General features: G+C 45.2%; 3 protein-coding genes across 3 annotated transcripts; 1 reads left to right on the top strand and 2 right to left on the bottom strand.

Annotated features, from left to right (window-relative positions):
• Positions 1-10,280: 10,280 nt before the first annotated feature.
• On the bottom strand, positions 10,281-22,520 carry LOC120993909 (protein S100-B-like). Its single transcript, XM_040422375.1, has 3 exons — positions 22,462-22,520; positions 20,012-20,147; positions 10,281-10,803 (listed from the first exon to the last, which is right to left on the bottom strand). Exons 1-3 carry the CDS (start codon positions 22,518-22,520, stop codon positions 10,660-10,662), a joined length of 339 nt encoding a protein of 112 aa, XP_040278309.1. The 3' UTR covers positions 10,281-10,659.
• Positions 22,521-28,507: 5,987 nt separating this feature from the next.
• MCRS1 (microspherule protein 1) lies at positions 28,508-54,707 on the top strand. The gene is made up of 13 exons (XM_040425546.1): positions 28,508-28,750; positions 32,015-32,153; positions 33,238-33,399; positions 33,488-33,597; positions 36,033-36,141; positions 36,596-36,734; positions 36,834-36,909; positions 44,657-44,685; positions 46,098-46,190; positions 48,787-48,869; positions 52,588-52,675; positions 53,417-53,544; positions 54,323-54,707. The coding sequence occupies exons 1-13, from the start codon at positions 28,635-28,637 to the stop codon at positions 54,407-54,409; spliced, it is 1,359 nt and encodes a 452-aa protein (XP_040281480.1). The 5' UTR covers positions 28,508-28,634; the 3' UTR covers positions 54,410-54,707.
• Positions 54,708-89,877: 35,170 nt separating this feature from the next.
• On the bottom strand, positions 89,878-247,906 carry KCNH3 (potassium voltage-gated channel subfamily H member 3). The gene is made up of 17 exons (XM_040422133.1): positions 247,772-247,906; positions 247,151-247,263; positions 184,267-184,500; positions 178,299-178,433; positions 178,072-178,205; positions 177,193-177,442; positions 173,135-173,292; positions 171,167-171,374; positions 147,628-147,897; positions 112,699-112,898; positions 104,389-104,638; positions 102,562-102,779; positions 98,564-98,811; positions 95,033-95,118; positions 93,282-93,284; positions 91,145-91,185; positions 89,878-91,023 (listed from the first exon to the last, which is right to left on the bottom strand). The coding sequence occupies exons 2-17, from the start codon at positions 247,227-247,229 to the stop codon at positions 90,559-90,561; spliced, it is 2,979 nt and encodes a 992-aa protein (XP_040278067.1). The 5' UTR covers positions 247,230-247,263; positions 247,772-247,906; the 3' UTR covers positions 89,878-90,558.
• Positions 247,907-288,358: the final 40,452 nt, after the last annotated feature.

Raw genomic sequence — 288,358 nt, 5'->3', positions numbered from 1 at the left:
GATAACACAGGATCCACCATTCACAGTAGGTAATGGTCACAACGTTATCTATTCTTTACTTGTCCAATGACTTCTGCACTGGTCACAGAGCATGCCTAGAAAAGTCTCCCATAGAAGTCAGTGAGTCATCTTAAATCTGTTGTGTCTATGGCTCATGGTGGCTGCTGTAAGGCAAGGCTACACTGGTCGTGCGACACCTGTCTCGGCCAGGATCGCTGAGCAGTGGTGATCCCATAGAAATGAAAGGGATCGCCGCGGCCGTCGCAACAAAACCAACACAGCTGGATTTCTTGCGACTGCTGCGGCGATCCCATAAATTTCTATGGGATCACCGCTGTTCAGCGATCCTGGCCGCGACAGGTGTCCCACGACCAATGTAGCCCTTGCTTAAAACAGCTCAGGCAAGATGACAGCCCCCATAATCAAGTTCAGGAAATAGAATAAAACCATCTATAATTATAAAATAAAAACTGATTAGAAAAAAGGATGTGTGTCACTACTTGATTTTAACGGTCAGAAATAAAATTACAGGTGACACAGACCGCATGAAAACTGAGGAAAACGCAATGGTTTTTTTTAAGTGGTTTTCAAAGTGTTTGCGGGTGAATCGTATTAAATAAATGCGTTTTACCTGTAAAAACGCTACCACATCAAAATGACATCAGATTTTTTCTGTTGCAGTATTGATGCAGCTTTAGGCTAGGTCTACACGACGACATTTGTCGCGTGACAATTTTTATAATGATGGTGTCGCACTGCGACATGCTGCGACTGTGACAATCGCAATAAATCCATTTGAAATGGATTTTTCTGCGACTGTTGTGTTGCAGTGCGACACCATAGACCAGGGCTGGCCAACCTGTGGCTCTCCAGCTGTTGTAAAACTACAACTCCCACCATGCTTTGCTGTAGGCTGATACCTGTAGGCAGTCTGGGCATGCTGGGAGTTGTAGTTTTGCAACAGCTGGAGAGCCTCAGGTTGGCCATCCCTGCCATAGACTATCATTATAAAATTTGTCTCGCGACATTGGTGCGACAAAATGTCGTGCGACACATGTTGCAGTGTAGTTGTGCCATATGTGACGCGCGACACATGTCGTCGTGTAGACCTAGCCTAAACTGCACTTCAGCCTCTATGTGCAAAAATACCCTTAGGGCCGTCCACAAAGAGTTTTCTGCAGGCTGAACTTGGCACAGATACCACGCCTAAGGCTGGGTTCACACTTGAGCGTTTTACAGCGTGTTCAAACGCGCTGTAAAACGCTCAACACATGAAAACCAATGCTTCCCTATGGCCCTGGTTCTCACTTGAGCGTTTTACAGCGCGTTTGAACGCGCTGAAAAACGCCCTACGCTCAAACAAGTACTTGAGCTTCTTTGGGGCGTTTTGACGCGCGTTTGTGGCCATAGAACACTGCAGTCAATCACACAAATGCGCGTCAAACGCGCGTTTACTATTGCATAAAAATGCGCGACAAAAACGCGCGTTAAACGCGCATATATAATGCGCTCAAGTGTGAACCCAGCCTAAAAGCTGCCGGGTGGAATCACGGAAACTGCCTTCCACTGTTTTCAGGCTAGCTGCTATTTATATGGCCACGTTTTGGACATGTCCATTCTTGGAGTGGTCATGGTCATAAAACAATGGGAGGCGGTTCCGGCACGCCTAGCAGGCAGCTTTTTGGTGCAGGGTTCACACCAAATTCAGCTTGCTAAAAATGTAGTAATGAGACGAGACCTGTCACACGACCTGCACCTATGTGCAAAGCACGGCTGGGAGGATCGGAGCGGCGGTGCTGGAGCAGAGGTTTAAATCACTGAGTATAACTTATTTTATTTTAAAAAGCTGCCGGGTGGAATCACAGAAACCGCCTCCAATTGTTTTCAGCCTAGTTGGTATTCATATGGCCACGGTTTGGACATGTCCATTCTTGGAGGGGTCCTGGTCATAAATCACAGCCTTCCATTGAAAACAATGGGAGGCAGATCTGGCACGCCCGCCAGGCAGCTTTTCGGCTTGGTTCCTTGCCTTTGAACATTGGGAGAGGACTCCCCTGCATAACGGAAACGGGACGGATCCGTTATGCAGTCCATAGACTTCTATTATGACGGAATGAATAACGGAATGCCACTAAAGGCATTCCATCATAGAATTGCGTAATGGTCCGTGGTAACGGAATCCATAAAACGGTTCTGCTTTTACCACCTAACGAAGCGTGAACGAATTTCAAAATATGAAATTTGCTCATCTCGAAGTGCAATCTATGTACACAAGGCTATTACATGTACATATCTGTGAGTGATCAGGTCTCTTTCTGTAAAACATAAAGCAGCACTTGGTAATGTCTTCTGTATCCTGGTGAAGCGCCAGTAGAAAATGTTTGATAAGAGATGCATTTTATTTCACCAAACACTTAACAGTATCCATTTAGGTGACTTGACATCCAGTTATATAGTACATGACCATAATGAAGCCGAAGCAAGGGAAAGGACAACGAGCCAAAACATTTATTAAGTCATTTCTGTAATTTTTTTTTCCAAACTCAAGGAATAAAACCGAAATCACTTTACATTTGATCAAAACTGTCGTGTTCAAAATATTAACATCCTTTATTCCTAACAGCGAGACCACCCTCCACCCATCATGCAAGGTAAGGGTGGGTTTGCACTAGCGTTATGGCATTCCGTTATAGGTTCCGTTTATAACGGAATATAATGGAATGCCCAGACGGAATGCAAAACGGAAGCCTTTAAGAGGCATTGCATTTTGCTCCATCCTAATAGAAGTCTAAGGCAAGCATAACGGATCCGTCTGCCGGACAGTCCTCTTCCCAGCCTTGGCATGAGCGGGGAGAAGTCGCAGATTGCGGCACAACTAACCATTGAGCCGAAATCTGCACATTTCAGCTTAATAAATGACCCCCATAGTCCCATGCACATGCACAACAGTCCTGTGTTCCCATGAAGCTTTGAGAGCTGACAGCGGGGGAATGGGGGACAGATGGAAAATAAAAAATAGTGATTTCGACTCCTTAGGCTACTTTCACACTAGCGGCACGGACCTCCTGCAGGCTGTTCCGTCGGGTGAATCCGTCCTGCCGCTCTGTCCCCATTGACTATAATAGGGGTGGGGCGGAGGCACGGCAGCGCACGGCGAAAGGCTGCCGGAATAAATGTCGGACATGTCGTAGTTTTATTCTGGCAGCCTCTCGCCGTACGCTGCCGTGCCTCCGCTGGAACTCCGCCCCCATTATAGTCAATAGGGACGGAGCGGCAGTCCGGGGGCACACATTCACTAGCGGCAGGACGGATCAGACAGGCTGTTCACCCGACGGAACAGCCTGCCGGAGGTCCGTGCCGCTAGTGTGAAAGTAGCTTTATCTGCAGCACTACTCATGAAGTACTGCAGATAATAGTCTAAGATCCTGCTAAGGCCTCTTGCGCACAAAAAAAAAAATTTCCCCGTTTCTGTTCCGTTTTTTGCGTTCCATATATGGACCGTATACGAAATCATTTCATTGGATCCCCAAAAAAAACGGAAGGTACTCAGTATGCCTTCCATTTCCGTTTTTCCTTTCCGTTCAAAGATAGAACATGTCCTATTATTGTCCGCAATACAGACAAGGATAGGACTGTTCTATCAGGGGTCAGCTGTTCTGCAAAAAACGGAATGCACGCGAACGTCATCCGTATTCTTTGCGGATCCATTTTTTTTTACTTTTTTCGTGTTTTGGTGCCTGACAACCTGGAATTAACATGGATTGCTTGAGGATTTGCATCATTTAAATTACAGAACCTGCCCACAACTTTGAAGATTTTTTTTTATTATTATTGTGAAGCAAACAACAAATAGGACAAAATAACATAAAAAGTCAATGTGCATAACTATTCACCCCCCTAAAGTCAATACTTTGTAGAGCCACCTTTTGCGGCAATCAAAGCTCCAAGTCACTTTGGATAAGTCTCTATGGGCTTGCCACATCTTACCACTGGGATTTTTGCCCATTCCTCCTTGCAGAACTGCTCCAGCTCCTTCAAGTTGGATGGTTTGCGCTTGTGAACAGCAATCTTTAAGTCTGACCACAGATTTTCTATTGGGTTGAGATCTGGGCTTTCCCCCCCCAGTATAATAAACGTTGGTGGCACAGTGCCCCCCCCCCCAGTATAATAAACGTTGGTGGCACAGTGCGCCACCCCCCCCCCAGTATAATAAACGTTGGTGGCACAGTGCGCCCCCCCCCCCCCCTTGCACAGTGCGCCCCCCCCCCCCCCCAGTATAATAAACGTTGGTGGCACAGTGCGCCCCCCCTCCCCAGTATAATAAACGTTGGTGGCACAGTGGGAAGTGCCAATGAGGGTTAAAAATAATAAAAGAAAATTAACTCACCTCCTCCAGTTGATCAGGTAGCTGCCGGTCTCCTGTTCTTACTTCTTTCTAGTTTCTTCAGGACCTGTGGTGACGTCACTGAGCTCATCACATGGCCCATTACCATGGTGATGGATCATGTGATGAGCACAGTGATGTCACCACAGGTCCTGCGTCCTGAAGAAACTAGAAAGAAGTAAGAACAGGAGACGATCAATTGGAGGAGGTGAGTTAATTATTTTTTTATTTTTTAACCCTCATTGGCACTGCCCACTGCGCCACCAATGTTTATTATATTGGGGGGGGGCGCACTGCGCCACCAATGTTTATTATATTGGGGTGATGGGGGGGGCGCACTGCGCCACCAATGTTTATTATACTGGGGTGTTGGGGGGGCGCACTGCGCCACCAATGTTTATTATATTGGGGTGATGGGGGGGCGCACTGCGCCACCAATGTTTATTATACTGGGGTGATGGGGGGGCGCACTGCGCCACCAATGTTTATTATATTGAGGGGGCGCACTGCGCCACCAATGTTTATTATATTGGGGTGATGGGGGGGCGCACTGCGCCACCAATGTTTATTATATATGAGGGGGGGCGCACTGCGCCACCAATGTTTATTATATTGGGGGGATGGGGGGGGGCGCACTGCGCCACCAATGTTTATTATATTGAGGGGGGCGCACTGCACCACCAATGTTTATTATATTGGGTGATGGGGGGGCGCACTGCGCCACCAATGTTTATTATATTGGGGTGATGGGGGGGCGCACTGCGCCACCAATGTTTATTATATTGAGGGGGGCGCACTGCACCACCAATGTTTATTATATTGGGGTGATGGGGGGGCGCACTGCGCCACCAATGTTTATTATATTGACCTTGTACTAAGCATTCTGTATTCAGAATGCTATTATTTTCCCTTATAACCATGTTATAAGGGAAAATAATACAGTGAATAGACTTTCATCCTAGGAACCATGCGTGAAAATCGCACTTGCTTGCGATTTTCACACAGCCCCATTAACTTCTATGGGGCCTGCGTTGCGCGAAAAACGCACAACAGAGCATGCTGCGATTTTCACGCAACGCACAAGTGATGTGTGAAAATCACCGCTCATGTGCACAGCCCCATAGAAGTGAATGGGTCCGGATTTAGTGCGGGTGCATTCCGGTATTTTGAATGCCGGATCCAGCACTAATACATTCCTATGGGGAAAAATGCCGGAGCCGGCATTCAGGCAAATCTTCATTTTTTTTCGCCGGAGATAAAACCGTAGCATGCTACGGTTTTATCTTTTGCCTGATCAGTCAAAATGACTGAACTGAAGACATCCTGATGCATCCTGAACGGATTACTCTCCATTCAGAATGCATGGGGATAAAACTGATCAGTTATTTTCCGGTATAGAGCCCCTGTGACGGAACTCAGTGCCGGAAATGAAAAACGCTAATGTGAAAGTACTTTAAAATATTAAGTTTAAATCCCCCCTTTCCCAATTTTACATATAAAATATATAAACAATAAATAAATAAACATATTACATAGCCTTTTTAGTCACCTTGTCACCCCAAAAAATAGCATAGGACTGTTCTATTATGGGCCGAATGTTTCATAAAATGCGAAATGCACACAGCTTTTTTGTGTTTTTTTTTTTTTTGCACGGTATTGAGTATCACAATACTTTTTTATGGTGACGAAAGCGAATCAAAATTTTGGTTTCAAAACAACCCTACGCCGATCTGATCGGCGTAGCGTTGTCACGATACCAAAATTTGATTCAGTTTCGATTTGGCAACTAAAAATTTGATTTGGCTCCTAAATTTTTCAGTTCAGGAGCCAATGGCTACTTGGAATTTTTTTTTAGTCTGGAGCACTGTTCTGTGTGCCCGGCGCCCGCTCCCCTCCCTCCTCTCGGGGGCGGCAGCCTGCGGCTGTCCTGCCTACATGTGTGCCGTGCGGCGCTCAGGCCAAAGGAGGCGTCACTGACTGTCAGTGGGGCCGCGGCGGAGGGAGGCGAGGAGGCGGAGCTGCTCTGTCTGCTATGACCTGTAAAAGCTGCCCCTCCAGGCTGGCAGCAGAAGAACACAGTCACAGAGTAACACTGAGGCACGACTTGTTGGAACTTGGCCGACCCTGCTGGACTCTAGTCTGGACTCTGGAGAAGACACCTTAAGGCAGAGCCAGCTGAGATTGGAGCCAGGACCAGACCGACCCCACTCCAGCCAGACCCCAGTGATATATCAGGTACCGACTTCAACATTGTCCCTCATCATGTCACCCCCCCGATGGTGCAGACTCCAACATTGTCCCCCATTAGGGAGCATAATGGATGGGGGCTGACGGCTGTCATGGGGGGCATGATGGCTGACATGGGAGTAATGATGGATGGGTGCTGACGGCTGACATGGGCATGATGGATGGGGTGCTGACGGCTGACATGGGCATGATGGATGGGGTGCTGACATGGGGGGCTGACGGCTGACATAAGGTCATGATGGCTGACATGGGGGGCATGATGGATGGGGGCTGACGGCTGACATGGACATGATGGATGGAGTGCTGACATGGGGGGCTGATGGCTGACGGCTGACATGGGGTGCTGACGGCTGACATAGGGGCATGACGGCTGACATGGGGGGCATGATGGATGGGGGCTGACAGCTGACATGGGCATGATGGATGGGGTGCTGACGGCTGACATGGGGGGCATGATGGCTGACATGGGGGGCTGATGGCTGACATGGGGGGTAATGATGGATGGGGGCTGACATGGGCATGATGGGGTGCTGATGGCTGACATGGGCATGATAGATGGGGTGCTGACGGCTGACATGGGCATGATGGATGGGGTGCTGACATTGGGTGCTGACGGCTGACATAAGGTCATGATGGCTGACATGGGGGGCATGATGGATGGGGGCTGACGGCTGACATGGACATGATGGATGGAGTGCTGACATGGGGGGCTGATGGCTGACGGCTGACATGGGGTGCTGACGGCTGACATAGGGTCATGACGGCTGACATGGGGGCATGATGGATGGGGGCTGACAGCTGACATGGGCATGATGGATGGGGTGCTGACGGCTGACATGGGGGGCATGATGGATGGGGGCTGATGGCTGACATGGGGGTAATGATGGATGGGGGCTGACATGGGCATGATGGGGTGCTGACGGCTGACATGGGCATGATGGATGGGGTGCTGACGGCTGACATGGGCATGATGGATGGGGTGCTGACGGCTGACATGGGCATGATGGATGGGGCTGACGGCTGACATGGGCATGATAGATGGGGTGCTGACATGGGGGGCTGACGGCTGACATAGGGGCATGACGGCTGACATGGGGGCATGATGGATGGGGGCTGACATGGGCATGATGGATGGGGTGCTGACTGCTGATATAGGGGGCTGATCTGAGGTATGATTAACATTGGGGGTCTGATTGGTGGTCTGACCTGAGGTATAATGGAAAATATTGTTTCTGATTATACTCCTCTAAAACCTATGTGCATCTTATAGGGCGAAAAGTACAGTCCTCAAACCAGATCGAAGATATCAGGACCACACAGAGGAGAAGCCAGCTGCTGCAGACAGAACCAGGACCAGGTGAGCTGCGGGCGGGGCGGTGGGAGAAGGGGGTCACCGAGATGTAGCTTCGCTTGTGTTGCCAAAAAATCCTTGCACAGGCTCTGGTCACGTCCACGTGACAGGGCCGGTGCAAAGAGTCCCACTAGGCCATTCCAACACATTTACATGTTTCCCCATAAACCGCTCAAGTGTTTCTTTAGCAGTGTGTTTGGGGTCATTGTCCTGCTGGAAGGTGAACCTCCGTCCTAGCCTCAGATCACGCACAGAGTGGTACAGGTTTTGCTGAAGAATATCCCTGGATTTCGCACCATCCATCTTTCCCTCAACTTTGAACAGTTTCCCAGTCCAATCCCCACAGCATGATGCTGCCACCACCATGTTTCACTGTAGGGATGGTGTTCTTTGCGTCAGACATAGCGCTTTCATTGATGGCTGAAAAGTTCATCAGACCAGAAAACCTTCCTCCATACATTTTGGGAGTCTCCCACATGCCTTTTCGCAAACTTACAACGTGCCTTTTTGTGTTTAGCTGAAAGTAATGGCTTTCTTCTGGCCACTCTGCCACAAAGCCGAACTCTATGGAGCGTACGGCTTATTGTCGTCCTATGTACAGATACTCCAGTCTCTGCTCTGGAACTCTGCAGCTCCTCCAGGGTTACCTTAGGTCTCTGTGCTGCCTCTCTGGTTAATGCCCTCCTTGTCCGGTCCATGAGGTTTGGTGGGCGGCCCTCTCTTGGCAGGTTTGCTGTTGTGCCATGTTCTTTCCACTTGGTTATAATAGATTTGATGGTGCTCCTGGGAATTATCAAAGATTTGTATATTTTTTTTATAACCTAACCCTGACTTGTACTTCTCAACAACATTGTCCCTTACTTGTTTGGAGAGTTCCTTGGTCTTCATGGCAGTGTTTGGTTAGCGATGCCTCTTGCTTAAGTGTTGCAGCCTTTGGGGCCTTTCAAAAAAGGTGTGTATATGTAATAACAGATCATGTGACACTTAGATTGCAGACAGGTGGACATCATTTCACTAATTATGTGACTTCTGAAGGTAATTGGTTGCACCAGAGCTTTTTATGGGTTTCCTAACAAAAGGGGTGAATACATACGCACATGTCAATTTTCTGTTTTCTATTTCTAATCAATAGTTTTATTTATATATTTTTCTTATTTAACTTCACCAACTTAGACTATTGTGTTCTGATCCATCACATAAAATTCAGATTAAAAAACACATTGAACTTAAGGCTGTAATGTAACAAAATACGAAAAAAGTCAAGGGGGGTGAATACTTTTGCAAGGCACTGTAACTGAAGGGCATACACACATGGCAGTGTACTTTAGGCCTCCTGCACATGAATGTGTGCTTCCTGTTGCCGTATTGCGGACCGCATTTGCGGATCCGCAATACACGGGCGCCGTTCCATGGGCATTCCGCATCACTGATGCGGACCCATTCACTTGAATGGTGCAGAACGGAAGCACGGAACCCTACGGAAGCACTACAGAGTGCTTCAGTGGAGTTTCGTCCAGTACTTCCGTTCCGCAAAAAGATAGAACATGTCCTATCCTTTTGCGGAACGACCGGATCGCGAACCCATTAAAGTGTTCGTGCATTGCGGGCCGGCAGGAGGCCTTAAGTGGATTTTCGTGCATTTGTTGCTGTGTTACTTGCAGATTTTGTCGAAGATTTTGGCGTGAATTTTCCTCGGATCTCAGGATTGCAAGGGGTGAAATCTGCATTGAAAATCCAATCCTTTGCTCCTTAAATGTCCCTCTTTTTGATCTGAGGTACAGATTTGCATTATAACATTTAGGGCTGTTTCACACGAGCGGATGCCGTGCGTGACAACCGCTGCGTGAATGACAGCCAAGACCCGATGCGGACAGCAGAAGCACGGAGCATTAACATGACTGATAATGCTCCGTGCCTCTCTGTGATCTCTTTACTACGAAATCACAGTGAGATAAAGTTGTCACTGTGATTTCGTAGTAAAGAGATCACAGAGAGGCACGGAGCATTATCAGTCATGTTAATGCTCCGTGCTTCTGGAGTCCGCATCGGGTCTTGGCTGTCATTCACGGAGCGGATGTCACGCACGGCATCCGCTCATGTGAAACAGCCCTTACAGTATTAATTCAAATAGTGTTTGCCTGGTTCCTATCTGTATATTAGAGCCTGCCTTGTATATTATTTCATTATCTGATGCAATTTGGATTTTAGAAATTTCTGTATTCAGAAAAATGTTTGAACTATTGTGTAAAAATACTATTGAAGTGAATAAATATGCAGGAAAAATGGATCTTTCACACAATGAACCCAAACGTGTCCCTCGTTGACTGTCCAAAAAGTTGGGAGATATGCACTATGCAAAATACTTTTTCTGCTTAACTGACACGTAATGTGCAGTTTTTATATGGCCCTTATCCACACAGAATGTAAAGCTCATTTTAGGGAGACATACAGCGAGTCCTCTAGAAAGATGCATGTACAAAAAAACTGAAAGAACAACGGCAGTAATGCACATACAAATAGCATGATTGCAATGTAACCGAGACACGGCGCGTCATATTTTTGCATAAATAATACATACAGCTCTCTAGTATTCACTGTACTGCATGTAAAATACAATGAAAATCCACATCCATCCAAAAATAGTGTTACATGCTATGACTATGGCGTCTTGACTCCTTCACTGTGCTTCATGGAAGGAGGTGTGACATGCTGATGTAACCATGGCAATTAGCGCAGCAAATTCACTAAAATCTATCTCCCGGTCGTGGTTTGCGTCCAAGTCTCTGAAAATAACATCAAGTGTGTCTGTGTCTTGGACTTGCTGTGAAATAAAAGAGACAAGAAAGTTAGTTACCGGAAGCTTAAAGGGGTTTTCCAGGAGTTGTATACGGATGATCTATCTTCTGAATAGGTCATCAGTATGTGATCGGCGGGGGTCCAACACCTGTTAGAGAAGGCACTGGCGCTAGCATTAGCTCCGCGGCCTTCTCTCAGCAAACCGAGCACAGCGCTGTACAATGTATGGCACCTGTGCCTGGTATCGCAGCTCAGCCCCATTCACTTCAATGCCTAGGCCACGTGACTGGTATAGGGAAAGCAGTGACAAGGAAGCGGCGCTTGCAGGAGGCTTCTCAAACAGCTGATCGACGGGAGTCTCGGGTGTCGGTCCCCCACCCATCAGATACTGATGACCTATCCACAGGCTAGATCAGGGTTCAGCAAACTTGGGCACTCCAGCTGCTATGAAACTACAATTCCCAGCATGCACTATTCATTTCTATGGGAGTTCTGAGAATAGCAGAGCAAGTATGCATGCTGGGAGTTGTAGTTTCACAACACCTGGAGTGTCAGTGGTTGCCTACCGCTGGGCTAGATCACAAGTATAAGGCCACATGTACACAACCGTTGTTCGGGTCCGCATCCGTCTCGGGTGCGGACCTATTCACTTCAATGGGGCCGCAAAAGATGCGGACAGCACTCCGTGTGCTGTCCGCATCCGTTGCTCTGTTCCGTGGCCCCGCAAAAATAATATAAAATGTCCGTTTTGCGGACAAGAATAGGCATTTCTACAATGGGCCGCCTGTTCCATTCCGCAAATAGCGGAAGGCACACGGGCGGCTTCCGTATTTTGCAGATCCGCGTTTTTTTTGCGTTCAGTATACTGGCCGTTTTTTCAGTTAAGTATGCGTTACTTATACTAAACCATTCATTTCAAGGGTCAGCAAAAAAAAACTGAAGTGTCTCCGTATGCATTCCGTTTCCGTATTTCCGTTCCATTCAAAGATAGAACATGTCCTATTACTGCCCGCAAATCACATTCCGTGACTCCATTCAAGTCAATGGGTCCGCAAAAAAAACTGAACACATACGGAATGTACTCCGTATGTCTTAAATATCCGTTCCATTTTTGCTGAACCATCTATTGGAAATTTTATGCCCAGCCCAATTTTTTCTATGTAATTACTGTATACTGTTTGTGCCATACGGAAAAAACGGAACGGAACCGGAAACACTACTGAAACAAAAAAATGGAAAAACGGATCCGTTATAAACGGCCCGCAAAACACTGAAAAAGCTATATGGTCGTGTGCATGAGCCCTAAAACTCCCGGAGAGAGAACTTACAGGCTTTTATGAATAAAGTGCAAATGTGATGCTAGAATGCAATGTACCCATTGTGATAATTGTCATGAAGCTGAGAGAACTGTTATACAGTCCTGATCAAAAGTTTAAGACCACTTGAAAAATGGCAAAAAAATCATATTTAGCATGGCTGGATCTTAACAAGGTTCCAAGTAGAGCTTCAACATGCAACAAGAAGAAATGGGAGTGAGACAAAACATTTTTTGAGGATTGATCAAAAGTTTAGGACCACACCTCCAAAAAAAACCTAAACCCCCCCAAAATAGAAATCCAACTTCCAAACATGAACTCAGTAATGAGTAGCTCCGCCATTATTGTTTATCACTTCAAATATTTGTTTCGGCATGCTTGAGGCAAGCGTTTCCATGAGGTGAGTGGGAACATTTCTCCATTGTTCCACTGAAGGAAAAAGCACCCCAGACCATTATGGCGCCCCCTGCACTGTGGCGCATAGAAAACATCTCTGGTGGGATCTGCTTGTCATGCCAGTAACGTTGGAAACCATCAGGACCATCAAGGTTACATTTTTTCTCATCAGAGAATAAAACTTTCATCCACCTTTGAATGTCCCATGTTTGTGCTCTCTTGCAAAGTCCAAACGAGCAGTTCTGTGGCGTTCAAGGAGACGAGGTCTTTAAAGACGTTTTTTGTTTTTGAAGCCCTTCAGTCTCAGGTGCCGTCTGATGGTTATGGGGCTGCAGTCAGCACCAGTAAGGGCCTTAATTTGGGTCGAGGATCGTCCAGTGTCTTGACGGACAGCCAATTGGATCCTCCGGCTCAGTGCTGATGAAATTTGTTTGGGTCTTCCACTTGACTTTTTTGTTCCATAAGGCTTATTGCACACGACCGTATGGCTTTTTCAGTGTTTTGCGGTCCGTTTTTCACAGATCCGTTGTTCCGTTTTTTGTTTCCGTTGTGTTTCCGTTTCTGTTCCGTTTTTGTTCCGTTTTTCCGTTCCGTTTTTCCGTATGGCATATACAGTATACAGTAATTACATAGATAAAATTGGGCTGGGCATAACATTTTCAATAGATGGTTCAGCAAAAAACGGAACGGAAACGGAAGACATACGGATGCATTTCCGTATGTGTTCCGTTTTTTTGCGGACCCATTGACTTGAATGGAGCCACGGACTGTGATTTGCGGGCAATAATAGGACATGTTCTATGTTAAAACGGAACGGAAAAACGGAAATACGGAAACGGAATGCATACGGAGTACATTCCGTTTTTTTTGCGGAACCATTGAAATGAATGGTTCCGTATACGGACCGTATACGGAACGCAAAAAACGGCCAGTAAACGGGGAAAAAAAACGTCCGTGTGCAGGAGGCCTAACCCTCAGGATCATTTAGGAAATTCCAAATGACTGTCTTACTGCGTCCCACCTCAGCAGCGATGGCGCGCTGTGAGAGACCCTGCTTATGTAGTTCAACAACCCGACCACGTTCAAAAAGGGAGAGTTTTTTTGCCTTTGCCATCACAACGTGTGACTACCTGACAGAAAATGACAATGAATCCACATCTTTGCACAGATTTGGCCTTTTAAAGGCATGTGGTCCTAAAATTTGTATCAGCTGAAAAACAGCCTGTTTCAGTTTAATCGTTATTTTCAATTAATTGAATGCTCAAAAAATGTTTTGTCTCGCTCTCATTTCTTCTTGTTGCATGTTGAAGCTCTACTTGGAACCTTGTTAAGATCCAACAATGTAAAATATGATTTTTTGCCATTTTTCAAGTGGTCTTAAACTTTTGATCAGGATTGTATGAAAGGGCATTGATGCACTAGAAGAATGTAAAGAAATGCATTTAATAGCTTACTCTGCTGCAGTAGGTGTACTTGACCATTGACATTTCAGGCGTCCTGCTCTATGCTCTACTGGTTCTGCCTTATTACGGACATTTACCAAACTGGTATAAAGTAGAACTTGCTTAGTTGCCCATAGCAACCAATCAGATTCCTTCTTTCATTTTTCACAGCTCCTGTGGAAAATAAAAGGTGGAATCTGATTGGTTGCTATAGACAACTAAGACAGTTCTACTTTACACCAGTTTGATAAATCTCCCCCATTATGTGGGTCCAGGTCATCATCCACATCACTATCCACACTGTAACTGACTTGAATGGTGTCAAGTATTATGTAGACATTGATAAGGTTTAAGCATTAAGACACAGTAGGTATTGCTACTGGACCTGTATTTTTCTGTTTTTACTAATAATAGAATAAGTTACAGGTCCAGTGGTAATACCTACTCTGAAGATACTTGGAAGTGAAGCGGCGCATGTGCAGTCGCTGCTCCTGAAGCCGAATATGAGCTTCAGCGCCTGCGTTGTTACTCAGAGCAGCGTCTCAGGGCCCAGACTGTAAGGCCCGGGCTACATGTCCAGCCCTGTCAATCATCCATCACTTGTTCACCTGTAGGGACAGCCCCCCACAGATGAAGAATGAATGCTAATGAGATGAATCCATTTGAATCAATTCTCTTATCCCTAATTTTTACGTAAATATCCTATATTATATCCATGATATACTTTTGTCAAGCAGGATGCTTAGTTTTTCAAAATGTTAGCTCCTTTTGTGCATCAGCTGTGCTCTAGACTGTACCTGATTATCTGAGGGAAATGTCTGTGGGGTCATTAGCTAGGATCCAATGGTACTCCTGGCTGGATAGGCTATCGTATCAAGGCACATTTGGACCAAATTTGTGATTTAGATAAATTGTTCCTACCCAGGAAGATTGGAGAACCACACAATAACCACCTGCGCGAAAATATTAATGTGGATTGGAGGTCGCCTGGTGCTTTTAGCATTCAGGTTGGTCAATGGACCAGGGCCTATTTCCCTATTTCCCTTTGACTGGCCTGCCAGTATTCCTGCAAGCAAATCAGGTAAGTCGTTTTCATCAATACCAAAATCCCAGCATTTGGTGTAATCACTCTCGTTAAATTTACCCACTGTGGTGAAGCATGAGATGTCTTTCAACCAACTAAAAATGTCATATTTCATGATCAGCTGTCAGATTTTATTTGCACTGAATCAATTTGATCCAAATTGAAAATGCCCTAAAAAGTCATGTATGACACTCTGGGGTCTCCTAGGACTGTATCCAAAAACGTTCAAGCTATTTTAATGACAAGACAGCATTAGTAATATTAAAGAGACATATATATATCTGGGTAAACGGATGGTAGCCAATTTCTTATGCTTTTTAACCCCTTCCAGACCGTCCCACGTAAATTTACAAAGGCGGTCGGCCATTGAAACATGGCACCCGCTCACAAGCGGGCGCCATAGTCGCCAGGTGCCTGCTGTTTTATGTATTGGAGTGTATGATAAAGGCAATCTAATGATTGCTTGTTATAGGGGAACTATTAAAAAGTGTAAAAAAAAAAAAAAAAAAAAAAAAATACGTTTTTAAAAATACAAAAAAAACCCATTAAAATTGAAATACCCAAAATAAAAATACATAAATAATTAAAAAATTTGATATCATAAAAATGGCCATACTATTAAAATATTAAAATATTTATCCCATATGGCAAACAGCGAAACAGAAAAAATGACAAAATTGTCGATTTGCCATTTTTTGGTCAGTTCACCTCCCACAAATTGTTTTTATAAAAAGTGATCAAAAAGTCACACAGCCAAGAAGATCAATGAAAAGTACAGATCGCCCCAACAGAGCTCCATACACATAAAAATAAAAGTTATGAGGGTCAGAATATGGCAATGCAAAGAACAAATTATTTTAATATTTAAGTTAAAAAATAATTTTTCAGTATCAAAATGCAAGAAAAACTATACATATGTGGTATTGTTGTAATTGTATAAAAATAACAGGTCAGTTTTACCGCATAGTAAACGGTGTAAAAAAAACCCACATAGAACTGTGGCCGAATGCAGTTTTTTTTTATAATTCCAGCCCATTTGGATTTTTTCCCCGCTTCCCACAACACTGTATGCAACCGTAAATGGTACCATTAGAAAGTGCATCTTGTCCCCCAAAAATGCCCTCATACGGCTATGTGAATGAAAAAAAAAAAAAGTTATGACCTGCCACAGAGTTCAGTCTAGGGACATGAACTGATGATGCACCTAGTTTATGATGAGATGTGCATTGCAGGGGACAAATATCCCCCCAGGTGTTACTGAAAGAAGCAAAGGCTTCTTAACAAGAAGCCCAAAAATTATCTCTTTTTGGGAGCCGGTACCTGCTGGTGTTTATATATACACAGTAGTTTAGGAAAACATAGTGGCTTGCTTTTAACAAGCTGTCCAAAAATGATGCATTTTTGGGGGCAGATGCCTGCTGGTGTTTCTACACACACAGCAGTATCGGAAGAAGCAGAGACTTTCTATTAACAAGCTGGCCAAAAATAATACCTTTATGGTGTTATTAAAAAAAATATATACAGTATCTACATGTGCAGTGTGCTTGATCAGCCTGGAAGGTGAAGAAACAATGGCTTTGTGTGGCGCTATTGGCAATTAGATATATCCAAAGCAATGACGTCACTCACATCTGTATCAGCAGGCAGTGGCACACTATCAGCACCAAGCCTAATTATTATTGTAGAGGATTTGTGATTGTGAATAATGTGATGAAGATTGGGGTGATTCACATTAATAAGAAATTGAATGGTATAAATGGCTGCCAGCCTGCCTGACTAACACACTAACACTGACTGGCTGAGCCTGTCTAACTCTTATCTCTCTCTCACATCTATTATAATATATTGTAGGAAGGAACAAGGGGCCGTCATTGATGGTCGGTATGTGTTACCAAGGTTCCTGGCCTCGGTGAGGTAAGAGACATTTTTTCCCCTGAAGTGTCAGTATTGCAGATTGCAGTCTGACACTTCAGCTGTTTAGTATGGCTGTAAAGCTGATCTGGGACGGCTTTTACTGGGAGTAGCCAAAGTGCTGGGTGGGTGGCTTCTCCCCACGTTCCAGGCCGGGTCTTGGCAGGTTTAAAAGCAGTCAGCACTGTCAGGTGGTGTGGATTACCTCCCTTTGACAGTGGAGCTGTGAAGATCTCTGCGTTGAGGTCCGAAGACTGTGTGTCAGGCGAGCAGGCCGCCTTACAGCTTGCAAGTGGACTTTCTGAGTCATCAATAACTGACACCTATAGTCCCTCATGAGTGACTGAGGCTGCCTGTAAGGCATCACGGGCAAGCCCGCCGCCTAGGGTCAAGTGATCCTTTTTCATCTTCTCCGTCTGATCTGTGAAATGGTGGCCAAAAGTTTCAGATTCGCTGAAAACCGAAGCTTTGTGAAATTCCTAACAAATAGATTTTAGTAGAATGGATTAGCTCATCTCTAGTCAATACTCTGCTGGACATTGTGAATTGGGCAGGTTGGAAACAGCTTGGTGAGAAGAATCTGCTGTCATTATGAGGGTATGCCTAATCCTTTGTAGGATTATTTACTGGTCCTGCCTCTCCCTGAGAAGGTATTGTGTACTGGGAGGACTTTGTTCTAAAAAACTATCAGACATATAGGCAGAGTTAGAGACCCTATTCTGTCTCTACTACAGTACATCTTGAGGAAGCCTTCACTGACCATTCTGTATTTAAAGGTATATTTCCATCACATACAATGGGGGCATATCGCTAGGATATACCCCCATTGTCTGACAAGGAGAACGGAGCACCACCAAGCTCTGCTCTCCGCTTCTCTCATACAGGTGACTGTGAGCGCACCGCGCACGCGCGGCCCGTGCTCCCATTCATTTCTATGGGGAAGACGGAAATAGCCAAGCCAGCGCTCGGCTGTTTTCGGCGGCCCCATTGAAATGAATGGAGGGCGGCTGCGCATGCGCAGTGCGCCCTCCATTAATCTCCCCGCTCTGTTCTCGTTGTAGGTATGAGACAATGGGGGAATATCCTAGCGATATGCCCCCATTGTATGTGAAGGTGTAGAAGTCTGACAAAGGTGAATTTTGTCTTGTTAGGTCTTAGCCTTTATTTTCTTATAAATCTGATCTAGATAGAAACTGCAGCGTTTCCAGCCTACAGTCCATTTTTGTCACACATGCTTGAAAAGGGCAGTGTTAGGTCGAAACTTTGCATCACTAGATATGTGATCCAATTAAATCACTTCATTTCTGGCAATTGACCCTTCGTGTTGCCTCCTTCTTCGGTGTGATTCTCTAAAAAGAAGTGAGCTGTGATAATTTTTGACCGATAGATAAAAGAATTTTCCCTTCGAAGAAAGAATTTTTGCGAATGAAAAACTTTAAAAATAGATTTAAAAAGCTTAAAAAATAGAGTTCAGAGAAGAAAATACTTTGCCTATTCACTCAACGCGATTCATCTGTAATTACCTGAAAATTCTAGCCTCTCTACGCGGTTCATGTCATTGATTGCCATCACTATAAATTTTATTAATTGACGTCTCAAGGCATTTCACGTCCAGTATCCCCTCCAGGGTTGGAGCTAGGTTCTAGCCCATAAATGCTTGCCATCCTAGCCGCCATGTGCTGCTCTTATTGTGGCCGCCAAAGCTTATGACCGTCAGATCAATCATTTCATGTCCCGTGAGTTGCCCGCAGGGGATACTGCAGGTGAAATGCAGCAAGACACCAATTAGTAACATGCATAAAGATGGCAATTAATTACATGAACAGAGTAGAGGATGAAGTAGTTAGTTTATTACAGCATTTCTCCTTTGTTGTGAGATCTTATATAGTACTGCTAACGTTTTAATGTGGCATAGGTTGCCTGCATAATGGATCAGTTCACACAGTAGCCAGTGTAATGTTTCCAGAGTGGTGGATAACTTTAGCTCTTTTTTATCTTGTAGATTGTAAGCCCTCACGGGCAGGGCCCTCTCTCCTTCTGTTCCAGTCTGTAAGGCTACTTTCACACTATTGTTTTTTGCAGATCTGTCATGGATCTGCAAAAAAGCTTCCGTTACAATAATACAACCGCATGCATACGTCATGAACGGATCCGGTTGTATTGTCTTCCATAGCCAAGACGGATCTGTCTTGAACACGATTGAAAGTCAATGGGGGACGGATCCGTTTTCTACTGTGCCAGATTGTGTCAGAGAAAACGGATCAGTCCCCATTGACTTACATTGTGTGCCAAGACGGATCCGTTTGGCTCCGCTTCGTCAGGCGGACAGCAAAACGCTTCAAGCAGCGTTTTGGTGTCCGCTTCCAGAGCGGAATGGAGACGGAGCGGAGGCAAACTGATGCATTCTGAGCGGATCCTTTTCTATTCAGAATACATTAGGGCAAAATTGATCCATTTTGGACCGCTTTTGAGAGCCCTGAATGGATCTCACAAACGGAAAGCCAAAACGCCAGTGTGAAAGTAGCCTAACACGTCTTGTTTATGCTTAGTGCAATTGTCTGTGTTATGTATGTATAAATGGTGCCTTAATAATAAATAATAATAATAATAATAATAATATATAATGTTTGAATCAGTGCCTTGAAGTGAGAACTACCTGTCTATTATCTACTTATGCTCTATGCCTTTAAACCTGGTTGGATGCACTCTGTTGCTGACCTCCAAAATACTGTATAATATAAATTTTGGTCTTATCTTAAATTGCATTGAACAGGCCAACAGGAATTCTCATAGAAGCACTTGATAACCCCAAGAGGGTAGGCAGTATGCCTTTCTCTCTCTAAAAGGTTTTCCACTGCTTTTATAATGTGTTCTAGGGATCAGAGGAGGTTGATATTAGTAAATGTCATTTATGGAAACCCCCCTTTAAAGTGAACGTTTCACCTATAATTTTTTCTGCCCGTGAAAGAGAGGTTGTCTAGTTTCCCATATTGATGACCTGTCCTCCGATAGGCGACTTCCAACACCTCTGCCGATCAGCTGTTTGAAGTGACTGTTGGACAAGTCTACAAAGTGATTGCTTACCTTCACAAATGTTGACATCTGGTTGTTGATCAGTTCTTTCAGATTTTTCCTCCTCAGCTTGCAGTGTTCATTAGAATAAGAATGGAAGATCCGTATGATATTTACCATGGAGCTTTCCAGCTCTGTCAGCGCTTGTCTACAAGGTAGAGTGATAATTATATAAAATGATGCTTGAAAAACAGCACGCATGTACACAGACCCATTGTGGCTTTGGGTTTACCAGTGCTAGCACAATACTCAACTTGTTGGGGCTTATAGGGGCTATCCAGTTTTCTTATATTGATGACCTATCCTCAGGATAGGTCATTATTATCAGATTGGTGGAGGTCTGGCTCGCCGCACTCCCGCCAATCAGCAGTTTACAGCTGTTGTAATTACACTGCTCCACTGCTGCAGTGTTGACAGCAGATATACAGTAAAGAGAAGGAGTGCCGCAGTCTCTTCAAACAGCTGATCGGCATAAGTGCCGGGAGTCGGACCCCCACCATTCTGGCATTGATCAATATGAGAAAACCAGACAACCCCTTTTAACGATGATCCAGACAATATGCAGCCACTCCCTCCTTTGCAACCATCTCTCAGACTCGCCAGTGTTTGCGACTATCCCACAATCTCCAAATAGCTGCTCTGATGGCTACCAGCTATATGACTCGACTCACACTCAAGCGTATATCATCCTCACACAGCAGTTCCAGAGACCCCGCTCCTCCGCAGGCTTAAAGACTATGTACACGCTTTGTGAGAATTTTTTTTTATTATTGCATTGTACTCATTTTGAGCTAAAAATTATTTTTTCAATTGGTTTTTATTAAAAAAATATTGAGCCGTTTGCTTGCACAGCTTTGAGTATATCTAGTAGCTGGTTCTGAATTTGCTCTCTGCTCCGTCAGGCAGGGAGCTGATGGGCTCCTTATCTCTTACCTTATAAACACTCATTATAGCTCAATTCTTATCTTACTGATAAGAATGTGGCTTAAATAAGTGCTTATGACCTTTTTGTCATTTACAGATAAGGGTTATTAGATGACCGACACAAAGTGAAAGTACCAGTCACACAGATAGAAAAACAGAACGGCTCAATATTTTTAATAAAGATCAATTGAAAAAATGATTATGCAATCATAAACAATTGCCCTCAAAGGTGTACATAGCCTTTAAAGTCACTCCTTTGGCCTATTTCTTAGACCCCACCAGTGTGTTCATTAGTGGCTATCTAGTCCTCCACCTGTCACTAAGGTGCCAGTTACGCACACAGTCACCATAGTCGCCAAACACATGTTTATAGTAATGCAATGTCCACTGTCAAGTCTACACAGGGCCCTAAATAATGGCCCCTGCTGGCTGACATGATCCTCCTCATGCGGTATGGCACCAAGGGACACCACTCTCGGAGTCATCAACCAACATAGAAATGGGGTGATCTTAAATCAGTGGCTCACCAACACCAACATGCCAGAGGCGCCTTTTTGGTTACATGGCAGTAACAATGCAATACGTTAACCACTTAAACATATGTCACGATGCAGACAACAAACTTACTTTTGCAAGGGGTCTAGTATGTTACTTGCAGGTTAACCACCTCATATGCACGCTACAAGTGAAAGAAAAGCTATTTTAATCTGCAAGAAGCTAATTTAAATCTGTGAATAACTAGGACTGGGCACAATTGTATATGTGATTTCAGACCAAGCTTAGCAATACTGAGGTTATTTACCATAGTAGCTGGAGTGAGAATAAAATATATAAAAATCATACTATCCTAAAATCCTATGTACTTACATTACTATTTACCTATCTCACTTTTGTGCTTCCCTTTCTGTTAGTAGATGTCATTTTAGATTTATGCATTTGTGCCAATTTATGTTCTGCATCAATCATCTGTCCTCAAGACCAAATAAATGTAAACGGCTGAGGTTCTCCAGACCCCGAGGCTGCTGCCACACGTTCAGGCTTTTGCATTATAACAGGAGAGAAAGCATTAAGGGCAGATACAACTTCTCCACTTTTTTCAATCCACTTCTGGCTTCAAAAACTGTGTAAAAAAAACCTGAACGTTTGGCAGCACCCTAACTCCAGGACCTCCTTACTATAAACCGATGGATGCTCAGAGCTGAACTGCCTATTCTAGATGATCCACAGCTACACCAGATCTCCTTCCACTAGTGACCGCCTAGCTGTCCTCCCCATAGGACAGTCATGCTGATTATCAGTATTTACGTGCATAACCTGTATATGTTGAAATAAATCGAAAAAATACACCGGCTTTAGCTTATTGTCTTTGACATCTGTCAAGATCCGAAGATCCATAATTCGGTGATCAGCGTTAGAGAAGGCATGGATTATGAAACAAGCAGCTACAACATCTAACACTGGCTGCTGTTTCTTAAAGGGGGCAACAAACATAATTTATGTATTTGAAAGATTCAATTATTAATCATTGTAATAATTACCCATCTGGTAAACTTGGAAAACTTGAAGGGCAGGTGCTTTTTGGCTTCAGTGAATCCATACTTGGAGCTCGTCTGTGGACCCTTCGCCGTGCTCACCACACCTTGCACTGAGCAGAACGCTCACCCCGAACTGTTCATTATACGCTCTTTGCCTGATCAATAACCACTTAACTGTAATTCCTTCCTGTCAATAAACAGGCGCAGGACCTCAGAGTGCATAATGGAAGGCTAATTTGTATTTTTCTATATGGGAGATGCTTAGCATTAAGACTTTGTACACACTGAGCCGGGTGCTTGGTACTTTCCCACAGCTGTATCATATAAATCATAGCAATTATAGTATATGCCATAAGTGTGTCAGATGGGAATACAAACATTGGCAGAAGATGGAACTGGCCGATAAATCATTACAAGGTCTTTTTTCTTTAAATACAAGGTTTTCTCTAATTCACTTTTCAGTTCTGCTCATATTTGTTCTTATGCGCTAAGAAAGTGCATCAGCGAATTGTTCATAAGATTCAAGGTTCCATAATAAGTGGTTTAAATTACCAGTTTGAGCCAGGAAGTTTCATGGCACAAGCTAGGCAATCACCAGGTTGACTACACACCATGGCTCCTCCTGTGCATGCTCTTTATCTAGAGCTCCATGATGGAGGAACACTATAAAGCCAGAAATAGGTGCATATTGTATAGTTCCGCTCCCGGGCTGCAGGGGGCGCGTGAGTGTGGGTGGCTGGATGGGTGCAGTAGTTGTCCTCACGGTTCTGAAGCTCCCACCGCTTCTTCCCTTCAGGACACATTCTGGTTCTTGGGATCCTCCTACCTGATGGAGGTCGATGTGCCCATTATGTTGCTGGTTTTACAGTGTGAGACAGTTATGGCTGACAGAAAATGGCAATGCAAAGAAAATTTTTATTTTTTATTTTTTCAAAGGGTTTTATTTTTATCAATGTAATAAAATAAAAACTATACAAATTTGGTATCGTCGTAATCGTATTGACCAGTGATCAAAACCCAAAAGACCTTGTAGGGATTGTGTTGTTTATTTTATTTTTTTTATATTACCCCACAAAGACTTTTTTTCTCCATTTTCCAGTACAAGACATGGTGAATTAAATGTTGCCATTAAAAAATGCAAAAAATAAGCCCTCATATGGTAATGTGAAAATTAAAAAAGTTATAGCTATTGGAATCTGGGGAGGTAAAATAAAAAATGAGAATAGGCCCAGTCCTTAAGGAGTTAAAGGGGTATGCTAACTTTTTTCCTATCGCCTCTCCTCTGAGAAGGTCATCAATATCAGATTGTGGGGATCCAACAGCCAGCACCCCCACTGATCAGCTGTTTCGCAGCCACAGGAAACTAAACAGTAGACCGAGCTGGAAGCAAAAGGCTCCGTCCATTGAGTAGCGGCCGTTCCAGCATACTGCAGCTCAGCTCCCATTCCAGTGACCCTCCTCAACTGGTGATTGACCCTCCGCAACCAGTGATTGGATGAGCCACTTTCTGCCATGTCAGGACAGGAGCAGGAAATGGAGAACAGCGAGATCCTGTGCACCAGTAGAACGGTAGCAGAGGGGGATAGCCCATGGCCAAACTTTTTATTCTGATGGAATACCCCTTTAACATACCAGAATCAATGCTTCGCAGGATGTTAATAAAAGAAGGTTGTTCCCTCTCTGACGTTACTGTGAACCTGACAGTTACAGCCTATTCTTTACTGCAGGAATCAGCAACCTTTGGCACTCCAGCTGCTGTGAAACTACAACTCCCAGCATGCAAACATGCTCGGTTGTTCTTCTAAGGCCTAGTTCATACGAACGTTTTTTTTGCAAGTGTACGGGCTGTTTTTTTGTGTTCCGTATACGGAACCATTCATTTCAATGGTTCCGCAAAAAAAACGGAAAGTACTCAGTATGCATTCCGTTTCCGTATTTCCGTTCCGTTGAAAGATAGAACATGTCCTATTATTGCCCGCAAATCATGTTCCGTGGCTCTATTCAAGTCAATGGGTCTGCAAAAAAAAACGGAACACATACGGAAATGCATCCGTATGTCTTCCGTATCCGTTCCGTTTTTGCTGAACCATCTACTGAAAATTTTATGCCTAGCCCAATTTTTTCTATGTAATTACTGTATACTGTATATGCCATACGGAAAAACGGAACAGAAACGGAAACACAACAGAAACAAAAAACGGATCCGTGAAGAACAGACCGCAAAACACTGAAAAAGCCATATGTTTGTGTGAACTAGGCCTAACTCCTACAAAAGTGAATGAAGCATTCTGAGAGTAGTAGTTCCTGAACAGCTGGAGTTCCGGAGGTTGATGATCCCCGCTATACTGTATATGTGCTAACAGGTGGCTGTACATATTATTATGCCTATCCACAGATGGAACATCTTAAACTGTTTTTATGGATAAAAAAAAAATGAATCTCATGGTTCAGCCTGGCATTACTGAAGACATATCCTCAGGATCAGCCGGTGCTGGAAACTAAACAGTTAACATGGCCAGAAGAAGAAGCCTCCCCCATTCTGTAGTGCTTATGTTGGCGGACTGCATCCACTGGACGGACCTATTTATAAAGTAAGTGCACCAGAGATTTATCAAGACTGGTGTAAAGTAGAACTGGCTTAGTTGCCCATAGCGACCAATCAGATTCCACCATTCATTTTCCAAAGGAGCTGTGAAAAATGAAAGGTGGAATCTGATTGGTTGCTATGGGCAACTAAGCCAGTTTTCCTTTACACCAGTTTTGATAAATTTCCCCCATTGTGCCAAATTTGTGGTGCAAGGTAAACCAACCACTAGTTGATTTAAAGTTAGACAACAGTTTGTAGCTGTGCACCATTTATCTTATAGTAAAGGCTGTATTACTCTGGCTCATAAGTGTTCGCATGAGCGCTTGATAGCGATCATCTGGCAGTGTAATACTGCCGCCAATTGTCCGATGAACGTTCATCGGGCAATTCTGATTTTTAAGCATGCTTAAAAGTCAGCGCTTGCTGGCGGCAGATTGAGCTGTCTAGTAGTGATCTGCCGCCAGCAAACCACTAGTAGGGGGACAAGCAATTGCATAGCAATCGCTCCTCCCCATGCTGCAGAGGAAATAGTAGTGTTCTCCTCTGCTAGCCAGCAAGCAATTGCTGGGAGGCAACGCTTCCCTTCCGACAATCGCTTGCTGATCTGCCTGTCTAGGCTTAAAGGGGTTGTCTCTCTTCAGCAAATGGCATCTATCATGTAGATAAAGTTAATACCAGGCACTTACTAATGTATTGTGGTTATCCATATTGTCTCCTTTGCTGGCTGGATTTATTTTTCCATCACATTATACACTGCTCGTTTCAATGGTTATGACCACCCTGCAAACCATCAGCAGTGGCCGTGCTTGCACATATAGGAAACAGCGCCATCCTTATGTGCAGTCCCATGGTCCCGGCCACCAGAGAGGGCGGCGCTTTTTAACTACAGTGTGCAAGCATGGCCACTGTTGCTGGATTGCATGGTGGTCGTAACCATGGAAACAAGCAGTGTATAATGAACCAGCCAGCAAAGGAGGCAATATGGACAATCACAATAGATTAGTAAGAGCCTTATAGTAACTTTCTCTACATGATAAATGCCACTTGCTAAAGTAACACAACCCCTTTATGAGCCACTAGGATAAATTTCAGGCATCTTTAGACTGGTCATGCTTACAATGTCTTCCTTTTTAACAGGATTAGTAAATCTGCCCCAAGAGCTGAAATCACTCCTGGTCATTAGAATAATGCATGGTCTTAGAGCTTTGCATTAATAATGATCCCATCCTGTTTTATCATGACTTATCTAATGCACTGTTCTGACTAATGTCTTTGTTGAATCATTTATTGTTTGTTGGAGATAGGAAATAACTGGTTTAATACTTTTACTGGACATTCATATATTTGTGATTAAAGGGGATGTCCAAGTGTTTAATACTCAGGATATATCATCAGTATCTGATTGGTGGGGGTCTGGCTTTTAGCACCCCTAAAAATCTGCTGTTTTAAGAAGCCATGACACTCCGGTGAGCCCGGCGTCCTTTCCCTAGGCCAGTCACGTCACGTTCTTCAGTCACATTGCCTAGGCACTGAGCTGCAATACCAAGCACAGCCACTATACAATGGACGGCACTGTGCTCGGTAAGCTGCAAGGAGGCAGCGGTGCTCACTGGCCTCTTCAAATAGCTGAACAGTAGGGTTGGCAGGTGTCAGATCCCCACCGATCAGATACTGATGAGCTATCTTGAGGATAGGTCATCAGTAGTTAAGGGTTTTTCTGACTTTTTATCATCAGTATCTGATCAGTTGGTTCCAACAACATGGGACTGGATCCGTCTGTGGAATCCGCACGTATGTTGCCCGTGCATTGAGGACCGCAAAGAGCGGTCCACAATGCACTGAACGGCCGAGTGCATGAGGCCTAAAAAAGTTATAAAGGATGGCTGTCTGACTGCCTTTTGGGAGCCACAGTACTAGTTAGATACTTCTCAATCATGGAAGCCCAGAAGACACAGAAAACGACAGTGTATAAGTAGCTCAATCTGAGCATCGCCCCCAGGTCATACCTTGCAAACCAGTGCCAACAGTGTAGTTACTGCTTCATCAGTGTCCCTATAATACATTATAGAAACTGTGTCATGCATGCAAGCCTATTAGGTTCTGCCAGAGGCAGGGTCTAATAGGCTGCCAGTACTGTCCATATAGAACTGCCCCTCCCCCCCCATAGAGCTGAATGGAGCGGCAGTGTGCATGCATGACCGCCATCATTCAAAGAGGGGAGAAGGGGCCCCACAGAGATGACACACATCCTCTATGCTGTGGGTAACTCCTGTTTAATGCTCGCCACCACAATAGTATGGCGCTGTGATGACACCACCAGTAGCAAGTGCCAACTGAGCTAACGCCAATCCCAGCAGTTTAACTCTTTAGATGCTGTGGTCAATGCTGACCACAACATCTAAGGGGTTAGATAGAGGGGGCTCCCTCTCTCATCTCATGCAATGTGATCATGGGGTGGCAATGGCAGGGATGACTAAGCATTATCACAGTAACCGACATACACTGCAGTACAGAATTATTCCTGTGTATTATACCAGTAATCAGAGGATGAACTGGGGAAAAATAAAAAGTCTGAAAAAGTGTTCAGAAAAGCAAACAAAAAATGAGCTTTTTTGCTTATGAAAGCCTTTATTTACGTAAAAATAAATATAAAATAATTGGTATCGCTGCCTCTGTGACGACTGTCCAATAAAATGATCACATTTTATCCTATAGGGTGAACATTGTAAAAAATCCCAAAAAACAATGGTGGAATAGCTGCGTTACTTCATACCATCACCCCCCAAAAAATGTATCAATAGATAAGATGTGACCCAAAATGGTGCCACTTAACTGATATAACCTGTCCCACAAAACAATCCCTTGAAAGGCTATGAACTCAGAAAAAATAAAAGTTAATCAAAGACGTTTTAAATGTGGAGATAAAAAAAAAGTCACATCCACAAATCCAAAATAGTCTAAGGGGTTAAACCTAACACTTGCAGGGCCATTTGAGGTTCTTTGATTAATGTTTTATGGACGTCTGTTACACCTTAGGTCAGAGATCAGAACCTCTAACACTCCAGCTGTGATGAAACTACAACTCCCAGCATGCACACTTGTTTGGCTATTCTTGAAACCCCATAGAAGTGAATGGAGTATACTGGGAATTGTAGTTTCACAACAGAGGGCGTGCCTGAGGTTGCTGACCCCTGCTTTAGGTCTTTTGCGCAAGCGCATTATAAGATATGAGCGCCATCTTGCTGAAGCCCTACAATTCCAGCTTCTGTAGAAGAAAGGGCTCCACGAATGTAGTAAAACTGCCGTTATACACGAGAGATGCAATACGGCAACACTGTAATGGCTGGCCAGACCGCACATCTAGCTCTGAAGCCCTCCAGACCCCTGACATTAGCGCATTACAAGCCGCGTACCAGCGGACAATGAATAATCCCCGCCCTCAGCTGTATTTCCGGCCCGCCGGAAGTGATGTCATGGTCAAATGAGCAGCTTCTAGCGCAGGCCGGGAAGCGGTGCAGGTCACTGCAGGATAATGGTGGATTAATCGGTAGACCGGTCACCGGATGTTCTGAGGAGAACAGCGGAGGGGATGGAGTCCCTGCTGGCGTGCGCCAGCCGCTCTGAGGACGAGGACTCCTCCGCCGGACATAAGAGGAGCCTCTCCCAGGGGTCTGGCCTGATACCCAAGAGGAGGAGCTCGTCCAGGTGACGTAGAGCGCGGCTGGTGTTTCCTCATCGCTTCTGCTACAGCTACATAGTGTGAATGTGCCCTAGCGGCTGCTGTGCGTCTAGAAGCCTCTGAGTAAACTAGAGACATGGCTGCATGGGCTCAGGGAACTATTACCTTTTATCATATAGCCGGCGTCCCCCCCCCCTCTCTGTGCCAGTGACAGGCGGCGCCCCCCCCCTCTCTGTGCCAGTGACAGGCGGCGCCCCCCCCCTCTCTGTGCCAGTGACAGGCGGCGTCCCCCCCTGTCTGTGCCAGTGACTGGCGGCGTCCCCCCCTGTCTGTGCCAGTGACAGGCGGCGTCCCCCCCTCTCTGTGCCAGTGACAGGCGGCGTCCCCCCCTCTCTGTGCCAGTGACAGGCGGCGTCCCCCCCTCTCTGTGCCAGTGACAGGCGGCGTCCCCCCCTCTCTGTGCCAGTGACAGGCGGCGTCCCCCCCTCTCTGTGCCAGTGACAGGCGGCGTCCCCCCCTCTCTGTGCCAGTGACAGGCGGCGCCCCCCCCTCTCTGTGCCAGTGACAGGCGGCGTCCCCCCCTCTCTGTGCCAGTGACAGGCGGCGTCCCCCCCTCTCTGTGCCAGTGACAGGCGGCGTCCCCCCCTCTCTGTGCCAGTGACAGGCGGCGTCCCCCCCTCTCTGTGCCAGTGACAGGCGGCGTCCCCCCCTCTCTGTGCCAGTGACAGGCGGCGTCCCCCCCTCTCTGTGCCAGTGACAGGCGGCGTCCCCCCCTCTCTGTGCCAGTGACAGGCGGCGTCCCCCCCTCTCTGTGCCAGTGACAGGCGGCGTCCCCCCCTCTCTGTGCCAGTGACAGGCGGCGTCCCCCCCTCTCTGTGCCAGTGACAGGCGGCGTCCCCCCCTCTCTGTGCCAGTGACAGGCGGCGTCCCCCCCTCTCTGTGCCAGTGACAGGCGGCGTCCCCCCCTCTCTGTGCCAGTGACAGGCGGCGTCCCCCCCTCTCTGTGCCAGTGACAGGCGGCGTCCCCCCCTCTCTGTGCCAGTGACAGGCGGCGTCCCCCCCTCTCTGTGCCAGTGACAGGCGGCGTCCCCCCCTCTCTGTGCCAGTGACAGGCGGCGTCCCCCCCTCTCTGTGCCAGTGACAGGCGGCGTCCCCCCCTCTCTGTGCCAGTGACAGGCGGCGTCCCCCCCTCTCTGTGCCAGTGACAGGCGGCGTCCCCCCCTCTCTGTGCCAGTGACAGGCGGCGTCCCCCCCTCTCTGTGCCAGTGACAGGCGGCGTCCCCCCCTCTCTGTGCCAGTGACAGGCGGCGTCCCCCCCTCTCTGTGCCAGTGACAGGCGGCGTCCCCCCCTCTCTGTGCCAGTGACAGGCGGCGTCCCCCCCTCTCTGTGCCAGTGACAGGCGGCGTCCCCCCCTCTCTGTGCCAGTGACAGGCGGCGTCCCCCCCTCTCTGTGCCAGTGACAGGCGGCGTCCCCCCCTCTCTGTGCCAGTGACAGGCGGCGTCCCCCCCTCTCTGTGCCAGTGACAGGCGGCGTCCCCCCCTCTCTGTGCCAGTGACAGGCGGCGTCCCCCCCTCTCTGTGCCAGTGACAGGCGGCGTCCCCCCCTCTCTGTGCCAGTGACAGGCGGCGTCCCCCCCTCTCTGTGCCAGTGACAGGCGGCGTCCCCCCCTCTCTGTGCCAGTGACAGGCGGCGTCCCCCCCTCTCTGTGCCAGTGACAGGCGGCGTCCCCCCCTCTCTGTGCCAGTGACAGGCGGCGTCCCCCCCTCTCTGTGCCAGTGACAGGCGGCGTCCCCCCCTCTCTGTGCCAGTGACAGGCGGCGTCCCCCCCTCTCTGTGCCAGTGACAGGCGGCGTCCCCCCCTCTCTGTGCCAGTGACAGGCGGCGTCCCCCCCTCTCTGTGCCAGTGACAGGCGGCGTCCCCCCCTCTCTGTGCCAGTGACAGGCGGCGTCCCCCCCTCTCTGTGCCAGTGACAGGCGGCGTCCCCCCCTCTCTGTGCCAGTGACAGGCGGCGTCCCCCCCTCTCTGTGCCAGTGACAGGCGGCGTCCCCCCCTCTCTGTGCCAGTGACAGGCGGCGTCCCCCCCTCTCTGTGCCAGTGACAGGCGGCGTCCCCCCCTCTCTGTGCCAGTGACAGGCGGCGTCCCCCCCTCTCTGTGCCAGTGACAGGCGGCGTCCCCCCCCCTCTGTGCCAGTGACAGGCGGCGTCCCCCCCCCTCTGTGCCAGTGACAGGCGGCGTCCCCCCCTCTCTGTGCCAGTGACAGGCGGCGTCCCCCCCCTCTCTGTGCCAGTGACAGGCGGCGTCCCCCCCTCTCTGTGCCAGTGACAGGCGGCGTCCCCCCCTATCTGTGCCAGTGACAGGCGGCGTCCCCCCCTCTCTGTGCCAGTGACAGGCGGCGTCCCCCCCCCTCTGTGCCAGTGACAGGCGGCGTCCCCCCCTCTCTGTGCCAGTGACAGGCGGCGTCCCCCCCTCTCTGTGCCAGTGACAGGCGGCGTCCCCCCCTCTCTGTGCCAGTGACTGGCGGCGTCCCCCCCTCTCTGTGCCAGTGACTGGCGGCGTCCCCCCCTCTCTGTGCCAGTGACTGGCGGCGTCCCCCCCTCTCTGTGCCAGTGACAGGCGGCGTCCCCCCCCTCTCTGTGCCAGTGACAGGCGGCGTCCCCCCCCTCTCTGTGCCAGTGACAGGCGGCGTCCCCCCCCTCTCTGTGCCAGTGACAGGCGGCGTCCCTCCCTCTCTGTGCCAGGCGGCGTCCCCCCCCCCCCTCTCTGTGCCAGTGACGGGCGGCGTCCCCCCCCCCCTCTGTGCCAATGGGAGTCACCATCTCTGCTGTTGACAGCCGGTGCCCCCTTTCCCCCCCCAAATCTGTGACAGCCAGTGTTCCCCCGTCTGTCCAGTGACAGCCGGCGTTCCCCCTCCCTATGTGCCGATGACAGCCGGCGTCCCCCTTCCCCCTGTGCCAATGAGGGTCACCATCTCTGCCATTGACAGCCAGTGCCCCCTTTCCCCCCCAAATCTGTGCCACTGACAGCCAGTGTTCCTCTGTCGGTGTTCCCTTGCTGCTTGTGCTGGTGACGGTCAGAGTATGTCACTCCTGTTTCCTTGTGGATTGTAAGCTCTGGTGAGTAGGGCCCTCACTCGAATTGTTGATTGGTTGGTTCTGTAGTCATTTGTCTGATCCTCCCTCTGATTGAACTGCTGCAGAATATGCTGGCGCTGTATGAATACAGACTATGTGGTGACAGGAACATATTCAGTATAATGGTTACAGTGTTTTGTATCTTGAATTGATAGATTTATCAAAAGGAAGAAATTTGATGACGAATTGGTTGAGAGCAGTCTTGCCAAATCGGCCAGTCGTCCACGAGGCCCCAGCGGAGGAGAGTCGGGGAGATTATCTGGCAGCGAACCTTCGTCCAGCGAGAAGAAGAAGGTCAGCAAATGACTCGTGCTCCATCACCCTTTGGCCGGGTTCATATCACCGTTTAGCTTTCCGTTCTCCTGATCCAACAGAAAAACGGATCCGTTACCTTGAGCAGCAGTTTTGACAGGAGACAAAGTACCTGATCTCTGACAGAAGTGATGCAAACTAATGGTCAAAATAACGGATCCGTTTAAAAAAAAATTATTATTATTTTTCTATTCTTCTGACGGATCAGAAGAATGGAAAGCTAAACGATGATGTGAACCCAGCTTTAAGGCTTAGGATTAGTAAATCTGCCCCACTGTATCAGGGTTAAAGTGGTTATTTGGTTATTAAATCTTTTTTAAAGGGTCTGAATGTCATAAAGTAGTGACCTGTCACTCGTCGCTCTTTTCTGAGGCTTCCCTGGTTCTGGTACAGAATAGATAACATGGCGCTCAAATAGGATCCCTCTCCTTACAGACCATTCTGAAGAGACTATGGCAGTCCATACAGATACATGTGTAACGGTGCTAAAGAGAGAACTGCGTCTGCAGCGCTCGGCATCTGTATGGATGCCAGTAAGTTTGAATAAGTGGCAGAGCTCCCTGCTCTTCACCCATAGGAAAAACCGTTCAGCCATTCACTAGCTGCGGCGGCTCTCCTTCTGCCTGTGATTGGCTAAGAGATCTTTTACCGTGAGTTGAGGGACCAGGAAGTAGAAACCAGCAGGAACCTAGAACGCATCAGAACAAGAGTCGGGCATCGTTTGCCGTTTTGACCGTATTTAAGAAAAACTACCTTTTTAAAGCTAAGAAGAAATATTTCAGTAAATGCACATGATAGTTTATGTGGAAATAAACTGTGAAGAAATGAATTCTTCTTTAGTTGAGTTGTCTAGGTCAGAGATCAGCAACCTTCGGCACTCCAGCTGCCGTGAAACTACAACTCCCAGGACTTGGCTGTTCTTGTAACTGCCATAGAAGTGAAAGGAGGATTCTGGGAGTTGTAGTTTCAGAACAGCTGGAGTGCCGGAGGTTGCCGATCCCTGGTTTACGTGTACAGTAGCCTTATTCGTATGTGATGGAACACGGCAATGTGTGTTTTATTGTAGCAAGTCTGCAAAACGGTGCCTGCGCCAGCGCCACCATCCCCTGCCCCGAGCCCCAGCATCACCAAAAGGATAAAAAAGAGTAAGCAGCCACTTCAGGTTACCAAGGACTTGGGGAGATGGAAACCGGCCGATGACTTGCTTCTTATCAACACAGTGCTACAGGTATGACTCCCTTTTGTTTTTTCCTGTCCTTCCCAAATTGAGTATGGTGTCTGGAGAGCCTGCATTATGTTGTTGCTTTAATCTTCAGACAAATGATCTGCAGGCTGTACATCTTGGTGTGAAGTTCAGCTGTCGTTTCACCCTCAATGAAATACAGGAGCGGTGGTATGCGCTTCTCTATGACCCTGTCATCTCCAAGTAAGCAACATTTTATTTGATGTTTCTATGTATCTAATTTATGTGTCTGTCTTAGGCCTCTTTCACACTTGCGTTGTTGGGATCCGGCATGCACTTCCGTTGCCGGAGGTGCCTGCCGGATCCGGAAAAACGCAAGTGTACTGAAAGCATTTGAAGACGGAACCATCTTCCAAATGCTTTCAGTGTTACTATGGCACCCAGGACGCTATTAAAGTCCTGGTTGCCATAGTAGGAGCGGGGAGCGGGGGAGAGGTATACTTACAGTCCGTGCGGCTCCCGGGGCGCTCCAGAATGACGTCAGAGCGCCCCATGCGCATGGATGACGTGATCACATGGATCACGTGATCCATGCGCTTGGGGCGCCCTGACGTCACTCTGGAGCGCCCGGGGAGCCGCACAAACGGTAAGTACACTGCTCCCCCGCTCCCCACTACACTTACCATGGCTGTCAGGACTTTAGCGTCCCGGCAGCCATGGTAACCACTCTGAAAAAGCTAAATGTCGGCTCCGGCAATGCGCCGAAACGACGTTTAGCTTAAGGCCGGATCCGGATCAATGCCTTCCAATGGGCATTAATTCCGGATCCGGCCTTGCGGCAAGTGTTCCGGATTTTTGGCCGGAGCAAAAAGCGCAGCATGCTGCGGTATTTTCTCCGGCCAACAAACGTTCCGTACCGGAACTGAAGACATCCTGATGCATCCTGAACGGATTACTCTCCATTCAGAATGCATTAGGATAATCCTGATCAGGATTCTTCCGGCATAGAGCCCCGACGACGGAACTCTATGCCGGAAGACAAGAACGCAGGTGTGAAAGAGCCCTTAAAGGGAACCTGTCACCTGGATTTTTGGTATAGAGCTGAGGACATGGGTTGCTAAATGACCACTAGCACATCCACAATATCCAGTCCCCATAGCTCTGTGGGCTTTTATTGTGTAAAAAAAACGATTTGATACATATGCAAATTAACATAAGAGTCATATCTTGTGTGACCAGAGAAGAGTCATATTTTCAAGCTCTGACTCATCTCAGGTTAATTTGCATATGTATCAAATCAGGTTTTTTACACAATAAAAGCACACAGAGCTATGGGGACTGGGCATTGCGGATGTGCTAGTGGCCATCTAGCAACCCATGTCCTCAGCTCTATACCCAAAATCCCGGTGACAGTTCCCTTTAATTTATCTATTGAAAAAGAATCAAACCTTAAAGGGAACCTGTCACCGGGATTTAGTGTATAGAGCTGAGGACATGGGTTGCTAGATGGCCGCTAGCACATTCGCAATACCCAGTCCCCATAGCTCTGTGTGCTTTTATTGTGTAAAAAAAACCAATTTCATACATATGCAAATTAACCTGAGATGAGTCCTGTACGTGACACATCTCAGGGACAGGACTCGCAGGATTTGCATATGTATCAAATAGTTTTTTTTACACAATAAAAGCACACAGAGCTATGGGGACTGGGAATTGCGGATGTGCTAGCGGCCCTCTAGCAACCCATGTCCTCAGCTCTATACCCAAAATCCCGGTGACAGGTTCCCTTTAATGTCTGAACCCCGTCTGCCACAGCAGTGACTGCTGGATTCAGTGACTAGCCTCAGCATTATATGGCATGCGGCCAGGGATTGGTTGCCGTTACATGTGGCATATGCTCATGTCACCACTGCCGTCAGATAAAAAAGGTTAGCAGCACTAGAACAGAGGGAGTTTGGGAAAAAAGTGTACCCTTTCAAAATGAATTTGATAGGATCCATAGTGTTATATTTTTTTTATAAAGACAATCTTCTTAACAGTGACTGTATTAGTGAGTTATAACCTCCCTTCTTATCCTCAGCTGTGTCATGTGACCATCACTCTGACTCTCCAAATAACACAGCATCTTATGTGTGGACAGGAAGCCAGTGCCATAGATATGAATAGAGAAGTAACTGACTTGGGGTCCATTCAGACGCCCGTAGTGTTTTGCGGTCCACATATTGCCGGCACTTAATAGAGCATGTCCTATTCTTGTCCGCAGCTGCGGACAAGAATAGGACATGCTCTATTTTTTTTGCAGAGCTGCGGACCGGAAGTTTTTGGCCACGGACCGGAAATGCGGATGCGGACAGCACACTGTGTGCTGTCCGCATCTTTTCCGGCCCCATTGAAAATGAATGGGTCCGCACCCGTTCCGCATAATTGCGGAATGGATCCGGACCCATTCTACGGACGTCTGAATGGAGTCTTACTGTCTTGTCTGTTGGAGATCAGAAGAGAGGCTATAACTCACAAATACAGTCACTGATGAGAAGATTACCCTGGCTGCAGTTTACATCATGATCAGAGAATAAACATTTTTGTGGGAGTGCTACTTTAAGGTTTTTATATTTAATTTGGCATTAGAGGAATGTAGGATGGGCAAAATGACTCAAGCAATGTATGATTTTCGGTAGGCTAGCATGTCAGGCAATCCGACAGCTACATCCAGAGGCCATCGCTGCGATCCAAAGCAAGGTGCTGTTCAGTAAAGCGGAGGAACAGTTACTCAGTACAATCAGCTCGGTAAGTAAGAGCCAACCTGACAAAACATATTTCTGTTCTTTCATTTTCAAGTGATCAAGCAGATGCATGATAATGCCATGGCATACAGTGACTTGCAGAAGTATTCTCCACTTTTGGAGGTTGTACCATCTGATGCATACACCATGTCTACAGCTGAAGCTGCCAAATATTTTTACTTTGACACAATCTTCTTCAAAAAGTCATAAAAGTAGGGCTCGCTTTGCACTCACTTGCACAAACAGTTTGCGACTTTTTGCATTTCTACATCTTCCCTCCAGTTTTGAAAAGCAGTTGGAAAGGTGGACGTAGTTCTCTCTGAACGAGTTTTACTGCAGATTTAGGAATTGGACATTTTATTTCAAGTCACCAAAAAGGTGCCAGAACAACTCCAGTAGAGGGGTGATGCTGAGTAGCATAGTAAATAATTGCCGGTGCTATTGGGATTTCTTTACAGAGCTCTCAGCCTACACTGGAGATTTTTCAAGATCTACTCGGCAAACATCCAGAGGTTTTCTATATGTCCCGCACAGCCAAGTCTCTTCAGGTGCATTGGCAGCTTATGAAGCAGTACTATCTTCTGGAGGACCAAACAGGTATCTAGCTCATGGCATTCACCTTTGGTATTGCGCATATACAGTTGATTGCTGACTCATGAATAATCCTTTTTTTTTTTTTTTTTTTTTATAATTTAGTTCAGCCATTACCCAAAGGGGATCAAGTCCTAAACTTCTCTGATGCGGAGGACATGCTTGATGACACCAAACTTAGGTAAGGAATTGGTTTTAAAGACTAAGGCCTCTTTCATACGGTTGCGTTCCGATGTTCAGTTTTTATCGCGCGGGTGCAATGTGTTTTGCACGCGCGTGATAAAAAACTGACTGTGGTACCCAGACCCGAACTTCTTCACAGAAGTTCGGGTTTGGGTTAATTGTAGTGTAGATTGTATTATTTCCCCTTATAACATGGTTATAAGGGAAAATAATAGCATTCTAAATACGGAATGCATAGTACAATAGGGCTGGAGGGGTTAAAAAATAAAATAATAATTTAACTCTCCTTAATCCACTTGTTCGCACAGCCGGCATCTCTTCTGTCTTCATCTGTGAGCAATAGGACCTTTGACGTCACTGCGTTCATCACATGATCCATCACCAAGGTGATGGATCATGTGATGAGCGTAGTGACGTCATCAAAGGTCCTATTGCTCACAGATAAAGACAGAAGAGATCCCCATCCCGATCGTCACCTAGCAACCGTGCGTGAAAATCGCACCGCATCCGCACTTGCTTGCGGATGCTTGCAATTTTCACGCAACCCCATTCATTTCTATGGGGCCTGCGTTACGTGAAAAACGCACAAAGAGGAGCATGCTGCGATTTTTACACAATGCGCAAGTGATGTGTGAAAATCACCGCTCGTGTGCACAGCCCCATAGAAATGAATGGGTCAGGATTCAGTGCGGGTGCAATGCGTTCAACTCACGCATTGCATCCGCGCGGAATACTCGCCCGTGTGAAAGGGGCCTAATAGTTTGTGTAGGGTTTGATTTTCAGTGTATTTGGATGAAGGAAGTGGAAAAAGTAACTCTCAAACAATCTGTGGAGGATACTGAATTAAATATATTGCTGTCTCATCTTACAATATTGAGTGGTCCCCGGACGACCGTTGTAAGTCTAACATACTGTAACCTGAGACCATAGCTCAATGTTATGAAACCGGTAATTGGTTCTGAAGCTTCCAAACTTTCAACGCAAAGAACATTAAAGGGATCCAGGATTTTAATACTGATGGCCTAACCTAAGGATAGGTCATCAGTATATGGTTGGTAGGGGTCTGTGATCATCTGTTTCTTAGGACCTCCGGTACCGAAAGTAGGCACTGGGACTACAAGGCTCTGTTCACTGTGCAGTGGATGGAGCCGGTTACTGCAGTGCTTCTTCCATTCAATTCAGCCAGCTCCACACCCACATGTTCATATTGGAACTACCCCCACTACTGAGAACTATGGAGTGTTTTGCGGTCCGCAATTTGCAGATCCACAAAAAAAAACAACTGATGATCCGTTGTAACAATGCCTAAAACGGACAAGAATAGGACATGTTCTATTTTTTTTGCGGTGCTACGGAACGGACACACTGATGCGGACAGCACACAGTGTGCTGTCCGCATTTTTTGCAGATCCATTGAAATTAATGGATCCACATCCTATCCGCAAAAAAAACATAACAGACACGGAAACAAACAACGTTCGTGTGCATGTAGCCTTAGTCTGTAACATCGAAACCTCCAGGAGCCGGGAGAGTATTTCTGAGCCACAAGAATTTGGTGATCAGTTTTTCTAAATAAGCAATTTCCGTATAGGTTGGTAGTATTTTGACCTAAGGCAATGCACCTTGATTGCATCTGTTTTCTTTTGCTGCGTTCATAGTAATATAGTTTTATAATGATGGTGAGTACAATAAAGGAATTCAAGAGGGGCCTGGATGTATTTCGGGAGCGTAATAATATTACAGGCTATAGCTACTAGAGAGGGGTCATTGATTCAGGGAGTTATTCAGAATTTTTTATTCCCCTAAAGCAGGGCTCGACAAATCCCAGGCGCCAGGTCGCCATGGCGACCAGGAATTTAGTCCTGGCGCTTGGGTATTTGTCAGCCCGTTTTCAAAGGTGCTCGGGCGATGGGTGCGGAGCTGCCGTTCTGTCCGGAGGCAGCACCGTTTGAAACAGCTCCGTCACAGCCCATAATAGCAGAGACGCCGGCAGCAGGGAGGGGAGGGGCTCGGGAGGAGTGTAATCTGATCCTAGAGTGGAAGCTGCTTCTGCCAGCCCCTCCCCTCCCCACCCACCAACCAATCAGAGCTGAGGCAAGGCAAGCACCAGCAGCTCTGAGTCTGAGTCACTGACACAAGTACAGGGAATCGAATGAGTCACAGGTTAAGAATCTAAAGATCCGACTTCGTTAGAGACTCATTTGATTCTTTGAGTTAAAAGAACAGTTTACACTGAGGCTGTGGCTGATGCTTTTGCAGCAGTGATAAGACAATGACAGGACACAGTTTAGATTACAGTGTGAATTAACCCTTTAGGATCAAATTGGCTTCTCAAGGAGATCTATATGTTAAAGGCATCCCTTCTTCTGTCTCATTCAGTAGCTATAGAACTAAGGCTACTTTCACACTTGCGGCAGGATGGATCTGGCAGGCGGTTCACCCTGTCGGATCCGTCCTTCCGCTGTTTCGCCGGACCGCAGCTCTGTCCCCATTGACTATAATGGGGGCAGAGCTCTGGCGCAGCACGGCAGTGCATGGTAAAAGTACTGCATGTCCAACTTTTTAGTCCGGCGGCCTCTCACCGCGAACTGCCATGCTGCGCTGGAGCTCCACCCCCGTCCCCATTATAGTCAATAGGGTCCGGTGACGGAGCGGCGGTATATGTAACATGGTATACAGCATTATTGGGGGGGCTCTATGGAGAAGTGGGGGGGAAGCACTATGGGGGCACCTACTGGGGGCTTTATGACGCGGCTCCACCTGGCTCCTAACTTTTTTAGCTGGCTCCTAGATTCCAAGGAAATCTGTCAAGCCCTGCCCTAAAGTGAGGAAAATTAGCTTCTACCTCACAGGGTTTTTTTTTTTTTGCCTTCCTCTGGATCAACTTGCAGGATGACAGGCCGAACTGGATGGACAAATGTCTTTTTTCGGCCTTATGTACTAAGTTACTATGTAGATAGAGTTCAGCCTATTATCCTGCAAAGCTGACTTAGGCTACTTTCACACTGGCGTTTCTAGGTCCGCTTGGGAGATCCGTTTCAGGGCTCTCACAAGCGGCCCAAAACGGATCAGTTCAGCTCCAATGTATTCTGAATGGATAAGGATCCGTTCAGAATGCATCAGTTTGCCTCCGTTCAGCCTCCATTCCGCTCTGGAGGCGGACACCAAAACGCTGCCTGCAGCGTTTTGATGTCCACCTGACGATGCGGAGCCAAACGGATACAATGTAAGTCAATGGGGACGGATCCATTTTCACTGACACAGTATGGTGCAATTGAAAATGGATCTGCCTCCCATTGACTTTCAGTGTAAGTCAGAACAGATCAGTTTGCATTATCATGGTAATGCAAACGGATCCGTTCTGAACGGATGCAATCGTTTGCATTATAGGTGCGGATCCGTCTGTGCAGATACCAGACGGATCCGCACCTAACGCAGGTGTGAAAGTAGCCTTAGGCCGCATGCACACGACCGTTGTGTGCATCCGTGTCCGTTGTTCCGTGATTTTCTGCGGACCCATTGACTTTCAATGGGTCCGTTGAAAGCTCGGAAAATGCACCGTTGTTCATCCGCGTCCTGTCCTATTTTTTTTTTTGACTGACAACGGTTCACGGACCCATTCAAGTCAATGGGTCCGTGAAAAAACACGGATGCACACAAGATTGTCATCCGCGTCCGTGATCCGTGTCCATAGGCTACTTTCACACAGACGGATCCGCAGATCCGTCTGCATAAAAGCTTTTTCAGATCTGAGTTTTCACTTTGTGAAAACTCAGATCCGACAGTATATTCTAACACAGAGGCGTTCCCATAGTGATGGGGACGCTTCAAGTTAGAATATACTACGAACTGTGTGCATGACTGCTGCCTGGAAGCACCTGATCTCTTACAGGGGGCTGTGATCCGCACAATTAACCTCTCAGGTGCGGCCCCCCCCTCCCTCCCCTGTATTACATTCATTGGTGGACAGTGCGGCCCCCCCCTCCCTCCCCTGTATTACATTCATTGGTGGCCAGTGCGGCCTCTCTCCCTCCCCTGTATTACATTCATTGGTGGACAGTGCGGCCCCCCTCCCTCCCCTGTATTACATTCATTGGTGGACAGTGCGGCCCCCCTCCCTCCCCTGTATTACATTCATTGGTGGCCAGTGCGGCCTCTCTCCCTCCCCTGTATTACATTCATTGGTGGCCAGTGCGGCCTCCCTCCCTCCCCTGTATTACATTCATTGGTTGCCAGTGCGGCCCCCCCCTCTCCCCTGCCTCCTAATTAAAATCCCCCCCCCCCCCCCCCCATCATTGGTGACAGCGGAGAGTCCTGATCGGAGTCCCAGTTTAATTGCTGGGGCTCCGATCAGTAATCATGGTTACTTAGTAATTTTAGAAGCATTATACTTACCTTCGCTGTCTGTGACCGGCCGGGCGCTCCTCCTACTGGTAAGTGACAGGTCTGTGCTATAAGCAATGCGCCGCACAGACCTTTCTCTTATCAGTAGGAGGAGCGCCTGGCCCGTCACAGACAGCGCACCTGGGGGGTTAATTGTGCGGATCACAGCCCCAGGCAGCAGGGGGCAGTCATGTACACAGTTCTTAGTATATTCTAACTTGAAGCGTCCCCATCACTATGGGAATGCCTCTGTGTTAACCGCTTTACGTCCGCCCTTAGGATATAAACGTCCTATGGGTGGATGTCTATTTCTGAACGGACGTTCCAGAACGTCTTTTCAGAAAGTGCAGCTGCACGCTAATCGTGCAGCTGCTGATCGGGTTGCCCGCTGTCAGTGACAGCAGGGCAACCCTAAGACAAGGCAGGGACAGTGCCCAGGTGTCCCTGCCTTCTAGATCGCTGCAGACACAGCGCTCACCGAGCGCTGTGTCTGCAGAGAAGGAAGCGCTGTGCGCTTCCTGTTCCGGCCCGGCGGTCATGTGACCGCCGGGACCGGAGAGTGCAGGAGCTGTGTGAGGTCTCTCAGAGACCTCGATCAGCCCTGCTGTAAGGCTGTACAGCGCTGGATTGCTGCTGTACAGCCTCTCTAGGGGTGCATTTGTCCTGTAACTGGGGCTACTATGTCAGCCCCAGTTACAGGAGAAATCAACAGTGAAAAAAAAAAAAAGAAAAAGTGAAGCAAATGTCCCCCAGAGGTCTTGTACGACCTTATGGGGGACGAAAAGTGTAAAATAAAAAAATAAAAATAAAGGGTTGAAAAAAATAAATAAAAAAAGTTTCACATGTAAAAAAAAAAAAGTTCCCAAGTAAGGAATAATAGAAAAAATAAAATAGACATATTTGGTATTGCCGCGTCCGTAAAAAACAGCTCTATAAAAATATCACATGACCTAACTCCTCGGGTGAACACCGTAAAAAAAAAAAAAAAAAAAAACTGTGTCAAAACAAGCAATTTTTGTCACCTTGCATCACAAAAGGTGCAACACCAAGTGATCAAAAACGCGTATGTCCCACAAAATAGTACAAATAAAACCGTCACCTCATCCCGCAAAAAATGAGCCCCTACATAAGAAAATCTCTCAAAAAATAAAAAAAAATATAGCTCTTAGAACATGGAGACACTAAAACATAATTTTTTGGGTTTCAAAAATGCTATTATTGTGTTAAAGTGAAACAAATAAAAAAAAGTATACATATTAGGTATTGCCGCGTCCGTAAAAACCAGCTCTATAAAAATATCACATGACCTAACCCCTCGGGTGAACACCATAAAAAAAAAAAAACTGTGTCAAAACAAGCATTTTTTGTCACCTTGCATCACAAAAGGTGCAACACTAAAAAATGAGCCCCTACATAAGAAAATCTCTCAAAAAATAAAAAAAATATAGCTCTCAGAACATGGACACATTAAAACATAATTTTTTTGTTTCAAAAATGCTATTATTGTGTAAAACTTTAATAAATGAGAAAAAGTATACATATTAGGTATCGCCACGTCCGTAACAATCTGCTCTATAAAAATGTCACTTGACCGAACCCCTCAGGTGAACGCTGTAAAAATAAATAAATAGAAACTGTGCTAAAACAACCAATTTTTTGGTCACCTTGCCCCATAAAGTGTTATAATGAATGATCAAAAAATCATATGTACCCAAAAATAGTACTAATAAAACTGGCACCTTATCCCCTAGTTTCCAAAATGGGGTCACTTCTTGGGAGTTTCTACTGTAAGGGTGCATCAGGGGGCTTCAAATGGGACATGGCATCTAAAAACCATGTGGAGTTCCTTTTCTTCTGCGCCCTGCCGTGTGCCCATACAGCAGTTTATGACCACATGTGGGGTGTTTCTGTAAACCGCAGAATCTGGGTAATAAATATTGAGTTTTGTTTGGCTGTTAACCATCGATGTGTTAAAGAAAAAAATTGATTAAAATGGAAAATCTGCCAAAAAAGTGAAATTTCAAAATTTGATCTCCATTTTCCTTTAATTCTTGTGGAACGCCTAAAGGGTTAACAAAGTTTGTAGAATCGGTTTTGAATACCTTGAGGGGTGTAGTTTCTAATGGGGTCATTTATGGGGGTATCCACTATGTAGGCCCCACAAAGTGACTTCAGACCTGAACTGGTCCTTAAAAAGTGGGTTTTGGCAATTTTCTTAAAAATTTGAAGAATTGCTTCTAAACTTCTAAGCCTTCTAATGTCCTAAAAAAATAAAATGACCTTTCCAAAATGATGCCAACATAAAGTAGACATATGGGGAATGTTAAATAATAAATATTTTATGAGGTATCACTTTCTGTTTTAAAAGCAGAGAAATTGAAATTTAGAAAATTGCGAATTTTTCTAATTTTTGGGTAAATTTGTTTTTTTTTCATAAATAAAGGTAAAATATTTTGACTCAAATTTATGACTATCATGAAGTACAATGTGTCACGAGAAAACAATCTCTGAATGACTTGGATAAATAAAGGCGTTCCAAAGTTATTACCACATAAAGTGAGATGTCAGTTTTGCAGTTTTGCCTGGTCAGGAAGGGGGCAAATGGCCCAGATGGCAGGTGGTTAATATACTGTCGGATCTGAGTTTTCACGGTATAACTCAAATCCGATGGTATATTTTAACATAGAGGCATTCCCATGGTGACAGTTAAAATATACTATAGGATTGGAGAAAACTCCGATCCGATGGTATAATAGGGACTCCTGACTTTACATTGAAAGTCAATGGGGGACGGATCAGTTTGCAATTGCACCATATTGTGTCAACGTCAAACGGATCCGTCCCCATTGACTTGCAATGCCCGTTTGGCTCCGCACGGCCAGGCGGACACCAAAACAACTTTTTCCTTCATGTCCGTGGATCCTCCAAAAATCCAGGAAGACTCACGGAAGAAAAAACGGACACGGATCACGGAACTACGGAACCTGTTTTTGCGGACCGCAAAAAAAAATGGTCGTGTGCATGAGGCCTTAGTGGAAGCCAAAGAAACACTATAGTAGAGGCTAACTTTCCTGATGTTGGGAGGGGGGGGATAAAATCCCGGAGTAGACATAGGGGACACCTCCTAGTCCTGGGTACTTTACATTCCATGGAGATTGTATGTTCTCCCCTTGTTTGCATGGGTTTCCTCCGGGTACTCCAGTTTCCTACCACAGTCCAAAGACATACTGAAAGTGACCTTAGATTGTGAGCCCCATTGGGGACGGAGTGATGCTAATGTCTGTAAAGCTCTGCAGAATATAGTAGTGCTATATAAGTGCATAAAATAAATAAATAAATTAGAATTCTGATTATTTTTGTAGGGACTCCCGTGATGAAGTTCTGGAGCATGGTAAGTTAACGTGTGCAAACATGTATAATTTTGGTATTTTACATGTAAGGTTGTTGTGTATTTAAGTAGCTTTGATGCTTATCCTGAAAAATCATCCCATCTAATATACAAAGCTGAGTGTATATGTGTGTGTGTGTGTGTGTGTGTGTGTATGTCCGCTAAATAAATCTGCACCGTCGCATTTACAATCACGAAATTTGGCACACAGGTACATCAGGTGTCCGGGAAGCGACCAGCTCTCTAGGACGTACCATTCCTGAGATATTCCCAAAAAATGCATTAGCCAATAGAAGCTTGGTCACATGACCCTTATTAGCCAATTGAAGCTCGCAGGCCGTTAGCCTCCACATACACACAGTTTTACTCCAGGTTTCCATAACAACCCAGCCATTTATCTTCACTGCTGTAGTTGAGCTTTAAAGGAAATCTGTCACCAGGATAATCGCTATTGAAGTAAAGCCATGGCCTAATAGCACTTAGTACCTTATTTCAAGATGTGCCTTTGTTCCAGCAATAGATGGTTTTTATTCTCTGAAAATCCAGTTTATTTGGTATGCAAATGAGCCAGTAAGGTGCCCAGAGGGGCGTCACTCTTGCAGGAAGGAGTCCAGACACGCCCCCTGCCACAATGTGTCCACCCTCAAAAGACGAACTTAAAACCCCGCCCCACTAAGCCCCCCCCCCATCTGGTTAGGCCACGCCCCCTCCCTCTCCTCAGCCGACAGATTGAAAAAAATTAACTTATAGGTCCCGCTAACCCATGCCCTTATCTGGTTAGGCCACGCCCCCAACTCAGCCGACAGGAATTGAGAAAATGAGGTTAAAAATCAACTTCTGTCAGCTGCAGGAGTGGGAGGGAGGGTGACTTTCTTCCTGCAGCTCACGCTCAGACAGCACAGTGCTGCTGTCTGAGAGTGAGCTGTTCAAAAGGACATCCTTGTGTCTGTCCAGGCCCTACGCCGGACGGAGGACAGGGAGTCTGAAAGCCGGACTGTCCGGCCTAAAACTGAACCTCTGCCCACTCTAGGGGCAGGCTGCTGTGGAGGTCACAGTTAAGGGGATGGTCTGCTATGGAGGTCAGCGTTAAGGGGCAGATTGCTGTAAAGGCGAATGTTAAGGGGGCGGGCCCCTGTGGAGGTCACTGTCAAGGGGGTGGTATGCTGTGAAACTTGCTGTTAAAGGGGAAGGCTGTTGTAAAGGTCAAAGTTAAGGGGGTGGGCTGCTGTGGAGGCCCACGGTGGGGGGGGGGGGTGGTTTATCAGTGGAGGTCACTGTTAGGGAGCGGGGTGCTATAGATGTCACTGTTATAGTGTTGATATCTTTTAACGACACACACAAACATTAAATGAAATAGATTAAACATACCCGGGTCCTTCAGCTAGTGCTGTATATTTATCACAGTCCTTTTACAGAGCTTACTGTTGCTGACCGTCGACAAAAACGTGAGATCCGTCAACTAGAGCAGGAGCTGCATCGTTGGCAAGTGCTGGTGGACAGTATAACAGGTTAGTATTTTATGTAGTTCTCATCACCCCTGTCACCTGTGTTTTTTTTTTTTTTTTTTTTTTTTTTTTAAATATAATTTAGTGAAGTAATAATCTGTTTGCAGTTATGAATTGCAGCAGGCAGTGCAGTTAATTTTCTGCAGTGTTTTTCATGAGATTCTGTGACATTTATCCATAAGACCTCAGCATTAGGTATATGGAGTAGTCTGGTTAGTCACTGTATCAGTCAAACAGAAGCATTACTCTTGCGTTTACATTGACAATGCTGAGGCTTAGTCTGTGTTCACACAGCATCATTTTGAGACTGAAAAAAACAGAGCTGATATCAAAAGAAATAATCAACTGAAATTCAGGTGTATTTGATGTATTCCTTTTTTGAGCTGCGTAAACTCCTGCAAACCGATACCAAATAAGCATATTTTGGTAAAATTTCCTCCTCTGGACTCATGCACACGGCCGTATTTTCTGTCTGCATCCAATCTGCATTTCTTGTGGATTGGATGCAGACTCATTTCTTTCAGTGTGTGCTGTCTGCATCCACACGTCTATTACGCAGCCCCGCAAAAAAACAAAACAAAAGAACATGTCCAATTGTCATTTTTGCGGACAGGGATAGGACTATCTACAGAAGTAAAAAAATGAATTGTGGCATGAACTTGGCCACAATCTGTGTTTTGTGGATCCGAGATTTGCGGACCACAAAATGGATGAGGTCGTGTGCTTGAGCCCTTAAAAGGGTGGGCCACTTTCTGGTGATTGTTGACCAATGTGTTTGTGAGATGATTATATGACACTAATATAGCCTTTGTTGAAATTCTGCACCATTTTCTGTATTTAATAAGGCATGCTTACTTGTTTACAAAGTCTTTTGCGCTGTCCACACAGAGGTCCTGTCCATAAGATGGCTGCTGATGGAGGGTCATGTGACCAGGCAGATCACCTCCATGTGAGGTCTCTTCCATTCAGATGCACTGCAACGACACCAAACTCCCAATAGAACAAGTACAGATGGCAGGTGCATTGTATTTGAATGGAGGAAGCATCACATGGAGGTGATTTACCTGGTCACATGACTCTCCTTATGGACAGGACCTCTGTGTGGATAGTAGGGCTGCAGCTATCGAATATTTTAGTAATCAAGTATTATGTTGATTTAATCCAACGATTAATCGAGTACTCTAATAAGAAAAAAACAATGAAAAGAACGTTTTCCTTCATAAAAACTCATCAGGCTCTAAGTTACCTTCACTTGCAGAGGTGCCTAGGGGGGACGAGGGGGCCTCACTACACACTTGAATGTACTACATATTGGTGAGCTTTCTGATCAGGCTGCTCAGCCATGATGACATGTCATAGGCAGGATCACATCATTAGCAGTGTAGTGAGACCCCGTCCCCTCACCCCCCTAGGCAGCTGCTCACATTCTAGGACAGGTTGCTGGCGGCCATGTTTAAATGCCTTTAAACACTTCAGACAGTTATTTGAAAGCAGCAGTGTAAAACTAGGCACTTGTGTGAATTACTCTGAAAGCTTTTTTGAAATGTATTACAGCATTTAAAAGTGTTTTATGCATCAAAATGTGCTGCATATCTTACCCTGTGAACATGGCCCTTAGAGTGTTGGCAAACCTAGGTATGAAACCTCTACAGCACTGAGCATTGCCCATAAACAAGATCCTTGCAACCTTCACAAACATCTCTGGACAGTACATGAATACTGTCTTGGTGCCAAAGCACAGATTGGGGTACTTTCACACTTGCGGCAGAGGAATCCAGCAGGCCGAATCTGTCAAAACGTATGCCAACTGATGGTCTGGTCCTGATCCGTCTTACAAATGCATTGAAATGCCAGATCCGTCTTTCCGGTGTCATCCGGAAAAATGGATCCGTCATTTATTTTTTTCGGTCTGCACATGGCATTGCGGTATTTTGAATGCACTAATACATTCCTATGGAAAAAAAATGCTGGATCCAGCATTCCGGCAAGTGTTTCGTATTTTTGGCTGGAGATAAAACCGTGACATGCTGCGGTATTATCTCTGTCCTGAACAGTCAAAAAGACTGAACTGAAGGCATCCTGAACGGATTGCTCTCCATTCAGAATGCATAGGGATAAAACTGATCAGTTCTTTTCCAGTATTGAGCCCCTAGGACGGAACTCTATGCCGGAAGAGAAAAACGCCAGTGTGAAAGTACCCTTAGGACTATCTATTAATTGCAAGATTAGTAAATGTTCACAAGAGTGACATAGGTACAGGACCAGGAGATGGGAAAATAGAAGTACCCTGTAACATGCCGGAATACTATGGTATTCGTCAGAGCTTGTTGGGCTGACCATGGTTACCCAGCCTAGATTACCACTGATACACTGTTGGTTTATACCTACTGGGTACTATTATTTTGAGCTGATTTGCCTTGTCTTGTGATGGGCTTCACCCTCAGATAATTATCAGTATGATACAAAGTATTTCCAGACTAGATCTCCTTCTTGTGGTAGAAATGTCCTCCTCATGAGAAAGCAGTGCTAACAATAGATTGAATAGACCCATCTGTGCTCTTCGTTTCTCCATGACTGATGTGTGCTTTCTCCTGGTTAGGAATGAGCTCTCCAGATTTTGATACACAGACGTTGGCGGTTTTACGTGGGCGCATGGTACGATATCTGATGAGGTCCCGAGAGGTAATATAATAAATTACTGCAGAAATATGGCTTTTGATTTGATTCAACTTTTATTGTCATTACACATGTATAAATACAGAGTAACGAGATACAGTTTGCATCTAATCAGAAGTGCAAAGAGGTTATATACAGGTAAGGGTAGTGTAGAAGGTAGGAATAGTTATGTACAGATTATGTACAAATAAGTTAAGTGTATACAGGTGTTTATATTGCTATACAGAGAGCAAATATACTGATGTACTGATGTATACGTATATGCAGATGTGCTAACAGAGACTTATGCTATGACAGTCTCCCAAACTATAGCCGTAACCAATGGGAACATACAGTGAATATTGAGAATGAATGACAGTCATGGGACGGATGGAGGGGAGGAGGAGTTTAGAGGGTTAAATGATTGTGGATGGAAAGGTTAATCGGGGCTTGAGTTCAGTAGGGTGACAGCTGTGGGAAAGAAGCTGTTCCTAAACCTGCTGGTTTTAGTCTGAAGGGTCCTGTAGCGCCTTCTAGAGGGAAGGAGCTGAAAGAGTTTATTGGCAGGATGAGTCTAGTCCCTAAGAATGATGCGTGCCCGACGTAGACATCTCTTCTTGTGAACATCCTCAATAGCAGGAAGTAGAGTCTCTATGATGCGTTGGACGGTTTTCCCAACCCGCTGCAGTGCCTTACAGTCAGCCACAGAGCAATTCCCATACCAGACTTACACAATTGGTCAGGATGCTTTCTATCGCACAGCGGTAGAAGTTACCCAGTATGTCAGCAGACAGGTGTTTTTTTTTCAGTGTCCTCAAGAAAAAGAGGCGCTGATGTGCCTTCTTCACCAGGCTGGAGATGTTGGTTGACCAGGACAGATTCTTAGACCTGTGGGTCCCCAGGAACTTGAAACTGGAGACCCGTTTAACAGCGGTGCCATTTATGGATGGTGTCATGGGTGTCTCTCTTCTCCTTCCTAAAGTCCACAATGAGCTCTTTTGTTTTGCTGGTATTCAGGAGCAGGTTATTGTCGGCGCACCACATAGCTAGGTGCTTTACCTCCTCCCTATAGTCAGACTCATCGTTGTAACTGATGAGACTGTTCACCGTGGTGTCATCGGCAAACTTGATGATGGAATTGGATCCATACCGAGGCCTGCAGTCATAGGTGAAAAGGGAGTAGAGGAACGGGCTCACACACAGCTCTGTGGAGTGCCAGTGTTGAGTGTGATGGTGGAGGAACAGTGATTTCCTGATCTAACATGCTGGGGTCTGTTGGTCAGAAAGTCCATTATTCAGTTACAGATAGTTACTGATTCCAAGATCCACAAGTTTAGTGAGCAACTTGGAAGGAATGACTGTATTGCAGGGCTCGACAAATCCCAGGAGCCAGGTCGCCATGGCGATCAGGAATTTGGTCCTGGCGCTTGGGTATTTGTCAGCCTGTTTTCAAAGGTGCCTGGGCGACTGGTGCGGAGCGCCAGAGGGGATCCGTTCTGTCCGGAGTTAGCACAGGATTGGAGATGAGCGGAGAGCTGTGTGACGGTGCCTTAGGTTCCCTATACGCAGCTGCTCTTTGGACACGCTCCCCGCCCATGGCTGAGCATATGCCGCGGAAGTCCACTGTGACAGACATGGCGGCGCTTGGTTCACGCTGGTGGCGGCCCCGGGTTGTGATGAGGAGAAGCTCTGTCTTGCCCCCAGCGGGCTCGGGCCGCCCATCTGCTCTATAGGCGGAATGCAGAGTCCGGCCTGGCGGCACGTTAAGCGGCTGCTGTGTCTGATGGGCCGGAGGCCTGACCTGCTGTGCGGGGCCATAGCGCTGACCTGCGCCCTCCTCGTGGCTCTCAGGTTCACCTGCAGGTAACTACAAGCCCCCAGTGCAAATTACTACTACTCTCATCCAAGTGAGGCAAGAGCCTGAGGTGTCAGCATATGTACACTGTATGTCATAGTCCAATATACTGTACATATATCATGGTCCTGTATACTGCGTATGTAACATAGTAAACAGCACATGTACACTGTATGTCATAGTCCTATATACTGTACATATATCATGGTCCTGTATACTGCGTATGTAACATAGTAAACAGCACATGTACACTGTATGTCATAGTCCTATATACTGTACATATATCATGGTCCTGTATACTGCGTATGTAACATAGTAAACAGCACATGTACACTATATAGATCATGGTATACAGCACGTACACTGAATGTCATAGTCCTATATACTGTACATATATCATAGTCCTGTATACTGCGTATGTAACATAGTAAACAGCACATGTACACTGCATATGTAACATAGTATACAGCTCATGTACACTATATAGATCATGGTATACAGCACGTACACTGAATGTCATAGTCCTATATACTGTACATATATCATAGTCCTGTATACTGCATATGTAACATAGTATACAGCTCATGTACACTGCATATGTAACATAGTATACAGCTCATGTACACTGCATATGTAACATAGTATACAGCATTATTGGGGGGGCTCTATGGAGAAGTGGGGGGGGGAGCACTATGGGGGCATCTACTGGGGGCTTTATGGCACTGCTCCGCCTGGCTCCTAACTTTTTTAGCTGGCTCCTAGATTCCAAGGAAATTTGTCAAGCCCTGCTGTATTGAATGCTGAGCTGAAGTCAACAAACAGCATTCTTGCATAAGTATTCTTGTTGCCCAGGTGTGAGAGCACACAGTGAAGCACTGTAGATACACCATCCTCTGTACTCCTATTACTTCGATAGGTTCTATAGCACCCGCACTGAATCCTGACCCATTCATTTCAATGGGTCTGTGTACATGAGCTTTTTTTTTTTTCACGCATCAGTTCTGCGTTGTGTGAAAAACCCAGCATGTTCTATATTCTGCGTTTTTCACGCAGCCCTGGCCCCATAGAAGTGAATGGGGCTTCAGTGAAAAACGCATTGCATCCGGAAGCAAGTGCGGATGCAATGCGTTTTTCACTGATGGTTGCTAAGAGATGATGTTTGTAAATCTTCAGGTTTTTTTTTATCACGCGCGTGCAAAACGCATTGCACCCGCGCGAAAAAAAAAAAACAACTAAACAACGGAACACAATTACAGACAAAACTGACTGAACTTGCTTGCAAAATGGTGCGAGTTTCACTGAACGCATCCGGAGCCAATTCGTATTGTTCGTGTTAAAGAGGCCTAAGGGTCCATTCACACGTCCGTTGTTTCTTTCCTGATCTGTTCCGTTTTTTGCGGAACAGATCTGGACCAGTTCTGTACCCATTCATTTTCAATGGGCCTGAAAAAAATCGGACAGCTCAATGTCTGATATTTTTTTTTTTCAGGACCCATTGAAAATGAATGGGTACAGAACTGGTCCAGATCTGTTCCGCAAAAAACGGAACAGATCAGGAAAGAAACAACGGATGTGTGAATGGACCCTTAGTGTGAGAACCACAGGTGGCCTGAGAGGCAAACACGCTCCAGTCCGTGTCTTTACATCTGTCCTGGAGTACAGAATCTACCCCCGCTGGCCACACTTTGATTGTCTTCACTGATGATTTCACACGGTTGAGAAGAGTTGAAATAATGTTTGTATAGACGTGGTCCAAGGTTTTATCCCCTCTGGTATGGCAGGAGACCTGTTGATGAAATTTAGGTAGCACTGGCTTTAGATTAGAGTGATTGAAGTAGTTATTGTAGTCTGCATGTTCTCTGAATAGCAGCATGTTTCCTTTTATCTCAGATAACACTAGGTAGAGCCACTAAGGACAACCAGATTGACGTGGACCTGTCGCTAGAGGGCCCAGCATGGAAGATTTCTCGCAAACAAGGTAATTTATGGTCTGATACTATTACTAGGTCATCTGCATGGATTTTGTATAATGCCTCTATGTCCACATTTAAAAAATGGTATTTCTCAGGTGATGAGTTTTGCTATCTTGCTATGGCTACATGGCCATTGCAAAGCACACAATGCTATGGCAGTCTCTCTGTCTACTAAAAACATGTTGGGCCGCATTTATCAAAACTGTCCAACAGGAAAACGGTCTTCGTTTTCCCATAACAACCAATCAGAGCTCACCTTTCATTTCTTAAAGTTTTTTATTTAAAGGTGAGCTCTGATTGGTTGTTATATGCCTGTTTTTCCTGTTAGACAGCTTTGATAAATGAGGCCAGTTGATTGTAGAAAGGACAGTCTGAAAGACCCGGTAGTCCTGCTGTGGAGGCTTCTCCTGCTGGTGGTTTTACAGGCCATAATGCTGCTAGAAATGGACGCTCCAGTTGTTGCATCTACAGCTTTCATTCTTGACAGTATCTCAGTCCTGAATATACCACATGGTGATTGCATGTTCCACGGTTTTGGTAGATGTCCCAGGAGACCAGTGAGAGGTTATTGCCCTAAACGTAGGCAGAACTGAGGCTCGACAAGCCACTACTTGTATTCTTTAAGTGCATATTGAACCATATATTTTAGATGTACTTTACTGCTTTTTGTAGTTTCTATAGGAAAAGTTTCTCAACATTGCAGTCCACTTCACATTGAATCTGTTTTGTATTTTCTGCACATGAAGGTGTTATAAAGCTGAAGAACAATGGTGACTTTTTCATTGCGAATGAGGGAAGAAGAGCGCTTTATATTGATGGTCGGCCTGTATTGCCAGGGAGCAAGTGGAAGCTAAGTCACAACTCTGTCGTGGAGGTAAAATTGGATTTCAGACAATTTTTATTGTGAAGCTCTAAAATAAGAGATTTCACTGGATGTATGCATGGTCAGAAATAAAATTAAAGTTTTTTTTTTAGACTAGAAATGTCCACAATTGGGGGAAAATAAAATCGGATAAGAAAATGTCAAGAATTATTTTAATAATAAAAAAATAAAGATGATATATTCCCTTTAAAGGGGTTGTGTAGTAGAGTAATATCGATTACCTGTCCTCAGGATAGGTCATCAATATCAGATCGTCGGGTGTCCAACTCCCAGCACCCCTGCCGATCAGCTGCTTTAAGGAGTCGTGTTAATCGTGCGAGCGCTGCATTCTCTTTAATGTTGAAGTGCGTCCGGCAGTGCAGTGTACTCACAACTGCTCGTCCCATTCTCTTGAGTTGGGAGGTCGGACCCCCTGCCAATCTGTTATTTAAGACCTAATCTGAAGATAGCTCATAAATATCATCACACTGCACAGCCCTTTTAAAGGGTGTTTTCTGTGTATATATAAAGTTTAGTTTGTATCCAGACCCAGACTTTTTATTTTATTTTATTTATTATTATTTTTTTAACAGTAGATCGATATTGTTTCATTAGAGCTGCTACTAAGGCGCTGGTGCTATTAAACTGTTAGAGAGGAGGATGTGCACAACTTCGATCCACCTACAAATTCCCAATATCTGCTGTGAGAGCAAGTGTGTAGGGGTTAACCTTAGTCTTTTTATGGGGAGCAACAACCATTCACAATTCCTGTCTCAATTTTTTTCCTTAGATTTCTGGCCTTCGCTTTGTGTTCCTTATCAATCAGGATCTCATAGCTCTCATTAAAGCGGAAGCTGCCAAGATGATTCAGTCTTGAAGAAAGGCGCTTTATGAACTGTTTCAGGAGTTTGTACATAACTTATGTGTCCTCTTACACTGTGCTCCAAGACCTTCTCTAAATACTCTTCAGGTAGATCCTTAACTATTGTCTGTGCCAACTAAGTGGGCAACCAGAGACAGACTGTTACTGAGGCCTGGACTCCACCCCATCCTTCATTCCTCATGCACCATTCTTTACGTAGTGTTAGGGGTTTTCTGTTCATATTTTTGGATGTTTTTGTTATAAGTTTTTTTTTTAATGAAGTTGCACTCGTATATTAAATGATATGTGCTTTGTAAGGAAAAGTGTGTTTTAATGTATACTCTCAAGGGCAAATAACCAACAAGAAATTTTTATTGATCAAACTTCGCTGTTAAAGATTTTCATAAAATGTCTTGGCCGTAGGCAGTAATAATAATAAATAAAAAAATCCAATGTCATGCAGTAGGCCTTAAGATTTACGCAGTGAATTGTTATACAGGTGAGTAACTCTGCGACCCAACACGATTTCTAGATATGCATATTATTGGGTCATTTAAAGGTAGTGATGTCCCTAGTTCCTAATATATGTATGTAGTATGTATGCTGCCCATGTAATATTCATAACTAGAGCGCATATAAGTATTTAGTACAGATATAAAGTATCCTACTAGGAATAGATAGTTAACAGAATAGATCTAATGTATAAAAAGTAGTGCAGACAGAGAGGACCATTAGCCCATAGCTATTTAGCTAAATTCCTGCATTTTCTAGCCCAGGAATCAGCAACCTCCGGCACTCCAGGTGTTCTGAAACTACAACTCCCAGAATGCTCCATTCACTTTTAATGAAGTTAAAGGACAGCTGAGCATTTTTGCATGCTGGGAGTTGTAGTTTCACAGTAGCTGGAGTGTCGAAGGTCACTGATCCCTGTTCTAGCCTGTGCAGGACTGAATTAACTCCTACAACAAGCAAGGTAATGACAAAGGGCGACACTGATCTTTCTCCCTGTTAAGGCCTCTTTCACACGAGCGTGACGGATTAGGGCCGGATGCGTTCAGTGAAACTCGCACCATTTTGCAAGCAAGTTCAGTCAGTTTTGTCTGCGATTGCGTTCAGTTTTTTCCGCACTCGTGCAATGGGTTTTGATGTGCTTTTCACGTGCGTGATAAAAAACGGAAGGTTTACAAACAACATCTCTTAGCAACCATCAGTGAAAAACGTATTGCATCTGCACTTGCTTCCGGATGCAATGCGTTTTTCACTGAAGCCCCATTCACTTTTATGGGGCCAGGGCTGCGTGAAACGCAGATTTAGAATATGCTGCGTTTTTCACGCAACGCAGAAGTGATGTACACAGACCCATTGAAATGAATGGGTCAGGATTCGGTGCGGGTGCTATGCATTCACGTCACACACTGCACCTGCGCGGAAAACTCGCTCATGTGAAAGGGGCCTTACAGATAATATGAATACAAAATTTCCACTAAATGGTTTGTGCAACAATAGTTTTTTCACACCTTATATACATTGGACCTTATTTCCCACCTAAACAGCATCAAAAGTACCATAAGCAAATACTGGGGTAGGATAGAAAGTATGGTTCTTTAAATGGAAAAGGCATCACAGGAAGGACAGTAAAAACAAGGGAGTAGTATCTGGTTATATTTGCTAACCTGGAAAGACTATGCACAGAGCATAACACATCTTAGAGCGGGTAATGGAATGAGCCAAGCTGCTGCACACTGCCCTGATTGGACTTGGAGGAGGCAGAAGAAACTCAGGATGCAAGGAGAACTCCGGGGACCCAAGTGACCCTGCTACACAGAGACCATTCCTCAGAAAGTCAACTAAAATTCCTTTAATGTGCAGGGTTACAAATAAGGGTACTTTCACACTAGCGTTAAAGTTTTCTGGTATTGAGTTCTGTCATAGGGGCTTAATACCAGATAAAAACTCTTCAGTTTTATCCTAATGCATTCTGAATGGAAAGCATTCCGTTCAGTATGCATCAGGATGTCTTCAGTTCAGTCCCGTCCCTCTTACGGTATTTGGCCGGAGAAAATACCGCAGCAGCATACCGGCATTAATTTCCATTGAAATGTATTAATGCCGGATCTGGTACCAAATGTTCTAGAAAACCGGATCCAGTTTCCTGGTCTGCACATTTTAAAATGTGAAAAAAATTAAATACCGGATCTGTTTTTCCGGATGACACCGGAGAGATGGATCCGGTATTTCAATGCATTTGTCAGACGGATCCGGAAACAAATGCTATCCGTGTGCATACGGATTTCCGGATCCGGCAGGCAGTTTCGGCAACAGAACTGCCTGCCGGAATCCTCTAATGCAAGTGTGAAAGTACCCTAACTCTACACAATAAGGGTAAGGCTACTTTCACACTGGCGTTTTGGTTTCCGTTTGTGAGATCCATTTAGGGATCCACAAGCAGTCCAAAACGGATCCGTTTTGCCCTTTAATGCATTCTGAATGGATAAGGATCTGTTCAGAATGCATTAGTTTGGCTCCGTTCCGCCTCCATTCCGCTTTGTAGGTGGACATCAGAACGCTGCTTGCCCCGTTTTTGGTGTCCGTCTGACGAAACTGAGCCAAACAAATCCGTTCTGACACACAATGCAAGTCAATGGGGACGGATCCGTTTTCACTGGCACAAGAGAAAACTGATCCGTCCCCCATTGACTTTCAATGGTGTTCAAGATGGATCCGTTTTGGCTATGTTAAAGATAATACAAACGGATCCCTTCTGAACGGATGCAGACGGTTGTATTATCTGAACGGATGCGTTTGTGCAGCCTAAGGCTACATAGTTTTTTGGACAAGTTTTTGAGGCAGATCCGCTCAACACTACTTGTGATATATTTGTTAAGATGCCCATGTGGTAAGGTATACATTAGATAGAGCAGTTGTGCAGTGAGGATTAGGCTCAATGAGCATGGATCGGTCATTTGCACATTTACAGAGAAACGAAAGAAGAGACAGTAAAACTAACAAAAAGTAAGAGATGAGAAATATCAATTAGAGGAAGATTTGTGAGACTACTGTAGCCAAGCACTTTCTATTTTGAAGCGTTATGTAAGAGGTAGAAGGGTCTGCTACAGAAAAACTTACTAAGTGAATTCTCCAGAGAGAAGTGTATTGGATTCATGCGATGGCCTCTGTACCAGCGGTTGCGGATGGCCGGTGTTCGCCTACCCAACAGTCCCAGTCTCCGTGCAAGCACTGCTCTCCTTGGCCACTTCTGTCTTTGCCCTCGTCCAACGGCATTGCAGGGCAGGTAGCAGCGGTGATCTGCTGCCGGTGTTTCTTCATGCACTGCTCCGTTCCTTGACTGCCTGCAGATGCTGTACCTTCTGGAATCCACTCCACAGGTTCCTTTCTGCCCTAGACACAGCATGCCTGTTTCCTGTTGCACCTTGGTAAGGGCCGGTGTGCATCACTTCCTGTGATGTAAGGGTTTTGCACATGTACCTGTGTGACTGACCCCAGTCATCCTGCACCTGTTTTAGTGGTCCAGCCTCCTTCCTAGGTGCCTGAGCGTCAAAGGTCCTTGTGTCCAGCAAAGGTTGCTGTTACCTGTGCTTGTGTTACTGTATACCTGACCTGTGCTTGTGTTTCTGGACTCTGCTACCTGTTAGATCCTTGCCTACTTTGCCTCAACTCTCCTGCTGCTGACCTGGATTACCTGACCTGTACCGCCTGCCCTAACGCATTGCTTGTTTGACTTTGCCTCTGCCTCATCCTTTGGTCCAGCACTGTTGCTCCTGGTTATGACTTAGCCTGCTGACTACGTCTTGTATCTCCTGGACCAGCTGCCCCGTGTGTCAATCCTCTTAAAGAGGTAACAACCTGGTGTTCCTCTCGGGAATCTCTATCCCCACCATCAGGGGTTCACTTAGACAACGCCCTTAGAGAAGGTTGTATACATGGCACAGTGGGTTCACACCTGCTGGTTCATGACAGGCTCCTTGAGTCCTAAGGGAATTAAAGGGAATGTATCATCAGAAAATTACCTATTGTTTAAATCAAGTATTTACGTTAACCATATTTTTAAAGATTGTTTTGAAGGCAATATTTAAAGTTCCATGAGACTTTCTTTGAAAAAAACCAAAAACTTAAAATAGGTGCCACTTCTTGGTCTGTACAGATCACTTTTCAGCAGTCATCTCATTATTACAGTTATCACATACAATGAAATATTTTCTAATTTATTGAAAAGTTAAAATGAAAATCTTGCATTGACATAAGTATTCAGATCCTTTACTCGGGACTTAGTTGAATCACCGTTGGCAGTGGTAATGGCTTTCAGTCTTCTGGGGTATGATGCACACCCCCGGATATGGGGATTTTCTGCCATTCTTCTCTGCAGATCCTCACAAGCTCTGTCAGGCTGCATGGGGACATCAGTAGACAGCCATTTTCAGGTCTCTCCAGAGATGTTCGATTGGGCCACTCAAAGGCATTCACAGAGTTGTCCCTAAGCCACTACTGTGATGTCTTGGCTGTGTGCTTAGGGACATTGTCTTGTTGGAAGGTCAACGTTTCCAGTGCTGAGACCTCCACCAATCCTTAAAGGGCATCTGGCAGCAGATTTGTACCTATGGAACTGGCTGACCTGTCACATGTGTACTTGGCACCTGAAGGCATCTGTGTTGGTCCCATGTTCATATGTGCCCGCATTGCTGAGAAAAATGAAGTTTTAATATATGCAAGTGAGCCTCTAGGAGCAACGGGGGCGTTACTGTTACATCTAGAGGCTCTGCTGTCTCTGCAACTGTCACGCCTTCTGCATTTTGGTTGACAGGACCAGGCAGTGAAAATGTGATCACATCTGGCCCTGACTTCCTAAGCCACCATCACTTTAGTTTGCAGTGCTGTTATGATCAAGAAACCTGGACTGCTAAGGACAGAAACTGTATTGTCTTTATCGACTAATCCAGGTTCTGTTTGGGATCCAGCTTCAATCCTGCCTTTTCTGTGGAGTGACAAACTGCTTCAAATGCTAGTGATGATGATCAGGGGAGCCATCGCATACAAAGTACTGATACAAAGGAAACCTACAGCTCAGCGATATGTGCAGGACATCCTGCAGCCACATGTGTTCCCTCTCATGGCAGGGCTACCATGTGGCATTTTTCAGCAGGATAATGTTAGGCTACACAGGGGCTTCTCAGGAATGTCTCCAACAGAATACAACAATTCCTTGGCCTGCTCACTCACCAGATTTATCGCTAATCGAACATTTATAGAACCAACTGGGACCCAGCTTCTGCAACCTACAAGTGCAGATCAAACATGGACCCATTCATTTCTATGGGACAGTAAAAAATTGCAGACCGCACACGAAAGTCATCTAAGTCCGCATCTGTGTGGCCGAGCCGCAAATTTTAGGACATATCGGATTTTTGTGTGTTTTCCAGGCAAGGATAGGCATTTTTTCAATGGGGTCCATTGAAAAAAGTGTGGGATATACATGTACTGCATCTGTATTTTGCAGATATGGTCATGTGAATGTCCCCTAAAGGTATTTTCTGAGATTCTGACGATGATATTTCCTTAGGATATGTCATCAGATTGGTGGGAGTCTGACACCTAACGATGAGCTATCTGAGGAGGCTGCAGCTCTCCAGTGAGTGTCAGAGATTCCTCACAGCTTACCAAGAATGGGTCTGAGCTGCACCTAGGCCACGGGACCAATAAACGCGATGTCACTGGCATGGGAAGAGGTTGCAGCGCTTCGAAGTTTTCAAACAGCCAGACGTCAGACCCTCGTTGATCCGATATTGAACTTTCCTGAGAAGAGCTCATCAATATCAAAATCTCAGAAAACGCCTTTATCAAGTAGTGTACTGCTACCCATGATATTCTGCAAAAAATCCAGACAATAAATAATCAGCTAAGGTGCTTCTGAATATACCATAGATATCATTAGAAAACATTTCTTGTAATCTGCACATAATCTTATCTGTAGTGATACCTGCAATTTTCAGATTGGATTATACACGGCAGACCTCTCAGCACACATGGCACCTTAGTCCTCCCTCACGGAGACTTATCTCAGGCCTGAGTCAGATTTGGCGGGGGCATTGTGGCTGCTGCAGTGCTCAGACTTAAGTTCTTGCTTAGTCAGGGCCAGGAGGTGGCGGCGGTGTTCACAGGCGGGCAGGCCAGTAGTCACAGAGCTCCTGCTTTCGGTGTGTATGACTGAGCAGATTGGTGGAGTAGTAGTTCCTGCTCACCAATCATCTTAAGGCCTCCTTCACACTACCATTATTTTTTTTCCGTTTTGATTTCAATGGTTCCGGAAATAATATATGTCTTCCCAGGATAAGAGACTGCGGGGGCAGTTCGCCTGGGTACCGCTCAGGAAGGAAATGCAAAATGAGATGAAGGGGAGCAGTAACAATTTAAAATGTAACTTTTAATGTGTCTATTCCCACACGGGAGTAAAAGACCCCTTACAAACAAAAAAAAAAGTAATATACACACATACATACAAAAGACAGACGAGACACCTGGAGGAGTGCGCCGCGTAAACCACTGCGCATCGATCCAGGTGTCAACCTCCCTAGGTCTATGATGGATGGTACAGGCCTATAGGAGGGGCCGTGTGATTCCTATTAACTATGAAATAGTAGGGAATCGGATGTATAAGAAGTGGAACGGTCTTACCAGTTCTTACGAGAGCCTCGATTGAATAACCATATGGAATAGGTTAATGCAGGAGAAGGTCACAGGGTGTAGGTGGATGCTCCGTCAGATGTCTAATGGTGGTAGAAACATCCACGGTATCCACACGGCTGGGTACGAGAGTAGCCTCAAAGAGAAACTAACCCTAGTACCTCCCTGCTTGGCCTAAGCTAGCCCTAATGACCTATCACGGGGTCCGTGCCCCGCAAGGGGTGGCCCCGTCCAGAACCTTGCCCTGTTGTGAAAGCCCTAGGTAACCCTAACAAGGGTAGCTAGGGACAGGAGGCTAGTAACAAGGCCGGTAAAGGTACTAAATCAATAAGGTCTCAATGGACCGTGGGAAATGAAAGTAAGCGCATAAAGTGCGTATATGTAGATATGTATACGTGTCCCGACGCGTTTCTTTGTCACATATACTTGCCAGTGCCAAAACTGCCCAACTTATTAACGGAGATGAATTCGCATTTATGTATCCCCCTCATCCGGTGACAGCAACATTTTACTGTCTTCCGAAAGTCCACAAGGACACTACACCAATGAGGGGACGCCCCATCGTGTCAGGAGTGGGCAGTCTTTCACAGAATGTGGGCATTTATATCGACCGCCTTCTTAGCCCATTTGTGCAAGCACTGCCCTCCTACATCAGAGACACGGGGGATCTCCTTACGAAATTGGAGCACATTTGCATAGAACCTGATTGGCTCTTGGCGTCGATTGATGTCGAGGCACTATACTCCTCCATCCCCCACGACAAGGGCCTGGGGGCTGCCGCACACTTCCTTAAAGCAAGGGGATGTCAACATTCGGCACATAGTAATTTCGTCCTGGAACTCCTTCAATTTGTCTTAACTAGGAATTTCTTCCTTTTTGATGGCCGCACGTACCACCAGCTCAGGGGCACGGCAATGGGCAGTTCCTGCGCACCGTCGTATGCCAACCTGCTCCTGGGCTGGTGGGAGGAGACGGTGGTGTTTGGTGATACTCCATGCGGATTCACTGAGCATGTTGCCCTTTGGTCCCGCTACATAGATGACATTTTCATTCTGTGGGGCGGGACCGAAGGGCAGTTTGATAGCTTCGTCCAGGAGTTGAACCTCAACTCCATTGGACTGAGGTTCACCTCGTCCATCATGAGGGACAATCTCCCCTTCCTAGACATCACTGTTTCTAGGGATGATGTGGGCGGGCTAAAAACAACGATATATCGCAAACCAACGGCAACGAACTCACTACTGAGGTGGGATAGCTGCCACCCCGCGCCACTGAAACGTGGAATCCCCTTTGGTCAGTACATTCGTCTCAGACGCAACTGCTCGGAATATAGAGAATTTAAACAACAGGCATCCATCATGAGAGCTAGATTTTTAGAACGGGGCTACCCAGATAGAATATTGAAACAGGCATACCAAAAGGCTTTGGCACGTAGTAGAACTACTCTCCTATATCCAACCATACGCACTAGCACAACTTCAACAAAAACAATAAGGATAATCGGCACCTTTGACTCGGCTGCGACCGAAGTGAAAGATATTCTGGGACGCAATTGGGAGACGCTTTTGATGGACCCAGACCTAGCCGAAATCCTGAGCCCACAACCCTCAGTAACATTTAGGAGGGGGGTCAACCTAAGGGACAAATTAGTACACAGCCATTTCAGTCCCACTGTGACCCAAGGGACTTGGCTGGACAGAAGTACTATGGGTTGCTATAAATGTGGCCATTGTAGTTTTTGTGAATGGTTGGTCAAGGGCAAATCTTTTGCGACGAACCCTCCGGATAATGCCTACACGATCAAACAGTTTATCAACTGCCGCAGCGTGGGGGTCATATACCTACTTAGCTGTGAATGTGGCCAACGCTATGTAGGCAAAACCCGGAGGGAACTGCGTAAAAGAATGGGCGAGCATCTAGGAGACATCCGTAACGGAAGGGACACGCCGGTAGCCAGGCATGTCATTTCGGTACATGGTGGCCGCACATCTGCCATCAAATTTATGGGTATCGAACGTGTTAATAAACCATCTCGTGGGGGGGACTGGGACAGACGGATCCTCCAGCGTGAATGCTGGTGGATTTTCAAACTCAATACATCCCACCCCCATGGTTTGAACGAACAATTACACTTTGGATGCTATCTATAAACCACTCATCACTGTGCCAGTCATGATGAATTTCACTTATGAGTGGAGCTATGTGAGTTTCACTCATAGTGCTTTGCCTATATCTCTGCAGACTGCAATATTACTTTTTCCTGTTTAGCCGCTTGTCTCTTTTCCCCTCCAGGCTAGGTGGTATGTTAGCCCACCAAAATGTCCTATTTGTCACTTATATTGAGGGGTTTACCTCTCCCCCCTCGGGGACGGTTTGTGTAGTAGCCACCCGGTTTATAATTTATTTCTCCAGGTTTTGCTCCACCCCCCCCTATCTACAGCTTTTGCTGTAAGCGACGCACTACTCTGAGGTGGTTGGAGGACCTTTGGCCACTCCCCCAATCTCAGTTGCGCCCATTGGGCGGCCCGGTTGGCATGACGACGCTGTCGCGTCACAACAGATGCCTCCCCTTCGGCCTTGCTCCTCTATCGCCGTGTCAATGTACGCAGGCGCCCTGTGGGAACGCCGCACCCCCGTCTGACCCGATCATGTGACTTGGTCCGGTCACGTGGGGCGGCGTCATGCATGGCGCAGGCGCATTGACCGGCCTTCCCCCCTTCCTTCCATTTAAATACAACGCGCCTCTGCACACTTGCTAGGCGTGCCATATAGACGGACGACGTGGTGTACCTCCATGCCGCCCCCTCTGGATATCGGATGACACCGCTCCAGCAGTTATGTGAGTACCTGCTCGCACCCACCACCGTGTGGGCAGCAGGGGTACCTTTGACTTAGATACTTATTTGCATTGTCTCCATCTATGTTTCTCCATAGGTACACTACTGTGCATGCCTCACACTGCCAATGATCCAAGTGTATCTAAGATATGTGACAATAAAGAAACGCGTCGGGACACGTATACATATCTACATATACGCACTTTATGCGCTTACTTTCATTTCCCACGGTCCATTGAGACCTTATTGATTTAGTACCTTTACTGGCCTTGTTACTAGCCTCCTGTCCCTAGCTACCCTTGTTAGGGTTACCTAGGGCTTTCACAACAGGGCAAGGTTCCGGACGGGGCCACCCCTTGCGGGGCACGGACCCCGTGATAGGTCATTAGGGCTAGCTTAGGCCAAGCAGGGAGGTACTAGGGTTAGTTTCTCTTTGAGGCTACTCTCGTACCCAGCCGTTTGGATACCGTGGATGTTTCTACCACCATTGGACATCTGACGGAGCATCCACCTACACCCTGTGACCTTCTCCTGCATTAACCTATTCCATATGGTTATTCAAGTGAGGCTCTCGTAAGAACTGGTAAGACCGTTCCACTTCTTATACATCCGATTCCCTACTATTTCATAGTTAATAGGAATCACACGGCCCCCCCTATAGGCCTGTACCATCCATCATAGACCTAGGGAGGTTGACACCTGGATCGATGCGCAGTGGTTTACGCGGCGCACTCCTCCAGGCGTCTCATCTGTCTTTTGTATGTATGTGTGTATATTTTTTTTTGTTTGTAAGGGGTCTTTTACTCCCGTGTGGAAATAGACACATTAAAAGTTACATTTCAATGGTTCCGCAAAAAAAACCGAATGTACTCTGTATGTATTCCGTTTCCGTATCTCCGTTCCGTGCAAAGATAGAACATGTCCTATATTTGGCCGCAAATCACGTTCCGTGGCTCCAATAAAGTCAATGGGTCCGCAAAAAACACGGAATGCATACAGAAATGCATCCGTATGTCTTCTGTATCCGTTCAGTTTTTTGCGGAACCATCTATTGAAAATGTTATGCCCAGCCCAATTTGTTCTATGTAATAACTGTAAAACAAAACATGCAATGCAACAGCTCTCTGCAAACCAAATAAAGTACAAAAATGCCTAATAATTGCTAGTGCTATACTAATAAATTAGAGATGCTTGGCAAATCATTTTGTACAAAATTATTTGAGCCCGTCTGCCCGACGTCAAGGCGATCTCTGTAAGACGGGTTCCTAACACTAAATTCTACCTGTTATGTGCCATGACAGCTACCATACAATTCAGGAAGTGTAGGTTCCACATGCATGCTGGGCCTGCTTTAATTTCTGTCATTTTTGGTGCCGAAATGGCCTTCATTATATCCAAGGAATGCAGGTACCAACATGCACGCCGGGCCCACTCCACACCACTCCTGGTGCCAAATGGCCACCAAAGAATGCAATGAGAGTCCACAACTACACTTTGTACAAAATGATTTGCCAAGCATCTCTAATTTATTAGTATAGCACTAGCAATTATTATGCATTTTTGTACTTTATTTGGTTTGCAGAGAGCTGTTGCATTGTATGTTTTGTTTTATAGTGTTGTTCTCAGCCATAGCAACGTGCTCCTGCGCATTGGGATGTGCTGACTGACCCCCTTTTTCTTTGCAGTTTGTTATGTAATAACTGTATACTGTATATGCCATACGGAAAAACGGAACCGAAATGGAAACACAACGGAAACCAAAAAACGGAACAACGGATCAGTGAAAAACTGACCACAAAACACTGAAATAGCCATACGGTAGTGTGAAAGAGGCCTAACACTTAGCACCGCAGTCAAGGAAACCAGTTCATATCCCCCAAAAGGAGGACATCACACCTGGGACAGTGGGTGACGATACAATAGACAGAATGGAAACCGTAATCTATATAACAGCGTAGGAGGACATTACAAGGAGGAAGTATAAGAACTTCCAGCATGCCCAAGCTGATATTATCGAATATCAGAGGAAGGGAGGGGTGTAGAGAGAACTACAAAACCTAGCATGTCCAGGCTGATATTATGTGATATCAGAGATAGGGAGGTGGTGTAATAGGAGAGGACTACAACTCTCAGCATGTCCATTATTACGGGATATCAGAGGATATTTCAGAGAGGCGGCATGAGGAGAAAACTACAACTGATTATAGGGTATCAGGGAATATTAAAAGATGAGGTATAGGAGGAGAGAATGAGAACTACAACTCCCAGAATGTCACCGTCATTTTTATGGGATATTAGAGCATATTTCAGGGAGGTTGTATAAGAGGAGAAGACTATAACTCCCAGCACACCCAGGCCAGTATTATGGGATAGCAGAGGATATTTTAGGGAGGGTGTATAAGAGGGGAGGACTACAACTCCCAGCATGCCCAGGTTGTTATGGGACAGATGACATTGCAAGGAGAGAGGACTATAAGTCCCAGCATGCACAGGCCGTTATTATGGGACAGAGGATATTACAAGGAGTGTATAAGAGGGGAGGACTATTACTTCAATCTTTTCTCAGGCTAACCACTAGGGATGAGCGAATCACTAAAAACTTCGTACAGTATTAGAATGTATTGGCTCCGATGAGCCGAAGTTATTACTTTGTGAAGTCGCGCAAGACTTCGTGTAATAACTTCAACTTTGTGAATTTATTATTATTATAAAAAACCTTGGTACCGGGATCTCAGTACAGTATTAGAACTAAGTTTTTAGCGAATCGACTTTGGATGTACCCTCTCCTTCACTGATTGCATAACAGTGACATCATCACAGGTCCTTTACTTCCACTGATGAACTCTGGCCCCTCCTACATCGATCACATGATAGTGACATCACCACAAGTCCTTCAGTTCTTGCTGTGTTGCAAATAGAGAACTAATCCTGGTCAGTATTCTATTCTGATGGGTCTTTGCAGAGCCCCAGAGCCCCCCAGTTGACACGGGGAAAGGGGCAAGTGAAAAAAAAAAAAAGTTAAACTCTTTCTGGCACCGGCCCCAGCCTAGGCACGTGCCCTCGGGTGCCTATTTGTAAATACGGCCCTGGTTGTTTCATATAGCCGGCTGTGAAGTTCTGCAATACAGAATCCTGCAGTGTCAGACTGGGGTGCCTAGGGCCACCAGTAAAATTCAGCTTGTGACTTCGTTGAATCATTTCTGTGATTGATTTTTAAAGTGGAAAACCACTTTAAAACTTGAAACCGTACTTGGCTTCGGTGCCGAGGTACTAGTTGGAACCGAAGCCGAGTTCAGTTTCAAGTTTTAAAGTGGTTTTCCGCTTTAAAAATCATCTACTGAAGTTATTCAACGAAGTTTGCAACTTCGTGAATAACTAACTTCAGCTCATCGGAGCCGATACATTCTCATACTGTAGGGAGACGAATCTCCGTACAGTATTATTCTGAAGTTTTGAACGAAGCGACTTTGGATGAAGCATCCGAAGCTCTCTTCGCTCAACACTAATTATGGGATCCATGCAGCAACTTTGAGAAGGTGGGTCCCTGGGTAAAAAGGATACTGGCTGACCTGCCTTTGTACCTAGAAGTTATCACAGCGACCTGATGCATATATAGCAATAAACTGAGTAGTTTGTTAAATAATCTACCCAATTTTTTTTTATATGTACATAGGCTAGTTGAGATGCTGTGTGCTCTGAATGTGTTGCAGTCAGTCTTCTGTGCCATGTGGCACTTGTGCAGGGGTTGGGCAACTAGGGGCTGACCGGGGAATTCACCTGTTAACCTGTGGGCCAGTCTGAGCCTAATCCTGCAAGAAACTCATATTCTTCTGCATGAACAACCAGCCAGCTTTTCTTTGTTCTACAGTTCATAGGCGTATTGACAGCACCCCAATAGCATACACTCTGCTGCAAACACTGTGTTATTGCCCCTTTAGTTTTTCTAAAAAAAAGGTTTCTATTTACTATTTGTAATTGGACATTTCAGTGCATTATACAAGTGTTATTGAATGTGTTGTATATTATGGTAAGATACTATTTAGTATTACTGCAAGAGTATTTTACTGCAGTAACGTAATTATTATACCCATTTTATTGAACATGTATATTGCTGCAAGATACTAGTGATGATCGAGCATGCTCGGCCGAACACCTGTTCGGCTCGTGCATCTCTATGCTCGGCACATGGCGGTACTTGGCACAAGGCGGTACAGCCAATAAACGTGCAGGACAGTACTGCCCTCACTGTAATGCCAGTAGCCATGTTGGCTACTGGCATTACAGTGCTCGGCTGGCCGGAATGCGTCATCATGACGCATGTTCGGCTCATTCGTAGTCAGAGAGAGCTGAGCATAGGAAGGGACAGACAGTATAGGGAGTGTAATAGGAAGATTTTTATACAAAAAACTTTTCAGAGACCCAAAAGTCCTTATAAGGACTATTGTGTGTGACAGCAGCAATATATACACTGCTCAAAAAAATAAAGAGAACACTTAAACAACACAATGTAACTCCAAGTCAATCACACTTCTGTGAAATCAAACTGTCCACTTAGGAAGCAACACTGAGTGACAATCAATTTCACATGCTGTTGTGCAAATGGGATAGACAACAGGTGGAAATTATAGGCAATTAGCAAGACACCCCCAATAAAGGAGTGGTTCTGCAGGTGGTGACCACAGACCACTTCTCAGTTCCTATGCTTCCTGGCTGATGTTTTGGTCACTTTTGAATGCTGGTGGTGCTTTCACTCTAGTGGTAGCAGGAGACGGAGTCTACAACCCACACAAGTGGCTCAGGTAGTGCAGCTTATCCAGGATGGCACATCAATGCGAGCTGTGGCAAGAAGGTTTGCTGTGTCTGTCAGCTTAGTGTCCAGAGCATGGAGGCGCTAGCAGGAGACAGGCCAGTACATCAGGAGACGTGGAGGAGGCCAACAACCCAGCAGCAGGACCGCTACCTCTACCTTTGTGCAAGGAGGAACAGGAGGAGCACTGCCAGAGCCCTGCAAAATGACCTCCAGCAGGCCACAAATGTGCATGTGTCTACTCAAACGGTCAGAAACAGACTCCATGAGGGTGATATGAGGGCCCGACGTCCACAGGTGGGGGTTGTGCTTACAGCCCAACACCGTGCAGGACGTTTGGCATTTGCCAGAGAACACCAAGATTGGCAAATTCGCCACTGGCGCCCTGTGCTCTTCACAGATGAAAGCAGGTTCACACTGAGCACATGTGACAGACATGACAGAGTCTGGAGACGCAGTGGAGAACGTTCTGCTGCCTGCAACATCCTCCAGCATGACCGGTTTGGCATTGGGTCAGTAATGGTGTGGGGTGGCATTTCTTTGGAGGGCAGCACAGCCCTCCATGTGCTCGCCAGAGGTAGCCTGACTGCCATTAGGTACCGAGATGAGATCCTCAGACCCCTTGTGAGACCATATGCTGGTGCGGCTGGCCCTGGGTTTCTCCTAATGCAAGACAATGCTAGACCTCATGTGGCTGGAGTGTGTCAGCAGTTCCTGCAAGACGAAGGCATTGATGCTATGGACTGGCCCGCCCGTTCCCCAGACCTGAATCCAATTGAGCACATCTGGGACATCATGTCTCGCTCTATCCACCAACATCACGTTGCACCACAGTCTGTCCAGGAGTTGGCAGATGCTTTAGTCCAGGTCTGGGAGGAGATCCCTCAGGAGACCGTCCGCCACCTCATCAGGAGCATGCACAGGCGTTGTAGGGAGGTCATACAGGCACGTGGAGGCCACACACACTACTGAGCCTCATTTTGACTTGTTTTAAGGACATTACATCAAAGTTGGATCAGCCTGTAGTGTGTTTTTCCACTTTAATTTTGAGTGTGACTCCAAATCCAGACCTCCATGGGTTGAAAAATTTGATTTCCATTTTTTTATTTTTGTGTGATTTTGTTGTCAGCACATTCAACTATGTAAAGAACAAAGTATTTCAGAAGAATATTTAATTAACTCAGATCTAGGATGTGTTATTTTTGTGTTCCCTTTATTTTTTTGAGCAGTGTATTTTTAGCGCATCCGGCGCTAAATACCGTGTAATAGGCCTCTGCGGGCAGTTCAATTATTTGCGCCACATCTCCTGTTTAAAGTGTGCGCATCCCTAAAATATCAGTGACATCCAGTGTACTTTTTCCGTAGACGGTGTCCACTGCGGACACTTAAATTATCCGCGACACATCTGCTGTTTAAAGTGTGCGCATCCCTAAAATATCAGTGACATCCAGTGTACCCTTTTCCGTAGACACTGCGAAACACTGCGAACAGTGACATTACCTGTGGTACCTGTCCTGTATAACATTTTCTAATCACAATAGTGGTCCTTATTCTCTTCAATATATTTATTAATGATCTTGTAGAAGGCTTGCATAGTAAAATATCAATTTTCGCAGATGACACTAAACTGTGTAAAGTAATTAACACTGAAGAGGACAGTATACTACTACAGAGGGATCTGGATAGATTGGAGGCTTGGGCAGATAAGTGGCAGATGAGGTTTAACACTGACAAATGTAAAGTTATGCACATGGGAAGGAATAATGCAAGTCACCCGTACATACTAAATGGTAAAACACTCGGTAACACTGACATGGAAAAGGATCTAGGAATTTTGATAAACAGCAAACTAAGCTGCAAAAACCAGTGTCAGGCAGCTGCTGCCAAGGCTAATAAGATAATGGGTTGCATCAAAAGGGGCATAGATGCCCGTGATGAGAACATAGTCGTACCACTTTACAAATCATTAGTCAGACCACACATGGAGTACTGTGTACAGTTCTGGCCTCCTGTGAACAAGGCAGACATAGCAGAGCTGGAGAGGGTCCAGAGGAGGGCAACTAAAGTAATAACTGGAATGGGGCAACTACAGTACCCTGAAAGATTATCAAAATTAGGGTTATTCACTTTAGAAAAAAGACGACTGAGGGGAGATCTAATTACTATGTATAAATATATCAGGGGTCAGTACAGAGATCTATCCCATCATCTATTTATCCCCAGGACTGTGACGAGGGGACATCCTCTGCGTCTGGAGGAAAGAAGGTTTGTACACAAACATAGAAGAGGATTCTTTACGGTAAGAGCAGTGAGACTATGGAACTCTCTGCCTGAGGAGGTGGTGATGGTGAGTACAATAAAGGAATTCAAGAGGGGCCTGGATGTGTTTCTGGAGTGTAATAATATTACAGGCTATAGCTACTAGAGAGGGGTCGTTGATCCATGGAGTTATTCTGATTGCCTGATTGGAGTCGGGAAGGATGACAGGCCGAACTGAATGGACAAATGTCTTTTTTCGGCCTTATGTACTATGTTACTATGTTACAAATACCTTTGTAATTTTTTTTTGAGCATACACTTCCAAATTCTACTCTACTGTACGTGTGACATACTTTCAAGAATATATCACATTTAAAAGGAAGAAGGCGAGCAGTAAGGGACAGGGAAGTGGCCATGATGCTGATGGTGCACACAGAGGCCGTGGCCCCGGCCACGGAGAAACTGTGCCTGCTGCCAGAGCACAAGAAAAACAATCATCCACGATACCTAGCTTCATGTCTCAGTTTGCAGGGCAGCGCAGGACACCACTCATGAAGTCAGACCAGTGCGACCAGATGGTCGGTTGAATTGCAGCAGATAATGGTCCAGTCTCAGTAGCCAGGAGTCTGGTCAACACAATCCTCACCCTGATCCTCCTTCCTCCCACCATGTACAGTCTTGCCAAACAAGTGATCCCACACTTGGATATTCCGAGGACCGGAGGTGGCAGCCCTGCGCAGAGTCACGCATATATGCGTCATCTCGCGATGGCCGAGATTTCCTGTGAACGCGCGCACACAGGCGCGCGCGCTCACAGGAACGGAAGGTAAGAGAGTTGATCTCCAGCCTGCCAGCGGCGATCGTTCGCTGGCAGGCTGGAGATGTGTTTTTTTTAACCCCTAACAGGTATATTAGACGCTGTTTTGATAACAGCGTCTAATATACCTGCTACCTGGTCCTCTGGTGGTCCCCTTTGTTTGGATCGACCACCAGAGGACACAGGTAGCTCAGTAAAGTAGCACCAAGCACCACTACACTACACTACACCCCCCCGTCACTTATTAACCCCTTATTAGCCCCTGATCACCCCTGATCACCCCATATAGACTCCCTGATCACCCCCCTGTCATTGATTACCCCCCTGTCATTGATCAACCCCCTGTAAAGCTCCATTCAGACGTCCGCATGATTTTTACGGATCCACTGATAGATGGATCGCATCCGCAAAACGCATCCGGACGTCTGAATGAAGCCTTACAGGGGAGTGATCAATGACTGTGGTGATCACCCCATATAGACTCCCTGATCACCCCCCTGTCATTGATTACCCCCCTGTCATTGATTACCCCCCTGTAAAGCTCCATTCAGATGTCCGCATGATTTTTACGGATGCACTGATAGATGGATCCGATCCGCAAAACGCATCCGGACGTCTGAATGAAGCCTTACAGGGGCATGATCAATGACTGTGATGATCACCCCATATAGACTCCCTGATCACCCCTCTGTAAAGCTCCATTCAGATGTCCGCATGATTTTTACGGATGCACTGATAGATGGATCCGATCCGCAAAACGCATCCGGACGTCTGAATGAAGCCTTACAGGGGCATGATCAATGACTGTGGTGATCACCCCATATAGACTCCCTGATCACCCCCCTGTAAAGCTCCATTCAGATGTCCGCATGATTTTTACGGATGCACTGATAGATGGATCCGATCCGCAAAACGCATCCGGACGTCTGAATGAAGCCTTACAGGGGCATGATCAATGACTGTGGTAATCACCCCCCTGTCATTGATTACCCCCCTGTAAAGCTCCATTCAGATGTCCGCATGATTTTTACGGATGCACTGATAGATGGATCGGATCCGCAAAACGCATCCGGACGTCTGAATGAAGCCTTACAGGGGCATGATCAATGACTGTGGTGATCACCCCATATAGACTCCCTGATCACCCCCTGTAAAGCTCCATTCAGATGTCCGCATGATTTTTACGGATGCACTGATAGATGGATCCGATCCGCAAAACGCATCCGGACGTCTGAATGAAGCCTTACAGGGGCATGATCAATGACTGTGGTGATCACCCCATATAGACTCCCTGATCACCCCCCTGTAAAGCTCCATTCAGATGTCCGCATGATTTTAACGGATGCACTGATAGATGGATCCGATCCGCAAAACGCATCCGGACGTCTGAATGAAGCCTTACAGGGGCGTGATCAATGACTGTGGTGATCACCCCATATAGACTCCCTGATCACCCCCCTGTCATTGATCACCCCCCCTGTCATTGATCACCCCCCCTGTCATTGATCACCACCCCTGTCATTGATCACCCCCCCTGTCATTGATCACCCCTCTGTAAGGCTCCATTCAGACATTTTTTTGGCCCAAGTTAGCGGAATTTTTTTTTTTTTTTCTTACAAAGTCTCATATTCCACTAACTTGTGTCAAAAAATAAAATCTCACATGAACTCACCATACCCCTCACGGAATCCAAATGCGTAAAATTTTTTAGACATTTATATTCCAGACTTCTTCTCACGCTTTAGGGCCCCTAGAATGTCAGGGCAGTATAAATACCCCACATGTGACCCCATTTCGGAAAGAAGACACCCCCAGGTATTCCGTGAGGGGCATATTGAGTCCATGAAAGATTGAAATTTTTGTCCCAAGTTAGCGGAATGGGAGACTTTGTGAGAAAAAAATTAAAAATATCAATTTCCGCTAACTTGTGCCAAAAAAAATAAAAAATTTCTATGAACTCGACATGCCCCTCATTGAATACCTTGGGGTGTCTTATTTCCAAAATGGGGTCACATGTGGGGTATTTATACTGCCCTGGCATTCTAGGGGCCCCAAAGCGTGAGAAGAAGTCTGGTATCCAAATGTCTAAAAATGCCCTCCTAAAAGGAATTTGGGCACCTTTGCGCATCTAGGCTGCAAAAAAGTGTCACACATCTGGTATCGCCGTACTCCGTAGAAGCTGGGGAATGTGTTTTGGGGTGTCATTTTACATATACCCATGCTGGGTGAGAGAAATATCTTGGTCAAATGCCAACTTTGTATAAAAAAATGGGAAAAGTTGTCTTTTGCCAAGATATTTCTCTCACCCAGCATGGGTATATGTAAAATGACACCCCAAAACACATTCCCCAACTTCTCCTGAATACGGCGATACCACATGTGTGACACTTTTTTGCAGCCTAGGTGGGCAAAGGGGCCCATATTCCAAAGAGCACCTTTAGGATTTCACAGGTCATTTACCTACTTACCACACATTAGGGCCCCTGGAAAATGCCAGGGCAGTATAACTACCCCACAAGTGACCCCATTTTGGAAAGAAGACACCCCAAGGTATTCCGTGAGGGGCATGGCGAGTTCCTAGAATTTTTTATTTTTTGTCACAAGTTAGTGGAAAATGATGATTTTTTTTTTTTTTTTTTTCATACAAAGTCTCATATTCCACTAACTTGTGACAAAAAATAAAAACTTCCATGAACTCACTATGCCCATCAGCGAATACCTTGGGGTCTCTTCTTTCCAAAATGGGGTCACTTGTGGGGTAGTTATACTGCCCTGGCATTCTAGGGGCCCAAATGTGTGGTAAGGAGTTTGAAATCAAATTCTGTAAAAAATGACCTGTGAAATCCGAAAGGTGCTCTTTGGAATATGGGCCCCTTTGCCCACCTAGGCTGCAAAAAAGTGTCACACATCTGGTATCGCCGTACTCAGGAGAAGTTGGGGAATGTGTTTTGGGGTGTGATTTTACATATACCCATGCTGGGTGAGAGAAATATCTTGGCAAAAGACAACTTTTCCCATTTTTTTATACAAAGTTGGCATTTGACCAAGATATTTATCTCACCCAGAATGGGTATATGTAAACTGACACCCCAAAACACATTCCCCACCTTCTCCTGAGTACGGCAATACCAGATGTGTGACACTTTTTTGCAGCCTAGGTGGGCAAAGGGGCCCATATTCCAAAGAGCACCTTTCGGATTTCACAGGTCATTTTTTACAGAATTTGATTTCAAACTCCTTACCACACATTTGGGCCCCTAGAATGCCAGGGCAGTATAACTACCCCACAAGTGACCCCATTTTGGAAAGAAGAGACCCCAAGGTATTCGCTGATGGGCATAGTGAGTTCATGGAAGTTTTTATTTTTTGTCACAAGTTAGTGGAATATGAGACTTTGTATGAAAAAAAAAAAAAAAATCATCATTTTCCACTAACTTGTGACAAAAAATAAAAAATTCTAGGAACTTGCCATGCCCCTCACGGAATACCTTGGGGTGTCTTCTTTCCAAAATGGGGTCACTTGTGGGGTAGTTATACTGCCCTGGCATTCTAGGGGCCCAAATGTGTGGTAAGGAGTTTGAAATCAAATTCTGTAAAAAATGACCTGTGAAATCCGAAAGGTGCTCTTTGGAATATGGGCCCCTTTGCCCACCTAGGCTGCAAAAAAGTGTCACACATCTGGTATCTCCGTACTCAGGAGAAGGTGGGGAATGTGTTTTGGGGTGTCATTTTACATATACCCATGCTGGGTGAGAGAAATATCTTGGCAAAAGACAACTTTTCCCATTTTTTTATACAAAGTTGGCATTTGACCAAGATATTTATCTCACCCAGCATGGGTATATGTAAAAAGACACCCCAAAACACATTCCCCACCTTCTCCTGAGTACGGAGATACCAGATGTGTGACACTTTTTTGCAGCCTAGGTGGGCAAAGGGGCCCATATTCCAAAGAGCACCTTTCGGATTTCACAGGTCATTTTTTACAGAATTTGATTTCAAACTCCTTACCACACATTTGGGCCCCTAGAATGCCAGGGCAGTATAACTACCCCACAAGTGACCCCATTTTGGAAAGAAGAGACCCCAAGGTATTTCGTGATGGGCATAGTGAGTTCATAGAAGTTTTTATTTTTTGTCACAAGTTAGTGGAATATGAGACTTTGTAAGGAAAAAAAATCAAAAAAAAAAATCATCATTTTCCGCTAACTTGTGACAAAAAATAAAAAGTTCTATGAACTCACTATGCCCATCAGCGAATACCTTAGGGTGTGTACTTTCCGAAATGGGGTCATTTGTGGGGTGTTTGTACTGTCTGGCCATTGTAGAACCTCAGGAAACATGACAGGTGCTCAGAAAGTCAGAGCTGCTTCAAAAAGCGGAAATTCACATTTTTGTACCATAGTTTGTAAACGCTATAACTTTTACCCAAACCATTTTTTTTTTACCCAAACATTTTTTTTTATCAAAGACATGTAGAACTATAAATTTAGAGCAAAATTTCTATATGGATGTCGTTTTTTTTTGCAAAATTTTACAACTGAAAGTGAAAAATGTCATTTTTTTGCAAAAAAATCGTTAAATTTCGATTAATAACAAAAAAAGTAAAAATGTCAGCAGCAATGAAATACCACCAAATGAAAGCTCTATTAGTGAGAAGAAAAGGAGGTAAAATTCATTTGGGTGGTAAGTTGCATGACCGAGCAATAAACGGTGAAAGTAGTGTAGGTCAGAAGTGTAAAAAGTGGCCTGGTCTTTCAGGGTGTTTAAGCACTGGGGGCTGAAGTGGTTAACCACAGACACATGGACAAGTGCATTTGGCCAGGGACGCTACATTTCTCTGACGGCACACTTCTCCTCCTCCTCCACTTCCACCTCTGATTTATCCGTGTGCAGCACCAGTCAGTCATCAGTCGGTAGCTGGAAGCAGTGTAGCACTGCAGTGGGGAAGCGGCAACAGGTCGTGCTGAAGCGGAAATGCTTAGGGGACAAACAGCACACTGCCGCAGAGCAGACTGAGCTGTGGCTCTCGCCACTCAACCTGCAACCAGGCATGGTTGTGTCTGATAATGGCCGTAACTTGGTGGCAGCTTTGGCGCTCGGCAAGCTCAGACACATCCAATGCCTAGCCCACGAGTTCAACCTTGTGGTTCAGCGGTTTCTCAAAACCTACCCCAATTTGCCTGAGCTACTGGTGAAGGTGCGCCACGCCAAGTCATCGACAGCTTCAGCCGGTCTGTCAACGCTGCAGCAGCGCTTGAAATTGCCAGCTCACCGGGTGTTGTGCGACGTGAGTATGCGCTGGAACTCTACGTTCCAAATGTTGGCCAGGCTTTGTGAGCAGCAGTGGGCAGTAGTGGAATACCAGCTGCAACATGGTCGTCGCCTTTCCAGTCAGCTTCTGCTATTCACAAGCGAGGAGTGAGCATGGATGTCTGACCTCTGTGAGGTTTTAAGAAACTTTGAGGAATCAACACAGATGGTGAGCGGCTATGCCGCTATTATCAGCGTAACCATCCCACTTCTGTGTCTACTCAAATGCTCGCTGCTCACAATTAAGGACGACGCTTTGCGTGTTTAAGAGGTGGAAATGGGGGAAGACATTACACAGGGTGATAGCCAGACCACCCTCAGTTCATCTTCTCAGCGCGAATTGGGCAATGAAGAGGAGGAGGAGGATCAGGAGACGGTTGACTCCGCTACAGAGGGTAATACCCATGGAAGTTTAATTCCATCTGTTCAGCGTGGGTGGGCAGAAGAGGAGTAGGAGGATGAGGAGATTGAGAGTGATTCTCCTGATGACGACAGCAAAGTCTTGCCTGTTGGTACTCTGGCACACATAGCTGACTTCATGTTAGGCTGCCTTTCCCGCGACACGCGCGTTACACGCATTTTAGACAACACGGATTACTGGTTGTTCACCCTTCTCGACCCCCCGCTACAAAGAGAACTTCTCATCTCTCATTCCTCTGGTGGAGAGGAGGAGCAAAACGGTGCAATACCAGAAGATCCTTGTTGAAAAATGTATCCAAAACTTTCCATCTGACAACGCTGGCGGCAGAGTCCGTAGTTCCTTGGCCAACTGAGGAAGGGAGACAAGGGGAACACACAGCAGTTCCAACAGAGGCAGGGCAACACTCTCCAAAGCATAGGACAGTTTCATGACATCCCGCCAGCACCCTCAACCTGATGCTCGGCCTACTGTCACAAGGAGGAAAAATTTTTGGAAGATGTTGAAGGAGTACATAGCAGGCCTTGTCAGCATCCTCAATTATCTCTCAGTGCCTTACAACTACTGAGTGTCAAAGCTGGACACGTGGCACGAACTGGCGCTCTACGCCTTGGAGGTGCTGGCCTGCCCTGCCGCCAGCGTTTTGTCGGAGCGGGTATTTAGTGCTGCTGGTGGCATTATAACAGATAAGCGTATCCGCCTGTCAACTGAAAATGCTGACAGGTTGACTCTTATAAAAATGAACAAGGCCTGGATTGACCATGACTTCTCGACTCCACCAGGGAAAAGCTGATGAATATAAAGGCACTTTAAATGTGTTGTTTATAATGTACTGAATACACTGCATTCCCAAGCACCCCTTCCACCACAAACAAGGGTATATGGTTGAATCATCCTTTTCTCATCCTCCTTCTCTTCTTCCATCATATCAACATGCTTATTCGTCGCATATAATGCCCTCGCATATATGCTCTTCGCATATATTAAACATTTTTACAGGGTCAGCTCGCCAACAGGCCTTCACCTACAATCTTTTACAGGGTCAGCTCACCTAAAGGCCCTCGCAAATAATTTTTTAGAGGGTCAGCTCACCAGCAGGCCCTCGCATATAATATTTTACAGGGTCAGCTCACCAGCAGGCCCTTGCATATAATTTTTACAGGGTCAGCTCACCAGCAGGCCTGTACCTACAACCTTTTACAGGGTCAGCTCACCTGAAGGCCCTCGCATATAATTTTTTAGAGGGTCAGCTCACCAGCAGGCCCTCATCTACAATGTTTTACAGGGTGAGCTCCCCAGCAGGCCCTCGCATATAATTTTTTAGAGGATCAGCTCACCAGCAGGCCCGCACCTAAAATCTTTTACAGGGTCAGCTCACTTGCAGGCCCTCACCTAATTATACCTAATAGGTAATTTGCGCGCATGATGCCTTGCTTGGATGTGGTAGCTGTAGCCGTTTCTCAGGCTCCCTCTCCGGAATCGAACCCTGATTCCCCGTTACCTGTAGTCACCATGGTTTGCGCTGACAATAACATCAAAAGTTGATAGGCCAGACATTTAAATGGATCGTCGCTGTCACGGGGACGTGCGATCGGCCCCAGGTTATCTAGAGTCACCAAAGCGGCAGCAGGCCCTCACCCATAATGTTTTAGATGGTCAGATCAGCAGGCCCTTGCTCCAAATTTTTTTGAGGTTTCACCAGCAGGCCAACAATCATAATTTTTCAAGGCTGTGTATAATGCCCTCCTTTATGTGTAACAAAGGGTGTGATGTAGTGCCGGTTCCTTGTAATTTTTGGCAGCCCTTTCACTTAGTGCATAGGCTTTATGAGTGTAGGAGTCCCACTACATGAACAATTGTACCAAAATGTTAATGAGGCCCTCCTTTATGTGATATACAGATTGTATCGGAGTGCCTCTTCCTTGTAATTTTTGGCAGCACTTGCACTTTATATACAAGCAAATATGCAGGAAAGAATGTTTCCTAACAATTCTTCCTCTAAAATCGATTTTATCTTCGGTTTTGTGCGTATTATTTTCAGTCTGTAAAAGTGGAGTACTACTCGGACAACATCGTTCCCAGTAGCGACGTCGGAGTCCAAGATGCATCCAGACATCCTCCCCATGCTGTTCCCGAACCATTTTGTTGGTGTTTCCATCAATTTCTGACCTTTTCCTATTAACCAGGCACCCTCCCCTCTTTAGAGCACCCTTAAAAAATTATGATTGTTGATCTGCTGGTGACCCTCAAAAACATTTGGAGCAAGGGCCTGCTGATCTGACCATCTAAAACATTATGGGTGAGGGCCTGTGCCTGGTTTAATACTCGGGTTCTCCCATTGACTTCTATTATACTTGGGTGCTTAGTAGAGCACCTGAGCATCCCGATGTGTTCGGCCAGAGCCCTCGAGCACCTGAGCACTATGGTGCTCGATCAACACTACAAGATACCATTCAGTGTTATATCAAATGCATTTTACTGCAAGAACATCAATGTTATTCCCGTGTTTTTGAATGCGTTGGATACTGCTGCAAGGTACCGTTCAGTGTTGTAGCAAAAGCATTTTACGGCAATAACGCCATTATTATTGAACGCTTTGTGTATTACTGCAAGATACTGTGCAGTGTTATAGCAAACACATATTACTACAAAAATGGCATTATTATACCCGTTTCAGTGAACTATTACTGCAAGATACCGTTCAGTTACAGCAAACACATTTTACTGCAAAAACTGCGTTATTACTTTTGTAAATTATCAATAGCAGTGTGCAGTGTGTTTGTAGAAGAGGAAGGACATTTAATTGCTTGTCTGTCTCTAAATTACAGAAAAAATTGTAGTAGCAATTTTGCTACTACTATTTAATAATATGTGTACCAAACCTGTGGCTTTCATTTATAGACCTCATAATAAAATGTCTTGTAAATGGAAGACTGGCAAATGAAAGATCCATGCTTTATCATCCGAGATTCAGAATGTGGGTAGTAATGCAAACAGCAGCACCAGCCATATGGTCAATAGTAGTAGTAGTAGTAGGCCACAATTCTCCCTGGCTTCAGATCAGCACCACATGATTATTTAGGACAATGAGGCTGAGATGTTTTCTGCGGTAGCGGCAACACAGCACTGCAGCAACAAGGCCAAGTTCTATTGACACCTCCTTGTTTGTTTCGGTCACCAGGGGCTTATCCACCTCCTCCACGTTTTTCCTCCATGGACATCCTCCTGTCTCCAACAGAAGCAGGGCAGAGAGTTGCTCCCCCTCCCTCCTATCATATGTGTAAAGTGAAGCAATGCCGTGTTTTGTTACAACTGATCAGCCTGGTTGAGAGTAGCCACACAGCCGATCAGTTGCTAAATTGCATCAAGCATCCTGCTGGCTATCTCCATGCCAACTCTAACTGGGCAATGTGGCTAGCGACAATGGCAGGAACATCATGGCCACGCTGCAGTTGTTGGAAATAACACATGCTTCCTGCATGGCACATATGATTAATTAAGTCATGCAATGTTTTTTTTCTAAAGTAAGGTGGCTTGCAGAGGGTGCCAGCCATGTCCAGGAGACTGACCTCTCATTTCAGCTGCTCTTATGTGACAAGGAACTTCCTCCTGCACTTGCAGTGAGAGAATGGTCTGCTATTGCACCACTTGATCCTCCACATTTAACTCGCGGGAATTCCACCCTGCATATGCTAGAGCATCTGTAACAGTAGCTTCAAGCAGTGAATGATTTTGTCATGCACCAGACCAAAGTGTGTGTTGTTCTGAAGTCAGGCAGTGGCAGCTCATCAGAGAAACCTATCCCATGAAGGAGGAAGTCAAGGATGAGGAGCTACCACTGGAGGAGGACACTGCACATGATGACCAATGATCTGATTGGGGGCAGAGCCAGAAAGAACTTGGTCCTCAGGCGTGCTGGCGAGCATGGCAAGCTGTTTGCTTGCTTACGTACTGACAGGTGTATCCTTACCATCATGTAATCTGATGATTACTGGATACCCATCATTTTCGACCCTCTCTATCAAAGCAAAATGTGGGAATGTTTTCCTGTTGATTAAAAGGGAGGTCAAATTCTTTTATTACCAGGATACACTGTGTACACAGCTTGCCTCAATTTGCCACCTGCATGTATGACCTTGAGTCCCCTCTAGTCCCTATTATAACCCTTACACAGTCTCCACTACTACTATTCCAATCACAGCTGCACACACATCTACTTACTGGCTTGGGTGTTCCATAATGTGCTGCTACGGGGCGTGGCTTGGCAGCCGAGAATGATGGCTGTGTGAGAGACCTGCTCCTGCACCACAGCAACTTCTACACAGCAGGACCTTCACCTAGACCATCCTAACCAGTGGCAAATCCCACTAAAATAGCCACTGACAGAATGGGGAAGTATAAAAGAACCCTTCCAAAGCTCAACAGCGGGAACTTTGACTCTTTCTTTGAGAGGGGAAAAATCAAAGATGGCACTGTATCAGACAGCAAGGCAGCTTCCCCGGCTTCCATCCACAGCATGTCCCCTGCACAAGCGCCTGGATCGCTCTCCCCACCAGAGAGAGCTGACTCCCCTCTTTCTTAAGAGATTACACCTCCTTCTCTCCCACCTACGCCAGAAGAAACGAGACCTCTGCCACTACCAGAAGCAGATTTCCATCATGGTGCCAGACAAGACCAACCCGCAGCGTCTCCGCTTACCATCCCTAAAAAACAGAAGCCACGGATGGACGTTTCTGACATTACTCAGGTCAGTGCCTCACAAGGGCCCAGTATGTACCCTAGTTCACAAACAGATTCATTTAGCAGCTTCCCAACCTCCGATTAACCGCCCTCAGAGTAAACTTTAAAACAGATGTTGATGGCACTAAAAACCTCTCTGCAGAAGGACATTGTATCCTTGATTAACCCGATGTCCGCTAGAATTCAAGAGGTGGAGGACAGGGTACTACATGTGGAGTCAAAAATGGGTGAATTTGCCATCTCCCAAAATGCAGTAATAGACGCTCATAACGACATGGCAGAAGAGGTAGAAGCCATAAAAAGAAAAGTGGCGGATCTTGAAGATCGCTCACGCAGAAATAACATCAAACTCAGAGGCATACCTGAAGAGGTGCAACCCCAAGACCTTTCTGCCTAAATAAAGAAGTTATTCAGCAAGCTTCTGCCAGATCTAACAGAACATGATCTAATTATAGACAAGGCCCACAGGGTCCCCAAACCAAAACACCTGGGGCCCGATGTCCTAGCAAGGATCCACTTTTTTCATGTCAAAGAAGCTATTATGTATGCAGCAAAGAAAGCTGGCACTCTACCTTCACCTTTTCAGTCAGTGAAAATGTTCATTGACCTTTCGGCATCTACCTTGAGACAGAGGAGATCCCTCCTGCCCATCACATTATCACTACGCAACTCCAACATAGCGAACCATTGGGGTTTTCCCTTAAAGCTACTAATATCCAAAGATGGACACTTTCACGCTGTTCGCACCCTTGAAGAGGGGAAAAAGCTGCTCCAAGAGTGGAGAATCCCACCTTCATACCCAGAAAAAGGGAACCCTACGCATCTCCCACCAATCCCACAGGAGTGGAAACAAGAAACCGCAAAACCTGAGGCACTGTTCATTATGTCTAACCTTTCATTACAGGTTCAAAGCTCCCGTACTCCCTCCTATGGATCGTGACAACTATTGGGTCACACAGCTTGCATTTATGGAGTTTCTTCTCTCTTTAATATGTTCTTTTAATAGGTGTGGTCCTCTCACCCTCCTGCACCACCGGTCAGCCTTTACACTCTCGGTTTCATTGAAAGGACTTTCCGCCCTTCTTACCTACAAACGGGTAACACCGTACTGGTTAATATGTTTGTATTCCACACGTTATACTATTTTTGTTTTCTTATGTTAATTGCATTAATTCACTCAAGTATTCACCAGACCAACTCTCTTAAGCAATATATCACTCCCAGCATAAATCTTATTATGAAACATGGGGGTTAAAATAATGTCATCGAATGTGAATGGTTTAAACTGTCCTCAAAAGAGAAATTTTCTATGGAAGTAGGCAGTGACGCAACGGGCAGACATCTTATGCATCCAGGAGTCCCACCTCCTAAACAGTGATTCTAACAGAGTAAGACATCGCCTATTCCCTATAATAACTCACGCACACCACTCTAAAAAGGCAAGGGGGGTTCTCATAGCTATCAGAAACTCGTTCTCTTTTACTCTCATTTCTCAAAAGGTGGACCAAGGAGGGCGATACGTTATTTAGGTTTGTTCTGTCAATAACATTGTGTACACATTGGTCAACATTTATGCCCCCAACAAACGCCAAATTTCTTTATAAATTAAATACATAGATCCAAAAAATCTAAAAGGGTAAACTAATTTTATGTGGTAACTTTAACTCTATCATAGATCCCTCTTTAGATTCCACTAATCCCTCCAGGCACTCCACAAGCGGCTTGGCTTCCTTCATCCACTCTGAGGGTCTAATTGACGTTTGGCGTGCTCAACACAGTCAAAAGAGAGATTACTCCTTTTTCTGTTCTACACCAAGAATTCTGAAATTGGACTAACTAGTGGGTCAGACCATGCCCCCATTATAATTACCTTGGAGGACCAATACCAAAATCAAATTGAGCCAGTATGGAGAAATAACACATCACTATACCACTTCCCAAATTATCAGGCAGAAATTTCTCAGTCACTGTGAGAATTCTTTCTCTTCAACGAAGGGTCAGTAGCAGACCCTTTTATTATATGGCAAGCCCACAAAGCCTTTATCCGTGGCTTACTTATTAAGATAAACCACATAGAGAAGAAAAGAAGAGAACTAATAGTTAAGACACAAATTGAAAAATCACTAAACTGGAGTCGATGAATAAACAAAAACCTTCCGCCCCACTAACAGAAGAATTGAAACTAGAGAGGGATAAACTGAGAACACTGCTGCAACGGGAGTATGAGAAGGGGTTGCTTAGATTGAGATCTAAATACTATGCGTAAGGTAACAAGGCAGGACGTTTATTAGTCAGACAACTCAAATCCCAACAAGCCAAATCCAAGATCCTACATATTACTCACCCTCTCACCAAAGCAAAATTGATAGATCCGAGAGATATTGCCGAACAATTTAGACTCTTCTACATGAACTTGTACAATCACAAGGACACAATCACTCTGCCAGAGAATTATGGTGAACTAGTTTCAGACTTTCTAGCGAAAGCCTCCCTACTCTCCCTCTCACCAACCCAACTTGAAGCTTTAAACGCCCCTCTAACTGACCTGGAGATTCAAAAATTTATATCGTCCCTCCCTCAAGGAAAATCTCCTGGACCTGACGGTCTCTCAAATGAATATTATAAACAATTCCACAAATTGCTTTCAACCCAATTAACAGCTATCTTCAAAAAATGTCTGTCGGGTTCACCCTTACCTACAGAAATGCTGCAAGCCCTGATCATAACACTTCCCAAACCGGGCAAATCCACTGACACCCCACAAAATTTCAGACCTATCTCCCTATTGAATTCGGACAATAAACTATTTGCTAAACTAATTGCCTCTAAATTAGCCCCCATTCTCCCCCTACTAATCAAATCTGACCAAACAGGTTTCGTTAAGGGCAGGTTAGCCTCCGATAATATCCGCTGAGTATTAGAGCTCTTTAATTATGCTGAAATCCACAAATCCCCCCTCCTAGGGGTGACCCTGGATGCTGAGAAAGCATTTGGCCGCCTTCCCTGGCTTTTTGCCGTCTCGGTCCTAGACGTGATGGGTTTTCAAGGCCCCATACTCAATGCTATCTCCAGCCTCTACTCTAACCCTACTGCAAAGGTCTTTGTGAATGGGGTGTTATCTAATAGTTTCACAATCGCCAACAGATCCCGTCAGGGATGTCCACTTTCGCCCCTACTTTTCATTTTAGCCTTGGAGCCCCTAGCCCAACATATTCGCAACGCAGATGAGATAGAGGGCTTTGTTGTGGGCCCTCCACCCACACCATCTCGCTTTATGCAGATGACATTATTCTCACTCTATCAAATCCATCTAAATCTCTTGGGAGGGCCTTACAGGTGATCTCCCACTTTGGTTTACTGTCATATTACAAAATCAATGAGTCTAAATCACAAGTCCTCCCTATAAACATCCCCATTTCCGAAATCAGACAACTGAAAACCCTTTACCCTCTGGACTGGCAAACGTCAGAATTAACTTATCTGGGCATCAAACTTACCACCTATTCTTCCCTCCTGTATAAGCAAAATTATGAATCTCTTTTGAATACCCTTGAGCTTGACCTCAACAGCTTTGCTATTAAAGAAATATCCTGGGTCGGAAGAATAGCTGCGTTCCAAATGATGACCTTACCCAAACTTATATATACGTTCAGAGCACTTCCCATCCCTATCTCAGAAACCTTCATGAAAGCGCAAACAATCCTGAATAACTACTTATGGAAATCGGGTAAACCCCCAATAGCTCACAATTTGATGACTAGAAGGTGAAATGTTGGGGATCTGGGTCTTCCTAGCATATAGGATTACCACTGTGCAATTGGTCTGTCGTTTCTGAGGGAATGGTGGAATGATTCCACCGGCAAACAGTAGATTCAAATTGAGTCAGCTTCTATAGATCCTGACTCACTGAAAAACTATCTTGTGCAGCTTTTATGGTGTCGCACGCCTGCCAAACCCACTCTCCTAACTATATCATATGCGGGGACACTATGGCAACGCTTCCACCGCTCCCATGGAGATCTGGACGCTTTCCCATATAACTTGATAACTCTCCGAATTCTAGAAAACAATATTGAGAACATTAACCTCTCAAAGTGGCATAAGGCAGGTGTTGACACCCTAGATCAGATTGTCAGGGTGATTCGCTACTCCCTTTTGAGATGGTCCAAACCTCTCTTCCCCTATCACACAAGGAGGTATTCAACTATTTGAGAATAAGACATTACCATGATTCTAACTTAACCCCCCCCCTAAGGTTAACTCAGATATTCTGAGACTTTTTCAAAACCAAACACTTCACAAAAAACATTCTACAAGGTACATTTACGACCTGATCAACGATTTCTTAAGTCTAGGCCCATCTTAATGTGGGAATTAGACCTGAGACAAACATACTCTGGGGAAGAGTGGTCTCAAGCCATAGGTTTCCTCTCTTCAAACTTAAAATGTGTTACTCACTATGAAGCAGGAATAAAAACGCTACTGAGATGGTATTACACGCCTGACAGATTGAGTGAAATGTACCTAGGAGCGTCAGCTTCTTGTTGGAGGGAATGCGGCTCCATCAGCTCCCTACACCCTATATTGTGGGAGTGCCCTAAATTAACTGCCTATTGGCAGCAAGTATTCAATTTGATCTCCCAAATCACTTCATTCACAATTTTTCCCTCATCCGCACTAGCCCTCCTATTTTTGGGAATTCATAAATTCCATAGTACTCATGCAAATCTGAAAGGCCACATGTTATTGAGCGCCAAACTGGTCATTACCCGTCACTGGAAGTCGGCATCCCCTCCATCCATGCTAGAGGTAGCTCTCACGATCAATGCAACTTGACGATACAAAAGACACCTTCCTCCATCCATTTTTGACCCTCAAGAAAAGAATTAAAACGTGGGCCCCTTGGCTCACTCACCCATTATATACCCCGTAATCTCTGATACTATCCACGCCGAATGTCTAATACACTATTGTATGGCTTGAGTGATGTTCATACTTATGTTTAATATACAGTTTAGTTCTTTGATTTACATACACAAACAAAGGTATTATTTCTGTACATCCATCTTCCTCTGTACTTGTAACTTTACATCGCTTGCAACCGTAAAGGGAACCTGTCACCGGGATTTTGTGTATAGAGCTGAGGACATGGGTTGCTAGATGGCCGCTAGCACATCCGCAATACCCAGTCCCCATAGCTCTGTGTGCTTTTATTGTGTAAAAAAACCTATGCAAATTAACCTGAGATGAGTCCTGTCCCTGAGATGACTCAGGGACAGGACTCATCGCAGGTTAATTTGCATATGTATCAAATCAGTTTTTTTTACACAATAAAAGCACACAGAGCTATGGGGACTGGGTATTGCGGATGTGCTAGCAGCGATCTAGCAACCCATGTCCTCAGCTCTATACACAAAATCCAGGTGACAGGTTCCCTTTAACTGTTATGATGGATTATTCCTGCCTGCACACTGTTTTTAAAGTGTGTATCATCTGTAAAACTCAATAAAAATGATTATTTACATAATGTGTTGCAACTGCTGGTGTTACTATTACTACCACTATTACCCATACACACCTTACCCTTTCTACATCCACACTGTACTGCTGCTGCTCTCAGCGCGTGCATTTAGGTTTCAAAATCCAAATCCTAACTCAGGTTTGTTACTGATCCTGGTGCAAGCCACAAACCAGAGTTCAGATTTTGAAACCTAAATGCATGCGACAAGTGTAACGGTGCATGCACAAAAGTAAGGAAGTCTTGAGTTACTTGGGCCGATAGCAAGAAAGCCTCATTGGAGACCATACATTTTAGACTGCTACAGCGCAGCAATTTATGAATGAAGGTATGCAACGTACCAGGTATGGACAGAGCTATCTGAACACGGCTCGCTCATCTCTAATATTGACGTGTATGTGTGCATAAACAGGGGCAGTGATCTGCCACCAATTAAGGTATAATTTTTGGATGCTTAGTCCCGACAAGACACTTTTTTCCCGATAGCACTGCATGTGTTTACACTGTCCTTAAACTGTCTGTCCTCAAAAAAGGTTTCTAATATTCAAAAGCATAACAAATGTGAAGGTGCAGTCTGTTTTTAAAAATGCTGTTTGTTAATAACTTCAAACATGCACTTACCACTAGCTATACATGTCAGTGTTACTCTGACACTATTTGCAATTGCTGTCATCATGTTAAAGGACTTAAAAAAAAGGGGGTGGAGCAAAATTGATGATAAAAAGATATAAAAATCTGCGTCCTAGTCGACCTCGAGTGTTATATACCAATTTTCATTCCAATTTAAGCATATTCGAATCGAGTCAGACAAAAATATAATTTTTGGAAAAATTGAACGAATTGGACACAAAACAAATGGCAAGAAAATACACATAGACATCAATGAGGTCAACTCCTGTCCATGGTGACTGCTGTTATCAGCAGCTCAAGCAAGGTGGCATCCCCCATAATCATGTTCAGGAAATAGAATTAAATAGGTTCAACTCTGAACCCGGACATATCCCCTTCTTCACCCAGGCAGCCCCTCTGAGTGGAGCATCAGAGCATTTCATGCTCCAATGCTCTCCCTTGCCCTGTGCTGTATTGCGCATGGCAAGGGCTGTTTGTTTATATTCTTACACTGCCAGGCAGAGGCTTCCACCTAGCAGTATCCCTGGTGATGTCACCGGCACTAATGGGCTGCCCTAGCCTGTTTCAAAGCCCGCCCATTAGTGCCTGTGACATCACCGGACTCACTGCTAGGCGGAAGCCTCCACCTAGCGTACCCATAACGAAACCCTGTATGTCCCTGGATCATCTAAAAAAAAAATCTGAACGATTCAGTGCAGGGCAAGGGAAGACATCGGAGCATGAAATGCTCCTATGCTCCACTCAGAGAGACTGCCTGGGTGAAGAAGGGGATATGTCCTGGTTCAGCTGTGAACCCGGACAACCCCTTTAAGAAATCTACAATCTGAAAATAAAATGAAATTAGAAAAAAAGGATATGTCAGATACAGTATGTGTCAGTTTTCAACTGGCAGAAAAAAAATGACATGTGACACATTCTCTTTGATGATCATTGTATTTTTCAAGCCTCTTCAAACAGCTGATCAGTGGCGGTGCCAGGAGTTGGACCCCCACTGGCACGAGCGTCCCTAGCGTCACCCGCGGTGCTAGGGAGGCTCGTCCCCGCCTGCCATTAGCTGCTCCGCCCCGACACAGGATATTTTCATCCGTGTACAGGAAGAAGCAGCAGCAGCGGCAGTGCGGGTTTTAAGAGCAGCCCCGCGAGCGGGGTAAGTATATTCGGAGGGGCCCGGCACATGGGGGGGCTGTTGTAGATACTGGATAACGTCTTTAAAGAACCAGAACAGGAAGTAGTATACATGAAGTGACTTAGATCCAGATAACCATTTTTTTTTTATTTAAAAAATTACATATTTTTTTTATTAAAAAACTACATAGAATATTGACATAGGTTCTTAATACGTGGCAATACCAATACCAAAAAGAGAATAAAAGCATCAATAGTGATGCAATATTTCACTAATAGACCATTAAAGAGGTTTTCTGAGTTATTCTTTTATCCTAGCTTAGTAAAATATATTGTTTTTAAATTACTTTGCAGAGCCCCCTGTGTCCCATATACTGCAGCCAATCACTAGCCTCAGCAATGTACAGCACAAGACACCTGAGGTCAGTGATTGGCTTCAGCAGTATATAGGACATCACTGCTGCAGACAATACTTCACAGCGAAGTGGACAGAGTGGCAGTGCTAGATTGGAGAGAACTTGGGAAGGCATGGTAAGTTTTTTATTTTTACTTTATTTTTTATTTATATGGCTCCTGGCAGTCTTCTAGAATGAAAAAAACTATTTTATTAAAATTGAAGTGACGAGGTCTGAAACAATGCCCTGTATGACAAGAGCTGATGTGCAACACCAGTCACCGCCCATGGTCAAGAGATATAGAAATAGAAGATATAGAAAACTTTTACATTAAAAAAAATCATCCCTGTGACATTGCAGATATTGTTTTTTGATGTCCTACACAGGATGATACTTGGAAAAGAATTTGAACAAAATATACTAAGTTTTGGCTCATATATAAATGACTAGAAAACCAGATTGTACCTGAGCTGCAGCACTACACCTAGTACAAGTAATTCCTCATTCTTCCTGAACAGAATACAAATCCCATGAAGATCCTTCTCTTGCAAATCTTGACATACTGCACAACCCTGTATCTTACTGCCCTAATACTGTTCTGCTTCATCCTTACACTCCTGTTCCTTCCTCCCTGGACCAGCTTTCTGGATCTGTGTTGCTTCCCCTCTGTGGAAGGATAAAGTGCATTTCTACAGACTGTGGGTCAGAGGCGGTGTGCGGCTCCCCAACTGCACCTGGCTGGGTCAAGTCTCTCTGTTCAAATCCTGAGCAGTGCAGCCACATTGGGGTAGGGGGAGCCCAAAGCCAAGATAAATGTCCCTCTGAGCAAGCTGGGGAAGCACTGTGTATGTAGCAGACCTGAGATGGTTTTTCTACTCGATTAGGATGAAAAAGTGAAGGGCATGTACTTGTTGCATCCCCAGATGAATGCAACCCTCCTCCACAGTGTGAATGGAAGTCTCCTCCATGGCGGCAGGATGATGGACTGCATGGCATTAGGGATACGTGAACTGCATGACGGAGAGCCTGAAGGCCTTCTCTCAGCTCCTGCACTTGGCATGACAGATCAGATACCTGGGGGGAAAGAGCAGTTTATGATGCAGTTGTAATTATGCCCTTCTTCTGTGTGATGAATACAGAAACCGCAGGACTGCATTACAGTAGATATCATTTGATAAGTGCACTAGCCACTTACCGCTTGACTGAGACGATCCATACTTTCAGTAGCTCTTGGTTCTGATGGCAACAATAAATGATCTGTAAAAAGAATAAAGCTGGAAAGTTATTTTCTTCTATTTACAGACGGGATATAAAAAAATTATTGGAACATTTTTTCCTTTGAGATTGGCTAAATTTAATCTAAGTAAAATATTTTAGATTCTCCTAGGCAGCAATCTCACACTTGTGGCTCTCCAGCTGCTGCGGCACTACAAGTCCTGGCACCAAATTTATCATCCAGCCTGAGCCACTGTGATACTGTAAGCTTATGCCATCTTTAGGATTAGTAAATCTGGGCAAATGAGGCTTTAGAAAATCTATCAGCTCTCCTGACATGTCTATTATAGCAAATCCTTGTATTCATCATAAAATTAGATCTGTGGTCCGTGCCCACTGCCCTCCTGGTTGTCCTCTGTGGGAGCAGACACCTTGCCACTTACCATGCCATTCAGCGTCCTGGTCGCCGACTTCCTGTCCATACTGCTGCCTCCATGCTCCTGCTTAATGCTCCCCCTGCCTCTTAATGGACCTAAGGGTCCCTGGGTATTTAAGGTACTCTCTCCAGCTGGAGGATGCCTGAGCTTTAGGGTTCCTTGGCGATCAGTAAAGGTGTTCTCATAGTCTAGTGCTATTGTGACTTTCCTACGTTTATCTTACATTATCTTCTGTCTGTATTCCTGCCATGTGTGCCATCCTACCTGTGTGCCCATGCACTTTCAAGTCCAAGTTCAGTTCATGTCAAAGTTAACCCAGTTTGTCTACCCTGTCTGTGTTTCAGCCTAGTCCCCAGCCTGTATGCCTTGTGTTTGCCTCATCACTATTCTGCCCCTCAAGTCTTTCTTGTGTCTGCATTAAAAGTGCACTGCTTGGATCTAAAGAAAACAGCTTTCTAGTCTTGGTGACTGTGCGGACTATACCTGCAATTTTCCTGCATTTTTGGTGCATTTTCTGTACACTGGGATCCCGGCGCTTGCACCAGTGTCCCTGACCATAGTGGTTCAACTGACAACTACACTAGGGCTATTCCAGGAGGTAGTAGTCTGGTTGTTTCCCTGCAACAAAGTTCAGATCCCTGCAAGGGGATTGCAATGCAATCTAAAAGTGCCTTATTATAGAGCAGGATTAGCTGAGCAGATTGATATATATTTTTGTGGGAAAATATTCAGTAAAAATTGTAATTCATATGTTTATATCTTTGTTTTGCCACTTCCTGTGAAGTACTGTCGGTACAGGAGGGAGAGGTTATCAGTGACAGACAGCTATCTCTCTATGCACACGTATACACACAATACTATCAGTCACTGGTAACACCTCCTTACTGTACGGATAGTTTTTCACAGGGCTGCAAAAAAAATTGAAAATACATAAATGTATAAATTACAAGTTTTAGTTAATCTTTTCCCACAAATATATATATATATATATATATATATATATATATATATATATATCTGCTCCTCCTGCTCTACAACATGCTGCCTGCAGCTTGCATTGCATTTTGTAATGACAGGTCCTCTTTAAAACGTGAATACCAGGGGAGCACTGGAATAATACCCTTAGGGTTTAGCCTAAAGCTAAACTGGTTAGTTGGAACAATAGGTACACACTGATCCGTAACAATTACAGTTCCTCCTATTCCTTTTTTCCTGATGAATGGGTGTGTCCCTATAGAGTCAACAAAGATTGGGCAGTGTCAGAGTATGTAGCAAAACCCCCTCCAACTAGTAATGCCTACTTGTCATTGTATTCATACATTTGTAATAGGAATAACAGAGGAATAGCACAACACAGTTATAAGAAATGACAATAAAGAATTGTTATATAATGAATTACTAAAAGAGACATGTCAGAAATAATGACAGGTTCTATATACAGATACAGTTGCAAGAAAAAGTATGTGAACCCTTTGGAATGATATGGATTTCTGCACAAATTGGTCATAAAATGTGATCTGATCTTCATCTAAGTCACAACAATAGACAATCACAGTCTGCTTAAACTAATAACACACAAAGAATTAAATTTTACCATGTTTTTATTGAACACACCATGTAAACATTCACAGCGCAGGTGGAAAAAGTATGTGAACCCTTGGATTTAATAACTGGTTGAACCTCCTTTGGCAGCAATAACTTCAACCAAACGTTTCCTGTAGTTGCAGATCAGACGTGCACAACGGTCAGGAGTAATTCTTGACCATTCCTCTTTACAGAACTGTTTCAGTTCAGCAATATTCTTGGGATGTCTGGTGTGAATCACTTTCTTGAGGTCATGCCACAGCATCTCAATCGGGTTGAAGTCAGGACTCTGACTGGGCCACTCCAGAAGGCGTATTTTCTTCTGGTTAAGCCATTCTGTTGTTGATTTACTTCTATGCTTTGGGTCGTTGTCCTGTTGCAACACCCATCTTCTGTTGAGCTTCAGCTGGTGGACAGATGGCCTTAAGTTGTCCTGCAAAATGTCTTGATAAACTTGGGAATTCATTTTTCCTTCGATGATAGCAATCTGTCCAGGCCCTGATGCAGCAAAGCAGCCCCAAACCATGATGCCCCCACCACCATACTTCACAGTTGGGATGAGGTTTTAATGTTGGTGTGCTGTGCCTATTTTTCTCCACACATAGTGTTGTGTGTTTCTTCCAAACAACTCAACTTTGGTTTCATCTGTCTACAGAATATTTTGCCAGTACTGCTGTGGAACATCCAGGTGATTTTGTGCAAACTGTAAACGTGCAGCAATGTTTTTTTTGGACAGCAGTGGCTTCCTCTGTAGTATCCTTACAATAAATCCATTCTTGTTTAGTGTTTTACGTATCGTAGATTCGCTAACAGGGATGTTAGCATATGCCAGAGACTTTTGTAAGTCTTTAGCTAACACTCTAGGATTCTTCTTCACCTCATTGAGCAGTCTGCGCTGTGCTCTTGCAGTCATCTTTACAGGACGGCCAGTCCTAGGGAGAGTAGCAGCAGTGCTGAACTTTCTCCATTTATAGACAATTTGTCTTACCGTGGACTGATGAACAGCAAGGCTTTTGGAGATACTTTTTAACCCTTTCCAGCTTTATGCAAGTCAACAATTCTTAATCGTAGGTCTTCTGAGAGCTCTTTTGTGCGAGGCATCATTCACATCAGGCAATGCTTCTTGTGAAAAGCAAACCCAGAACTGGTGTGTGTTTTTTATACAACACCTCCAATCTCATCTCATTGATTGGACTCCAGTTGGCTGACAACTCACTCCAATTAGCTCTTGGAGATGTCATTAGTCTAGGGGTTCACATACTTTTTCCACCTGCACTGTGAATGTTCACATGAAGTGTTCAATAAAAACATGGTAACATTTAATTATTTGTGTGTTATTAGTTTAAGCAGACTGTGATTGTCTATTGCTGTGACTTAGATGAAGATCAGATCACATTTTATGACCAATTTGTGCAGAAATCCAAATCATTCGAAAGGGTTCACATACTTTTTCTTGCAACTGTATATATATATATATATATATATAGTGTGACACAGTGAGGGTTTGTGTCTGGCAAGGCGAGTATTTTCCTCCCGGCTTGTGCGGCTGGGCTAGTTTTTGCTGAAGGGCTGAGAGCCGCATGCTGGGGAAACAGGCCCCCTAAAGCCTGCTGTGGACTACTGGAGGCAGAACTGCCAGCAAGGTGACATGTTATATGAACTTTTCATTGTGTGTGAATTAACACCAAGACTGCAAAGTTACGTACTGTTTTGCGCAATTGCCTCAAGTGTGAACAAACACTGACGTTTTGAGTTAAAAAAAAATTGCCTCTGTACTGCACCCGCTTACCCTATCTACCAGAGCGAAACCCCACAATAGTTACATGGTGATACCAGGTTTTTATTACCTGGAGTATTTTGAAGGTTGTTGCAGTCTGAAAATGTGAATTTCTGCTGGACTATCCCAGTTGTTCCTTCTTTACCATCCACAACCCTGTAGAAAAGACCAATGAATATATGTGATCACATGTGATAATGATGAACTTCGGCACCCATCAAAGACCCATTGTTACCTGGATCATACAGGCGATCTCTTTTATTGAGTCAGGGCATTAAATCCACTAACAAAACAAAGCTTCTTGTGAGCAGATTAGATATCAAAGTGTACTGGTATACCCAGTCCCTTTGGAAGGGTTGATATATGCTGGGACATTAGATTTAAAGGCAGGTCAGGACAATATGATTCTGTTTAAAGATTGGTTGGCTGGAAAAATATTAAGAGAATGGTGAACCTTGCCATATGCAGCAAGCCCCTGAGGAGCCAGAGCGGAGGATGAGAGTAGTGTCTGGGGCTTCAGAAAGTCTATCACTGTGGCTTTTATCACACTGTTGCTCCCTAGGGCCAGTGCAGTGAAAGGAGGTCATACCCTTTCTTTCCTCGGGGGAGCACATCAGGGTGTTAGGGCTGCTGCGTGATGGTAGTTGGGGAGGCCTTGGTGTTAACATTTGTATGGGTGCAAGGCAAAGCGTGTAGGGTGTGCAACTGGTGTACGGTGTAAGAGTCAGTAACCAGGCCTGAGGTAGAAGAATTAACGTCTCTCTAGGGTTGTAGTACAGTACATTTAACAGTCTCAGAACATGGTTCCAACAACATACAATGCAAATCTTCCCCCAGATGGTTTTGTATGGGTATAGGCCTTCACACTTCCTCTACAGAATCTGGGGCTAGCAATAAAACTTTTGATCAGACAGCTGTAATACTCTACTGCGGCAAACAGATTCAGGGAAACGACTGACCAGGTTGTGTCTAAGTGTGGATGATGTCTTAGCAGTGTTCCACTCACAGCAGTAATGTCTATAGCTCAGGGCTGCACCAACAATGAGGCGAGGCGATCGCCTCAGGCAGCACCAGGAAGGGGCAAGAGGGAGGCAGTGGAAGGGCCATGGGCAATAAGCACTTTTATTGTGGAAAAGGGATTAGGTTAAGAAATTGGCATTGAAAGGGGGACGCCGTTTTAGTTTTCGCCTCAGGCAGCAGAAAGGCTAGGTGCACCCCTGCTATAGCTTTTGATAGCAGAGTTACCTCAATGACTCCATTTTCTTGGCCATTACAGACTCTAGAATTTCCTTTTTCTCTCTCCCTCTCCAGGAGTATTTCAGTGTAAAGATGGTTCTCTCTTTGTAGATCATGCAGAGATGGCTAGTCTCTGTAGCTTGAGGCCTAGTACTAAGGAGTGGAGCACATGGACTTTGCCTCCTATCTCCTTCCTTTTTAAAATGCTAACACTAGACTCTCTAGACTGAGCTAGGGGTGGAGCTAACAGTCTACACCTCAGCTTCCCTAGGGGTCTTGCCAGGGTTGGTTAACTCCAACACTTCCATACATTAGCACACTGGGGATACAAATCATAACATAATATAAATTAACAAAGCGCTTTGCAAGTACCCCCTACTCTGGGGTACTTCATATATAGTATGATATAGGATTGTCTCCAAGAATCCATCTAAGAATAGGGCTGATGCTTAAAAAAGAATTATGGACTAAGATGGAAGTGGAAGGTGTAAAATCAATTGGGGATTGCTATAAATTATGAGGGAAAGTTAAAACTTTTCTTGAATGACAGATGACTTCAGGTATAAACATTAAAGGTATTATCGGCTGTTTTCAAAAATAATGGAGCTATTTAAATAAACGAGGGACCCAATGAAAAGAGAGAGAGATGGAAGTTATCCAAGACATGGTTTTTGAGTGCTAATTGGAACATAAAGCTGGTACAATCCGAGATGGGGAGAGATTTATATGTGGAGTATGCTTTCAATAAACCTTTACACAAATATATCCTGGGTTATCAGGGTATGTATTGAATTGTCCCAGGTGTAGCAAGGGAGGACTGATATATTACATGTTTTGTGGTTATGCCTGATGTGGAAAGATGTTAAGAAATTAGCTTTGTGTTTTACACTCTGATTTTATTAATCATGATGAAAAGAAACACGGTTTTATGGGCAATTTATACATTCTGTATTGCTTGCAGCAAAAAAGGCAATAATAGATTATTGGATATATACTATACCGCCCTCATACACATATCTGAAGTCTAATGAGAATGATTTTGTTGCACATTAGAGGAAATAGAAATCAAATTAAAGATATGAAACAATTTGAAAAGATATAAGCTTATTAACATTTTATTCTCCTTTGAGGAAAAAGCTATTATGTTTGATCTATTCAGATATAAGAAAATAAAAGAATAATAAAGACAGTCGCAAAAGGGATGCTTGACAATTAGTTTTTGGGAAAATGTATCATATTCTCTGCAAATACTGTAATGTAATGATATAAAGGAATATATATATATACAGTATATTGGTATATATATATATATATATATATATATATATAGAAAAGTTTTTCTTTACATATGTAAGAATATAATAAATTTAATAAAAAATAAAGGTAAACGATAGGGATGTAAAATTATTCTTAGACTTTGTCACGCTGTTGTCAGTGGTTCTGTTGGTGGTGCTACATTAAGCTGCTAAGCCACATAGATAGTTTTTGTCTTTTTTAATTTTAGGGCTGCTGACCCATTAAATGGAGCTAAACTGCAAGCAGACTTCCACCGCAGTATCCCTGGTGTCAACACAGTAACTGCGCTAGGAATGGATATGTCCATTATTGGCGCAGTCTGGACCACTGCACGTAAAAAATAAATCTTCAGCCAACTGTGGAATGGACTCCCATAGAAAACAATGGGAGGCGGACACCACAAGCAAGGCGGTCTCCAAAATTTTGGTGCAGAGTCTAGGCAACAATTTTGTCCGCAAAATCCACTGTGTGAACATACCCTTAGACCCCTTTCACACGAGCGAGTATTCCTCGCGGGTGCAATGTGCGATGCGAATGCATTTCGCCCGCACTGAATCCGGACCTATTCATTTCAATGGGTCTGTGTACATGAGCGTTGTTTTTCACGCATCACTTGTGCATTGCGTGAAAATCGCAGCATGTTCTATATTCAGCGTTTTTCACGCAACGCTGGCCCCATAGAAGTGAAAGGGGCTGCGTGAAAATCGCAAGCAAGTGCGGATGCGATGCGTTTTTCACTGATGGTTGCTAAGAGATGTTGTTTGTTAACCTTCAGTTTTTTATCACACGCGTGAAAAATTCATTAAATCGCATTGCACCCGCGCCAAAAAAAATCTGAACGCAATCACAGACAAAACTGACTGCGCAAGCAAGCAAAATCACGCATTTTTAACGGAACGCATCCGGACCGAATCCTTCACGCTTGTGTGAAAGGGGCCTTAACGAGAAAGGATCACTCCAATCCCAAACAATCTTACTGAAGTGAACTTGTTTTAACCCAGTTTGACCTGCTTGTCTTGATTTTAGCCTTTAAAGATGAAAGTTGTAAATGGAGAATTGAGCTATTTACCTTGGGCTTAGATCTGGTGGCCTAGTACAAGGCATAAGTGGTATTTGTAGTTCAGCAGCACAACTCTTCCGAGGTGTGTGAATGGGTGTCACTTCCTGAGACCGATTTTCACTGTAATTCGAAAACCGAGATGGGGAGAGTCGAAGCCTGGGAGATGACTTGGGGGTGAGCAGAGAAGTATGTGCAGTTGATGACACATCTTCTGGTAAACCATCTTTCATAGAAGACTGCTGCACATGGATTTGACTCTAGAGCATAGAGATCACCATAGAAATGTTACGCTACACACAGGAGGTTAGTACTAAACAAAGAGCATGATACAGTACATGCATTTTAAAGGAGAACCCATCAGCTCACCCAACAAAGCTAAGGCACCTTTTCTTAAAAAAACTCTGGCATGTTCCATCACTGTTATTTCATTATAAAATGTATTAATAAATTGAGAACTGGGTGTTACTATTCCCTCTTGTCAATGGGGTGTGTCCCAACACACTTTTAGGGATGATTCACACAAACGTGTTCAGTCCTGGAAACATGACACTTGTGTGTCTGTGGCACCCCTGACCCAAACTGACTGTATTAGGGTTCATTCACACATCCGTATGTGTTTTGCGGATCCACGGATCTGCAAAACACGGTCACCGGCAATGTGCGTTCCGCATTTTGCGGACCGCACATTGCCAGCACTATAATAGAAAATGCCTAATCTTGTCCGCAATTGCGGACAAGAATAGGACATGTTCTATTTTTTTCGGGAACAGAATTGCGGACCCAGAAGTGCGGATCCGCATTTCCGGATCCGGACAGCACATCGTGTGGCCCCATAGAAATGAATGGGTCCGCAATTCCATTCCACAAAATGCGGAACAGAATTGCGGACGTGTGAATGGAGCCTTATAGTGTTTTATGGTGCACATAGTTCCTGACTGATTGGGGGTCTAATGTACTGTGCTTACATCATTATCAGACCCCCGATCATATAGGAACTGACTGTATCTTAAAACACTATGATGCAGTCAGTTCGGGTCAGGGGAGCAGAGGTTTCTTCGAGAGATGCAGCCCACACACGAATCATATTTCCCAGACCAAGCACAGTTGGGAGAGTGCTTGAGCAATGAGGTTCTTAGCTTGTCTATTTCCTGTGAAGGTATTCAACTTCTGTGTATTCTGACCTCCCATGTCCTGACCTCTGCCTGATAATCATATAGATCCTGAGCTGCCTGTCCTGACCTACTGTGTGTTTTACCATGTTGCATGAACTCTGTCTGTCTTGCCCTCTGACCATGCCTCTGCCTTTCTCCTGATGCCAATGTTGCCCTGGTCTTTGTTTATCCAAATCAAGGACTGTATATGTATTTATTAAGCTTGGTGCTGGGCTTCAATCCAAAGCGCCGTACATGTATGGCGCAGGATGAAAGCTCCTGCTATCTAACAGGAGAAAGTCAGGTCCCTGGCTGGGGACCCCCAAGTAGAAGACAAAAGTGGTTTGTTACCACTTCTGCCTTCTCCTTTTCTTGGTGCATAGCGCTGTATGAGCAGTATGTAGTGAGCAGAGATAGTGTCTATGCCCCTTCCTCTATTGGACCTGGTGATCATGTGATCACCGGGTGTCTCAGGTGCGGAGCAGAGCTTCAGGGTCTTAGCAGGCCCTGATTAGCTCTGCCTGTGTACAATGGTCTCCCCTGACAGCGCGCTGTTTTCCTTTGTAACTTGGATTTTGGATGCCCAAGTTACAGTGGAAAAGTGCAAAATAAAAAAATGTGTCAGTGTGCCTCAGAGGTTTTTTAATGACCTCTTGGTGTACATATTATATGGCAATTATAAAACAAACAAAATAAATAAATACATAAAAAAATTATTAAAATACAAATAAAATAAAAAAAACAGAAAAAATGGCAATCAAAACTGTCGCTGTGTTCATGCAAAACTATACATAACATATATCAAAATCACCAACACAAAATAAGGAACCCATTTTAATAAATTATTTTAGTGTCAGTTTGCATATTTCAAAAAAAATAAAGAGCTACAGTTTTAAAAATTTTTTTAATTGTTTGCCATTTTTGCCAAGATAAAACTAAAAAGAAAAATAAGATCTAAAATACATAATAAAATGACCTCAGCATCACATAAAAAAACACTGCAAAAATTATTTTGGCAGTCCAACAAATAAAAAATGTTAGAACTGCTAACCACCACATGCATGCGCTAAATCATGAAAAAATGTCAGCCTGGTCATTACGGAGTTTAAACTTGCCCAAAGCACATAAATATGTAAAATAATATAATATACTCACCATTTAATCCTCTGCCGTATCCAGCGCTACCACTCCATGCCTCACCTCCAGTTTGTTTTTACAGACTGCGGCACATGACTGCTGCAGCTAACTACTGACCTCAGCAGTGACTGGCTACCTTACCACTGAAGCCTGTAAACAGAAACTGGAGGTGAGGACTGGAGCTCCAGAGCTGGAAATAGCGGGGCATTAAGTGGTGAGTATACAGTGCTGCCCATAATTATTCATATTCCTGGCAAATTTTGACTTAAAGTTACTTTTATTCAACCAGCAAGTAATTTTTTGACGGGAAATGACATAGGTGTCTCCCAAAAGATAATAAGACGATGTACAGGAGGCATTATTGTGGAAAAACATTTCTCAGCTTTTATTTACATTTGAGCAAAAAATACAAGATGTTCCGCACTGTGGAAAATCTCAGAGGACGTGGTCGGAAGCCAAAAGTGACACCTGTGCTGGCCAGGAGGATAGTTAGAGAGGTGAAAAAGAATCCAAGGATCATCACCAAGGCCATCCTGATGAATCTGGGCTCTGTTGGTGGAAATGTCTCAAGGCAGACAATCCAACGGACACTGCACACTGCTGTGTTCCACTTCTCCAGATAAGGCACACAAAAGCTCGCTTGGCCTTTGCAAAAGCTCATCTGGACAAAGAAGAAGACTTCTGGTCTTCTGTGTTATGGTCAGATGAAACAAAAATTGAATTGTTTGGTCACAATGATGTTTCCTTCATTTGGCGTAAAAAAGGAGAAGCCTTCAACCCAAAGAACACCATCCCCACTGTCAAACATGGTGGTGGGAACCTAATGCTTTGGGGGTGTTTTTCAGCCAATGGACCAGGGAACCTAATCACAGTAAACGGCACCATGAAAAAAGAGCAATACATGAGGATTCTCAACGACAACATCAGGCAGTCTGCAGAGAAACTTGGCCTTGGGAACCAGTGGACATTTCAGCATGACAATGACCCAAAACACACAGCAAAAGAGGTGAAGAAATGGTTAGCAGACAACAACATTAATGTTTTGGAGTGGCCCAGCCAGAGTCCAGACTTTAATCCAATTGAGAATCTGTGGAGGGAGCTAAAGATCAGGGTGATGGCAAGAAGACCCTCCAACCTGAAAGATTTGGAGCTCATTGCTAAAGATGAATGGGCAAAAATACCTGTGGAGACAGGCAAAAAGCTGGTCTGCAATTATAGGAAGCGTTTGATAGCTGTAATAGCCAATAAAGGCTTTTCTATTGATTATTGAGAAGGGTATGAATAATTTTGGACTGGACACTTTTTGCTCAAATGTAAATAAAAGCTGAGAAATGTTTTTTTTCCACAATAATGCCTCCTGTACATCGTCTTATTATCTTTTGGGAGACACCTATGTCATTTCCCGTCAAAAAATTACTTGCTGGTTGAATAAAAGTAACTTTAAGTAAAAATTTGCCAGGGGTATGAATAATTATGGGCTGCACTGTATGTCCATTTATTATATTAACAAATTTATGGGCTTCAGGGAGGTTTTATTATAATTTGGACAAGTCCATTAATAATTTTTCTTGGTGGGCCCCCAAGCTCTACACTGATTTTAGAAACATTTTAAGACTTGCTGATTTACAATCAGTTGAACTGTCCTCCATGTGTCATAACATCAAGTCCACTTTAGATGTTGCTATCATTTTTTTTGGTATGCTGCCTGGTGTTACTTACCTCAGGCTCACATCTGCTGCTTCCCAAGTTGTAACTGAGCTGTTGTGTGATCTGACTTGTGAATTTATAAGCATATTCTGGATAGAGTGATAGCGTGTCACGAAGTCCCTTCAGACTGATCCCCTGCAGGTCACAATATGTCAAGCCTTTGACATCCGCATTTGCTTTAATTACTGTGTCCTCAGAAGAGACCTCACAACCAATCAGGTCACCTTTGCCTACAGTTAAAGATACAGTCAATGCATATTATCATTACAGTACCACATATGCTAGAAGATGTGGTCACTGAGCTAATATGTAACGTCATTTATAGCAGAGGCATTTTCCGCAACTCCAGCAGAAATCCTCCCGTAGTGTGTTGGTGCAAACCACAACTTATAAGAAAGACATGCACGACCAGTATCCATCCATCAGTGTAGAAGCACACTGCATTAGAAAATGTAAAAAGTCTTCTGGATCCATTGAGAGCATCTGTGTATGAATGATTTTTATATGTAATGTTTCAAATATATAAATAAAAAATGAACATATGGATGTAGAAATCCTCATCCTGATTCTTACCGCGTTAAGTAAACAGTGGCAAGAAACTTAGAATTTACTTTTTTAATGGCTTTCAAGGCGTAATATCACAGTGACCTTATATCACACTCAAGTTTAGAACTGTTACATCTGTATTTAAAAGCCATCCCTAATGGGAATGTGTGATTTTCCATTTTTGTGTTAGGGTCACAAACTGCATTTACATGACAGAAGTCACCATGTACAGTAGGTGGTGCAGTCTTGGTTCACATGGTCACATCTAGCTGTAGCTAATGCTCAGAAAACGTGTTCATTTTTACAAAAAAAAGGGAATACTTGATTCATACTTTATTGTTGTTTGGCTAAAAAGTCTAGTGCTTGGCAAATTAACTGATGACCAATGGTCTGATATACTAGAGGCGATACCTCTCTCTTCCCTGAGTGAAGGACATAAACTCTCGCAGCTGTTTATTGTCCATAGAGTCTACAAAACTCAGTTTTTTTTGTTCCGTATAGGGTTTAGGCCCACGGATGAATGTCCAAGATGCTCTGTGGTTTCTGCAGATTTGTTGCATATGATGTGGACGTGCGAGAGGTTAGGGAGATACTGGGAGTTGGTACTCCAGACAATACAGGACGTTTACAAGGTACGAATACCCTCTGACCCTAAAGTGTGTGTGTTAGGATATGTCTCTGAACTGGCCACCGGTCAGGTACATAAAATAGCTGTAGGTAGAATGTTATATGTTGCTAGAAAGTTAATCGCCTTACATTGGATACAGACAGCGCCGCCAATCCTAGGCGAATTCCTAAGTGCGGTTGACACGATGCTGAGTTATGAACGAATGGTATATCAGAAGCGTGGATGCCCAGCGAAATTTGAAAAATTGTGGGATTCATGGCTGTCGTTTCGACGTCTGAATAGAAATGTTTAACAATGTGCCTTTGTACTTTGCAGGTTAGGGTGGGAGGGAGGGGTGGGGGGGTCGGTTTGGTACTTAATTACTACACATAGGCTGATATCCTTTTTGTTATTAGCCTTATGAACAGTATGTCTCTATGTCATCCTTGTTTGTAATGTGTTAAAACGTGTATCTACACTGTAAAATGTTTAATAAAAAAGATCTGATTCAAAAAAAAAAGTCTAGTGCTAATGAAAACAGTTTTTAAGTGTTGAGCACTTAGAAATAATAGATAAAAAATTTCACATACAAACAAGTAGATATATTCTGATGTAAAATAAAAGAATAAAACAAGTTAAAGGGCTGCATAAATGTAATACATTTTTATGACACTGTCAATACCCACCCAATATCGCCAACACAATTCCATCCTTCAGGACTTCCATGGATCCTGAACACACACAGTACAGGGCTTCCAGCGCATCCCCCTGCCGGATGAGATACTCGCCAGGAGTGCAGAAAGAAGGCCTAATGTTAAGTGATAGGGAGCGTAGGCAACCTCTGCTTGCAAGGGAAAACAGTGGCATTTGGAGAAGTTCCTTGTTGAGGTGCATGGCAATATCAGCTCGTAGTTCATCTGGAAGACTGTGCAAGAGCTGCAAAGCATAAAAGAAGATTTTATCAATTAGACCAACAAGTAGACCTTAGAGGGTAACCTTTAGACAACTGAGGGACACTCAGGACCGCCCAAAAAGTGTGTGTGCTTCTCTCTCTCTGGAGGATCTTGATTGTCCGTGCACTACACCACTGCTGAAAAAGAAATGACCACCAAATTACCCATATATGTGCTATGGAAGATATTTACTAAGACCGTTGTATTACACACCAGTCTTAACCTATCCTCTGCTGGAATAAAACGTGCTACAAATAATATTTTTACTCTTATAACTGCAATGCATCTGTGTAAGGGCTTATGCACACGACCATATGCATTTTGTGGTCTGCAAAAAACGGATCTGCAAAAAATATGGATGAGATCCGTGTGCATTCCGTATTTTGTGGAACTGAACAGCTGGCACTTCATAGAACAATACTATTGTCACGATGGGGAGTGGGGGAAAACTCCCCACCGTATAACGTGGGAAAACGGGGAACAGCTAGGTCTGGACATGAGGAAAAGGAAGCAGGTTACCTCCTAAGCCGCCCTAATCCTGGCCCTGACTCCTAACTGTATGAGCAGACCCAGATGATAGGTGGGCTCATACACAGGAACCCCGGACCCTGAGTCACCCTGATGATCCCTGAATAAAGGTTAGGAGATAGAGACGACCTGTTCCTCCAGAACACGGACGAACAGGAGTCTCACAGGCCAAGCAGCAAAGGTAAGGGAAGACAGTGAGCAGCAACTGGGTCGGCAGGTAAGAACCCATTGATACGACAACACACCGGAACAACAAGCACTAACCTGCCGCAGCAACAGGGTGGAACACCAGCACCAAGGATACCTGGATCCCCATGTGGACCAAATGCATGGCGACCCCATGCAGAGCCACTCACTGACTTGTGGTTCCCCCTCCGGGGAACCCAGGGGCCCTCTCACTAAAGGCACAGACAAACAGGGGACTGTCTAGAAACCATGCTGGACAACACACCAAACAGACCAGACATGGAACACAACACTAGACATAACAACACACCCTGTACATAAACCCTCACCAAACATATACAAGGAAGGAAAGGGAAAATACATAAGGATGATATCAGATGACCTCGATGTCTAACTAAGTGGACCTCACACTGGAAGGATGGAATATTCAGGGCAGGAGCATAGCTCCAGCACACACCAAGGCTGGAGAACTACTGACCAGCACCAGATTAAGAAGAGCCATGAGGCCACACCCAGAACACACCTAGCCAAGAAGTTAACCCCTCCAGCACCAGACAGGGAAAGAACCAGAAGAAGGAGGAAAGCACAAACATGCTGCACCACAACGCGTTGCCCCTGGCAACCAGCATGCATGGCTAACGTGTCACGGAGCACAACAACAAGACCGTGACACAGCCGTGACAACTATCCTTGTCCGTAATGCAGACAATAATAGGACATGTTCTATTTTTTTACGGAACGGAAATACGGACATACGGAATCGGAATGCACACGGAGTAACTACCGTTTTTTTTGCGTACCCATTGAAGTGAAAATAAAAGGAACGGACATGGAAAGAAAATATGTTTGTGTGCATAAGCCCTAAGTCTTTGTGCTAAAGTGGAATCTACACCAGCAAGAGTGCAAGTGTATATTTCAGCTATAGATTATGGTTTCCGTTCGTAGATTAACCACTTAAATAACCTCACCATCCCATTAATCAATATCAAAAAGCCCATGGAACATCACCACACACACATCCAAAAAGAGGCCAATGGAACTCAAAAATGTATAAAGTATCTGAGACTTTATTAGTATATATAAATAAATAAAAGAAAAGAGAGTAGCACGATGCATGTATCATTTCCATCGTGCTACTCTCTTTTCTTTTGATTATTTATTTATAGATACCAATAAAGTCTAAGATACTTTTATACATTTTTGAGTCCCATTGGCCTCTTTTTGGATGTGTGTGTAGATTAACCACTTGCCTAACACTGCACAACTTTATATGTCGGGGCGGTAGGCAGCTAACTGTAACCCACCGGGTTACATTAAGATCTGTCAGCGCCCATTGGCACTGCAGACAATTGTAACCACACTTTCATTAGACAGCTGTGGCCACAGTAAAGATGCTGAAGACCAACAAAAGTGGTCTCCAGGCATTTGATCATTATGACAAGTGTGAAGTAAAAGTATATAAAGCCGGCAGGGGCACATTCAGCTATGTCAGAGAGACCCCTGCTGTATGTAAAGTGAACTGTGATCCTGTTGTCTGTGAATTAACCCCTTACTGCCCTGACTGTGCAAGAAGGGGTTAATTCACTTTTTTTCCCACCATAATAAAAAAAAAAACTAAATAAAACATAAAAAAATAAAACTATAAAAAAGTTACACCTACAGTTAATCAGTTTTAATAATAGTATGACAGACTAAGTACACACACATATTTCCCCCTCTTTTCATAACAAAAATAAAATAAAAGTTATTAGTTTTAGTATACCGGACTTTGTCTGTAACACATTTTCTCCTTCATATAAACTTTTAAAAATATAGGTATTAATTTTAGCTATATTTAGGCTACTTTCACACTGGCGTTTTTACTGGATCCGGCAGGGTTTCGCAAAAACGCTTCTGTTACTGATAATACACCCATCTGCATCCGTTATGAATGGATACGGTTGTATTATCTTTAACATACCCAAGACGGATCCGTCATGAACTCCATTGAAAGTCAAAGGGGGACGGATCCGTTTTCTATTGTGTCAGAGAAAACGGATCCGTGCCCATTGATTTGCATTGTGGTTCATCCCAGGATGGAAAACAAACCGCAGCATGCTGCGGTTTGCTCTCCGGGATGAGAAAGGAATGGAATGCATTTTGGAGCATTCTGTTCTGTTCAGTTACGTTTTGTCCCCATTGACAATGAATGGGGACAAAACGGAAGCATTTTTTTCCGGTATTGAGACCCTATGACGGATCTCAATACCAGAAAATATTAATGCTAGTGTGAAAGTAGCCTTAGTAGGGTAGGGTTTTTTGTGTGTCTAATATACAAACATGCATATTTTTCATAAAAAAAAAAAAAAAAAAAAAAAGCTTAAAATACCCAAATTTCCCTAAGATGAATACCTTAGGGCAGTGATGGTGAACCTTTTAAAGACCAAGTACCCAAACTGCAACCCAAAACCCACTTATTAATCTCAAAGTGCCAACACAGCAATTTAACCTGAATAGCAATATACAGGGAGTGCAGAATTATTAGGCAAGTTGTATTTTTGAGAATTCATTTTATTATTGAACAACAACCATGTTCTCAATGAACCCAAAAAACTCATTAATATCAAAGCTGAATATTTTTGGAAGTAGTTTTTAGTTTGTTTTTAGTTTTAGCTATTTTAGGGGGATATCTGTGTGTGCAGGTGACTATTACTGTGCATAATTATTAGGCAACTTAACAAAAAACAAAATATATACCCATTTCAATTATTTATTTTTACCAGTGAAACCAATATAACATCTCAACATTCACAAATATACATTTCTGACATTCAAAAACAAAACAAAAACAAATCAGTGACCAATATAGCCACCTTTCTTTGCAAGGACACTCAAAAGCCTGCCATCCATGGATTCTGTCAGTGTTTTGATCTGTTCACCATCAACATTGCGTGCAGCAGCAACCACAGCCTCCCAGACACTGTTCAGAGAGGTGTACTGTTTTCCCTCCTTGTAAATCTCACATTTGATGATGGACCACAGGTTCTCAATGGGGTTCAGATCAGGTGAACAAGGAGGCCATGTCATTAGATTTTCTTCTTTTATACCCTTTCTTGCCAGCCACGCTGTGGAGTACTTGGACGTGTGTGATGGAGCATTGTCCTGCATGAAAATCATGTTTTTCTTGAAGGATGCAGACTTCTTCCTGTACCACTGCTTGAAGAAGGTGTCTTCCAGAAACTGGCAGTAGGACTGGGAGTTGAGCTTGACTCCATCCTCAACCCGAAAAGGCCCCACAAGCTCATCTTTGATGATACCAGCCCAAACCAGTACTCCACCTCCACCTTGCTGGCGTCTGAGTCGGACTGGAGCTCTCTGCCCTTTACCAATCCAGCCACGGGCCCATCCATCTGGCCCATCAAGACTCACTCTCATTTCATCAGTCCATAAAACCTTAGAAAAATCAGTCTTGAGATATTTCTTGGCCCAGTCTTGACGTTTCAGCTTGTGTGTCTTGTTCAGTGGTGGTCGTCTTTCAGCCTTTCTTACCTTGGCCATGTCTCTGAGTATTGCACACCTTGTGCTTTTGGGCACTCCAGTGATGTTGCAGCTCTGAAATATGGCCAAACTGGTGGCAAGTGGCATCTTGGCAGCTGCACGCTTGACTTTTCTCAGTTCATGGGCAGTTATTTTGCGCCTTGGTTTTTCCACACGCTTCTTGCGACCCTGTTGACTATTTTGAATGAAACGCTTGATTGTTCGATGATCACGCTTCAGAAGCTTTGCAATTTTAAGAGTGCTGCATCCCTCTGCAAGATATCTCACTATTTTTGACTTTTCTGAGCCTGTCAAGTCCTTCTTTTGACCCATTTTGCCAAAGGAAAGGAAGTTGCCTAATAATTATGCACACCTAATATAGGGTGTTGATGTCATTAGACCACACCCCTTCTCATTACAGAGATGCACATCACCTAATATGCTTAATTGGTAGTAGGCTTTCGAGCCTATACAGCTTGGAGTAAGACAACATGCATAAAGAGGATGATGTGGTCAAAATACTCATTTGCCTAATAATTCTGCACTCCCTGTAGTATATCTTCCATGTACTTTATCATTTAGCTATAATAACTTGCCTACATTCAGTGCGCTGCCTGTGCTGTTCATGGTGCGCCCTGCGCTGATGAATGGCAGGAAAAGGCTGAGGCATATTGGTACACCATAGACTTTTTCCAGCATATGGGTGCCTCTGGCACCTGTAACATAGGTTCGCCACCATTGCCTTAGGGGGTCAGCATTAAAAAAAAATAGTAACTTGGAAGGAGTTTCTAATGGCACAGTACAACATGTGTACTGGCAGTATGGTGCCAAAATCTAAAATGTGCTCCAGCCCTTTGAAATCTTGCTGTGAGCCCAGCCGGTAGATAAATTACACAAGTAGCATTCATTTTGGCAGTACAACCATACCATAATGGCATTATAACTGTTTTGTCTTGAAATCTTTTGTAATAGTTACAAAAACAATTGATAAGACAGGAAAAATATTGTTTTTTCATAATTTCCACAGTTTTTCCTTCAGTATTTTAAAAAATATTATATCTAATGGTACAAAAGAAAGGTCTAATGTGTCCTGTGCAAAATAATATTAAATACATGTAGGTTGGCTCACAGATTAAATAGTTATTTGCAATTAGGGTACTTTCACATTAGCTGTACTTTTAGTCCGGCTGCCTCTCGGCGTGCGCTGCCGTGCTGCCGCCTGAACTCTGCCCCCGCCCCCATTATAGTCAATGGGGACGGAGCGACAGTCCGGGGGCACACGTGAACTAGCGGCAAGACGGATCCGACAGGCTGTTCACCCGCCGGAACAGCCTGCCGGAGTCCCCTGCCGCTAGTGTGAAACTAGCCTAGATAGGCGCATTGCTAAAACTAAAAAATTGGCTTGGAAATGAAGGGGGGGGGGGGGTAAACTTTCTGGTAATGCAGAGGTTAATAAATTTAACTGCGCTGCCAACTTATTGGAAAAGTGGCGATTGGGACCAAAATCCCCCAAAAGTCGCGAAATTCTACGCAAGCATGGTGTGCGCCAAAGTTTGCAACTTGTTGCCGCCAGTTTTCTGGTATAGAGGGGATAATAAATTCCTCCTCTATGTTTAGTAATTCAGAGGTGATTTTTGCCATTTGAAATACAGTATATGTTTACTGCTTCTATCTTTTTAACCAGTATCATTTATGCCACTTTCATATGTCAGTGAATCACATACAGTTGCAAGAAAAAGTATGTGAACCCTTTGGAATGATATGGATTTCTGCACAAATTGGTCATAAAATGTGATCTGATCTTCATCTAAGTCACAACAATAGACAATCACAGTCTGCTTAAACTAATAACACAAATAACTAAATGTTACCATGTCTTTATTGAACACACCATGTAAACATTTACAGTGCAGGTGGAAAAAAGTATGTGAACCCCCACTAGACTAATGACATCTCCAAGAGCTAATTGGTGTGAGGTGTCAGCCAACTGGAGTCCAATCCATGAGATGAGATTGGAGGTGTTGGTTACAGCTGCCCTGCCCTATAAAAAACACACACCATTTCTGGGTTTGCTTTTCACAAGAAGCATCGCCTGATGTGAATGATGCCTCGCACAAAAGAGCTCTCAGAAGACCTATGATTAAGAATTGTTGACTTGCATAAAGCTGGAAAGGGTTATAAAAGTATCTCCAAAAGCCTTGCTGTTCATCAGTCCACGGTAAGACAAATTGTCTATAAATGGAGAAAGTTTAGCACGGCTGCTACTCTCCCTCGGAGTGGCCGTCCTGTAAAGATGACTGTAAGAGCACAGAGCAGACTGGTCAATGAGGTGAAGAAGAATCCTAGAGTGTCAGCTAGACTTACAAAAGTTGCTAGGCATATGCTAACATCCCTGTTAGCGAATCTACGTAAAACACTAAACAAGAATGGATTTTATGGGAGGATACCACAGAGGAAGCCACTGCTGTCCAAAAAAAACATTGCTGCATGTTTACAGTTTGCACAAGAGCACCTGGATGTTCCACATCCATACTGGCAAAATATTCTGAGGATAGATGAAACCAAAGTTGAGTTGTTTGGAAGAAACACACAACACTATGTGTGGAGAAAAAGAGGCACAGCACACCAACATCAAAACCTCATCCCAACTATGAAGTATGGTGGTGGGGGCATCATGGTTTGGGGCTGCTTTGCTGTGTCAGGGCCTGGACGGATTGCTATCATCGAAGGAAAAATGAATTCCCAAGTTTATCAAGACATTTTGCAGGAGAACTTAAGACCAACTGTCCACCAGCTGAAGCTCAACAGAAGATGGTGTTGCAACAGGACAACGACCCAAAGCATAGAAGTAAATCAACAACAGAATGGCTTAAACAGAAGAAAATACGCCTTCTGGAGTGGTCCAGTCAGAGTCCTGACCTCAACCCGATTGAGATGCTGTGGTATGACCTCAAGAAAGGGATTCACACCAGACATCCAAAGAATATTGCTGAACTGAAACAGTTCTGTAAAGAGGAATGGTCAAGAATTGCTCCTGACCGTTGTGCACGTCTGATCTGCAACTACAGGAAACATTTGGTTGAAGTTATTGCTGCCAAAGGAGGTTCAACCAGTTATTAAATCCAAGGGTTCACATACTTTTTCCACCTGCACTGTGAATGTTTACGTGGTGTGTTCAATAAAAACATGGTAACATTTAATTCTTTGTGTGTTATTAGTTTATGCAGACTGTGATTGTCTATTGTTGTGACTTAGATGAAGATCAGATCACATTTTATGACCAATTTGTGCAGAAATCCATATCATTCCAAAGGGTTCACATACTTTTTCTTGCAACTGTATGTGTGCTGGTCTCCATTGCCTTTAATGTGTGTATTTACACATCAGCAGTTTTTAGACGGACCGTGGATCCTTGGTCACATCACGGAAGCTTGCCCTAGGGATTCCATCCATACAGTATTTGTCTGTGATTTTCATGGATCATTACTAGAATATGATTTGGAAATACATTTTCAGCCTAGCAGCGTCTGTGGAATACGGATGACACACGTATTGCAAAAAATGGGTGCACCGACCACACATGGATCCTTCATGGACATCTTCATGGATGAACCACTGACCATATTGTCTGGGATGTCATCACAGACACAGACGTGTGAAAGAGGCATTGCAGCCAGGGAAACTACAGATGGACACCTACACTAATATGTCAATAAATGTACAACATAATTTAGCATTTTCAAGGGGAAATGACATAGATCAAATGACATTGGAGAGAAAAGTCAAAAATAACCCAGAAGACCATTCTCTTACCTCATTAGTATCAATGCCATTGTTTACTGCCCATGTTGTCTGGACATATTCTAACATGCGTTGTTTCAGTGGCTTCGGGATCCCATGGATACGGATGTAATCTCGTAAATCCCGTGTACGGCTGTGGTACAGGAATCTCCTTGCATAGAGACGCTGGATGATTGCTGTGACATTTCCAAACACCAGTGCGTGCATCAAGGCTGTTGAAAAAGAAGTGAACAGAAAACATTGTCATAGGGCAACCATTTAGTCATGAGTGAAGTAATGAAAATGGATCGAAATATTAACAGGTATTAAATGCATCACATCAATTTTGCACAATAAACCTCCCCATTGCCATGAATTTAGTAGGTTATTCCTCAAGAATTCTATAAAGACAAGGTTGCTATGTTAGTTGACTTCTAGTCAAATTGACCTCACTGTTTGCGTAAGCTTCAGATAGAGAAATTAGATTCTGAGCCAGGTGAGAGTGCTGTGGAATATGTAATGCCCAATTTGCACCATGCCATTGGGGAAAATTTAGCATGCATTCTGGGTAATCTCCTGCTATATATGCTGACATGTCTATACACCTTTAAAGCTTTTTGACATACGTTTGGGTGCGGTTTGTCAGGACTACATTGTCAACTGTATTAAAAAGCACAGTCAACTACACTTTTCAATACAACCCCCCCCCCCCCAAGCAATATACATTTTTATGGCATTCAATGGCAGATAAATGCTAATGTATAGGCATACAGCTGCATATGTCTGAGACAGTTTCAAACTATTCTGCTAAATGCTATATGCCTTAGTGTGATATAAATACTGTGTAATGAACACATGATAGTAAAAAGTTTACTAGGCCTTGATCTACAGAAAAAAGACTAATAGGTTACTAAGGTTACTACATCTACTGTGAAAACTTACAAATAAGTTTTGACAGTAGATGTAGAACCACTTTGTTAACCAATGGATTTGGCTTAGGGTTAATTCTAATGGTGTTATTCCCTGGTATTCACCCCATACAGGGACCTGGACTCCACCAGGCTCCTTCCTCCTGGAGTAGTCTCCTTGTGGTTAACAGTTGACCTATGGGGGTCAGAGACACTGGTGCAGGGCACCGGGGGGGTTGGGTAGGATACGTAGTCAAGGACAGGCCAAGGTCAGGGTTGGCAGAGAGTATGCAATACGGGAAACGTGAAAGGTGCCTGAAGTGCCTCAGGGTTGCCAGCTATTGGCTGGTGAAGATTAAGGTGCGCGCTGGACCTGTAAGAGCCAGATGAAGCATATTCACCCTATGAGCAGAGGAGGAGAGGCTTTGCTGGCAAGCAGGCCGCAACCTACACGAAGGGATAGAGCTGGACAGTGTCTTGGCCCGCCAGGAAGATGGGAACAGGAGGCGGGTCCAGACCACTAGGTAAGTAAAGCAGAACAGCAGCAGCTCACAGCCACCCTTGTAACAAAAAGTGTTACTTCAATAGTCAAGAAATGCCATACATAGTTTCAATAGCACCGTCACACTCTCACTAAGGAACGTGCCTTATGTACCCAGGGACAGCCAGCCATAGGCTTGGGGAGAATTTGGACATGCTTGCCTGAGAGCAAGCAAGCGCATGTGCCCTAGAGGACAGATTTGGAAGGGGAATACAGGGGAGAGGAACATCAGCGGGCACATGGAGCGTCGGCGGACAGACCCACTGCAGGTGACAAAAGAGAACGTGCAGGTCTGGACCACCACTAAAGCATGATGCAGGGCCTGGTAAAAACACACTGCACCCATTCCTGCGCAGGAGAGAGGGGCGGTGGCGGTCACGGGCTGCCATTGTAACAGTCCTTCTGATATGTAAAACCAATTTTACAATATTACTAAAAGGTAGAACTATACTATATGAACAAAAGTATGTGGACGAACCTCCAAATTGTTGAGTTCAGATGTTTCAGCCACACTTATTGCAAACAGATGTATAAAATCAAGTGAATAGTCATGTAATCCCCATAGACAAACATTGGTTTCCTACTCTTACTGAACATCTCAGGAACTTTAAAGCTTCTATCACAGGACAGTCAGTTCATGAAATTTCTGATCAGCTAGATCTTCCCTAATCTACTGAAAGTGCTATTATTGTGAAGTAAAGGCATCTAGAGGTCACAATAGCTCAGCCTCAAAGTGTTAGACCAGGAAAAAGCAGAGTGAGGATGTTAAGTGCTGAAGTGCGTGGAGCACAAACGTTGGTTATCCATTGTTGCATTTCTCATTACAGGAGCTTCACAATAGTCAAGCAGCTGCACACAAGCCCAAGATCACTATGCACAATGTAAAGTTTCAGCTACGGTGAGGAAAAGCACAGTGCCACTCAGTGTCGGACTGGCATGCCTAGGCCCCACCATCATTTTGGGGGCCCAGTGTAAAGCTACATGCATATACTAGCTGCCCACACTACCCAGTTTTTTATATGGCCATAGACAATGTACTTTATAGCATCTCAGCCAACCTATCTATATGTCAGTCTACTGTGCCATGTGCCACTTGAGCAGGGGGTAGGGGATTTGGGGCCCACCTTGCTCAGGGGTCATCCGGGGATTCACCTGTTCCCCTGTGCGCCAGTCCAAGCCTGGTGCCACTGGACTCTGGATCAATGGAAACATGCTCTCTGATATGCTCTATCTGACAGTCTGACAGTAGAATCCATGTTTGGCTGATGTCTAGATATGACTACAAAATGCATAGTGCTTGCTGTAAAATTTGGTAAAAAAGCAATATTGGTACGAAGCTATTTTTTTCAAGGTTTCGGCTAGGTCCCTAATTTCCAGTGATGGTATTTTAAATAATTGTATTGTCATTGTAGAATTTTTGTATGATCCCCAGACAAAGGGATCTAACCATTTTATCTGCAATGCTTCAAATCTTAAAATTCCCTCTCCTCTAGATGGGCTGACTGAGCGGCCAATTTCTTGGGAAGGAAGCGTCCATGCAGTGATCTCCTTCACTGTATGAGGACGAGGGATCACTATTGTGAGAAAGCAAAGGAATTCTTTTGTCTAGATACATGAGGAGACTACATACAGTTTAAACCAGATATTGCAGACTAAGAATGTGTGATTACAAAGAGTATATAGTTCAGAAATCTACAGAACAACAGTGTCTAAGGGAGATGAAAAACAATATTTGAAAGTATGATTAACCCTTATAATTCCTCCCATATCAGTATGCTCACAATTTTGTGTTTGGGGGAGGCCCTTTCTTGTTTCAGTATGACTCTGCCCCGGTGACATACTTTGAGCAGTTTGGTATGGAGGAACCCGAATGATCTGAACATAGACCTGACCTTACCCCATCAAACATCCTTGCCATTATTTTTGGCCTCTCTCCCAGCCTACAATAAGTGGACTGAAATAGAAAAAAATATGGATGGCTTGGGTCCACCTGAACATGCTTTTGTGGCACCACTCTCCTATCTCCTCTAATTGCCCGCTCCTTGACCCAATGGGATTTATAAAACATATCTGGGATACTTGTCACAGACGATTTGATCTGGCCCCTCCGCACTCCTCTAGGATTTATTTTCTATACAATCCGGGCATCCCCTCTAGTCTCACATTCTCCATGGTCTAGGCCTGGTCATCTGTGGCAGACATTGTAGATGTCTCTATGCTGTCAAAATTGTAGACCAATTAAGTTCTCAGTTTAATCTCCCTGTGAACGAATGGTTTCACTGTTATCAAGTGTGCCATTATATTTCCTTTCTTTTTGAGTCCCCCCAGGTGTCTCTCCCTTCCCAGTTTGAGCGCCTGTATCCGGCAGGTACGTCAGGGAAGGGGCTGATTTCTTCAATTTACTGGATTTTGGCCTCCTCTGTGGAAAGAGGGGTCCCTTATCATAAGAACATGGCCAAATGGGAAGAAGTTCTGAGGCTCCTATGCCTCTCAGAGCTTAGCAAATCATTTGGAATAGGGCCACTCAATCATCTAGCTGTACCACGTATCGGGAAACTCAATATAAGCTGCTCATGCACTGGTATCATACTCCTGCTCTTTTACATTTACTTAACCCATCCATTACATCTATGTGCCTGCACTGTTTTGAGGCCCTGGGTACCTTGTATCACCTTTTCTGGATGTGCCCCTGTGTTGTCCCATTCTGGAGGGACACACAGGCCAATGCCCAATCCCTTTTCCTTATGATGATACCTTTAAACCCTAAGGAATACCTACTGAATCTACCCCAGAGGGACCTTGGGAGGCATTCCTCCAGGCTGTTCCTATATCTGTGTACAGCTGCTAAGTCCCTTGTTGCCAAGTCTTGGAAGAGCACCTTTTTTCCTTCTAAGTTAATGCTTCTTTCTAGTGTAAGAGGGTGAAATATCCACCATTGCTTAAATACGGTTTCTTATTCTGTTGATGTGAATTTTTTACTTGTTACTTGTCATTGTGCAGTTTTAACCGCTAGAGGCCGCTGTTTCTCCACACAGTTAAGTTTTGCTAAGTGATTGAATATACATAAGAGGTGGAGCTGAGGACTAATGCTGCTGCTGAGAAGAAGCAGGAAATGTGAGCTGAGCAGACATGTTTGGACAAAGACTAGGAGACAGCATCGAGTGCCATCCTCGGGTCAGTGGGACTTGGAGTGGCCAGGGTCACTGTTGGAAGTGACTGATGACTTGGGAGTATTAAGGACATGTGCAACAGTGTCGTTTGAGAACAAGGGAAGGGAAAATTATAGTATATACCTTTAAGATTGTGAGCTCTTGTGCTGCACCGCGGGTCGCCTGTATCTTGCATCCCATACAATTATTCCCGTTCTCTAGTGTAATAATAGGTAAAGCGAGGCAGTGATAGTTGTGCTCGCAATAGGTAAAGCATTGCAAGTGGTGTCTGTCGACCGTCTTGCGGTGCAGCACAGGGGTCTCAGCTTCCAAGAAGAGCGTATGTAGCTTCAGGACATTTTCACTACATTTGAGATTGTGTTTAATTCTACTGTTCAGTAAAGTTTCTGTTTTTTGCACAAATGCTGGTGTTGGTGTCGCTTTTCTCGTCTGTGACTTCGCTGTATCCTGGAGGTCCCTCCCCGGTTCACGGTCTTACATTAGAATGTGGGATATCTGCTCCCTGGAGTCACTCACTGCCTCTCTTCATAACTCGGTAAATCGGTTCTAAACCACTTGGGCTGCATGGGACTCCTATTGCATTACAGCGGAGTCCTCTAGTGGACCTTCTGTGCCCCTCTTCTTCCCTCTCTTCCTCTGTGCCTGTGTCCTTGTCTTGGTTGTTTGTGTCTTCTATATCCTCATGCTGAGTACTACGGGCCTTTGCGCCGCTCCCATACTGATGCCTGCAATTAGCCTATCTTGGACCATGGGAGTTTTTTTTTTGTTAGACCCATGTCCTGCTATTCACACCCACATATCATCCGTGTGCTTTTATGCCTAAACTTTTTATGCTCTGCCAGCAGGGCTGGATAAGGTCAATTGATGTATTCTATGTTTATACCTTATTTTTGTACTCTTTAGTACTTCAAATTAATTAAAATTTATAGTTAAAAAAAAAACATCCTTGGAATTAGTTTGAACATAGATTTTAAGCCAAACCTCGTCTAACATCAGTGTCTGACCTGACAAATGCTATATTTGCTGAAAGGACACAATTTCACACAGATACTTTGCAAAAGCTGAAGAACAAGTGGAGCCTGTTATAGTCACAATGGGGCCCAACTCCATATTAATGGCCATGGTTTTAGAATATGATGTCCAACAAGCTCATATAATTGTATAATTGTCAGGTGTTCACTCTTCAGATGTTAATGACCAACACATGCCACAGATTAATTAGTTAACTCTGCAATGTACTATTATATTTGAAATTATTACATATTAAATTACTAGCACCATTTCTTTTTTTTCAGATGACACTAAGCTATGTAGTACTGTGCAGTCTATGGAAGATGTCCATAAACTACAAGCTGACTTGAACACTCGGAGTGATTAGGCATCAACTTGGCAAATGAGGTTCAATGTGGATAAATGTAAAGTTATGCATCTGGGTAGTAGTAATATCTGGGCATCACATGTCCTAGGGGATGTAACACTGGGAGAGTCACTTATAGAAAAGGATTTGGGTGTCCTTGTAGACAGGGGCATAGATAAAAGCTCATGGGCCCTGGTGCAAGAGTTCAGCTTGGGCCCCCGTCCCTCAGTGCTTGTTGGCAAGGGGCAGGGGAGCACATATCCTTCCTGCTGCCTGAGGCAAACATTGAAAGGACACCCCCTCATGCCAAATTCTTAACCTAACCCCTTCCCTCCAGCCAGAGGTGTAAATTGACCAGTATGCACTTTCTATAATGCCAGTATCTTATGTGTCACAAGGGTCTTTGGGCCCCCTCAGGCTCCTGGGCCCGGTAGCGACTGCTACCTCTGCACCCCCTATAGCTACGCCCCTGCTTGTAGATAATAGATTAAATAATAGCATACAATGTCAATCAGCTCCTTCTAAGGTCTCTAGGATATTGTCATGCATTAAACGAGGCATGGACTCGCGGGGCAGGGATGTAATATTACCACTTTACAAAGCATTAGTGCGGCCTTATCTGGAATATGCAGTTCTGGGCACCAGTCCATAGAAAGGACGCTCATTAGCTAGAAAAAGTACAGAGGAGAGCGACTAAACTGATAAGGGGCCTGGAGGGTCTTAGTTATGAAGAAAAATTTAAATAATTAAATATATTTAGTTTTGAGAAGAGGATTCTAAGGGGAGGGACATGATTAACCTATACAAATATATAAATGGGACATACAAAAAATATGGTAAAAAACTGTTCCATGTAAAATCCCCTCAAAAGACAAGGGGGCAGTGCCTTCGACTGGAGAAGAAAAAGTTCAGTCTCCAGAAGTGTCAAAGCTTCTTTACTGTAAAAACTGTGAATCTGTGGAATAGACTTAGAACAGTGGACAGTTTTAAAAAGGGTTTAGACGAATTCTTAAAAGTAAATTACATTAATGCTTATGAAAACGTGTAGAAATCTGAGTCTCACTTCCTTTTGGGATTCGTGTCCCCACCTATCCCTTGGCTGAACTTGATGGACTTATGTCTTTTTTCAACAGTATTAACTATTTAACTATGTAACTATATACCTTGATCTGTTCTTTGTGGACTATGGGGGAGATTTATTAAAACGCCGGTCTTAATAAGCCCCTGCATTGGCGGTGGATCGCTGAAGTTATGAAGAGGCGCACACCTCTACATAACTTTGGCGAATCCTCCGCCAGTTCTAAATGTAAGACAGCTTCCTAGCTGTCTTACATTTAGACCATTTTCTACGCCTAAACCAGGAGTAGAAAATGAATGAGATGGGCCTGCCGGCCTGTCCCCTCCCAGTCCCAATTTTTTAGACCAGGTGTGAGCAAGGAGAAATATTTCAGTATAATCAATGACCCCCTATGTTTTAAATATCTCCATGGCACTCCAGTCACTGATGTATAATAGCTCCAGCTAAGAAGCTGCTGGTTATATAAGTGTTTGAGATATTGATAACTTGTCTGAGTCCTTTATCTTCAAGGAAGCTATTAATACACAAATTGGGACACAATCCACCAGGCAGCACATGCAGACACTTACACCCACACACACGTATGAACACGCCGTCTCCATAGCAATGTCCTACGCTTGGCCCACACATAGACAGCTGGCCAGCTCTGAAAACTCCAAATTAACAAGGATTTAGTAATGGAAGAAACATAGCAATAATGACAAGCAGCATGAAGAAAGCAGTAAACTGATGAGCTCTCTAACACTGACCTGCATTGTATCGCTAAAATGTCATGATCTGAACATTGTAGCTACAAAGAATATTCTGTTTCTGATAAACAGTGGAAACAAGAGATGTGGGTTCGTAGTGCGTCAGTAATAAAACCATCCACTTACATTTGGTTAAAAGTGACTTGTAATTGAAAAGTGTACGACGACAGGGAAAACATGGAAATATAGTTACTTTGGCAAGAGGAGGCTTCACAACCCTCCGTCAACAGTAATCTCAGGCTGAACAAGTACGATGCATATGTTGTGTTAGTATAGACATACATACCATCACAATATTTATCCACAGATTTACCATGACCCCCTACACCATTCATCTGTTTCCTCTTATGTGTCCATATAAGAAGCTCTAAAGGGAAGCCGTTTAGTACAGGGGTCCTCTATTCATTGCGGTGCCATGATCTGCTTCTATGGTAGGTATGTAAATCACAGTTTTTTCTGGATATAATATCACAGGGCACAAAAAGCAGTAGCAGATTACTAGCTCAAAACAGATTGATTTTGGTGGCAGATTTCTAATCTGGTTGCAGATTTGGAGGAATATTACAATTGTTTTAGAAGAGACTTTGGTTGAGGATTTGGAAGAGTTTTTAGAAGATTTTGAAGAGGTTTTAGAAGGTTTTCTTATCCAGCCCTTGGTTGGGATATAATTTAGAAGTATTTTTTGGGGCGGAAACTCAGCTAAAAACGCTTGTAAAACAGCTTCTACAACTGCTAGTGTTTTTTTCTGCTTCTCCATTGACTTCAATACCAAATCCACTAACAATCCACTTCTAAGAAGTAACATGCCACATCAGAAGCTCATCTCAATTTAGCGGCGTATTAAAATGCCACCCCTCGAAGTTCAGGAGAGCAAACTCAGCCACCCTCTATTCACCGCTATAGGTGTTCTGAAAATAGCTGAGCACTTGCTCTGCTATTTCCAGGAGGGATAGGTGTCATCTACTATCCTCAAATGTACAGTACACTATTTGGCTGATAAATGGGATTGATTTGACTGGTGAGTTCCATAGTATCTTTTTTATTTTTACAATTTTGTTGACTTGCCTTTTATTTCCATTGAGCACCACTAATTTTTCACCTGACTAGCTGGCATATCCTGGAGGCTGATCATTGTGTAGTGCTGACCGCCATAATCTCTTTTGTGAAATGGCTATTTCCAGCAGTCACATAGCAGTGAATGGAGAAGAGAACATACATACGCAGTGCGCTTTCTATTCACCACTATGGGACTTCTGAAAATAGCCAAGCGCGCTCGCTCGACTGCTTTTGGAACTTTAATAGCAGTAAATGGAGAGCATACAGCGCATGTGTAGTGCACTCTCCATCACTTTGGGGGCCCCGTTCTGGAGATAGGAGCAGTTCTCAGAGGTGGGACCCACACCTATCTGGCTTTTCTTTTTTTTTTGTACTTTTGCACAATAAGAACAGGGCTAAAAAAAAGTCATTTTTGGGGCTCCCCCTTTTGAGAGTCATAATTCTTTTTTTTTATTCCAATGTATCCACATGTTGGCTTGTGTTTTTGCAGTAGAGCTGTAGTTTTTATTGAAACAATTTGTACATAGAATTTATGGACTAATTTATATTATAAATAATACTTAATAAGTTATATTTATTTCTTAAGATTCTTTCAATACCAACTATATATGTCACAGACGTTCCCGCGACAGGTGGCAGGAGATCGGTGAGACTGGCAACACATGGTTTGATCTGACATGTTTTCTGTTTGGATCAAATGACGTCTGTGTTGTTTCTGGTGCTTGCCACACCTTCTTTCCCCAGATGTGGCTATTATGGTCATTTAACTTTCTCTATTTATTGTTGTTTCTCCCAATATGCTATGCGGTTTATAGCTTCGGTTTGAGTTGTGGATAGCTGGTGTGTCGATCTCGGCTGAGTTCCTGGTGCTGCCATAGATACTTGAAGTAAAGTGTTTTCTTTCCCTTTTATATTTTGTTTGGGTTATTCTGTGTGTTGCATTTCCCTGTCATTTGTACTAATTGTAATTTCACTATATATAGTGAGGAACAGAGGTATTCGAACACCCTGCAATTTTGCAAGTTCTCCCACTTAGAAATCATGGAGGGGTCTGAAATTCACATTCTAGGTGCATTCCCACTCTGAGAGACAGAATAAAAAAATTCAGGAAATCACATTGTATGATTTTTAAAGAATTGTAATGTACTGTACATTATGTCACAGTAAATAACTATGCTATTGTCTTTAACACATAAACATAGGAACTGTATTAAGGTTATTAGCAGGTTTAGCTATATACACATATAAGCTGTACTAGCAACCTAGGACAGGTCTTAGCTGGCCAGCTACAGGAGGAGCTGGTCGATGACATAAAGAGAGCTGGGACCACAGTTTCAAAGGTCACTGTTGGTAGAACACTACGCCATCATGGTTTCAAATCATGCATTGCACGGAAGGTTCCCCTGCTCAAGTCATCACATGTCCAGGCCCATCTGAAGTTTGCCAATGACCATCTGGATGATCCAGAGGAGGCATGGGAGAAAGTCATATAGTCAGATGAGACCAAAGTAGAACTTTTTGGTCTAAACTTCACTCGTGGTGTTTGGAGGAAGAAGAAGGATGAGTTGCATCCCAAGAACACCATCCCTACTGTGAAGCATGGGGGTGGAAACATCATGCTTTGTGGGTGCTTTTCTGTGAAGGGGACAGGGCGACTGCACTGTATTTAGGAGGAGATGAATGGGGCCATTTATTGTGAGATTTTGAGCAACAACCTCCTTCCCTCAGTCAGAGCATTGAAGATGGGTCGTGGCTGGGTCTTCCAACATGACAATGACCCAAAGCACACAGCCAGGATAACCAAGGAGTGGCTCCGTAAGAAGGTTCTGAAGTGGCCTAGCCATTCTCCAGACCTAAATCCAATGGAACATCTTTGGAGGGAGCTGAAACTCTGTGTTGCTCAGCGACAGCCCCGAAACCTGACAGATCTAGAGGAGATCTGTGTGAAGGAGTGGGCCAAAATCCCTGTTGCAGTGTGTGCAAACCTGGTCAAGAACTACAGGAAACGTTTGACCTCTGTAATTGCAAACAAAGGCTTCTGTACCAAATATTAACACTGATTTTCTCAGGTGTTCAAATACTTATGTTCAGCAGTGCAAGACAAATAAATTCAATGTGAATTTCAGACCCCTCCATGATTCCTAAGTGGGAGAACTGGCAAAATCGCAGGGTGTTCAAATACTTATGTTCCTCACTGTGTGTATATATATATACACTCACCTAAAGAATTATTAGGAACACCTGTTCTATTTCTCATTAATGCAATTATCTAGTCAACCAATCACATGGCAGTTGCTTCAATGCATTTAGGGGTGTGGTCCTGGTCAGGACAATCTCCTGAACTCCAAACTGAATGTCAGAATGGGAAAGAAAGGTGATTTAAGCAATTTTGAGCGTGGCATGGTTGTTGGTGCCAGACGGACCGGTCTGAGTATTTCACAATCTTCTCAGTTACTGGGATTTTCACGCACAACCATTTCTAGGGTTTACAAAGAATGGTGTGAAAAGGGAAAAACATCCAGTATGCGGCAGTCCTGTGGGCAAAAATGCCTTGTGGATGCTAGAGGTCAGAGGAGAATGGGCCGACTGATTCAAGCTGATAGAAGAGCAACGTTGACTGAAATAACCACTAGTTACAACCGAGGTAAGCAGCAAAGCATTTGTGAAGCCACAACACGCACAACCTTGAGGCGGATGGGCTACAACAGCAGAAGACCCCACCGGGTACCACTCATCTCCACTACAAATAGGAAAAAGAGCCTACAATTTGCACGCGCTCACCAAAATTGGACTGTTGAAGACTGGTAAAATGTTGTCTGGTCTGATGAGTCTCGATTTCTGTTGAGACATTCAAATGGTAGAGTCTGAATTTGGCGTAAACAGAATGAGAACATGTATCCATCCTCTGATGGCTACTTCCAGCAGGATAATGCACCATGTCACAAAGCTCGAATCATTTCAAATTGGTTTCTTGAACATGACATTGAGTTCACTGTACTAAAATGGTCCCCACAGTCACTAGATCTCAACCCAATAGAGCATCTTTGGGATGTGGTGGAACGGGAGCTTCGTGCCCTGGATGTGCATCCCTCAAATCTCCATCAACTGCAAGATGCTATCCTATCAATATGGGCCAACATTTCTAAAGAATGCTATCAGCACCTTGTTGAAGCAATGCCACGTAGAATTAAGGCAGTTCTGAAGGCAAAAGGGGGTCCAACACTGTATTAGTATGGTGTTCCTAATAATTCTTTAGGTGAGTGTATATATATATATATACACTGCTCAAAAAAATAAAGGGAACACTTAAACAACACAATGTAACTCCAAGTCAATCACACTTCTGTGAAATCAAACTGTCCACTTAGGAAGCAACACTGAGTGACAATCAATTTCACATGCTGTTGTGCAAATGGGATAGACAACAGGTGGAAATTATAGGCAATTAGCAAGACACCCCCAATAAAGGAGTGGTTCTGCAGGTGGTGATCACAGACCACTTCTCAGTTCCTATGCTTCCTGGCTGATGTTTTGGTCACTATTGAATGCTGGCGGTGCTTTCACTCTAGTGGTAGCATGAGACGGAGTCTACAACCCACACAAGTGGCTCAGGTAGTGCAGCTTATCCAGGATGGCACATCAATGCGAGCTGTGGCAAGAAGGTTTGCTGTGTCTGTCAGCGTAGTGTCCAGAGCATGGAGGCGCTACCAGGAGACAGGCCAGTACATCAGGAGACGTGGAGGAGGCCGTAGTAGGGCAACAACCCAGCAGCAGGACCGCTACCTCTGCCTTTGTGCAAGGAGGAACAGGAGGAGCACTGCCAAAGCCCTGCAAAATGACCTCCAGCAGGCCACAAATGTGCATGTGTCTGCTCATAAGGTCAGAAACAGACTCCATGAGGGTGATATGAGGGCCCGACGTCCACAGGTGGGGGTTGTGCTTACAGCCCAACACCGTGCAGGACGTTTGGCATTTGCCAGAGAACACCAAGATTGGCAAATTCGCCAATGGTGCCCTGTGCTCTTCACAGATGAAAGCAGGTTCACACTGAGCACATGTGACAGACGTGACAGAGTCTGGAGACGCCGTGGAGAACGTTCTGCTGCCTGCAACATCCTCCAGCATGACCGGTTTGGCATTGGGTCAGTAATGGTATGGGGTGGCATTTCTTTGGAGGGCCGCACAGCCCTCCATGTGCTCGCCAGAGGTAGCCTGACTGCCATTAGGTACCGAGATGAGATCCTCAGACCCCTTGTGAGACCATATGCTGGTGCGGTTGGCCCTGGGTTCCTCCTAATGCAAGACAATGCTAGACCTCATGTGGCTGGAGTGTGTCAGCAGTTCCTGCAAGACGAAGGCATTGATGCTATGGACTGGCCCGCCCGTTCCCCAGACCTGAATCCAATTGAGCACATCTGGGACATCATGTCTCGCTCTATCCACCAACGTCACGTTGCACCACAGACTGTCCAGGAGTTGGCAGATGCTTTAGTCCAGGTCTGGGAGGAGATCCCTCTGGAGACCGTCCGCCACCTCATCAGGAGCATGCACAGGTGTTGTAGGGAGGTCATACAGGCACGTGGAGGCCACACACACTACTGAGCCTCATTTTGACTTGTTTTAAGGACATTACATCAAAGTTGGATCAGCCTGTAGTGTGTTTTTCCACTTTAATTTTGAGGGTGACTCCAAATCCAGACCTCCATTTTTGATTTTTGTGTGATTTTGTTGTCAGCACATTCAACTATGTAAAGACCAAAGTATTTCAGAAAAATATTTAATTAACTCAGATCTAGGATGTGTTATTTTTGTGTTCCCTTTATATTTTTGAGCAGCGTATATTAATACCATTTAAAAAAATATTTATTAATAAAAATAAAAAAAATTCCCCACTAGGAGACTTTTAGCTTCAATTAATTGATCGCTTGCATCCTGCTTCGTAATAAATAGCATTCCAAAGCGTTGTAGCATAGTGCACTGATATTTTATTAGGCCCCCAGTTGCCATTGCAAGGAATGGGTACCCTGCAATCATGTCACTGGGTGCTGTTAGCCAGACAGAGGGTGCTCCCTCCCTTTGTCAATCACTTAGATGTCGTGGTTGTTATTGAATGGCAGGATTGGAATTAGCTCTAATCTTGACAGCTGTTTATTACAGAAAAGCTCTTACTGTGATTTTGTGGGGACAGTAAGCAGCGCACGTGAGATCGCCATAACAGATAGATCCGTGATGAAGCGGGAATTAGCACCTCATTTCAATATGTTGCAGTAATTAGGTATATGTAGCTCTGAGAAAAACATGCAGCAATTTAAAGGTAATTCGTCATTAGTTTTATGCTGCCCTAACTCCGAGGACCTAACAGATCCTGCACATGCCAGTGAGTCCTGATATTCAGGAGCTTCACCTGCTTTTCCCAATCCCTGTCACTGATTGACAGTTTTTTCTACTGTAATCAATGGCAGGGGACACAAGGGAGAAAGCTGTGAACTCATAACCATGCATGTGCAGGAACTGTTTAAAGGGGTTATGAAATGATTTAAAATGGCCACCAGCCACCTGTCCTAGTACATGAGCAGGATTGGTTGCTTCCACTTGCACAGCTTCCTAGGGATGGTAAGGGGACAGAGCCTCACTAAACACTACACTGCTTTACAATAGATGGTATTGATATGATCCTGCCTATGATATGCCATCATGGCTGAGCAGCCTGACAAGAAAACTTACCAATATGTAGTATATACAAGTGTCAGAGTGTAGTGTGTAGTGAGGTGCCATCCCCTAACCACCCTAGGCAGCTCTGCAAGTGGAAGCAACCGGTCCTGCTCAAATTCTAGGACAGGTTGTTGGCGGCCACTCATACAGCCACTGAATAGCACAATGTTATCACTGCACGTTTGCTATATTTTAGTAATGCATTAATTTGACACACCAGTAAAATTAGATACAGCTACACAGCAATATTAAAAATTACTGCAAGTGTGTAAGATATTGGTCTTAGTGAGTCATGGTGGCCAGTGATGTCCTCTCACCGCATCCTCGAACATTCTTCTAGGAATGGTTGGGTCAGAAGGGAGCAATATTTGGGATTGGGACATCTGGAGCTCAATGTAAATGTCAGAGCTCTATTACTAGGTATTTGGAGCACATAACCCAGAATCATGGCAGGAACCATTTGATAAAAACGTACCTGTTAGGTCCCTCACCACTCCAAGCAATTCAGTGCTCTTTACCAGTCTCTTTACTTGACTGCAGCGCTGATGTGCTGTATACCCACATAACCATCTCCATCACTGCCTTCAGTGGTGTACAGCATGAGAACACTGAGGCGAGTTACTGAATTCACAAGGTTGAGGGGTACATCACTGCAGCCAAATACTGGTATGATCACTGGTGTTGGAAGGGGGTGTGTTAGAGATGAGCGAATTTTTCCAAAGTTCGATTCGTCCGGTTTGCCGAATTTTTTGGAAAAATTTGCTTAGGTCCGAATTTATTCGCAGTGAATCGCGTTAAAAAACGGCTATTTCCTGGCGGCTGAAAGCCTTTATAGTGGTGTAGAACACTGTGCCTTGTAGTAGCACGCATAGGGAGTCTGCTTTGGTAGTGAAATAATACTGTGAGTCCGTATGACATGCAGATGACAGGTGTCGCTCTTAGAATCACTGCACACTTCACTTATTAGGGCAGTAACGGGGCCAAAACTGACCAAATAACTCAAATGTAAACTCAGCCTTACAGGTCGATGTTAGTGCCAAGAAGAAGCACGCTCCTTTTACACCATCGCCAGCTGATTCCAAATTGATGTTATCAGAACCTGTTCTATTAGGCGCGTATACAAGTAGAGCCCCCCCCGGACAGAGTCACTGATCCATTTTGCCTTCCTCTGATCCATCAGAACAATGACCCACAAAAAACGGATTCTGTCTGTGGAGCATACGCATTCACTCGGTCAGCATTTGCTCAATAATCCATCAGTATTGCTAATGCCCAAAAAAAAAAACAGGAGTGGATGTAAAACATAGATGACTCATGAATGGAATATTTGCATGTCTTCTGTGTTTTGTACCCACTCCTGCTTTTGGCTACCAAATCATAAGCCAATTCTGATGGGACCATACAGGCCTTACAGCTGCTACTCAGACAGGATCCGTTGTGCGTCTCATTTTTCCTTCCTTCTGACAGATCAGAAGAAAGGTCAAACAAATGATGATGTCAGCCAGGCCAAAAGGCAAAATAGTGGACCAGTCATGAAGTGGAGAGGGTGGGAACAGCATGAGAAGTCCACAGAGTGGACCTATGATATAGTGGTGAGGTGGAAGCAGCATCTGGAGACCACAGAGTGGCCCAATGACAGGGTCTGGATTTGGCAGCAGTATGAGGAGGCCACCGAGTAGCACAATGACAGAGTCTGGAGGTGGCAGCAGTATGAGGATAGAGATGGCAGCATCAAGAGAAAGCCACCGAGTGGCACAATGACAGAGTCTGGAGGTGGCAGATGCAGCAGCAGCATCATGAGAAGGCCACCGAGTGGCACAATGACAGAGTCTGTAGATGGCAGCAGTAAGATGAGGCCACCAAGTGGCACAATGACAGAGTCTGGAGGTGGCGGCAGCATCAGGAGGTTGTCATTGTTTTAATGTACTTTTTGTATATTTGTTGTTTCATAATATATATTTTCCTCACACTTTCAGACGTCACACGACCTCAGATGACGTCATTCGGTCTATACAGCAAAATAAGTTTTGTAGTCACCCATCAACATTACCAAAAAAAAACACTTTGAAAAGAGTGGCTCAATGACAGTCTGGAGGTGGCGGATGCAGCAGCAGCTTCATGAGAAGGCCACCGAGTGGCACAATGACAGAGTCTGTAGATGGCAGCAGTATGATGAGGCCACCGAGTGGCAAGGTGACATTGTTTGGAGGTGGCGGCAGCATCCGGAGACCACAGAGTGGCAAGGTGACATAGTGTGGAGATGGCAGAAGCATGAGGAGACCACAGAGTGGCAAGGTGACATCATGTGGAGATGGCAGCAGCAGGATACCACAGAGTGGCAAGGTGACATAGTGTGGAGATGGCAGCAGCATGAGGAGACCACAGAGTGGCAAGGTGACATAGTGTGAAGATGGCAGCAGCATGAGGAGACCACAGAGTGGCAAGATGACATAGCTTGGAGGTGGCGGCAGCATCAGGAGGCCACAGAGTGACACGGTGACATAGTGTGCATATGGCAGCAGCAGGATACCACAGAGTGGCAAGGTGACATTGTGTGAAGATGGCAGCAGCATGAGGAGACCACAGAGTGACAAGGTGACATAATGTGGAGATGGCAGAAGCAGCATGAGGAGACCACAGAGTGGCAACGTGACATAGTGTGGATATGGCAGAAGCATGAGGAGGCAACAGAGTGGCAAGGTGAAGATTTTAAGATTTACAGTAGGTGAAGATGACTTACCTTCTGTAAGTCTTCACCATTTACCCATATTATGTCTCTCCTATGAACCCACATATAGATCCTTGCGTGGAAGATAACTCCACCTGTAGAGTATATCCAGTGGAACGCATAGTGCCCTGTCACATGCGGTCCACAGAACCGAGCTCCTCCCCAGGCGACGTCACTTCCGGTGACACTAGCCCTGATGCGGACTTTGTGAGCGCGCATTGCGTTCCACATGCCGGACACAGCCATTTCCGGGGACGTCTGTCCGGATGTAGACCCGGTGGAACGCACTTTGCGTTCCACCTGCCCGAAATAAACCGCTTCCGGTCACGCTGTACACGACCCTATGTAATATCATATTCCTAACAACATTTGACTGATAGGCCCAGGTGGATAGTTTGCTATTGGTTGTATATATATATCTTTGATCTATTAATCAAAATGTGTCGGCACCCTATGACTGGTTTAGCTCTAATCAATAGATGATGTCACTTCGGTAACCCCGCCCACCATTTTTTGGCGCCAAATTAGCGCCTCCACATGTATTAATCTCATATACTATGTTCATTCTGCATTCTGCTCCCGAGGAAGGGGGTCCTGTGACCCCTGAAACGCGTTGAGCCGTATATTTTAAATATTAAAGAGGATTGATGACGTATCCTTGGATTTGTGTGCTGATTTACATCGTGCTGCACATCCAGTGCGTTGACATTGACCTCCACCATTCTACACGCGATCCCGGCCGGGGGGGGGATGACTTGCCCCAGGTGTCTTGAGTTTATCCTGGTGGCGACCCCCCAGTGAAGTGAATAGATTATTAAGAATAATAATATCACCAATATTATTTCATTTTATTCATATATCGATTTAATTGCATGTTCCATCCATTGTTTTATCCATTGTTTTATTGTATCTTATTTTACCTCACTCTATAACATACAATTTACCCCCACATTTTTGTGGGTGTGCAATCTTAAACTTTACCTGCATTTCTAATTTGATATTCTTGAGACTGGTGCTAACTCCCTCACGTTTTTATTGTCAACGGTGCGACACTCAGGGTGGGTCCCTTCCCCTTGTTTTACACCTTGTTACTGATTCATAGTGTGGAGATGGCAGCAGCATGAGGAGACCACAGATTGGCAAGGTGACATAGTGTGGAGATGGCAGTAGCAGCAGCATCAGGAGACCACAGAGTGGCAAGGTGACATAGTGTGGATATGGCAGCAGCATGAAGAGGCCACAGATTGGCAAGGTGACATAGTTTAGAGATGGCAGCAGCAGCTGCATCAGGAGACCACAAAGTGACCTGGTAACAGAGTGGGGCGGTGGGTGGCAATACCAGTACCCGCTGATGAAGGTGGGTGCAAGAAGGAGCACTTGGCATCAGATGTGTGTCATCAGACAGGTTGCAGCATCAGAGTAGTAGCTGAGGCAGGTGGTCAGTAAAAACCGGTCTCTGTTATTAAAGTGTTGGTGTGGCACCATGGATGATCTAGTCTGATGCATCAGGAATTGGTTGTTGGAAATCCTGGCTGATTCATGCCTGATTAATCCACATTTTGGGTGGACAGGCGAGTTCTGCTTGGGGTAACTATGGCCCCAGCTCTGATGCACACTACTGGCCGGGCAGGACAGCTTTTCCAGGGCAAACTCTGTTAGTTGCGGCCACAAATCTAGTTTGGCTACCCAGTAGTCCAGCAGATCTTCAATGTTGGGTGGCAGGGTGCACTCCAAGTATGCTACCACCTGCTGGTTCAGGTCCTGCTCCAGGTCTACCTGCTGCTGCTGGTGAGTAGTTTCTTCACTACGCGGGTGAAGAAAGCTACTCATCAGCGACTGTAGACTCAGGCTGCTGCTGATGGAGCTGGTACTGCTCCTGCCACCCCACCCCTCCCCAGCAGCCATGGCAGTGGAATGTGAGCGCAGAAGGCCCCCCCGGTCAGATCTGCAAGAGGATGGACGATGGCGCAGAAAGGCAGCGGGCCAACTGACTACATAGGATGTCTCTGTAGTAGTTCAGTTTGTCCTCCCTCTCGGTGGGTGTAAAAAAGGCCCCCATTCTGGACTGGTAGCGAGGGTCCAACAAGGTGGAGAGCCAGAAGTCATCCCTCGGCTGTCACTATGCAAGCAAGTGAGCATGCATCGGCCATTTGTGAAAGTGAATCGGAGGGACTCCCTGGCTCCATCTCAACTGCATACTGCCATGGTGTGTCCGGGTCCTCTGTCTCATCTTCCTCATCGCCCTGTAGCCCCTCTGGCTGCTCCTGCTCCTCCTGTCCTGTCAGCTGAGTAGAAAAAACACCCATTTGGCTACACATTGCCTGTGCTCCAATGACCTCCTCCCCCTCCTCCTCTTCCAGTTCAGCCCCCACAGGGCTCATGTGGCCGTGAGGATCGAGGCGCCACATCTCATGTCCCCTTACCAGCATCTGTTTCCAGGACATGAAGCAGTGGAATGACATTGTTCATCCCGTAGTCCTGGTGACTGACAAATAACATGGCGTCCTCAAAGGGCCTAAGCAAATGACAGGTGTCATGCATGAGCTGCCACTGGCTGACATCGAAGTTGGAGTACTCCTATCCGCTTGCATCATTAAGAAATCGTTGATGGCCTTTCTCTGTTTCGTATAGTCGGTCCAACATATGGAGGGTGGTATTCCAACGGGTGGAAACGTCGCATATCAGCCTATGTTGGGGGATGCCGTTCTGCCGCTGCAGCTCAAGAGGGTGTGCTTTGCGGTATACGAGTGGCTGAAGTGCATGCAAAGTTTCCTGCCCATTTTAGGATGTCTTGTAAATGGGTGGAAGACTTCAGGAACCGCTTGACAACCAGATTGAACACGTGTGCCATGCAGGGCGCATGGCTCAGCCTTCCTTGATGCAGCACCGACACCATGTTCTTCCCGTTGTTGGTCAGCATGGTTCAGTTTTTCAGTTGTCGCGGAGAAAGCCAGGATTCGATTTCTTGATGCATCATACGGAGCAGTTCCTTCCTTGTGTGACTCCATTCGCCAAGGCAAGCCAGGTGCAGAACAGCTTGACACTGCCGAGCCCTACACATGTGGTATGCTGGAGGGGTACTGTGACTTGTCCCTGCAGTGGAGGCTGAGGACATGATGGAGGATGAGGAGGCAGAGGCGGACATTGTCGCAGGACCAACGACAACATGGAGGCGGAAGCGGCGTGACTTGGCCAAGTTGCTGGTGTAGCTGTGCTGGAACCACATTCACCCAGTGGGCCATAAAGGACATGTATAGTCCCTGACTGTAGTTACAGCTCCACACGTTGGCGCTGCCATGCACTTTGGCAGACACCGACAGGCTCAAGGACTGGCCCACCTTCTGTTCTACATATTTGTGCAGGGCTGGTACTGCCTTTTTCGAAAATAAATGACAGCTTGGGACTCTTCACCTCGACTCGGCACAAGCCATCAGTTCTCTAAAAGATGCGGAGTCCACCACTTGGAAAGGGAGGGACTGCAGCACCAGCAACTTGGAAAGGAGCACGTTCAGCTTCTGCGCTGTTGGATGCGTGCACGCATACTGCTGTCTCTTGGCAATCGCTTCGGTGATCGATTGCTGACCGAAAGACTGATGAGGAGTAGGAGGAGCAAGAGCATCTGGACCAGCAGAAGATGGGAATGACAGACAGCTCCCTTCGGCTGAGGTGGTGAAGCCTTGACTGCCTGAAACCTGGTGCGTGCCACTGGCTGATGCAGCGGTTGCTGTGGCAGGCTGAACCGCCACATCGGAGCCATGGTTCTCCCAGGCCACTGTATGGTGATGCTCCATATGTTGACGCAGGGCCGTTGTACCAACATTGACACCCTGGCTGCGCTTCACCTTCTGCCCACAGATGCGACATATGGCCACGTTCACCTCCTCTGGTGCTTTGAAAAAAAGCTGCTACACAGCCGAGTAGGTGATTTTCCCCCCCCAACAGTCCGCACTTACTGATTGCTACCACCGCTGCCTCCATGAACCCCTGCACCACTACTTCCCAGGCAGGTAGGCTGCTGCGAAGCAGGTGGTCTACCTCGGGCTCGTTTGGCTCCTGACCTCCCACTGCTTCCACCCTGCTGACTCCCGGCCACGCTAGCAACTTTCTGGCTTAGCCACTGCCTGTTAGGCAGGTTGAGGACAGGTGAGGGCACAGGGTCTGCTCCCTGGCCATTCCAACTAAGGGTTGTGTCTGACGAACCCACCGACTGTTGGCTGGGGGTGTCTGATGTCACTTGGGATGACGTGGATGACCGAGTTAACCAATCAAGAACCACAGGGTTGCTGGTCAAGACACGACCGCTAGATGACACTGGGAGCTCAGGCCTCTCGCTGCGACTACTGCTGCCACGACCCCTTACTCTGATGCTGTCACGATCAGTGTGGGGGAAAAACTCCACACTAACACAGGAGGGAAGGGGAACAGTAACTGGGGCCTGGAAACTAGGGAAGAACAGGTCACCTCCTAAACAACTCTAATCCGTGCCATAACTACCTATCAATATGAATAGACCTTGAAGGTAGTAATATTCATATGCTGGATACCTAGGCCCTCATATTCCTATAATGCCCTGGAATGAGGTTAGGACCAGATACAACCCATTCCTCCCCAGATGGAAGTCTCTGTCTCAGGCCCCAAATACAAACAACAGGGAATATAACAAACACAAAACAATGAGAAAAGACAAGACTTATCTGAAAGTTGAAAACTGGCAACGCCAGAAGCACCACAGAGTACAACCGACCAACTAGTTAGAAGGCAGGAAGAAAATCTATAAACCGCACCTCCAAGAGTGAGAAGCGGCTACTTATGGGAAAAGCAAATTACCAACAAGCAACATGCAAGGGGTGTGGCATTCACCAAAACACAGACACATTAAGATCCACAGTGAACTTGTCAATTTAACCCACGAGTTGCCAGTCTCTCTGATCTCCTGGTACCTGCCACGGGAACGTCCGTGACAGTACTCCCCCTTCTATGGGTGACCTCCAGGCACCCAGGACCCACCTTATCCAGGTGAGATCTATGAAAGGCATTTACTAAACGATTGGCATTAACGTCAGATGCCGGCACCCACATCCTCTCTTCCGGTCCATAACCTTTCCAGTGGACAAGATATTTAAGGGATCCACTGAGAACTCGAGAGTCAACTATTTTCGCGATCTCGAATTCCAAATTACCGTCCACCATGACCGGAGCGGGTGGCAAGACAGATAGCTGTAAAGGTTCCACATATTTTTTCAACAAAGACCTTTGGAACACATTATGAATTTTCAGTGCCTGAGGAAGCTCAAGACGAAAAGCTACAGGATTAATAATGGCCGTGATCTTATATGGGCCAATAAACCTTGGATCAACAGCCACACAGAATCACCCACACTTACGTCCGGACCATTCATACGTTTCCTGTCAGCCACACGTTTATATATTTGTTGCCCTTATACTTCAAGTTATTTTGAATTTTTTGCCATATCGATGACAATGATGACGAAAAACGTTCTTCCTCAGGGATACCAGAAGTATTAGAACCAGAAAATGTGCCAAACTGCGGGTGAAATTCATAGGCCCAAAATACAACGACTCACCAGTGGACTCCTGACTACGATTGTTTATGGCAAACTCTGCCAAATACAAAAAGGAAGACCACTCCTCCTGGTTCTCAGATACAAAACATCTCAAGTAAGTCTCCAGACTCTGATTAGTGCGCTCCGTTTGTCCGTTCGACTGAGGATGAAAAGCCGAAGAAAAGGACAGCTGAATTCCCAGACGAGTACAGAACGCCTTCCAGAATCTGGAAACAAACTGAGTCCCACAATCTGAGACCATGTCAGAGGGAATGCCATGAAGTTTTACAATGTTGTCAACAAATACCTGTGCAAGACTTTTAGCATTAGGTAGGCCTGGTAATGCAATAAAATGTACCATTTTACTAAAGCGATCAACTACCACCAGAATAACTGTCTTTCCTGAAGAATTAGGTAGATCAGTGATAAAGTCCATGGATACATGAGTCCATGGTCTGGACGGAATGGGTAACGGAAGTAAAGATCCAAAAGGTCGAGTGTGTGTCACCTTGGCACGTGTACAGTTAGTACAGGCTGACACATAGTCCTTTACACACTTACGCCACCCCGGCCACCAGAATCTATGAGATATGAGGTTGACAGTGGACCTACTCCCAGGATGTCCTGTAAGAACCGTACAATGATTTTCCTCAAACACCTTGTGACGCAATTCTGGTGGCACAAATAGTTTCCCAGAGGGACACGAGTCCGATACGTCTCCCTGAGCCTCTAACACCTTCACCTCAAGGTCAGGGTAGAGGGTGGATATCACCACCCCTTTAGACAGTATGGGACTCGGGTTTTTGAAATCACCACCTCCAGGGAAACTACGTGACAAGGCGTCCGCCTTGACACTTCTTAATCCAGGACAAAAGGTGTCTGTGAATTTGAATCTGGTGAAAAAACAGGGCCCCCATCTGCCTTGTCTTGGGTTCCGTCGCTTCGCCGACTCCAGATAAGCCAGATTTTTGTGATCAGTGAATACCGTGATCGGATGAATCGCCCCTTCCAACCAATGACACCATTCCTCAAAAGACCATTTAATGGCCAGCAACTCTCTGTTACCCACCTCATAATTTTTCTCAGCGGGGGGATAGTTTTTTCGAGGAAAAATGCACATGGTCGCCATTTACCAGGTGATGGGCCTGTGACAAAACTGCTCCTACCCCCACCTCGGATGCGTCCACTTCCACAATAAACGGTTGTGACACATCTGGCTGCACCAATATGGGAGCAGAAGAGAAGCATTCCTTAATTGCAGAAGAGGCTTGCAATGCTGAATCAGACCATACAGAGATATCCGTCCCTTTCTCAGTCATATCCGTTAAGGGTTTATCTATTGTCGAATAATTCTTAATACATTTTTGGTAATAGTTGGTGAATCCTAAAAACCGCATAAGAGCCTTCAGATTTTCGGGTCGATCCCAGTCCAATACAGCACAGACTTTCTCAGGATCCATTCGAAAACCCGAAGATCGTACAATTTATTATGCCTTAGAATCTGTAACACCTGTCTTACATGATTCTGATGGGTTTCCATGTCAGGAGAATAAATAAGAATGTCATCCAAATACACGACCACAAACCTTCCCACCAGGTGATGAAAGATGTCATTCACAAAATGTTGGAAGACTGCTGGGGCATTGGTCAACCCGAAAGGCATGACCAGGTTCTCAAAGTGCCCCTCAGGAGTATTAAAAGCCGTCTTCCATTCATCCCCTTCCTTGATCCTAACCAGATTATATGCCCCCCTTAAATCCAACTTGGAGAACACCTTGGCACCAATTATCTGGTTAAACAAATCGGGAATCAGAGGAAGAGGGTAAGGATCACGGATGGTAATCTGATTGAGTTCACGAAAATCCAGACATGGCCGAAGATCTCCATGTTTTTTTTTTTTACAAAAAAGAACCCTGCAGCCTCCGGAGACTTGGAAGGTCTTATGTGCCCTTTCTTCAAACTCTCGGCAATATATTCTCTCATGGCCTGCCTTTCAGGTTCAGAAAGATTATACAACCTAGATTTAGGCAATTTAGCCCCATTTAGCCCCGGGAATAAGATTGACAGGGCAATCATATTCCCAATGGGAAGGTAAATCCTGACATCCACTCTCAGAAAACACATTGGCAAACTCGGAAATAAAAGAGGGTACAGCCTTAGTAGTAACCACAGAAAAGGATGTATAGAGACAATTATCAATGCAATAGTCCCCCCAATCCAGAATCTGCATAGCTTGCCAATCCATAGTTGGATTATGCTTGGCAAGCCACGGTAAACCCAGAACCATAGGTGCAGGAAGACCTTCCAAGACAAAACATGAGATGACTTCTTGATGAAAGTCACCCACTCTTAATCTGATATCATGCAAAACTTGCGACAAGCACCTCTGAGTAAGAGGGGCAGAATCAATAGCAAATACAGGAATGTCTTTTTTTAATGTACTTGGTGATAACCCATGCGTGCAGACAAACTGAGCATCAATCAGGTTCACCCCGGCCCCGCTGTCGATAAATATTTCAATTCCCACCGTTTTTTTACTCTAGCTCCACCTTGGCAGTCAGGAGAAATCGGGTACTACCAGCAAAGGACAAATGCACATTCTCTGACTCCCTACTCACACCTCCGATAGTCAGATGGGATTTAGATGCCCTTTTTTGTTTCTCTTTTTGCCGCTAAATACTTCGACATATATTGACAAAATGTCCCCTTTGACCGCAGAAAAAACATACTCCCTGCTTGCGACTCATACTTTTGCAAGCAGATCCCGGAGTCGCTCCCCCTAATTGCATGGGTTCATCCCCAGGTATAAACTCAGGAGTCTCTTCACCCAAAGAGTCAAAGGAATACGGTACGTTATGTAATAGAACATCCTGAGAGAGTGGGCCCTTAGATCTCTCTCTCAGGCATCTATCAATACGTACAGCCAAAGACATAGCGGCTTCCAAAGACTCAGGATTCTCATGAAAGGCCAAAGCGTCCTTCAGGCTCTCAGATAATCCCTGACAAAACTGGCTACGGAGAGCTGGATCGTTCCACTCAGTATCAGTAGCCCACCTCCTAAATTCGGAACAATAGATCTCCGCCGAACGCTCTCCCTGACGCAGGCTGCGTAATTTAATCTCGGCCAGGGAGGTCTGGGTCATCATAGATGAGACCTAAAGCTCAGAAAAATGCATCTACTGATCGGAGAGACTGTGATCCGGTCGGCAGAGAAAAAGCCCAAGACTGGACGTCCCCTTTAAGCAACAAAATAATCACACCCACTCTCTGGCTCTCGTCCCCAGATGAGTGTGGACACAACTTAAAGTACCATTTGCACGCTTCCCTGAACCAAAAAAAATTATCACTCCCTCCCGAGAATCTAATCGGACCAAAGTTCCAGAATGCTTTGCTACATGGCAGGGTATTTAAGGATAAGCGATTCTAGTAGCTGTCATTGCCGCTGAGGAAGGGGCTTGATCCCCGAAATGCGTACGGTTCATGACAGCCCAGGACTCTACTATGGAATATTGAGGTGCTAATATCATCAAGGCATCCCTTCCCTCGGACCCCCAGTGAATGATATCCGATACTAAGATTAACATATGGTCTGGACTCTAGGACCCAGCATATCTCCAGCTTTCTACAGAGCAGTGTGTATCACGTGAGAGGCAGCCAGGTCACGTGGGACCCTGCGTTTGAGACCTGTTAACCGCTCGGGACGCCGGGTGAGTTTAAACGGCTGCTGCTGGAGGAGTCCACAGGAACAGAAGAGGGGTAAAGTACTCTGCCCTATGGGGCTTATTTGAAGTTATTACACCAGTGATTCCTATTGCATATGGACGCCTGAACGGGTGATCTAGTGTGGACAATCATAAGTGACTCACGCGCCATTCGGCAATTATATCTAGTGTCGTGTGGACATTTGCGAGTGACGCCGATCTGGCGATTATATCCAGTGTGGATATTCACGAGTGACGCCGATCTGGCGATTTTATATGGTCACAGGGCTGACTGAGTATTACTACATGGACATGTGTATATGTTTTATACCAATATTTTATATTATGTGTATGTAGATTTTATGAGTTTTATGCCATTATATTAGCTTTATGCAAATAAAATAGGATTATTGATATCCTGCCTTGAATGTTGTCAGATATTTGAGTGCCCTCCAACCACTTTATCTATTTACTTAGGGATACAGGTAACATATAGGCCACAAGATTATGTAGACTTGAATCTGAACCCATTACTGACAAATAGTGCCCAAACTTTGATAGCTGGTGTAAGCTGCCATTATCTGTTATAGGGAGAGCTAACTTAGTTAAAATGGTACTAATGCCACAATTTCTGTACATTTTGCACAATAGCCCAATTTGGATACCAATGAGACACTTCTACAAAATACAGGGAGTATTCAGGGCCCTAATATGGAATAAACAGTCCCCAAGAATTTGCTTAGAGACCTTACAGAGGGAGAAGGATAGTGGTGGACTGGCGATTCCCAACCCGTGGCTATACTTTTTAGCGGCACAAGCTCAACAGTGCAAATCCTGTAGTCAGGGGCGTAGCTATAGGGGGTGCAGAGGTAGCAGTCGCTACGGGCCCAGGAGTCTGAGGGGGCCCAAAGACCCTTGTGCCACATAAGACACTGGCATTATAGAAAGTGTATGCTGGTCAAGTTACCCCTCTGGCTGGAAGTAAGGGGTTAGGTTAAGAATTTGGCATGAGGGGTGCCCTTTCAATGTTTGCCTCGGGAAGCAGAAAGGCTATGTGCTCCCCTGCCCCTTGCCAACAAGCACTGAGGGACGGGAGCCCAAGCTGAACTCTTGCACCAGGGCCCATGAGCATTTAGCTACGCCCCTGCCTGTAGTGTCCTGGGTAACTCGAAGTCTGTTAGTGCGCTACTGTCTTACTTGATGGGAGGGAGACCACCAGGGTATATACTGGAGCTTGGCTCTGTTATTCGTCCCCGAGAACCTATCCCGTGTGCTACTCTACTATGCAAAGCATGGAAAAAACTTAAAGATATCACCAAAATCTCGGGGTGTAGTGCCCTTACTCCCTTAGGGAACAACTCAAGTCTCCCAGAACTGAGTAAGTTGGAAGGCTTTGATAGTTGGGAGAAAAAAGGAATTTATTGGGTGTCACAACTGTATACAAACAGAATCTTCAAAAGCTTTGAACAACTGAAGGAGGAGTTTCAGCTTACTAACACAAACTTTTATCAGTACTTACAATTACGCCACGCCTTGACAGCGCAGGAAAAGACGACAGATCTGACTATACAGGCATCTATGATGGCGGAACAGATCAGAAAGGGAGGTGATACCAAAGGAGTGATCTCCGGCTTCTACAAGTTGTTGCTATCATTCTATCATGACCACTTTCCTTTGACTGTTAGGGAAAAATGGTCCAGAGAGGTTGGCCCCCTGAATGATGCGCAGTGGTCCGAAATACGTAAGATAGGGGTACGCGACACATCTAACTGCCCAAAATGTGATATGTCGGAGGCACATATACTACACATGTTTTGGGAGTGCACTGCCTTAGGTCCTTTTTGGAATCTAGTGTTCGATATTATTTTTCAGGTGTTCTGGATCAGACTTCCGGTAGATCCTTTGATATGTGTATTGGGCTTGTTACAAGACGAATTCACAGCTGATCCCAATATTGGCATTAGTAGAACACTGTACCAAGCTAGGAAATTAATAGCCAAATACTGGATAAGCACTACAGTACCGGCTAAGGAGGAATTTATTGCACGTATGAATGTGATAATTGGACATGAAAGGGGGGTATACTTTAAAAGAGGTACGATTAAGAAGTTTGAGTCTATATGGGGACCATGGTTGAGAACGCCAGGACTACCCACTGGACGTCTTATGTCCTTGCAACTGGGGCAGACGCCTATATTATGGTGAAGTGTAACACGATAATGTGATGTTACTGATGAACGGGTTATGGTGGAAACAGGGGTAGTTGTTTTTTCAAGCTGTGTGGAGGAGAAAAACAAGCTGACATTGTGGGGCGGGGCGGGGCGGGGCGGGGCGGTGCAGGTCAGGGAGGGGGAGGGGGGTTACACTCTTCTAAGTTTGAACTTTGTGTATTAATGTGCCCAAGTTGGGTCTTTACTTGTTTATGTTAATGTATTTGATGTATGTCTATCTGTACAAATTGAAAACTTTTAATAAAAATGACTTGATTTAAAAAAAGACTTTGTGATTGCCTCTATACTGCGTCCGCTAACCTGCCTACCAGAGCGAATCGTCACAGTATATATATTTTTCTTTTTTTACTGTAATGCGCCCCTATACGCTTTCACCAGAAATAACTAGAACAGTGCAGTGCGTATATATTTTTCTTATTTTACTGAAATGCGCCCCTATACGCTTTCACCAGAAATAACTGCAACAGTGCAGTGTGTATATATATTTCTTTTTTTACTGTAATACACTCCTATACGCTTTCACCAGAAATAACTGCAGGACTGACCTGAGAATATATTTTTCTTGTTGGAATGAAATAGGCCACTATACGCTTTAACCAGAAAACAATTAAATAACTGCAGAAGTGAAATGCACATTTATTTTTCTTGTCGTACTGAATAGGAAACTAAGATATAAGCCTCTAAAGCAGGGGTACTCAACTAGTTTTATTAAAGGTCCACATACCTGGGTCTGCAGTCAGGTGAAGGTCCGAGCTGAACGCCAACAGTAAAGATGCCATGCGATCATGTGATCCATGCGCCCGGGGCGCTCTGACGTTATAGTTGAGCGCCCCGGGTAAGTCCCAGAATTAGTAATGTCCCCATTAGTGCCCCAGTAAGAATAATGTCCCCATTAGTTCCCCCAGTAAGAGTAATGCCCCCATTAGAGCCCCCCTCCCCTGTTTTGCAAAAAAAATAATAGAATTAGCATTCACCTGGCTGCGGTGAACATTCGCTGCCGACTGCAAGCTCAGGACCGGTGCTCCAACGTTATGACGTCTTGTAGGTCCTTTCCTGAGCTTCTAGTCAGCAGGGAGTGTTCTCCACAGCGTGAGCAAATGGAGGTGGAGGTACCGTAATTTTATTAATTTTTTTACTAGCACAAGTAGCGGTGGAGGTAAAGGCTGTACTAATGGGCGTTCCATGATGGAAGCGCTCATTAGTAAGGGTACTTTCACACTTGCAGCAGGACGGATCCGACAGGCTGCTCACCCTGTCAGATCCATCTTGCCACTACTTCGCCTTGCCGCTGCTCTGTGCCTATCGACTATGATGGGGATGGGGCAAATCTACGGCGCAGCACTGTGAGAGGCCGCCAGACTAAAAGTACTACATGTCCGACTTTTTCGTCTGGCGGCCTCATGCCGTGTACTGCCATGCTGCGCTGTAGCTCCACTCCCGCTATAGTCAATGGGGAGTGGCAGTCCGGCGAAATAGCGGCAGGACGGATCTGACAGGGTGAACAGCCTGTCGGATTCGTCCTGCTGCAAGTGTGAAAGTACCCTAACAGTCCTTACAGGAAAATTCTGGCACCAGCAAGGGAACTAAAATACCAGCCTTGCTGGTGAACCACTGGCCGGGTGGCAACCCAAGCCACAGAACAGACATATGATAGTTTTGTTCCGCATCCAATTCCCATTATTGGGTGATTGGATGTGGACCCCTTAATTACAATGGGGCCACAAGAGATGCAGACAGCACACTGTGTGCTGTCTGCATCTTTTTCCGCTCCATTGAAACTAAGGGGTCCGCATCCAATGCCCCAATAATGGGAATTGGATGCGGAACAAAACTCATGGTTTGATGGGGCTTTATCACTTTTTTTAATCAGGTTACCTTTAATTTTAAAGAAGATGGCCCAGGAGAGATGGGAACACGACAATGACTGGAGTCCTTTCCTGCAGTCAGTGACGTGTTCCCGCCTCTCTGTAGCCCTCTCCACGCCCCCCTTCCTTCCCAAATGTGACATTTATATCATTGGTGGCAGTGGTGATATCCCTCCCCTCTCCAGCAGCACGTAAGTGTCCTTTGGAGCTTGAAGCTCCCTTACCTGCTGCCGCTGCTGCAGGGGAGGAGGGACCTGTGAGCGCACTGAGGGAGAAAGCTCCCTCCACCTGCAGGTGCCGGATGAAAGCGCTGGTGCCTGCATGTGGAGGGAGCCATCTCTCACTGCGCCCCTGGGGCAGGAAGAAGTGCGCCGGGAAGCTCCGCCTCCTGCACGTACCAGAGTGTGCAGGAGGAGGAGCGCTACATGTGGAGGGAGCCCTGTCTCACTGCGCTGTGGGACAGGCGGAAGTGTGCCGGTAAGCTCCTCCTCCTGCACGGCACAGTGTGCAGGAGAGGAGGAGCGCTCTGCAGGATGGCCGGGGTCCGGACAACTGGCGGCCGCGGTCTGTATTTGGACCGCGGTCCGCCAGTTGAGTACCCCTGCTCTAAAGGCTTTCCAACATAACACTTGCAGCCCAATAACAAAAAGCTGGAATGACAGAGCTGTCTAATGTCTATTTGGATCCCCAAATAATCGTTCCCTGCACTTGTAAATCACTTTCCTATCAATGTCCCTAGCGCCTTCTGATGTCTCTCCCTGCACTAAGATGCTGTGAAATGATTCCTCCCTATCCTTTCCCTGCACTTATAAATCCTTTTTTCAGTTTTTTTTTTTAAGCATAGAGGTTTTTCCAATTGCTGTCCCTAGGGCCTTCACACGTCTGTCCCTGCACTCTGAATGCTGGAAAATGGCAGAATCTAAAATGGCTTCCGTATTTATAGGGCTGAGCCTGTGACATCACAGGGCTGGCTGGCTGCTGATTGGCTGCATGCAGGCATGTCAGTCTGGGTGATCCCGCCTTCCCAGAGTTCCTTGCCTAATGTCCTCAGTCCTCACACATGTAGCCGCCATTTTAGGAAAATTGTGATTCGTTACCACAAAGTGCAAGGAAATTCGCATTTGTTGCGAATCGAACGTTTCCTGAAATTCGGATCGAATTTTACTTCGTCAGCTTCGATTCGCTTATCTCTAGGGGGTGTAACAAGCGTGTATTACATCTTTTGTTATTTTATTTTTCCTGAGGAACCAATAAATCTGGCTTTTCTTAGAATACTTGGAACATCAGTATGTGATGATTCAATTGTGAACTGAAAATGTCTGGAAATAAAAGAGCTTTTCACTGGAAACTTGTCAGTCTATTGTTGTTCTGAGAAACGAAGGCTAATCCACAAGGGAAACTGCTAAGAAACTGAAGTACTACTTCCTTTACAAAAGAAGCACAAACTGTATAGAAAGAGCAGGAGAGAAAAAGGTGGCTGTGTCTGGTGCACAATAATTAGAGCCTCTAGTATGAGAAGCGGTCTCAAGTCAGAAACATGCCCTCAGTAAGCAACTGGGACTGTTCCATTGTTAGTAAGGTGGAAAAACTTAACTAAGGGCAACTTTCACATAATTTTGCACACCATACCATACCCTCTGGATAGCTATTAGTAGCACTTTAAAATAAAGGAAATGGTGTTAGTCTCTTGTGCTAGATCTTTAGCTGCAGTACCAAAAAGGAAGGTAGGTCCTGACTTCCTATAAAACACGTAAAAAGTATATATATAGATATAATTTTTTTGGTCCACGCGGAAACAACTTTGATAGAAGCTTGCACAAAAACTACTGATTTTACAGGTGGCTGTTCCACTTGATCTTCTTTCTCCACCTCCTCAGACTCTGAACCGACCAGCAACGAGCATATTCATCATTCCTCCCCAGTATATAAATCAGCCGGCAGCAAACGTTAGCGTATGTTCCTTTAAAGGAAATCAACATAAAGACGCCCCAGATGAAGCAGGAGCGAAACCCGCGTCGGGCAGCTTTTTTATTGTATATGTGTTGTTGAAAGAGGAAAACTCTGTGAGAATAATAAAGTATACTGAATGCTTTTACCTACGGGTCTGCTCTATGTTGATTTCCTTTAAAGGAACATACGCTAACGCATACGCTGCCGGCTGATTTATTTACTGGGGAGGAATGATGAATATGCTCGTTGCTGGTCGGTTCAGAGTCTGAGGAGGTGGAGAAAGAAGATCAAGTGGAACAGCCACCTGAAAAATCTGTAGTTTTTGTGCAAGCTTCTATCAAAGTTGTATCAGCGCAGATAAAAAAATAATAATATATATATATATATATATATATATATATATATATACTTTTTACGAGTTATTAGTAGGAGCCAAAAGCGTCCTAAAAGAGGACAATGATATAAAAGAACTGATCTGAACTATACAACTTGATATGGTATTCTGCCCTGATGGAATTGCCAACACAATCTCAATCCTATTTAGCAGTTTGCCATATGGTATTAAAAACAAGACTAACAAGACAAATCAACTTGTGTGAGGAGCTTCATGAAGCAAAGGGGTGAATAGTCAAGTGAGCAAGTTTACAGTGTAAATCCACATTGAATGGAAAAATCAAGCTATCTGAGCGACTTCAAATGAGGCATGCTCATTAGTGTTATGCTAACCAAAACCAGTTTGTCAAAAACTACCAATCTTGTGAAGATTTCTCATACAATTGCGTATGTGTAAATGTTGAAAACATTAACCCAAAGGGCATCCTGTGGATGTAAACAACTTGTTGAGGAAAGTGGAGGATGTCAAGAATTGTTCTGATGAACAGATGGAGTTAAGTGAAGCAAACTCCAGTCAAATACAATGTTGGTGCTCCAATTAATATGTCCGCATGCACAACTCATTGTCCCTTAGCATTGATGGGCTATAACAGCAACAAGAAGTTTGAGTGCCATTGCTTTCTATGGGAAATACAAAGGCAGGTTACCAGTGTGCAAAAAAGGTGCAAAAATTGGATCACAGAGTAGTTGGAAAACATTGCCTGGCCAGAAGAATCCAGATATCTGTTACTCCATGCCGATGGGTGGGTCAGAATTTAGTGCAAATGCAGCTGCCCAGGAGGAGTGCGTGGAGGATAGAAGTTGTGGTGCTAGGAGGGTGGTTGTAGTATTCACAGGCCATAGTGGCGATCTCCAGTCTTGCTCTCCCTAGGACCATGCAGCGCACCCTTTCTTCCCTTTGGACACACCCTGGTATTGAGGCTCCTGCCTGGTGTTAGTTGGGGTTCCCTTGATGTTAAATGATTTGCTGCGTGCAATGCTGGACAGGGAATGTTCCAGAAGGATGAGCGAACCGGATCAGGGATGAGCGAATCGATTCTAATAAATCGATTTGTCTCATTAGCCAGAGTTCTTCACTTGTGAGGGGCTGTCCCCACAGGTAAAGAAGTGCCTACCTGCCTGTTGATTGACAGGGTACCGAGTACCAGCACAGACAAAGAAGCTAAAATTCAGCTTCAGACTCAGCGACCGTTCATGTGCACAACCCATAAGTGTAGCAGCGCATGTTCAGTCGATGCTACCGAAGCCTCATTTGAGCTTATGCACCTGTGCCGCTACTTGGAACAGCGGCGCAGGGCCCAGATTGCCATGGCTGGGTGAAATTTCCAGCCCTGTCAATCAACAGGTAGGTGGGCGCTTCTTCACTTGTAGAGACGGCCCCTCACAGGTGATGAATTCTGGCTTATAAGACAAATCGACTTGTTAGAATCAATTCACTCATCCCTAATATACACCTTAAAATAGTACCAATAAAAATGCCAAGCCTGCATACACACAATACGAAAAAGAATCATGGCAAATGGAATTGTGTTTTCTACATTTTCGCACATGGCAGATTTGTTGCAGAAATTTCTGTTACTGAAAATCTGTTCTGTACATCTGAATTGGGTTGTTTTGGCGGCAAGCACATGGATTTCTGTAAGTCTGATTTAGATGAATAAGACATTCTCAGAAATATCTTCAACAAATCTGCCAAGTGTGAATATACTGTACTTGTTATCATTTCTCGAAATTGGAAGAACATGAAAATAACATGGTGCCGATGCCATTCCACTGCTCAACAATGTCATAAAAGAGCATCCCACCCCAGTATGTAGGCAATGAACCCCTAACAACGCATCTTCCGTAATTCTATTGAATGTTTTTCATTACTTTACTTTTCGTAAAAATGTTATTTAATATACCTTTTTTTTCAACCAAGTGTCTATGATGGCATGATAAAAAAAAACACAAACATACCTCCTATTAGCATGATGCAGATAGAGAAGATTTTCTCAGTGTCTGTGTTAGCCGATACATTCCCAAAGCCAACACTGGTTAGGCTACTGAGGGCAAAGTACAAGGATGTGATATACGAACTCCTGGAAGAAGGTCCCCCTAATAACACCAAACCAGTCTCATTGGCAGTCTCCTCACTATAATTGCTCTGAGTGGGTAAAACTCTGGTAATATTTTTTCTTCCTATGTAGTAAGGAGTTTCCAAACGTCGGGCCAGTTCTTGCAGCCAACCTGAGTGCAAGTTGAAAGGTACAGGTTACACACTATAGTATTTAGTCTTAACACCACATTTTACTGTCTAAGACCTAGTCTATTCTTCACTATATTCTACAGTATGGTAAACACATGATGGAGAAAAATGCACATGGTACTGACCATGTCACTGCCCTTTTCCTCCCACAGGCTACTTTTACACTATTGTTAATATTTTAAAGGTATTGAGATCCATCATAGGGTCTCACTACCGGAAAAAAACACTTCCGTTTTGTCCCCATTCATTGTCAATGGGGACAAAATGTAGATGAACAGAACGAAATGCTCCAAAATGCATTCCGTTTCCTTCTCATACCGGAGAGCAAACTGCAGCATGTTGCGGTTTGCTTTCTGTCCTGGGATGCGGAGCAAGACGGATCCGGCATGACCCCCAATGCAAGTCAATGGGGACGGATCAGTTTTCTCTGACACAATCTGACACAATAGAAAACGCATCCTTCCCCCATTGACTTTCAATGGAGTTCATGACGGATCCGTCTTGGCTATGTTAAAGATAAAAACAACCGTATCCATTCATAACGGATGCAGATGGTTGTATTATCAGTAATGAAAGCTTTTTTGCTGAACCCTGCCGGATCCAGAAAAAATGCTAGTGTGAAAGTAGCCTTAAAAAAATGGTGAGAGGAAGGTGATTATGTTACCATTATTCATATTCTGCTTTTGCTGAATGTCAATGTGTATGGATACTAGAGATAAGCGAATTTGAAAAAAATCGATTCGGCAGGTTCGCCGAATAATAAAAAAAAAATTTGGTTCGATCCGAATTTATTTGCGGCTAATTTAGTTAAAAAATCGCTATTTCCTGGCTGCAGAGAGGCTTTATAGTGATGTAGAACACGGTGCCTTGCAGTAACACGCATAGAGAGTCTGCTCTGGTAGTGAAATAATACTGTGAGTATGACATGCAGATGACAGGCGTCGCTCTTAGAATCACTGCACACTTCACTTAATTGGGCAGTCACGGGGCCAACACTGACCAAATAACTCAAGTATGAACTCAGCCTTACAGGTCGATGTTAGCTCCAAGAAGAAGCGCACTTCTTTTACACCATCATCAGCTGATTCCACATAGTTGTCTACAGAACCTGTTCTATCAAATGCTTAAACAAGTAGAGCCCCTCGACAGAGTGGAGAGGGTGTCAACAGTAAGTTTGTGTTGATGTCACTGATTATTTTGCCCTTCCTCTGATCCGTCAGAACAATAACCCACAAAAAACTAATCCTGTCTGTTGAGCATTCGCCTTCACTCGGTCAGCATTTGGTCAATAATCCATCAGTATTGCTAATGCCAAAATAACAGGAGTGGATCCAAAACAGAGATGGCACGTGAATGGAATATTTTCACGTCTTCTCTGTTTTGTACCAAATCCTGCTTTTGACTACCAAATCACAAGCCAATTCTGATGGGACCATACAGGTCTTACAGCTGCTACACAGACAGGATCCGTTGTGCGTCTCATTTTTCCTTCCTTCTGACAGGCCAAAAGGCAAAATAGTGGCCCAGTCATGAAGTGGACAGGGTGGGAACAGCATGAGAAGTCAACAGAGTGGCCCTAGGACATAGTGGTGAGGTAGAAGCAGCATGAGGAGACCACAGAGTGGCACAATGACAGTGTGGAGGTGGCAACAGCATCAGGAGGCCATAGAGCGGCACAATGACAGAGTCTGGAGGTGGCGGCAGAATCAGGAGGCCACAGAGTGGCACAATGACATAGTGTGGAGGTCGCGGCAGCATCAGGAGGCCACATAGTGGCACAATGACAATGTGGAGGTGGCAGCATTAGGAGACCACAGAGTGGCAAGGTGACAGTGTGGAGATGGCAGCAGCATGAGGAGACCACAGAGTGGCAAGGTAACATAGTGTGGAGATGGCAGCAGCATGAGGAGACCATAGAGTGGCAAGGTGACATAGTTTTGAGGTGGTGGCAGCATCAGGAGGCCACAGAGTGGCAAGGTGACATAGTGTGGATATGGCAGCAGCCGGATACTACAGATACCACAGAGTGGCAAGATGACATAGTGTGGAGATGGCAGCAGCATGAGGAGACCACAGAGTGGCAAGGTGACATAGTGTGGAGGTGGCAGCAGCATCAGGAGACCACAGAGTGGAAAGGTGACATAGTGTGGAGGTGGCAGCAGCATGAGAAGGCCACAGAGTGGCAAGGTGACATAGTGTGGAGGTGGCAGCAGCATGAGAAGGCCACAGAGTGGCAAGGTGACATAGTGTGGAGGTGGCAGCATCATCAGAAGACCACAGAGTGGCAAGGTGACATAATGTGGAGGTGGCAGCAGCATCAGGAGACCACAGAGTGGCAAGGTGAAATAGTGTGGAGGTGGCAGCAACATTAGGCGGCCACAGAGTGGCAAGGTGACATAGTGTGGAGGTGGGTGTCAATACCATTACCAGCTGAAGATGGTGGGTGAAATAAGGAGCACTTGGCATCAAATGTGTGGCATCAGGCGGGTGGCAGCATCAGAATAGTAGCTGAGGCAGGTAGTCAGAAGAAACTGGTCTCTTTTGTCAAAGTGTTGGTGTGGCACCATGGATGATCTAGTCTGATGCATCAGGCATTGGCGGGTGGAAATCCTGGCTGATCCACGCCTGAATTATCTTGATAAAGAAGAAAACTCCAGCAGTTATGATGCAAAAGGGTGAATTTTTATTGACGTCCGGCCTTTACATACAGTGACGTTTCGGCCGGATATGGCCTTTATCAAACTGCTACCGCTTAGAGAAGATAAGGAGATATAGAAGGTAGCTGCGCTCAAAAGACAGGGGTAGCGTGCAGTTGCACAGGTCAGTAGATGCGCATCTACTGACCCGTGCAACTGCACGTTACCCCTGTCTTTTGAGCGCAGCTATCTTCTATACCTCCTTATCTTCTCTAAGCAGCAACAGTTTGATGAAGGCCATATCTGGCCAAAACGTCACTGTATGTAAAGGCCGCACTTCAATAAAAATTCACCCTTTGCATCATAACTGCTGGAGTTTTCTTCATTGTTACACGTGGGGTGGGAACCCGATTCCAAGCACACATTGGCGGAGTGCCACGAAGTTCTACATCATAACTCATCTTGATAAAGGTCAGTTTCTTCACATTTTGGGTGGACAGGCGAGTTCTTCTTGTGGTAACTATGGCCCCTGCTGCACTAAACACTTGCTCTTTGCCACACTACTGGCCGGCAGGACAGCTTTTCCAGGGCAAACTCGGCCAGTTGCGGCCACAAATCTAGTTTGGCTGCCCAGTAGTCCAGCGGATCTTTAATGACGGCTGGCAGGGTGCACTCCAAGTATGCTACCACCTGCTGGTTCCGTTTCTACTCTATGTCTAGCTGCTGGTGAGTAGTTTCTTCACTATGCGGATGACGAAAGCTGCTCATCAGCGACTCTAGACTCAGGCTGCTGCTGATGGAGCTGGTACTGCTCCTGCCACCCCACCCTTCCCCAGCAGCCATGGCAGTGGAACGTGAGTGCAAAGGGCCCCCCCGGTCAGACCTGCGAGAAGATAGACGATGGTGCAGATAGGCAGCGGCCAACTGACTACATAGGATGTCTCTATAGTAGTTAAGTTTGTCCTCCCTCTCAGCGGGGTAAAAAAGGCCCCAATTTTGGAACGGTATCAGGGGTCTAACAAGGTGGAGAGCCAGAAGTTATCCCTCTGCTGAATGGTGACAATTCGGCTGTCACTACGCAAGCAAGTGAGCATGCATCGGGCCATTTGTGCAAGTGACTCGGAGGGACTCCCTGACTCCTGCATACTGCCACGGTGTGTCTGGGTCCTCTGCCTCCTCTTCCTCATCGCCCTGTAGCTCCTCTGGCTGCTCCTGCTCCTCCTCTCCTGTCACCTGTGTAGAAAAACCACCCATTTCACTACACATTGCTTGTGCTCCAATGTCCTCCTCCTCCAGTTCAGCCCCCACAGGGCCTATGTGGTCGTGAGATCTAGGCGCCACGTCTCCAGTCCCTTGACCAGCCAGATTTACCAGCATCTGTTCCAGGACATGAAGCAGTGGAATGACATCATTGGCGACATTCATCCTGGCGACTGACAAATAACGTGGCCTCCTCAAAAGGCCTGAGCAAACGGCAGGTGTCATGCATGAGCTGCCACTGGCTGACATTGAAGTTACACAGGGGAGTACTCCTGTCTGCTTGGATCATCAAGAAATCATTTATGGCCTTTCTCTGTTCGTACAGTCAGTCCAACATATGGAGGGTGGAATTCCAATGGGTGGAAACATCGCATATCAGCCTAAGTTGGGGGATGCCGCTGCAGCTCAAGGAGGGTGTGCTTTGTGGTGTACGAGTGGCTGAAGTGCACGCAAAATTTCTTGCCCATTTTTAGGATGTCTTGTGGATGGCTGGAAGACTTCAGGAACTACTTGACAACCAGATTGAACGCATGTGCCATGCAGGGTGCATGGCTCAGCCCTCCTTGATGCAGTGCCGACACCATGTTCTTCCCGTTGTCAATCACCATGGTTCAGATTTTGAGTTGTCGCGGAGAAAGCCAGGATTCGATTTCTTGATGAAGTACATGGAGCAGTTCCTCCCCTCTGTGACTCTATTCGCCCAGGCAAACGAGGTGCAGAACAGCGTGACACCGCCGTGCCCTGCACATGTGGTATGCTGGAGGGGCACTGTGAATTGTCCCTGCAGTGGAGGCTGAGGACATGGTGGAGGATGAGGAGGGGGACATTTTCGCAGGACCAACAGTGTGAGAATGTGGAGGCGGAAGCGGCGTCACCTGGCTGGTGTGACTGCAGGAACCACATTCACCCAATGGGCTGTAAAGGACATGTATTGTCCCTGACCGTAGTTACAGCTTCACATGTCGGCACTGCCGTGCACTTTGGCAGATACCGACAGGCTCAAGGACTGGCCCACCTTCTGTTCTACATGTGTGTGCAGGGCTAGTACTGCCTTTATGGCAAATAAATGACGGTTTGGGACTCTCCACCTCGGCTCGGCACAGGCCATCAGTTCTCTGAAAGGTCCAGAGTCCACCACTTGGAAAGGGAGGGACTGCAGCACCAGCAACTTGGAAAGGAGCACGTTCAGCTTCTGCTCCGTTGGATGAGTGCACGCATACTGTTGTCTCTTGGCAATTACTTCTGTGATCAACTCCTGATGGAATGACTGACGAGGAGTAGGAGGCCGAGGAGCAGGAGCATCAGGACCAGCAGATGATGGGAAGGACAGACAACTCCCTTCGGCTGAGGTGGTGGAGCCTTGACTTCCTGAAACTGGGTGCATGCCACTGGGTGATGCAGCGGTTGCTGCAGCAGACTGGACCACCACATCGGAGCTACGGTTCTCCCAGGCCACTTTATGGTGACGCTACATATGTTGACGCAGGGCCGTGGTGCCAACATTGACACCCTGGCCACACTTCACCTTCTGCCCACAGATTCTACATATGGCCACGTTCACCTCCTCCGGCGGCTTAACAAAAAAGTGCCACACCGCCGAGTAGGTGAGTTTACCTCCAACACTATGCACTGACTGATTGCTACCGCCGCTTCCTCCGTGAACCCGTGCACCGCAACTTCCCGGGCAGGTAGGCTCCTGCGAAGCGGGTGGTCTACCCCGGCCAAGTTTGGCTTCCGACCTCCCACTGCTGTCACCCTGCTGACTCCGCCTCTGCCTCACGGGCAAGCTGCCACCCTCTTCTCCCGATGATGATTAAGCCCCTTCTTCACCCGGCTCCCAAGTTGGATCAGCTACATCATCATCATTGAGTACTGTCTCCTCCTCAACTGTCTCTGGGTCAGGAGCCTGACCGCTCGCAACACCAGCTCTTACGCCACTCTCCTCATCACTATTTGCCCGCCTATTGGAGCAATCGGCGGATGTCTCCTTCACATCTTGGCTTGCCAGTAGCTGCTGACTGTCTTCTAGTGGCTCATCCTCACTGTATAGTGGATCTGAGCCCACAGCATACAATACTTCTCTGGCTGAGGGAACAGAAAAGGACAGAGGCAGGATGAGGAAAGGTGAGGGCACAGGGCCTGCACCTCGGCCATGCCATCTAAGGGTTGGGTCTGACAAACCCACTGACTCTTGGCTGGGGGTGTCTGATGTCACTTGCGACAAAGTCGAAGATCGAGTAAACCAAACAAGAACCGCTGGGTTTCTGGTCACGACACGACTGCTAGCTGACACTGGGAGCTAAGGCCTCTCGAAGTGGCCCCTGCTGCCACAGCCCCTTACTCTGCTGCAATCTCTGCCTGCGCCAGAAACATTTAGGCCTTTACCACTCCCCTGTGCAGGGCCTGGCACTTCTCTGTTTGACATACTGTTAGTTTAAATAAATAAATAAAAAGGAAATTAAAACACCCCAAAAAAGTCTGTAATTTTCTCACTTCACCACACAACGGCTAATAAGCCCCTTTTTCCCCCCACTAATACCCGCCAAAAAGGGCTTTAGAACATATAACTGCACCGCTGAACGGCAAATAGGCCCTTATTTTTTCCCACTAATACACATCACAAAAGGCTTTAGAATATATAATTGCACCGCTGAACAGTAAAAATATATTATTTATTTTTCCACTAATACACGCCACAAAAGGGCTTTAAAAAATATAACTGCACCGCTGAACGGCAAATATATTTTTCTTTTGCCACTAATGCACGCCATAAAAGGGCTTTAAAACATTTAACTGCACCGCTAAACGGAAAATATATATTTTCTTTTTCCACTAATACACACCACAAAAGGCTTTAGAACATATAACTGTACCGCTGAACGGCAAATATATTTTACTTTTGCCACTAATACACGACAAAAAGAGCTGTAATTTTAGCACTTCACCACACAACGGCTAATAAGCCCTTTTTTCCCCACTAATACAAGCCAAAAAATGCTTTAGAACAGGCATGCTCAACCTGCGGCCCTCCAGCTGTAGTAAAACTACAACTCCCACAATGCCCTGCTGTAGTCTGATAGCTGTAGGCTGTTCAGGTATGCTGGGAGTTGTAGTTTTGCAACAGCTAGAGGGCCGCAGGTTGAGCATGCCTGTTTTTTTTTATTTTATATAATATATAACTGCACCGCACAAGGGCAAATATGACGTAGAAATATCTCCTTCTAATAAACCCTGTTAATGGCTGTAATACCCCAATAACAAGAACGGTCTGCTGGCATTACAGAGCTGTATAAGGGTAATTTGGATGCCCAGTCAGTGCAGAAACGTGTAATAGGATTGTTCCTATTACCCAGGCTGTAACCTCCCCTACTGAACCCTGTTCAACATAAATGCTGCGGAATGATTCCTCCCTATCCTTTCCCTACACCTTGAATAATCTTTCCCTGCCCTTGTAAATCATTTTTTTAACACAATTAAGTTTTTTCTAGCACTGTCCCTAGCGCCTGCCTGCTGACTAGTGATGATTGAGCATGTTCAGCCGCATGCTCGAGTCTCCTCCCCGCACGTTTCTTGGCAAGTTTCTACGCAGCCAATAAATGTGCAGGGAGGTACTGGCACGCACTGTAATGCCATAGCCATGTTGGCTACTGGCATTACAGTGATTGGCTGGCCGGAACACGATGACACGTTAGGAAGGGACAGACAGTGTAGGGAGTGTTATTGGAAGAGTTTTATTTGAAAAACTTTTCAGAGACCCAAAAGTTCTTTTAAGGACTATTGTGTGTGACAGCAGCAATATATGTTTGTAGCGCAACCTGCGCTAAATTGCTCAGTCTTAGGGAGAGCTGTGCATAAGAAGGGACAGACAGTGTAGGGAGTGTTATTGGAAAATCTTTATTAGAAAAACTTTTCAGAGACCCAAAAGTCCTTTTAAGGACTATTGTGTGTGACAGCAGCAATATATATTTTAAGCGCATCCTGCGCTAAATAGCGTCTAATAGGCCGCTGCGGACAGTTAAATTATCCGCGCCACATCTCCTGTGTAAAGTGTGCGCATCACTAAAATATCAGTGACATCCAGTGTATTTTTTCCGTTGACGGTGTCCGCTGCGGACAGTTAAATTATCCGTGCCACATCTTCTGTGTAAAGTGTGCGCATCCCTAAAATATTAGTGACATCCAGTGTACTTTTTTCGTAGACGCGTCCGCTGTGGACACATATCCAGTGTAAAGTGTGCGCATCCAAAAAATATCTGACATCCAGTGTACTTTTTCCATAGATGGCGTCCGCTGCGGACAGTGACATTAGCTGCGCCACATCTCCAGTGTAAAGTGTGCGCATCCAAAAAATATCTGTGACATACAGTGTACTTTTTCAATAGACGGTGTCCACTTCTGACAGTGACATTACCAGTGCCACATCTGCTGTGTAACGTGTGCGCTTCAAAAATTTATCTGACATACAGTGTACTTTTTCCGTAGACGGTGTCCGCTTCTGACAGTGACCTTACCAGGGCCACATATGCAGTGTAATGTGTGCGCTTCAAAAATGTATCTGTGACATACAGTTTTTTTTGCGTAGACTCTGCGGACAGTGACATTACCGGTAGTACCTCTCCTGTATAACGTCTCCTCATCCCAAACATCTGTGACATTCCCTGTTATTTTTCATTAGCCGCAGGTGACAGCATTGAAATTATCTGCGAGATATTTCCTGTGTGACGTTTCCACATCCAAAATACCTTTTTAAATTTGTTTGCGCATACACTTCCAAATCTTACGCTACTGTACGTGTGACAGACTTTAAATCATATATAACATTTAATATGAAGAAGGCGAGCAGTAAGGGACGGGGCAGTGGCCGTGATGCTGATGGTGCACGCAGAGGCCGTGCCCCTGGGTGCGGAGAAACTGTGCCTGCTGTCAGAGCACAAGAAAAACAATCATCTACGATACCTAGCTACATGTTCCAGTTTGCAGGGCGGCGCAGGACACCACTCTTGAGACCAGTGCGACCAGATGGTTGGTTGGATTAAAGCAGATAATGCTTTCAGTCGGTTAAGCACCACCCTATCTTCCACCAAGTCCAGTCTCAGTAGCCAGGAGTCTGGTCAACACAATCTTCACCCTGATCCTCCTTCCTCCCACCATGTACAGTCTTGCCAAACAAGTGATCCCACCACACTCGGATATTCTGGTGAAGGTGCGCCGCGTGTGTACACATTTCCGCAAGTCATCGACAGCTTCAGCCAGTCTGTCAACGCTGCAGCACTGCTTGAAATTGCCAGCTCACCGGGTGTTGTGCGACGTGAGTATACGCTGGAACTTGACATTCCACATGTTGACAAGGCTTTTGAGCAGCAGAGGGCAGTAGTGGAATACCAGCTGCAACATGGGCGTCACCTTTCCAGTCAGCTTCCGCTATTCACAAGCGAGGAGTGGGCATGGATGTCTGACTTTGTGAGGTTTTAAGAAACTTTGAGAAATCAACACAGATGGTGAGAGGCGATAACGCTATTATCAGCGTAACATCCCACTTCTGTGTCTACTCAAACGCTCGCTGCTCACAATTAAGGACGACGCTTTGCATGTGGAAGAGGTGGAAATGGGAGAAGACATTACACAGGGTGATAGCCAGACCACCCTCAGTTCGTCTTCTCAGCGCGAATTGGACAATAAAGAGGAGGGGGGCATGGCCTAACTGTCATGAAGTGAGGACGATTCTGGCATCGGCTCCTCCATCATCCTCTGTTTATCCTGGCTATCCGTGCTACTAACCACGTTTAAGAGCTGGTCTCCCTCTACCCAAGTGAAGCGGAGCTGCCTGGGGGCTATATTTTTAGTTTCCTGTGTCTCAGCACCGAGTGAAGCCTATTACCTGCCTCTGCTCTGCATGTTTCGGCGCCATCTTGGATCCTAGTGGCTCCGTCTGTCAGCGCTTGTCTTCGCCCCGGGGACCGCGGGTCTGCGCCTGCTACTAAGCGGGTAGGCTGATTCCCCTGCTCCTTCCTCGTGGTGCCCCTGGATCTCCGAGCTGTGGATTGCTGGGGATCGCGGCTGCGCTGTTACAGGACACAGATCGGGAGTGCATGCTGAGACCTGCCTGAGTTGTTGCGGGGTGTGGAGGACACAGAGCTGCTGGATCCTGGACTGTGAGAGGGGCTGCTGACCAGTGGCCCTAATTTCAATACTCTGGGTCCCTACCTGAATCTACTTAATATAAGCCTGTGCTTCTGTGTCTGGCAACATCAATATAAGAAGATTGGGCCGACTGCATACCCTCAACAGGTACTGGGGGAAGGCTGCTGGGATTCTTCACCACATTGACTGTTTTATTTCTTACTACTGAGGCCCTTGGGTCTGGCAGGGTCCCTTTTGTTTGGCGCATTCCCCTCCGTGGTGCTCGGACTGTCTGACCTAGAGATCACCTGCTCTACTCGGGCCCGGGGGGTGACAGCCCTCTTCTGCCACCCTATTTCAAGCCATATATACATGGGCCGTAAGACGGGTGTTCCTGGTGGGCCCCTTCCTCCTAAATTAATGGTGGATGTCATGAGTCAAACCGAAGACAAGGGTCTTGATGTAAAATAATGTCAACCATCACGCAGTGTCAGTCCACCCTCACAGTTAAAATCGACCACTTTCAGTCTGACCTCACCTGTCTTAGACATGACATCGATAAAATCCGTGACAGAACCAGAGGTGGAGAGGAGACTGGGCGAGGTGGAGGATGTGGCCCATTTGGGAGAAAATCACGTCAGAGCCCTGCAGCAACAGGTGAAGGCATTGCAAGCAAAGGTGGATGATGCCAAAAACCGTAATCGGCAAAACAACATACATATTATGGGCCTACCAGAGAGGGCAGACGGTCAGTCGCCTGAGATCTTTGCAGAGCAGCTTATTAAAAAATGTCTGGACCCCATAGATCTTTCCACCACATTTGTTGTTGAGAGAGCGCACAGAATACCTACCAAACCCTTGCCGCCTGGGGCTCCGGTCCGCCCCTTCATATTGAAAGTTCTGAATTACCGGGACCGTGATACTATCCTGGCGGCGGCTCGTCAGATACAGGATATTAGATTTGAAAACTCCAGGATCTCGTTCTAGCCGGACTTTTCCTCAGAGGTCCAAAAAATGTGACGCCAGTTCTCTGCGGTGAGGGCTCGCCTGAGAGAAAAGGGCCTCCGTTATGCCATGTTGTATGCAGCTCGCTTAAGGATCCAGGATGGTGATTCTGTTAAATTCTTTACTACTCCAGAGGAGGCCTCGGACTGGCTTGACGGGAGAGGCTGAGCTTCTAGGTACCTCTAGGCCTTAATGTCTTGGTGCACCGCAGGGATGTCCACATTATCTGCGGGAGCTGAAGATACTCCAGTGCATCTGCATCATATGCGTAAGCTTCCAGACCCTTCTTGTTCCAGATGTGGTGACCCGAGAGGATCTTTATATCACATGGTATGGACTTGTCCTGTTGTGCGGGGGTACTGGAGTGAGATTTGCGATTTTCTCTCCTCGAAGTTAGGGCTTCCGGGGATACTTTCTCCTATAGTTTGTCTGTTGGGTTTGGTGGCAGAAATAGTTCCTACTAAATATGGAAGAAAGTTGCTCCGTTTACTCATGTTCTATGGGAGGAAAATAATCCTTTTTAATTGGAAACCACCAAAGAAACCTACTCTTTGTTCCTGGATCAAACTGATAAATGCTGATCTACAGATGTACAAACTCACTTATGCAGCGAGGGGAACGCCTGATAGATTCGATCAGATTTGGGGCTTATGGTTATGTGCGCAGGACACTATCTGATTTTATGTGTAGGGAACTGGGACTCCAGGTTGAATGAGTGTATGTGTGAATGGTTGTCTGGTCCTGTACTAGTAAGGCTACTTTCACACTAGCGTTCCGAGTGGGTCCGTCTGATGTCTGCTCAGACGGATCCACTCCTATAATGCAGACGTTTGTATCCGTTCAGAACGGATCCGTCTGCATTATAGTTTGAAAAAAATTCTAAGTGTGAAAGTAGCCTGAACGGATCCGTCCAGACTTTACATTGAAAGTCAATGGGGGACGGATCCGTTTGAAGATTGAGCCATATTGTGTCATCTTCAAACGGATCTGTCCCCATTGACTTACATTGTAAGTCTGGACGGATCCGCTTGCCTCCGCACGGCCAGGCGGACACCCGAACGCTGCAAGCAGCGTTCAGGTGTCCACTTGCTGAGCGGAGCGGAGGCTGAACGCCGCCAGACTGATGCATTCTGAGCGGATCCGCATCCACTCAGAATGCATTAGGGCTGGACGGATGCGTTCGGGGCCGCTTGTGAGCCCCTTCAAACGGAGCTCACGAGCGGACACCCGAACGCAGGTGTGAAAGTAGCCTAAACATGACATGATGTATCACGGGACTGCCTTCTTGTTTGTAACATATTGCCGCTGTGTTATTTTGATGTACACTCACCTAAAGAATTATTAGGAACACCATACTAATACGGTGTTGGACCCCCTTTTGCCTTCAGAACTGCCTTAATTCTACGTGGCATTGATTCAACAAGGTGCTGATAGCATTCTTTAGAAATGTTGGCCCATATTGATAGGATAGCATCTTGCAATTGATGGAGATTTGAGGGATGCACATCCAGGGCACGAAGCTACCGTTCCACCACATCCCAAAGATGCTCTATTGGGTTGAGATCTGGTGATTGTGGGGGCCATTTTAGTACAGTGAACTCATTGTCATGTTCAAGAAACCAATTTGAAATGATTCGAGCTTTGTGACATGGTGCATTATCCTGCTGGAAGTAGCCATCAGAAGATGGGTACATGGTGGTCATGAAGGGATGGACATGGTCAGAAACAATGCTCAGGTAGCCCGTGGCATTTAAACGATGGCCAATTGACACTAAAGGGCCTAAAGTGTGCCCAGAAAACACCCCCCACACCATTACACCACCACCACCAGCCTGCACAGTGGTAACAAGGCATGTTCTCATTCTGTTTACGCCAAATTCGGACTCTACCATTTGAATGTCTCAACAGAAATCGAGACTCATCAGACCAGGCAACATTTTTCCAGTCTTCAACAGTCCAATTTTGGTGAGCTTGTGCAAATTGTAGCCTCTTTTTCCTATTTGTAGTGGAGATGAGTGGTACCCGGTGGGGTCTTCTGCTGTTGTAGTCCATCCGCCTCAAGGTTGTGCGTGTTGTGGCTTTACAAATGCTTTGCTGCATACCTCGGTTGTAACGAGTAGTTATTTCAGTCAACGTTGCTCTTCTATCAGCTTGAATCAGTCAGCCCATTCTCTTCTCTGACCTCTAGCATCAACAAGGCATTTTCGCCCACAGGACTGCCGCATACTGGATGTTTTTCCCTTTTCACACCATTCTTTGTAAACCCTAGAAATGGTTGTGCGTTAAAAAATCCCAGTAACCGAGCAGATTGTGAAATACTCAGACCGGCCCGTCTGGCACCAACAACCATGCCACGCTCAAAATTGCTTAAATCACCTTTCTTTCCCATTCTGACATTCAGCTTGGAGTTCAGGAGATTCTCTTGACCAGGACCACACCCCTAAATGCATTGAAGCAACTGCCATGTGATTGGTTGACTAGATAATTGCATTAATGAGAAATAGAACAGGTGTTCCTAATAATTCTTTAGGTGAGTGTATTTCCCATATAGGGATCCTTGTATAAGTACTGGATTACGGACTTGTCGTCCGGTTGTCTTTGCTCCGTTTACTCATGTTCTATGGGAGGAAAATAATCCTTTTTAATTGGAAACCACCAAAGAAACCTACTCTTTGTTCCTGGATCAAACTGATAAATGCTGATCTACAGATGTACAAACTCACTTATGCAGCGAGGGGAACGCCTGATAGATTCGATCAGATTTGGGGCTTATGGTTATGTGCGCAGGACACTATCTGATTTTATGTGTAGGGAACTGGGACTCCAGGTTGAATGAGTGTATGTGTGAATGATTGTCTGGTCCTGTACTAGTAAGGCTACTTTCACACTAGCGTTCCGAGTGGGTCCGTCTGATGTCTCCCTTTGGGATTTGAGAAGTTTGTATATTTTTTTTTAAATGTTTCTTTAAATAAATACTATAAAAAAAAAAGAAGAGGAGGAGGAGGAGGAAAAGGAGCAGGAGACGGTTGCCTCCGCTACAGAGGGTAGTACCCATGGAAGTTTAATTCCATCTGTTCAGCGTGGGTGGGCAGAAGAGGATGAGAAGATTGAGAGTGATCCTCCTGATGACGACAGCGAAGTCTTGCCTGTTGGTACTCTGGCACACATGGCTGACTTCATGTTAGGCTGCCTTTCCCGCGACACGCGCATTATATGCATTTTAGACAACACGGATTACTGGTTGTTCACCCTTCTTGACCCCCGCTACAAAGAGAACTTCTCATCTCTCATTCCTCTGGTGGAGAGGACGAGCAAAACGGTGCAATACCAGAATATCCCTGTTGAAAAATTGCTCCAAAACTTTCCATCTGACAACGCTGGCGGCAGAGTCCGTAATTCGTTGGCCAACCAAGGAGGGGAGACAAGGGGAACACACAGCAGTTCCAACAGAGGCAGGGCAACACTCTCCAAACAGCGCAATACCAACAGCGCAATTTACTATTTGGAGCCGCCCAATCCTAGGGCATACCAGTAAATTCAAGGGCACCATACACTATATTTATCTATTCTACAACTAGAGAAGATACTATCAACTTGGGTACATATATGATCCATTTTTATATTCTTCATTTTTAGTATCCATTATACACTCACCTAAAGAATTATTAGGAACACCATACTAATACGGTGTTGGACCCCCTTTTGCCTTCAGAACTGCCTTAATTCTACGTGGCATTGATTCAACAAGGTGCTGATAGCATTCTTTAGAAATGTTGGCCCATATTGATAGGATAGCATCTTGCAGTTGATGGAGATTTGAGGGATGCACATCCAGTGCACGAAGCTCCCGTTCCACCACATCCCAAAGATGCTCTATTGGGTTGAGATCTGGTGACTGTGGGGCCATTTTAGTACAGTGAACTCATTGTCATGTTCCAGAAACCAATTTGAAATAATTCGAGCTTTGTGACTTGGTGCATTATCCTGCTGGACGTAGCCATCAGAGGATGGGTACATGGTGGTCATGAAGGGATGGACATGGTCAGAAACAATGCTCAGGTAGCCCGTGGCATTTTAATTGGCACTAAGGGGCCTAAAGTGTGCCCAGAAAACATCCGCCACACCATTACACCACCACCACCAGCCTGCACAGTGGTAACAAGGCATGATGGATACATGTTCTCATTCTGTTTACGCCAAATTCGGACTCTACCATTTGAATGTCTCAACAGAAATCGAGACTCATCAGACCAGGCAAAATTTTTGCTGTCTTCAACAGTCCAATTTTGGTGAGCTCGTGCAAATTGTAGCCTCTTTTTCCTATTTGTAGTGGAGATGAGTGGTACCCGGTAGGGTCTTCTGCTGTTGTAGCCTATCCGCCTCAAGGTTGTGCGTGTTGTGGAATCACAAATGCTTTGCTGCATACCTCGGTTGTAACGAGTGGTTATTTCAGTCAACCTTGCTCTTCTATCAGCTTGAATCAGTCGGCCCATTCTCTTCTCTGACCTCTAGCATCAACAAGGCATTTTCGCCCACAGGACTGCCGCATACTGGATGTTTTTCCCTTTTCACACCATTCTTTGTAAACCCTAGAAATGGTTGTGCGTGAAAATCCCAGTAACTGAGCAGATTGTGAAATACTCAGACCGGCCCGTCTGGCACCAACAACCATGCCACACTCAAAATTGCTTAAATCACCTTTCTTTCCCATTCTGACATTTAGTTTGGAGTTCAGGAGATTGTCTTGACCAGGACCACCCCCTAAATGCATTGAAGCAACTGCCATGTGATTGGTTGACTAGATAATTGCATTAATGAGAAATAGAACAGGTGTTCCTAATAATTCTTTAGGTGAGTGTATATAATTTTTATTGAGTTTTTTTTATTAACTTTTGATTGATTTTATGTCCAAATAAATTGTCTTTTATTTATCCTATGTGATTCCCAATATATGAGTGCCCATTCATATATTATTATATCATCTATTCTATGTGATCAGGGTGCAGCACCAGTTTGGAGCACCAATTCATTACCAGGAAAAGGTGAGCCGTCCTTAACATTTTTTATATTTTGCAACAGTCTCCAAAGCCTGGGAAAGTTTAATGACACTCCGCCAGCACCCTCAACCTGATGCACGGCCTAGTGTCACAAGGAGGAAAAAATTTTGGAAGATGGTGAAGGAGTACATAGCAGACCGTGTCAGTGTCCTCAATGATCCCTCAGTGCCTTACAACTACTGAGTGTCCAAGCTGGACACGTGGCACGAACTGGCGCTCTACGCCTTGGAGGTTCTGGCCTGCCATGCCACCAGCGTTTTGTCTCAGCGGATATTTAGTGCTGCTGGTGGCATTATAACAGATAAGCGTATCCGCCTGTCAACTGAAAATGCTGACAGGTTGACTCTTATAAAAATGAACAAGGCCTGGATTGACCATGACTTCTCGATTCCACTAGAGGAAAGCTGATGAACATAAAGGCACTTTAAATGTGTTGTTTATAATGTACTGAATACACTGTATTCCCATGCACCCCTTCCCCCACAAACAAGGGTATATGGTTGAATCTTCCTTTTTTTATCCTCCTTCTCCTCTTCCATCATATCAACATGCTTATTTGTCGCATATAATGCCCTCGCATATATGCCCTTCGCATATAATATTTTACAGGGTCAGCTCAGCTGCAGGCCCTCGCATATATTTTTTTAGAAGGTCAGCTCACCAGCAGGCCTTCACCTACAATCTTTTACAGGGTCAGCTCACCTGAAGGCCCTTGCATATAGAAGGCCCTTGCATATAATTTTTTAGAGGGTCAGCTCACCAGCAGGCCCTCGCATATAATTTTTTTACAGGGTCAGCTCATCAGCAGGCCCTCCCATATAATTTTTACAGGGTCAGCTCACCAGCAGGCCTTCACCTACAATGTTTTACAGGGTCAGCTCATCAGCATGCCTTTGAATATAATATTTTAGAGGGTCAGCTCACCAGCAGGCCCACACCTAAAATCTTTTACCTGGTCAGCTCACCTGCAGGCCTGCACCTAAAATCTTTTACAGGGTCAGCTCACCTGCAGGCCCTCACCTAATTATACCTTATAGGTAATTTGTGCGCATGCTGCCTTCCTTGGATGTGGTAGCTGTAGCCGTTTCTCAGGCTCCCTCTCCGGAATCGAACCCTGATTCCCCGTTACCTGTAGTCACCATGGTTTGCGCTGACAATAACATCGAAAGGTGATAGGCCAGACATTTGAATGGATCGTCGCCGTCACCCATATTGTGTTAGATGGTCAGATCAGCAGGTCGTCACCCATAATGTTTTAGATGGTCAGATCAGCAGGCCATCAATCATAATTTTTTAAAGGCTGTGTAAGATGCCCTCCTTTATGTGTAACAAAGGGTGTATTGTAGTGCCGGTTCCTTGTAATTTTTGGCAGCCCTTTCACTTAGTGCATAGGCTTTATGAGTGTAGGAGTCCCACTACATGAACAATTGTACCACAATGTGAATGAGGCCCTCCTTTATGTGATATACAGGTTGTATCTGAGTGCCTCTTCCTTGTAATTTTTGACAGCACTTGCACTTTATATACAAGTAAATATACAGGAAAGAATGTTTCCTAACAATTTTCCCTCTAAAATCGATTTTTTTCTTCGGTTTTGTGCGTATTATTGTCAGTCTGTAAAAGTGGCGTACTACTCGGACAACATCGTTCCCAGCAGCGACCTGGGAGTCCAAGATGCATTCAGACATCCTCCCCATCCTGTTCCCAAACCATTTCGGTGGTGTTTTCATCAATTTCTGACCTTTTACTATGAGCCAGGCACCCTCCTCTCTTCAGAGCAGGGGGTGCCTGGTTTAATGCTCGGGTTCTCCCATTGACTTCCATTATACTCGGGTGCTGGGTAGAGCACCCGAGCATCCCAATGTGTTTGGCCAGAGCACCCGAGCACTTTGGTGCTCGATCAACACTACTGCTGACATCTCTCCCTGCAATAAGTGTGACGACATGGTGAAGAATTATATATGTATTGTTGTTGGGTGTAATTATGTTATGTTGTGTGACCTGGTTATGAAAACACTGTCACCACCCATCTTTCTCCCCCTCCCTCTCGTTATCTTCCATTGTACTTTGAAGGAGCTCAGAACAATGCCATTCTGGCCATGTTCTTGCTAAAGCTGTCTGGAGCTATTAGCAGGTGGACCCCTGTGGTGTGGTGAAGACAGAATGTCTGGGGAGGGAAAAGGGGATGTGATGGGATTTTAGTTTTATCTGATCACAATTTCTGTATATAAGTTTGTGCAGTTGCTCAATAAAGGAGATTTTTGTTTAACCTACACTGAGTCTCGACCAGTGACTGGGGAAACTGGGAGCTACAGATCAGCAGTTTGCAATTTCTCATTCAGACGGCCGTATGCTATCCGCAAAAATGCGGATCTGGTTTTTTGCGGAGTTCCGCAAAACAAATGTAACATGTCCTATACTTGTCCGTGAAAATCAGGACATGGCCCCATTGAAGTCTATGGGTCCACATAAATACTGAATGCTATCCATTTTTTGGCGGATCCGCAAAAAACGGATAGCATTCAGTATTTTTGCGGACAGCATACAGCCGTCTGAATGAGCCCTAAGGAAGAATACAGAGGCGGACATACTCTTCCTGAGTACTGGGGGTTTGTCACATTGGTGGCAGCAGTGGGATGCTCTTCCTTGCCTGAGGAGACATTCAAACCACCACCGGGATTTATTTCTCAGCCGGCTGAGGATAACTGACTTAAGCAGCCATGACCCTGGCAGTGGAGTACTCCAAATTGTTGTGGATCATCTGTCCAAAGGGAGAAAATGGTCTGTCTATGGAAGACTACTTCGCCCTCAGGCAGACCGCATGGACAGCTCTATGGAATATTACCAAGGCACACCGGGGCCGGTTTCATCCATTTCCAGAACAAAGGGTACGGGATCAGATGGGCCTGCGAATGTGTATCCTGGGAGAGCAGCATCAGGGTGGCTGATTTGCACAAGTTGGTTCAGCGAGAGGTAAAGCTGGATGAATGGTATCGTGCCCTGCGTTGGTATGCAGAACAGACACAGACAGGATTTACATCTGAATATCCAGAGGGTTACAACTTTGATGATCCAGGACTGTTGTGGGACACCCTGGTGGATATGTTTGAGGTTGGGGATGAGGGGGACTCTGCCCTGGAGGACCATTTTGCATACCAGGGAGGCTTGCTTGGTTTGGAGAGAGTTTCAGAGCTGAGAGCTGATTTGGAGTATGTGGTAAAACAAGAATGGCTACTGGGAAAGGAAAGGCATACAAGGAGCTGCTAGGACGCATCCAGCAGAGTGTCTCAGACCCAGTTGAAGCTATATGCTCAGAGAGTGTGGATTTAATTGACTTTTCTGTGGAGGTTGTAAAGCTCACTGAGTCCCCAGGTGAGGCGCCGACAACAGGGAAGAGTGCCACAAGCCTCTGCCCAGCACCTGGTACAGCCCTGGGGTTCCAGGAAGAGGAGGCAAACAGCCTCCCTGCCCAGCAGCCTTGTGAGTTCCAGTGAGAAGAGGTAGCTGACCTCTCTCCCCAACTGCAGATGGAGTCCCAGGGAGAAGAGGTAGCTGACCTCTCACCCCAGCGGCAGAGGGCATTCCAGGGAGCCAGGGCAGAAGGCCCTCTCCCCGACCGCAGGCCGATGCCGAGGAACTACTAGCCCCAGCTGAAGAGTTGTCATCAGGGCAAAGCTCTACATGCCACTGCCTACAACAATCAGTGACCCTGGAGGCTCTCTGCGAGGCCACCAAACTGTCAGCTTACTTCCCAGCAGAAGAGCTGGCAACAGGGCAGAGTGCTGTTATCTTCTGCTTCGCACCCATAGCCCCTTGAAGCTTCTGGGAGAGATGGCGGCCAACCCCAACCCCATTTCCTTGTCACCAGCTTCAGACGTGGGGGACCTTCTAGACTTGCGCTGCCCCATGCTTTTCCAGCTGAAGTGCTGACACCAGAGCAGAGCACCACTGGCCTATGTCCCGCACTGTTGTCTGCTCCATCATTCATGGGAGAACAGGAAGCTGGCCTCGCTACCAGCAGGTGGCTTTGGGGTCTGGGAAAAAATACCATCTTTACTTCTTCCCAGGGGCCGCATTTGTTTCTGAAAGGCACAGAGGACATCCCTTCCCAGAGGCAGGACATCGTTTGCATGGAAGATGTGGACTTATACTGCCCGACAAATGCAGGTCCAGACCAGTTGGGGGACTGGGATCTACTTAGTCTACCTTTGGGGGGGAAGAAATGTCATGGAACCCACCATGACCAGGGCTCCTGGAGGGGGCTGATGGCCAGCCTCCTTCCTAGCGACTACGGACCTAGGATTTTGGAGACCCCCCTTTGTTTGGTTGAACCGGGTGTCCGGGGCACATAGACGGCTGTTGCGGTGGAGCCTAGCCCTACAGCTGTTCAATTTCACAATTCAATACTGGCCTGGAGAAACACAATGCGAATGCTGATGGACTATCTCGTCAAATAGAACTGGAAGGGTGACTAACATGGACATCCCCAAGTTGACCCGTAGAGGGTCTCACCAGGTCTGCCATCCTTAAACTTGGGGGAGCTATGTGACGACATGGTAAAGAGTTATATGTGTATTGGTGTTGGGTGTAATTATGTTATGTTATGTGACCTGGATATAAAAAGACTGTCAGCACCCCTCTTTCTCCCCCTCCCTCTCGTTATCTCCCATTGTACTCTGGAGGAGCTCAGAACAATGCCATTCTGGCCAGGCTCTTGCTAAAGCTGTCTGGAGCTATTAGCAGGTGGAACCCTGTGGTGTGGTAAAGACAGAATGTCTGGGGAGGGGAAGGGGGATGTGATGGGATTTTAGTTTTATCTGATCACAATTTCTGTATAAAAGTTTGTGCAGTTGCTCAATAAAGCAGATTTTTGTTTCACCTACACTGAGTCTCGACCAGTGACTGGGGTAACTGGGAGCTACAGATCCACGGTTTGCAATTTCTACTGAGTAAGGAAGAATACAGAGGCGGACATACTCTTCCTGAGTACTGGGGATCCGTCACACTAAGTACACTGGAAAATGGCAGAATCCAAGATGTCTCAAGCTATTTATAGGGCTGTGACATCACAGGGCTGGCTGGATGCTGATTGGCTGCATGCATGGCATTATAGGTGATCCAGCCTTCCCAGAATTCCTTGCTCCATGCCCTCACACGTGCAACAGCCATTTTAGGAAAAATGCGATTCGTTACCACGAATTGCGAGGAAATTCGGCTTCAGTGCAAGTTGAATTTTTCCTGAAATTCAGTTCGATTTCCACTTCGTCAGCTTCGATTCGCTCATCTCTAATGGATTCCAAAATCCACATCTGTTGTACCCTGTACACATATACGCTATGGCGGAATCCGAAAAACGCTTAGTTTAGAACATGTACAGTGCACACAAATCTGTTAAGCAATTTTCTGGAACATTCTGTTTCCCGTCCCAATGTGAGCACAACATGCATAAATGCTCTCTGTCACAGAGGGTAAACGCTAAATAAGATTTCTCTTGAATGTGCTACTCTGTCTCTTTGTTAGCCATAATGAGAGGCACTGGTGAGCAACAAGTGTTTACCAAAATTGGACTCAAACTAAGTGGCTGTTCTTTACTTTAAATAGCTGCTGCTATATTTATATATGTCTTTTACGGTCACTGCTATTATTTATTCACTTAGCCATTGTTTGACCCTATTTATTCCTGTTTCACAAAACTCACAGTAAAACAGTGATTTTGATCAATACAAACATCTGTAATAACTGATATCATTGCATTGACCATTAACCCCATAAGGTTCCATTTATTACAAGTACCCTACTCTGCCACCTAACCAGTCCCTGCATTTTCTTGAGAAACTAAAAAAGTGATACAAAGTCCATTGATCAGAAGCCTTTTTTACAGTTCCATCTCATAGTCACTTTCCCAATAGATTTTAATATCTTGCTTTTAACACTATTGAAAATCGGTTTATATGAAAATAAGGGTGCATCCACATAACTGTATTTGTTTTGCGGACTACAAACCGCGGATCTTTAAAACACAGACGCCGGCCATGTGCACCTTGCATCACAGTGCGGACTCATTGACTTCATAAGGTCCACAATCCACATGTTGCGGCCAAAGATAGGACATGTCCTGTCTCTTGCAGAACTGCCACATGGACCTGAAAGCACACAGAAGTGTGGGGTGCACACAGCCGGTGTCCGTGTTTTGCAGATCTGAGGTTTGCAGTCCACAAAACAGCCACAGTTGTGTGAATGCATCCTAATGCAGAGAGGTCTTTTGACTCTTTCTTTCAGAACAACTTTACACCAGGACTTAAAGGACTATCTGATGGGCAGATTGTAGACAGTATATATCTGGCAAGATTTGGTCTTAAAGGGAATCTGTCAACTCTGAAACTAGAGTGAGTGGTGTATAAGTATAAGTGATGCCAAGTCTGGTTATGTCATTTTTACCTTCATACTTACTTGTATTCTGACACTGTGTTCCGACAGACCAGCAGTAAAATGTATTTGAGCAGACACCTATTCTCACGCACATTATGGAGAGGACTGAAAGTGGAGTGCGTTTTAGTGCTTCTTTGTGGGATCACAGTGTCGGAATGCAAGAAGATAAAAATTACATATCCAGAGCTGATGTCACACTATACACAGCTTACTCTAGTCTGGGGGTGTTTTGATGCTGACAGATTCTCTTTAAGGAAAGAGGCTCCAGACTGAGTAGGTAAGGAGCTTTCAGAGTTTCTAAACCTGATCCTTGGGGGAAAAAAACTATTAAAAAAACTCCACATAGATAGGGAAGAATATGCCATAAATTATTTCAGGAATTGGTCTTCGGACCAAGTTTTCCATTGCCCGGGTAAACACACTCTCATTTCCAACACATTCCAGTCATTCTTCCTGCAAAGGTTTCCACATACTCATTCCATCACTGATACAACCAGTAAAAGCATAATCTCATAAAACAATTGTAAGACTATCAAAAAGGACCTCCCTAATTCTCCAATCACTATGTGCAATCACACAGTGGTCTTTCTCCTGCTAATACAGTATAATGCTTATTTTTACATGTAAAGTGTCCTAAAACCAACATATAATAATTATTACTACAGTAAAACAATGGGGAATAAAATAAATATGTAAGAAATGGAATTGATCAAGTAGAAATATGAAAGGATTCATAGACCTACCGATTTCTGGGACTTCTGACTGACTGCTTTCAATCTCTTGCTGACCAATGAAATACCAGACACAGGCCACCCAATGTGCCAAGAGAGCAAAGACAACCATCAACAGGCTGAGGACAACTGCACTGTACTGAGAATAGCGGTCCAATCTTGGGAGGAGGCGCAGCAACCGTAGTAGACGTACAGTCTTCAAGAGATGAGCCCCAAAATACTGACAGAAGGCAAACCATTCACAAAAACTAGATAATGAAAACTGAACAGACATGAAATAGATACATACAGTATTACCTCAAGACATTATTAATTTGTTCCCTTACATCATAATTGGGACCTACATTTGCTGTATAGTTCTGGAAACCTCTAGAACAGAGATCAGCAACCTTCGGCACTCCAGCGTTTGTGAAACTACAATTCCCAGCATGCTCCATTTACTTCTATGGGAGTGCTGAGAAGAACAGAGCAAGTATGTATGCTGGGAGTTGTAGTTTCACGACAGCTGGAGTTCCGGAGGTTGCCTACCCCTGCTCTAGAACATGGATCAGCAACTTCTGGCACTCCAGCTGTTGTGAAAATACAATTCCCAGCATCCATTTACTTCTGTGGAAGTTCAAAGAACAGCTGAGCAAGAGTGCATGCTGGGGGTGATAGTTTCACAACACCTGGAGTTCCGGAGGTTGCCAACTCCTGCTCTAGAGCTTATTTCCAATGTATCGATAGAGCTTGAATCACCTAACAGAGGCCAAAAGAGAGTTCTTTTGGCTAACGTTGGGCTGGTATATGTTGCTATATACACTCACCTAAAGAATTATTAGGAACACCTGTTCTATTTCTCATTAATGCAATTATCTAGTCAACCAATCACATGGCAATTGCTTCAATGCATTTAGGGGTGTGGTCCTGGTCAAAACAATCTCCTGAACTCCAAACTGAATGTCAGAATGGGAAAGAAAGGTGATTTAAGCAATTTTGAGCGTGGCATGGTTGTTGGTGCCGGACGGGCCGGTCTGAGTATTTCACAATCTGCTCAGTTACTGGGATTTTCACGCACAACCATTTCTAGGGTTTACAAAGAATGGTGTGAAAAGGGAAAAACATCCAGTATGCGGCAGTCCTGTGGGCGAAAATGCCTTGTGGATGCTAGAGGTCAGAGGAGAATGGGCCGACTGATTCAAGCTGATAGAAGAGCAACGTTGACTGAAATAACCACTCGTTACATCCGAGGTATGCAGAAAAGCATTTGTGAAGCCACAACAAGCACAACCTTGAGGCGGATGGGCTACAACAGCAGAAGACCCCACTGGGTACCACTCATCTCCACTATAAATAGGAAAAAGAGGCTACAATTTGCACAAGCTCACCAAAATTGGACTGTTGAAGACTGGAAAAATGTTGCCTGGTCTGATGAGTCTCGATTTCTGTTGAGACATTCAAATGGTAGAGTCCGAATTTGGCGTAAACAGAATGAGAACATGTATCCATCATCTGATGGCTACTTCCAGCAGGATAATGCACCATGTCACAAAGCTAGAATCATTTCAAATTGGTTTCTTGAACATGACAATAAGTTCACTGTACTAAAATGGCCCCCACAGTCACCAGATCTCAACCCAATAGAGCATCTTTGGGATGTGGTGGAACAGGAGCTTCGTGCCCTGGATGTGCATCCCTCAAATCTCCATCAACTGCAAGATGTTATCCTATCAATATGGGCCAACATTTCTAAAGAATGCTATCAGCACCTTGTTGAATCAATGCCACGTAGAATTAAGGCAGTTCTGAAGGCAAAAGGGGGTCCAACACCGTATTAGTATGGTGTTCCTAATAATTCTTTAGGTGAGTGTATATGCTCGATGTAATTATAGGGCTCCAGTCACCTGACAGAGGCCAACAGAGTTTCCACTTGGTCTCAGATGGGCTGGTATGCATTTCTTTTTACCTTATAGAAAAGCGTTAAAAAACATAGTGACTCACTATATTGACTTTGAAACTGTAGAGAAGATCCACAGGAAGGGCAGCTAGAAGATCCAACAAGAACCATGTCCTGATGTAATGGAGGAAGATAAGACGTGAAGAGAACACCACCTGTCCTGACTGACTAACAAATGTTGTACGGAAATTCAAGATGATATCTGTCGAACAATGGAATACAAAACAGTTAAAATACAGTAATAAATTCCTTATACATTAATGACAATGTTTTTAAAGGATATAGGGGTTCATTTAGAAACAGATATGGTGTATACCTTGCGCAGATTGCATGCCATGTTGCGGCAGAATTTTCGACTTCTTCCCCGCTCATGCCAGGTCTAAAAAAGGGGCGTGGCATGGGTGGGGAAGGTGGCGGGCCGGCAGCCCATCTCATTCATCATTTTCTACGCCTGGTTTAGGTGTAGAAAATGGTCTAAATATAAGACAGCAAGGAAGCTGCCTTACATTTAGAATCCGAGGTGGATCTGCTGAAGTTATGAAGAGGCTGGCGCCTCTACATAACTTCGGCAATCGACCGCCAGCACAGGGGCTAAAACGCGGGTCTTAATATATGTGCCCCTATAGAATACAAATCATCTGTTAATCCAAGGCCTGATACAAGTTAAAGGGAGATAATCTTGTCTTACTGCTTAACAGTCCAGCCAGACACAGTATTGTGAGGTTGAGAAGAGCAGATACCAGAGGACATCGAGTTTTCTTTATAAATTTCTTTATATTTATTTTTATGTGTTTTCTATGTTTAGTTTTCTTTAAATGGTCACTAACTTTTCACACAACTTCACATAAATCAACAGTAGAAGTGATCACAAGAAACTTTGTTATATGTCTTATTAGTGAGAAATGCCTGGATCTCATGTTATCAGCTGTTTACCTCTCACCCTTCCCCCTTGCTAATTGCGTTTCACTTTAAAAAATGCCTTAAAGCCATCCAGGATGGATAGGCTCCACAGAAGGATGATGAGGTCAGTACTCTATAATGTTCTTCATGATCCTTGGGTTGCTTCTGAGTGAATAAGAGAAGATTAGGTAGCTCCTCTACTTTCAGGGTTCTGGCTCCTTTGCTCCATGGCCTCAACTGCTTCTCTCTTCATCTACAATGTAAACATTCTGTATGATGCCGCTGCTCCCCTTCTGTCAGATGACCATTTGACTTGACGCAAAGGGAGCAGGATGTTTATGTGGTCACATATGGGAGTTGAAGAGCCGGGGATGGAGCGATAGAGCCGAAACCAGGTGGGATCTGTTAAGTATGATTACCACCATTGGTCCAGCTACTCTGGGAGGTCTGAAAAATAGTGGAAAACCCCTATAAACTGAAATCAGGCGGCGGGGAACAGTTAAGTATGATCACTACCATTGGTCAGGCTACTCTAGGTGGTCTAAAAAATAGTGGAAAACCCCTTTAAAACCCCTTTAAAGCCTCAGGCCTCATGCACACGACCATGTGCCGGCCTTGCCTGTAATGCAGACCGCAATGCACGGTACCGACCGTGGCTGCCATCTGTGGGCGTGGACCCATTCACTTGAATAGGGTTCGCAATCCACATCCGACGATATGCACTACTCCGTAGTGCTTCTGTGGGCTTCTGATCCGTGCCTTCGTTCTGTACCACACGGTTTCTCCCAGATTGCGGACCCATTTAAGTGAATTAGTCTGCCTCTGTGATACGGCCAGTGCCTGTATATTGTGGACCCGTTGTTTGTGGGCCGCAATACGGGCACAGCCAGGCAACCGCTGTGTGCATGAGGCCTTTAGTTAATGCAAACGCTTTAGATGTGATGGCTGCAAAACCCAATATATCTTGTACTCATCAGGGGTGCCAGTAGCTAAAATAGGTGGTGATGAGGTACTTGAATAGATGCTCTTATTACAGTTAACACTATATACTGGATCTCTCTTGGTACACGCAAACACAGAGACAGCTCCTGTATCTTAGTTTCCCGGAATAAGATGCTTTGTCAAAATCACACCGAAATGTTCAGGTTTTGAATAATTAGACTTCAAGAGTTTACTACTGTGGGTGCTAATAATGAATTTAAAATGACAAGGAATGTACATCAGATCAGACCATAAAAATGTTGTATGTTGGGCAGATTTCTAAGACTTTCTAATCAATTCATTTCTGATTCTTTTATAATCATACTTTTACTGATAGGTTATTGAACGGTTCGATCTTTGCTTCGCCATTAAAAATGGATCCATAGATAAATTTTCCCCGCACAACCAAACTAATTATTTCCTACAAATTAATGCTAATTCTCTCCTTTGCTCAGCTAAGAACTGATCAGTCAGATATCTTAAAGGCTATGTTGATTGATTTTTAGCTCATAATGAGTACAATGCACTAATACAAAATAGTCCCCAAAGGTGTACATAGCCTTTAATTATTTTGAACTATAAATTGACGTAAGAGAGGTTACAAAGACTGGATTCACACTGCGTCAATGGTGCCCTGTCAAGGTATACACCAGAAGCAATCTCCCAATGTAAGCCCTGCTGTCTCCATTGACTGTTATAGCCAAATGCATGCCAACATTGGGCTATATTCATTTGGCCTATATACATTGCATCTTGCAAAACCCACCTTTATTTAAAAGCACAGATGACTTTGCTTTTCAGTACAACTATATGAAAAAGACACATACCATTTTGTATACATTCTTTTTCATGGCAGTGAATAGTCCATGAACCTCCAGAACTTCCACCTCTGGACATATTTAACAAAAAAGACTGAAAGCATGTCTTTATAGAGCGCTATTGGAATTATTAAAGCGGTTTCCGGGACTTAGATACTAATGATCAGTCCTCAGGATAGGTCATCAATATCAGACCAGTGGGGTCCAATACCCAGTACCAGCAGAAGGCTTTGCAGTGACCCGGAGCAGGGGGTACTTTGACGTTTGGATATTTGTGGACATTTGTCTATTTCCCCTATGCAAAGGTATAAACTTCTTACTTTATTTCACTTGAAAAGGGTTAACTTGCACTGTTTAATACTGTGTAATTAAATTTTATATGTATATTGTGATATATATCCTGTTTATTATCACTGTATTTACATGGCTCTGTGGAAAGGGTTAATGAATACTGAGAGACTGCTAAGACTTTTATTAAGAAACTGGTAATTTTCCACAGCTGCCATAGAGTTTGAAGAAGAGCAGGTTTTGGAGGGAAAAAGCCAGACATTGTTTACCAGCCCCTGGTGTGCTGCAGTTAGGGACCAGTGCTTGGAGGGAAGACTCAGGCCAACCTGCATGAGTGACCAGAAGAAGACGCTGAGATGGGGACGCTGAGCAACAGACCATGGGTCACTAGCCCTGTGACCAAGGAGCCACCTGGACTACTGAGCTACAGACTGCGGGCCCTTGACCAGGATTCCAGCCTTCTGAGAGAACGAGGGACAGCTAGTTCAGGCCTTTCCTCAGCATCAAACCCTTCTTCTGCCAGGCATGAGACTGGAGAAGCCAGCCCAATGCTTTGCCTGTTGTACCTGAATTGTTTTGTACCTGAATTCCTCCAGTAAAGAAGCACCCTGGTTAACTGCAGACCCTGACTCTCTGGACTTATTTCCCATTGGGGTGCACCACGCTCTACCATCCCTTCTGGAGAGCAGCAACACATGGTGGCACCTCAACGGTGTCTGGGGGACTCAGCGTAGCGTTGGGGCCACCCCAAACCCTGTGACTGCAGCTTCATTCACTGCGTAGTCCCCAGCGCTGGCGTCCTGCAGATTTACTCCACTACACAGTGGTTGGAACCTAGCTGCTGGCTTCGTCCACTATAAAGATGCTGGCGGCTGCTGCAAGAAGCAAAACTCCCACCAATCTTATTGACCTATCTTGAAGATAGGTCATCAGTATCTATGTCCCAGAAAACCCCTTTAAGAACTGCATTCTAACTATGTTATCTTTACTAGTTCTATGTAATGTACAGTGCTTTGATTCTTAGCTGAGAAAAGTGCTATAGAAATATCGTACTGTATTTATTGCTTGTATCATTATCATTATTATTATCCTACTGTTTTTTTTATCATACATACCTAAAATGAACAAGATTTCCACCACAAGATCACATGCACTTGGTGGACTCCTTGGACTCTGAGTACCTTTCTCTTTTCCAGTACTGAAGCAGACACTGTACGGTACAGTCACTGCTACATAGAGGGTGGCAAGGAGGATTAAACAGTCCCAGCAGGCTTTGAATGGACCATAGTGTAAGAGTATAAAAGGAGATTTACGCACAGAGACAACTTTATAATCTGGAACCCGAGGCTTCTCACCAAAAACACCCTGAGATAAGATGAAGTAAAGAAGATTAATTGATGAAAATTGAAAATTATTTAATTGTAAATTAGCCACATCAGGAGTTGTATAAGATTAGTCCAATGAGCTAATAATTAATAAAACCTCTTTAAAGAAGACCTTTCAGCAAGATCAACCCTATTAAATCAGGCATAGTGTCTGGTAATTTTCATCTTGCTGAATAAAATTATACCATTATTGCCCAAATCATTTGTGGCTTTCTTGAGTTATGTTAGTTTTAATCAATATGCTAAGTAGGACCTCAGTTCACCAAGGGGTGGGGATTAGCCACTCATTACACCTCAGCTCTTTCCCTTTCTAATTTTAGAAATGCCCCGCTTGGCTTGAAGTGCCAGACATCCTTGTTGTGCTCTTGCCTGGTTCTGTAACCATGCGCTTGCACTGTAGAATTGGCGCATGCCCACCATATCTCCACTTTAATAGTTATTTCAGTGTTTTATTGTCTTTGCGTTGTCTGTTGTTGATTGAGTGATTTCCTGAAGTAATTTTGTGGTTGCTACCACATAAAATAAGCTTATATTAAACTATGTATAATGGACACTGTTTGTTCTTCTCATTACTTTATATATACATTTAAAACTGAATTGTGTTCATACCTTTCCAATTTTTGCTTTCGCTTTATTTTGTTTCTGCAGATGCCCTGAAAGGTGGTAAAGAACAGCTCGGCTTCGCCTACGATTGGCATTAAAGCCTTTTCCTGTTGCACGAGAATACTGCTCTCCTCTGCCTCCTAAGATAGGATGATGACATTAAACATAAGTCTTTAGAATCTATATAGAACCTATTTTACATATTCCTCAGATTACTGAAAAACTGTGTGTACCTGTATCTTTCCAGCTCTCAGTTCCTGTCCGAGTCTTGGACTCTGTGATGTCTTTATATGAAACTAGAAACAGAACCACCTCTCCTTTTTCGTTTTTGATTGGTACAACATCCAGCAGACACCAAAATTGTGAGCCTGGAAGTCAAGAAATGAAAAATTACAACTATTTCTTTTTTCAGAAAATATAACAAATACACTGGTGCTTGAAAGTTTGGGAACTCTTCATAATTTTCTATATTTCTGTATAAATTTTACCTAAAACTGCATCAGAGTTTTACACAAGTTCGAAAAGTAGATTTATTTATTGAGGAAAATAAAGTCCATGACTGGCAAAAGCAAGTGAACCTTTGCTTTTAGTATCTGGTGTGACTTCCTTGTACAGCTATAACTACAAACATTTCCAGTAATTGTTGATTGGTTCTGCATATCGACTTGGAGGAATTTTAGCCCATTCCTCTGTACAAAACAGCTTCAACTCTGTTATGTTGGTCAGTTTCCTCCCACAACTGCTCACTTTAGGTCTTTCCACAACATCTCTATTGGATAAAAGTCAGCACTATTACTTGGCCTTTCCAAAACTTTAGCTTTAGCTTTAACCAATCATTGGTAGAATGACTTGTGTGTTTGGGGTCATTTTCTTGCTGCATGGCCTACGTTCTCTTGAGATTCAGCTCACGGACAGATGTCTTGACTGTTTCTTAAGAATTTTCTGGTATAATTCTGAATTCATTGTTACTTAAATAATAGCAGGCCGTTTTGGCCCAGATACAGTAAAACAGTCCTAAGCCATGATACTACCATCACCATGTTTCACAGATGGGATGAGTTTTTTATGCTGGAATGCAATATTTTCCTTTCTCCAGACATGGATGCTTCCCATTTAAACCAAAAAGTTATATTTTGTTCTCATCCGACTATAAAACAATAGCCTTCTGGCTTGTCCGGGAGTGATGGACAGCAATGTTCTTTTTGGAGAGCCATGCACACCATTGTTGTTCAGTGCCCTCCTGATGGTGGACTCATGAACATTAACATTATCTAATGTGAGAAAGGCCTTTAGTTGCTCAGAGGTTACCTTGGGTTTCTTTGTGACCTCAGAGACTATTACATGTCTGGCCCTTGGAGTGATCTTTGTTGGTCGACCACTTCCGGAGAGGGTGATAATGGTCTTAAATTTCCTCCAATTGTACACAATTTGTCTTTGTGGAGTCAAAAGGGTTTGTAACCTTTCCCAGCCTGATGAGTATCAACAACTCTTCTTCTGAGGTCCTCAGAAATCTCCTTTGTTCGTGCCCTAATGGCCAGACTTTGATAGATCCCTTTTCTTAAAGGGGTTGTCTCACTTCAGCAAATGGCATTTATTATGTAGACAAAGTTAATACAAGGAACTAACTAATGTATTGTGATTGTTCATATTTTTTTCTTTGCTGGCTAGATTCATTTTCCATCACATCATACACTGCTCGTTTCCATGCTTACAACCACCCTTCAATTCATCAGCAGTGGCCATGTTTGCACACTGTAGGAAAAACTGCTGGACTATGCACACTCTCTTGGCCCTGGCTACCAGAGAGGCCTGTGTTCTTTACTATATTGTACATGCACGGTCACTGCTGTAACCATGGAAATTAGCAGTGTATAATGTGATGGAAAAATGAATACAGCCAGCAAAGGAGGCAATATAGACAATCATAATATATTATTAAGTGCCTTGTATTAACTTTCTGTACATGATAAATTTGCTGAATGAGTCAACCCCTTGAAATAAAACAGGTTATCCCATTAATTGAAAATACCTGACTCTAATTTCACTTTCAGATGATCTGTTAATCCTAAAAGTTCACATACTTTTGCTGCTCGCAAACATGTGATATTGCACTTTCCTCAAAGTAAGTGATCAAATGTTTTTTTACTCATTTGCTTGATTTGGTTATCTTTATCTAATTTTAGGACTTGTGTGAAAATCAGATGTCAAACTAATGCATAAATACAGAAAACCTTGAAGCACCACTGTACATGCAATTGTTTGAATAGGCAGTTTTCTCCATGCAGTGGTGGCGTCTATATCATGGCATGATTCCATGTCCCCAGCATAAAAAGCATCATGTAGGTGAACACCAATTATCTCAGAACCAAATATTTACCCCTAGAAGTCCCATTGTAACTTGCTACTGATTTTAGGCAAAAACTCAACAAAACCTGTGAATTACTTCTACATTTTTTAAAAATTAAACTGTTATAGAAGTAATTCCCTAAGGCTACTTTCACACTTGCGGCAGGACGGATCCGACATGCTGTTCACCATGTCGGATCTGTCCTGCGGCTATTTCGCCGTGCCCCCGGGCCGCTGCTCCGTCCCCATTGACTATAATGGGGACGGGGGCGGAGCTCCGGCGCAGCACGGCGGTGCACGGCGAAAGCCGCCGGACTAAAAAACCTGACATGCAGTAATTTTAGTCGGGTGGCCTTTCGCCGTGCACCGCCATGCTGCGCCGGAGCTCCGCCCCCGTCCCCATTATAGTCAATGGGGACGAAGCGGCGGCCCGGGGGCACGGCGAAATAGCCGCAGGACGGATCCGACATGGTGAACAGCATGTCGGATCCGTCCTGCCGCAAGTGTAAAAGTACCCTTAGTCCAGCGGCTTTCGCCGTGCACCGCCGTGCTGTGCCGGAGCTCCGCCCCCGTCCCCATTATAGTCAATGGGGACGGAGCGGCGGCCCGGCGAAATAGCCGCAGGACGGATCCGACATGGTGAACAGCATGTCGGATCCGTCCTGCCGCAAGTGTGAAACTAGCCTAATACTTGGCAAAGAGTTTAATTCCTAGATTTGAGCACCGGTATGTTGTTGAAATCCATTTATTAGGCTGCACATTCTGTACACAATAGATTAATGTTGGTGAATCGGCCAACAATCTTATCTGTACGGAGGTCTTCTGACAACAGTTCCACAGCACACATTGGATATCTTCCCATGGGAGAAAAACAATTGTTAGAAGTGTCTGTCAGTGGCTTATGATCGCAGTGACGCAGAATGCAGCTCTACTTAGGTTCCACAATCAGGCAATGATCAAAAATAAATGGTTCAATCCTGATAATTTCCTTTGGATCAGTCCATGTAAAAGAGCCCTTGGGGTAATTTTACATGTATATATATGCCTAATTTCTGTCCCAATTAGTGTCCAATTGATCTGACTGAAATCTGTCATTCATTCCAATATAGGGTGGATGACATGCAGCTCTACAGCCGCTGAATAATCATGCACGAACGGATCATTCCAGATCATTAAACGAACGCACAGTCCCAATGCATCGCCTTATGTAAGTGAGCCCTAAAGGTCCCTTTACACAGGTCAACTGAGCAGGCAATTATCGGGAACGAATTATTTGTTGGATTTCAAGAAAATCCTCAGGAACAACATCTCATAACTGTGGCAGGTATAATTGTCATTTTGTTGTATTTGAGTAACCTAGTCTCTGTGTCATAGTCATACACTTCCAAAGATCACTGGAGATGCTCAGTAAAATGTATCACATATCATTTATATGAATATTATACACTGCTCAAAAAAATAAAGGGAACACTTAAACAACACAATGTAACTCCAAGTCAATCACACTTCTGTTAAATCAAACTGTCCACTTAGGAAGCAACACTGAGTGACAATCAATTTCACATGCTGTTGTGAAAATGGGATAGACAACAGGTGGAAATTATAGGCAATTAGCAAGACACCCCCAATAAAGAAGTGGTTCTGCAGGTGGTGATCACAGACCACTTCTCAGTTCCTATGCTTCCTGGCTGATGTTTTGGTCACTTTTGAATGCTGGCGGTGCTTTCACTCTAGTGGTAGCATGAGATGGAGTCTACAACCCACACAAGTGGCTCAGGTAATGCAGCTTATCCAGGATGGCACATCAATGCGAGCTGTGGCAAGAAGGTTTGCTGTGTCTGTCAGCGTAGTGTCCAGAGCATGGCGGCGCTACCAGGAGACAGGCCAGTACATCAGGAGACGTGGAGGAGGCCGTAGGTGGGCAACAACCCAGCAGCAGGACCGCTACCTCCGCCTTTGTGCAAGGAGGAACAGGAGGAGCACTGCCAGAGCCCTGCAAAATGACCTCCAGCAGGCCACAAATGTGCATGTGTCTGCTCAAACGGTCAGAAACAGACTCCATGAGGGTGATATGAGGGCCCAACGTCCACAGGTGGGGGTTGTGCTTACAGCCCAACACCGTGCAGGACGTTTGGCATTTGCCAGAGAACACCAAGATTGGCAAATTCGCCACTGGCACCCTGTGCTCTTCACAGATGAAAGCAGGTTCACACTGAGCATATGTGACAGACTTGACAGAGTCTGGAGACACCGTGGAGAACGTTCTGCTGCCTGCAACATCCTCCAGCATGACCGGTTTGGCATTGGGTCAGTAATGGTGTGGGGTGGCATTTCTTTGGAGGGCCGCACAGCCCTTCATGTGCTCGCCAGAGGTAGCCTGACTGCCATTAGGTACCAAGATGAGATCCTCAGACCCCTTGTGAGACCATATGCTGGTGCGGTTGGCCCTGGGTTCCTCCTAATACAAGACATTGCTAGACCTCATGTGGCTGAAGTGTGTCAGCAGTTCCTGCAAGACGAAGGCATTGATGCTATGGACTGGCCCGCCCGTTCCCCAGACCTGAATCCAATTGAGCACATCTGGGACATCAGTTCTCGCTCTATCCACCAACGTCACGTTGCACCACAGACTGTCCAGGAGTTGGCAGATGCTTTAGTACAGGTCTGGGAGGAGATCCCTCAGGAGACCGTCCGCCACCTCATCAGGAGCATGCACAGGCGTTGTAGGGAGGTCATACAGGCAAGTGGAGGCCACACACACTCCTGAGCCTCATTTTGACTTGTTTTAAGGACATTACATCAAAGTTGGATCAGCCTGTAGTGTGTTTTTCCACTTTAATTTTGAGTGTGACTCCAAATCCAGACCTCCATGGGTTTTAAAATTTGATTTCCATTTTTTATTTTTGTGTGATTTTGTTGTCAGCACATTCAACTATGTAAAGAACAAAGTATTTCAGAAGAATATTTAATTAATTCAGATCTAGGATGTGTTATTTTTGTGTTCCCTTTATTTTTTTGAGCAGTGTATTTAATTATAATGATACTAATACTACTACTACTACTACTACTACTACTAATAATAATAATAATAATAATAATAATAATAATAAAAAATAATCATTATTACATACATGCATTACATATTACATACATACATTACATATCATAGTGTCATGCCCTGCTAGGGCTATGTGCGGAGGTCTGCCAGATTAGCAGCACATGTGTAGCCTTTTGTTTTTGTTTGGAGTTGAGCTATATATGCCTCCCTTCAGGTGCACTGGGTGGGGTCGTTGGTTTGAGTTTAAATTACGCCCACTCCCAGTGTCCTGTGCGGGTTATAGCTTCTGTCTGGCTCTGTGAAAGGAAGGAAGGAAGGATTTGCTGTTCCTGCTCAGAAAGAGAGAGAGAGACGCCTGCCCCCTCCAGGTTCTGAGGGATCAGGCTGCCTCTATCCCCCTTTTACCATCTTAGGGATTTTAGGAAATTTTCAGCCCAGGCACGAGGACACGTTATTTCCACCTTCAGGGTCTGAACGTGGGCATAGAAGTATAGGGAGAGCTGGTAGGGATTTGTCAGGAGGTGACCTTGATCCCCAGCTTCTCGCCTAGACACTTGTTCGTTTATTTTCTGTGTATCTGGTACCCTGTCCGCCGTGACACATATACATATAAGGCAGCACCAAAATGTATCAAAAACCCAAAGGATCCTATCTTGTTACAAAAGTCTACATACAGATCCATAGATTTCTTTGGCTCACATTCTGTTTTATATAGCAATAGCAATAGCAATAACTAATGAGTATTCTGATTTACAGAAGTAATAGTTTACAAAATCAGTTCCAGTCCATTTGCTCACCATTTTTCCTGTAGAGCAGCAACTCAGCCTTAAGCTCTTCTTTATCATTCAGGGCTTTTTGGATGCACTGTTTGACCTGTTCCCTGGTATCTGCACCATACAAAAAGGTACAAGCACAGGACCTCTGCATGACCTCAGCACGGGCAAACCCAGTCAACTCACAAAACCCATCGGAACAATACACCACAGGGTAGGAGAGCGGCAGCTGAGCATTGCCAAGGACAAAGTTGCTGTCTGTATAATAGAGGAGAGGGAAGAAGAGAGAGGAACAGAGAAAATAAATAAATTAAAGCATTGAACTTATAAAGCTGAAATACAGACCATCACTAAGGTTAGCAAGTGAAAGCAATATACATATTTGTTTTACTAGAGTGGCCATGAATAGTGTTTTTTTAAGGTAAAACTACATTAGAAAACAGCTTCAAATTGCTGTAACCGGAATGTGTTCGCGCACCCTTAAACTCACAGTCAGTTTAGCCACTAACTACCGTATTTTTTGCCCTATAAGGGCTCATGCACACTACCGTATGTATTTTGCAGTCTGCAAAACACAGATCCGCAAAAAAAAACAGATGACATCCATGTGACGTCCGTGTTCCATCCATTTTTTTTTTGCAAATCCATTGTAACAATGCCTGTCCTTGTCCGCAAAACGGACAAGAATAGGACATGTTCTATTTTTTTGCCGAACGGACATGCGGACATATGGAAACGGAATGCACACAGAGTCATTTCAGTTTTTTTCAAGCACCATTGAAATGAATGGTTCCATATACAGACCTGTAAAAAAACTGAATGGAAACGGAAGAAAAATAAGTTTGTATGCATGAGCCCTAAGACGCACTTTTTCCCCCGAAGTGGGGGGAAAATGTCAGTGCGTCTTATGGGATGAACACTAATCATAGCTTCCATTATGGAAGTGCTCATTACTACAGGAGGAACGGGAAGCAGTGAATGCAGCTCTCCCCGTGCTCTGTACGTACCGCTTCCTGGTCCTCGGCCGTTCGCTGTGCTGTGACTGAGGCAGGGAGAAGAAGAAGAGTGCTGGATGTGAGGAGCGGTGTCTGGATCAGAAGAGGTCAGTTGATTTTTTTTTTTTATCTAATCTGAGCATGGAGATCGTTCACATGGAGGTCTGATCTGAGGTCTAATAGGGGGATTTATGGAGGTCTGATTGGGGGTCATTCACATGGAGGTCTGATCTGAGGTCTGATAGGGGGACTTATTAAGGTCTGATCTGAGGTCTGATTAGGGGTCATTCACATGGATGTTTGATCTGAGGTCTGGTTGGGGAACTAATTAACATTGGGAGTCTGTTCTGAGGTGTGATTAACATTGGGGGTCTGATTGGGGGGTCTGAGCTGAGTTCTGATGAAAAAATTTTTTTTTCTTATTTTCCTATAAAACCTAGGAGCGTCTTATAGGGTCAAAAATATGGGTATATTTATTTTAAAGGGCATTCATTCCAAGGTGCTGTACATGAAAGGGGGATACATACAATATAAAACTAGTACAATAAGCAAGAACTAACAGAGGGGGAGAGGATCGGGGTCAGACTAGCCTACCAGAGAACCAGAGGATCCTCTGGTGGGCCAAAGCTCTGACGCAATAATGGACCCTTAGGCTGGGTTCACACCTGAGCGTATTCGATAAGCGCTGTTTATGGGCGTTTTTTTTCGGGCGTTTTTGAGGCATATTTTGGGGCGGTTTTGTATTTTGGAAACGCGCGTTGTACGTGCGTTCTTGCTATTGACCACAGAGGCGTACAATGAAAAACAGAGGTGTTACGCGCGACAATACGCCCCAAAGAAGCTCCTGTACTGCGCTCAGGTGAGAACCATGCCATAGGAAAACATTGTTTTTTGCCTGTTGAGCGTTTTAAAGCGCGTAGGAACGCGCTGTAAAACGCTCAGGTTTGAACCTAGCCTTAGTGAAATTGTTATCTGCTAAGGTCTAGCAGATAATTTCATTTGGAGCGTATCATCTAACCACATTACCAGAATTTAACAGACATCCTGTTAAACCCCATGGATGAGAGGTCCTGCATGTTCAATGATAAAAAAAGAATACTTAAAGAGGACCTTTCACCAGAGGAAAGCCTCTAAACTAACTATACAGAGGTGTAGAGCGGCGCCCAGGGATCCCCCTGCACTTACTGTTATCCCCGGGCGCCGCTCCGTTCGCCCCGGTATAGCCTCCGGTATGTAAGTAGTTAGGCTCCACCCACTTGATCCTGCCGGCGTCTTCTTCTCCTATGCTGTAGCGCTGGCCAATCGCAGCGCTCAGCTCATAGCCAGCTACATTACGGTAGTGATGATATTCCGTTTTTACAGGCATCACTTCTGTCATATAAAGAGATACTGGTGGTGGAGTGGTGGAGGATTTAACCACCTCCGGACCGCCTAACGCAGGATCGCGTTCCGGAGGTGGCAGCGCTGCGCACAGTCACGCATATACGCGTCATCTCGAGAGACGCGAGACTTCCTGTGAACGCGCGCACACAGGCGCGCGCGCTCACAGGAACGGAAGGTAAGAGAGTTGATCTCCAGCCTGCCAGCGGCGATCGTTCGCTGGCAGGCTGGAGATGTGTTTTTTTTTAACCCCTAACAGGTATATTAGACGCTGTTTTGATAACAGCGTCTAATATACCTGCTACCTGGTCCTCTGGTGGTCCCCTTTGTTTGGATCGACCACCAGAGGACACAGGTAGCTCAGTAAAGTAGCACCAAGCACCACTACACTACACTACACCCCCCCCCCCCCGTCACTTATTAACCCCTTATTAGCCCCTGATCACCCCTAATCACCCCTGATCACCCCATATAGACTCCCTGATCACCCCTCTGTCATTGATCACCCCCCTGTCATTGATTACCCCCCTGTAAAGCTCCATTCAGATGTCCGCATGATTTTTACGGATGCACTGATAGATGGATCGGATCCGCAAAACGCATCCGGACGTCTGAATGAAGCCTTACAGGGGCATGATCAATGACTGTGGTGATCACCCCATATAGACTCCCTGATCACCCCCCTGTCATTGATTACCCCCCTGTCATTGATTACCCCCCTGTAAAGCTCCATTCAGATGTCCGCATGATTTTTACGGATGCACTGATAGATGGATCGGATCCGCAAAACGCATCCGGACGTCTGAATGAAGCCTTACAGGGGCATGATCAATGACTGTGGTGATCACCCCATATAGACTCCCTGATCACCCCCCTGTAAAGCTCCATTCAGATGTCCGCATGATTTTTACGGATGCACTGATACATGGATCGGATCCGCAAAACGCATCCGGTCGTCTGAATGAAGCCTTACAGGGGCATGATCAATGACTGTGGTGATCACCCCCCTGTCATTGATTACCCCCCTGTAAAGCTCCATTCAGATGTCCGCATGATTTTTACGGATGCACTGATAGATGGATCGGATCCGCAAAACGCATCCGGACGTCTGAATGAAGCCTTACAGGGGCATGATCAATGACTGTGGTGATCACCCCATATAGACTCCCTGATCACCCCCCTGTCATTGATTACCCCCCTGTCATTGATTACCCCCCTGTCATTGATTACCCCCCTGTAAAGCTCCATTCAGATGTCCGCATGATTTTTACGGATGCACTGATAGATGGATCGGATCCGCAAAACGCATCCGGACGTCTGAATGAAGCCTTACAGGGGCGTGATCAATGACTGTGGTGATCACCCCATATAGACTCCCTGATTACCCCCCTGTCATTGATTACCCCCCTGTAAAGCTCCATTCAGATGTCCGCATGATTTTTACGGATGCACTGATAGATGGATCGGATCCGCAAAACGCATCCGGACGTCTGAATGAAGCCTTACACGGGCGTGATCAATGACTGTGGTTATCACCCCATATAGACTCCCTGATCACCCCCCTGTCATTGATCACCCCCCTGTCATTGATCACCCCCCTGTCATTGATCACCCCCCTGTCATTGATCACCCCTCTGTAAGGCTCCATTCAGATATTTTTTTGGCCCAAGTTAGCAGAATTTTTTTTTTTTTTTCTTACAAAGTCTCATATTCCACTAACTTGTGTCAAAAAATAAAATCTCACATGAACTCACCATACCCCTCACGGAATCCAAATGCGTAAAATTTTTTAGACATTTATATTCCAGACTGCTTCTCACGCTTTAGGGCCCCTAGAATGCCAGGGCAGTATAAATACCCCACATGTGACCCCATTTCGGAAAGAAGACACCCCCAGGTATTCCGTGAGGGGCATATTGAGTCCATGAAAGATTGAAATTTTTGTCCCAAGTTAGCGGAACGGGAGACTTTGTGAGAAAAAAATTAAAAATATCAATTTCCGCTAACTTGTGCCAAAAAAAAAAAATTTCTATGAACTCGCCATGCCCCTCATTGAATACCTTGGGGTGTCTTCTTTCCAAAATGGGGTCACATGTGGGGTATTTATACTGCCCTGGCATTCTAGGGGCCCCAAAGCGTGAGAAGAAGTCTGGTATCCAAATGTCTAAAAATGCCCTCCTAAAAGGAATTTGGGCACCTTTGCGCATCTAGGCTGCAAAAAAGTGTCACACATCTGCTATCGCCGTACTCAGGAGAAGTTGGGGAATGTGTTTTGGGGTGTCATTTTACATATACCCATGCTGGGTGAGAGAAATATCTTGGTCAAATGCCAACTTTGTATAAAAAAATGGGAAAAGTTGTCTTTTGCCAAGATATTTCTCTCACCCAGCATGGGTATATGTAAAATGACACCCCAAAACACATTCCCCAACTTCTCCTGAATACGGCGATACCACATGTGTGACACTTTTTTGCAGCCTAGGTGGGCAAAGGGGCCCATATTCCAAAGAGCACCTTTAGGATTTCACAGGTCATTTACCTACTTACCACACATTAGGGCCCCTGGAAAATGCCAGGGCAGTATAACTACCCCACAAGTGACCCCATTTTGGAAAGAAGACACCCCAAGGTATTCCGTGAGGGGCATGGCGAGTTCCTAGAATTTTTTATTTTTTGTCACAAGTTAGTGGAAAATGCTTATTTTTTTTTTTTTTTTTTTCATACAAAGTCTCATATTCCACTAACTTGTGACAAAAAATAAAAACTTCCATGAACTCACTATGCCCATCAGCGAATACCTTGGGGTCTCTTCTTTCCAAAATGGGGTCACTTGTGGGGTAGTTATACTGCCCTGGCATTCTAGGGGCCCAAATGTGTGGTAAGGAGTTTGAAATCAAATTCTGTAAAAAATGACTTGTGAAATCCGAAAGGTGCTCTTTTGAATATGGGCCCCTTTGCCCACCTCGGCTGCAAAAAAGTGTCACACATCTGGTATCTCCGTAATCGGGAGAAGTTGGGGAATGTGTTTTGGGGTGTCATTTTACATATACCCATGCTGGGTGAGAGAAATATCTTGGCAAAAGACAACTTTTCCCATTTTTTTATACAAAGTTGGCATTTGACCAAGATATTTATCTCACCCAGCATGGGTATATGTAAAAAGACACCCCAAAACACATTCCTCAACTTCTCCTGAATACAGAGATACCAGATGTGTGACACTTTTTTGCAGCCTAGGTGGGCAAAGGGGCCCACATTCCAAAGAGCACCTTTCGGATTTCACAGGTCATTTACCTACTTACCACACATTTGGGCCCCTAGAATGCCAGGGCAGTATAACTACCCCACAAGTGACCCCATTTTGGAAAGAAGAGACCCCAAGGTATTCGCTGATGGGCATAGTGAGTTCATGGAAGTTTTTATTTTTTGTCACAAGTTTGTGGAATATGAGACTTTGTATGAAAAAAAAAATAAATTAAAAAAAATCATCATTTTCCACTAACTTGTGACAAAAAATAAAAAATTCTAGGAACTCGCCATGCCCCTCACGGAATACCTTGGGGTGTCTTCTTTCCAAAATGGGGTCACTTGTGGGGTAGTTATACTGCCCTGGTATTCTAGGGGCCCAAATGTGTGGTAAGGAGTTTGAAATCAAATTCAGGAAAAAATGAGGAGTGAAATCCGAAAGGTGCTCTTTGGAATATGGGCCCCTTTGCCCACCTAGGCTGCAAAAAAGTGTCACACATCTGGTATCCCCGTACTCAGGAGAAGTTGAGGAATGTGTTTTGGGGTGTCTTTTTACATATACCCATGCTGGGTGAGATAAATATCTTGGTCAAATGACAACTTTGTATAAAAAAATGGGAAAAGTTGTCTTTTGCCAAGATATTTCTCTCACCCAGCATGGGTATATATAAAATGACACCCCAAAACACATTCCCCACCTTCTCCTGAGTACGGAGATACCAGATGTGTGACACTTTTTTGCAGCCTAGGTGGGCAAAGGGGCCCATATTCCAAAGAGCACCTTTCGGATTTCACAGGTCATTTTTTACAGAATTTGATTTCAAACTCCTTACCACACATTTGGGCCCCTAGAATGCCAGGGCAGTATAACTACCCCACAAGTGACCCCATTTTGGAAAGAAGAGACCCCAAGGTATTCGCTGATGGGCATAGTGAGTTCATAGAACTTTTTATTTTTTGTCACAAGTTAGTGGAATATGAGACTTTGTAAGAAAAAAAAAAAAAAAAATCATAATTTTCCGCTAACTTGTGACAAAAAATAAAAAGTTCTATGAACTCACTATGCCCATCAGCGAATACCTTAGGGTGTGTACTTTCAGAAATGGGGTCATTTGTGGGGTGTTTGTACTGTCTGGGCATTGTAGAACCTCAGGAAACATGACAGGTGCTCAGAAAGTCAGAGCTGCTTCAAAAAGCGGAAATTCACATTTTTGTACCATAGTTTGTAAACGCTATAACTTTTACCCAAACCATTTTTTTTTTACCCAAACATTTTTTTTTTATCAAAGACATGTATAACTATAAATTTAGAGCAAAATTTCTATATGGATGTCGTTTTTTTTGCAAAATTTTACAACTGAAAAATGTCATTTTTTTGCAAAAAAATCGTTAAATTTCGATTAATAACAAAAAAAGTAAAAATGTCAGCAGCAATGAAATACCACCAAATGAAAGCTCTATTAGTGAGAAGAAAAGGAGGTAAAATTCATTTGGGTGGTAAGTTGCATGACCGAGCAATAAACGGTGAAAGTAGTGTAGGTCAGAAGTGTAAAAAGTGGCCTGGTCTTTCAGGGTGTTTAAGCACTGGGGGCTGAGGTGGTTAAAGAAGCTGTCCAAGTTTTCAAGTTATCCTCTCCACACCATAGGGCATAACTATATGACTAGTGGGGTCCGATTCTGCAACCCCCACTGATGCCAGGAACGGGTCCTGTTTCCCCTTTTTTATGGTGTGACAGGCTACACATACGCCCTGCTGCCCCATTCATTCTCTTTGGGACCACTGGAATTAGCCAGCGATGTGCTCTGCCATCTTCGGCGACCCCATAGAGAATGGATGGAGAGGCAGGGCATATGCCCGACCTGCCACTCAGTCAAGAAGAGGGATCAGTGGGGTCTCCAGCGTTCAGACCCCCACGGATCACTTAGTTATCCCAGATCCTGTGGATAGAGGATAACTAGAGAAGTGGACACAGTACTTTTAACAGGCGAGCATTTCTATTTTAGTTTGACACATATTTTAGGCCAGATTTTTTATTTTATTTTATTTTTTGTACCCCCAAAAAAACCTTTAAGGATAGGGAAATGTGAAAAGGTGAAACAGCTATGACACGACAGGTGATAAGTGTCTGATTGGTGGGGGTGACTGCTGGGACCCCATGATCAAGGTAACGTGGTCTTAAGACCCTTGTGTATATAGATTGGCGGTAATGTAATTGAATGTCTTTTTTCATAATCAGTGGGTGTTCCAGCAGTCATACCCCCAGCAATCTGATATTTATCACCTATCCTGTAGATAGGCGATAGGTCATTATGGTAGGACAACCCTTTTAAATATACTGTAGATTTTGTGCAATTTAAGATTTGATAAATTTATTGCCAGACAATTATGCATAACAGGGTTAAAAGGGTTTTCTCACTTCAGTAAATAGCATTTATCATGCAGTTAATACAAGGCACTTATTAATGTATTGTGATTCTCCATATTACCTCTTATTGCAGGCAATAACTAGTCCCCAAGCAGCACGTGACCCAACAATGATCTGCCACTTGGGGACACATCACCGGTAAGGCCAGTGTTTTTGTATTATACTTTAGTAGGGAATTATGTAAACTTTTATGAGAAAACTGAATGTAAAGTGTTCCCTTAGCAACACTTTGAGTGTTGCTAAGGAAATTCTATCTTCCAAGCTATTTCAATGCTAATCAGAAATCTCCCGAAGAGCCAGAATTTACAGGGTCCTAACACAGATGAAAAACTGCCTTAAATATCTCACTAGTTTTGTGGAATATTGGGCCATAGTTAGGAATTGTCAGAATTAATTTATAGGGATTGTCTCAACTTTACACCACCTTTACAGGGCATATGGGCATGTAAGAGCAGGGTCCCTTGTTGAGGACCCCTTCTATGAGCCAGAACAGAATGATTGAAACAGGCACAATCTAATACTACATTTCCCCTTCGGTCGCAACAAGATGTTGTTTGCCCTTAAGAGAACCTGTAACAATCAAGGGATCTCCGCAGCAGCTTTCATACTAATGTTAAAAGTCCAACACCTAGCTCCCAAGCCCTACTGGCATATGCCCGCAAATACGAGGAATACATTGGCGGCACCTTACTCTCCTATACTCAAAGGCTGCAGATTTGGCAGAGCAATGCCCATAGATCTCTATATACGTTGATGTTGGAATCTTTCTCTAAGTAGTCCATATTGCCCGGGTTGTGGCAGGATACACAGAAACGGTATAGGTCATTAATATCAGATCAGTGGGTGGTCCGTCTCCCGGCACCCTCGCCAATCAGCTGTTTGAAGAGAATAGAGCTGTCACGGTTTCCCTGGCCGGCGCTGCCTCAATGCGGCAGCGGTGTCCAGTTGCCTGAAGAAACGACATTGTGATGCAGCCCTCTCTGCCTGGCGCCAATGAAGGAACACGTCACCTCGCAGCTCCACCTGACATGTAGGGAAGCCAGCTGGAGATCATTCCCAGCTCTCTATATAAGCCTGGCTCCTGTGGGTGCAGGTGTCTGTGAATTTCTGTTCCTCTGGCTTCCTCTGCTGTTCCTTGGTAGTACTGCGTTTACTTTGGCTGTGACTTCTACAGTAGATCTGGTATTGTGACTTATGGTGATTTGGTCTTGTATTGCTCTCATGGTTTTGACTAGCGTGTCTGGCTCAATTGTTTGCTTCTGGCGTTCTTGGCACTTCATTGACCGACTGTCTTTTGACCCCGTACGACTACTCTTATTGTGTCTCTTTGTTTATTTCCTGTTTGTGTGTCGCTACCTCACATACATAGTATAGGGACCATCAAGAAGTTGTGGGGTCACCGCGTATGGTGACCATGCAAGTAGGCAGTGGTAGTGGGTCTGGGGAGTTTTAGGCTGCATTCACAAGTCTGTGGTGTGTTGCGGGTCCGCAACACACCAGCCCGGCACCCCCATAGAAATGCCTATTCTTGTCCGCAAACTGCGGACAAGAATAGGACATGCTCTATCTTTTTTGCGGAGCTGCGGACCCAAAGATCGGGGCCGTGCACCGCAAATGCGGATGCGGACAGCACACTGTGTGCTGTCCGCATCCATTCCGTCCCCATAGAGAATGAATGGGTCCGCACCCGTTCCGCAAAATTGCGGGACGGATGCGGACCCATTTTGCGGACGTGTGAATGGAGCCTTAGGGTTACACTATAGCAGTGTGTGTGTGCTACACTGTTGTGATATCCTGACAACAGCGCTCGTGTGAGAGCTGCATTCTCTTTACCGTTTACCTGCTCTCTATTGACAATGCATCAAACAGCAGTGTAGTTACAGCTCCTTCATCCCATTTACTTGAATGGGAAGGAGCAGTTGTTACACTCCGTTCCGTTCTTGTGATTGGGGATGGAGGACCTGTAATTACAGTACACCTGCTCATCGCTGCAATGTTAGCGACAAGCAGTTAAACAGTAAAGAGAATGAGTGCTGCGGTCTCTTCAAACAGCTGATCGGTGGGGTTACCGGGAGTCGGACCCCAGCTGGTCTGATATTGATGACCTATCCTGAGTTCATCAATATCGGAAACTGGACAACACTTTTAGTTCTCGGATAACCCCTTTTAAGGAAATGTGTCATAAGAAAATGACCTTTTGTTTAGATCAAATTTTTATATTAAACAAATTTTAAAGCATTTTCAGTAAATTTTCCATGTTCCTATCTATATTTCAAAAAAATTCTAAATGCATGTAGTTTTTGCACTGACCACTAGACCTAAAATATGTCAAGATTTCCCATTCTTTGAAACCAGTCATAAGGACTATGGACATAATAGACTTAAAGATTGACTTCTATAGGAGGGAAAAAAAAGCTGTGATATCACTGATTGTGAATGGTGGATCCTGTGCTATTTATACAAAGATGATATCTGTCATTGTAATCCTGCATGTAATGATAATGCAGTGAATGGTGAAAAGATACCTGTATAGAACAGGAAGTCTCAACATTAGAGATGAGCAAAGCACTCGAGATTTGGTTCGGTTCAGGTTTGCTGAATTTTTCAAAAATTAGATTCGGGCCAAACCAAAGAAGCTCCAATAGCCCTGAAAATTGGTATATAACCCCCTCTAGTCTCCTAGGACTAGGAATTCTTAGGAAAACGTGTTATCTGTGTTCTTTATTTTTATGATTTTTTTATTTTTCCCTTCCCAAGCTCTCGAACACAATAACAACAATAGCAAATCATGTCTGAATGACAGTGACATACATAACTATGGGTAAATGCAAATTTAGCTGTGTTAACATACAGCGTGTTTAAAAACACACCACACCGTCACATGTGTTTAATAATGGTGTTTAAACACACATGGTGTTATGGGCTAAAACATTTTTATTTAAAGTGGCTTGGGGGAACAGGTTTCCAAAAATCATGCCTTGATAGGATCAGAATGTCTGCCCATATGACACTCACAAGCGTTAATTGCCAGAATAAAAAGCGTCTCAAGCCTAGAAAAATTCTCCCTTTTAGTTGGGAACAGCAGAAGTGCAGTGTGGATGTGGAAAGGGTAGAAACATAGAATGTGTCGGCAGATAAGAACCATTTGGCCCATCTAGTCTGCCCAATATACTAAATACTATGGATAGCCCCTGGCCCTATCTTATATGAAGGATGGCCTTATGCCTATCCCATGCATGCTTAAACTCCTCCACTGTATTTGCAGCTACCACTTCTGCAGGAAGGCTATTCCATGCATCCACTACTCTCAGTAAAGTAATACTTCCTGATATTACTTTTAAACCTTTGCCCCTCTAATTTAAAACAATGTCCTCTTGTAGCAGTTTTTCTTCTATTAAATATTCTCTCCTCTTTTACCTTGTTGTTTCCCTTTATGTATTTAAAAGTTTCTATCATATCCCCTCTGTCTCGCCTTTCTTCCATGCTATACATGTTAAGGTCCTTTAACCTTTCCTGGTAAGTTTTATCCTGCAATCCATGTACTAGTTTAGTAGCTCTTCTCTGAACTCTCTCCAAAGTATCAATATCCTTCTGGAGATATGGTCTCCAGTACTGAGCGCAATACTCCAAATGAGGTCTCACTAGTGCTCTGTAGAGTGGCATGAGCACCTCCCTCTTTCTACTAGTAATGCCTCTCCCTATACCCAAGAATTCTGCTAGCATTTCCTGCTGCTCTATGACATTGTCTGCCTACCTTTAAGTCTTCTGAAATAGAATGTGAGAAGCACGTAACTGCAATAGTAGCGGCAGCAGAAACAGCATAGCATGGAACATACAAGGCTGTAGGTTGGCTGTCAATGGGTAGTAGTAGTAGTGGTGGTAGTAGTGGCATATGCTTTGTGTTAATAGCGGTGGAAGTATGGGATTAGCAGCAAGGAGCAGCAGCAGCTGAGGCGGCAGCAGCAGCCGTATGGCAGGCAGACAGCAGCATGATAGAGGCAGCAGCGGCCTTACAGAAGATGATGGCTCTATAATAAGGCAGACCAAGCGGCTGCCTGAGGGCGCAGAGAAGGGAGGGCGGCGCCAGGGCGAAATAATAATTATTTTTTTTAAATACATAACTTGCGGACTTGCCCCGCCAGGCCCGGCCGCCCGCCCCATCCTGCAGGTGTGCCGTGCAGCCCTGGCCCTCACCTCCTCAAAGAGCGGCACGCAGGCTCAGCAGCAGCACAGCATCGGCAACACAGACAGTCACGGGGTCAGGGGTCTGTGACTGCCGAGTGGTGCTGCGGTGGGCGGCAGGCAGCAGCAACTGGTGTAGACTGGGGAGCGGAGGTCTGGAGACTGGAGGCAGAGCTGTTGGTGGTGAGTAATTGTGTGGACAAATCTCTATGAGTAGTCTGTCTGTGCGACCCGCAAGGAGAAATGTATGTGGCATTGGCGGGGGGTGAAATGGACATGATGGAGGGGGGAGAAATATGGCAACATGGATGGAGGGGGGAGAAATATGACAATATGGATGGAGGGGGAGAAATGTGGCAACATGGATGGAGGGGGAGAAATGTGGCAACATGGATGGAGGGGGAGAAATGTGACAATATGGATGGAGGGGGGAGAAATATGGCAACATGGATGGAGGGGGAAGAAATATGACAATATGGATGGAGGGGGAGAAATGTCGCAACATGGATGGAGGGGGAGAGAAATGTGACAACATGGATGGAGGGGGGAGAAATGTGACAACATGGATTGAGGGGGAGAAATGTGACAACATGGATGGAGGGGGGAGAAATGTAACAACATGGATGGAGGGGGGAGAAATGTGACAACATGGATGGAGGGGGAGAAATGTGACAACATGGATGGAGGGGGAGAAATGTGGCAACATGGATGGAGGGGGGAGAAATGTGGCAACATGGATGGAGGGGGGAGAAATGTGACAACATGGATGGAAGAAGGAGAAATGTGACGACATGGATTGAGGGGGAGAAATGTGACAACATGGATGGAGGGGGGAGAAATGTAACAACATGGATGGAGGGGGGAGAAATGTGACAACATGGATGGAGGGGGAGAAATGTGACAACATGGATGGAGGGGGAGAAATGTGGCAACATGGATGGAGGGGGGAGAAATGTGGCAACATGGATGGAGGGGGGAGAAATGTGACAACATGGATGGAAGGAGGAGAAATGTGACAACATGGATTGAGGGGGAGAAATGTGACAACATGGATGGAGGGGGGAGAAATGTAACAACATGGATGGAGGGGGGAGAAATGTGACAACATGGATGGAGGGGGAGAAATGTGACAACATGGATGGAGGGGGAGAAATGTGGCAACATGGATGGAGGGGGGAGAAATGTGGCAACATGGATGGAGGGGGGAGAAATGTGACAACATGGATGGAGGGGGAGAAATGTGAGGGCTGATGTGACATAGGTGATTTGACATGGAGGGGGTGAAATGTGACATGGAGGGGGAGAAATGTGACATGGAGGCCTTGAGGGGGACAAATGTGACATGGGGGGCTGATGGCTAACATGGGGGCATGATGGCTGACATGAGGGGCTTATGGCTGACATGGGGCTGATGGATGGGGGCTGATGGCTGACATGGGGGGCTGATCTGAGGCATTGGGGTCTGATCTGAGGTCTGATTAACATTAGGGGTCTGATTGTGGTCTGACCTGAGGTGTAATGGAAAATATTTTTTCTTATTATCCTCCTCTAAAACCTAGGTGCGTCTTATGGGCCGGTGCGTCTTATTGGGGCGAAAAATACGGTCCTCAAACCAGCGATTGTCTGAGGCAGAACGAAGATACCAGGACCACACAGAGGAGAAGCCAGCTAATGCAGACGGGACCAGAGCCAGGTGAGCTGCGGAGGGGGGCGCCAAAATGTAGTTTTGCTTGTGTTGGCAAAAATCCTTGCACCGGCCCTGGCAGGCAGCAGCAGTTGCATGAAGGTGGTGATGGCATGATGGAGGAAGCAGCAGCAACAACCGTACAGAACATGATGTCGGCGGTGACATGATGGAGGGGGCAGCAGCAGCCGTATAGAACATGATGGTCAGCAGGCCGCAGTAGTAGCATGATGGCGGCAGCAGTATGATGGAGGAACAGTCAGCAAGGCCAGATCTATTCATCAGCCTCAACCAGAGGAGTATGAAAATCCTCCTAATTCCAGGCTTGGTTCTTTTTGACAAAAGTGATGTTTTGAATACTGGCATGGGACAACTTGGTCCGTTTGGGTGTCACCACACCCCTGTGGCGCTGAAAACCCTCTCCGAGATGACACTGGAGGCTGGGCAAGAAAGAATAAAGAGCATGCTGTGCCAGTTTGGGCTACTGTTCCAGTCTGCCTGCCCAGAAATCCATGGGGTCAGGGAACAGGGTATGCACCAGAGACTTGCCAGGGTGTAGGTAGGCCTGAACCTGGACGTTGACATGGGAGCTGTCTGCTTCCTGACTGGCCTCAACTTGGCATGGCACATGGAAAAAAAACATGGAATAGCATAAGTTGGCCTCCCTTTCAGAGGTAGGAAACCTTTCCCCATTTTGCTTTGATAGCAAAGGTCTAAAAGCATGGCTATCTAATAATCATTAGACTGCATGATGTTAACAATAAGCCTGTCACTGCATAAGCAAGTGAGCATACAGCTCGTCATTCTGGCCAGCGTGCCCGAGGAGCCAATTTTTTCCAGCTCTGTCCCCCACTGATACGATTGGGTGCCCTGGCTGGCACCATCATCATCATCATCCTCTTGCTCCTCCACCTCCCCCTCCTCTTGCAGTGACAGCTCCTCATCCTCCTTCTCCTCCATGGCAGATTCCCTTTGTGACTCACCAACAGCTACAATGCGGACAGCAAGATCCGTTAACTGTTCTTCTTCTGCAATTGTCGCCTGCTGCATGAGCATCTGTTCTAAGATAAATATGAGAGGGTTTGACATAGTTCATGCCACAGTTTTCCCTGCTGACAAACTTTGTGTCCTCTTCAAAGGGCTTCAGGACCCGACAGGCACTCGGAAGAGCTACTCTTTCTAACCTCAAAGCAACACATGCTCCCTGCTGCTGAGACGCTCTGGTGCATGACAAAATCGCTCATGGCTTTCCGCTGCTTGTACAGACACTCACGCATGTGCAATCTTGAATTCCAGTGAGTTGGCACGTTGCAGATTAAGCGGTGTAGCGGCAGGACGTTCTGTCGCTGCAAGTCCAAGAGAGTGTTCCTCGCCATGTAAGAATGGCTGAAATGTTTGGACAGTCTCCTGGACCTTGAGAGTACCTTGAGCAAGCGAGTGTAATTATTTAGAAAGCGTTGCATGACTAGGTTGATGATGTGCATCATACAGGGAGCATGTGTTATTTTCCCCAGGTTCAAAGCAGCCAAGATGTTGCGCCCATTGTTGCTGACCACCTTACCCAGTTAGAGTCGGCGAGGTCACAGCGGGATGTTTGTTGCTTGTTGTACTTTAGCAACTGCTCACCGCTGTGGGTGGTCTTGCCCAGGCTGATCAAACCCACGGCGTGGCGACGCTCAACTTGACACATGTGATAGCAAGAAGGGGTGGTGCGAGCGACCCTGTGCCCTGCTGCTGTTGTGGATGGGTGAGCATCCATGGAGGAGGAGGCAGATAAGTGCCTGGCTCTGTTTTGCAGCCAGACAGACAGTCATGAAGGGGTCAAAAAGACCTGGCCTCATTGCTGGGGTGCTGCCTTACTGCTGCCGCAAAAAGAAAAATGACCCAGTGGGCCATGAAATACATGTACTGTCCCTGCCCGTAAGAGCTGGTCCAGGTTTACACCGTGATGTGAACCTTGCTGTAAAGCGAGAATCGCATGGAGTGGCCTGCATTGTCCACCACATGAATGTACAAGGCAAGGATGGCTTTTTAGGAGAAATAATGACGGCTAGGTATCTTCCAGGGAGGCTGAGCACATGCCATCAGCTCCCTAAATGCAGCAAACTATACTAAATGGTATGGCAGCAACTGCACCGCCATCAACTAAGCTTGTGGATTGTTGGGTGTGTAGAGTTATTTCCTGGTCATGCATTCCATTATCGATGGCTGATGATGGAGCAAATGAGGAGAAGAAGCAGAAGGGGACGATGACAATGTGAAAGACACTGTACTGCTTGTGGATGCGACCTGGCTGCCGCTAGGGGGAATAGGAGATGGAGGGAACTCCAGTTGCAGTAGCTGGTTGCCACCTTTGCTTGCCCACGGGACGGGGTGATGCCGCTTCCTGTGGTTCAATAGAGCTGTGGTGCCTACATTTGTGCTTGCCTGCGCATGTCTTATTTTGTTCTTGCACAGCGCAATGCTTCTGTTTTCCGGCAGCGTGGAAAGAACTGTCAGATGGGAGATACTCTTGCAGAGCTAGAGGCAGCCAAGCTTGGCTTAGCTCTGGCATGTGCAATGAGCAGGACACTGAGTCAGTGGGGATGCTATGCAGTGTGTCGGTTTATATGTGTAATAGTTTGTGATGCCAATTGCAGCTTGCGCAGGTACTGTAGCAGGGCTCTTTAAGATGTTATAAGCTCACGTACCAGGTGAGGAATGCCAGAGGGGGATAATGTCTCTGTGTAGCAGATATGGTAGTGTCAACGGTGTCTCCTACCTTTGTACGGATGGACTCCTGTATCCTGGCTCAGATGCAATAAATTGAGTGTTGTTAATACAGTCGTGGCCAAAAGTTTTGAGAATTACATAAATATTGGAAATTGGAAAAGTTGCTGCTTAAGTTTTTATAATAACAATTTGCATATACTCCAGAATGTTATGAAGAGTGATCAGATGAATTGCATAGTCCTTCTTTGCCATGAAAATTAACTTAATCCCAAAAAAAACTTTCCACTGCATTTTATTGCTGTCATTAAAGGACCTGCTGAGATCATTTCAGTAATCGTCTTGTTAACTCAGGTGAGAATGTTGACGAGCACAAGGCTGGAGATCATTATGTCAGGCTGATTGGGTTAAAATGGCAGACTTGACATGTTAAAAGGAGGGTGATGCTTGAAATCATTGTTCTTCCATTGTTAACCATGGTGACCTACAAAGAAACGCGTGCAGCCATCATTGCGTTGCATAAAAATGGCTTCACAGGCAAGGATATTGTGGCTACTAAGATTGCACCTCAATCAACAATTTATAGGATCATCAAGAACTTCAAGGAAAGAGGTTCAATTCTTGTTAAGAAGGCTTCAGGGCGTCCAAGAAAGTCCAGCAAGTGCCAGGATCGTCTCCTAAAGAGGATTCCGCTGCGGGATTGGAGTGCCACCAGTGCAGAGCTTGCTCAGGAATGGCAGCAGGCAGGTGTGAGCGCATCTGCACGCACAGTGAGGCGAAGACTTTTGGAAGATGGCCTGGTGTCAAGAAGGCCAGCAAAGAAGCCACTTCTCTCCAAAAAAAACATCAGGGACAGATTGATCTTCTGCAGAAAGTATGGTGAATGGACTGCTAAGGACTGGGGCAAAGTCATATTCTCCGATAAAGCCTCTTTCCGATTGTTTGGGGCATCTGGAAAAAGGCTTGTCCAGAGAAGAAAAGGTGAACGCTACCATCAGTCCTGTGTCATGCCAACAGTAAAGCATCCTGAGACCATTCATGTGTGGGGTTGCTTCTCATCCAAGGGAGTGGGCTCACTCACAATTTTGCCCAAAAACACAGCCATGAATAAAGAATGGTACCAAAACACCCTCCAACAGCAACTTCTTCCAACAATCCAACAACAGTTTGGTGAAGAACAATGCATTTTCCAGCACGATGGAGCACCGTGCCATAAGGCAAAAGTGATAACTAAGTGGCTCGGGGACCAAAACGTTGACATTTTGGGTCCATGGCCTGGAAACTCCCCAGATCTTAATCCCATTGAGAACTTGTGGTCAATCCTCAAGAGGCGGGTGGACAAACAAAAACCCACTAATTCTGACAAACTCCAAGAAGTGATTATGAAAGAATGGGTTGCTATCAGTCAGGAATTGGCCCAGAAGTTGATTGAGAGCATGCCCAGTCGAATTGCAGAGGTCCTGAAAAAGAAGGGCCAACACTGCAAATACTGACTCTTTGCATAAATGTCATGTAATTGTCGATAATAGCCTTTGAAACGTATGAAGTGCGTGTAATTATATTTCACTACATCACAGAAACAACTGAAACAAAGATCTAAAAGCAGTTTAGCAGCAAACTTTGTGAAAACTAATATTTGTGTCATTCTCCAAACTTTTGGCCACGACTGTAGGAGTAATTGAGGAATGATGGAAATCCACACAGATAATAGGGTCCAACTTGTCTTTACTTGGTGGTATGCAGCTTTGATCCATACATGTACAGCAATAGTCTAGGATCCCAGCAGGTAGTGGCAATATGTGGCAGGAATTTATATATATTCTGCTTCTTATACATACGCCTAGTAGAATCTGGCAGGTATCTATCTTCTGCTCTGTCTTTAGTCTGCTTAGTATGGGCCTGACTAGCTGAAGAGGTATTTAGCTTCTCTTTGTCTTTGGATAAGTACTCCCAGGTCTGCTCGCAGGGTATGATGGCTTCTTCCTGGAGATCTTTAGTTCTGTATATGGCTGCTTTCTTTGTCCACAGCTGAGGTAGAGGACTCAGGCTGGGAAGGGTGATCTTGGGCCTCAGCCGAAGCTTGGATCCTAGGTTGGGATCCCTATTTCTGGGAGCTCCTACTAACACAGCCTACCCCAGCATGAGGGTGGCTCACACACTGACTAGAACTTTCCTTCCTCCTAATATGTATACTTTTTTTTATTTTTTCTATTTTTAACTTTTTTTTTTCATTCCTTACTTGGGGACTTTTTTTTTTTACATGTGAAACTTTTTTTTATTTTTTTATTTTCAACCTTTTATTTTTATTTTTTTTATTTTACACTTTTCGTCCCCCATAAGGTCATACAAGACCTCTGGGGGACATTTACTTCACTTTTTTTTTTTTTTTCACTGTTGATTTCTCCTGTAACCGGGGCTGACATAGTAGCCCCAGTTACAGGACAAATACACCCCTAGAGAGGCTGTACAGCAGCAATCCAGTGCTGTACAGCCTCAGAGCAGGGCTGATCGAGGTCTCTGATAGACCTCACACAGCTCCTGCACGCTCCGGTCACGGCGGTCACATGACCGCCGGGCCGGAACAGGAAGCGCATAGCGCTTCCTGCTCTGCATACACAGCGCTCGGGAGCGCTGTGTCTGCAGCGATCCGGAAGGCAGGGACACCTGGGCACTGTCCCTGCCTTGTCTTAGGGTTGCCCTGCTGTCAGTGACAGCGGGCAACCCGATCAGCAGCTGCACGATTAGCGTGCAGCTGCTATTTCTGAAAGGACGTTTTAAAACGTGCTTTCAGAAATAGAGGTCCACCCATAGGACGTTTATATCCTATGGGCGGACGTAAAGCGGTTAATAAATTCAACAACACCCCCAAAAATTTTAAATGTGTAGCAACAGAAATAAACAGAAATGGATTGAGGCCTAATATCACCTTATCAGTCACAGAAAATGTTGTGCACAACCCTGCATATTGTAAGACAGACATAATCATGTATATGCTGATTTTAACACCTTAAGGACCCACGCCATACATGTACGGCGCTTGTGGATGTCACTTAAGGACCAGCGCCGTACATGTACGGCAGGCAGATTGGGGCGGGTGCAGGAGTTGCGCCCGCCCAATCAGCGGCACGGACCCGGAAGTCACTTACAGCCGGGCCCCTGCTGCATACACCGGCATTGGTGAAAACACTCATGCCGGCGTATTAACCCCTTGTATGCCACGGTCAAAGCTGACTGCAGCATGCAGAGGGTTTGCGGAGGGTACGGGGGCCCATCGCATCTCCATTGGGTCCTTGCGCTGCAGTGGCGGGGACCCGATGGCAGAGAAGGCAAGCCCGATGCCTTCCATAGGCATCGGGGCTTGCCTTCTAGGGAAGCCTGTGAGATCCAGCCCTTAGGCTGGGTCTCACAGGCAAGCTGTCAGCATACAAGCTGACATGCAATGTATTACAATACAGGATGTATTGTAATACATTACAGAGGAGATCAGACCCCAGAAGTTGAGGTCCCAGAGTGGGACAAAAAATATATATATTTTTTTTAAATGTGTTTTTCACAATAAAAAAAATAAAGTTTCAATAAAAAAAAAAAAAATAATTGACATTATAAGGGCTTATGCACATGAACGTATGGGTTCAATTTCCATATTGCGGACCGCATATGCAGATCCGCAATAAATGGACACCGTTCCCTGTGCGTTGAATGGCTCCGCAAAACCGGAGATGCGGAGCGATGCGGAACGGAAGCACGGAACGGAACCCTACGGAAGCACTACGGAGTGCTTTTGTGGGGTTCCGTTGCTTACTTCTGTTCCGCAAAAACATAGGACATGTCCTATCTTTTTGCGGAACGGACGAATAACAATTTAAGTTGAATGGGTCTGGATTCATCCCGGCGGCCGTACGGAGGGTGCCCGTGCATTGGAGACTGCAAATTACAGTCCCTAATGCATGGAATGGCCCACCTACGGCCATGTGAATGAGCCCTAAAACGCATAAAATTGTAAAAAAAAAAAAAGCACAGACATATTGGGTATTGCCGCGTCACATAATCCACCCCCTCACCTGAACACCGTAGAAAAAATAAAACAATAATTTTTTGTCACCTTACATAACAAAATGTGCAACACAAAGCGATCAAAAAGGTGTATGCTGCCCAAATTAGTACCAATCAAACCGTCACCTCATCCCGCAAAAAATGAGCCCCTACATAAAACAATTGGGCAAAAAAAAATAAAAACTGTGGCTCTCAGAATATGGAGACACTAAAAAATTATTTTAAAAAAATGCTTTTATTGTGTTAAAAATTATCGCCGTTTCCGTAACAACCAGGTCTATTAAATGTCACATGAACTAACCCCTCAGGTGAACACAGTAAAAAAAAAAATGGTTAAAAAAAATGTCATTTTTTTTGTCACCTTACATCACAAAAAGTGCAATACCAAGCGATCAAAAAGTTATATGCACCCTAAAATAGTACCCATTAAACCGTCATCTCATCCTGCAAAAAATGAGACCCTAACTAAGACAATCACCCAAAAAAAAAAAAAACTATGGCTCTCAGAATATGGAGACACTAAAACACGATTTCTTTTTGTTTCAAAAATGCTTTTATTGTGTAAAACTTAAATAAATAAAAAAAGTTGACATATTAGGTAATTCCACATCCGTAATGACTGTCTGTATAAAAATATCACAGGACCTAACCCCCCAGGTGAACAGCGTAAAAAAACCAATTATAAATACTGTCAAAAAAGCCATTTTTTGTCACCTTACATCACAAAAAGTGTAATACCAAATGATCAAAAAGTCATACGCACGCCAAAATAGTACCAATAAAACCGTCATCTCAGCCCGAAAAAAATTAGCCCCTGCATAAGACAGTTGCCCAAAAATTAAAAAAACTATGGCTTTCAGAATATGGACACTAAAAAAATCCTTTTTTTCAAAAGTGCTTTATTATGTAAAACTGAAACAAACAACCAAAAGAAGTAGTCATATTTGGTATTGTCACGTCCTAACAACATAAAAATAGCACATTATCTAACCTGTCAGATGAACACTGTAAAAAACAAAAAATAAAAACTGCCAAAACAGCTATATTTTGTTATCTTACCTCACAAAAAGTGTAATATAGAGCAACCAAAAATCATATGTACCCTAAAATAGTAACAACAAAACTGCCATCTTATCCTGTAGTTTCCAAAATAGGGTCACTTTTTTGGAGTTTCTACTCTAGGCGTGCATCAGGGGGTCTTCAAATGTGACATGGCAACTTAAAATTATCCCAGTGAAATCTGCCCTCCAAAACCACATGGTGCTCCTTTCCTGCCGTGTGCCCGTACAGCAGTTTACGATAAAAAATGGGGTGTTTCTGTAAACTACAGAATCAGGGTAATAAATATTGAGTTTTGTCTGGCTGTTAACCCTTCCTTTTTTAGCGGAAAATAAATGGATTAAAATGAAAAATCTGTCAAAAAAGTTAAATTTTGAAATTTCATCTACATTTTCCTTTAATTCTTGTGGAACACCCAAAGGGTTAACAAAGTTTGTAAAATCAGTTTTGAATACCTTGAGGGGTGTAGTTTCTAAAATGGGGCCAGTAATGGGTGGTTTCCATTATGTAAGCCCCACAAAGTGATTTCAGACCTGAACTGGTCATTTAAAATTGGGTTTTGGAAATTTTCTTAAAAATTATAAGATTTGCTTCTAAACTTCTAAGCCTTCTAACGTCCCAAAAAAAGAAAATGTAATTTACTAAATTATCGAAACATGAAGTAGACATATGGGAAATGTAAAGTAATAACTATTTTAGGAGGTATCACTATCTGTTTTAAAAGCATAGAAATTAAAATTTTGAAAATTGCACATTTTTCCCAATTCTTGGTAAATTTGATATTTTTTTATAAATAAAAATTAAATATTTTGACTTAAATTTACCACTGTTATGAAGTACAATATGTTACGAGAAAACAATCTCAGAATGGCTTGGATAAGTGACTCGTGTCAGATTTGCTAAATATGGCCTGGTCCTTAATGTGAAAAATTGCAGGGTCCTGAAGGGGTTAATAAATTCAACAACCCCCCCAAAAAAAATTGGAACTGTGTGGAGATAGAAATAAACAGATTTTGACTTAAATTGGTTATCACTCAGTGATGTTTTTGTTTGCTACCCTGCGTATGTTCTATAGTTTTTAAAACTTAAAACAAAAATTAACTATGTGAGATGCCCTGACACGGAGTTCGGATTAGTATTTCAGATGTTTTCACTGAGATTTAGTGATTTAGAGATTAAGCTGTTCGCATCTGTATGTACGTTCAGTAGCCCCACAAAAAATATAGAGTATGTCCTATTCTTGTCCGTTTTGTGGATAGGCAATGTTACAATGGATCCACAAAAAATCTGATGCAACACAGAAGTCACACGAACGTCATCCATATTATTTGTGGATCCGCATTTTGCAGACCGCAAAATACATACGGTCGTATGAATGTAGCCTTAAAATGCTAGCAATGAAAGAAATGTCCTTGCAGGTAGCTGATTTTGAGGTTTGCAGCAGCTACAGTTGAGCTACAAGAAGCACACCCGGCCTCAGCTCCTAACTTCTCACTCCCTGGCTGACAGCTTTCCCTGCCTGTCCCTATTCTACAAACACAATTCTTCTTCTTTGTAATTCTAGCCTTTCCCTTCAGTATCCCTGGCAGTAGAATACAAGCTTGATTATGACTTTTTACTGTTCCTTACTCCCTAAGATCTTTTTCTGTCAGACACTGTGTAGACCTATCCACCCTCATTCACAGCCCAACACAGAATGATGTTCTGCTCGTTCTGCCAGGGCACCTACCTGCCTGCTGCAGCACTGATTGGCTCATCCAGGCTGTCTGTTGGCCTGGGAGCCAATCAGGACATTTTCCTCTCCCTCTTTCTCTCAGGGTCATGTGAGCACCCTTCTTCCTCCCTAGGGGTTTTTCCAGTCGAAATGTGCGGTATAATGGCGCTATGCAGCGTTTACTGGATTTGTCCGAAATGAACCTGCAAAAGATCAGGTTTGTCTGCCGGCTGAAAATTTGCAAAGCTCATAACGAATCCGGTTCGTTAGAAACTGCTTCACTCATCTTTACTCAGCACACTTTTAGGCCTCATGACCTGTGTGAAAACTGCACAATTTTAGATATTTTTTTTAAATATAGATAGTGACATGGGAAATTAAAACAAAAATCACCTAAAGTTCTAAAAAATACGTTTAACATAAAAACATGATTGAAAGAGCCCTTGTCAGCATGATAAATCCTATTAAAGCAGGCATATTGCCTGGTAGGGTTAATAATGCTGATCAACACAATATATTTCTTTTCTTTGTAGCTTTTAGGGTTGCTGAGTTTTGTGGACTTCATTCAAATTAGGCAGTTGAAGCAAAGAGAGCCTCCACTTTCGGGTGAAATGATATCGTCACCGCTTGAGAGTTTGTGCATGACAGCGCAGGCGCTGCAAGGAAGCTGTCACACTAATGTGTGTGGGGAGCTCCCAACTGTCCCTCAACAGATGATGTTGGGGGAGACAAGGATCGGACTATTGAATGTGTACAACCAGTTTTAGTTCTTGTCACCATTTTGATACTACTGTATCTTTTATTTTTTTGTAATGTGACTATGTTATGCTTCTGTTATTGAAAACGGAATAAAAACTATTGTCTAGAAAAAAGTTTAATATTCATCTAGTCCAGCCTCATGCAGAACTATTTGAACCTGATTGTGGCGATCCCTACTCTTAGGTCACGTCACGGGGGTGAATTATACTAGTGAGCTCATCAATTTACCACATAAATTCCCACCCACCTATTCTAGATGACGGAATTATGCTAACTTACTCTCCTAGATTCAAACACCCCAATATTTTCTATCGCTATTGCTGCCACCACCTATACTATAAGGCAATAGGGGCCTATACTCACATATTCTCTCAACCCAAAATTAACACCGTAACACGAGTTATCTCTATGGGACCTAAAATCTTCTGAAACACTACCAGTAACGTTACTCCCTCCGAAAGAGCAAGTTCTATAAGACAACAAGGAAGGGACTTATCAATTTTTTTTATTTAATACACAATAGTGCAGTGCAATAAAAAAAGAAAGTGTCAGATAAAAGATAAAAAACTAAAATATACATACAATAACACTGCAGTAAACAGATAAAATAAAAAGGATAAAATACAGAATATTGGCTTACTGAGATGCAGCAGTTATATTCCGACTGTGTGGACAGCTGAAGATATGGGCAGTCACTCCAAACGATGTGGATCCCCAAAATGGCTGACAATTACCTGTTCCCAAACACCCATTTTTATCCCCCCTCAGCTGATAGTGGGCTGTAATGGAACCTCCCTCCTTTCGGTCCGGCCTTCTTGGACGTCTGATATTATTCAGGTTTTTGCCCCACCTTCCCAAACGGCTGACCGATGTGGCAATATGAATCAAGGCAATTTCTCGCCGTATGACAGGGACTGCGGGTACAGGTAAGATCCCATAATCTGAGTCGCCTCGTCCCGGTCATACAGACACCAAATATGATCGAGTTATGAATTCCAGAAGACCAGATCCGGAATACAGAGAAATGCTTCATGTCCAGTATGGTGTGTATAGACTCTCCCCGAAGCCCATGTCTAGCTGAACACAATTACTAGGGTTCTGAGGATGTCGGTGTTATGAAGTAGGAGTTATGGCTTCTGATATTATTTAATCCACCTACTGAATGGCTTAGACCACCTGCTGGGTTAGCAGTCACCATGTTTGGGGTTGCCCAGCATTTTTAGTGTCCCCTTCCAGGTCTTCATTAGTATGCCCATATGGCTTGTAAGTAGCAGGCCAGTGCTAAATGGAGTTTCCTCTGAGAATGTGGAGTGTCTTCACCTTTTTGCAGACTGGTTGGCATCTAGAGGCACAATTTGCATAAGTCCTTAATAGATCAAAAGACACTGACATGCAATTAGCTATTGATAATGCAAGTTTAGGTAAATCTAAAATCTATCTATCTATCTATCTATCTATCTGTCTATCTACCTCAGATTTTGTTACACCTCCCCCTTCACAACATGGCATGGGATCATTGATATAGCAATCAATATCACAAGCCATGCTCAGCCGCCTCCCTGACGCGATAACCCATCTGCGTTACCATGCTCTCTGCCCTTTTTGTGCTGGATAGTGAAGTCATAGCGTTGCAAGGCCATACTCCATCTCAGCAGCTTTCCGTTGTCATCTGCCATCCGATATAACCAACTAAGGGGGTTGTGATCGGTCACCACAGTAAACCTTCGCCCATAAAGGTATGGCTGCAATTTCTACAAAGCCCATACAATGGCCAGACATTCTTTCTCTATAGTGGCATAGGCTACCTCCCTTGGTAGGAGCTTCCTGCTCAAATACATTATGGGGTGCTCATCCCCTTCAGGATTCACTTGGCTGAGCACTGCGCTGAGGCCATAGGCACTAGCATCAGTCTGAACCACAAACTTGCGGGTAAAATCTGGACTTTGCAAGACTGGAGATCTAGTAAGAGCAGATTTCAAAGCTGACAGAGACCTCTCGCAGTCTGCGGTCAAGTTAACTATTTGCGGTAGCTTCTTCTTTGTGAGGTCCGTCAAAGGTTTTGCTAGGGTGCTATAGTTGGAGACAAATTTCCGATAGTACCCAGCTGTTCCTAAGAAGGACATAACCTGCTTTTTAGTCTTAGGGGTAGGCCAATTGGAGATGGCATCTACTTTCCCTGGCTCTGGGTTAAGCGTCCCTCCACCTACCTGGTACCCAAGGTACTGCACCTCAGACATGCCTATCTGGCACTTTCCAGGCTTGATGGTCAGTCCTGCATCCTGGATTTGCTTGAGCACCTGTGACAGGTGGTGTGCCGGCATACATACATTATTCCTCTGGGTAGCCATTTTGTATGCTTCTGGCCTATGTAAAAGAACAGTGAACTCTCATCTTCCTGAAGCCTGGGTCACCTATGATATAGATGGACACTTTTATTACCACTACTCTGTGAGGCCGGCTATAAAAGGTCATAAAGGCTATACCAGGCCCAGCTCATCTTGTCCTATAAGATAAAGATCAGCTCGCTGTCAAGCCTGGCTGGAGCGTGATGTCATTAATTTCCAGGTCTGGTTTGAGGAGAGCTAATAGCCCTTAATTAGCTCTGGGCATAAAACCAGTCCACTTTCATATTTCAGTTATGAATCAACTTATGCCCTTTCTGACACCAGATCCAGGCTCTACAGAGTATTGTGGTTAATTGGGTATCAAATATGACCAGAGGATGTGATTCTGTAGCTCACCTATGGGTGGTAGAAGAACTACAGGTCCCAGCATTACCGTGTGTGGTCTCATTCTGTATTTAAATAAATAAGGATCGCAAATATGTATTCTGTATAAAAATATGCCGATGTATCAGGGAGATACAGGCTTAAGTATAATCCTCATTGTAGGAACTGAACTTTGATGGGGTCATAAAACAATCCCTAGGCTTCACAGTCACTCTGCTGCCATTGGCTGACAGGAGTAAGTCTCCTGCCCATGGGAGAGTTGATAAAAATCCGTGCACAAGGAGAGAGGAGAGAGACCCATGGAACATCACCAGACACTTAATTGGACATTGACGGCATATCCCTGTATCAGAAGAACTTTGAGGGTCTCCCCTGATACATACTGAACTGGGTTTGCAAGGATTCAAAAAGGACATATGAGCGACCATCTGAAACCCTTCAGAGAAACTAAGTATTCTTTCATCTTTTTCCCTTTCATTTGAACTGTCGTGATTATTTATATTGTTATTATTATTCTGTAGATTTATAGTCATTTTCATTAGATTTGTATGCACTGCTTTTTACCTCTTATTAAAGATTATAAAATCTAAGTGGCCAAGTCTTCCATATTCTAAGCTGCTGAACAACGTACCTTGCCTTTGAAGAGATGTTACCAGGTAGTTAGTTAAATTGCATTTAGGAATTGTAGCTGGGGGTGATTGACTGCGGTTGGTCAGTAAGTGATACCCGGTTCATCCACTGATCTGTGTGATAGTGAATGACCCGGATAGTCGGCTCGTGGACCGGGAACCCACGTGGTGGCAGTTACCGAAGTGTAGTGGGGGGGTGTTAGCCGAAGGGTAATACCCCGGTCACGTGAGGTCTCTGTGTGTGCGCAGACTCCGTCACAGACCACTACGTCAGAGCTGTGGGATCCGGAGCGATCGGATCCATAGTTCGTGACAGGTGGGTCAAGTGATCCTCCCAGGTCTGACTGAACATAGCGATGTTATCCAGTTAAGCAATGGCAAACCCTTCAAACTTGTCCAACAGCAGGTTCACTAAGCGCTGAAATGTGGCAGGGGCATTACCTTGAACTCATAGGGCCCAAAAGGAGTGATGAAGGTGGATCTCTCCTGGGCCCCAGTGGACATGGGAATCTGCCAATACCCCCTACTCAAGTCCATAATGGTCATGTACTGGGCACTGGCTAGCTGGTCCAACAGCTCATCTATGCGGGGCATTGGGTACGCATCAAAAATGGTGATCGTATTTAGCTTCCTGTAGTCCACGCAAAAGCGTGTGGTCTTATCCTTTTTGGGGACAAGCACTACAGGTGATGCCCACGCACTTTGAGATTCCTGGATCAGGCCCAGCCCTAACATTTTCTCTACCTCTCTCTTCATGTCCGCTCTCACCTCTATGGAGACTCGATAGGCCGTTTGTCTAATTAGCAGATGATCCCCAGTGTCCGAGTGGTGAGTGTCCAGGGGAGTCCTTCTAGATCTCCCTGTAAAAGTGTTGAGAAAGGGGTTGAGTACCTCCCACAGCTGGGATTTCTGAAACTCGGACAGCTGTGAGCTAACTACAGCATCCTCAAGGGACCCTACCTCCTGTGCTGCAGCCACTAAATCTGGCAGGGTGTCACTTTCCCCCTCCTCCGGTAAACTGCAGACAGGCAGGACGTACGTATCCCTGTCATGATGCGCCTTGATCATATTCACATGAAAGACTTTGTGCTTCTTGAGAACATGATCGATCGTGACTACAAAGTCCACGTCAGTTAAGCATTCATGAATGGGAAACGGGCCTTCACATGCCGCCTGGAGATTGTTCTGGGTCAAAGGGACCAGTACCCATTCCTTCTGACCCTCTTAATACACCCTCTCCCTGGCATTTCTATTGTACCACCTCTTTTGATGCACCTGTGCCAGAACCATGTTCTCATGTACAATACCGGTCAGTTTCTGCATTCTTTCCCTGAATTTTAGGACATAGTCAATTACAGAGACTTCGGGCGAAACCAATTCTCCCTCCCATGATTCCTTCAGGAGATCTAGTGGCCCCCGTACCCTCCTCCCATACAGGAGCTAAAAGGGTGCGAAACCTGTTGATGCCTGAGGTACCTCTCTGTAGGCAAATAGCAGGTGCGATAGATAATGCTCCCAGTCTCGCCCATTGGTATCCACAAGCATTTTTAGCATCTGCTTGAGGGTCCCATTAAATCGTTCGCAGAGACAGTTTGTCTGCGGGTGGTACGGACTGGCTACCAGGTGTTGCACCTGTATTTTCTTACAGAGGCGCTGCATAAGATTAGACATAAACTGGGTCCCCTGATTCGTGAGCATCTCTCTGGGGAATCCTACATGGGAAAATATGGTGAGAAGTGCATCTGCCACCTTGTCAGCCCTGACAGATGATAATGCGACGGCCTCTGGGTAACGTGTGGCATAATCCACGACCGTCAAGATGAAGCATTTTCCCGAGCTGCTGGGTACGTCCAAGGGCCCCACAATATCCACAGCAATCCTCTGGAAAGGCTCCTCAATTATGGGCAAAGGGATGAGGGGGGCCCGATGCCCAGGTCCTGCCTTCCCCATCCTTTGGCACACAATACAGGAACGGCGGTAATCCGCCACATCATTCCCCAAACCAGGCCAGTAAAAGTTATGTTTTAAACGGCTTTTCATTTTACTTATCCATAGGTGACCAGCTAGTGGTATCTCATGGGCAATCCGTAAGAGTTGCTCCCGGAACTGCCGAGGTACCACTTGTTGCCTGTCTTTAAAGATATGCTGCTGGGGGCCAGTGGGAATACTTTGCCTATACAGCCTCCCCTGGTCCCCTCAGGGGTCCGACCAGCCATCTCCCGCAGCTTCTGCAGACTGTCATGAGTGTGTAGGGCAGTCTAAAACAAGCAACGCACATCTGTGCTGGTGGATAACACCACATTCTGACTAATCCCAGACCCTGGCTGTGGACTGCCAGCTCGCTCCGTTTCTTCTATGGCCAAGAGAGTAGGGGGTCCAGAGCGCAGATCAGAGTTGGCTTCCTGGGCACCCTGACTGCGGGTTACAGAATGGACACACCATTCTCCCCCTCTCAGTGGAGGAGGGTGAATGTGGACATGACAGGAACTTCATGCATCTTTAGGACATTTCCTGCCACTAAACCGCTACAGAAGCCATTCTCTTTTGATGGACATGTATCACCTTCTACATTATTGTTAGTTATGGAAACTTCACACAATGCATTGGTTACTATGCTCAGGTTATCACTAGGCACAGTATCATTATGCAATTCTAACACATTGCGGAACACAGAGTTATGCACAGTAGTATGCACGGTCTCAATATCACCATATGCAACTGGTACCAACTCACATGGGTCTGCACGCACACCGGCGTCCTCCTCAATGTCGGAGGGAATATACAGTACATGAAGACTAAACGTCCCAGATCAATTCCTAGTAACACATTCTTGGGACTCTTATCTGTCACTCCCACTTCCATCATCCCTCTTCCCGTCCCCCAATCCAGGTAAACTCGGGCCATGGGTAAAGCAGTGGTTAGACCTCCAGCAACGGTAAGAGTTCTTCTGGGGATGAAGTCCTCTGAGTTGACAAGCATGAGGGTCATCTCAGCACCAGTGTCCCTCAGTCCCATGGTGACTGTGTTGCACACATGACCGCTTGTAAATTGTCACAAGATGCCCTCTTTTTCCCACCCACAAACAAAACTGCTGGGGACGAAATAAATGGTTTGGGCAAAGGGATGGTTTTCCTCTTTTCTGTGCAAGCAGTACTGATATATGCCCGACTTGGTTGCACACAAAACACCTGCGGTTATCCACAGCAGGCTTGGGGACTGGGGCAGGGTTAACTCCTGAAGATCTGCGAGTAGGGGTAAAGGTGTTAACAGGGGGTTTTGCCCCCTTCCAACCTGGCACAGCAGGCTTCCGTGCCTCTGGCACTCAACTGGCAGCATATACATCCACAATCTGGGCAGCTTTATCCAGGGTCCTGGGCTCCCATTCCAGAATGAACTGTCTCACTTCCATAGAACAGGTGTGGAGGAGCTGGTCCAGCAGCATCAGATCCTCCAGGTCTTCCAGAGTGGTAACACCCCATCCCTGGGTCCACTGCCTGAAGTGGTTCCTTAGTCCAACAGCCAGGTCTGAGTAGCTGTCAGTACCTGTGCGCTGCAAAGTCCTAAACTGTTTTTGTTATACCTCTGGGGTGAAGTTAAACCGTTGGATTAAGGCCTTTTTAATAGCCTCATAATCTTGATCCACAGTTATGAGCAATGCTGCAAACACCTCCAGTGCTTTGCCTCTTAGTCCTGGAGTCAGATACTTAGCCCATTCTGTAGGGGGTAGCTGGAATTGCCTGCAGACCTTTTCAAAACTTTTGAGGAAAACATCCAGATCACTGTCTTTCTCCAAGTCAGGGTTAGGTTATAAAAAAATATCCAAATCTTTAATGATCCCCAGGAGCACCATCAAATCTATCATAACCAAATGGAAAGAACATCGCACAACAGCAAACCTGCCAAGAGACGGCCGCCCACCAAAACTCATGGACCGGGCAAGGAGGGCATTAATCAGAGAGGCAACACAGAGACCTAAGGTAACCCTGGAGGAGCTGCAGAGTTCCACAGCAGAGACTGGAGTATCTGTACATAGGACGACAATAAGCCGTGCGCTCCATAGAATTGGGCTTTATGGCAGAGTGGCCAGAAGAAAGCCATTGCCAATGTATGGAGGAAGGCGCTCTGGTCTGATGAGTCTAAAATTAAACTTTTCAGCCATCAAAGAAAACGCTATGTCTGGCGCAAACCCAACACATCACATCACACAAAGAACACCATGGTAGTGGCAGCATCATGCTGTGGGGATGTGGGGATGTTTTTCAGCAACCTGGACTGGGAAACTAGTCAGAGTTGAGGGAAAGATGGATGGTGATAAATCCAGGGATATTCTTGAGCAAAACCTGTACCACTCTGTGTGTGATTTGAGGCTAGGACGGAGGTTCACCTTCCAGCAGGACAATGACCCCAAACACACTGCTAAAGTAACACTTGAGTGGTTTATGGGGAAACATGTAAATGTGTTGGAATGGCCTAGTCAAAGCCCAGATCTCAATCCAATACAAAATCTGTGGTCAGACTTAAAGATTGCTGTTCACAAGTGCAAACCATGCAACTTGAAGGAGCTGGAGCAGTTTTGCAAGGAGGAATGGGCAAAAATCCCAATGGTAAGATGTGGCAAGCTCATAGATACTTATCCAAAGTGACTTGGAGCTGTGATTGCCGCAAAAGATGGCTCTACAAAGTATTGACTTTAGGGGGGTGAATAGTTAAGCACATTGACTTTTTCTGTTATTTTGTCCTATTTGTTGTTTGCTTCACAATAAAAAAAAAAAAATACATCTTCAAAGTTGTGGGCATGTTCTGTAAATTAAATTATGCAAATCCTCGAACAACCCATGTTAATTCCAGGTTGTAAGGCACCAAAATATAAAAAAAGTCAAGGGGGTGAATACTTTTGCAAGGCACTGTATGTTACCTGACAAATAGTATGCACTGAGTCCTTCCTTATGAACTGTTGTATCCTTCCCAAGGATACTCCAGCCCTTAAGTGTAAGGGTTAATTTATTAACCCAAACACTTAACGTCTTTAGCAGTGTAAAAAACAAGAACACTATCCCACTGCTTGCCACCAATCTGTCATGATCCCTACTCTCGGGTCACGTCACGGGGGTGAATTATACTAGTGAGCTCATCAATTTACCACATAAATTCCCACCCACCTATTCTAGATGACGGAATTATGCTAACTTACTCCCCTAGATTCTAACACCCCAATATTTTCTATCGCAATTGCTGCCACCACCTATACTATAAGGCAATAGGGTCTATACTCACATATTCTCTCAACCCAAAATTAACACCGTAACACAAGTTATCTATATGGGACCTAAAATCCTCTGAAACACTACCGGTAACATTATTCCTTCCGAAAGAGCAAGTTCTATAAGACAACAAGGAAGGGACTTATCAATTTTTTAATTTAATACACAATAGTGCAGTGCAATACAAAAAGAAAGTGTCAGATAAAAGATAAAAAACTAAAATATACAAACAATAACAATGCAGTAAACAGATAAAATAAAAGGGATTAAATACAGAACATTGGCTTACTGAGATGCAGCAGTTATATTCCAGCTGTGTGGACAGCTGAGGATATGGGCAGTCACTCCAAACAATGGGGATCCCCAAATGGCTGACAATTAACTGTTCCCAACCACCCATTTTTATCCCCCCTCAGCCGAGGGGTGGGCTGTAATGGAACCTCCCTCCTTTCGGTCCGGCCTTCTGGGACATCTGATATTATTCAGGTTTTTGCCCCACCTTCCCAAACGGCTGACCGATGTGGCAATATGAATCATGGCAATTTCTCGCCGTATGACAGGGACTGCGGGTGCAGGTAAGGTATCATAATCTGAGTTGCCTTGTCCCGGTCATACAGACACCAAATATGATCGAGTTATGATTTCCAGAACGCCAGATCCGGAATACCGAGAAATGCCTCATGTCCAGTATGGTGTGTATAGACTCTCCCCGAATGCCCATGTCTGGCTGAACACAATTACCAGGGTTCTGAGGATGTGGGTGTTATGAGGTCAGAGTTATGGCTTCTGATATTATTTCAGACACCTACTGAATGGCTTAGGCTACTTTCACACTAGCGTTCGGGGCTCCGCTTGTGAGCTCCGTTTGAAGGCTCTCACAAGCGGCCCCGAATGGATCCGTCCAGCCCTAATGCATTCTGAGTGGATGCGGATCCTCTCAGAATGCATCAGTCTGGCTCCGTTTGTCCTCCGCTCAGCAGGCGGACACCTGAACGCAGCTTGCAGCGTTCGGGTGTCCGCCTGGCCGTGCGGAGGCAAACGGATCCGTCCAGCCCTAATGCATTCTGAGTGGACACGGATCCGCTCAGAATGCATAAGTCTGGCACCGTTTGTCCTCCGCTCCGTTCAGCAGGCGGACACCTGAACGCAGCTTGCAGCGTTCGGGTGTCCGCCTGGCCGTGCGGAGGCAAACGGATCCGTCCAGCCCTAATGCATTCTGAGTGGACACGGATCCGCTCAGAATGCATCAGTCTGGCACCGTTTGTCCTCCGCTCCGTTCAGCAGGCGGACACCTGAACGCAGCTTGCAGCGTTCGGGTGTCCGCCTGGCCGTGCGGAGGCAAACGGATCCGTCCAGACTTACAATGTAAGTCAATGGGGACGGATCCGTTTGAAGTTGACACAGTATGGCTCAATTTTCAAACGGATCCGTCCCCCATTGACTTTCAATGTAAAGTCAAAACGGATCCGTTTGCATTATCATGAACAAAAAAAAATGGTAATGCAAACGGATGGTAATGCAAACGGATCCGTTCTGAACGGATCTAAGCGTTTGCATTATAGGTGCGGATCCGTCTGTGCAGATACCAGACGGATCCACACCTAACGCAGGTGTGAAAGTAGTCTTAGACCACCTCCTGGTTTAGTAGCCACCATGTCTGGGGTTGCCCTGCATTTTTTGTGTCCCCTTCCAGGTCTTCATTAGTATGCCCATATGGCTTGTAAGTAGCAGGCCAGTGCTAAATGGAGTTTCCTCTGAGAATGTGGAGTGTCTTCACCTTTTTGCAGACTGGTTGGCATCTAGAGGCACAATTTGCATAAGTCCTCAATAGATCGAAAGACACTGACATACAATCAGCTATTGTTAATGCAAGTTTAGGAAAATCTAAAATCTATCTATCTATCTATCTATCTATCTATCTATCTATCTATCTATCTATCTATCTACCTCAGATTTTGTTACACTGATGATCACAGTAATATCCCTGTAGGGCTAGCAATTGATGGGGTATAAAAAGCCGAGGACACAAGATCACTGGCAATTATTAGACACTTCAAGGACAAAAACATTAGCAGTATCTCCAGCGATATAATTATTATTGGTTGATGAGTCGCTGTGCTCACTCCCATAGATCAAATTACTACTCAGCAATTTGCTTTCAGTGCTTATGCTCAGCTCCCTAACAGCTTGATAAATATCCCCTATATATCGTATGTGCTCAGGATTTTATATCATCCATTGGCTTAATGTACCACTAAATCACACAAGACATTTATTTTCCTTGTTGAGGGGAGGAGTCTTCAGGAAAACGGTATTGATCTTCCATGTCTACAGAGTTGTTAGGTTTAACCCTATCCGTTTTCCGTACGGTCCTTACAAGATACAGAACTACCACTACATAATTGAATGAAGTTAACTACCATTTTTTATGTTATGTTTCCATATAAAGCATTTAAAAGCGGCTATTGGACTAGAAGTTCCAGCAAGCCATGCTCATGTGTAAAATATATAGGACTTTCATAACCAAATAGGTACTAGAGGTGAGTTTACTCTTTGTCAGAGTAGAATGATGTTTAAAGAGGACCCCTCCTGACAATATTTAGTAACTTTCATACCTCATACAGTATAATAATAATTCTGGTGCATCTACTCTTTTGATTCTATTCTGTGCCATTCCTTTATTATTCCTACTAGGAGTTATAAATGAATTGCTAGCAGTTTGCCATGAAGATCTATCATACCAGTTGCTTCTGCACAGTATGACATTGTCCATTCAGTGCCAGATTGTGCAGGGACATACCCCAACTGGTAACACCCAGTTGGTACTTTATTGCAGAGGGCTTAAAATTCATTTATAAACTTATAATAGGAATAACAGTGAGATAGCACAACACTGTCATAGCAATCGATGATTCAGAATTGTTATTGCATAGGGAATGCAAGTAGGTACAATACTAAAATTTGCATGTCAAGAGAGGTGACAGGTCCTTTCAATTGCTACAGATAATCTGTCCTATCATGCTGTGTGATCTGCTGCCCAGAAACAATTAATCTGTATAAGGATGAGTGATTGCAGCAGCCATTGCTACACCCCATACAGTGGAGGTGATCTCTGCATGCAAACACAGCACTTCACCTCCACTGACGAGCAGACAATTATCCAGAAGGAATGCTCCTTTCCCGATAACTGCCTGCACAGTTGACACACCTAAATGTACCTTAAAATGGGCTTTAAAGGGGTATTCCCATCTTGGACATCGGGGCATATCGCTAGATAGGTGCAGGTCTTACTTCTGGAACCTGCACCTATACTTGGAACGGAGCCCGCAAAGTGACGAGGGGCGCACCGCTCATGTGCGGCCGTCCCCCATTCATTTCAATGGGAGTGCTGAAAATAGCAGAGCGTCGCACTTGGCTATTTTCGGAAGTCCCACTGAAATGAATGGGAATCACACTGCGCAAGCGCAGCCTCACTCCGTTCACTTCTGCACAGCAGTCCCTTAGAAAATGAATGGTGGGCGGCTGTGCATGCACGGTGCACCCTTCATCACTTTGCGGGCTCCGTTCTAAGGATAGGTACAGGTCCCAGATGTGAGACTTGCACCTATAAGACATTGGGGCATATCCCTTTAAGGCATTGTGCAGTACCCCAGAGGACCACTGCAAAGGGTTAATATTAACCATTAAGGGTTAATGTAGTTCCCATGCTTCAAGTGTGATTGCAAGAGCTGTTTATAGGTGGTGCAGCTTCATTATCATGCTCTACTGAGTAGAGAGAAGGGAGGACATTATCCCTCTGAGGAAGGAGCTGTGTAGTCTGATTGCATCATCCAGGGAGTCTGGCCTTAGCAGCTCGTGGGAGGATCTGCATGTCCCTGTGCAGTGTGAGGCTTACTACAAGAGGTTCTCCATGCCTACATGCTGACAAGTGCCAGACCTCTGAGAGAAGGAAGCAAATAATCACAGGAACTGTGCATGTTAGCAAAGGTAATGCTCGTTTATGGAGTTGGACTTTGCTGTTTGTGGAGGGGGTATATTGCTTGCGTGCCCAGCACACTTTGAAATGGGTTGGCCATTTGTTTGAACATCTGCACTTTGCAGTGAAAACTGCAGTATTGATTGTGAGTCAGGCCGGACAGGAGAGCAGCGGTGGGGGAGGACGTGCATGAAGGGGCTTGGCGGTGAAGGACAGGTGAGGAAAGGGTAAAATGTGAGTGGGGGCGGGATCGGAGAAGAGGCGCGAGTTGCCAGGGCGGCGGGGGGCGTGGCCAGAGCGGAGACGGAGGACGAAGGCGGAAGTGAGAGCAGTGCGGCCAGGGGACTGAAACAAAAGGACTGGATCATGTCGGCTCCTGTGATGACGGTGGAGGAGATGCTGGAGAGGTTGCGGAGAGAAGCGGAGGTGCGGGGGCCTGGCTGGCTGCAGGAGCAGGTTGGTGCGTGCATAGTTTCACCTGCTCCTGTGGCTACCCCCATTGTTAGGGCTGCCCGGCCGCGGCGGAGTATTCCACCGGCTCGCCTAAGCCCTGAAGTCACCCCCCGGGCCCGGCGCCGAGTAGGGAGCCCCCCTGTGGACCCTCGGCGGCGGAGAGCGGCCGCTCAGCCTTCTGCGAGCCGCTCTCGCCATGGGAGGAATCCCAATACACGGCAGGGCCCTGAGAGGAGCGGGACGCCCCTTCCCCCGCTCCCTGCGGCTGTGCAACTGGATTCGGGACCAGGAACGGTGGACCGGCCCAGTCCCTCCTTCAGCGGGCGGTCCACTCGGCTTATGGATGACATCCGGGTTCCTCGGGCTGCACTGGTGGGAGACGAATACCAGTGCAGGTCCAGAGAAGATTTGAGCAGTATAGAAGAAGGTCCCCTTGCAGTGGTGGGTGCCGCGGTCTCGTCCCGGTGTCCGTCCAGCGTGGTGCAGAGGGTCGTGCAGGTGGTCCAGGAGGAACAGCCGTCGACGTCCAGGAGCTATGACGGTGAAGTGTCCGTGCGGCGGGAGTCAGGATCTACGGCAGCGGGAGTCACAGCGCCCGTGGTGCCTGGTGAGATTGCTTGGGGCTCCATGTTAGCGCAGGGTTTCCCGGTTGGTGGAGGGGGGACCATGGGTGATTTTAGTAAGGGTTTGGGGCAGTTTTTGGGGGGATTGGCGGGATGGTTGTCAGGTATGGGGGCTGGTGCTGGGTCTCCGTTGCCGGGGTGGGGAGTGGTGCCGGGGTCAGGGGCAGGGACGCAGGTGGTTACGGCGGGGTCGGTGTCAGTGGAGACGCAGGCGGGGGGTGAGGAGGAGGTGCAGAGGTTGGATGATAGGGCTCGCGGTGAGGTGTACGTGTGCTTTGAGGGGCCGCTGGGGGCTCATTTGAAGCAGGAAGTGAGGGAAAAGATCTGGAAGGGTGAGTACGTGGAGATATTCTCGCTGCTCCCATTAGAAAGGTTTAACCTGGAGAGGGGTAAGAAGGATGAGGGGAAAAAGGAGGATGAGGATAAGCGTCGGCATCGATTGATCCCACGTACTTTTGCTAATTGGCTACAGGCGTTTGCCATATTAGCAAGTGTCATTGGGGAAAGGTCTCCGGAATGTTGTTCGGCGCTGTTTTGCTATCAGGACGCTATTGGGGAAGCTTATAGGGTTTATGGTGGTGTGGGTTGGCTCCGTTACGATGAGCAGTTCCGGCAGCGTAAGGCGGTGAGACCCGATATCCGGTGGGATCATAAGGATATTGGGTTGTGGTTGAGGGTGACGGCGCCTCCTAGAGCTGGGCAGTCCTTTCGTGGGGAGTCCGGGGGGTCATCCCCGGGTGCTTTGGCAGCGGCATCGGCAAAAGGGTTATGTTTCCTTTTCAATGAAGGAAATTGCAGATTTGGGGCCAAGTGCAAATTTAAGCACGAGTGCACGGGGTGTGGGGGAGCCCATGGAGCTAACCGTTGCTTCAAACGGGGAAGGAATAGGGGGGGTGATGGTGCTGGAAAAGGGACGGACGCCGGTGCGGGTGGAAGAGATGCAGGTGTTCCTAGATAGATATCCGGATAGGGTTGCGGCTGGTTTGTTGGGGGATGGTTTTAGGTTTGGTTTTCGTATTCCATCGGTTGTTACGGCGGGGCCTATGGTTCCTAAGAATCTTAGGTCTGCGCTTGTTCACGCGGGAGTGGTGGCGGAGAAGTTGAGGAAGGAGGTGGAGTTGGGGCGGATGGCGGGTCCATTCAAGGAGGGCTGCCAATTAGGGGGTTTAGGGTGTCTCCGCTAGGTGTGGTTCCGAAGAAGGAGCCGAACAAGTTTCGGCTAATTCATCACTTGTCTTATCCGAAAGGGGCGTCGGTCAATGATGGTATAGATCCTGAACTTTGTTCGGTGGTCTACACTTCCTTTGATGCGGCTGTGAAATGGGTGAGGCGGTTGGGGCGGGGGGCGTTGATGGCTAAGGTTGATGTGGAGGCGGCGTTTCGCTTGCTTCCGGTGCATGTGGAGAGCATGGGTTTGTTGGGCTGTTTTTGGGATGGGGAATATTTTGTGGATAGGTGTTTGCCGATGGGGTGCTCTCTTTCGTGTGTGTATTTTGAGACCTTTAGCTCGTTTCTTGAATGGGTAGTGGTGGAAGTTTCAGGTTGTTCATCCGTTATCCATTATTTAGACGATTTTTTATGTTTGGGGGCGGCGAAAACACGGGTTTGTTCTTTGTTGCTGCATACGGTGCAGTCGGTTTTTGTGCGCTTTGGGGTACCGTTGGCGCGGGAGAAGACGTTGGGTCCGGTGACAGAATTGTGTTTTTTGGGGATTGTTATAGATACGGAACTGATGGAGTGTAGGCTTCCCCAGGATAAGTTGGTGGATTTGAGTCAGGAGATTGATAGGGCCATTGGGAGGGAGAAGATTAGGTTGCGGGATTTGCAGTCATTGTTAGGTAAATAGAATTTTGCTTGTCAAATTATGCCAATGGGGAGAATTTTTTGTAGAAGGTTGGCCGCGGCTACGGGTATCGGCGCCGTATCATTTTATCAGGTTACGGAAGGAGTTAAAAGGGGATTTGAGGGTGTGGGCGGAGTTTTTGGGTCAGTACAATGGCAGGTCTTTGGTGATGGCGGAGTTGTGTGATAGCGTGGATTTTGAGTTATATACGGACGCGTCGGGGGGGGGGGGGGGTTTTGGTGCCTATTGCCAGGGACAATGGTGTGCGGGCGTGTGGCCAGATTCGTGGGTAAGTCGTGGGTGGGTGAGGAACATGGCCTTGTTAGAACTTTTTTCTATTGTGATGGCGGTGGTGTTGTGGGGCGAGAAATTAGAAAACAGGAAGGTGCGCTTTCATTGTGACAATTTGGGGGTGGTGCAGGCTATCAACAGTTTGTCCGCATCTTCTCCGCTGGTGGTTAGGCTGTTACAGTTTCTGGTATTGCGATGTTTGTCGATTAACATGTGGTTGGTGGCTGAACATGTGGCTGGAGTGGCTAATTCAGTGGCGGATTCTCTTTCTCGTTTACAGTGGGAGCGGTTCCGGCTTCTTGCGCCAGAAGCGGAGGTGGAGGGTCTGGAGTGTCCGCCATGGTTGTGGGAGATCCTGGAGGAGAAGTGATGGGGATGTTGAGGGATTCGTTGAGTCCGGGTACTTGGAGGGAGTATGGTAAGGCGTGGACGACCTGGGAAACTTGGAATGGGACTTGGGGGGCTGGTGGAGGTGATGGTGATGTGAGGTTGTTGATGTTGTTGGGGCAGTTGAAGAGCGAGGGGTGGTCGGTGTCAAAGGTGAATCATGTTATTGCGGGCGTAGCGTTTGGTTTTAAGTTGCGGGGGTTACCGGATTTGACTGAGAGTTTTTTGGTGCGGCAGGTTTTGAAGGGTTGGCATAGGGGTGCAGGCAGGGTGCCGGACTGTCGTAGGCCGGTGTCTTTTGAGTTGTTGGTGCAAATGGGTGAGAAGTTGAGTTGTGTTTGTAGCTCCGGGTGGGAGCTGGGGCTGTTTAAGGCTGCGTTTGCTTTGGCTTTTTTCGGTGCTTTCCGCTTGGGGGAGTTGGTGTATGACAGTGTTAGTAGAGCGGGGGGGGGGCTTAGGAGTGAGGATGTTGAGTTAGCGGGGGATAGGTTGCATGTCCGGATTCGCAGGTCAAAAATGGATCAGGAGGGTAGGGGGCAGCGTTTTACGTTGTTTTCAGTTCCAGGGTGTAGTATGTGCCCAGTCCGGTGTGCAGGGTCTTATGGTGCGGGTCTGCAGAGTAATGAGGTTCCGTTTCTGAGGCATGAGGATGGTTCCTTTTTGTCGAGGTTTCAGTTTCTGGCGGTCTTTAAGAAATGTTTAAAGGTTTTGGGTGTGCCGGTCAAGGATTATTCTGGTCATTCGTTCAGAATTGGTGCGGCAACTGAGGCAGCCAGGTTGGGCGCCAGTGAGGAGGTGATTAGGAGGATTGGGCGTTGGGAGTCGGTACGTTTTAAATCATATGTGCGGCCTGCATTGCTGTAAAGGTGCGATGGTTGGTAGGTTGGTGTTAATTTTGTTCTTTTGTGTTCACAGGTCGGACGACGGCGGCTTTGGTGTGGATTTTGGGGCACTCCTATGTGTTCTGGGGTGCGATCAGAGCGGAGGTGAGGCCGAGCGGTCGTCAGTTGGGTATTAGTCCGGAGTTGGCTACAGTTAGGTGGTTAGGCGTGAGAGGTATGTTGTGGAGCGGAGTGTTGCGGGAGGTGCATCATTTCGTTGGGTTGGATCGGCCTCCAGATGTGTTGGTTTTGCATGTGGGGGGGAATGATTTGGGCAAGCGTCCTTTTAGGGAATTGGTTCGTGACGTTAAGTTTGACTTGCTCAGGATCTGGGCGTTGTTTCCGGGGGTGATCACAGTCTGGTCAGACATTGTTCCGCGTAAGGCGTGGAGGTGTGCGAGGTCAGTGGAGAGCCTTAATAAGGCTCGGATCAAGGTTAATAGAGCAGTGGGCCGGTTTATGGCGAGGAATGGCGGTGTTGTGGTGCGGCATGAGGTATTGGAGAAGGGTGAGGGTGCATTTTGGAGAGCAGATGGAGTGCACCTGAATGCGGTGGGAACGGATTTGTGGTCTCTGGGGCTCCAGAGTGGTGTTGAAATAGCTCTGCGTATGTGGAGGGACGCGCAGGGTTGAGGAGGTCAAGCTGCGCGTTCTTGGAGGCGGGGGAGGTCCTTGAAGTGGAGGAATATGGTGGTACCTGAGGATGGGAGGGCCCCGCGGGAGGGGCTGGACTCTCATTGAGGAGCTGGTAGGAACTAATTACGCGTCCATCAGTTGCTGCCTCCGAGCTGGGTTCAACGGCTGGGGGCAAGATGGAGACGCAGGTGTTCCAGCGTTTATGAAGTTATTGGGGCTTCTAGGACCTCCCTCGTCATTGGTTAACGTATGTTATATATTTTGTATTTATTTAATAAACGGCTGCTGTGGCCGATTAAATCCAAGCAGTGGTGTGGTGTGTTTATTTCCATGGGTTAGGGTGAGGGGTTGGGGGTAAGGTGATGGTTAAGCTAGTGGGACTGAACAAATAGCCAATGCCCTCTTCAAATCAGGCCGGACAGGAGCGCAGCGGTGGGGGAGGACGTGCATGAAGGGGCTTGGCGGTGAAGGACAGGTGAGGAAAGGGTAAAATGTGAGTGGTGGCGGGATCGGAGAAGAGGCGCGAGTTGCCAGGGCGGCGGGGGGCGTGGCCAGAGCGGAGACGGAGGACGAAGGCGGAAGTGAGAGCAGTGCGGCCAGGGGACTGAAACGCCCACCCACCCGACCCTATTGGAAGTGGAAGTAGGGGAGTGTTGGTGTTTTATGTGTCGCGGCAGTCGTGGAGGCGGGGGAGGTCCTTGAAGTGGAGGAATATGGTGGTACCTGAGGATGGGAGGGCCCCGCGGGAGGGGCTGGACTCTCATTGAGGAGCTGGTAGGAACTAATTACGCGTCCATCAGTTGCTGCCTCCGAGCTGGGTTCAACGGCTGGGGGCAAGATGGAGACGCAGGTGTTCCAGCGTTTATGAAGTTATTGGGGCTTCTAGGACCTCCCTCGTCATTGGTTAACGTATGTTATATATTTTGTATTTATTCAATAAACGGCTGCTGTGGCCGATTAAATCCAAGCAGTGGTGTGGTGTGTTTATTTCCATGGGTTAGGGTGAGGGGTTGGGGGTAAGGTGATGGTTAAGCTAGTGGGACTGAACAAATAGCCAATGCCCTCTTCAAGTCAGGCCGGACAGGAGCGCAGCGGTGGGGGAGGACGTGCATGAAGGGGCTTGGCGGTGAAGGACAGGTGAGGAAAGGGTAAAATGTGAGTGGTGGCGGGATCGGAGAAGAGGCGCGAGTTGCCAGGGCGGCGGGGGGCGTGGCCAGAGCGGAGACGGAGGACGAAGGCGGAAGTGAGAGCAGTGCGGCCAGGGGACTGAAACGCCACCCACCCGACCCTATTGGAAGTGGAAGTAGGGGAGTGTTGGTGTTTTATGTGTCGCGGCAGTCGTGGAGGCGGGGGAGGTCCTTGAAGTGGAGGAATATGGTGGTACCTGAGGATGGGAGGGCCCCGCGGGAGGGGCTGGACTCTCATTGAGGAGCTGGTAGGAACTAATTACGCGTCCATCAGTTGCTGCCTCCGAGCTGGGTTCAACGGCTGGGGGCAAGATGGAGACGCAGGTGTTCCAGCGTTTATGAAGTTATTGGGGCTTCTAGGACCTCCCTCGTCATTGGTTAACTTATGTTATATATTTTGTATTTATTCAATAAACGGCTGCTGTGGCCGATTAAATCCAAGCAGTGGTGTGGTGTGTTTATTTCCATGGGTTAGGGTGAGGGGTTGGGGGTAAGGTGATGGTTAAGCTAGTGGGACTGAACAAATAGCCAATGCCCTCTTCATGAGTTTTAAAGACCTGTGGACAATTTGGGAAGACTGCAAAGTGTATTTAGAGACCCAGGGACTACTACTACCATCATTGCCGCTGTTGATACACAGCCGTTGGGAAAAGCAAGCTCTGTGAAATACCTCTGAACTGTACCTGATTTATGCTTGTACTGCATCACCCATCATCCACAGTAAAAAGACTGTTCTATGTTACCACTGAACTGGGGCTGGTTATTGCCTTTCAGCATCTACTGGCCCCTGCTTCTAACTTCCTACCTTGCACCCTTCCAGCTATCTAATATTACTGAAACGTGTTGCTCTTTGTAGTTTTGTGTTTTATTTTTTATTTTTAAATAAACAAGTATTTTATTGGAGCCCTCCGGCGCAGCACTCTTTTTTTTAATGCGGTAACAAACTTCTCTTCACGTGGTCCTTTTCCGGCGTCCAGCGCAGCAGCATAGCACTACTCCTGGAGGGGGAGATACTCCGCTGTCGTCTAGTGTTGGGCCTAGCTTGCACAACAATATTAGGTAAGATACATACACCTTTACTAATTATACTTACCTTGAGGATATCACACAAGGGAGCGCTCCCTCATATCTTCCTCTTTTAGTTTTAACATTAAGGACAACGCACCTATCCCCTGGCAGGAGCCATAAGTCCAGGGTGTGTCCCGAGGAAAGAAAGGATGCACCCTCCATTCACTGTACGGTCCAGGGAGAGCCGAAGTGAGGATTGGTCACCATGAACTGTGGGTACTACTACCGCCATCATAGCTGCTAACACTCCTCCCATCCTCCCCTCCGGGTCGCTGCATTGTGTCATGGAATTTTTATCTACATCTTGTTTGCTCTTGGAAAACCAGTGCTCTCATGGGAACATTTTAGCACTAAGAATATACACCTGTAGACAATGGAGTTATCTGAGATTTTTTTTTTATTCTGAAAAGATCGGGAACTTGTATAAAATAAACACTTTTTAAATGTCCCACCACCCTGGTGCTCTGGTCCCTACTAGTCCTTCAGCAATGACGCCACATTTATCATTCAAGTGACTGCTGCAGCCAATCACTACTCACTGCAGTCATGTTCTATTCATGCACACGTGACCGCTGAAGCTAGTGAATGCCTAGAGAGGTCACATGAACAATGGGTGACATATGATCACTGCATGACTGGGGGTAGGGGACCAGAGCAATGGGACATTTATAGCGTAATGTTTTTTTCTTTATATTATACAAGCTCCTGCTCTTTGCAAATGTTTTTCATATCTTAGAATTTCTAAATCAGAGCAGGCACATGGGGACCTAGAAAAACCCTTTTATATGCCTTTACGAAAATCCTGATTGCACAATCAATGCAATCCTCCATAGAATCACTGATTTCGAAGTGATCATCCATTGAGAAAATACAATGATCCCCTCACTGCTCCTGTAGTTAGTGGACCACGCTTCTGTGCACGATCCTTTGGGGGACAACTAAAACAAAATGAAAAATAATGGAAATCCAGCACCAGATCTGGGTCTTCAACTAAAAATATTCATTTTTTTGAGCCCAACATTTTAAAATCCAAAGTACAACGCAGAGACCCCAGCAGTGGGTCTAAGTTTTTTGGACCGAAATGCGTTGACCTTCTGCAGGAGTCTCTGTGTTGTACTTTGGATTTTAACATGTTGGGCTCAATAAAAATGAAGATTTTTAGCGGAAGACCCAGAGCTGGTGCTGGATTTCCATTCTTTGTCACCAGTGAGAAAATAAGTGTGAAGGAAACAACTAGGAGTCAATTTTTGTCCCTAAAATGTGTCTTTCTTTGTTGCTTGCCTGGACGTTGAACCCATGGCATGAAATGAAATGCAACTGTTTAAAGCAGGCATCGCCTGCCTCTTGCTTGCGCTCCTAAATCATTTTTCTTGTTGTTGACTTGTTCTCCAATACAATCCTTCATCTAAATAACATGTATTGATGTGCTCCTGGGGGAGCGAGAGCGTTCTTAGAGTATTATTACTGCTGGCTCCCAGCCCTTCCTATCACCTCTAGTTACACAGGGGGAGGACAGAAACACACGCAGGCTTGAAAGTGTCTGCTCTGCACAAGCTGCCACAGATACCCTGATTAAATTTCACCGGATCTCTACAAATGCGCAGCTAGTTAACTGGAACAGGTGCCTCGCCGTCACTTGTGTGAAAAGACATTATGAAGTGTATAATTAGGGAGGCACTGTGCGTTCCATACAACTGTCTTCTACTGTTTTTTCTTAGAGCTGAAATTCGCATAATGGCCCTGGAATCTCTATTATATAAGTGTTCTGTTCAAATATAAAGGCTGTGTGCATAGACACCTATGATGTACAGGAAAATACAGCCATTTCAGGAGCTGTAGATTTAATTCCATACATTGGAGTTCATCAACATCGTCAGTGACCCGCTGGATGACTGATGGGAGGAGGATGGGAGTGGAAACAGAGGCAAAGATAAGAGTAATAGTGGTTCATGGTGGTTGTCCTCCCTTATTCCCTAATGCACACCCTGGGCCTTTAGTGGACTCCTGTTTTATGGCAGTTGGGGTGCACTTGGTAGAGGTCAGTTGGCAGGGTGCAAGGCAGGTGCATCGCAGGTGAAAGGCTAAAGGAGGCAATGTCCAGTAAACTCTCTCTATACTGAATAGATAATGGGAGTAATAGTTTATAATTCAGAAAAAGGCACAGTTCTGAGGTATGCCACATAGCAGGATTCTCCCAATATTTGTGTATAGGCAGTAGCAATGATGGTAGTAGTAGTCCTCCTCCCAGAGTCTCACGCTAAATACACTTTGCCATCTTTCCAAGTGCAATTCCATTCTCATTTACTCCTTCTGCAATTCCCAAGCTGTGGTATGCAGATTTTAGATTCGGATGGCCAGTCCATCGCAAAGTGAGGTGGGTGTCTGAGGCAATTAATCCTTTCCACAAGCAGTAAAGTCCTAATGCCATAAACAAGCAGTGCCTTAGTGTCTTGATCTGGTACATGGCCTTGATGGTTCTGAACCTTCTGTGGATGTCTGTTCTCCTTTCCATCAGGGGTAGTCTCTCAGTTAAGTTGTTCTCTGGAAGCTTTTCAGTCTCAGGAATGGTGTTTCCTGGATGAGGCTTTTCTTTGGGCCTAATTGGCAAGAGCTCAAACGTACAGATCTTGTCTCTAACTCTTTTCAGCTAAGAATTACTAACTAACCAGAGGAGACTGGTCCAGCCCGTCTCCAAGGCAACCTAACCAAGACTGCCAGTGTTAACTGTTTTATGTCCATACACAACTATTTGGAATATATATGGTGTCATTTTTCAAACTGGTGTAAAGTAGAACTGGCTTAGTTGTCCATAGCAACCAATCAGCTTCCACCTTTCATTTTTCTCAGGTCCTTTGGAAAATGGAAGGTGGAATCTGACTGGTTGCTATGGGCACCTAAGCCAGTTCTACTTTACAACAGTTTGATAAATGACCCCAATAGTGCATAGCGAGATATATGCTACTAAAATTACCATATCTGGCATAGCAGTACACCACGAGGCCCGTTAGATCCCCATTCACTATAATGGGCTCAATTGGGTTTCTGGCATGAATCTCGAATTTCTGCTTGTAAAATGCTGGCAGAAATCTGGTATTCTGGCCGGACACCAGACAGATCCCCTTATAGTTAATAGGGATCCAATGGGCCCACGGTATTCGACTATGCTGAATATAGTAATTCTGGTACTCTGCTCCTCTGCCAGAACAGAGTACCGGAATGTTAAAACGGAGATATGGACATAGCCTTGGATTCTGCTTCAAGGGCACATACAGATGTATATGATAGTGCTACAATTGCAGAAATATACCTGTTAAGCAATTTTTTGGAACATTCTGTACCCATCCCAGCGTGGGCACTAACGATGTAAATTCTCCCTGCATATCACCGAGAATACGCTCTAAGGGTCCATTCACACATCCGTGTGTGTTTTTCCGCACATCGCCGGCAGTAATAGAATATGCCTATTCTTGTCCGCAATTGCGGACAAGAATAGGGCATGTTCTTTTTTTTTCAGGAACGGAAATGCAGACCCGGAAGTGCGGGTCCGCATTTCCGGATCGGGGCCGCACATCGTGCGGCCCCATAGAAATGAATGGGTCCGCAAATCCGTTCCGCAAAATGCGGAACGGAATTGCGGATGTGTGAATGGAGCCTAAATGAGATGTTTTTTAAACATCTGTCCCTGTTATCCACCATCTTGGGTGTAGGAGCGCACAACAAGAGCTTACCAAGATCTGACCCAAACATAAGTGACTGTTTCTTTACTTTATATGATGTAACACAGGATAAGCCATCAATATCTAATCAGTAGAGGTTTAACACCCCCCACTCTTGTCGATCAGATGTTTGGGGGTAGCTCCAGCTCTGAAAGTTGGTGTCAAAACTACACAGTTTCATCCATTGTGCAGTTGACAGAGCTGGTTACTGTAGTACTGCTGTCATTGAAATAAATGTGAGCAATGGACAAAATTGTATAGTTCTGATGCCAAATTCCAATGCTGGAACTACCCCAAAACAGCTCATCGACAGGGGTGCAGGGTGTTGGACCCCCACAGATGAGATATTGATGTCCTATCCTAAGGATGGACCATCAATAGTAAAATCATAGACAACTCCTTTAAAGCAAGTGTCCAAAAGTATATGTAAGGTAAGGGTACTTTTTTACACTAGCGTTATTCTTTTCCGTCATTGAATTCCGTCACAGGGGCTCAATACCGGAAAAGAACTGATCAGTTTTCTCCTAATGCATTCTGAATAGAGAGCAATCCATTCAGGATGCATCAGGATGTCTTCAGTTCAGTCTTTTTGACTTTTCAGGACTGAGATATTACTGCAGCATGCTGCAGTTTTATCTCCGTCCAAAATTCCGGAACACTTTTTTCCCATTGAAATGCATTAATGCCGAGAGTTCTGGCAAAACGGATCCGGCATTGCGGTCTGCGCATGCTCAGACCGCAAAAAATTTGAAAAAAATAAATGCTGGATCCGTTTTTCCGGATGACACGGAGAGACGGATCCGGCATTTCAATGCATAGACAAATGCCATCAGTTTGCATGTGTTTTGATGGATCCGGCAGGTAGTTCCGGCGACGGAACTGCCTGCCGGAATCCTCTGCTGCAAGTGTGAAAGTACCCTAATTCTATATCTACAGGAGATGAATACCTGCTGTTATCTTCCTAAATGCTTGGTCCTTAGCTGTTTTTTTGTTTTTTTTCACCACAGTTCCATTACAACACATGATCTGTAACTACAGTTTAGCTACTATGCAATGACTTTAGGTACTCTGAGGTAGTCTGAGACACACCTCCTGTCTCATGATTGGTTAAGACTGCTAGTCTTTACCTCCCCTTGTAGATCTGCTTCTTCAGATTGGCTACTCAGTGATTGAATTGATCGTTAGCTCCAGTAGAGGTAGTGGCATTGCTGCTTCTTGTGTTCTCTACATAGCACACATTGAGCGCTATGTACAGTCGTGGCCAAAAGTTTTTGAGAATGACACAAATATTAGTTTTCACAAAGTTTGCTGCTAAACTGCTTTTAGATCTTTGTTTCAGTTGTTTCTGTGATGTAGTGAAATATAATTACACGCACTTCATACGTTTCAAAGGCTTTTATCGACAATTACATGACATTTATGCAAAGAGTCAGTATTTGCAGTGTTGGCCCTTCTTTTTCAGGACCTCTGCAATTCGACTGGGCATGCTCTCAATCAACTTCTGGGCCAATTCCTGACTGATAGCAACCCATTCTTTCATAATCACTTCTTGGAGTTTGTCAGAATTAGTGGGTTTTTGTTTGTCCACCCGCCTCTTGAGGATTGACCACACGTTCTCAATGGGATTAAGATCTGGGGAGTTTCCAGGCCATGGACCGAAAATGTCAACGTTTTGGTCCCCGAGCCACTTAGTTATCACTTTTGCCTTATGGCACGTGCTCCATCGTGCTGGAAAATGCATTGTTCTTCACCAAATTGTTGTTGGATTGTTGGAAGAAGTTGCTGTTGGACGGTGTTTTGGTACCATTCTTTATTCATGGCTGTGTTTTTGGGCAAAATTGTGAGTGAGCCCACTCCCTTGGATGAGAAGCAACCCCACACATGAATGGTCTCCGGATGCTTTACTGTTGGCATGACACAGGACTGATGGTAGCGCTCACCTTTTCTTCTCCGGACAAGCCTTTTTCCAGATGCCCCAAACAATCGGAAAGAGGCTTCATCGGAGAATATGACTTTGGCCCAGTCCTCAGCAGTCCATTCACCATACTTTCTGCAGAAGATCAATCTGTCCCTGATGTTTTTTTTGGAGAGAAGTGGCTTCTTTGCTGGCCTTCTTGACACCAGGCCATCTTCCAAAAGTCTTCGCCTCACTGTGCGTGCAGATGCGCTCACACCTGCCTGCTGCCATTCCTGAGCAAGCTCTGCACTGGTGGCACTCCGATCCCGCAGCTGAATCCTCTTTAGGAGACGATCCTGGCACTTGCTGGACTTTCTTGGACGCCCTGAAGCCTTCTTAACAAGAATTGAACCTCTTTCCTTGAAGTTCTTGATGATCCTATAAATTGTTGATTGAGGTGCAATCTTAGTAGCCACAATATCCTTGCCTGTGAAGCCATTTTTATGCAACGCAATGATGGCTGCACGCGTTTCTTTGCAGGTCACCATGGTTAACAATGGAAGAACAATGATTTCAAGCATCACCCTCCTTTTAACATGTCAAGTCTGCCATTTTAACCCAATCAGCCTGACATAATGATCTCCAGCCTTGTGCTCGTCAACATTCTCACCTGAGTTAACAAGACGATTACTGAAATGATCTCAGCAGGTCTGAAATGCAGTGGAAAGGTTTTTTGGGGATTAAGTTAATTTTCATGGCAAAGAAGGACTATGCAATTAATCTGATCACTCTTCATAACATTCTGGAGTATATGCAAATTGCTATTATAAAAACTTTAGCAATTTCCAATATTTATGTAATTCTCAAAACTTTTGGCCACGACTGTAGACTGCAAAAGAGAAACCAGAAGCAGTAACAAGTCTTCCTCTGCCCATTTATTTTCAGCTCTACCACTTCCAACTGAATAGGGCTGAATTTCAATGCCACATACTGCCCATGGATAGGAATGGTGGGGCAGATTTACTAATTCTATAGATAGTGTAAACTTAGACTTTGACCAGATGTATCACGGGGGCTCAGGCTGGATGATAAATCTGGTGCAGGGATAGACCTTTTTGTCTAGCTCTATAACAACTATTGGTTGGCTTTCTTTGGTGCAAAATGTTGCATCTTAGGCCACACCGCTCATCACAAAGCCACACCATCATGGTAAGCCCCACCCCTGTTCATGCAAGTCTTTAAAATTGTAGAAACCCTAGTTGTTCCAAATTGCACTAAATTGTGCCAAAGTGCAACACTTTTCAGGCAGATTATTGAATTGGTGCAGGCACATTAATACATTTGGGCTGGTGTTCTTTCTGGGAAAAAAAGAAAACCTTTTTTTTCTAATCCTTAACAACCTCTTTAAAGAATTCCTATTACTCCTCCCTTTTTATATAAATAAACGATAAATTAGCCTTTACTATATTTCCATAGAGCTTGAAACTCAAGGTGGGGCATTTATTAAACAGAAATATGCCTAAATTAGGAGTATTTCTGGTTCATATTGTGGCGCAAAGGTCCTTTGCGCCGCAATCTGCTACTTCTCCCTGCTCATATCAGGTCTAAAAAAGTGGGCGTCAAGCCCGACTCATTTACCATTTTCTACATTTGTTTTAAGGAATAGAAAAGGGTCTAAAATGTAGGACAGCAAGGAAGTTGTCTTACATGTAGAAGTGGCGGAGGATCCACCAAAGTTATGGAAAGGCCAACGCCTCTTCATAACTTTGGCGATCCACCGCCATTGCAGGTCTTTATTAAGACTGGCGTCTAAAACGTCAGTCTTAATAAATGGCCCACTCCCTACCTGCTTTTTAAATGTCAAAATTCTGGTGGTCATAACTCACCACTCTATAGCTGTTACTGGACACAGTCCTTGGCTGCCATTGAGTTCATGGTGGACAAACACTAAACCTGTCTAAAAAAGTGGTACATGTCAAGATTTTGCACCTTTTGGGGGCCAAAAGTCAAACAACTGTCACTTTTTCCCCCTTTACGCCACACAAATGGGCATTGTGGGGATGAGACGGGGAGGAAGGTGGTTGGGCCATGGTGGTCTAGCATATTTACAGTAATTTACACCAGAAAACTGGCCTAAATTATAGCCAAAATCTACACTTGCTCTGAGCTCAGCAACATTTCTGAATAATACTCAAGAATTTTATATATCAACACAGCTGAAAAACCTTCAAATATCACTCCCAAAGGTCACATAAAACATACAGGAACCAGCTTTCTTGCAATACATGATTAAAGTGGAACCTGTCACTGAGCATCGTGTCTGATCTGCAGGCAGCATGTTATGGAGCAGGAGGAGCTGAGCAGGTTGAATTGTGGGAAAAATCATCTCTACATTGCTCTTTTAATGGTTAGGAGTCCAGTGGGTGGTCCTACAGGCGAGTCTGTCAATAACTGATCAGGATCTTACCTTGTGAAAATCAAGTGATGAACAGATCTCCTTAGAACAAATATGTGGTGGGTGCTCGTCTCCAGGGGGTGGTAAAAAATCCCCTTTACAAATGTATTGAACAATAAAAAGTAAAAATAAAACAAACGGAGACAGCACGTCCAAGTTTGTGGAGTTTAATCCAGTAGCAAAACATTTCCCTTTCTGATGGACATGGCCCTTTAATAAGAATAGAGAGGAGGGAGACATGAACCGTGAACAGGCGGCACTGCATGCACTGAATACGCCTTGCAAAAACCTAGCCAGATGCAGTCAGGAACACTTCTAAACGTGGTGCTCAGCAAAATAGTGTATAGTATACAAATGGCAACTTGGAGAGAGAAGTGAAAAACAAAGTTGCGGCACTCACCGAAGTGTATCAAAAAGTATCCTTTATTGTAGCTTCCTCAACAGGTAGCAGTGGGGATCCAGGGCGGACACATAGTTGCGAGCAGCGACGGCCGTTTCGCGCGCTCAGACGCGCTTCCTCAGGCCACTGATTACGTCATTGCGCATATGTGCGCTTTATGCAAAGTGGATGAGGGGACGGCCGACGCCGTCAGCAAGTATCTCACTCCCACGGATATGACGTGTTAAAATTACATGCAAAACGACAGGTTAGGTTACAATCATATGGTTAATTGGGCCAGAATTAGGACAAATAAAGGGAGCATATACATAGAGAGGACGAATGTTGCAAAATACATATTAGAGCATGTAAGAGATTCGGAAATGAGATAACTGGTCTAAGCTACGATAATGGATCAGAATGCTTTAACATGGACCAAAGTCCGCGGTACGTGTATAAGGCCTGATAGAACAGCTACAAAGCTTTTTGCTGCAAGGGATGAAAAGGGAGGATCTGCTTCTACATGGGAAAGACAAATCGCCACAAAGTCCCTCCATATATGGGCGCCTGGAATGTCACAAGAATACAGACATGTCATTTCTGTCATTCATTCCTACCGCACGCATGGCTTCCGTACGCATAATCCACCTTGCCTCCCTCTGCAGGAGTAGGCGATGCCGGTCACCACCCCGAGGGATAGGGCGGACATGCTCTACGCCCGCAAAGGAGAGACAACGCGGATACGCGTCGTGGGCCGTGCAGATATGTTCAATGAGGCGAGGGCTGCCTTTGCCTGATCGAATGGAACCAACATGTTCGCGAATGCGCTCAAAAAGGGGGCGAATTGTCTTTCCAATGTAGAAGCGTCTGCAGGGACAGAAAACTACATATACCACGTATGACGTACGGCAGTTAATAAAGTCCCGTACTGTATGTGATACACTGCCTATTTGTAGATTCCTGGAACAGACATTAAGTGTGCAGAAGGAACAATGGCCACATCTAAAATTGCCCATCGGTTTCTTTAACCAAATTTCATCTCTTGGTGAAGAGAAAACACTTCTGACTAATTTGTCTTTGATTGTGGGGCATCTTTTAAATGTGACCAATGGTCTATTTTCAGTGAAGCTATTAAGAGTGGGGTCTCCCTTGAGGAGGTCCCAGTTTCGATTGATACTCTGCCGGACCATTTCGGCAACCGGACTATATTGGAATGTAAAAGCGAAGCGTGAAGGTTTGGTACTGTTGCTCCGTTCAGTGAGCAACGAATTACGTTCAAGTGTGGATGCTTTTAATAAAGCTGTGGAGACTTCTCGCGGCGGATAACCCCTATCAATGAGCCTAGCCCTGAGTTCCTCAGCTTGGCGAAGGAAACCTTCGTCCGTGTCATTGATTCTACGCAGACGGACAAACTGCCCGTATGGGACTGCGCGTGTGACGGATGCTGGATGGAAACTGGTCTGGTGGAGGAGCGAGTTAGTCGCTGTCGGCTTGCGATAACCACAGGTGTGTATCGCTCCATCTTTAACCATAACATGTACATCTAGAAAATCCAGAACTTCACCACCAAAATTGATGGTGAACTTCATGTTCATGTGGTTACATACGTTAAGATGGTCGACAAATGCACGACAAGACTCCTCGCTCCCCGACCAGACCAGAAAAATGTCGTCCACATATCTCAGAAATAGGCTAATGTGTCTCACATAGGGGTTATCCACCGCGAAAATATAGGTCTCCTCAAATACCGCCAGGTACAGGTTGGCGAATGTGCACGAAACAGGCGTGCCCATTGCCGTACCTAGTACCTGGCGGTACCACTGTCCATCAAATTGAAAGACGTTGTTTGACAAAACAAGGTCCAATGCCCTGTGGACGAATTCAATGAAAACCGCACTCTTATTGCTTCTGCTCAGGACTGTGTCAACAGCCCTCAAACCAAGATCATGGGGTATTCTGGTGTAAAGGCTCTCGACATCTAAGGACACGAGACTGAATTCCTCCCGCCACTCCAAGGCACGGAGTGCCCGGAGGAAGTCTCCCGTGTCCTTAAGATATGTCGGAGTGCTCCTTAGTAAAGGTCTAAGGAGCCAATCAATATAGCCGGATAAAGGTTCCAGCACTGAACCGATACCTGCCACAATGGGGCGTCCCGGTGGCCGGGTAGGGGACTTGTGAATTTTTGGTACAAAGTACCAGGTGGGGATTTTTGGAAAGGCTGGCACGAGTTTATCCCTGAAATTTTTAGGTAAAAACCCATTGTATATGTGCTGGTCAATAAACCGATAAAGTTTGGAAGATATTTCTGGTATCGGGTTCCCCCTAAGCTTCTTGTAAACCGTACTATCTCCCAGCTGTCTATTGGCCTCCTCCATATAATACTCCCTCGACATCAGGACCACATTCCCTCCCTTGTCGGCCGGCTTAATCACCATATTTTTCTGCTTCCCTAACCACAATAAAGCGTCAGACTCTTCCACCGAAAGGTTGGAAGGTGCTGCTGGGTACACCAGCGCACGTATTTCTTTCAAAACTTGTTTATGGAAAAGGTCAATAGGTGAGCCGGCCGGCATGGGAGGAAGGAAGGTGGACCTGATGCCTCCTGTGTATTTATTGGAATATTCTACTCCCTCTGTGGGTTCATCTGGTTCAGTGCTGGAAAGGAAATGGATGCAGGAAATTTCTTCATCACTGAATTTACCGGACAAATGAAAATCAGTAATAGACATTGTGGCAGGAACCTCCCCCTGTAAGGGGTTGAGGACCTGGGGGGTGGTTTCAGAGAACAATCTCTTAAGATATAACTTGCGTATAGACAAGAACAGGTCTATCTCGAAATCAACCAGGTTGAACTGTCCCGGTAGGCTGTATCCCAGCCCCCGATTGAGGAGTGTGATACAGCCCTGGGGCAGTTCAGAGCCTGTGAGATTAAGAACCACATTTTCAGGAGGTGTTTGTATGTAGAGTTCGTCAGGAACTACTGTCGCCAGGAGACCTGACGTCTTCGTCTTGTCGATTTTCTGATTCCTCTTACTTGCTGTTCCACGTCTGCCACGCCCCCTTCTCGTGCTTTTTCTAAAGGGGTGTTTAAATCTTCAGTTGAGTAGTCCGGTTGCCGAAATGGTCCGGCAGAGTATCAATCGAAACTGGGACCTCCTCAAGGGAGACCCCACTCTTAATAGCTTCACTGAAAATAGACCATTGGTCACATTTAAAAGATGCCCCACAATCAAAGACAAATTAGTCAGAAGTGTTTTCTCTTCACCAAGAGATGAAATTTGGTTAAAGAAACCGATGGGCAATTTTAGATGTGGCCATTGTTCCTTCTGCACACTTAATGTCTGTTCCAGGAATCTACAAATAGGCAGTGTATCACATACAGTACGGGACTTTATTAACTGCCGTACGTCATACGTGGTATATGTAGTTTTCTGTCCCTGCAGACGCTTCTACATTGGAAAGACAATTCGCCCCCTTTTTGAGCGCATTCGCGAACATGTTGGTTCCATTCGATCAGGCAAAGGCAGCCCTCGCCTCATTGAACATATCCGCACGGCCCACGACGCGTATCCGCGTTGTCTCTCCTTTGCGGGCGTAGAGCATGTCCGCCCTATCCCTCGGGGTGGTGACCGGCATCGCCTACTCCTGCAGAGGGAGGCAAGGTGGATTATGCGTACGGAAGCCATGCGTGCGGTAGGAATGAATGACAGAAATGACATGTCTGTATTCTTGTGACATTCCAGGCGCCCATATATGGAGGGACTTTGTGGCGATTTGTCTTTCCCATGTAGAAGCAGATCCTCCCTTTTCATCCCTTGCAGCAAAAAGCTTTGTAGCTGTTCTATCAGGCCTTATACACGTACCGCGGACTTTGGTCCATGTTAAAGCATTCTGATCCATTATCGTAGCTTAGACCAGTTATCTCATTTCCGAATCTCTTACATGCTCTAATATGTATTTTGCAACATTCGTCCTCTCTATGTATATGCTCCCTTTATTTGTCCTAATTCTGGCCCAATTAACCATATGATTGTAACCTAACCTGTCGTTTTGCATGTAATTTTAACACGTCATATCCGTGGGAGTGAGATACTTGCTGACGGCGTCGGCCGTCCCCTCATCCACTTTGCATAAAGCGCACATATGCGCAATGACGTAATCAGTGGCCTGAGGAAGCGCGTCTGAGCGCGCGAAACGGCCGTCGCTGCTCGCAACTATGTGTCCGCCCTGGATCCCCACTGCTACCTGTTGAGGAAGCTACAATAAAGGATACTTTTTGATACACTTCGGTGAGTGCCGCAACTTTGTTTTTCACTTCTCTCTCCAAGTGGCCCTTTAATAAGGAAAAGTTGGACTGAGTAGTAATTTAGGGAGAAGATAAAAGGGTTAGAGGCAGGATTTCAGGCATTTATTTCTTGTCAGCACGGAGCGTTCTCAGTGTAGGAATGGACTGCTGCAGCAGTGGTCATCAGGATCTCTATTTTTATACCAATACCACTGCGTGATGACATGAAAATGTCAGCTTTTACAATGCTGCGGGAAGACTCAAGTGCTAATTGTTTGTGACTAAAGATCTCCAGCCTCCTTCTATAATAGACTATTATTATCATTATGCTGCTATGAGCCACAGAGTGATAAAACGACGCCAGCGAGTGTATTCCAATCTTGACTCTTAGGCCCCTTTCAGACGGGCGAGTATTCCGCGCGGGTGCAATGCGTGACGTGAACGCATTGCACCCGCACTGAATCCTGACCCATTCATTTCTATGGGGCTGTGCACATGAGCTGTGATTTTCACGCATCACTTGTGCGTTGCGTGAAAATCGCAGCAATCTCTATATTCTGCGTTTTTCACGCAACGCAGGCCCCATAGCAGTGATTGGGGCCGCGTGAAATTCACAAGCATCCGCAAGCAAGTGCGGATGCGGTGCGATTTTCAAGCACGGTTGCTAGATGATGATCGGGCTGGGGACCCGATCTGTATTATTTTCCCTTATAACATGGTTATAAGGGAAAATAATAGCATTCTGAATACAGAATGCAAAGTAAAATAGTGATGGAGGGGTTAAAAAAAAATAATTATGAACTCACCGAGTCCACTTGATCGCGTAGTTGCGGATCTCTGTCTTCTTCTGTAATGTTGAGCTGCCGGCTAAGGACCTGTGGTGACGTCACATCAAATGATCCAATCACATGGTCCCTCACCATGGTGATGAACCATGTGATTGGGCCATGTGATGAGCACAGTGAAGTCATCAAAGGTCCTATTCCTGTGCACAGCAAAGAAGAAGACAGAAGAGATGCCGGCTGCGCGATCAAGTGGATTAAGGTGAGTTAAATTATTTGTAATTTTTTTTTAACCCCTCCAGCCCTATTTTACTAAACATTCTGTATTAAGAATGCTATTATTTTCCCTTATAACCATGTTATTAGGGAAAATAATACAATCTACAGAACACCTAACCCAAACCTGAACTTCTTTGAAGAAGTTCCGGTTTGGGTACCAAACATGCCGATTTTTCTCACGCGCGTGCAAAACGCATTACAATGTTTTGCACTCGCGCGGAAAAATCACGCATTTTCCCGCAATGCACCCGCATCTTATCCGGGCAAAAAACATGACGCCCGTGTGAAAGAGGCCTTAATTCCAAAACCGAAGTTGAAGAAAGTCAAACTGGACTTTTGCTAAGTATTGGCAGCTCTTACTCCTGCACATGTCCTTCCTCATTCATAAACCATCTCATATATTAAAGTTCCTTGCAGTTTTGATTGTTGTATGATTTGTAAATACTGTATATTTTTTTGGGCCAAACAGAGATGTTACATAACACATACCTCCCAACATTTTGGATGACTAACGAGGGACGATTATGGTTCGTTGTGTGAAAAAGATATGCACATATTTATATATTATTTTTTTTACATAAATAGTACAAAAATAATCCAAAAATGCAATTTAAATATGCAAACTGCAGCAAATGATAAAATAATGTTTAGAATAGAGTCTAATAAACAGAAACTTGACAGTTTTTTGGGGCAATTTAGTATGTTGACTAATGCACATTTATTTCCCAAGTCAAAAAAGAGGAGCAAAAAAGGATGGAGGGACTTGGGTCAACAGTAGGCAACCACATACACAACTGGGGACAAAAATACAAGTAGATACCAGGATTGTACATTCTTAACATAGCTGGCATTAATATTGATGACAATCCGTGCAATAGACCTGTACTCCCTGATGGGAATAACCCCGAAACCCAATGGAGTGCGAGGTTATATAAACCTTTTGGTATCAATTGTGCAGGATAGGCTGGAGAGAGTACAGCAAGATTGGTCCTTATGTTGTTAGTTTTAGTTAATTTTTTGGTTTAAAATTCATTTTCTTCTTTCCCTGAGGTGTCATACATATGGCTATGATGCCCCTGATGCCCTCCCTGGAGGCGTACCCAGGTGTTCATTTTGGTCTCAGAAGACAATGTCTAAATTCAGACATGATGTCCCTTAATTCAACTATGAGGATCGCTATCTCCTATTGGGCTCCCTCTTAGTGAACTTGGTGTTTTTAAAAGAAAAACATCTGTACTTTACAATTGACTGTGGTAAAGAGGCATTTACACGCTCTGGGGAGCAGCTGATTGTCGGGAAGGAAGCGGCTGCTCGTTTGTGGAGGTGAAATGCTGCATTTACATGTAGTGAATCTCCTCCACAGTATGAGGACAAGCTACTGTTTGCTTCTGCCTGTCCCATACAAAATCATTGCTCCTGTTTAGATGATAGAGCTCCTAGTGTGATAACGAATGATATCAATCTTGAGTCATGCAAAATTAGAAACTTATCAACATCTGGGCATTGTCCCTAAAAACCATATCTTTATTTCAATGCTTCTAAAATGTCCAAAAAAATTTAAATATATACACCAAAACAGAAAGAGGGTGGTCACAATGATCCACTAGATACTTCCGTTATCAAGGGTAATGAGTGTCCCCATCACCAGGAGACATCTCTTGGCTAAGGGATATATATGGTTTAATAAGGGAAAGATGTCCCTCCCCATATTTACTACCCTCATTACCCTTCTATAACAGAAGTATCTAGTGGATCGACATTGTGACCACCCTCTTTCTGTGTTGGTGTATATTTTTCTATTTTTTGGATATTTTAGAAGCATTGAAATAAAGATATAGTTTTTAGGGTCAATGCCCAGAAGTTGATAAGCTTCTGTTTAGATGGCATGATCTGCTTCCCAGGAACGATGATTGAGGTGTCCGCACCTCCAATTCTTTCAGATGATGAACAAGCAAGATGCTTGTTCATCGGGTGATCTGGGGCACCATCAGTGGCGTAACTACCGGGGAAGCAGGGGAAACGGCTGCTTCGGGCCCGGGCTGCCAAGGGGCACGGCGCCCCGGCAGTGTGTGTGACAGTTTATTTTCAAGTTAGTTAAATAGCCGCAGCGGACCAGGCCCCCTCGCTAATGTGATCTAATCTTACAGTCTCCTGAAGCCTTCTGATGTGTCTGGGATTCGAACCCACAACCTCCATGTACCATGTATCAGAGGCAAAGCATTTACCCACACAGCCATAAAGGATGCATTGCTACTGTTATAGCTGGCTAAGTGTACATCTATACACATGACAGCTGCCCCAACACACCCAGCACTGCTATATCTCTATGTGACAACTGTCCCAGCACACTCAGCTCTGCTATATCTCTATATATGATAGCTGCCCCAGCACACCCAGCTCTGCTACATCTAATACACATGACAGGTACACCAGCACACTCAGCTCTACTATATCTCTATATATGACAGCTTCCACAGCAAACCCAGCTCTGCTACATCTATACACATGACAGCTGCCCCAGCACACTCAGCTTTGCTATATCTCTATATATCTATCTACTGTATAGCAATACTTATATATATATAGATGTAGCAGAGCTGGGTGTGCTGGGCAGCTGTCATATATAGAGATATAGTAGAGCTGAGTGTGCTGGTGCAGCTGTCATGTATATTAGATGTAGCAAAGCTGGGTGTGCTGGGGCAGCTATCATATATAGAGATATAGCAGAGCTGAGTGTGCTGGGACAGCTGTCATATAGAGATATAGCAGTGCTGGGTGTGTTGGGGAAGCTGGGTGTGTTGTGTACAGATGTAGACTTACTCCCCCATGGTATGACCCCCTAGTAGCAGCACCATCCTCTCCCTGCTCTGCTATCCCTTTGCCCCTTCTCCAAATCCTTATTATGAAATCTTTCTCATTAGGATAAAGCACAACATCAGCTCCACCGAGCCCCCGACCAAAGTGTGGAAGTGGTGTCTGAGATCCCCAAGGGCCAAGCCAAGTAACTGTAAGTTTTCATGTGAAATATGTTTATGTTATACACATATAGCCTACACGGTGCCCCACAAAATACAGTATACCGCTACACTGTGCCCCACAATATACAGTATACCGCTACACTGTGCCAAAGGAGTGGGGTTTACACAGGAGGAGGGAGGTGCGAAGCGCGCTGGAGGGGCCCTTACAAATATTTGCTGTGGGGCCCAGTCACTTCTAGTTACGCCCCTGGGCACCATTAGACGTGCAGATTATCAGGAACGAGCATTCGCAGAAACATTGATTCCCAATAATTGTCCCAATATTAGTGCCGTGTAAATCCACTTTGTCCCCCAGAGCAATTAGATATAGGGGCCACATGGGATCACGATGTTTGCTATGTACGCTATGGGGGTCATTTATTAAGCTAAATTACGCCTATATTAGGCGTATTGCAGGTGCAGATTGTGGTCCAACAGTTAGGTGTGCCGCAATCTGTAACCTCTCCCCGCTCATGCCAGGTCTAAAATTGTGGGAGTGGCATGGACGTGGTAGGGGACAGGCAGGCCCGTGTCATTTACCATCTTTTATGCCTGATTCACATTTAGAAGCGTCAGAGAATCCGCCGAAGTTATGAAGAGGACCACACTAGCGCCGGTGCTGCTGCACAACTCTTAGTGCAGCATCAATCATCAGCTCTCTCTGTCTGTTAGGCTATTCACACTACCTGTTTTATTTATGCCCTATGAGCTCCTGATGAACGGCCCGTCAAAGGGCTGTGAGAAACGCGTCGAGCTGGGGGTATAATTATTAGTCAGACTTAGAGCATAGCGGTAGCTAGGGTCCCGTGAGATTATGGAATCTAAGACAGCACATGGGTCTCATCCGATGCTTTAGGGACGCTAGCTATCTAATACTGGGGTGACAGAACTGGGACTGGACACAATTAGAGTCCCAGCTTGATCACTGTTACCGCATTAGCGGTGAGGTTTTGTTACTGTGGATCAGCTCTGGCTCACTGGACATAGTACAAACAGACAGCAGTCTGTCCACTTAAACTGTTTGATCACTGTTACCACATCAGCGGTGAGGTTTTGTTACTGTAGATTAGCTCTGGCTCACTGGACATAGTATAAACAGCCAGCTGACTATCCTCTTAAACTGTGGGGGTTGGAGAATTATCTGTCCACCCCCCCCCCCCCCCCCCCTTTCCCATTTGATACACACCCACTAGAGCCTTTTATATTCATTTCATTCAAGGGACTAATCTATTTTAACCAGCAATATAAATAAAGTTTTGTTGTTTTTGCTGATCGCTTTCAGTGAGTTTGACCCTATGGGTGGCACAATGTATAAGATATCGCCTGCTGATCTGCAGACATTACAACTTGACATTCTATTGTTCCAGAGATGACTCTACCAAGATATCTTTTTATAACTATACAATTTACTCTTCTGGTTTGACGGCATAATTTCCCTGTGATTGTCATCAACTTTGCTGTACTTTGGAAATATTATTATCATGTTTGTCTTACTTTCAAAAATTAATAAAAACTGTTTAAAAGAAAAGAGATTGATGATCACATAGTAGACCAATATAATTCTGGTAAGGGCTAATTATCCCTAAGTGGCCATGACGCAAATCAGTCAGGGGCAAAGAAGATAAAATGTACAACCATGCTAGGTTTGGCAGCCTTGCAAATGTCTCTTACACAGCGCAAAATCACTACATAAGGCAAAATCATAGAAAAGATATAATACAAGTGATCCACTATAACTACTGTAACTAGCAAGATGTCTGCAATAAATATAATGATGAAGCCATTAGTTGAAAATGATCATTTTAGTCCCATAAATATAACAATCATGAATGTCCTTTCTGATCGGATGGTTAACTTTTATTATTACATCTCCTTTAGCAATTCAAGATCTAAAGAACAGAAGTAAGATGATATGTTCATTACTTACGTGTACCATCAAACCTGGTCGCTATGGTATCTAGGAATGTATTCTGAGGAGCTAAAAGCCCTCTCATGGCTGGCATCATCTAGTTGTCACCGTACCCACTCTCCAAGCGCAGGCTGGAACAGAAAATACAGATCTGTCAGTAATCTGCCTGACTAAAGCTATTAGAAGGTATGTGCCAATGTTTGTGTTCTAGCACAGGGCACGCGATGATCTTTGCCACGTCACTGTCTATGGTTAGGGGCACCGATTATTCTCATACATCAGGCATTGCCTGTCGGTGACTGCTGGGTCAACGAGTGGTGGGCACTGCATGAAATGTTTCCAGTAGTTCCACATCCTCTGTGTAGAACTATTCTGAATACAGTATTATAGGGTAGCCCTCAGCAATGCAGATCAGTGAAGGACATCTATGCCTGGGTTTTGTGCAAATTCTTTAATTATTTTTGGAACTAGCGCTGAAATAGACTGGATACGATGAAAGGGGCGGTAAGGTAATCTATACTTAGCTCTGCCTGTGTAATAAGTGCACCAGTAGAAGTAATTCTAGATATTAAATAAAAGACATCAGTGAAACAAAGTGACGTATGACATAGGTGTGACATGACACCTGCATCTTCTCACCTGATTTCCATCCTTCCCCAGGAGCCCAGCAGCAGATGTATTAGATGGGGGAGGATCAATAGGAGACCCCTGTGACAATAGTCTTCTTCTCGGGAGTTATGGCCACCCTTTCCCTCCCACTAGAACTTCAGCATCCGAAATTCTCATACCCCAGTCCTGTTCTCGCCTGCCTGCTCTACAGCCTCTTCTAAACTGCTTGCAAGAGACTTGCCGTTATTTTCAGCTTGAAGTTTCCATAGTGACTCTTGACACACCCGCTCATCTCCTTAAAGGAACAATGCCTCCATGAGAGGTTCATTGCTGCTCAGCTTGCCTTTGAATATCACCCACTTGACTCTCTGTGGAACAAAGGAGGGGATTTTAGGTTGCATCATTCCAAAAAAATCTAATTTTTCATATTTACTGTTTGTTTGAGAACGAATGTTGGTAGAAATAGACAATGAAAATTAAGAACCTACCCTCAATTATGTGTATTTAGTACAAATATAACACTGGGAAAGGAAGATTTGAAAAGTTGAATGTGGCATCTGAGCTGAAGGCATCATGTTATAGAGCAGGAGGAACTTAGCAGATTGATAGATAGTTTTATGGGAAAAGATTCATTATAACTTGCATTTCATGCATTAAAATCCCTGCTCATTCTGGGCTTTGAGGTCAAGGAGGAGGTCCTATTAATGATTGACAGGCTTCCCTCTATGACTGTGTATACAGAGATAGCTGTCAATCACTGATAGGACCGCCTCCTGGACTTCAAAGCTAAGAATGAGCAGGAATTTATATGAATAAAATACAAGTTAGACTGAATAGTTTCCTTAAAAACCATGGGGGTCATTTACTAACTGATATACAGCAGTTTTATGGCTTACCGTATTTTTCGCCCCATAAGACACACTTTTTCTTCCACCAAAATGGGGGAGAAATGCCCCTGCGTCTTATGGGGCGAATGCTTGCCGTTTTACATCGCAAGCTGCGATGTAGGAGCGAGCGGGGACTCGGGGAGGGACTGGGAGGAGGATCTGGGGGCTGGCAATAGCGGCGGGGCGGTGCAGTCAGTGTAGTATAGCCCCGCCCCGCCGCTCCGGTATACTAATATAAGATGTCATATTCATTTATCGGTTATTAAACATGTCCCCTCAGTCCTATTACTACCTTACATCCTAATCGCATCTGTAGAATTCAGGCAGGCCAGGCGGGCGGCAGCGTAACTCTTGTCATGTGCCTGAATGAAGCCGGCGGCGCAGGCAAGTGACGTCAGTGAGACACGCGCCAGCCGCCCGGCTTGGGCTGCCTGAATTCTACAGAAGCGATTAGGATGTAAGGTAGTAATATGACTGAGGGGGCATGTTTAATAACCAATAAATTAATATAACATCTTATATTTGTATACTGGCGGCAGCGGGGGGGGGGGAGGCGGGGGCGATCTGTGGATGGCACAGTTATGGGCTGGGGGGTCTGTGGATGTCACTGTTATGGGCTGGGGGGGTCTGTGGATGTCACTGTTATGGGCTGGGGGGGGTCTGTGGATGGCACTGGGGGTCTGTGGATGGCACATATATAACAGTGCCACCCACAGATCCCCCCAGCCCATAACAGTGTCATCCGCAGATCCCCTCCTGTAACAGTGCCAGCCACAGATCCCCCCCCTGTAACAGTGCCAGCCACAGATCCCCCGTAACAGTGTCCGTCATCCACAGATCCCCCCCATAACAGTGTCCGTCATCCACAGATCCCCCCATAACAGTGTCCGTCATCCACAGATCCCCCCCATAACAGTGTCCGTCATCCACAGATCCCCCCATAACAGTGTCCGTCATCCACAGATCCCCCCCATAACAGTGTCCGTCATCCACAGATTCCCCCATAACAGTGTCCATCATCCACAGATCCCCCCCATAACAGTGTCCGTCATCCACAGATCCCCCCCATAACAGTGTCCGTCATCCACAGATCCCCCCCATAACAGTGTCCGTCATCCACAGATCCCCCCCATAACAGTGTCTGTCATCCACAGATCCCCCCATAACAGTGTCTGTCATCCACAGATCCCCCCATAACAGTGTCCGTCATCCACAGATCCCCCCATAACAGTGTCAGTCATCCACAGATCCCCAGTAATAGTGCCATCCACAGACCACCATTAGTTCCAAATCCACCAAACACACAGCACACCTTTTGGTTAAAAATATTTTTTTTCTTATTTTCCTCCCCAAAAACCTAGGTGCGTCTTATGGGCCGGTGCGTCTTATAGGGCGAAAAATACGGATATATCTGTTGCAGATTGTGGCGCAAAGGTTATTTGCACCGCAATATGCAACTTTTTCTTGCTCACTCCAGGTCTAAAAGGAGTGTGTGGCGTGGGTGGAGAAGAGGGAGGGCCACCAGGCCGGTCTCATTTATCATTTTCTACATCTGTTTTAGGCGTAGAAAATGTTCTAAATCTACGTCAGCAAGGAAGCTGGCACAGATTTAGACTGGCTGTGGACGCCCCGAAATTATGTAGAAGCCGGCACATCGACCAACAGCGCAGGGGTTATTAAGACTGGTGTCTAAAACACTGATCTTAATAAATGACCCCTTATATATCTATCTGCTTAGCTCCTCCTGCTCTATAACATGCTATGATTGGCTGCACCCAGTGACAAGATGCATGGGGGACACATCACAACTGTGGCCAGTCATTGGTTGCAGTGGCCACATGACCAACATCAAACAGGTGTTGACGCAGAGAGATCAGAGATCTGCAGTGGCAGAGGGGAAGTTTTAAGGCAGACTACTCGCAATTTATTCATAAACTTATGGAAGGAATAATAGAGGAATGGCACATCATAGCGTCATAAGAATAAATGCTCCAGAACTTAGTAAAACAGAGGTCAGGAGAGGTATCAAGTCCCCTTTAATTTATCATCTAAACTCTTTATTTTTCAAAAGGATCAAAATGAAGTTTACCGTATCTGCAAAGGCAACGCCTTCTGACTCCAGTCAGGTGGTTATTGAATACCCATTAACCTATATAAATCATATTATAAACACAGAAAATATCCCTATGCAAGTAACTAGCATGGTTTGCAACTGCCTGTAGTCAGTAGTAATTCCTGAGAAAGCTAGTGGGCTAGCGGTCATGAGGACCCTCGGAGGTGCATGTGCAGTACCGCAGACCTGGAGGTATCTGCAATTGTTATATTTATGTTATGCCATGTACTCCAACATAAAGAAGTTGGTAGGAACTAGGTTAAACACCCTGTTACTCTCCTCTTGGTAGGAGTGGGCTGGTCCTGCTTCCTGCCAGGAGGAGAAATGCTAGTCTAGACTGTGTGGAGGAAGTAAGCATAGCTAAAAGTTCCTACTCCTTAGGGACCATCAAGGGAACCAATTCTCCTGTGAAACCACTACTAAGGAGAGACTGCCAGGACACCAGTATACCTTAGAAGCTACAGCATTGAAAGACAGCAGAGTGACCAGCAAAACCACAGCTTTACAGACCCTGCTGACGATCAAGGACTACCATTCAGATACCCATCACCTAGATAACAACCAGGCCAGACCAACTAAAAGCCTGGATTACATAGTAGACACCTATAGCCACAAGTGCCAGCTTCCAGCTGCTAACCAGAAGCACAAGGGAGAGTCAACAGTAAGATATATCAGAGGTGCAATAAACTGCAATTTATCCAGCCTCCAAATTTCATCATCTGGGGGCAGAAATTGCACTTTGTACAAACTACTACTGAATGTACTACACGTATATAGAGACTTTTATTCTTTTTTTTTTTTACTTCTGGCCTGAGTCTTTGAATTGAGGGAGTACTTTGTGATACAACAACTCATCAGAACTACTACCACTCCCATCCTCTGCACCAACGCCTTCTGGGCTTGCTGCACATGCTGTGGTAAGTAGTAATTTCTGAAAAAATATAATTTAGAAATATGTCGCACACGAGTGACGAGGAATCACTTAGAGGTGCTCCCACTGACAGATAACACCCAATCTGACAGAAAATAAAATGTATAGAAATAAAATATAGTGGGGCACTCTCTGTAGTAATTCAACCAATAGAATTTAATAACAATACATAAAAGAAATAGGTAAAATCCGAGTGGTAGCTTATACAGTATTATTATAATAACAACAACAATAATAATATATATTGGTGATTGTAAATCTCATACATAGTCCATCAAAAGAATCCAAAGAAAACTAGGTGGGATGATGGTCAACCAAACCTGCAGTGATATAAATGTTCACAATAAAAATCGTATCAAATTTGATAGATAATCGCCAATTGTCCTCTAAAATCCGAATCCCTATACCAGGCAGTCTCCAATCTTAAGCGCAATCAAGCGCTGACACTGAACAGAGAGGCGTCCCGCTCACTTGTCTACAACAGCGGCGTCCTGCTGTATCTGCCAAATAATGCGATAGCCTTTTTAGAAAAACTGTAACAGTCTTACCGGGAGGACTTGCATGGATTCTTTTCGCCCTCGACACGGTATACCTGTAGTTGTAGGTTCCGGTCGCAAGTCCTCCCGGTAAGACTGCTACAGTTTGTCTAAATAAGATATCGCATTATTTGGGAGATACAGCAGGACGCCACTGTTGTAGACAAGTGAGCGGGACGCCGCTCTGTTCAGTGTCAGCACTTGATTGCGCTTAAGATTGGAGACTGCCTGGTATAGGGATTTGGATTTTAGAGGACAATTGGCTATTATCTATTGAATTTGATACGATTTTTATTGTGAACATTTATATCACTGCTGGTTTGGTTGACCATCATCCCACCTTGTTTTCTTTGGATTCTTTTGATGGACTATGTATGAGATTTACAATCACCAATATATATTATTATTGTTGTTGTCATAATACTGTATAAGCTACCACTCTGATTTTACCTATTTCTTTTATGTATTATTATTAAATTCTATTGGTTGCATTACTACAGAGAGTGCCCCACTATATTTTATTTCTATACATTAAAGTTTCTGAAAAAAGCTGATGGCTTAGTGGTCATACGAACCCTCTGAGGTACAAGATGTGGTCAGTAGTAATTTATGAGAAAGCTAGAGGACTAGTGGGCATGAGGAACCTCAGTGTGGTCAATGGTAATTCCTGAGAAAGGTAGCAGACTAGCAGTCATAAAAACTCTGTGTGGTGCATGCTGTGGTCAGCAGTAATTCCTGAGAAAGGTAGTGAACTAGCATTGAAGCAACAAGGGCACAGGGTCCCTTTTAGTGATATGGTGGTACCCAGTGTAGGAATGCCAGAGTGGTGTAGGGTGGCCTATAATGTCTCTAATGGTGCTGCACTTGTCACGGTGCTCCTACCTGGATACGCTGGAATCCCAGGCGTGGTCGTGCAAAGCAAATCAAGGGGTAGTTGATGGAAGGGATGAAGAAATAAATGAAGTCCAGACTTTGTATAACGTTGAACAGAAGCTTTACTTGAATAAACTTTCTTCCAAGCAGTTTACAGACTTTTTCTTGGTTACCAATACGTAAAACAAGCAAAGTTCCAGCATCCGAGAGTATAAATGTTGCTTCGTCTTTATTTCATATTCGGTTAAAAATACAGGTTGTAAACATCACCACCCTCCACCGCCAGGTTAATATGTTTTGAACTCAGTCGTTCTTACTCATAACCTCATGTGGTGTTCAGCTTCATGGATTAAATAGACACGACACCACCCTTTGGAGGGGGGAAGAAAATTCTCCCTGGGCCGGACTCCACATGATCAATCACCCATCATGTTCACAAGATCACTATCCTCCACCCACATTTAATACATAAAATAGATGGTTATATCTATGCTATAAAAGCAATAGAAAACACTAAATATCACATTAATGAAGGAAAGTATGTGAAATAAGGAGAGAAAAACAAAAAAACTAGCAGAACCCCTACAATTGGGTATATTAGCTCCAAAAACGCACTGTGTGAATATACACGCTAATTTGTGAAAAAACTATTGAGATGCCTGGGGAATGATCTCTATTAGGTTTTAGGTTGTTCACTCCTAATCAATATGATAAAAAAATGGCTTTTCTTTACAATGTAAATACTCTTCCATTCCGACCATATAAATAAATTTAAATTTGAGTGTAATATATTATATTCAATTTAACTTTCCTCAGATTGAGTCCTGTAGGATAGCGAATATTCAATCTGAAGATCCAGTATGCTTCACGCAACAGGATTTTTTGTTTGAGGTTACCTCCACTGAGTGAGAAACACTTTTTCAATGGCATATGTGCAGAGACTGTCCGTATTTCTATTGTGTTTATTAATGAAATGACTGGCCGCACTTGAAATACCCATTGCCTGGGGATTGGTAACATAATTAAGATGCTCCCGTAATCTAGCTTTACATTTTCTACTTGTACTGCCCACATACATAATATCACAGCTAGTACATTTGATTATATAAATAACCCCTTCAGTGTTACAATTTATATAACTCTTAATTGGGAAGGTCTCTGTATGTGGGGCATCATCAAAATTCTTAGTTGAATAAGGAAATTTGCATGTCTTGCAGGGATGTGTCCCACATTTAGTAAAACCCAGTTATTTCATCCAGGTATTTATAGGTGTACTGTGGGTGCGTGTAAATACCGACAAGGATAGGCTATTTGCCAGGGTACCCGGTCGTCTCGACACAATCCTGCATCCATTCTTAAGGACATCGTACAAGATGTTATCTTCATATAAAATTAGGAGGCATTTCCGTATCGCTTGTTCTATTAGAGAAAATTGTCGACTATATATAAGGACAAGTATAGGTGTCTCTGCACTCCCCGTTTCCTTTCGGGACAGACTTTTCTTTTCAGATTTAAATAGTAGGTAGAGTTGAGCGGACACCTGGATGTTCGGGTTCGACGGGTTCGGCCGAACTTCACAAAAAAAGTTCGAGTTCGGGACCCGAACTTGACCCCAAACCCGAACACCATTGAAGTCAATGGGGACCTGAACTTTTGAGCACTAAAATGGCTCTAAAATAGCCCTGGAAAGAGCTAGAGGGCTGCAAATGCCAGCAAAATGTGGTTAAGAGCATGGCAGGTGCTCTGCAAAAAAATGTGGATAGGGAAATGACTTCAAATAACATAAAATATGTAAAACAAAAAAATTATAGTCTTGATCTAGGAGGACGACGTCCATATGGAGTAGGAGGCTGAGGAGGCACTGGATGTGGCGGTGTAGGTGGAGGAGGAGGAGGTAGCCTACGCTGGTTTTTGTTTTTAATTTAAATTTTTTTTTTTTATTAGGGTACACCCCAAATTATTGGGAAATATAACCTGTGATAACCCCCTCCAGTCGTGCTAAATAAACGTTCAGACAATACACTGGCTCCAGGGCAGGCCAGCACCTACAAGGCATAAAGGGCAAGCTCAGGCCATGTGCCCAATTTGGAGACCCAGAAGTTGAAGGGGACAGACCCATCAGTCAGTACGTGTAGGCGTGTGCACACATACTGCCCCACCATGTCGCACGTCCCCGTGATGTTCACGATCACTTTGGATATCTTCTCTATCAACTTTCGATGTTCTTTTCTGCGCCTACCATGGTGATCACAGTTAGCGGCGAATCAGGGTTCCACGCCGGAGAGAGAGCGTGAGAAAGGGAGACCTCATCCAAGGGAGATTAACTGTTTGAAATTAAATGTGATCGAGCGGAAAAGTGGGACAAATTATTGAAGTGCAAATGTGGGACAAGTTAATAAAGTTTAAGCATTGAATAAAAGGAGGGGGCGCTCGTCAATGAAAGAAGAATTTTTGAAATTTAATTCCCTGTCACCTATGCAGAGTAGGGGTTTGTATACGGCAAAATTGGTAAAATGTCACCTGACAATGTAACTAACGATTTTTTTTTAAATTTATGTCCCTGTCACCTATGCAGAGCAGGGGTTTAATCATGGCAAAAATGGTCAAATGTCACCCAAGAATGTAACAGACAAATTAGTGAAATTGCTATATCACACCCAAAAATTGGTAAATTTCACCCGAATATGTAACAGACAAATTAGTGAAATGTTTTTACCTGTCTATTAGGTAGAGCAGGGGCATATAACACCCAAAAATTGGTGAATTTCACCCGAATATGTAACAGACAAATTAGTAATTATTTTTTACCTGTCTACTAGGTATAGCAGTGGTATATCACACCCAAAAATTGGTGAATTTCACCCGAAAATGTAACAGACAAATTAGGCCTCATGCACACGACCGTTCATTTTTTTTGCGGTCCGCAAACCGCGGATCCGCAAAAAACGGAAGCCGCCCGTGTGCCTTCCGCAATTTGCGGAATGGAACAGTCGGCCAATTGTAGAAATGCCTATTGTTGTCCGCAAAACGGACAAGAATAGGACATGTTCTATTTTTATCGCTGGGCCACGGAATGGAGCAACGGATGTGGACAGCACACAGAGTGCTGTCCGCATCTTTTTTGGTCCTATTGAAGTGAATGGGTCCGCATCCGAGCAGCCAAAACGGTGGCTCTGATGCGGACCCAAACAACGGCCGTGTGCATGAGGCCTTAGTGAAATTTTTTTGCCTGTCTACTAGGTAGAGCAGGGGTACATCACACCCGAATATGTAACAGACAAATTAGTGAAATTTTTTACCTGTCTACCAGGTAGAGCAGGGGTATATCACACCCAAAAATTGGTTAATTTCACCAGAATATGTAACAGACAAATTAATGACTTTTTTTTGCCTGTCTACTAGGTATAGCAGGTGGTATATCACACCCAAAAATTGGTGAATTTCACCCGAAAATGTAACAGACAAATTAGTGAAATGTTTTTGCCTGTCTACTAGGTACAGCAGAGGTATATCACACCCAAAAATTTGTGAATTTCACCCGAATATGTAACAGACAAATTAGTGAAATGTTTTTACCTGTCTACTAGGTAGAGCAGGGGTATATCACACCCAAAAATTTGTGAATTTCACCCAAAAATGTGACAAATTAGTGATTTTTTTAAACCTGTCTACTAGGTATAGCAGTGGTATATCACAGCCAAAAATTGGTGAATTTCCCCCGAAAATGTAACAGACAAATTAGTGAAATGACATAAAATAAAATAAAATAAATGCAAATAAAAAAAAAAATTTTGCTTTATGAGGTGGAGGTCTATATGGAGTAGGAGTTTGAGGACGTAGTCGTGTAGGTGGAAGAGGATGAGGTAGCCAACACTGGTTTTTGGTTTTAATTTTTTAATTTATTTTTTATTAGGGTACACTTCAAAAGAGTGGGAAATATCCAAAATACAACAATGAGCAATTGAGCTGTAGTATAACAATGGCTGGGTAAGGCCGGTATACATGTCTATTCTGCACAAGGTACGGACAAGTCCTGTGGGATCCATGCCTGGTTCATTTTAATGAACGTGAGCTTGTCCACATTGGCTGTGGACAGGCGGCTGCGATTGTCTGTGATAACGCCCCCTGCTGTGCTAAACACACGTTCAGACAATACACTGGCTGCCGGGCAGGCCAGCACCTCCAAGGCGTAAAGGGCAAGCTCAGGCCATGTGCCCAATTTGGAGACCCAGAAGTTGAAGGGGGCAGACCCAGGGCCGTCTTTTCGAATGGGCACGCTGGGCAGTTGCCCGGGGGCCCCACTTGCCTGGGGGCCCGCCTGCCCAGTGAACCCACCAGCCAACTTCCCAACCGTCATTTAGCAGCGTTGCCGCCAGGGCCGTCTTTACCAAGGGGCAAAAGGGGCAGCTGCCCTGGGCCCAGTTGCTCCTGGGGGGGCCCAAGGCAGCTGCCTCTTGAGCCCTGCTAGCTACTGCCCCGGGTGTCAGGCTGTCGGCTACACAGGCATCATGATCGTACTGTGTTAATGATCTTAATTCTAGGACCTTAATGAGTTTTGATCTAGGACCTTAATGACATCATTACCATGTGACCAGTAACCTAGCAATTACTGGTCACATGGCTATGAAGTCATCACAGGTCCTATCAGGAGTGTTGCAGAAGTTAACTGTGGAGCTTTTCTGTGTAAAGATTACATCAGAAAAAGGTGACATGGGGTTGTTATTTTAATATACTGTAAACTACTGTATAGTGGGGTGCTGTGTACTGTGTGGGGGGCTGTATACTGTGTGGGGGCCTGTATACTGTGTGGTGGGCTGTATATTGTGTGGTGGGCTATATATTGTGTAATGGGCTGTATATTGTGTGGTGGGCTGTATACTGTGTGGGGGGGGGGTGGCCTGTATACTGTGTGGTGGGCTGTATAGTGTGGGGGGCCTGTATAGTGTGGGGGGCCTGTATAGTGTGGGGGGGGGGGGCTGTATAGTGGGGGGAGTGCTATACTGCTGTACTGTATAGTGTGGGGGGCTGTATACTGTGGGTGCGGTATAGTGTAGAGTGCTGTACTGTATAGTGTGGGGGGCTGTATCGTGTATAGTTTGGGGTGCTGTATACAGTGAGGTGCTGTATAGTGTGGGGGTCTATACTGCTCTACTATATACTGTGGGGTACTGTATAGTGTGGGGTGCTAAACTGCATACTGTGTGGTGCTGTATACTATAGGGTGCTATACTGCATACTGTGTGGTGCTGTATACTATAGGGTGCTATACTGCATACTGTGTGGTGCTGTATACTATAGGGTGCTATACTGCATACTGTGTGGTGCTGTATACTATAGGGTGCTATACTGCATACTGTGTGGTGCTGTATACTTTAGGGTGCTATACTGCATACTGTGTGGTGCTGTATACTATAGGGTGCTATACTGCATACTGTGTGGTGCTGTATACTATAGGGTGCTATACTGCATACTGTGTGGTGCTGTATACTATAGGGTGCTATACTGCATACTTGGGGGTTTACATCCACTTTAATCATACAACTAAAAAAACGAAATAAATATAGATATATATATAAATGTACACACACTCTGGTGCTGGTGGGTAATGCTGGTGTGGGTACTGCTGGTGCTGGTGGGTATTAATGTTGGAGTGGCGTGTGTACTGCCTGGGTACTCTACATTGTGACATCACAAAAAAAAAAAAATGTTTGGGTTTACATCCACTTTAAGTTATTAGTGCCCCTCAAGTTTTGACTGTAATATCTTATGTGTCCCCCTTATATAGCAATCTTAGAGTTGCCACTCGTTCGAGGAAGTGTAAAAAAGGTGAGGAAAAATAAAGTTTATTACGTGTTGGTGAAAATAACCTTTAGTGCAGAAATGAAACGTAATGTTTTGAGTGGAGCACAGAAGAGGAAAAAGGCTGCAGAGGAGAAAGAGAAAATGTGCAAACTTCCAAAACTAACATCTTGGCTCAATCCAGGTGCAACGTCAGCCAGTAGTTCTGCTCCTCCAGATGTAGCATCCACATCTACATGCACTCCAATTCCAGCAGAAATACCAATGGTATCATTACCTGATCCTACTGCTGGGGAAAATCCACAAGAGGAAATGCCCAATAAATATCGCCTTATTGATAATTTGCATTTTTATTCTAGTGCGTGATTGTGTAGACAGGGCCCCAGTGCACTGTATTGCCCGGGGGCCTATAATGCTCTTAAGATGGCACTGGGCAGACCCTTCATTCAGTATGTGTAGGCATGTGCACACATACTGCTCGATCATGTTGCTGAAATGCTGCCTCCTGCTAAGACGTTCCATATCAGCTGGTGGTGCTGGTTGTTGTGGCGTGCTAACAAAGCTTTTCCACATTTTGGCCATGCTAACCCTGCCTTCTGAGGTGCTAAAGGTGCCCCAGCTGCGTTGGCGACCTCTTCCTCCTCCTCTGCCTTCGCCTTGTGCTTCCACTGTGCCCCCGCTGTCAGGTGGGAATGCCAACAGCAGCGTGTCTACCAGTGTGCGCTTGTACTCGTGCATCTTACGATCACGCTCCAGTGACGGAATTAAGGACGTTACGTTGTCCTTGTAACGGGGATCCAGTGGCCATCCAGTAATCAGCACAAGTTAGAATGTGGGCAACTCGGCGGTCGTTGCGGAGACACTGCAGCATGTAATCGCTCATGTGTGCCAGGCTGCCCAGAGGCAACGACAAGCTGTCGTCTGTGGGAGGTGTATCATCTGTGTCCTCTGTATCCCCCCAGCCATGCACCAGTGATGGCCATTAGTTGGTTTGGGTGCCACCCTGCTGTGAACACGATTCTTCCTCCTCCATCTCCTCCTCCTCCACCTCGTCATCCTCCAGAACTGTGCCCTGGCTGGACAATTGTGTACCTGGCGTATGTGGGTGCAGGAACCCACCCTCAGAGCCACTTGTGAATGACTGGCCGGAAACCCTATGAAATTATCCCTCTTCCTCCTCCTCCTGTGCCACATCCTCTTCCATCATCGCCAGAAGCGTTTTTTCAAGGAGGCATAGAAGTGGGATAGTAACGCTGAGAACGGCGTTATCGGCACTGGTCATGTTGGTGGAGTACTCAAAACAGCGCAACAAGGAACACAGGTCTCGCATGGAGGCCCAGTCATTGGTGGTGAAGTGGTGCTGTTCCGCCGAGTGACTCACCCGTGCGTGCTGCAGCTGAAACTCCTCTATCGCCTGCTGCTGCTCGCACAGTCTGGCCAGCATGTGCAAGGTGGAGTTCCACCTTGTGGGCACGTCGCATATGAGGCTGTGAGCTGGAAGGCTGAAGTTATGCTGCATCGCTGACAGGCGAGCAGCAGCAGGGTGAGAACGCCGAAAGACGGCCCGCACTTTATGCAGAAGCTCTGACATATCGGGGTAATTTTTAAGGAACCTCTGCACCACCAAATTCAGCACATGTGCCAGGCAAGAGATGTGCGTCAAACCGCCTAGTCCCAGAGCTGCTACGAGATTTCGCCCATTATCGCACACCACCAGGCCGTGCTTAAGGCTCACTGGCACCAACCACTCATCGGTCTGTTGTTCCATGCCCGTCCACAGCTCCTGCGCGGTGTGGGGTTTGTCCCCCAAACAGATAGGTTTTAAAACTGCCTGCTGTCGTTTACCCCTGGCTGTGCTGAAGTTGGTGGTGAAGGTGTTACGTTGACCGGATGAGGAGCTGGTAGAGGATGAGGAAGCGGAGTAGGAGGAGGAAGCAACAGGAGGCAAACTGAAGCGCCCTGCAATCCTCGGTGGTGGAAGGACATGCGCCAAACTACTATCCTCCTCAGGCCCAGCCGCCACTGCATTTACCCAGTGTGCTGTTATGGAGATATAACGGCCCTGACCGTGCTTACTGGTCCACGTATCCATAGTCAGGTGCACCTTGCCACAGATGGCGTTGTGCAGTGAACACCTGATTTTGTCCCCTACTTGGTTGTGAAGGGAAGGGATGGATGGCACACCTGGAAAAGTAGTGGCGGCTGGGCACGACATACTGTGGGAAAGCCACCGCCATAAGGCTTTTAAAACTCTCCGTCTCCACCAGACAGAATGACAGCATTTCAAAGGCAAGTAATTTAGAAATGCTGGCATTCAGGGTTAGGGATCGCGGGTGGGTAGGGGGGTACTTCCTCTTCCTCTCCAGCGTTTGGGATATGGAGAGCTTCTGTGTGACATTGTGGAGATGCTTGGTGACCCAGGTGTTGGTGTTGCTGGCAGATCCTCTGTTTGTGGGGTGCCAGGTGGCACTGTCACTCCAGAGGTGGATGAAGAGGCCGTGACTGCAGCAGAAGAGGAAGCAGGAGGAGCCAGGGACCTTTCTTGGTTTTTGAGGTGTCTACTCCACTGCAGCTCGTGCTTTGCACTTAAATGCCTGGTCATGCAGGTTGTGCTCAGGTTGAGAACGTTTATGCCTCGCTTCAGGCTCTGATTGCACAGTGTGCAAACCACTCGTGTCTTGTCGTCAGCACATTGTCTGAAGAACTGCCACGCCAGGGAACTCCTTGGAGCTGGCTTTGGTGTGCTCGGTCCCTTGCTGCGGTGGGCAATAGGAGGCGTACTGTCTAGAGGATGGCCGCTCCGCTTTTGCACCCTGCTCCCTCTTCTGCTGTGCTGGTGGCTCTGTGCGACCACCACCTCTTCCGCCGAACTACATCGGTCACTCGCATGACCTTGATTCCATGTGGGGTCGAGTACCTCATCGTCCTCCACATCATCTTCCACCCAGTCTTCACCCCTGACTTCCTTGTCGGTCTGCACGCTTTCGAAAGCCCCAGCAGTTGGCACCTGTGTTTCATCATCCGAGACGTGCTGCGATGGTCCTCCCATGTACTCATCTTGAAAAATAAGTGGTTGGGCATCGGTGCACTCAATCTCTTACACTTCTGGGGCAGGGCTAGGTGGATGGCCCTGGGAAACCCTGCTAAGAGTCATCAAAAAGCAGAAGAGACTGCTGCATGACTTGGGGCTCAGACTGCTTGGCTGATTTGCAAGGGGGTGAGGTGAAAGACTGATGGACATCGGCTGCAGGTGCCAACTGTGGTCTTTCAGCAGAAGACTGGGTGGGAGACAATGAGAAGGAACTGGATCCACTGTCAGCAACCCAATCTACTATCGCCTGTACTTGTTCAGGCCTTACCATTTGTAGAGCAGCATTAGGCCTGACCAAATACCGCTGCAGGTTTTGTCGCCTACTTGCACCTGAGGAAAGGGGTTTCACTTGTGCGTGTAGCTGGCACCGATCGACCACGTCCTCTCCCTGCAACAGGAGCTCCACCAGCAGCACCACAACCTGGGCCACGTCCCTTATTTGACGCTCTCCTCATATTTTTGGACTTTAGGATCTTGCCTTAAATGGGTGTTTAATTAATAGTAAAAAAGAACGACAGTATGTAAAAGGTGTATCTCACACGGCCTGAACCAGACTACGCCTCAATTAAAGATTTCTTTGCACAAAATGGCTGTATTTCAAATGGCTGTATTGAAATACCCCTGTATGTATAGGGGGGATCACACACTCCCTGAATCAGTGTAGGCCTGAATTAAAGATTTATTTGCACCAAATGGCTGTATTTCAAATGCCTGATTCAAAACCCTGTATGTATAGGGGATGATCACACACGCCCTGAATCAGTGAAGGCCTGAAGTAAATATATCTTTGCACAAAAAGGCTGTATTTCAAATGACTGTATTTCAAATGCCTAATTCAAACCCCTGTATGTAGAGGTGGTATCTCACAGGGCCTGAACCTCTGTAGGCCTGAATTCAATATTGGTGCACCAAATGGCGGTATTTAAAATCTCTGAATGTAACCCAAATGTATTAAGGGTGTATCTCACAATGGCATCTGCATCAAAGGCTGCCAACAAAATTTTTGGAGCCCAAACGACTGTTTGTTTAACAACTGAATTTGACAGCAGTATATAAGCCTGTAATTTCACACGTGCTTATACTGCAAGGCCTAAAAATAGTGTTTTTTGTCAAATAAGTGTGTTTTTCAAACCCCAGAAAATGATGGGTGTATTTCTAGCTTAAATTGCACACTGAATAATACAGATGTTGTAGATTGCCCAAAAAGTATTTTTTTGCTAACAGAATATGAATGCTGTATATATTTAACTTGAATTTAACACTTGCAGATCTGGCAAATACTGTTTTTTGGAAAAAAAAGTGTGTTTTTCAAACCCCAGAAAATGATGGGTGTATTTCTAGCTTAAATTGCACACTGACTAATACAGATGTTGTAGATTGCACAAAAAGTCTTTTTTTGCTAACAGAATATGAATGCTGTATATATTTAACTTGAATTTAACACTTGCAGATCTTGCAAATACTGTTTTTTGAAAAATGATGGGTGTATTTCTAGCTTAAATTGCACACTGACTAATACAGATGTTGTAGTTTGCCCTCCAAAAGTGGTGATTTGCAATGTCCCAAAAGCTCAGATGCAGTGCTGGTGCACTGAGCATGCATAAAATGTCCGCCGCCGCTGCTGCCATCCACCTAACTAACAGAATTCTAAAAGTTTGTATTTTTGGTCAATGAGCTCAGGGCAGGGTAAAACGATAGTGCCCTGCACCCACACAACTATTTGTCTGTAGCTCGCTGAGTTAGATTCTCTCCTATGCTCTCCCTGAAATCACAAGTCCAGCAGCATCCTCTCCCTACACTTGTAACAGCAAAGTGACGTGCAGCGCTACGTGACTCAAGCTTATATAGAGCCTGGGTCACATGCTGCTCTGGCCAATCACAGCCATGCCATTAGTAGGCATGGTTGTGATGGCCTCTTGGGGCAAGTAGTATGACGCTTGTTGATTGGCTGCTGTGCAACCATTCAAAAAGCACCAAGAAAGCGGCGAACACCGAACCCGAACCTGAACTTTTACAAAAATGTTCGGGTCCGAGGTCCAAAAATCCTAAAGCTCGGTACGAACCCAAACTTTACAGTTCGGGTTCGCTCAACCCTACCAAGGTACTGTTGCCTGCCATAGATTCCACTGAGAGAGACTAGCAAGAAAGTGTACAAAGAGGGCCATAACTCCTATCCTTGCCTAAATGCACACACTGTTATCTGATAGAGAATTGCACTGTGTATAGCTGGAACTATGTTTTGCTATAGTTAGATGTACTAAATTCCCATTTTGCTGTATAGTAAAGAGAGTTATTTATTTTTCTACCTCTGACCTCTTTTCGGACTCCTACACCATACACTGGCCATTGCACTCAACATGCCCTGCCTTTAACCAATCCAGACACATAACATCACAGACATAGGTTCGCCAGATTCTTATACTGTGTCTTTTAGTGTCCCTCAGTATTTATAATGCCCCCTGTATGTCCCCAGTATAAATACTGGGAGCACTACAAGAGACAGTAAAACTATTGGGGCACTAACAGGACATTATAAAAATTGGGAGCAATACCAAGAGACAGTGTAACTATTTGGGGCACTACAGGGGGCACTATAAATACTGAGGGTACTATTAATAACGAATGTGCTCTGGGAGAAGATTAGAAACACAGTTCAGCAGACAATATCATATATGATAGGATTAGATACATTAGCTCAGCAGGCAGTATCACACATGATGGGTTTAGATACATAGCGCACCTGCTTGGCAATTTTTTGAAGTCTCATACCACTTCAGGACCTGTCCCATAGGTGGTACTCACACCTATCTGACATTTATGGCATATACTAGCTTTATGCCATAAAGGTAGCAGATGGGAATATACCTTTAATTAATTTCCTCTTTGGAGTTCATTTTTTACCCATCCTTTAAGGGTTCAGCCCTGTATCTGTTTAGTACACCCCTAGGATATCTATAGAGAACAGGGACGCAGGAGAAATGGCACCATTTAATATTTAAGAAAAAAAAACAGAACAATCTTTTTTTTTAAGAATCACACACACAAAAAACCTTTATTTATTATAAAATGGTCTTGGATTTCTATGGCTCTGGCCTTTTAAGTGAGATGCAGGCTTCGCTTTCTCCTGGGATTCTTCCATTGGAGGAGTTTGAGTGTCGCACCTGCCGCAGAGGGTCACACACAGTCACACTCACATTGTATAGAAAAGAAAGAAAATGAAGATCAGCAAAACAGTTCCCAAACATAAGAGAAAAATGGTCAAACTTACCTGATCTGGTCCTGTGCTGCTCGTCAGAGGTCCCTAATGGTGAGAGCCAGCCCTGGAGACTAAGGCTGGGGTCAGTGCGTCACCTCCATTTATACACACTGCCAATTATGACGTCATATGTAAATGAGCCATGGCCCCCATTTTGATGCCACAAGCAAGTGAATCATCTACCAGGATTCTAATGATGACATCACAAGTAAGGCCTCAACATGACAGCAGCCATTTTGAATGTAATGAGGTACAGACTACAGATAATGGGTTAGCACTTTGTCCTTGCAGTACCCCAGATCAGGGGGTATCTGGAAATGGTTTGTTCTTTAATCTAATATTATTTAATATAATGCTAAGTATTGTTTGCCATATATGGGACCCAGCATAGCCCTGATTGGCACAGCCAAGGGTTAATAATCCTGGCTCAGTTCTTTGCAGGAGGTTGAGTGGGTAATCAATATACACCCCCAGCTCAAATAGGGGGTGATTAGTGAGAGTTGAGAGAGGAAGAAATTTGTGCCTGACGCTCCCTCCTCTTAGGCCCAAGAAACCTACTGAGACTAACAGATCTCTGCAAGATCCACGGAAAGAGAGAAAGACACAGAGAGAAGGAGAGAAAAGTATAATTTAGAATCTGGAAGGCCAAGCACAGGAGTCAGTTATCTATGACTACAGCCATTCAGACTTTGCTGCAGTGAGGGACATTGTTAAGACACCCTTCACAGCTGGACACACCCTGGCATAGACATGCCATCAAACCCCTGTTTCCTGCAAAGGACATTATAGCCATTACTACCAAGGTACTGTTGCCTGCCATAGATTCCACTGAGAGAGACTAGCAAGAAAGTGTACAAAGAGGGCCATAACTCCTATCCTTGCCTAAATGCCCACACTGCTATCTGAGAGAGAATTGCACTGTGTATAGCTGGAACTATGTTTTGCTATAGTTAGATGTACTAAATTCCCATTCTGCTGTATAGTAAAGAGAGACATAAATTTTTTTACCTCTGGCCTCTTTTTTTGACTCCTACACCATACACTGGCCATTGCACTCGACACGCACTGCCTTTAACTCATCCAGACACATAACATCATAGACATAGGTTCGCCAGATACTTATACTATGTCCTTTAGTGTCCCTCAGTATTTATAGTGCCCCCTGTATGCCCCCTGTATAAACACTGGGAGCACTAGAAGAGACAGTAAAACTATTGGGGCACTAAAGGGGCATTATAAAAATTGGAGGCAATACCAAGAGAGAGTGTAACTATTGGGGGCACTATAGGGCACACTATAAATACTAAGGGTACAATTACTAACGAGTGTGCTCTGGGAGAAGAGGAAAAAAAGCACAGTTCAGCAGACAGTATCATATATGATAAGATTAGATACATTAGTTCAGCAGGCAGTATCACACATGATGGGATTAGATACATAGCGCACCTGCTTGGCAATTTTTGGAAGTCTGATACTACTTCAGGACTTGTCCCACAGGTGGTACTCACACCTATCTGACATTTATGGCATATTGTAGCTGTATGCGAAATGTCCCAGATGGGAATATGCCTTTAATTACTTTACTCTTTGGAAATCATTGGTTCCCCATCCTTTAAGGGTTCAGCCCTGTATCTGTTCAGTATACCCCTAGGATATCTATAGAGAACAGGGGCGCAGGAGAAATGGCACAATTTAATATTGAAGAAAAAAAACACAACAATCTTATTTTTAAAGAATCACACACACAAAAAAATTGTATTTATTATAAAATGATCTTGGATTTCTATGGCTCTGGCCCTTTAAGTGAGATGTAGGCTTCGCCTTCTCCTGGGATTCTTCCATTGGAGGAGGTTGAGTGTTGCACCTGAGGCAGATTGTCAGGGGCCGCAGATGGTCACACACAGTCACACTCACATTGTATAGAAAAGAAAGAAAATAAAGATCAGCAAAACAGTTCCCAAACCTAAGAGAAAAGCGGTCAAACTTACCTGATCTGGTCCTGTGCTACTCGTCAGAGGTCCCTAATGGTGAGAGCCAGCCCTGGAGACTAAGGCTGGGGTCAGTGCGTCACCTCCATTTATACACACTGCCAATTATGACGTCATATGTAAATGAGCCATGGCCCCCATTATGATGCCACAAGTAAGTGAATCATCTACCAGGATTCTAATGATGACATCACAAGTAAGGCCTCAACATGACAGCGGCCATTTTGAATGTAATGAGGTACAGACTACAGATAATGGGTTAGCACTTTGTCCTTGCAGTACCCCAGAGCAGGGGGTATCTGCAAATGTTTTGTTCTTTAATCTAATATTATTTAATGTAATGCTAAGCATTGTTTGCCATGTATGGGACCCAGTATAGCCCTGATTGGATGGCACAGCCAAGGGTTAATAATCCTGGCTCAGTTCTTTGCAGGAGGTTGAGTGGGTAACCAATATCCACCCCCAGCTCAATTAGGGGGTGATAAGTGAGAGTTGAGAGAGGAAGAAATTTGTGCCTGACACTCCCTCCTCTCAGGCCCAACAAACCTACTGAGACTAACAGATCTCTGCAAGATCCACGGAAAGAGAGAAAGACACAGAGAGAAGGAGAGAAAAGTAGAATTTAGAATCTGGAAGGCCAAGCACAGGAGTCAGTTATCTATGACTACAGCCATTCAGACTTTTCTGCAGTGAGGGACATTGTTAAGACACCCTTCACAGCTGGACACACCCTGGCATAGACATGCCATCAAACCCCTGTTTCCTGCAAAGGACATTATAGCCATTACTACCAAGGTACTGTTGCTTGCCATAGATTCCACTGAGAGTGACTAGCAAGAAAGTGTACAAAGAGGGCCATAACTCCTTTCCTTGTCTAAATGCACACACTGCTATCTGAGAGAGAATTGCACTGTGTATAGCTGGAACTATGGTTTGCTATAGTTAGATGTACTAAATTCCCATTTTGCTGTATGATAAAGAGAGACATTTATTTTTCTACCTCTGGCCTCTTTTTCTGACTCCTACACCATACACTGGCCATTGCACTCAACACGCACTGCCTTTAACTCATCCAGATATATAACATCATAGACATAGGTTCGCCAGATACTTATACTATGTCCTTTAGTGTCCCTCAGTATTTATAATGCCCCCTGTATGCCCCCAGTATAAACACTGTGAGCACTACAAGAGACAGTAAAACTATTGGGGCACTAAAGGGGCATTATAAAAATTAAAGGCAATACCAAGAGACAATGTAACTATTAGGGGCACTATAGGGCACACTATAAATACTAAGGGTACCATTACTAACGAGTGTGCTCTGGGAGAAGATGAAAAAAAACACAGTTCAGCAGACAGTATCATATATGATAGGATTAGATACATTAGTTCAGCAGGCGGTATCACACATGATGGGATTAGATACATAGCGCAACTGCTTGGCAATTTTTGGAAGTCTAAAACTAAACTAACTAACTAACTACAGATAGTTGGTTTATAGATCGTTGGTGGGGCAGGGTAGGTGAGGGTTAATACTAATCAGGGGAGCCAGGGGAATAGGGATATGGGTATGCAGGGATTAACCAGGGGACTCAGGGGTAGTGAGGGTTAATATAAGGGTATAATAAAGGGGAGGAGTCGTTGGTGGTATAAGGGTATATAAGAGTATATAAAGGGGATAAGTCGTTGGTGGTATAAGGGTTAATATAAGGGTATATAAGGGTATATAGAAGTCGTTGGTGGTATAAGGGTTATGACACTTAGCGCTTAGTTGCTCGTTAATCTAGGGGGATGCTCGTTATCCAGGAGTTGATCCTCTTCAGGTGGGGGGCGGCTCGGCTATCCTCCCCAGTGCCGGGTCCGCCGGATATTTATCTCCGGCGGCCCGCATTGCCGCACCGCCCACAGGGTGGCGCGTGCGCGCGGCCACCATTTTAGTCACGTGGGACGGCGCAGTGAGATGATGTCACTGCGCCGGCCCGTGCATCTCCTGAACGAGCGCATCGGGGCCGCGCTTACATGCCAACAGGCGGGAGAAGCCTTTGATCTCCCGCCTGTGGCACTCTGCATTCCGGCCAGTGAGATGTTAATTTTGCTGCCGAAATGCGCATAATAGAAGGAGGGGAGGCTTCTCCCTTCCTTCTATCATGTATAATTATCTCCAGCAGCGCTGGGGATAATTACAGCAAAGGGCTCAGACACATAACATCATCGCCAGATTCTTATACTGTGTCTTTTAGTGTCCCTCAGTATTTATAATGCCCCCAGTATAAACACTGGAAGCACAACAAGAGACAGTAAAACTATTGGGGCACTAAAGGGGCATTATAAAAATTGGAGGCAATACCAAGAGACAGTGTAACTATTAAGGGCACAATAGGGCACACTATAAATACTAAGGGTACCATTACTAACGAGTTTGCTCTGGGAGAAGATAATAAAAAAAAACACAGTTCAGCAGACAGTATCATATGTGATAGGAATAGATACATTAGTTCAGCAGACAGTATCACACATGATGGGATTAGATACATAGCGCCCCTGCTTGGCAATTTTTGGAAGTCTGATACTACTTCAGGACTTGTCCCACAGGTGGTACTCACACCTATCTGACATTTATGCCAAGTTCTAGCGGCATGCGATAAATGTCCCAGGTGGGAATATGCCTTTAATTACTTTACTCTTTGGAATTCATTGGTTACCCATCCTTTAAGGGTTCAGCTCTGTATCTGTTCAGAATACCCCTAGGATATCTATAGGGAACAGGGGAGTAGGAGAAATGTCACAATTTAATATTTAAGAAAAAAACACAACAATCTTTTTTTTAAAGAATCACACACACAAAAAAACTTTATTTATTATAAAATGGTCTTGGATTTCTATGGCTCTGGCCCTTTAAGTGATATGCAGGCTTCGCCTTCTCCTGAGATTTTTCCATTTGAGGAGGTTGAGTGTCGCACCTGAGGCAGATTGTCAGGGGCCGCAGAGGGTCACACACAGTCACACTCACATTGTAAAGAAAAGAAAGAAAATGAAGATCAGCAAAACAGTTCCCAAACATAACAGAAAAGCGGTCAAACTTACTTGATCTGGTCCTGTGCTGCTCGTCAGAGGTCCCTAATGGTGAGAGCCAGCCCTGAAGACTAAGGCTGGAGTCAGTGCGTCACCTCCATTTATACACACTGCCAATTATGACGTCATATGTAAATGACTCATGGCCCCCATTATGATACCACAAGTAAGTGAATCATCTACCAGGATTCTAATGATGACATCACAAGTAAGGCCTCAACATGACAGCGGCCATTTTGAATGCAATGAGGTACAGACTACAGATAATGGGTTAGCACTTTGTCCTTGCAGTAGCCCAGAGCAGGGGGTATCTGCAAATGGTTTGTTCTTTAATCTAATATTATTTAATGTAATGCTAAGCATTGTTTGCCATGTATGGGACCCAGCATAGCCCTGATTGGATGGCACAGCCAAGGGTTAATAATCCTGTCTCAGTTCTTTGCAGGAGGTTGAGTGGGTAACCAATATCCACCACCAGCTCAATTAGGGGGTGATAAGTGAGAGTTGAGAAAGGAAGAAATTTGTGCCTGACACTCCCTCCTCTCAGGCCCAAGAAACCTACTCAGACTAACAGATCTCTGCAAGATCCACGGAAAGAGAGAAAGACACAGAGAGAAGGAGAGAAAAGTAGAATTTAGAATCTGGAAGGCCAAGCAAAGAAGTCAGTATTCTATGACTACAGCCATTCAGACTTTTCTGCAGTGAGGGACATTGTTAAGACACCCTTCACAGCTGGACACACCCTGGCATAGACATGCCATCAAACCCCTGTTTCCTACAAAGGACATTATAGCCATTACTACCAAGGTACTGTTGCCTGCCATAGATTCCACTGAGAGAGACTAGCAAGAAAGTTTACAAAGAGGGCTATAACTCCTTTCCTTGTCTAAATGCACACACTGCTATCTGAGAGAGAATTGCACTGTGTATAGCTGGAACTATGTCTTGCTATAGTTAGATGTACTAAATTCTTATTTTGCTGTATAATAAAGAGAGACATTTATTTTTCTACCTCTGGCTCTTTTTCTGACTCCTATACCATACACTGGCCATTGCACTCGACACGCACTGCCTTTAACTCATCCAGACACATAACATCATAGACATAGGTTCGCCAGATACTTATACTATGTCCTTTAGTGTCCCTCAGTATTTATAATGCCCCCTGTATGCCCCCAGTATAAACACTGTGAGCACTACAAGAGACAGTAAAACTATTGGGGCACTAAAGGGGCATTATAAAAATTAAAGGCAATACCAAGAGACAGTGTAACTATTGGGGGCACTATAGGGCACACTATAAATACTAAGGGTACAATTACTAACGAGTGTGCTCTGGGAGAAGATGAAAAAAAAACACAGTTCAGCAGACAGTATCATATATGATGGGATTAGATACATTAGTTCAGCAGGCAGTATCACACATGATGGGATTAGATACATAGCGCACCTGCTTGGCAATTTTTGGAAGTCTGATACTACTTGAGGACTTGTCCCACAGCTGGTACTCACACCTATCTGAAATTTATGGCATATTGTAGCGGCATACGATAAATGTCCCAGATGGGCATATGCCTTTAATTACTTTACTTTTTGGAATTCATTGGTTACCCATCCTTTAAGGGTTCAGCCCTGTATCTGTTCAGTAGACCCCTAGGATATCTATAGAGTACAGGGGCGCAGGAGAAATGGCACAATTTAATATTTAAGAAAAAAAAACACAACAATCTTTTTTTTAAAGAATCACACACAAAAAAAACTTTATTTATTATAAAATGGTCTTGGATTTCTATGGCTCTGGCCCTTTAAGTGAGATGCAGGCTTCTCTCTCTCCTGGGATTCTTCCATTAGAGGAGGTTGAGTGTCGCACCTGAGGCAGATTGTCAGGGGCCGCAGAGGGTCACACACAGTCACACTCACATTGTATAGAAAAGAAAGAAAATGAAGATCAGCAAAACAGTTCCCAAACATAAGAGAAAAGCGGTCAAACTTACCTGATCTGGTCCTGTGCTGCTCGTCAGAGGTCCCTAATGGTGAGAGCCAGCCCTGGAGACTAAGGCTGGGGTCAGTGCGTCACCTCCATTTATACACACTGCCAATTAAGACGTCATATGTAAATGAGCCATGGCCCCCATTAGGATGCCACAAGTAAGTGAATCATCTACCAGGATTCTAATGATTACATCACAAGTAAGGCCTCAACATGACAGGGGCCATTTTGAATGTAATGAGGTACAGACTACAGATAATGGGTTAGCACTTTGTCCTTGCAGTACCCCAGAGCAGGAAGTATCTGCAAATGGTTTGTTCTTTAATCTAATATTATTTAATGTAATGCTAAGTATTGTTTGCCATGTATGGGACCCAGTATAGCTCTGATTGGATGGCACAGCCAAGGGTTAATAATCCTGGCTCAGTTCTTTGCAGGAGGTTGAGTGGGTAACCAATATCCACTCCCATCTTAATTAGGGGGTGATAAGTGAGAGTTGAGAGAGGAAGAAATTTGTGCCTGACGCTCCCTCCTCTCAGGCCCTAGAATTCTACTGAGACTAACAGATCTCTGCAGGATCCACAGAAAGAGAGAAAGACACAGAGAGAAGGAGAGAAAAGTAGAATTTAGAATCTGAAAGGCCAAGCTCAGGAGTCAGTAATCTATGACTACAGCCATTCAGACTTTGCTGCAGTGAGGGACATTGTTAAGACACCTGTCACGAACCGGCAGGACAGGTAGTGAATCCTCTGGACCAGAGAGGCGATGGCGCGGGTTGTACTAGAGGACCGGTTCTAAGCAGTTACTGGTTTTCACCAGAGCCCGCCGCAAGGCGGGATTGATTTGCCGCGGCGGTAACTACCAGGTCGTGTCCCCTAGTAACAACTCGACCTCTCTGGCAGCTGATAAGGCGTGGTACACAGGGAGAAGGTAAGAGCGTAGTCAGACGAAGCAGCGGTCAGGGCAGGCGGCAAAGGTTCAAAGGCGAGTGGACGGTAGCAACGGGTACGGCAACAGGTAAGGCAAACTAACAACGTAGGGAACGCTTTCTCTGAGGCACAAGGCACAAAGATCCGGCAGAAAGCTGTTGGAGGAGAAGGTATAAATGGGCAGTGCACAGGTGCAGCCTAATTAAGTCAGCACTGCCTCTCACAACCTTAACCCTTAATAACCCCTTTGGACCAGGCACCAATCACTGGTGCACTGGTCCTTTGAATCTAAGAGTCCCGACGCGCGCGCGCCCTAGAGAGCGAGGACGCACACGCCGAGACGCTGGAGTTCTGCCTGGGGGCATACGCTGTGAGCGCTCCGAGGCCAGCAGGGGACCCGGAGCGCTCAGCGTAACAGTACCCCCCCCCCTTTGGTCTCCCTCCCTTTTTGGTACCGAAGAACTTGCGGATGAGACTGCGGTCCAGGATGTTCTCCTCCGGCTCCCATGACCTCTCCTAAGGACCGCAGCCCTCCCAGTCGACCAAAAAAAATATTTTCCCACGGGAGATCTTGGTCGCCAAGATCTCCTTGACAGAGAATATATCGGAGGTACCGGCGACAGGGGTGGGAGAAACAAGCTTGGGAGAAAAACGGTTAAAGACAGCAGGTTTAAGAAGGGAGACATGGAAGGAGTTATGGATTCGGAGGGAGGGAGGAAGATGGAGCTGATAAGAAACTTGATTGATACGACTCTTGATTTTATAGGGTCCCAAGAAACGAGGGCCCAACTTGTAACTTGGGACCCTAAATCGGATGTACCGAGAGGAGAGCCACACCTTGTCACCCGGACGAAATTCCGGTGGAGTTCTGCGTCTCTTGTCAGCTTGAACCTTCATATGGGCGGAAACCCTGAGGAGTGCAGCGTGGGTTTCTCGCCAGATGGAGGAAAAATCCTGTACAAGACTGTCAACGGCAGGTACAGAAGAAGGAGTGGGAGACTGTGGCAGAGGTGGAAGAGGATGAGGGCCAAAAACTACAAGGAAAGGAGACTTGTTAGAGGTAGAGGATTGTTTGTAGTTGTAGGAGAACTCCGCCCAGGGAAGTAGATCAGCCCAGTCGTCATGGCGTGAGGATACAAAGTGACGCAGATAGTCACTCAAAATCTGGTTCACCCGTTCTACTTGGCCGTTAGACTGAGGATGGTACGAAGAAGAAAAGTCCAATTTGATCCAGATCTGAGCACATAGAGCCCTCCAGAATTTGGAGATGAATTGTACCCCACGATCCGAGACAATATGTTTGGGAAGGCCATGGAGACGGAAGATGTGTTGGAAAAATTGTTTGGCCAACATGGGTGCAGAGGGTAGACCGGGCAGGGGTACAAAGTGAGCCATCTTGGAGAAGCGATCCACCACGACCCAAATAACGGACTTGCCATGGGAGGAGGGAAGATCTGTAATAAAGTCCATGGCGATGTGAGACCAGGGAACTTCAGGAACAGGTAGAGGCAAGAGGAGACCCGCTGGTTTCTGGCGAGGCGATTTATCCCGGGCGCAAATCGTACAGGCCTGGACGAAGTCCGAGACATCTTTCTCCAGAGAAGACCACCAGTACCTTTGGGAGATTAGTTGGAGAGACTTTAGCACCCCTGGATGACCGGCAAAAGGGGAGGCGTGGCCCCACTTGAGAATTCGCAGCCGCTGACGTGGAGGTACATAGGATTTGCCAGGAGGAAGAAGGCGCAGGTCCACGGGAGTGACTGTAATAAGGCGTTCTGGAGGGATAATATATCGAGGTGTTAACTCGTCGCCCACCACATCAGAGGAGCGAGACAGAGCATCTGCCCTAATGTTCTTACAAGCCGGACGGAAATGGATCTCAAAGTTAAAGCGGGCGAAGAACAGAGACCAACGAGCCTGACGGGGATTTAATCTCTGAGCAGACTGGAGATAAGCCAGGTTCTTGTGGTCCGTGAAGATGTACACAGGAGGTGTGGCGCCCTCGAGTAAATGTCTCCATTCCTCCAGTGCCAATTTAATAGCCAGCAGTTCCCTGTCCCCAATGGAGTAATTTCTCTCTGCGGAAGAGAATGTTTTAGAAAAGAAGCCACAAGTTGAAGTCTTGCCCCGGGAAGACTTCTGGGTGAGGACAGCTCCAGGTCCCACCGAGGAGGCATCCACTTCAAGAGAGAAGGGCTAGGTGGAATCTGGTCTAGAGAGAACGGGTGCAGAGGCAAAGGCGGATTTCAGGGACTGGAAGGCTTCCTCGGCTTGGGAAGGCCAGGATTTGGGGTTAGCTCCTTTTCTAGTGAGGGCCACGATAGGATCTACCAGAGTGGAATAGTGAGGGATGAATTGCCTGTAGTAATTCGCAAAGCCCAGAAATCTTTGTATGGCACGGAGACCAGAGGGACGTGGACAATCCAGAACCGCTGAGAGTTTGGCTGGATCCATTTGAAGTCCTTGGGCTGAGATAATGTATCCCAGGAAAGGCAGGGAGGTCCGTTCAAAAATACATTTTTCAAGTTTAGCGTACAGGCGATTTCTCCTAAGACGAGTAAGAACTTGTTGCACATGGACCCGGTGTTGATCCAAATTGGAGGAAAAGATGAGGATATCATCCAGGTATACGACCACGCAGGTGTAAAGTAAGTCCCTGAAAATATCATTGACGAATTCCTGGAAGACAGCAGGTGCGTTGCAGAGGCCGAAGGGCATCACCAAATACTCGAAACGGCCGTCCCTTGTGTTAAAGGCGGTCTTCCATTCGTCTCCCTCACGGATACGGATCAGATTATAGGCCCCACGAAGTTCCAATTTAGTGAAGATCTTAGCCCCTCGGAGACGATCAAATAGCTCAGAGATTAGAGGCAGAGGGTAACGGTTCTTGATGGTAATTTTATTAAGACCTCTGTAGTCAATGCAGGGGCGGAGGGAGCCGTCTTTTTTAGTCACGAAGAAAAAACCGGCCCCAGCAGGAGAAGAAGATTTTCTTATGAATCCTCTCTGTAGGTTCTCACGTATATAGTCGGACATGGCAAGAGTCTCAGGAGGTGAGAGAGGATAAATTCTGCCTCGAGGTGGAGTAGAACCGAGTATCAGGTCGATCGGGCAATCATAGGATCGGTGAGGAGGAAGAACCTCAGCTTGTTTCTTGCAGAAGACATCCGTGAAGGAATGGTATGGCTTGGGCAGCCCAGAAGGCGGAGAAACTTGCGGGTTCTGTTTGACCAGAGCAGGCTTGAGACAGCGGTCCGAACAGGAGGAGCCCCAACGCAGGATCTCACCGGTGGACCAATTCAGGACAGGGCTATGACGTTGAAGCCACGGCAGACCCAGGAGGAGTTCGGAGGAACAGAAGGGAAGGACAAAGAACTCTAAAGTCTCGGTATGAAATATTCCGATGTCCATCTGCAGAGGCTGGGTACGGAACTGCACGGTGGCTGAGAGTCTCTCACCATTAACAGTAGAGATGAAAAACGGCTTGGGTAGATGGATTACTGGAATACGGTACTTGTCAACCAAGGAGGCATGAATGAAGTTGCTAGCTGAACCGGAATCCAAGAAGGTGGCTGCGGAGAAAGAGGACTTGGAAGAGATAATCAACTGCACGGGTATGATGAGACGTGGAGAGGAAGAATCCACACCTAGCAACGCCTCTCCCACGCTTACTAGGTGCGAGCGTTTCCCGAACGCGGTGGACGGAGAGGACAATCTCTAAGGAAGTGCTCGGTACTGGCACAGTACAGACACAGGTTCTCGTTTCTGCGGCGGCTTCGTTCTTGCGGAGTCAAGCGTGACCGATCCACCTGCATGGCTTCCACGGCGGAAAACCCAGTAGCGGGTTGAGGTGGATGCGGAAAAACGGGAGCCAGACGAGGAAAGCGTCTAGGACGAGCTGTTTCCTTTTCAAGGAGGAGTTCCTCTTGTCTTTCGGCGATACGTTTGTCTATCCTAGTGGCCAGCAAGATGAGGTCACTAAGAGTGGAAGGAAGCTCACGTGCAGCCAGAACGTCCTTTACTTCACTGTTGAGTCCTTTCTTGAAGGTGGCGCAAAGGGCTTCATTGTTCCAGTTCAGCTCAGAGGCCAGGGTGCGGAACTGAATGGCATAGTCACCCACGGAAGAACCTCCTTGGGTCAAATTTAGTAAGGCAGTCTCTGCGGAGGTAACCCGGGCAGGCTCCTCAAAAACATTCCGGAACTCTAGGCAGAAGCTCTGGACGGAAGCGGTGGCAGGATCTGCGCGGTCCCATAGTGGTGTAGCCCAGGCCTGGACCTTCCCGGACAGTAAACTGAGAATAAAGGCTACCTTGGCTCGCTCAGAAGGAAACTGGTCGGACAGAAGCTCGAGGTGGAGAGAGCACTGCGACAAGAACCCACGGCACTGCTTAGGATCTCCGTCATATTTGTCTGGTAAGGACAAACGGATTCTGGAACCGGTGGTAACTGCAGGCGGAGGTGATGCAGCAGGAGCAGACGGAGGAGCTGGCTGTTGCAGAGAAGGCAGGAGCTGCTGCAACATAGCGGTCAACTGGGCCAGCTGTTGACCCTGCTGGGCCACAATGGTGGTGAGGTCCTCCAGGCTTGGCAGAGGAACATCAGCGGGATTCATGGCCGGATCTTACTGTCACGAACCGGCAGGACAGGTAGTGAATTCTCTGGACCAGAGAGGCGATGGCGCGGGTTGAACTAGAGGACCTGTTCTAAGCAGTTACTGGTCTTCACCAGAGCCCACCGCAAGGCAGGATGGATTTGCCGCGGCGGTAACTACCAGGTCGTGTCCCCTAGTAACAACTCGACCTCTCTGGCAGCTGATAAGGCGTGGTACACAGGGAGAAGGTAAGAGCGTAGTCGGACGAAGCAGCGGTCAGGGCAGGCGGCAAAGGTTCAAAGGCGAGTGGACGGTAGCAACGGGTACGGCAACAGGTAAGGCAAACTAACAACGTAGGGAACGCTTTCTCTGAGGCACAAGGCACAAAGATCCGGCAGAAAGCTGTGGGAGGAGAAGGTATAAATGGGCAGTGCACAGGTGCAGCCTAATTAAGTCAGCACTGCCTCTCACAACCTTAACCCTTAATAACCCCTTTGGACCAGGCACCAATCACTGGTGCACTGGTCCTTTGAATCTAAGAGTGCCGGCGCGCGGTCGCCCTAGAGAGCGAGGACGCACACGCCGAGACGCTGGAGTGCTGCCTGGGGGCATACGCTGTGAGCGCTCCGAGGCAAGCAGGGGACCCGGAGCGCTCAGCGTAACAACACCCTTCACAGCTGGACACACCCTGGCATAGACATGCCATCAAACCCCTGTTTCCTGCAAAGGACATTATAGCCATTACTACCAAGGTACTGTTGCCTGCCATAGATTCCACTGAGGGAGACTAGCGTGTACAAAGAGGGCTTTAACCCCTATCCTTGCCTAAATGCACACACTGCTATCTGAGAGAGAATTGCACTGTGTATAGCTGAAACTATGTCTTGCTATAGTTAGATGTACTAAAATCCCATTTTGCTGTATAGTAAAGAGAGACATTTATTTTTCTACCTTTGGCCTCTTTTTCTGACTCCTACACCATACACTGGCAATTGCACTCGATACGCACTGCCTTTAACTCATCCAGACACATAACATCATAGACATAGGTTCGCCAGATACTTATACTATGTCCTTTAGTGTCCCTCAGTATTTATAATGCCCCCTGTATGCTCCCAGTATAAATACTGGGAGCGCTACAAGAGACAGTAAAACTATTGGGGCACTAACAGGGCATTATAAAAATTGGAGGCAATACCAAGAGACAGTGTAACTATTGAGGGCACTATAGGGCGCACTATAAATACTAAGGGTAACATTACTAACGAGTGTGCTCTGGGAGAAGATGAAAAAAAACAGAGTTCAGCAGACAGTATCATATATGATAGGATTAGATACATTAGTTCAGCAGGCAGTATCACACATGATGGGATTAGATACATAGCGCACCTGCTTGGCAATTTTTGGAAGTCTGATACTACTTCAGGACTTGTCCCACAGGTGGTACTCACACCTATCTGACATTTATGGCATATATTAGCGGCATGCGATAAATATCCCAGATGGGAATATGCCTTTAATTAATTAACTCTTTGGAATTCATTGGTTACCATCCTTTAAGGGTTCAGCCCTGTATCTGTTCAGTACACCCCTAGGATATCTATAGAGAACAGGGGCGCAGGAGAAATGGCACAATTTAATATTTAAGAAAAAAACACAACAATCTTTTTTTTAAAGAATCACACACAAAAAAAACTTTATTTATTATAAAATGGTCTTGGATTTCTATGATTCTGGCCCTTTAAGTGAGATGCAGGCTTCGCCTTCTCCTGGGATTCTTTCATTGGAGGAGGTTGAGTGTCACAACTAAGGCAGATTTTCAAGGGCCGCAGAGGGTCACACACAGTCACACTCACATTGTATAGAAAAGAAAGAAAATGAAGATCAGCAAAACAGTTCCCAAACCTAAGAGAAAAGCGGTCAAACTTACCTGATCTGGTCCTGTGCTACTCGTCAGAGGTCGCTAATGGTGAGAGCCAGCCCTGGAGACTAAGGCTGGGGTCAGTGCGTCACCTCCATTTATACACACTGCCAATTATGATGTCATATGTAAATGAGCCATGGCCCCCATTATGATGCCACAAGTAAGTGAATCATCTACCAGGATTCTAATGATGACATCACAAGTAAGGACTCAACATGACAGCGGCCATTTTGAATGTAATGAGGTACAGACTACAGATAATGGGTTAGCACTTTGTCCTTGCAGTACCCCAGAGCATGGGGTATCTGCAAATGGTTTGTTTTTTAATCTAATATTATTTCATGTAATGCTAAGTATTGTTTGCCATGTATGGGACCCAGCATAGCCCTGATTGGATGGCACAGCCAAGGGTTAATAATCCTGGCTCAGTTCTTTGCAGGAGGTTGAGTGGGTAACCAATATCCACCCCCAGCTCAATTAGGGGGTGATTAGTGAGAGTTGAGACAGGAAGAAATTTGTGCCTGACACTCCCTCCTCTCATGCCCAAGAAACCTACTGAGACTAATAGATCTCTGCAAGATCCACGGAAAGAGAGAAAGACACAGAGAGAAGGAGAGAAAAGTAGAATTTAGAATCTGGAATACCAAGCACAGGAGTTAGTAATCTATGACTACAGCCATTCAGACTTTGCTGCAGTGAGGGACATTGATAAGACACCCTTCACAGCTGGACACACCCTGGCATAGACATGCCATCAAACCCCTGTTTCCTGCAAAGGACATTATAGCCATTACTACCAAGGTACTGTTGCCTGCCATAGATTCCACTGAGGGAGACTAGCGTGTACAAAGAGGGCTTTAACCCCTATCCTTGCCTAAATGCACACACTGCTATCTGAGAGAGAATTGCACTGTGTATAGCTGAAACTATGTCTTGCTATAGTTAGATGTACTAAAATCCCATTTTGCTGTATAGTAAAGAGAGACATTTATTTTTCTACCTTTGGCCTCTTTTTCTGACTCCTACACCATACACTGGCAATTGCACTCGATACGCACTGCCTTTAACTCATCCAGACACATAACATCATAGACATAGGTTCGCCAGATACTTATACTATGTCCTTTAGTGTCCCTCAGTATTTATAATGCCCCCTGTATGCTCCCAGTATAAATACTGGGAGCGCTACAAGAGACAGTAAAACTATTGGGGCACTAACAGGGCATTATAAAAATTGGAGGCAATACCAAGAGACAGTGTAACTATTGAGGGCACTATAGGGCGCACTATAAATACTAAGGGTAACATTACTAACGAGTGTGCTCTGGGAGAAGATGAAAAAAAACAGAGTTCAGCAGACAGTATCATATATGATAGGATTAGATACATTAGTTCAGCAGGCAGTATCACACATGATGGGATTAGATACATAGCGCACCTGCTTGGCAATTTTTGGAAGTCTGATACTACTTCAGGACTTGTCCCACAGGTGGTACTCACACCTATCTGACATTTATGGCATATATTAGCGGCATGCGATAAATATCCCAGATGGGAATATGCCTTTAATTAATTAACTCTTTGGAATTCATTGGTTACCATCCTTTAAGGGTTCAGCCCTGTATCTGTTCAGTACACCCCTAGGATATCTATAGAGAACAGGGGCGCAGGAGAAATGGCACAATTTAATATTTAAGAAAAAAACACAACAATCTTTTTTTTAAAGAATCACACACAAAAAAAACTTTATTTATTATAAAATGGTCTTGGATTTCTATGATTCTGGCCCTTTAAGTGAGATGCAGGCTTCGCATTCTCCTGGGATTCTTTCATTGGAGGAGGTTGAGTGTCACAACTAAGGCAGATTTTCAAGGGCCGCAGAGGGTCACACACAGTCACACTCACATTGTATAGAAAAGAAAGAAAATGAAGATCAGCAAAACAGTTCCCAAACCTAAGAGAAAAGCGGTCAAACTTACCTGATCTGGTCCTGTGCTACTCGTCAGAGGTCGCTAATGGTGAGAGCCAGCCCTGGAGACTAAGGCTGGGGTCAGTGCGTCACCTCCATTTATACACACTGCCAATTATGATGTCATATGTAAATGAGCCATGGCCCCCATTATGATGCCACAAGTAAGTGAATCATCTACCAGGATTCTAATGATGACATCACAAGTAAGGACTCAACATGACAGCGGCCATTTTGAATGTAATGAGGTACAGACTACAGATAATGGGTTAGCACTTTGTCCTTGCAGTACCCCAGAGCATGGGGTATCTGCAAATGGTTTGTTTTTTAATCTAATATTATTTCATGTAATGCTAAGTATTGTTTGCCATGTATGGGACCCAGCATAGCCCTGATTGGATGGCACAGCCAAGGGTTAATAATCCTGGCTCAGTTCTTTGCAGGAGGTTGAGTGGGTAACCAATATCCACCCCCAGCTCAATTAGGGGGTGATTAGTGAGAGTTGAGACAGGAAGAAATTTGTGCCTGACACTCCCTCCTCTCATGCCCAAGAAACCTACTGAGACTAATAGATCTCTGCAAGATCCACGGAAAGAGAGAAAGACACAGAGAGAAGGAGAGAAAAGTAGAATTTAGAATCTGGAATACCAAGCACAGGAGTTAGTAATCTATGACTACAGCCATTCAGACTTTGCTGCAGTGAGGGACATTGATAAGACACCCTTCACAGCTGGACACACCCTGGCATAGACATGCCATCAAACCCCTGTTTCCTGCAAAGGACATTATAGCCATTACTACCAAGGTACTGTTGCCTGCCATAGATTCCACTGAGGGAGACTAGCGTGTACAAAGAGGGCTTTAACCCCTATCCTTGCCTAAATGCACACACTGCTATCTGAGAGAGAATTGCACTGTGTATAGCTGAAACTATGTCTTGCTATAGTTAGATGTACTAAAATCCCATTTTGCTGTATAGTAAAGAGAGACATTTATTTTTCTACCTTTGGCCTCTTTTTCTGACTCCTACACCATACACTGGCAATTGCACTCGATACGCACTGCCTTTAACTCATCCAGACACATAACATCATAGACATAGGTTCGCCAGATACTTATACTATGTCCTTTAGTGTCCCTCAGTATTTATAATGCCCCCTGTATGCTCCCAGTATAAATACTGGGAGCGCTACAAGAGACAGTAAAACTATTGGGGCACTAACAGGGCATTATAAAAATTGGAGGCAATACCAAGAGACAGTGTAACTATTGAGGGCACTATAGGGCGCACTATAAATACTAAGGGTAACATTACTAACGAGTGTGCTCTGGGAGAAGATGAAAAAAAACAGAGTTCAGCAGACAGTATCATATATGATAGGATTAGATACATTAGTTCAGCAGGCAGTATCACACATGATGGGATTAGATACATAGCGCACCTGCTTGGCAATTTTTGGAAGTCTGATACTACTTCAGGACTTGTCCCACAGGTGGTACTCACACCTATCTGACATTTATGGCATATATTAGCGGCATGCGATAAATATCCCAGATGGGAATATGCCTTTAATTAATTAACTCTTTGGAATTCATTGGTTACCATCCTTTAAGGGTTCAGCCCTGTATCTGTTCAGTACACCCCTAGGATATCTATAGAGAACAGGGGCGCAGGAGAAATGGCACAATTTAATATTTAAGAAAAAAACACAACAATCTTTTTTTTAAAGAATCACACACAAAAAAAACTTTATTTATTATAAAATGGTCTTGGATTTCTATGATTCTGGCCCTTTAAGTGAGATGCAGGCTTCGCATTCTCCTGGGATTCTTTCATTGGAGGAGGTTGAGTGTCACAACTAAGGCAGATTTTCAAGGGCCGCAGAGGGTCACACACAGTCACACTCACATTGTATAGAAAAGAAAGAAAATGAAGATCAGCAAAACAGTTCCCAAACCTAAGAGAAAAGCGGTCAAACTTACCTGATCTGGTCCTGTGCTACTCGTCAGAGGTCGCTAATGGTGAGAGCCAGCCCTGGAGACTAAGGCTGGGGTCAGTGCGTCACCTCCATTTATACACACTGCCAATTATGATGTCATATGTAAATGAGCCATGGCCCCCATTATGATGCCACAAGTAAGTGAATCATCTACCAGGATTCTAATGATGACATCACAAGTAAGGACTCAACATGACAGCGGCCATTTTGAATGTAATGAGGTACAGACTACAGATAATGGGTTAGCACTTTGTCCTTGCAGTACCCCAGAGCATGGGGTATCTGCAAATGGTTTGTTTTTTAATCTAATATTATTTCATGTAATGCTAAGTATTGTTTGCCATGTATGGGACCCAGCATAGCCCTGATTGGATGGCACAGCCAAGGGTTAATAATCCTGGCTCAGTTCTTTGCAGGAGGTTGAGTGGGTAACCAATATCCACCCCCAGCTCAATTAGGGGGTGATTAGTGAGAGTTGAGACAGGAAGAAATTTGTGCCTGACACTCCCTCCTCTCATGCCGAAGAAACCTACTGAGACTAATAGATCTCTGCAAGATCCACGGAAAGAGAGAAAGACACAGAGAGAAGGAGAGAAAAGTAGAATTTAGAATCTGGAATACCAAGCACAGGAGTTAGTAATCTATGACTACAGCCATTCAGACTTTGCTGCAGTGAGGGACATTGATAAGACACCCTTCACAGCTGGACACACCCTGGCATAGACATGCCATCAAACCCCTGTTTCCTGCAAAGGACATTATAGCCATTACTACCAAGGTACTGTTGCCTGCCATAGATTCCACTGAGGGAGACTAGCGTGTACAAAGAGGGCTTTAACCCCTATCCTTGCCTAAATGCACACACTGCTATCTGAGAGAGAATTGCACTGTGTATAGCTGAAACTATGTCTTGCTATAGTTAGATGTACTAAAATCCCATTTTGCTGTATAGTAAAGAGAGACATTTATTTTTCTACCTTTGGCCTCTTTTTCTGACTCCTACACCATACACTGGCAATTGCACTCGATACGCACTGCCTTTAACTCATCCAGACACATAACATCATAGACATAGGTTCGCCAGATACTTATACTATGTCCTTTAGTGTCCCTCAGTATTTATAATGCCCCCTGTATGCTCCCAGTATAAATACTGGGAGCGCTACAAGAGACAGTAAAACTATTGGGGCACTAACAGGGCATTATAAAAATTGGAGGCAATACCAAGAGACAGTGTAACTATTGAGGGCACTATAGGGCGCACTATAAATACTAAGGGTAACATTACTAACGAGTGTGCTCTGGGAGAAGATGAAAAAAAACAGAGTTCAGCAGACAGTATCATATATGATAGGATTAGATACATTAGTTCAGCAGGCAGTATCACACATGATGGGATTAGATACATAGCGCACCTGCTTGGCAATTTTTGGAAGTCTGATACTACTTCAGGACTTGTCCCACAGGTGGTACTCACACCTATCTGACATTTATGGCATATATTAGCGGCATGCGATAAATATCCCAGATGGGAATATGCCTTTAATTAATTAACTCTTTGGAATTCATTGGTTACCATCCTTTAAGGGTTCAGCCCTGTATCTGTTCAGTACACCCCTAGGATATCTATAGAGAACAGGGGCGCAGGAGAAATGGCACAATTTAATATTTAAGAAAAAAACACAACAATCTTTTTTTTAAAGAATCACACACAAAAAAAACTTTATTTATTATAAAATGGTCTTGGATTTCTATGATTCTGGCCCTTTAAGTGAGATGCAGGCTTCGCCTTCTCCTGGGATTCTTTCATTGGAGGAGGTTGAGTGTCACAACTAAGGCAGATTTTCAAGGGCCGCAGAGGGTCACACACAGTCACACTCACATTGTATAGAAAAGAAAGAAAATGAAGATCAGCAAAACAGTTCCCAAACCTAAGAGAAAAGCGGTCAAACTTACCTGATCTGGTCCTGTGCTACTCGTCAGAGGTCGCTAATGGTGAGAGCCAGCCCTGGAGACTAAGGCTGGGGTCAGTGCGTCACCTCCATTTATACACACTGCCAATTATGATGTCATATGTAAATGAGCCATGGCCCCCATTATGATGCCACAAGTAAGTGAATCATCTACCAGGATTCTAATGATGACATCACAAGTAAGGACTCAACATGACAGCGGCCATTTTGAATGTAATGAGGTACAGACTACAGATAATGGGTTAGCACTTTGTCCTTGCAGTACCCCAGAGCATGGGGTATCTGCAAATGGTTTGTTTTTTAATCTAATATTATTTCATGTAATGCTAAGTATTGTTTGCCATGTATGGGACCCAGCATAGCCCTGATTGGATGGCACAGCCAAGGGTTAATAATCCTGGCTCAGTTCTTTGCAGGAGGTTGAGTGGGTAACCAATATCCACCCCCAGCTCAATTAGGGGGTGATTAGTGAGAGTTGAGACAGGAAGAAATTTGTGCCTGACACTCCCTCCTCTCATGCCGAAGAAACCTACTGAGACTAATAGATCTCTGCAAGATCCACGGAAAGAGAGAAAGACACAGAGAGAAGGAGAGAAAAGTAGAATTTAGAATCTGGAATACCAAGCACAGGAGTTAGTAATCTATGACTACAGCCATTCAGACTTTGCTGCAGTGAGGGACATTGATAAGACACCCTTCACAGCTGGACACACCCTGGCATAGACATGCCATCAAACCCCTGTTTCCTGCAAAGGACATTATAGCCATTACTACCAAGGTACTGTTGCCTGCCATAGATTCCACTGAGGGAGACTAGCGTGTACAAAGAGGGCTTTAACCCCTATCCTTGCCTAAATGCACACACTGCTATCTGAGAGAGAATTGCACTGTGTATAGCTGAAACTATGTCTTGCTATAGTTAGATGTACTAAAATCCCATTTTGCTGTATAGTAAAGAGAGACATTTATTTTTCTACCTTTGGCCTCTTTTTCTGACTCCTACACCATACACTGGCAATTGCACTCGATACGCACTGCCTTTAACTCATCCAGACACATAACATCATAGACATAGGTTCGCCAGATACTTATACTATGTCCTTTAGTGTCCCTCAGTATTTATAATGCCCCCTGTATGCTCCCAGTATAAATACTGGGAGCGCTACAAGAGACAGTAAAACTATTGGGGCACTAACAGGGCATTATAAAAATTGGAGGCAATACCAAGAGACAGTGTAACTATTGAGGGCACTATAGGGCGCACTATAAATACTAAGGGTAACATTACTAACGAGTGTGCTCTGGGAGAAGATGAAAAAAAACAGAGTTCAGCAGACAGTATCATATATGATAGGATTAGATACATTAGTTCAGCAGGCAGTATCACACATGATGGGATTAGATACATAGCGCACCTGCTTGGCAATTTTTGGAAGTCTGATACTACTTCAGGACTTGTCCCACAGGTGGTACTCACACCTATCTGACATTTATGGCATATATTAGCGGCATGCGATAAATATCCCAGATGGGAATATGCCTTTAATTAATTAACTCTTTGGAATTCATTGGTTACCATCCTTTAAGGGTTCAGCCCTGTATCTGTTCAGTACACCCCTAGGATATCTATAGAGAACAGGGGCGCAGGAGAAATGGCACAATTTAATATTTAAGAAAAAAACACAACAATCTTTTTTTTAAAGAATCACACACAAAAAAAACTTTATTTATTATAAAATGGTCTTGGATTTCTATGATTCTGGCCCTTTAAGTGAGATGCAGGCTTCGCCTTCTCCTGGGATTCTTTCATTGGAGGAGGTTGAGTGTCACAACTAAGGCAGATTTTCAAGGGCCGCAGAGGGTCACACACAGTCACACTCACATTGTATAGAAAAGAAAGAAAATGAAGATCAGCAAAACAGTTCCCAAACCTAAGAGAAAAGCGGTCAAACTTACCTGATCTGGTCCTGTGCTACTCGTCAGAGGTCGCTAATGGTGAGAGCCAGCCCTGGAGACTAAGGCTGGGGTCAGTGCGTCACCTCCATTTATACACACTGCCAATTATGATGTCATATGTAAATGAGCCATGGCCCCCATTATGATGCCACAAGTAAGTGAATCATCTACCAGGATTCTAATGATGACATCACAAGTAAGGACTCAACATGACAGCGGCCATTTTGAATGTAATGAGGTACAGACTACAGATAATGGGTTAGCACTTTGTCCTTGCAGTACCCCAGAGCATGGGGTATCTGCAAATGGTTTGTTTTTTAATCTAATATTATTTCATGTAATGCTAAGTATTGTTTGCCATGTATGGGACCCAGCATAGCCCTGATTGGATGGCACAGCCAAGGGTTAATAATCCTGGCTCAGTTCTTTGCAGGAGGTTGAGTGGGTAACCAATATCCACCCCCAGCTCAATTAGGGGGTGATTAGTGAGAGTTGAGACAGGAAGAAATTTGTGCCTGACACTCCCTCCTCTCATGCCCAAGAAACCTACTGAGACTAATAGATCTCTGCAAGATCCACGGAAAGAGAGAAAGACACAGAGAGAAGGAGAGAAAAGTAGAATTTAGAATCTGGAATACCAAGCACAGGAGTTAGTAATCTATGACTACAGCCATTCAGACTTTGCTGCAGTGAGGGACATTGATAAGACACCCTTCACAGCTGGACACACCCTGG

This window comes from Bufo bufo, chromosome 3, assembly GCF_905171765.1.
Source record: "Bufo bufo chromosome 3, aBufBuf1.1, whole genome shotgun sequence".
NCBI classification, from domain to species: domain Eukaryota; kingdom Metazoa; phylum Chordata; class Amphibia; order Anura; family Bufonidae; genus Bufo; species Bufo bufo.
This window is presented reverse-complemented; position numbering and strand designations above follow the sequence as displayed.

What these genes read in the sequence shown, in the direction of transcription:
- MCRS1 (XM_040425546.1), top strand. Translation starts at nt 28,635, where the DNA reads ATGGAGTCCCTGCTGGCGTGCGCCAGCCGCTCTGAGGACGAGGACTCC. An exon ending in CTTGATGACACCAAACTTAG is followed by an intron (nt 36,910 to 44,656) that starts GTAAGGAATTGG and finishes TTATTTTTGTAG; the next exon opens with GGACTCCCGTGATGAAGTTC. An exon ending in GCTGGTGGACAGTATAACAG is followed by an intron (nt 46,191 to 48,786) that starts GTTAGTATTTTA and finishes TCTCCTGGTTAG; the next exon opens with GAATGAGCTCTCCAGATTTT.
- KCNH3 (XM_040422133.1), bottom strand. Translation starts at nt 247,229, where the DNA reads ATGATGCCAGCCATGAGAGGGCTTTTAGCTCCTCAGAATACATTCCTA. An exon ending in GTCAGAAGTCCCAGAAATCG is followed by an intron (nt 147,898 to 171,166) that starts GTAGGTCTATGA and finishes ACTTGCACTCAG; the next exon opens with GTTGGCTGCAAGAACTGGCC. An exon ending in CCACCAGATCTAAGCCCAAG is followed by an intron (nt 95,119 to 98,563) that starts GTAAATAGCTCA and finishes TCTTTTCTACAG; the next exon opens with GGTTGTGGATGGTAAAGAAG.
- LOC120993909 (XM_040422375.1), bottom strand. Translation starts at nt 22,520, where the DNA reads ATGGATTCACTGAAGCCAAAAAGCACCTGCCCTTCAAGTTTTCCAAGT. An exon ending in TTTCCAAGTTTACCAGATGG is followed by an intron (nt 20,148 to 22,461) that starts GTAATTATTACA and finishes TCTACCTTGTAG; the next exon opens with ACAAGCGCTGACAGAGCTGG. An exon ending in AGATGTCAACATTTGTGAAG is followed by an intron (nt 10,804 to 20,011) that starts GTAAGCAATCAC and finishes TTTATTTCACAG; the next exon opens with CAAGTCCAAGACACAGACAC.